Source organism: Monodon monoceros, unplaced genomic scaffold, assembly GCF_005190385.1.
Source record: "Monodon monoceros isolate NGI ecotype Baffin Bay Population unplaced genomic scaffold, NGI_Narwhal_1 Super_Scaffold_16, whole genome shotgun sequence".
Classification (NCBI taxonomy): Eukaryota; Metazoa; Chordata; class Mammalia; order Artiodactyla; family Monodontidae; genus Monodon; species Monodon monoceros.
The window spans coordinates 43,401,277-43,689,634 of record NW_021703772.1 but is presented as its reverse complement, the minus strand read 5'-3'; the positions used below and the strand labels follow the sequence as shown (position 1 = coordinate 43,689,634).

Below are 288,358 nucleotides of genomic sequence, written 5' to 3'. Positions count from 1 at the left end.
TTCTCTACTCCACCGCTCTCAGCTTGTTGGGACTTATTTTCAAGCTTTTCTCCTCATAATTGAAAAAAGCTGCCATTGCCACTGATATTGGGTCCTCCCTCACACAACTGTAACCAAAAGCAGGAGCACTATTTTCCCTTCCATCGTTTGAAGAGAGAAATAAAGCCTTTCTTAGAAGCTCTCACCTTCACCCTCTCAGCTAACTCTCTTGCTAGTCCCATTAGCAAGTGACTGGCCCATGCCCTTGTTAAACTGTGTGGAGTGAATGTTGGGCATTTCCAGCCTCGATGGTGGGAAGTGGTATCACAGAAAACAAAAACTGGAAGAACAACAGATAGGGAAAAATTTATTATGGTGATATTTTTGACAGCTTCCGAAAGCCCTCGTAAGTGTCTGAAAATGGTAGTCTGAAACTTTATGCTGACTTAAAAAATGAGTTTTATGCATTATTCTCAACTTCGATAAATGTTTTCTTTTTGAAATTTACACATTGACTCAAAATGGGAGTTACTTCTACACAAATCATATGTTTTTCCTTCTATCGGTCTTGTTTAGTGGATTTACATATCCTCATTCTAAAGCATTCAATTTCCAAAATAGCAAATATTTTCTATTAGAATAATGAAAGAAGAAAAATTAGACAAAGGAGTGTGGGTTATAATGGGGAAAATGAGGAGAAGATAATAGGAATGGTAGAAAACAAAAAAGGCAGGGGAAAAAAAAAGGAGGGATAGAGTAGAATGAGCAATGACTAATCTGGATGATCTAATGTGACAGAGTTCAGCTAACTAGGTCACTTGCCCCTTGAAATGATGGGCAGGATAAGCCATTAAGACATTGGAGCAAATAGAAGAAAAGGAGGAGGAAGCCGGCTCTTCAGGCATGCATTTTGCAGGTTAGAATTTGTTGGTCCTAACCACACTTCGGGTGTGTCCCTAGAAACTCATGTTCATGTTCATTTCATGTTCATGTGGCTTGGCAGTAGTGTTCTGATGGCACTCCTGTTTTTTTTCATTTAAAGATAATTTGCCTAACAATGATGTTTAAAATAATCCATCTAAATATTTAAGGCTCTTAACTTGTCTCAGCAATAATTAAAACAAGGAAATATTTAGGCTCTGAGTTTCAAAGGGCCAGACTTTCCAAATGATTGGGGCTTTATAAAGATTTATTCCTCTATGTACAATGTAAACCCACTTCAGAGAAAACAGCTCACCTAAACCTACCAATATTGCTTGGATTTTTTTAGGATTAAGAGGTTACTGTCCCTGCCTTTATTTCACCATCTCACCTGGTTCTTTACTGACTTTTCCTCGTTTTTCCTCATTCCACTCTTTGCCAGATATAATAATCACTGGAAATATAATAGGTTCTCTTTGATACTTTATCAATCTTGAATAACATATATGAGAAGATTTTGTTGAAATTCTCCCTTTCGTGGAATAGGTATCCTTTACGTTAAATAGGTTTTTATTACTTTTAATCCTTATATCTATTGTAAAATAAAAGATTTAAAAGGCAATGCAAAATAAACGTATACCCCAATGAGTTGTTATAAGGCAAACACTCTTGTAGCCAAGACCCAAGTCAATAGAATTTTCCAGCTATTCCAGAAGTCCTCCATGTGTTCATTCCAATTTCATATCACCTCCCGCCCCTCAGAGTACCCACCATCCTGATTTTCATAGTAATCATTTTCACTTGTTTCCTTATAGTTTATGACACCCAAATGCACATCCATAGACAGTTTTGCCCATTAAAATTTTTTGGATGTCTTTTAAATCTCTCTTATTGTACAGTTTCACTCTTCCATTGTTTCTTTTCTTTATGATTTATCTATTGGAGAACCCAAGCTTTTTGCCTTGTCAAGTTTCCCATAGTCTGAAGTTTGCTGTTTTCATACTCATTGTGCAGTGTGGCATGTTCCTCTGTCCTTGGTATTTCCTGAAAACTGGCACCTGGATTCTGAGGCTTCACTGGACTTAGTTTCATTCCTTTGGGTAAGACTATAGGTTGTGTTGTGTTCTTTCATCAGGAGTCATACAATGTCTGGTTGATTCTCTTTTTGTGGTATTACTAACTACTGATGTCTAGATCCATTAATTCACCGGGGGGTTGCAAAAGGGTGATATTCAGATTCCATTATTTCTTTTTCACTTATTATATTAGCTGAAATGCTTTGACAAGGAGACATATCTCTCATCTACTATTTGGTTACCCAGTGATACATTTCATGTGGAAAAGGTAGGATAGGTGCTTGGTTCTTTTCCTCTATTTACCAGTTTTTAAGAGAATAAATTGGTTCCTTATCCTTCTCTGAAGGTCACCAATTCTTTGTTTTTAAAAACACTGTCGGGCTTCCCTGGTGGCGCAGTAGTTGGGAGTCCGCCTGCCGATGCAGGGGACACGGGTTCGTGCCCCAGTCCGGGAAGATCCCACATGCCGCGGAGCGGCTTAGGCCCGTGAGCCATGGCCGCTGATCCTGCGCGTCCAGAGCCTGTGCTCCGCAACTGGAAAGGCCACAACAGTGAGAGGCCCACGTACCCAAAAGAAAAAAAAAACAAAAAAACAAGCAAACAAACAAAAAAAACATTGTCATGAACTCATGATTTCAACATATTTGATAAAATTTCAATCAATAGCAATTATAACTTTTTTTTTTTTTTGAAGCTCAAATTGTCCTATCTTTGGCCAGCAGGATTCTCTTCAGGTTGGTCCGAGCCCTTTTGACACACCCTAGTAATTTTTGATAACTTCACTGATTTTTTTTTTTTTTTTTTTGCGGTACATGGGCCTCTCACTGTTGTGGCCTCTCCCGTTGCGGAGCACAGGCTCCGGACACGCAGGCTCAGCGGCCATGGCTCACGGGCCCAGCCGCTCCGCGGCATGTGGGATCTTCCCGGACCGGGCACGAACCCATGTCCCCTGTATCGGCAGGCAGACTCTCAACCACTGTGCCACCAGGGAAGCCCCCTTCCCTGATTTTTAGTAACAGATGTTCACATTCATCTTGTATGCATCCTACTCCAGATAGGAAATCAGTCATGTTTCCAAAAGCCTTATTTCTTCTACGATTTCAAGACCACAGTCTGAGTGCTAATGCTTATTGCTCCTGGGTTGGTTACTTATTGCTACTTGACCTTTTCAGCAGCAGAGCTAGGAAATCTATCTATTGATAAATATACATATAGATATAATTTTACAGATAAAATACCTAATGATTATGCTGATATTTCCAATTAAAAGTCAGTACTATGGGATTTTAACCTCGACTTTTTTATACTTTTACTGCATCTATATCTCTTTTCCTCCATAACAAGATTTCTGGTTCCCAAGTGTACAGTAGATGATGGAATTGTATCTCATAATTACTCATTTACATTATTCTACCTTGTACACACGACAGGCTTAGAATAACAATACACATATTACCACCACCAATATAATTACAAAGAACAGCTGAATTTTTTTATATGCTCTCCTCACCCTCATCCCATTTTTTATAGTTATACTGTATCTACATTATGTGAGAATATAGCTTTTATATGTTATACTCTCATTTAACTCTCATTTATTATTAGTTCTTCAGATAACTATGTTTTACCATCTACCACCTGATGTCTCTTTACTGATGTCTCTCTAATCATTTTGATTGTCTGATACTCATCCTTCTCTAGATTCTTGAGAACAATATTCTCTGAGTCCTTGCATATTGATAACTGTTGTTTTGTGCCTTTTATGGTTGAAAGTCAGTTTTGCAGAATATAAAATCCTTGGTTTACATTTTATTCCTTGTATCTGTTAAATATGTTATTCCGTTTTCTTCCGGCATAAAGTATAGCTGTCAAAAAAACCCTGATGATAATCTACTTTTTTACCTTTTAAGTCACTTTTGGTTTTGACTGGATACTCAGTGGAATTTATTTTTCTTTAAAGTTCATCTATTTTGTTAGAAATTTGCATTGGTGTTGATAATTCTGGGTCAACAGTCTCAGCTACACAGTATATTTTTTCAATATGTAGTTTCATATTGTTTTTTATAAAGAAAATTTCTCTTTAATTATACTTTTTAGTATATGTTTTGTCCCCTTGCTTTACACTTCTTCAAAGATTCCAACTATATGAGGTTGAATCTTCTTTGTCCATCTTTAATATTTGTTGTTTTCTTTTTTTTTTTTTTTTTGGCTGCACTGGGTCTTCGTTGCTGCATGCAGGCTTTCTCTAGTTGCAGTGAGCGAGGGCTACTCTTTGTTGCGGTTCGCGGGCTTCTCATTGCAGTGGCTTCTCTTGTTGCGGAGCACGGGCTCTAGGTGCGCGGGCTTCAGTAGTTGTGGCACGCAGGCTCTAGAGTCCCAATATTTGTCATTTTCTGTCAAATGTTTCTTATCTTTTTCTTTACTTTTTCTTTAAAAAATTTCCTCCTTTGGGACTTCCCTGGTGGTCCCCTTCCACTGAAGGGGGCAGGGGTTCGATCCCTGGTCAGGGAACTAGATCCCACATGCATGCTGCAACTAAGAGTTCACATGCCACAACTAAGAAGTCCACATGCCGCAACTAAGAAGCCCACATGCCACAACTATGAGCCTGCCTGGGGCAACTAAAAAAGATCCTGCATGCCGCAACTAAGACCTGGCTCAGACAAAATAAATAAATAAAAATAAATAAATTAAAAAAAAAAATTTTGTTGGCAAAAAAATAAAAAATGTCCTCCTTTTAATATTTTATTTCTTTTAAGGCTTAATCTGTTTTATTATGTTTGCTCTGTGTTCCTTCATTTTAGTGTCACTTCTGAAACAATTTTTTAAAAAATTTCTAATTGTCTCCTGGCTTTTACCACCTTAGTGGCAGAGTATTTTAATAATGTTTTCACTTCATGTCTTTATCGTTTTCTTAATGTATTTTAGCTTCTTTTGAGATAGAAGATAATAGTTTTGATTTGTTCTGTGAGCATGTCTTTCTGGTGTAGGGATATTTATTGTGCTCATTGTTTTTCTTAGAAATAACTTTGCAAGTCATTTGGCCTCAACACTTTTCTGTTTCTCATTTTTATGTTAAAATGGCTTTCCAGAACTTTTAGTAGAAGACACAGCTTTGAATAGCTTTTCTAACTTCATAAACTCCCTCTTCTGTTGTTTTCAGGTAGTGCTAAGAAGGGTCAGCTTGCTTTATGAGATTCCCTGGTTCTGTTCCCTTCCCCCCACCCCTTTTATCTGGGCCTCCTCTATCTGTTGTTCTATCTGTCTCTGTCCAGCTTAATTTTGATTCCACTCTCAGCATTTCTCTTCAGTGTGACACTCTGTCCTGAAAGGAAGCTCTGGCAAGTCAGTCTCTAGGGCTGCTGAAGCACCTTCAGTCTTTGTAGCAGACCCCTTGCACTCACCACCTACCCGATTGGGCATAACCTGACCACATGCTTTCCAGCAAATAGTCCTTGCTATTTAGGGCTTCTCTTGTCATGTCTGTCAAAGTCTGTCAAGTTTCACTGCTTCTCTCTCCTTTTCCTGCTCACATGCTGATAGGATCCAGGTCTTACGGCTGTGGGTGGTTTGTTCTCATTCACATGTATTTTGAAGTTTGTGTGGGTGCCTTGCAGCCTAGCGTCCGTGTAAATGTTGTCCATGGGATTTTGATTTTGCTAAGTTGTTGTTCTATATGTTTTCTTTTTTAATGTTTTATTTATTTACTTTTGGCTGCGTTGGGTCTTCGTTGTTGTGGTGGGCTTTCTCTAGTTGCGGCGAGCGGGGGCTACCCTTCGTTGTCATGCAGGGGCTTCTCATTGCGGTGGCTTCTCTTGTTGCAGAGCACAGCTCTAGGCACGCAGGCTTCAGTAGTTGCAGCACGTGGGCTCAGCAGTTGCGGCACGTGGGTCCTAGAGCGCACAGCCTTCAGTAGTTGTGGCTCGTGGGCTTCAGTAGTTGTGGCTCGTGGGCTCTAGAGCGCAGGCTCAGCAGTTGTGGCACGTGGGCTCTAGAGCGCACAGGCTTCAGTAGTTGTGGCTCCTGGGATTCAGTAGTTGTGGCTCGCCGGCTCTAGCGCGCACAGGCTTCAGTAGTTGTGGCTCGTGGGATTCAGTAGTTGTGGCTCGCGGGCTCTAGAGCACAGGCTCAGCAGTTGTGGCGCATGGGCTTAGTTGCTCCACAGCATGTGGGATCTTCCCCGACCAGGGCTTGAACCCATGTGCCCTGCATTGGCAGGTGGATTCTTAACCACTGCGCCACCAGAGAAGCCCCATATGTTTTTATGTTAAGATTTGGATTCAAAATTACACTGCCACTGTAGTCATCTTCCCTGAACCCACTAAATAGACTTAAACTACTCTCTTCTATAAGCAGAACCCGCATTTTCACAAGAGTCAGAAATAGTACATTACTAATAACTTCCTAAGCTTTGATAATTTTATTATAACTTCAGAAGGGTTTGGGAAATGTGTTCTCCATGTTATAAAATCCTCTGACAACTTTGGAGCAGTGTAATTTTTGTTTTACTTCTGGTACAATTAAAAAGAGAAAATTTCTGTGTCCCTGAACCAGTTAAAAAAAAAATTAGGTGCTCCATGTATTATTGGAAACCAACTTTATATAAACCTTTGACATAAGGCAAATATAAGCTGACAATTATAAAAATGATCATTCTCATTGTTATGTAAGAGGAGGTGTGTTTAACCAGGATTTTCACATGTCTCATTTCATCCTCAAAATAACCCTCTTAGGGAGGTATTGTTATTATGAGTCCCACCCTTCATAAGAAGTTGAGCTTAGAGGACATAAATGACTTTTTCTAAGCCATTAGCAGAAAGGACTCTTCCCACCTCTATGTGAAAAGGTTTTACTCTTCCGTCCAGGGCTCAGCTTTGAAGAGATCCTTGTGCAGCACGTGGGTGGAAGTGGAACCTGCCTGGCCAGCTCTACAGTCAAATATTTCTTGAGGACCCACGGGGTGACAGGTGCTGCAGGGAGATCTCTCTCACAGTCTGGTTAAGAGCTTTGTCTAGCACCTTAGAGCCTGGAGGAGACAGAGTAGCACTTGAACCCGGGTTTTCGGACTCTAGCCCCTGCGGTTTGCTTTTCCCGCTGGCTAACGTCAGCGTCAGCAGTGCGCTTTGCGCGACCTGCAGTACTCGGAGTGGCTCCATGTGGCATCGCTGTACCTGTTTGTTGCTGGACATGAGTAGCTTTGCTTCATGGTAGATGTGAAAGGACAGTGTCAGCATCTCTGGTGCTTGCGGCACTGCTTCTCCAGTGTTTACTCCCGAGTACCCTGAGCAGCGGAGAGGAGAATCCTGTCCCAACCTCCAGGCGGCCTCTCATTGCATTCTAATATCTTACCTTAAAATTCATGCAACGTTTAAATTCTACTTCGCAATATATCTGTGCTATTGAATACAAAGAGCGTGTTTTCCATACATGCCAGCAAGTAAAATTTTCGTTATAGGAAAATGTAGACTGTTCCTCTGGTGGCTCTTGGTGCCTCCTGGCACGTTACCACGTACTCTTGAAGTGTTCCTCAGTCTGAAAGCATAAGAAGAAATACAGAGAAGTAGACTGGGGCTCCATCTTGGGAGTTTGAAGGTTTTGCTAAATCTTTGGACTTTGTTCTGTAGACATTGAGGAACCAATGAAGCATTTCAAAAAAGAAAGTGATCTGATCAGTTTCGTGTTTTAGAGGAATGGCTTTAAATTTCTTTGATCATCATCTATAGTAAGAAATACAGGGCTTCCCTGGTGGCACAGCGGTTAAGAATCCGCCTGCCAATGCAGGGGGCACGGGTTTGAGCCCTGCTCCGGGAAGATCCCACAGGCCGCGGAGCAACTAAGCCCGTGCACCACAACTACTGAGCCTGTGCTCTAGAGCCCAAGAGCTACAACTACTGAGCCCACGAGCCACAACTACTGAAGCCCGTGCACCTAGAGCCCATGCTCTGCAACAAGAGAAGCCACCACAATGAGAAGTCCGTGCACTGCAACGAAGGGCAGCCCTGCTTGCCGCAACTAGAGAAAGCCCACACACAGCAAGGAAGACCCAACGCAGCCAAAACCAAACCAAAACAAAACATTTTACATGCCAATATATGCAGATTATATATATTATACATAATATATATGCATATGCATGTATGTGATTACATATGTATATATGTAAAATAAAAATTTGTTGAAACTTGACTGGTATTTATATATTTTCCACCCTAACCAATTTCATCTAGGAAAAGTTAATGCAATCCACTAAGTTGGTTGCACAACCCCTGATGGAGTGCACATCAGGTAACCAGAGAATTTATACACTTCATTAACATTTTGAATGGAACAAAGTTGTACTCATTAAGAAACACTTCAATGCTTCTTCCAGGAGGCTTAGGAGATGTTATTGGGAAGGAAGAGGAGGGGAGGTTCCCAGGCCCTATTACCATGATTTTCCTGGCAGCCTGCACACCCTTTCCCTGGGGCCAGATTCTCTCTGCTCTCCTCTGTACCATTCATTCTCTTGCAGCCTGCCCCCTTATCTCCTAGGATAATTGACTTCAAACAGAACCTTCTCTAGTCATCCTACTTGAGAAGACCCAAGAAGTGGGAGAGGGTAATCTCTGTATTGAACTTTAACTCTCTCTCTCAGATAGAGAACACTGAGGGTAAAATGTAGCACATAATGAAGACTATATGTATTAGTTTCCTAAGGCTGCATAACAAAGTACCACAGACTGGGTGACTTAAATAACAGAAATTGATTTTCTCACAGTTCTGGAGGCTACAAAGTTAAGATCAAGATGTTAACGGGGTTGGTTTCTTCTGAGGCCTCTGTCCTTGGCTTTCAGATGGCTAACTTCTCCCTGTGTCTTCACATGATCTTCCTTCTGTATGTCTATGTCTTAATCTCTTCTTATAAGGAGACCAATTGGATTGAATTAGGGCCCACCCGTAAGACCTCATTTTCACTTAATTACCTCTTTAAAGCCCTATCTCCAAATACACTCACATTTTGAGGTACTAGGGTTTAGGACCTCAACGTACGAATTTTTTTGGCGGGGGGACAAAATTCAGCCCTGTAAAAAACTAATAAACAGAAATCTCAATTAAATACAGTCAGGAGACCAGAAGAGGGAGCTCTCATGCCCTACCATGAGCCCAACAGGAAGAAGAAAGACTCCTTCTTTCCGAGTAAGCACCCAGCCTATGAGAGACAGTCATGACTCAGCCAATGAAAAGCCACGGGCTCTTTGTTTACTATACCTCCCCCCAGCTTCTTTTTCCACTCTGTAAAAGAGTTCGCTCCAGTTTTGTGGGCACTTGCACCTGGGCTCACCATGGTTGCACGCTGTGAATTGCAATTCTTTGTTGATCCCATATAAACCCATTTTTGCTGGAGAAATAACTAGCAGTCTATTTGTTTTAGGTCAACTGTCCATAGCACCATTTATGTTTATTTTTAAAAAATCAAATACAGCCATTTTTATGTTATACAAAATAAATGCCAAAATGCCAGCATTACAAATCACATCACAGCTTTATTTTCATGATATAATGAATTTGGTTACTTAATTCTGTTATGGATAGACAGAGCTTCCATTTTAGTGGCCCCCTTGGAAAGTCTTAATTTTTTTTTTTTAATAAGGAGGTCTTAGTTTTTATTTTACTGTGTACTTAACTGCTGCCCAACTGCTTCACCCTGCCCTTGACTGGACGTTCTCAACACATAGAAAAATTTGCACGAAAAGCTGGTAAATGGTAATTAAAGCACTTCAGTAAAAGAGAAGAGAAAGAGAAGAAATCTGTGGTTTGGGATTCACTGGGCTGACTGAAAAGAGAAAACCCAAACAGCCCTTTCTCTCTTCGGGAAGTTCTGCAAGAAGCAAGCCCAGCGGATCTGAATTAGCTGAAAGGAAAAACACAGGCTAAGACCAGTAGAAACGGGACAAGAGCTCCTTAGCTAAGCTCTGGTCTGATAAGGCCACTTCCCAGCCAGGAAGCTCATATGGCTTACAGAAGGACTGGGCGTCTCCTGTCCCCCACTGAGTTACGCATAGACTTGCCCTGTAGCATCAGAGCGGGGCTCTTCCTAGTCTGCATCCTGCTGTGCCAGTCCACAAGCCTCACCTCCTGCCTCTTACGTCTCCGTGGAGTGAACACTCCCCAGCTTCTGCTTCGGAGTTTCTCATTTTATATCTATTTCAGGAGGCTGCTGCGGGGGTGTGGGGTGGGGGCAGTGCCCTTGTTTCCAGTTAGTTGATTGAGTTATCAGACTTTATAGACTCCCCATACTACTCCTTGGCTGAGTCCTTTTCAGCTCTCTGAGTCTGTAATTCATTCTATAAATGTGATTGTTCAAGATGATCTCTTTGATTCTTCTTCACCCTAATGTTATATGAGTCTATTCTTAAGTTTCAGACTTTAATGCAGATTTTTAAAAAAATCCCATGTATAGTTACAAAAGAAACTTAATATAGATGCCTGTGCCTAACAGACAGAGGGAGAAAAGGTACCCCTTTCTTCCTGGGATTTTAAGCTTATTTTAGATAGAAAATTTAAGCTTACCTCAACTATGGGTCTTCAGCTTGCTCCTCTGCTCTGTCTTGAGCCACTCTTGTTTATGGAGGCAACTCTGAGATCACTGCAGGTTCACCACCAATTATCCGGCTAAATAACACACATATAATTCTGAATGACATAATTAAAAATTAAAAATGACTATCTGTAAGATGGCATTATCAGCAATGCTTTGCTTTTTAAAATTAGAATTGCTAATGAATTGTTTTCTAATGCTCTTTTGTACTGTCCCATGGATATTTTCTTAAGATATTCACATTTGCAAAATGCCTTTGTACTGTTTCCTCCTCTCACCCACTCACTGCCCACACATACCTGGCCTCCTACTCCCTGCTAACTGGTGGGTCCAGCCTCTGCCCACACACACACTCAGCGACCTGGCACCTACTATCGACTCTCTCCTTTGTTCTCCCACAAACCCACCCACTCATCTGTTCTCCTTTACACAGGTGGACATATTCGTACTCCTACTGCTCAGCAGCCAAAACACAATAATGGCTTAAGGGTGGGGAGAGAATAATTTTTCCAACGACCGTCATGTGTTTTTTAATTAACAAGCTCTATCCACACATAAATAGTCAATAAACAGTTCTTTTATTCTTAAATTGGCTGTGAATTATGCCAGAGCAACTCCAGAGCCAACACAAGGGTCAGCCCACTCATCAAAGCCCTGCCAAGGCCTCCTCTTGGGGAGGCTGGCCCCCGAGGAGGCGGGTAGGCCAGTCTTTGCTCCTTGTGTGTATTTTTAAGGCTACCAGAAAGGCCTTCCCTAAATCACCCTTAACCTGATGTTGCTTTGCCTAAAATTCCAGCATTAGAGAGTCATTCCTGAACCTTCTCAGTATTTAAAGTATGAAGAATTAGAAAGATATTGCTGGAGTTTCTTCCCATTTGTGGTAACTATTTTCATCTTTTCAAGGAGCCCAGATAATATGCCACATGTTGTGAAGAGAATCTATTCTGCAATATTATAAGTCCACTCGTTAATAGGAAATAAGAGCATAATGGTTTTAAGAAGTGCACAATTGAATTTGGGTTGGTATATTTTTATTTGGTTTTGTCGTTTGGCTTTCTCTATATTAAATTTATGTGCACTCCTTGAAGGAAGGCTGGGACCATTTCTCCTCATTTATCTCTCTGAGGTGTAGTAACATGCCTAACACGGCTGGTAATTTCTCTTGTCAGCACTAAACCTTAGGGCCAATTTTATTCTACTTTTTATCCACCAGTATTTTACTCTTTATTTTGAATATAACTACTTTCTCCTTTAAATTTCCACAATGCTGGCTCTACTCTCTTATGCATTTATCACTTTCTCTCCTGTATCATATTTAATCTTAGAGCTCATCATGACTCATAAGGACTTTTAAGTATATGATTTAACTTTATGTCCTCACAGTAAGCAAAGACCCTTACATAAAAAACTCCTCGGGACTTCCCTGGTGGTCCAATGGGTAAGATTCTGAGCTCCCAATGCAGGGGGTCGGGATTCGGTCAGGGAACTAGATCCCACATGCATGCTGCAACTAAGAAGCCCGCGTGCTGCAACTAAGAGCGCGCATGCTGCAACTAAAAGATCCCGCATGCTGCAATGAAGATCCTGCATGCAGCAAATAAGACCCGGCACACCCAAAATAAATAAATAAATAAATATTTTTTAAAAAAGACCTCACATAGAAAGATGCAAGCAAAGTATAAAAAGTAAGAAACAAATACCTCCTAGCCCATTCCACAGTTACAGTGGTGATATGACTGCCACCAAGTTTCTAGCTGTGAACTTCTAGCTAAAGATGGTGCAACGAGCAGAGGCATATATCTCCTCTTAGTAGAGATGAGAAGAGGGGTTATGAATAGATGCAAGATTTCAACAAATATTTGGTGGAAAGAGAATGGGGGAATGTTAAGTGGCTCAATGGGAGACGAAGTCACAATCTAAAGTGTGTGCAGTGGGGCATGCTGAAGATAAGAAAGATACTTCACCTTGAAGAACCTGAAAGAGGCTCAGGACTTGGAGTCACCACATTTGGCAGAAAGTGAGGGTAAGGTGTGCAGTGTAAAGCAAAAGTTGAAAGCTTATATATGGAACAGTCACCTACTATTATACCCCCAGGCACAGAAAATCAGCAGCCAGCCTACTCCTTTTTGGAGGGTGAGGAGGGAGATTTATTCCTGGAGATACTCAGCAGGAAAGGCCTGGGCATCAGAGAAATCAGGTCTACAGAAAACATGGAGGGACTTCCCTGGTGGCGCAGTGGTTAAGAATCTGCCGACCAATGCAGGGGACACGGGTTTGATCTCTGGTCTGGGAAGATCCCACATGCCACGGGGCAACAAAGCCTATGCGCCACAACTACTGAGCCTGTGCTCTAGAGCCCGCGAGCCACAACTACTGAAGCCCGCGCACCTAGAAGCCTGTGCTCCGCAACGAAGAGTAGCCCCCACTCACTGCAACTAGAGGAAGCCCACGCATAGCAACGAAGACCCAATGCAGCCACAAAAATAAATAAATAAAAAACGTTTTAAAAAAGAAAAGGGAAGACATGGATAAGGCATGGGGATATAAACAGCAAAATGAATTCGGGATCTGCATTGGCTGGATCACCTGTGCCCTCTCCACTGCCACACAATCAAAGCACTGTTAATCAGGAAACTAACTCCTAGGCCAGGCTTTTTCAAACTGTGGGTTATGAAATCACTTTAATGGGTCATAACGAACACTGTCATTGGTTGGGTTCCCTAGGAAGCAGATTCTGAGACAGAACTGAGAGTTGAGAATATTCATTAGGGTGAGACTTTGGGGTCAAAACCTGTAGAAGGAAACAGAATTGGACAAAAGATGAAGTAGAGCTGTGATTCAAGGCCCAATGACCTCTTTGGCCAAGCCCATGGGGAATACTGAAGCTAGAATGGCTCTTCAGAATTGTCCCAAGTCAGGCCAAGGTAGCCAGGCCTTTATCCCCTTTATCTTTGATTTGGTGATGAGGTCTTTAAAGAGGTGATTAAGTTAAATGAGGTCCTCAGGGTAGAGCCCTAATCCAATGTGACTGGCGTTCTTATAAGAAGAGAAAGAAACATCAGGGACATTGCATAAAGAAGAGGCCATGTGAGGACACAGTGAGAAGATGGCCATCTGCAAGCCAAGGAGAGAGGCCTCAGGAGAAAACAAACTGCTGACATCTTAATCTTGGACTTCTAGCCTCCAGAACAGAGAGAAAATAAATTTCTGTTGTTTAAGTCACCCAGTCCGCAGTATTTTATTGTGGCAGCCCTAGGAAATTAATACATCCTCCCTCATTGGATGTGGCCATCCTAGGAAGTGTGACCTTGGGCATGTCAACTCTCTGAACTGAGGGAATCCCTGGAGGGGCTGACAGCTGAAGACTGCCCACCAGCAGTGCTCAGCGACTAGGACAACCAGACTTTCATTGCAGAGAATATGACTGGTACATCACAAGGTCTGTCACAAACATTAAAAAAAATAAAATTCAATAGACTAAATAGAAAATATCTGAGCGCATTATATTTAGAAAAGTTAAATATTGTTTCATGAAACTTTTTTGCATATACATATATACATATATGTACGTGTGTGTGTGTGTGTGTGTGTGTGTGTGTGTGTACTGGACATGATGAAAAATAATTTCTTTCTGTCAAAAATTTTTAAAAGTCATTTCCCTAGGCAAGAGATTAGAGGAATGTTTTTCAAAAAAGCTAAACTGACTCAGAGAAGAAACAAAATGTTTTCTCCACCATCCAAAAGTGAACCGTCACCTTGTAAACACCATCCACACTCACAGAGTTCCTCATCAGCTTTTTTAGCATGCTGTTCTTAAATATGAAGAGACAAAAAAAGACCACCAGGTATATAAGGCAAACTCTAGCCTAAAAAAGAGGACTCATTATGATAAACAGAAAATAGAATACAAGAGAAAATGATAGAGAGCAGAAAAATACTGTTTATATGCTAATTTATAGCCTCAAAAAATCATGAGAAGATTTGTATATGTAAAATAAAGGCAGAATGCTATGATAAAAAGAACGTTAAGAAAAAAACAAGAGAGGGCTCTTGGAAATTAAAAATATAATAATAAAACTTCAGTAGAAGAATTGGAAGATAAAATCAAGGAAATCTGAAAATAGAACCAAAAGATCAGTAGATGAAAAATAAGAAAGAAAAGATATGAGATTTAGAGACTCAATCCAGTAGGTACAATATCTGAGTAGAAGGAGCTCTAGAAAGAGAAGAAATGAAGGGAAAATTATCCAAGAAAAGTTTCCAGAACAGGAAGGCATAAGTCTGAAAATTGAAAGTGCCTACCAACTACTCAGCACAAGTAAAAAAGGGCACATCATTGAGAAATAAGTGTCAGACCACTGGGAATAATGAAAGAATCTCAAAAACGTCCAGAAAAAGAAAACAAATGAGTATTATACTAAAAAGTAGGAATCAGAATGCATCAGGTTTCACAACTACAATAGCAATGGACTCAAAAAAGCAAAGGAGCAATGCCTTATGAATTATGAAGGATAATTTTTTAACCTAGAATGCAACACCCAGCCAAATTATCAATAAAGTGTGAGGGCAGAATAAAGATATTTCAAACATAGAAGAATTCAGAAAAGTTACCTCTCATGTGCCTTTTGTAGGAAGCTACTGCAGGATATGATCTAGAAAAATAAGGGGGGAAGACAAGAAAGAGAAAGACATTGGATGCAAAAAAAAAAAGAGAGCCATCACATTGGGAATCCACATGATCATTGTGTCATTGTGAAGGTGATTTGAGCACAGCAGCTCTGCAAGAAGCCTAGAGAGCAGCAAGTTCAGACTGATGCAAGAGGACGCAGGGCTTCAGGAAGCAGGTCTCCAAGAAAATTGAGAAATTTACAGAATGCGTCATGAATTTGAATGTATTGAGCGATCTCCATTTCTGGAAGAGAATAGGGAATTTTTTGACAGGTACATAGAAAAGCAAGCATACAAATAAAATGAGATGATCAATTCCAGGGAAAACAAATTCGTCCTGACAAAGGTAATATAATCATAGTATATTACATACCTCAGCCTTAAATAATATTTACATTATCTTAATTATATAAAACCAAATAGTGACCTGAAAAAAGCATTGTGATATAACTATATTGGGAGAATGAGAGGAGGGTATAAGAAGCTAAATCCATATCTTCCATAGAAGAGAGTCCTAGATAATATCTGGAACTTTGAAAAACCAAGAAATAGCATTAGAAATGTGGAGATAAATACCATAAGAAACGGCTGAAAGTTGAGTGTGGTTGCTTTGGGGATGGAATTAGAACTAGAACTTGCAGATTGTGCAGGGAAAGGAGCTGCTCTTTTTCTTTTGGATTTTCAAGAGAGATTTAGCTTTTTAAACTCTGTACATTTATAACTTATATGAAAATATAAACAATTTCAGAAAGAAAAATGATAATATAGGCACATCATTTTTCAGATATGGAGGCAAACATCTTTAAAGCTACAGGAAGTCACAGGGACGTAATGAACACGTAGGGAATATAGTAATAATATTTTAACAACTTTGGTGATGGATGGTAACTGGACTTATTGTGGTGATTATTTCAAAATGTATAAAATATCAAATAATATTGTATGTTAAGTATAACTTAAAAGCTAAAGGGAAAATTTTGAAAGTTTTTTCTGGGGGTGGGGGGTGGAACAGGACTGGAGTTGAGCTTCACTGTAAGCACTATTAAACCATTTGATTTTGTAGACTTGTGACGACCTTACATTGAATAAATTTTTAAAATGAAAAATAAAAACAATGAATTTGCAGGAATTAATTCAGTCACATAAACACTTAGGAAGGGCTTTGAATTTTAGCTCTGCTGCTTGCAGATTCCTAATCTTTAAAATCTTTAACATCTTCCTTACAAAGTGTAAGGAGTTCATGAGAAAAAAACATCTGGAAGCTCATGATGGGTTGAAAATGATCAATATAGGGCCTCCCTGGTGGCGCAGTGGTTAAGAATCTACCTGCCATTGCAGGGGACATGGGTTCGAGCCCTGGTCCAGAAAGATCCCACATGCTGTGGAGCAGCTAAGCCCGTGTGCCACAACTACTGAAGCCTGCGCTCTAGAGCCCGTGCTCCACAACGAGAGAAGCCACCGCAACGAGAAGCCCGCGCACTGCAACGAAGAGTAGCCCCCGCTCGCCGCAACTAGAGAAAGCCCGAGCGCAGCAACGAAGACCCGATGCAGCCAAAAATAAATAAATTAAATAAATTAAAAGAAAGAAAAGATTAAAAGAAAATGATCAATATAGGTTCCCTTCTTTCCTCTTACAGATAAAAAACCAAGACACTAGTTTTCAGTAGTATAAACTCATCCTTTGAAACCCCTCTTTGCTTGGACTCACAAGGACCCTCCCATTACACTTTGGATATAAAAGGAATACTTAGTGTGCACATATATAATGAAGGCATTAAAAAAAGTATCCTATGTGAAATAAGAAATGCCCTTTGTGTAATCTGGCTAGCTTTGCAATGAATCTATTTTTTTCAACAATAAAGTGCAATACATAGTTTACTCACTTGACTTTTCTCAAGCCTTACTGATTTTTGAATAAGTTCCAGATTCAAATTTTATCTAATAGTAATTAGAACCAATCTATCCATTGTGGAATCCCATTAAAGCTGGGCTGTGGGGAATGCATCAGGAATGGGGGGTTGAGAAATTGATCCCCACATTTCTTAGGGTAGGCGGACCCCCTGAATCAGCAGCCTCTGGCCAAGAACAGCCTAACTGTTTTATACAGTACTGTATGATTTTTATGAGTTTTCTTTGAGTGCCCTGTCATGAAAAAGGTTGAGAAGCAATGCCTTACCCAGGTGCCATAAAAATCCATTATAAGGAATGACAGCTATTTAGATAAAGTCTGAAAAAAGTTGCTTCCTTATTAAATTTATAAGAATAGTTAAATTTGCATGCTTTTAGATGATTTTTTGATGTCTTCCAAATCTGAATGGAAATTACGTAACATTAGGTTTATGTATTACTTTGGATTACTAAATTCAGCTTCAAGTAGCTTAACAGAGACCCCAAGATGGTTGTTTAACAATTAGATTGCTCCCTCCTGTAAAAAGAAATCTGGAGAAAGTAGCCCAGGGCTGGCATGGTGGCTTCATAATCATCAAAAACCCTGCTGCTTTATTGCTAAGGCTCAGGGAATGTAAGCCAGTACATCCACACCCCGAAGAGCAGGATGGAGGAGGAGAAGGGAAGACTTTCCAGAAGTCACTATCCTACTCCCATTTAGGTCTCTTTGTGAGCAATTTAGTCACATGACCAATAGCTGCAAGCTTGGTAGCAAGTTGTGGTCTTTTAGGTAGGTAACAATATGTCCAGCTTGAGACAGGAGTTTCATTACTTTGACAGAGGAGAATGAATATTTGATAGGCAAAAAGCAATCTTTACATGTTTTAGTAACTGCCGTGTAATTCATTTCAAACAAAAATAATCTATCGATTTGTTATTTTATATACACTGCCGGAAAAGCTGACATAAGCATTAAGTAAGACTAATTAGCAAATTCATTCTCTGAAGTTTTGATTACATATTTGTGTTGGATTTAATAATTCATGATTAAGGGAGTGTAGCTAGGAGGTAAAATTCAGATTCTGAAGCAGACTGCTGGCTTCCATTTATTATTATTTATTATTGTGTGACCTTAAGAAAGCTGCTTCAGTGCTCTGTGCCTTAGTTTGCTTTTTCGTAAAGTGGAGATAAAAATAATAGTACCTATTTAATAGGGTTTTGGAAGATTAAATGAGCTAATACATGTAATGTACTTAAAATAGTGTCTGGCATATATAATAAGTTCTCAATAAATATTAGCTATTAATATATCTTTTACTTAAATTAAAATCTTTTCCTTTAAAATCATAGGTAGCTGTGACAATCTGATTCTCTATTAAGAATTTCCAGGTATGCAATATTTTCCTGGTTTTGTATTGGTAGGTAACTTTAAAATGCTGATCCGTGGAGTCAAACCACAGGGCTTTACTTGAGCTAATAAATGTTCTGTTCCACAGTAGCATTATGAAAGGAAAGGAGTTAGACACCGGTGAAACTGAACAATAACTAGTTTGTCTCTTTTTCTCTCTCTTTCTCCCACTTCCTCCTTTAATAGACTGTACTGATGATATCACCGCCTCTCCTCTCCCTGCCACAGCCTGACAGTCTCCTGTTGCCCCAGGCTATACAGATTCTTGGTATCTTTACCCCCAGCACTGCAGCATGCCTTGCCCATCCACAGTCATTACCAGTCATGTTCCCTAATCATTTCTGGTGGTTCAAAATTATAAACTGCCCAGATTGGGGGAAAAATGTCATTTTCATGTGTTTCTCTATTATTTTCTGTTGTTTCTTTTCCAGGTTTTCCTCAAACATCTCTGCAAGTATGAGAGAATCTATTTTCCTTTTAGAAAAGCAATATTTAAGTGAAATTTCGATTATTAATGGCATTACAACTATAGCTAAAAGACTTTCACACCTTTTAAAAATAACAAAATTTACATTAAGGAAGTTTTAGAAAAAATAAAAAATTCACATTTCCATTAACATGTGGCGTTCATCTTTGGACCTAAGGCAACTGCTTCAGTTGTCACCATTTCCTTTCTAGAGAGAGGGTAAATAAGGGATGGAGAACATGTGTCTCATCACATTTCTGGGCAAAATTTGGAAGTTGTACACATTTCTTCTGCTCATATTCTATTGGTAAGAACCTAGTCACATGGCAATACCTAGCTTCAAGGGAGGCTGGGAAGTGTGTTCCGTAGCTGGGACCAACTAAAACTGGAGGTGGGGTTTCTATTATCAAAAGGAGAAAAGAGAGAACAAATGTGCAGAGTGTTAGCAGTCTTTGCCACACAAATGTTGATCACATAGTTGCAATATAGTAAAAGCAATTTTATTTTGCTTTTTACTTAACATTATATCAAAAGCTTTTTTTTTCGTGTTACTACATGGTCTTCATAATTATAAAGCAATGGCTTTATAATAATTGTGTGCATAATCAATAAATTCTTTGACCCTTCCTATTATTGAAAATGAAGATTCTTTTCAGTTCTTTACAATGTCACAATAGATCTTTCCATAAGCATTATTTTTTTAATCTTGGGATGATTCCCTTAGGATAAATTCCCAGAACTAGGATTACTAGGCCAAAGGGTGTGTGAACAGTTTATGATTCTTAATGTTTTTGTTCCAAATTGGTTTCTGAGAAGGCAGTACCAGTTTGTTCCCAAAGGAAATCTGCATATTTTTCTATGAATGTGGGGAGGAAGACATATTCACATAGCCTTGTAGGTAGAATATTTTCAATTTTCAGGGTCTGGCTGGAATGATCAGGAAACACAAGACTTGGGTTTGAGTCTTATTCTGCCACTTCCTAGTTATATAGCTGTAGGCAAGTTCTTACTCTCCCTGTGCCTCAGATTCCTTATTTTTAAATTGAGGATAAAAATCCCCTCATAAGGTTGTGTGGTAATCTTTAAGGTTGTTGACAAATATTGTTTTATCACCTGCTTTATCTGTTTTATAATCATGCACAGGTGAAAATGCAATTTCATGCTCCAATGACGAGAGACATGGCCAAGTGACTTGCCAGTGAAATGGAAGCAAAAGTAACATGTGTCATCTCCAGGCATACATTTTAAGGATCTGTGTGTTATGTGCCACATTCTTTTTTCCCTATGCCGTGTGATCGGAAATTCTTCAGATCATACCAGCTCTTTAAATGTCTTAGAGTAAGGATGGCACAGAGCGAAGCATTAAGCCAACCTGTGATGGATGTGTGAATTTAGTAAGAAATAAATCTTCAGGTTTTTTTTTAAGCCACTGAGACTTTGACATTGTCTTTTATTGCAGCATAACCTAGCCTATCCTGATTGCTGAAAGTTTTCTCAGGATTAATAAAATAATATGAATGAGATGTTGGACAAATGGTAGAGGCTCAATATATATACTTTATGATAATAATTACTACCATTCATTCAATGCCCTCTCCTTGCCAGGTATTTTTATATATTGTCTCTAATCTTCAGCACAACTCTGCATATTATAAAACCCTCCATTTATAAAGGAGAAAAGCAAAGCTTGGAATGATTAGTATTTTGCCTAACATCATCCAGCAGAGCTGGGATTCAAACCTGGTGTGTTTCTTTCCATCTTTATCTTTTTTCTTTGTTTTTGGAAGTTTATGGCATTATTTTTTATTATTTACATCATTACGTGAATTTTTTAACATTTGTTTTCTAAACTTCATATTTATTCCTGCAGTAAAACCTCTATTTTCTCAAACTTGCTGCAAGATAAACAGAAATTGACTCAAAGGTACGGTAGCTTGCTATTCAAGCCCCTGCTTGTTCCACAGAAGAAACCACATGAACTCAGGTACCTTTTACATTTTTCTCGGCTTGAATATACCTGAGAGCAGTTAAGATATATATGCTTATAAAAAGTAAAAAGTGGTTTCAAAATTGGAGTGGAATGAGTCAGATTAAGTAAATTCTCAAACCAAACACTTACTGATTCTCTCTCTCTGTCTTTTAACAACTTTATTAGGATATAATTCACATACCATTCAATTCAACCACTTAAAGTTACAATTCAGTGGCTTTTAGTATTGTCACAGAGTTGTGTATTCATCACCCCAATCAATTTGAGTCAATTTTAGAGTACTTTCATTACCTCAAAGAGAAATCCCACACCCCTTAGCCATCACTTGAATCTCTCCATCCACCCCTCACCTCACCCCCCAGGCCTAGACAATTACTAATTTAATTTCTGGACTCTGTCTCTTTTTTACAGTGGCTCCCAGAATTTCAGTTTCCCTCCATCCCCAACAAATGGTTCTCCCCCCATCCCACCACTCTAGCCCCATGCCCAACTCTGCAAAGCTTTGTTCAATTATTTTTAATTCAAAGCTTAAATTCTAAAGTATCTGGTGTAAGAAACTAATTTCTTTTTTACTTTACTAAAAACTTAGAATTTCTTTGCGATGTATCAATATTACTAGAGGTTGAAAAAATATATGATTTTTTTTTTAAAGCTCTCATCTGTTCATGACCTGATTATCTAGTTTGTAGAGGTTTCAAACTTTTTCTTCTCTTCCATTGTTCTCTTATGAGACATTTCACAGCTTGTTAGTACCTCTGACTCATTATATAAAGTGGTCAAATAGGTGAGATTAAATTAAAATTGCTCTCCTATGACTCTGCTATTTTTAAAGTGTTGGTTAGGAGAAGGCAGAAATTGAAATCAACAGTTCAAAAGGGTACAGTAGTCCCCCTTACCCATGGTTATGCTTTCTGTGGTTACCGGCAGTCAACCATGTCCAAAAATATTAAATGGCAAATTCCAGAAATAAACAATTCATAAGTTTTCAATTGTGTGCCATTCTGAGTAGTGTGACACAATCTCTCATCGTCCAGCTCCATCCTGCCCGGGATGTGAATCATCCCTTTGTTCAGCGCATCCCTCCCGTTAGTCACTTAGTAGCCATCTGGGTTATCAGGTCAACAGCTGTGGTACTGCAGTGCTTGTGTTCAAGTAAGCCTTTATTTACTTAATGGCCCCAAAGCGCGAAAGTAGTGATGCCAGCAATTCGAATATGCCAAAGAGAAGCCGTAAAGTGCTCCTTTTAAGTGAAAAGGTGAGAGTTCTCTACTTAAAAAGGAAAGAAAAAAAATCATATGCCAAGGGTGCTAAGATCTATGGTAAGAATGAATCTTCTACCTGCGAAATTGTGAAGAAGGAAAAAGAAATTCATGCTAGTTTTGCTGTTGCACCTCAAACTGCAAAAGTGATGGTCACCGTACGTGGTAAGTGATTAGTTAAGATGGAAAAATTTGTACAGTAAGATATTTTGAGAGAGAAAGACCACATTCACACAACTTTTACTACAATATATTGTTGGGTTTTTTTAATTAATTTATTTTTGGCCACGTTGGGTCTTCGTTGCGGTGCGCGGGCTTCTCATTGCGGTGGCTTCTCTTGTTGGGGAGCACGGGCTCTAGGCACGTGGGCTTCAGTAGTTGTGGCACAGGGGCTCAGTAGTCATGGCTTGCGGGCTCTGGAGCGCAGCCTCAGTTGTGGCACACGGGCTTAGTTGCTCCACGGCATGTGGGATCTTCCCAGACCAGGGCTCGAACCCGTGCCCCCTGCATTGGCAAGCAGATTCTTTACTGTGCCACCAGGGAAGTCCCGACAATATTTTGTTGTAATTGTTCTATTTTATTATTAAATTATCGTTAATCTCTTACTGTGCCTAGTTTATAAATTAAACTTTATCATAGGTATTGATATTAAATAAAATAGGAAGCAACAAAATGCACCAAAGCATTAAGAGGATGCGAGAGATGAACTGTTCCCTATGAGGGAAGAAATTAATGAAACATGTGAATGCTTATATACCCCTGAAGACAGTATTTCAACGATGTACTGAATTGAGGATGAATTAACTAGTTTATGGGGGTCTGGTTCTAGTCTCTACTTGTGCTGTGCTGACTTGTTTTCTCTGTGTTTTGGATACATGTGGTGATAGCAACTTGTTAGTTTCTGGTAAAACCCAGTCCAAAGATAAGCGAAGCCTGGATATGTGAGACTGAATAAGCACATCCTAAAGCTATGAAATGTATTAACATTGTTGGGCAGTTATGGCAACAGAAAAACAGTGTTGATGATTAAGAATGCTTAAAGGGCGATGGCTTAATGTAAGGGAACAGCAAGCACTATGAAGGCTAAGAGGACATGACATACCTTTCTTTTATTCAATGAGCTTTCCAAATTCTACTTCTGCTCTATTTGCAACTGCCCTGTTCTCATGAAGCTTACTTTCAGCAAATGTTTATTCAACAACTATAAAATTATGCATAACTCAATGGCTAGGAACTATGAGGGATACAATGTAGAAATAACAGGACCCCTGGATCATGTGGGAAAGCACAGAAGATATTTGCGAATCAATGAGTCGCGTGCGTAGACTACTACATTGGTGGGGAAAATGGAAGAAAGACAGAGTTGAAGAAGAGTGTAGGACTCCAATCAGTAGGTTCCTGAATACCAAATTTATGTTAGGACTTTATTCTTTGGAAAGCAGGGACTCATTAATTTATTTTCCTTTTAATGTGAAAAGAAAGTGACCAAAGCTGTTTGTGGCTATTTATTCACATATTTTTTGTCCTATTGATATGATCTTTTTTTAGATGGTAAATTTTCAGTGAACAAAAACAATATCTATTTTACTTGCTTTTACTGTCCAATGCAATGTGTTAGCTATGCTTAATATTTAGTTGATGTAAACAGCTCTTATTAAAAATTCAAGAATTATTAGTATGAAAGGAATAAAGGACCCCCTTTGCTCTGAACATTTATTTAGCTAAACTACCATCTACCTCACCAAGGAAAAATAAGAAACCTAGGCAACTGTGGCAAATCATTTGCCCAAGAAGACCACTTTTTTTTTTTTTTTTTTTTGCGGTATGCGGGCCTCTCACTGCTATGGCCTCTCCCGTTGCGGAGCACAGGCTTCGGACGCGCAGGCTCAGCGGCCATGGCTCACGGGCCCAGCCGCTCCGCGGCATGTGGGATCCTCCCGGACTGGGGCACGAACCCGTGTACCCTGCATCGGCAGGCGGACTCTCAACCACTGCGCCACCAGGGAAGCCCGAAGACCACTTTTAAATCCTAGCAAAGTTATCAGGTACTATGAGCACAGAAGTTCTATAAACTGATATGTTCTGTATTTCACTGATTCAGCATGTTTTTCAGTGCTATATCTGTAGGTAGATTCCAGAAGACTAGCATATATTTAAATTATCTAAGGTTCTGGTTAAACATGATTAAACCAATTGCCCTCTTTCATTGTCCTTTATATCCTCTGTGGGGTCTCCTAGCCCTGAGTGACTGGTTGTAATGGACAGGATGTGAGGGATGCCACCCCCAGCTTCATATTGGAAGGGGATCTGAAGAAAGGATGGGAAAGCCTGCAACAGAGTTAGAGGGAAGGAGGAATGACTATAGTAGAGACAGTATTGGTTCTTCCAGGAATTTGAAGAGGGAAAACAAGAGTTTTTGTAGTTTCCAGAAATAGGAGTGACTGCCAGCTCCTTCCCATCCTCCGTCTTAGACTAGCTGTGGGAGAAAGACAGGCAGGCACGGGCAGGCTGACTACTTTCCTGCCTGTCACAGCTCCAGATTACACATGTGCAGAACAAAATTACAGTGCCAGCGTTCCCAGGCCCCGGGAGCAAAGCGGGGTGAGCTGGGACGAGGTGAAGGAAAATCACAAAATAAAGTCAAATAGAAGAGATGATGAGAACAGGAAGTAGGGCTGGTAGATATGGTATAAGGTGCTCTGAGGAGGCTGAGTGGAGGCAAGGATGAGGGTGTGCGACAGAAAGCCTTGTGCTGCCTGGTGTGTGTCTGAGAGAGGTGTGGGTGTGTTTGCAGAGGAAGCTCTGGGGGCATGTGTGTGTGCAGAATGTATGTTAGGGAGGGGTTTCATTGATGTAGGAGTGGGAGGGTGTGTGCAGTAGGGTGTGGAGTGCAGGGGTGGAGAGAAGAAAGAGTGTGGAGGGAGGGAGGACTTTTATGGAGTGCCAGGAACACCCATTTCACAAAGGGAGACTGCCAGTTGCCAGAGACTCAGATCTCCCTGTGGGAACAAATCAGCTCCCCATGGTGGATTCTGGCCACAGATCCTACCCCAGGATGTCTGCCAGATTTTTTGATCCCAAAAGGGAGGGACAGAGTTTCTGGATTTTTACCACACCCTGATCCATGATCTTTCCCAGGGACTGATGTTTTTGCTTGCGTATTATCACAGTGTTGGTCACAGAGCAGCACTTCTTGGCACAGTCTAGAGAACAGGACTATAAATTAGAAAGAAAGCCTAGTGTCTTGGTTTCTTCATGTGCTTTTTGATGGAACTGTGCTATAATATTTCTGTGTCTTGGTTCCCAATTTTCCTAGTAACAAGAAAGAATATATCAACCGGCTAAGGAAAATATGATGTAGAATTAATAACTGCAATGAATAAATGATTATAAAGACAAATGGACAATAAGTTTTAATCCAGTATGAGAAAGAACTTCTACTAATTAGAATTGTTCAAAACTAGGAGGAAGCGAAACAGGAGGGAAGGAGGCAGGGCACAACCTTTAGAAGAATGACATAGTTGTTGAGGATATGACATAAATTGGTTAGAACCTACTAGGCCCAAGATGGCGGAAGATTCGATTTCTCGTAGATCTTGAGCCTCATTATATGCTCATTGTAATATACTAACATATGCTAAATAACCCACCCATAGGCTCCATGACAGTTCCGAGGCTGACCATAAAAGGCCAAAAGGTGGGCGGTGGCCCAATTCCTGGAAATTCCTGCCCCTTCTCCAAAATAGTTGGAATAATCCTTCCACTCATTAGCCTATGAAATTAACTAGCTCATAAAAACTAACCACCCTGTATTTAGGGCCGCTCTCACCTTCTGACACAGACTGCATTGTGTCTAAGGAATGTGTATCTCTCTAAATAAATCCACTTCTTACCTATCACTTCGTCTCTCACTGAATTCTTTCTGCATTGAGACATAAAGAACCTGAGCTTCATTAAGTCCTGAGACCAGGTGTGTGATTTAAATTAAAGGACGGTGGGTTCAAGTCCCAATCTGAGTTGTGTGGTTTCAGTGGTATGTGTCGTGTCATTAGAAATGTCCAAACAGAGGGAAGACGACCAGTTGTTGGCTGTCCAGCAACAAATGAGAGGTGTACTAAAGATACCCTGAAGAGTTATGCAAAAACCCTAAGACGTTATGATTCTAGGACTATACAGTGCTTTAAGCAATACAGAGTTATTTCAAATATTAAAGTGCCTTAGATATGAAATGATCAAGGTATTAAATGATCAGCTAACAAAAGAATGTCTCTGTATGATTAGCACTATTATTGGACAGGCTGTATGTAAAACATACAAATGCAGAGAGAACTTGAGGCCCAAGTCCTCCACAGTAACGCTAAAGCAAACTGAATATAGAGAAGAAGGCCCTGCTACGTACTAGGGAGAATTATTTAATAAAAACAGGCTGGAACGCTTATCAGTCATTTCTGAATAGCCTCTATTCCTATAAGCCAGCCAGTCCAACTTTGTGTAGTGCTGAAAGAAGACCAGAAGTGTCCTCCTCAGTGATAAAAACTTTGTTTGCTAAGCACCGAGTTCGGATACATATGTGGTACTCGTTTGAGAGATGGTTTAGAAGTCCTTAGAGCTTCCTTAACTTTCCAAGTACTGTTGATCAGCCTTCTCAAATGTTAACGTGCATTTTAATCACTTGGGAATCTATCAAAACACAGATTCTGATTTAGTAGGTATGGGGTGGGCCTAAGATTCTATATTTCTAAGAGATGCTAATCATGCTTGTCCACAGGCCACTCAAAGAAGCAAGGCTGATCATCAAAAAATCTACAAACAATACATGCTGGAGAGGGTGTGGAGAAAAGGGAACCCTCTTGCACTGTTGGTGGGAATGTAAATTGACACAGCCACTATGGAGAACAGTACGGAGGTTCCTTAAGAAACGAAAAATAGAACTACCATTCGACCCAGCAATCCCAATACTGGGCATATACCCTGAGAAAACCATAATTCAAAAAGAGCCATGTACGAAAATGTTCACTGCAGCTCTCTTTATAACAGCCAGGACATGGAAGCAACCTAAGTGTCCATCGACAGATGAATGGATAAAGAAGATGTGGCACATATATACAATGGAATATTACTCAGCCATGAAAAGAAATGAAATTGAGTTATTTGTAGTGAGGTGGATGGACCTAGAGTCTGTCATACAGAGTGAAGCAAGTCAGAAAGAGAAAAACAAGTACTGTATGCTAACACATATATATGGAATCTAAAAAAAAAGAAAAGGTTCTGAAGAACCTAGGGGCAGGACAGGAATAAAGATGCAGATGTAGAGAATGGACTTGAGAACACAGGGAGGGGAAGGGTAAGCTGGGACAAAGTGAGAGAGTGGCATGGACATATATACACTACCAAATGTAAAATAGATAGCTAGTGGGAAGCAGTCGCATAGCACAGGGAGGTCAGCTCGGTGCTCTGTGACCACCTAGAGGGGTGGGATAGGGAGGGTGGGAGGGAGGCTTAAGAGGGAGGAGATATGGGGATATATGTATATGTATAGCTGATTCACATTGTTGTAAAGCAGAAACTAACACACTTTTGTAAAGTAATTATACTCCAATAAAGATGCTAAAAAAAAAAAAAGAAGCAAGGCTGTAGATGAAAGCATTGAGGGAGTTTCAGGTACTCACCAATTTTCCTAGGCAAGGACACACACTGCATTAGGAGGATAAGATTCAATACTATCCCATCCATGGAATCACAAAATTAATAGTATAAAAGGAAAGGAGCCTTGTGATGCCATCTGAAGACCATAATTTGGCTCTTTTCACTGGCCAAAATTTATTATGTGAGGGAGTGTGAAATCTGTGTGGAGCTGGATTGGTGTCTCCTTAGGGTGGTGATAATACGGTCTATTAGGGTAAATGTCAGGGACTTCTTGGGAATTCCAAACTACACTGTCAAGGAAATGAAGTTTGTTTTAGTCCTTTCTTACCTGCTTGTCTTTTCCCTTCTTAGAACATACTTTTCCCTAAGAGGCTACTTTGATCTCTTTTTCTCAGGACTTTGACCTCAACTAATTGTCTTAATCTCCTCCAAGGAAACAGACAGTAAAGAATTTAAGGTGTGACCTTTCCCAGGGGACTCTTTATTTTAAGACTCCAGATTTTCAAGACACAAAAGGATAAAGCTCTATCAGGAAAATGTCAGACCCTGTGACAAGCAGAAAAGTATATTTTAATAGGTGGACTTGCTTAAATGGCCTTTTCATTCCTCCACAGACTGACCTTGCCCAGGATAAAAGGAGCGGGGGGGGGGGGGGGGGAGTGATAGTGCTGGGAAAAGTCTTAAGAAGGGTCTCAGTCTCATTCTGACTCATCAGGATTGAGAAGGTCAAAGGATGAAAGTTCTGGTCCAGAGGAAAGACATTTGAGCGCATGAATTAGCTAAGGTTGTTAAGCATTCTCTGAATGGTTACTGATTTATTTTGCATCAATGAATCAGAAATAATTTGATTCCACTTTGTTTCTCACCTCAGAATAGATAATAACTAATGTTTCGTATATTTTTAACTATATTAGAAATGTAGGAATTCTTTGCTTCAGCCATCCACAGCTTAGCTCCCCAGAAGTATTGTCTGTCTGGAACACAACTACAAGCCAAGAATTATGCAAAAAGTTCCCTAAGCAGGCAAAATAGATGTCATTAAATTCATATGCTCAAGCTCATAAGAACTAAAGGTCTTAGAATTTATAGAATCCACATCTCCTACCTCATGTCAGTAATCCATTACTGAAAATCAGCTGTTCTACTTGAAACAAACTGACTGGATGCCTGTTTCCCATTATTTCAAATGGGAAAAATTATAATGTGTCACACATCAGCCCCAAACCACCGACAAATTTCTAAAAAGGTAATGAAACCATAGTTAAGACGTGTATATGTAAGTAACAAATGACTTATTATGATGTAAAATGACTAAGCAAGCTTACTGATTATGAAAGAATGGACACAGAAGTTAACAGCTGCTCTGAATGCTTCGATGTCTTGGTACCAGTGACACAGAGACTCACCTTCATTGACAACATGCACTTTTTAAAGTCCGTGCACGATTCTAACTTTCTATCAGTTATTTTCCCCACGTATTGCTTTTTAAAAATGTTCTACTGAGTTTTGAGTATGTAAATGTATATTTTCCCCATAAAAATGTCAGCCCCAAAATGGTATATTGAGAGTGATATATGTTCTGTGAATTTGGGTGTCAAAAACCAAGAGATGCTGTATGAGAAGTAAACTGGGGAGGTTTATAGCATATGTCTGGTGGTATGCTGGAGCTCACTTATACTGGTTCACAAGAGCCAATTGTTAAATTTTCTGGATGTCACATTGATAACTCAAAATCGGCTATGATGGAGTATTTACACCGCAAAAATAAGCAAATATTACAAGTCAGGGACTCCTCCCACCCCCATGAGAGCTGGTGGTTGGGCACTTACTAGCACATCACTGAGTAGGCCTGTACTGTATTTCACCAAATGTAAGATAACATTGGTTGTTGTTGTGCATTATAATATTACAGTAAGGATATGCTAGACTCAGGGTGTAGTGAAAACAAACCCCACACATCAGGGCCTTACGCAACAAAAGTTCGTTTCATGCTACAGCGAAGGTCACTGGAGGCTTCTGTTCTACTTAGTCACTCAGGAGACACATGCTGATGAAGGCTCCATCATCTCTATAAGAAGTTTCAGGGTTTACTATGGTGAGAGAAAAGTGACTGGAAGTCAAGACCTAGTTTTTCCATGCTTAGATTGAGAAATGACACAAGTCACTTTCCATCCATATCCTCTGGCCAGAATTAGTCACATGCACAGCCTACTTAAAAGAGCACAAGGAAGTCTGGGGGACAGATTGGGTGAGTACACTGTTCAGTCACATAAACCATTCGTTTACATGTCTCTAAGGAAAAAAAAAAACACTGTCCAACTCTGACTTGAGGCTTTCTTATAACACAGAATGAGTTATTTGGACAACAGATTAAAAAAATCATTTATCACTCTTTTGCATAACGAAGAGGTAAATTAATCAGAATAAATTGGTTAAGGTAATCTCTAAAAGAAATGCAAATCAAAATTCCAGTGAGGTACCACTTCACACCAGTCAGAATGGCCCTCGTTAAAAAGTCTGCAAATAACAAGTCCTGGAGAGGGTGTGGAGAAAAGGGAACCCTCGTACACTGTTGGTAGCAATGTAAGCTGGTGCAGCCACTGTGGAAAACAGTACGGAGGTTCCTCAAGAAACTAAAAATAGAGCTGCCATATGATCCAGCAATCCCACTCCTGGGCATATATCTGGATAAAACTCTAATTCAAAAAGATACATGCACCCCAATGTTCATAGCAGCACTATTAACAATAGCCAAGCCATGGAAACAACCTAAATGTCCATTGACAGATGAATGGTAAAGAAGGTGTGGTACATATATACAATGGAATACTACTCAGCCGTAAAAAAGAATGCAATAATGCCATACTGCAATAAGGCAGCAACATGGATGGACCTAAAGATTATCATGCTAAGTGAAGTAAGTCAGAAAGAGAAAGACAATTACCATATGATATCACTTATATGTGGAATCTAAAATATGACACAAATGAATATATCTACGAAACAGAAACAGACTCACAGACATAGAGAACAGACTTGTGGTTGCCAAGGGGGAGGGCGAGGGAGGGGTGGACTGGGAGTTTGGGATTAGCAGATGCAAACTCTTATATGCGGAATGGATAAACAGTAAGGTCCTACCATATAGCATGAGGAACTATATTTAATATCCTGTGATAAACCATAATGGAAGTGAATATGAAAAAGAATGTATATATATGCATAACTAAATCACTTTGCTGTATAGCAGAAATTAACACAACATTGTAAATAAACTATATTTCAGTAAAAAAAAAGTACTCTCTAAAACTTCTGCACATTTAGAGGCTTGTGCTTCTGAATCACTTTTGAATTCAGAATCACTGGTATCTGTGGTTTTCTATAGACACTGTGCCACCAAGAGCATGGGTGAGGCAGCATTTCTTAAGAGAGTGTTCATTATTATCTCAACGACTTTTCCCCAAGCCAGTAACACCCATTATGCAAGTTTTAAATCTGGAGCTTTATGAATCCTCCTGGAAGTTGCTGGAAGGTGTTCAGACAACAGGTTTATACTCCTAACTCAGATAACCTCGAACGATTTGCTGTCTGAAGCTGTGCAGTTGTCCAGTCAGGCCCTGATGGGAACAACCAAGTCACTATATTTTCAGCAAGTTCATTTTTTAATGGACTAATTTCTCACGATGTAGGCAACTATGTCATGAATGCTGCTTGGCAAAATGTGATTGTCACAGATTATGTGTCCTGATTTCAGAGATGTTGAAATGTAAAAATTTAAATGAATAAAATAAAATAATGGTGTTTTAGAATCTATTAAATAGCATGCTTACCGATGGAGGAAACTGCACTGAAACTCAGGCTTAAAGATCTTTGAAAACTTGATGGACAGAAGGAGGGAGAAAGCTCTGTGATTTAAACGCTATAGACAGTTTTTGCCTCCCTAGAGATGGCAGCTAGAATTCACCTTCAGGGTAGACTGTTCTCTTATTTTGGGAAAATCATCAGAATGAGTCATTTAGGTGTCAAACCTAAGCAAAGGCCTTGTTCTGAGCTGTTGACTTTCAATCAGGGTGACTCTGAGTTGTTAAACATCTTTGTTTTACAACCTAACAACAATGCCTGTTTTGTAATATGCAGAATTGCATCTCTGCACATTGTATTTTCCCTTTGATAAATATTTATTATCTTCAAAGAGTGAATTTAGACTAAATCGTGCCTGAAAAGTACCCCTTATTCATTTGGAGATTTGTGTGCACCCTTGCTCAGAAGCAAAATCTGGAGATTGCATGAAGGATGAGTAGACAAGACATGCACCTCACACTAGTGGACAGACTACACCAAGGACAGAATTGCACTTGGTAGGGCTCATGTCTGTGGGTTACATAAGGTCAAATAATCTAGAATGTACTGATGTTGCACTGTTGTGTTTTGATGCATTATCCTACTGGGAACCATGGGACAAGTTCATGATTCTGTTGGTCTGTCATCTTAGGAAAGTAATAAGATGCTGGCCCCAATGAATGATGATTGGAGAAACAGGCCTTGAACTGGAGGGAGGAAACATCTCCTTCCCATGTCTGGAGCTTGGCAGTGGGCTTGTGCTTGGAGTTGTGGATACCTTTGACCTGCTTCTGGTGTTGGATTGAGCTGGACAGGGATGGGAACTAAACAGGCATATCTTTGTGGAAGACTCAGAATGGGTCTGAACCTTGCTGGGTTCAGAGTAAGCTCATCTGGTAACCAAATCCAGCAGCAGTACTAAAATGTACTTCTCCTCTGTTACTCCCCAACCTTCAGTTAAGCTTGTTAAAAGTGCAGCCTGGTCTCAGGGCTGTAGTGAATTAAGGTAAGGTCTGTTTCACAGCTGAGGTGACATGACACAGAGGAGAGTAGGATGCTTTCCTCCAAAGTCAAAGAGGTGGGAGCAGCATATTAGGAGTGAAAGTGTTTTTCCTGCAAGCCCACTGACAAGAGTGAAAACAGAAGCTTGAAGAACAGGAGAGAAGATGAAAATTTGTATGTAAAGTAAGCACAAATACGGAAAGAAATGAAAAGAACCAACCACAGTAACTCTGTGGGAATAGGTGAGAGTCAAATAGTGCCACACATCTGAGTTGATGCCCTGGGTACACTTACAGCCCAGTACAAAAATATCACTCTTACAGCCCAGTACAAAAATGCACATTTGTCATGACATTTCCAAGTTCTCAAGAAAAGGTTAAGTTTGGCAAACTCAGTTTAAGATCACATAAAACTTCATACCACCACTGAGAAAAAAATTTGTACACAATTTGTTAATGTAAAGAAAATCCTTATGACACAGAAGCTCAGCCCTCAGTTATCTGGAAAACTTGAGTATTATGGATGCTGAGAAACCTGGAGAGCCAGGGATCTGCCTGTTCAATTCATGGCACTGGCACTACAGGACATTTTGAAGATAAACATGGTGTTTTCCCTGAAAGCATTTGGAGACGTTCCCTGTGTGTTTCTAACAACGCTCTAGCAGCTCATATGACTCTGACAAGCATGCATTTATCTAAATCTTTCTTTATCCTATTTATATTTGTGGGCTACGCAACATCTTGAGGATAATGAGTTCCATATGTTTACTACCCACTGTATAAAGTAATGCCATCTTTTATTTATCTTTAAACTACTTTCATAGAATTTCAGTGGATTCCCTGAAACATTCCAGGATTTGAGGATGTTCTCACACTAGAGCCGTAGCTAGCACAGACAGAGCTTTATGCACATAAGAAAAAAGCACCCGCTCTGGCCACTCAGTTGAGGAAAGGGTGCTCCCTCTTTCAGGCAGATGCAGTCTTGTGCCAGGTGCACGGTTCCGTGAGCAGAGCATGGCTAGGTTTCACTCCCAGCTTGGTCCCCTCGCGACTCCCTCCCCCCACCATGCCCTTGCCTGGTGCCCCTGCTGGGTGCAACTGGTACAGTGTTATACAGCACTCCTGGGCTTCACCAAGGTTTTACATATTTTAATAATATCCTTTCTCAGCAATCATCTTCCTAAGGGATTTTAATCTTCCTATTAATTCTTAATTTAGAGCCTACTGACCCTTCTCTGCCTTTCTTGGGATGTGGGGTTGAGGCAGCTATAAAACAGGGGCCAGAGGAACAAGACAATAACGGATTCTATTGCCAGGGTTTCTAATGACTCAAATAAGTCAGAGATGATCATCTTATAATCATAGTTTAGGTTAATTTGCCCAAGACTCACTCACTGTCATCTTGTGGCCCATGCAGAGTTACTGCATACTTTTCTATCCATTTTCCAAGCTTGATGAGGTATCTTTGCATTTTATCTTCATCAGTTCAGATCTGTATCACCTGTACCTGTCCCCTTTCAGATTTCATTCTCTATTTCCTTTCCCCAAATATGTTCAAATCCTAAATAATACAAGAACTATCACTATATAAGGTTAATACAATTTTAAGAAAAATACTGAAGATCATGAGTTTATTCCCCCTCTCTTAAAAAAAATATATCTTTAAACCTGTTCTCTTTTTAGATACACTCACCTGGCCCAGTGCTGACACTTGGTTGATACACAACGCAAGAATGAACGACTAGACTCTCCTTACCGTTTGTTTTGATTCCACTTGCTATATAGAAGCAGCCTCTGCTGTAAACATTTGCAAGTCCCTCCTTTTTGTTCTGCTCAGTGAACACTGGAATCTTAGTGATGTTTGGGTTATATGTTAGATCCTCAGCAGTTAATCATGCGGTAAAATTCAGTTGTTCAACTTTCTTTCCCCCCAGGTCTTTGTCCCCATATTTAAAATACATCAAGTATTTCTAAAACTAAATGTCAATTTCAGTAATATCTATAGATGAAATACTAGAATATTTTTCTTCTTCCTACCACAGGTTTTCTGGGGGAGAAACATTCTATACCAACTTCAACCATTAGAAGTTTTTATCCTAAGCACTTTCTCTTCAACAGAGAATTTTGTTATCTTCACATTGTTTAATTAAAAAAATTTTTAAATTATTACAAAAAATTTTAAACACATAGAAATAGAGTGAACAGTAAAAAACCCCCAGATACCCATCATACTGCTTCAACAATTTTCAGTAGCTCTTGAATTTAATCTAGTATAAAAAAAATGCCTTGACTTCTACTGTCACTTAGATACCTGAAATTCTCAGATTCTTCCTCTTTTTGTGAGGATTTTTATTTTAACCTTTTGCAGAAGGTTGAAAATTTATCTGTGTAATCACAAGCTCCCAATACCTCCAGGTATATAATCCACAGAATGACATGAGCTGTGGACTCAATTCCTAGTCACGGGTGTTTGAGTGCCACTCCCATACTGTTGTTGCTAGCTATTGCTTTTTGCTAATGGAGGCAATTCTCTGAGGGTTTCTCATATTTCTGCACACCTGTGAGCCGAAGCACTGACTTGCCCTTTGTTCCTTTAAAAGGATGTTTGTATAGCGAAGAGCCTTGGAAGTGAGAGGTAGTGTCTCTCTCTGGAACAAAGGGCATGCATACTTATGGGCCATTATATAAAGATCCTGGTTCCCTGAGCTTGGGGTCCTTCTGTAACGCAACCTACTGCATGGGCGGATGTTACCTGATCCTATCTGCATTCCGTGGGAATTAGGAACGGATATAAAAATGCTGATTCTCAGGTTGTTGTTAGTGCTGTAATAAACCGCATCTCTGGCCTAGGAATCGCAGGATTTCTATTAGCATACATGACACTATGGCAGGCTAACTTTTTAGTTTGCAAGTAGGGTAAATGTCAGACCCTTCACAGTTCTTGGCAGTTTGGACAATGATGGTGAGATGCTGACAAAGACATGGCTTTCTGAAAGAGAAAGCATGAATGCCTCCCAGGCCAATTAACAGTGTTTGAGAAAAGTTCAAGGGAATCAGTAGGGAGTTGACCAAATGTTATGGCCAACTGGAAAATAAATGCTTTTGTTTGGCTGTTTGTCTTTTACTTTATTGCCTGTTAAAGAGAAGGAATTGGGAAGGTGGTTGCAAGCTGAGTTGTCAGGAAGGAGTTTCAGAGACAGTTGCCTGACCAGTGCCCTGCTTAGTGCTAACTCTCCTCCAGGTGGGGGAACTTCCTCATCAACCCAGGGGTCAACCTCAAATCTGCCCCATTGTAACAGCTAGTAGGTACTAAGATTCATCTCGGGTGGGCAGAAGGTTCCACTTCCATTCAGACAAGTTACAAAGACCCAAATCCACACTGAGCATGAAAGGAAGGAAAATTGTTATCGTTGTGGGCAAAAACCAGACAAATCAATAGAGCTTTGGCTGATTTGCCTGGGAGTTGAGGGAATGGAGTGTGTAATGCTTATCAAGGAAGAATGACAACAGCTGGGCTTTGTCATAGTTCAAATCCTCCTGCAATCTACAGTGCTAACTTTAGATCCACTTGGAGATGACAGTAAAAGGTCTCAACTTCTTTTGCAGTGGGTCCTGGCTTCTATCAGCAAGCATTGGCCTTCATGGAGAGATTTTTCTGTGACAGAAAAACTCCTGTGGGAGACCACAGAGGTGGCATTGACTAGGATCCAGGCTCTTACTACTCTGGATTGGGTTTACAATGCTGATGAATGAGAATGAAGAAATGATGTCCTCCTACCCTTCTGACCTCAGCCACATTATGGAGAAACAGTTAGAGATGGAGGTCAGTATTTACCTGTCCTCTGTGACTGATGATTTTTTGATTCGTGCCTCTAGCAAAAGGAGGCTGTCTCCACCCAGGGATGCTCCCTTGGGGTTTTGGATTCATTACTTCCCTGATGCAACTACCAGAAACATTCTTTTTGAAAAGTAGCTATTAGCTTGCTACTGTGCTCTTATCAAAACTGAATGCCTAACCCATGGAAACCTTGTGACTCTCTGATATGATATTTTTATTTTTGGGTGAGTCAACTCAGCTTCAATGACTAACAAAGGGGGACAGTCCCAACAAGCTTCACTTGTCAAATGAAAATGGCATATTCAAAAACACAGCCAGCTTGGCCTCAGCAGCATCTAGGTTTTACATGTAAAAGTGGTACCTATTCCTTTGGGGGAAACTCTATGCCCCATTATGTCAACTGAAGCAAACTCACTGGCCCTTACAGGGCTGTCAATTCACAGCAGTTTCCCTAAATGCCTGGGTCTACTTATTCCATTTATCTGAAACCTGGTGGTATTCACTGGGCTGCTATGGCTGTTCAACTTCAGTGCTGTGATGCAAAAACCAAATGACAATGAAGTTGCTCCACTCAGTGGGCAGAACTCAAGGCTGTCCTCATAGTTCTAGATAATACTATCCTTGAAGAACCTTGTTATATTTTTTACCGACTCTTGGGCTGTTGCCAGTGGCCTAGCTATTTGATCTGCCTCTTAGAAACTAAAGAACGGCAGGTTGGAGACACCCTCTTTGGGGCTGCAAACTGTGGGAATAAATTGTGGCTGCCGACAGAACCGTCTGGATCAAGCCCATGCTAAGGGTCTGTTCTCTGACGATACTGACTTGACTCAAGCTGCTCATTAAGCTGTTACTGTCCAGATTCTTACCATCCTTGCCTGGATCCATCACTGTACCAGACATGGAAACACTTACTATGGAAGCATCGTAGGCTGGGCACAAAGTCAAGGCCTCTAGTTTCTGGCACAGAGATTACTGCTGCATGCCAGACTTGGAACACCTGCCAAAAGTTGACCCATCTGTCGTGCACAAGGAAGGACACATCATGTGGGCCATCAACCCTACCGACTCCTGGCAGAAGAACTACATTTGACCTTTGGTCCCTTCCCAGGGCTATCCATGGGGTCTCAGGGCTGTTAATACTTTTTCAGGTTATGCTACTTCTGTTCCAGTCTGATCTGCCAACTCTGGCAACACTATTGTGGTCCTTGAAACTAATCCAGGTCAAGTTTTTGGCTGTCTGGACATTTACCGTCTGACGATGGTGTGCTTTTTATCACAAGCTACTCAGCAGTGGACTTATAGTCAAGCTATCTGATGGACCTTCCATGCCTCCTGACATCCATGGGCATCTGGTATTGTTGAGCTTTGGAATGGCGTTCTCGATAATTGATTCAACAATGTTTCAAACTCTACCTCCCTCACCTCCTCCTGGTCCACACACCTTACTCAGACAATTAGATCATTGAATGCAACTCTCCCCAGAAGGGGATCAGTTTCTCTCAGCTGCTTCCTGGGTAATGATTAGGATGAAAGGGGTAGGAAGTTATATAATCCTAATTAGAAAATTTAGGATTCTTCTCTGACCATTCCCAGGTAAGATGCTTTAACTTTTCTCCTAATGGCAACCCCAGGCCAGCACAGTTGGTTCACCTACTACTATTGCTGTGAATAATAAGCTGTCCTTTGTCTCTGATTTCTTCTTATTTTCTTATTTCTTCTACCAGAATACATGAAACTATGGCAGGCTAACTTGGCAGCTTGCAAGTAGAGTACAATATCAGACTTTTCCATAGTTCTTGACACTATCCCCAAATTGAACAACAGTCTGGATTGTAAAACAGCAATCACAGCACAGAGCTCTACAGCAATGATGCTTTGCTTTTTACCTTTCTGCCTAGTGTTGTCAAAATGATAGTGATAATTCTGTTACATGCTCTTATGGACTCAGCAAGATTATACAAAGAACATTTTGACAAAAAATGGAAATGAGTAAGATTCAGGCATTGTTTGTTCCCTTCGTATTACCATGCAGGGGAAGAAGCTGTGCATTTTCTTTGCCAGTTACTGTCACGCTTATAGGGTCCAGGGTGCGATTACCTATACGAGAGTGTGCCTCTTAATGACCTTTCCTCAGTGGTGACAAAATGTGTACAACAAAGAATCTAATTACAGTAAAGATTGTATGCGGCACAAATCAGGGTTGCCTAACTAAATCTAATATCGTTGCTGACAGCTATGAATATGTTTAAAGAATTTATTGTGAAAAAAAAAGAAAAAAAAAAAAAAAGAATTTATTGTGAAAGTTCCTCTTATGTTTACTATTGTGATTCAGCCCCCATGCGGTGAGATTACAGTTCAGGAGGTCCCTGATACTGTAGGGATAATGCTAGCTCTCACTCTTTGTGTAGGGGTGTGTGTGTGTGTGTGTGTGTGTGTGTGTGTGTCTGTGTGTGTACATGTGCTGCCCTTCAGAACATTTTAATGCAGCAAACCAAGGCAGAGTGAAAAAGCTGTTTTCTCATTTACTAAGAAAGGTTTCTGCAGTTACCATAAAGCACAACTTCAAAAGGTTTTTGTTTATATTAGTCAATGTGTGACAGTTCTGACAGGCAATGCTTCACGTGTCTTCACACACATGTGATACCTGCTGCTTATGGAAACCTCACAAGGCTTGGGGGCCTAGACTGAAGATAACTCAGAGACAGTCCTGGCGATGGTCATGGGCAACTGGATGATGATATGTTATTGCTGTTCAGGAATCTGTGGATGATTCAATAAACATTCATTAGGTGTCTGCTACCTGCAGGTATTATACTAGACACGAAGAGTACACAGATGCCAAAATGTTTGCCTAAATGTTTGATGAAAAGCTGTCAGTCTAGTGAAGGCAACCATGAATAGGTCTGTAAACCAATAGTTACTCTACATATGGATGTGTATACAAGATGTTAAATGGGAATACAGAGGAGGAAATGATTAATTCTGCCTGGGATTAAAAAAGAAAATTGAGAGTAGGAAGTGGTTTTGGGGTCCACTACTATGTTTGGGACTGTCACATACAACCTTGCATCCTATGTACCATGAGGCTTAGACCACTCCAGAGGTACAGCCAGAATGGGAAGCTTTGGAGTCACACAGCTCAGAGTTTGAACTGCAGCTCAACCGTTAACAACCACTTATTAGTTATGTGACTGAGTAAGGAATTTAACCTCTGTCAAACGTGGTTTCTTTATTGTTAAAATAGGAATGATGTTTAACATTCTCCAACATAAATTGTAGCAATATTTTCTTAGATCAGTTTCCCAAGGCAAAAGAAATAAAAGCAAAAATAAGCAAATGGGACCTAATCAAACTCAAAAGCTTTTGCACTGGGCTTCCCTGGTGGTGCAGTGGTTGAGAGTCCGCCTGCCGATGCAGGGGACACGGGTTCGTGCCCCGGTCCGGGAGGATCCCACATGCCGCGGAGCGGCTGGGCCCGTGAGCCATGGCCGCTGAGCCTGCGCGTCCGGAGCCTGTGCTCCGCAACGGGAGAGGCCACGGCAGTGAGAGGCCCGCGTACCGCAAAAAAAAAAAAACTAAAGTGGAGCTGCCACGTGACCAGCAATCCCACTCCTGGGTACATATCTGGAAAAAACAAAAACTCTAATTTGAAAAGATAAATGCACACCAATGTTTATAGCAGCACTATTTACAATAGCCAAGACATGGAAACAACCCAAGTATGTGTATGTGTGTGTGTGTGTGTACACACACACACACACACACACACACACACACACAATGGAATATTACTCAGCCATAAAAAAGAATGAAATATTGTCATTTGCAGCAACATGGATGGACCTAGAGGATATTATACTTAGTGAAGTAAGTCAGACAGAGAAAGATAAACACTATATGACATCACATACATGAAATCTAAAAAAATAATACAAATGAATGTATATACAAAACAGAAACAGGCTCATAGACATAGAGAACAAACTTAAGGTTACCAAAGGGGAGAGGGAGAGAGGGAGGGAGTGAGGGACAAATTAAGTGTATGGGATATGATATCACTTATATATGAAACCTAAAAAAAAGGTACAAATGAACCTATATACGAAACAGAAACAAAGTTACAGATGTAGAAAACAAACTTATGGTCACCAGGGAGTAAGTGGGTGTGGGGGGGGAAGGGATAAATTGGGAGATTGGGGTTGACATAAACACACTACTATATATAAAATAGATAACTAATAAGGACCTATTATATAGCACTGGGAACTCTACTCAGTACTCTGTAATGGCCTATATGGGAAAAGAATCTAAAAGAAGAGTGGATATATGTATATGTATAGCTGATTCACTTTGCTGTACACCTGAAACTAACACATTGTAAATCAACTATACTCCAATAAAATTTTTTAAAAATTAAAAAAATGTATTGGATTAACAGATACAAACTACTACACATAAAATAGATAAGCAACAAAGATTTACTGTATAGCACAGGGAACTATAAACTTGTAATAACTTTTAACGGAATATAATGTGAAAAAAATATAAATGAATCACTTTGCTGGACACCTGAAACTAACACAATATTGTAAATTAACTACTGCAATAATTTAAAAAAAAGAATGATGGTATCACCACATTGAATTATTAAGATCAGAGGAAATAACCAACCTAAAGTGTACACATGGTAGATGCTCCATAAATATTAGTGTCCCTTCCCTCCCACCTTTCACTTCAATCCTATATTGAGTGATGTAGAAAAGCCAAATTACCAGCTTACTGAGAATGATCATTTAGTCATTCTTTCAGGGACTCATGGCAGATTTCAGAGTATTTTGGAATTTGAAAGACAAATAATTGAGTGAGTATAGGAAAGGGAGAAACTAACAACAACAATAATATTTTTTGCTGGTTGCTTTACATACATTCTCTTTTTTAATCCTCAAAAAAACCACACAAAACTCTCTAAGGGAGCTTGGGTTTCTTCCATATTGAAGATTATTTTCTTACCTAACATAATATTAGTATTACTTAATTCATTTTGTTTGGTGTGTGTGTAAACCTCCATAACCTTGAGATGGGCTTTTTAAAAAAATTAGTCAGGTTCCAAATTAAGGCACACTGCAACCAGATGAGAAGAGTTAGCTGTAGCCACCCAGTACGGATGGAGGAACAAGGCCTCGTGTGTAAATGTGCTCCACTGATATGGAACTTGGTGTATTTTCCATTTGTGTGTAGTATATACATACTTCTTCACTAGGAGTAATTAATTCAAAATGTAAAGTTTCTTTAAAATAACTGGTAAAGAAAACGAGTCTATGTTATTTTTCAGTTTCTTTTTTATCAGCTTATCACAACTTAATGTTATACAGAGTTCATGATTGGAATGTTCCTTTATTACTCACCCTAAATCTTAGCTGGCGGTCAGGACTCTCCCAAGCCTTGGGTATGGCCCTAGGGCTTTGGAGCAGATTGGTATCCAAATAGTTTTTCTCTCATTTGGCTATGCTTTCTTCCTATTCCAGACAAGGGGGCACTGATCGGCTCAAAGACATCTGCCATGCCCTGGTTTCTCTGCTGTAAATGCTTCTTTTGGCTTCCCCAAAGCTCCTCATTTCCTTAAGGTATGGGATAAGTGGTTCTAACCAAAACACCCTAGAATACAGCACAGCTCTAAAAAAGAAAGAACTTTCTTTTTCTCACGTGATATAGATTGAACAGGAGCATTGAGGGCCAGCCGGAGGGCTGTCCCATGAGGTCATTCAGGGAAGTCGATCCTTCCATCTGGTGCTCCACCATGTCCTAGGGTGATGTTCTCACACCCCGGGGGTCAAAGATGGGCTGATGCATGTCTGAGTTTCAGCCCAAGGGAAGAATGAAGAAAGTTTACCAAGTGACTATGTCCTTAAGGAGATAATCTAGACTGAGCACACATTACTTCATTTCCCAGTGGTCTAAATTTAGTCATAAGGTCACTCCCAGTAGCAAGGAAAGCTGGGAAATGTAGTTGACGACCTAATGCCCATGTGTCTAGCTAGAACTCAGGGAGTTCTATTATAAAAATAGAGGAGAAAAGATACCAAGAGATGATAGTAATCTCAGCCACACTCTAAAAGACAAAAGTTAAAAGAGAAGAGTAGCGGACTTCCCTGGTGGCACAGTGGTTAAGAATCCACCTGCCAATGCAGGGGACATGGGTTCAAGCCCTGGTCCAGGAAGATCCCACATGTGGCGGAGCAACCAAGCCTGTGCGCCACAACTACTAAGCCTGCAAGCCTAGAGCCTGTGCTCCGCAACAAGAGAAGCCACCGCAATGAGAAGCCAGCGCACCGCAACAAAGAGTAGCCCCCGCTCGCCGCAACTAGAGAAAGCCCGTGCACAGCAACAAAGGCCCAACACAGCCAAAAATAAATAAATAAATTTATTAAAAAAAAAAAAAAAGAGAAGAGTAGCTATACAATGGTAGAACACATTTTTTTTTCCCCAACCAAGAGGTATTCTCCCATTTTAAAGTTTTCAGTATCTCTCCTCCACAATTATCCTTATGTGGCAGCTTCTCGCTATGTCCTCAACAGCACACTGACACTACACTTGCCTCCCCCAAATCCATTGTTGACACAGAAGCCAGCAGGATCTTTTTCGAATGTAAACTAGGCAACATCACTTCTCTGCTTGGAACTCACCAAAGACCTCTCTTTGCAACAGAGAATCAAATCTAAATTCTGTACTGTGGCCTGGAAGGCTGCCCTACTGGCTTCTGCTTCCTTCTCTGTACTCTGCCGATTTTTGCTGTTTTCCCTGAATATACCAAGCTTGCTCTCATCTTGGGTCTTTCCCTCCTGCTGTTCCTCCTGCTCGAGGTCATATCTTCACAAAGTGTCTCCTTCTAATATTCAGTCTTCAATCCAAATGTGACCTGTTCAGCGAGGGCTTCCACAAACTCTCAGCTAAAGCAGCCTCATCCTCCCAGTTACTATCTGCGACATTACCTCAAAATGTCCTTCATAACATGCGTCTTGACCACTGTTATTTATTGTTTACGTGTTTATAGCATATAAGCTCCTGGAGACAGAACACCATCTTGTTCACCACTGTATCCAGAACTCCTACTGGGCAGCTGTGAACACAGAGCAGGCACTCCGTGAATATCTGTTAGCTGATAGGCTTGAGCTTTGTAAAATAGTAAAACTATTTATCTGACAGCCATTAGCACAGGACCTTGCACATAGTAGGTATTCATTAAATATTTATTGAATGAATAGAAGTAGCTACAAACTCCAGTGAATCAGAGAGACAAAGGATGCCATTTGAAAAGGCTTTACGTAATATTTTGTGCTAAATTAATAATTTTCTGAACATTAAAGAAATCAATAATCGTTATAAAAAATAGAGATAAGTATAAAGAAAAGTCATACCACTGAAAGAAAACCATCGTCGACATCTTGGTAAACATACATAAAGATTTTTGTTCCTATATATGTGAATACACACAAGATTTAAAAAAATTGGTATCATATGTATACGCAGTTTAAATAGAAAACTTCTCAAGTATAGTCACCAAGAAATAATGCTTATTTTAAAGTATGAGGATGAACATTAAGGTACATTAGACTGTGTGTTTTACTTACGTATTTCAGGTGGTGATTACAGAAAATAGAGAATGAGATTTGCATGGACACTTCTTTCAGCAGTCAGACCCATGCCCCATGCTGAGGGCTCTCTGCAGAGCAGGGAAAAAAAAATTTCCGGAAAAGTTTGTCAAGCCTGAGATGCTGCTTATTCTTATTTAGATCTAATTCTCCTTCCTTTCCACAGAAATGCACTGATTGCTTATATTTTCACCTTTCCTAAAGATAATGAATATCACTGGAAGAAAACTATCAAGACCCGTATTTTTACCTTTACCATAAACTTATATATAATACAAACTCCCATGATGGAACTGTATAGTTAGGCTATGCTATCGAAATGTCAGGAGCGGTGTGTTCCTTGGAGGTGAGGGGAAACAACTAGATTTGGAAATCTGGTGTACGAATGTATATGAATATACAAATGACATTTATAGATCCAGATATACCCATCCACCCATGAATATATATAGTTGGCATCAAGTCACTAAGCATAAAAATGTTGTGGGTGCTTACAACTTCTTTTAAAAAGGCATTATTTGCATTAAAACTATGTCTTCTAATTTCCAAAATAGTCTGTGTAAGGAGTTGGGAAATTTGGGTTAAAAGATAACAGGGAAAAAAGGAAACACTGGAAAAAAAATTGGAAAAGTATGCATATAAATATCACAGTCTTCTGTGTTTTCAGCCTTTTATATATGTGGAAGAAAGTGCACATTGTGTTTCCAATTCTGACTTTGTCCAGCTGCCTGCGTGACTTTGGCCAGGTCAGTTCCCCTCCCTGAGCCTTCGTGTCTTCATCACCAAAGTAAAACAAGAGAGGGAAAAGGAAAGAAGCCAGCACTTGTTACACCAGGCAGCCCACCTAAGCAGTACAGAATGTCCCATCCAGCTTTAGCATTCCGTGATTATTACTGTTAAAAAATATATCAATTGTATTATTTTGTACAGATTAATTATATAAGTTATTGCTTTTTTTTTTCCTCTTGCCTTTTTTTGTCTGTTAAAAGGATGTTGGAAAAAAAAAAAAGGGACCTTAAGGGCTTCCCTGGTGGTGCAGTGGTTGACAGTCCACCTGCCGATGCAGGGGATGCGGGTTCGTGCCCCGGTCTGGGAAGATCCCACAGTGGGAGAGGCCATAATAGTGAGAGGCCCGCGTACCACAAAAAAAAAAAAAAAAAAGGATGTTGGTAGGTAATTTTGCTAAACGGTGCTTTATCTGCTTAAAATTTCTTGTGTGGTATCTACCAACATTACTGACATTTTTAGTACCTATCAGTTATACTTCGAAAGCCTCTGATGCTGGTTGAAGTTTTAGTTGAGTCAAAACCCTCCTCAGGTGGGTTTACCATGGGTATTCCTAAAAGGAGGCAGCAACCTGTCTCAGGAAGACTGTGGTAAACAACACAGCCGTTTCAGAGCTGTGGCCAGTGAGACAGGGGACTGGATGGGGAAACAAAAGTGTGCTCTATGGTGGTCAGGAGAGAAAAGGTACTTGCCGTAAGTGATTGTTGGTATGTGAAAATAAAATTATGCGGAAGTCCTCTAAATCTTGTGAATGCCATTGTATCCACAAAACAACTCTCTGGAAAGGAACACGTGACCTGAAAATTTCCTGTTGTCTTGGACAAGGGCCTGGAGGGTGAGAAGAGAAAACAACATGTAACCAAAAGGGATGACATAAAGAATGCTCACACGGCAGTCACTGTTAAAATACACAGTTAAAACTTTCAGGATAGAAGGAACAAACTCATGGAGGCGCCTCATCCAGTAGTGGAGACTCTCAGGCTAAGGCCCAGCCACAGTTCTAAAACCTTAGAATAAAGTCAACGGTCCCTCTGATTGTTTACAACAATGCTTCCTTTAGAACTTCTACTTGAGGAGTTGGGGTGGAGCAAAGAATAAAAAAACCCTTTCTGAGCTTGCCTCACATCTAGCTTGAAAGTAGAATTTCTTTACTGGAACTGCTGATCTGTAAGGCTACCAGTTTATGTGGGTTTCAGTGGGCTTTTAGAGTTCAAGCATGTGTAGAGTCTACTTGTTGTGACAACGCTGCACATACACACACACACGCACACGCACACACACACACACACACACACACACACGCACCTGCCTCATTTATACCTCCAGGCTAGTGTTTCTCAGTCTCAGAACTATCGATATTTTGGGCCAGATAATTCTTTGCTGTGGGGCTGTCCTGTGCATTGTAGGATGTTCGGCAGCAGCCCTGGCCTCATCCGCCAGATGCCAGTGGCCCCTCCCTCCTCCCGCCGGCCCCCCCCCCCACCAGATGTGACAACCAATAACGTCTCCAAACATTGCCAAGAGTCTCCTGGGGGACAAAATCTCCCTTAGTTGAAAATCACTGCTTTAGGCTGAGATGAGGACCTTTAGTGAAGGGGAAGAGAAGATTCCAAGAGAGTGAGGAAAGATTCAGATATTTATTCTTGAAGTTATTCTGTTTATGGAAAAGTTATTCAAAGATGCCTACAAGTGTTTTGAGGAACATGATCTTATTCCAAGCAAGCCAATATTACAAATACTATTTTAAACTGTAACTTATAACTGCTTTTCGACAGAATGTCTTACTGGATTCAAGCATTTGCCTTGAAGAATGCTATCGATTCAGTCACTGTTTCATCACTTGTGGCGCTGCGGCCTTCCCCATGGAAGAGCATCAAGTGGTGCTTTCCTTTCTTCCCCCAAACTTTGCAAATTACTTTGAAACACTGCCGAAAACACATTTTAGCAGAATAACTTATTTTTTACTGTGATTCTCTAAGAACCCACTGTGTCTACTAGCTAGGAGAGCAACTATCTTTATTCTTAACATAACTGAGACATAGTTATCTAGATCCATTTTACCATGTTGCCACACAGACTTAAAATATTTTGTTACCAGCAAAATTGTAATTTGCAGACAACACTGACCTTACTGAATAACCTTATGACCAAACCTCATTATCTTCAGAGAGACTAAAGATTAATATACCTTAATCTGAAGTTTCAGGATACACCCTTCTTCAGTGTTTATATCTTATCTTGTATTTTGCTCCTGAAGAATAGAAAACAACCACAAATGGTAAGGTTTTGTGTGTGTGTGTGTGTGTGTGTGTGTATGTATGTGTGTGTTTGTTGGTAGTAGCATTCCAGGCCCCTTCCTTCTACAATTTATTTCAACTATCATTTATTGAACACTGACTGTGGACCAGGATTTGTACCAATTTTAAGAAGATTTTATTTTCACAGAAAAATCAGATATATTTCTTTTAAAACTGTGCTGTAATTAATCTTTTCTCCATTATTTTGATATTAATGAAGATTACCACAAAAACTACTGGCTTTTCCAGCTGTAAATGTAGGACAGAAATCAATGAATAGGAGAGAGGGACTCTACACAAGGTAGGCTGGGTTTTTATAAAGTCAAACATCTAGCTTTATAAGATTACACTGTGTGGTGAAAATTCTGTTTCCTATTGTTTTACTACTTGTAGACAAGTAAACAAACAAAAAAATGCTCTTGGGCTAAATTTTTATTTTCGGCTAGATGGATGGCAGGCCCAGAAGAACATCACAGGTAAAACTCTTGAAACATCTGTTTCAGACAATTTCTGGAAAAAAATATATACTTTCTGGCCTATAAATTATTCATCATATTTTTCCATATTTGCTACTGATTTACTAGTAATATGTTAAATGTAAGTAAATACGAATAGCATAAATATTGCCAATACATTTAAAGAGTTTTAATTTTAAATTTAATTCTTACTTGCTTTTAGATGCTATCTTCTGTGTTAGGTGCCGGCCCCTAATCTGGTGTCGATTTACTTGGCTGAGGAGTTACGTAAAATTATCCAACTGATATAGGCCAGGTGTTCACAGCTCTTTATGCATCAGGGACTACACTGAAAGCTTTCCAAGAGTAGGTGGCTGTGACCTATAGTAAGCATGACAAAGACAGCACCTGGGCCTATTTGCAGTGTCCCTTAGGCAAGTTTTCTCCACAAACTCACCAACCTCCTCCAAGCTCCCTGCCCCCCATCCTAGTCACATTCCCTCTCCCCAGTCACCTGAAAGAACTGTCTTTGACCCCCTCCTGCATTGAAATGGAGAGTTTGCAGCAGCACAATGGCCTCACGCTCTTCCACTTCCACTGCCGAGCGCCATCCGTGCTGCTTCTGCATCTGTCACCTCCCACATCTCTAGCTAGATTGAGCGGTACAAAGCACCTAGGACCTCAGAAAATGACTTTCCGAAGCTTTCCAACCTCAGCTCTATACGTCACAGAAAATAGTACGTTTGCCATCTTTAACAGTGTTATTTTTAAAACCTCTCTTGCTCTTCCTCTCATTCTTTTCTTTTTATGTTGTTTCTAATTCTTGTTTCTTGGTTATTCTTTTCAAGAAGGGAGAAGAAGTAGGTTGAAAACCAACTAGAAGATCCTGGAGAAGGAAAGGAGACCCGCTAGAGGAGGGTACAAGAGGAAGATGATCAGTATTAGTTTTGGAACAAGGCTGCTGCTTCTAGGTAGAAATGATTTGTTTGGTGTAGGAATGTGTAGCTGCAATCACGGAGCCACCAAGTGGCCAGAATCTTAGCAATGTGCTTCCTAGCTCTGGCAGCCAGCTCTCCTGTCCTTCTGTCACTCACAGCTCTAGTGCCTTCATATGAAGGCTGCTCAGAAGTGAGTTGAAGAAGTACAGGCAATTGTTATGGGTTGAAATATGTTGAAGTCCTAACCCCCAATATCTCAGAATACGACCTTATTTAGAAATAGGGTCACTGCAGATGTAATTAGTTAAGATGAGCTCATACTGGATTAGGGTGGACCTGTAATCCAATACGACTGGCGTTCTTATTAAAAGGGGAAATTTGTATATGAACGCACACAGACAAGAAGAATACCACATGAAGTTTGGAGTTTTGCTGTCATAAGCCAAGGAACTATCAGAAGCCAGAAGAGAGGCTTGGAACAATCCTTCCCTGTGCCTTCAGAGGAACTAAGGCCCTGCTCACACCTTGATCTCAGACTGCCAGTTTCAAGAACCATGAGACAATAGATTTTTGTTGTTTAAACCGCTCAGTCTGTGGTAATTTGTTAAAAGACAGGCCAAGGAAACTAATACAACAATGTAGCAATGATGGAGCTGTCCTGCTCTTGACTAGAATCTCCCTGGAGGGGTGCAGCTTTGATGCGGCTAAGAAATGTGCACCATCCAATCCAAACACCTAGAATGGAACCCATGTGTATTGATAATAGACATATACATGTAAGGACACAAATGAAAACACACTGCAACAATTTCTAAGAAACTCCATGAAAATAATAATTGCTGAGGCTACTTGTTATGGTTATCATAACCAAATGATAAAAACCTGTGGTCACTCTTGGGCTTCTTAAATGTCAGCATATCTGTATCTCCACCTACCAGGGCAATTCCAGGAGCTGAGCACTCCTGGTCACCTCCTTCTATAATTCGGCTCAACCAACATTTATTAATATGACTATGTAACAAGAATTCTAAGCAGTGGCAGTTGAATAAAGCATCAGACACAATCCCAGTCCTTAGGCAGCTTATTGTATAGTAACTAATAAGGCAGATTTCTGGAAGAATCTTTCACCTATGAACCTATAGGGCATTCTGTCCATTTACACCCAGGAATGTTCAAGACTCTTAGTACAGGTGATGGGAACACAACTCAAGCTGGCTTAAACAAACGCACAAATAAAACCCTGTGTTTTTTGAGGGTGAAAATATGACTTAGTCAGTGTATTAGTCAGGGCTCTCCAGAGAAACAGAATCAACAGAAGACAGAGAAAATCAGAGAGAAAAGGTAGGGGAAGGGTGGAGGAAGGGAAGGAGAGACAGACAGAGAGAAGAGATTTCTTTAAGGACTTTGCTCACGTGATTGTGAGGGTAATTTTTAGGGCAGGCTGGCAGGCTGGAAAATGAGGTAAAAGTTGATGTCTTCAGTCTGAACTCTGCAGGGCAGCAGTCTGGAAACTCAAGCCGTGTTTCTATGTTGTGGTCTTGAGGAGAATTCCTTCTTGGGAAATCTATCTCTGTTCTTAAGGCTTTCAGCTGATTGGATGAGGTCTACCTACATTATGGAGGGTAATCTGCTTTACCCAGAGTCTGGTGATTTAAATGTTAATCACATCTAAAAAGTACATTCACATAAACGCCTAGACTGGTGTCTGACTAAACAACTGGGCACCGCAGCGTAGGCAAGTTGACACATAAAGTTAACCACCACAGGCAGAGTAGAATCCATGGAGTGCCCCAAAGTTATCAGGAACCCACCCCCCCCCCCCCCCGTCTTCCTTGGTGAAGGCTTTGGCTGGCTCATCTTCCAGTTCATGCCCTGCTGAATCAATCACTGTGGCTGAGGGAATGCAATGCCCTGACTAGGGTCGAGAATGGGGAGGCAGGCTGTTGTGTTTCAGAAGGGATGATGAGAAGGCATCAGGAGCTGTTTAACTAGAAGGATCTCACCAACCAAAGGGTATGGGGTATGGAAGTGTGGTTTTGAAGGAAAAGGAAACATTCTGGACAAATCCAGTCCTTGGGTACTTAAAGATGGGAAGGAGAAGGGAGAGAGAAGAGACCCTTTGGGAGACACGAAGTGTTCTTGCTGGAATGTCCTCTACGCTCCTGCCACTGGAGGTGGGCCGTTATATCAGTGGTCACACCACAGACCATATGCGATGAATAGGCTTATATCACATTAGCTTGATCTACACTACCTTTGAATCTGATGAAATTTTCCTTTGAGGAAAATTTAGTTTTCCTCATTGATTTAAAGTCAGTAATTTCTGTTCCTCTGAGCACAGAATTGCTTTTAATTATAAATGCATGACATTTAAAATTATTTAAATACAAATATTTTTACACCAAGGGGTGTGGAATGCGGGGTGTGGGATGTGGGGATGGAAGCAATGAATTTTTTCCTGTGCAGAAACCCTGCTGGAAAAATATTTTCCCTTAGTCACCGTTCCGAAAATCATCCCTCTCAGGAATGCTTGTTATTTAAAATTAAATGGAATTGGCATTTAGAGAGTTTTGAATAATTTAGCTGGACTTGCTTCAGTGATTACATAATGTTTGCAAATGGGTCAAGGTCCCAGTCGCATCGGGGAATTAATAAACGTATCTGTCTATGTGGCCATTATTCATCTGCCTCCCCCCACCCTCATCTGCTTCCACCACCAAAGGCTGCTACCCCTACTCCTCTCCACACTGGACGCTCCTTGAGGACAAAAACTACCTTTATTTATCTCACTCCCGGTGTGGTCTCTGACATATGGAGTTTACTGCATCAGTGTGTGTTGAGTTGCACTAAACATTGGTATTCGGGGAGCCTGGGCTCTTAGGAAGGTAGAGAGTTCTGTGGATTCTCAGTGAAGAAAGCTCCTTTAGAACAAAAGTCAACAACATTACAACAACGACAGCTCTGCAAATTTCTAGATGCACAGCTGCAACTGTTGGCAGCTGCGTACGACAAAAATCTTACATGCACCTGATGTCTGTCAAATATTGGAAACCAACTGTAGGCAAAATCTGAAGTATGTTTTCTATGTCCTCACTCTTCACCTTTTAAAAAAATTTCTCTTTTTAAACGACTCTCCCAACCAGCCTTCTCTTTTCCATGTTCAAATCTCCCCTACCCTCTTCATTCCCTCCTCCTATCGAAATAGGAAAGGACCTCACTTTAATCATTTTTACTTGTAAATTAATCAACTGATTGAAATTTGGAATTAATGAATTTCATTTGAATTTTTTCTCTATTATAAAATGAAAGAATGTGTTACACTCTGAAAGGAAAGCCAGGTATGAATAAGCAGATGGCGACAGTCTTCCTGTCCATCTACAGGTGCCTCCTTCCTTCTCTCCCTTTCTTTCTGCTTTCCTTCTTGGGGAAAGGGTGGGCACAGACAGGGTTACTCTGACGACCAATCCTAGCAGTACACTGATTTTCTTTTTTTCAATAAATTTATTTATTTAATTAATTTTGGGCTGTGTTGGGTCTTCGTTGCCGCACGCAGGCTTTCTCTAGTTGTGGCGAGCGGGGGCTACACTTCGTTGCGGAGCACGGGCCTCTCATTGTGGTGGCTTCCCTTGCTGTGGAGCATGGGTTCTAGGCGCGTGGGCTTCAGTAGTTGTGGCACATGGGCTCAGTAGCTGTGGCTCGCAGGCTCTAGAGCACAGGCTCAGTAGTTGTGGCACACGGGTTTAGCTGCTCTATGGCATGTGGGATCTTCCCAGACCAGGGCTCGAACCCGTGTCCCCTGCATTGGCAGGCAGATTCTTAACCACTGCACCACCAGGGAAGTCCCCAGTACACTGATTTTAATTCTTTGAGGGTGACTAGAGGGAATCAAATAGAAAAGGTGGTTATGGTCTTTTTCTACCTCAAACACCTACTTCCGGGACCTGAACAGGGCTATGGATGATGATGATCCATTTCTCTACAGAGGGTAAGCCCACCTTGTACCCTAGCCACTTTAGGCAAATAGTTCCTTCCCCAGACTCTTTTTCTTTCTTTTGAACACAGGACAGTCTCCTCTCCCAAATTTAACCCTACTCCTTCCATCCATGAACTTTAACAAAAACTACCACGGGCCAACTCAGTTGGACCTGCATTGTTAGGAGTTTGCAAACTTTATTGCTAATCTGAATACAACCCTGCAAGATAGGTTAATATTGTTTCCATTTTACATTTGAGAGTCCCAGAAGCTAGGAAACATCCCAAGATCACAGCACTAAGTGGCCAAGTCTAGAAGCTTGAGTCTTGCAGCTCCAAAGCCCATGTCTACTCCCAGATGTGTTTTAATGTCATCTGGCAGTCTGGCATTCATTTTTAAAAACCTGACGGTATTTTTATTCTGCTGCCTCCCTAACCTGACATCTTGGATCACAGCCTCATGCCTCCTATGTTATTTCTGCCCTCACTTGAATGTCTCTGGGGTACTTCACATTCCACCTGATCAAAACTGAATTCAAAACTGCTCCTATGTTCCCAGTCTTCAATTCAATCAACTCAGATGCTTAAACTAGAAACCTAGGACCCTTGACTTTTCCCTTTTTCTCACTCTCTTTTTAAAAAACTGGTCACCAAGTCCTACAGGTTCTTTTTCCCACAAACACATACATACATACACATACAGTGTAGACCTACTCCTGGACTCTCATTTTTCATTTTGTAAGAGTTCTAACTGTTCTCTCTTTCAAACCTCCATGTTGCCATCAAAATACGTTTTTTTTCTAAAATACGTATTTGGTCAGAATTCCTTAGCCTGGCATAGATGGCCCTGTCTCCCTCCCATCCCTGTTCCCTATCACAACCCTGACTCCTTGGCCCATTCCCAAACTACTATGTCCTTTGAATCCATGCTTTCACACCTGCTGAACTTTCATCTTCTTTTTCCATGTGGCCACCCCTATTCACACACCAACCCCAAGTTCAAATGTCATTCCTATACACTCACCAAACCCAAGTTCAAATGCTGTAAAGCCCTCCCTAACTTCTCTGGGATACTTGGTCCTCTTGCACTTCTACAGCTGCCGATACATACCTTGATGATAAGAACACATACCTTCGTACCTTGGCATGTCTGCTGACAGTGTACCTCTTGCCCCCACTAGAAGGAGAACTCTATCTGGGCAGAGATCTAGTATCATCTGTGCTTGGAATGCAGATATCTCGCACCGTTTCTGGCGTGTAATAGATCCTCAGTAAATATCGTTGGGCTGGGCTTAACTGAAGCGTATCTGAGGAATGAGGGGCTCACAGCACCTACCTTCCAGACTGAGAATGTGATTTAAATACCTACTCACAATTAAGCTGAGGCCTGAGTAAAATAAGCAAGATTTCAACATTTGTCTTTTCTGTCTGCGACCTCACCTTTTTTCGGTTCCCTTTTCCTACCAGTAACAGCCTCTATTCCCATTTAAAAAAAAAACTTTTCGTTTTTTTTTGGCTGCGTTGGGTCTTCGTTGCTGCACACGGTCTTTCCCTAGTGGCGGCGAGTGGGGGCTACTCTTCACTGTGGTGCGCGGGCTTCTCGTTGCGGTGGCTTCTCTTGTTGCGGAGCACACGCTCTAGGCGCACGAGCTTCAGTAGTTGTGGCGAGTGGGCTCCGTAGTTATGGCTCACGGGCTCTAGAGTGCAGGTTCAGTAGTCGTGGCACACGGGCTTAGTTGCTCTGCAGCATATGGGATCTTCCCGGACCAGGGATCGAATCCGTGTCCCCTGCATTGGCAGGCGGATTCTTAACCACGGTGCCACCAGGAAAGTTCCTCTCTTCCCATTTTAGATTCCCAGTGACCTCATACATTTTTTGCTCTGTCCCTTTCCCCAAGTCAGGAAGGATCTACAATCATCACTTGTATACCAATGGCAACTCCCAGCTCTGCTACACACTAGCTGGGATCCTGGGCAAGCTCTTAACCTGCCTGAAATTGCTTCCTCATTTACAACATGGAGATGATAGTACCTGCCTCCTGTGGTTGCCACAGAGATGCAGTAAGAAATTCTAAGTATTAGCACAATCCCAGACACATAATAATAGCTCAATTAATGTTAAATGAAAAACTGTCTTATTTACACTGATATGCTAGTCCTTCCTAATGCATTTACTTCAAAAATGCTATTCAATTGTGGGATGAATTATCTCTAATTAAAGAAACCTACTTGTTCAACTATATCTACTGGTAACTTTCTTAGTGTCTTTCTTCAGACCTGGGAACTCAGGAAGAAAGACTGGATCCCAGCACTGGGGAGTTGGATTTCCCACCTCTGTGATAAGGGCAGCAGTATAAGGGTCTACACATGAAGCGCTTCCAGAGTTTAGAGGAGGGTACCTGGCACAGCCTAGCGAGGGGTGCTGAGGGCTCAAAGAAGTGGTCCACTGGGGCTGACATCAGTCAGATGAGGGCAATCTTGTTAGAGCAAACAGGAGCAAAGGGACAGAGTCAGACAGGGTTTGGTGGGAGAGGATATATGACAAGTCATTTGGTTCAGCTGTACCTTGGGTATGTGTAGGAGGGGGTGAGTTGGAAAGATGAGTCTTGAAAGATAAGCAAGTGGCCAAATCCTCAGCAGTAATAGCAAGTAGGTGGGGAAGGTGTGGGTTGGCGTTCTTCTAGCCCAGTAAATCTCAACTGTGTTTTGCATACTGGAATCACTGGGAGCTTTTAAAAATACCAAAACCCGGGTCCCTAGACAATTACATATAAATCAGTATGGGGGTACTGAAGCATCATTTTTTTAAAGCTCCCAAAGTGATTCTAGCATGCAGCCAAAATTGAGAACTGCTGTATAATCTGGCCCCTGAAATCACACCAACCCAAATTTGGCTGCAAAGGGTAACTTAATGTAATTATGGACCTTTAGAACTGGAGGGAAACTGAAAGCACATCTGATCCTACCCCTGTATTTTCTTAATTAATTTATGAATTTCTTATTGTGGTAAAGTACACATAACATAAAATTGATCATTTTAACCATTTTCAGGTGTACAGTTTAGTGGCATTAAGTACACTCACATTATCGTGCAACCATCTTCATCACCATCCATCTCCAGAGTTTTTCATTATCTCCAAGTGAAACTCTATGTCCACTAAACACTAATTCCCCATTCCTCACCACAGTGAGGCTGAGATGGACTTTCAGAGATGTTCTTTGTTGGGGGTGAAGGGAATGGCCTTTGATTTTGACCAGTCATTGGACACAAGGGTGCTTCAAGAAGGGGCTGTGACTGAGGGCGAGGCAGCTCTCTTCAGCCCAAGCAGTTCTAAAGAAGGCAGACAGCTGAAGGCTGTCGGCTACCAGCACTTCTGGCATTTGGAGAAAGAAAGCCTTCATTCCTAGAAGGAGACCTGAGTGACACATCGCATCAACTACCACATCGCAAAGAGGTCTCCTCTTGCTTGCTTTGGCCTCGTGGTGCTGGGGTGCCACTGGCATTTTACTATAATTTAGAGAGGAATCTAAGGTATCCAGGAATCCCCAGCCTATTCTCTCTAGGCCCACCCTATCCCTTCCCTTCTTTACTCTCTACTTTGCCATCCCTGGTCCTTCTCTTCCTCACCCACAACATAGAAACATTACTGTTGCCCTTCTGTTGAAGACTGCAGTTTAAGTCATGGCCCAGAGTTCCTGCCACCTCAAGCCTTTCATTGCCCAAGACACAATGAGCAGGAATGGGAGCAGAAAGCACTTTCCCAAATCCTGGAATATGGGTAGATGGGGCAGAGGGATGCTGGGATAAAATACTTAGGCACGGAGAATACCAGGCCAGGAGCATGGACTCAGGTACTGAGGGGCAGATACTGAATCAAATAAGTAGGTACGTGATGAGAAAGTTAGGACCAAAGATTATGATAGTTAAATTGTACTTGGCATTAGGGACATAAACATTGACCTTAGTTTTGCGTGTTGAAGAAATGGCAAAATGAGAAGAAGAAAAATACAAAGTTAGTATTTATGTCTAATTATTATGCAGAGCAATAATTCAGTGTAAAGTGTGTTAAAACTGAAATGTGTTAAAATCAAATCCTATCTCAAGTTGCACCTGAACAGTAAACTCTTACATACAAATAAGGGACTTCATAAACTGTAAGGTAACACGTAGACACGTATCTTGGAGATCTTGCTCACAACCTCAAAACATCAGAGGAAATGTTCACTGCGGTGCATCCTCTTTGGGGTTGAAGGAAACTGTACTTTTGGATCCCTCCTGCAGCCCTCTTGGCTCTCACAGATGCAGAACCCGTGTGCTGAGTTCCTAATTCTAAACTCTGAGACTTGTTTCTCAGACAAATTTCTCCTTAATCATCTTACCTGTGCATTGTAAATACATTTTGTGACTTTTTTCCTAAAAATAGTTTCTGGACTATTTGAATAATTAGATTTATGAACATTTCAATTCCTAGTCCTAAGGTAACCCACTCCACTTCAGTTTTAATTAATGTCCACTACCCTAGGGTCTTCCCAAGGCCTTTATGTCATCTGAAGTTAGACTCCATTTGGAGGCTCAGTAATCTTTTCTTTTTTTTTTTTTCCTGAGAAGTACTCCTGAGAAGGTATTATTTACTTGGAAATTGTTTAGGGTAATCCAGATGGAGGAACAAAAGGTGGATTTTATACTCTTCCTTTCCCTTTCTAGTCCTGTGGTTCTAAGGGTACCACAATTTCCCCCCAGCTCCACCCCACCCATCCTATCCCCACTCTCACCCAAAACTAAATTACCCCTATCAGAGAGACTGGGAAAATACACTAATGATTGAAAAACATTTCACCTGCACAGTATTTCCATTTGGCCCCTATTTAATTTCTGAGTGTCATTTCCATTTCTTGTTCTGACACTATCTGTACTCTCTGTATCAGAGTAAGAGAGCACAACGTTTCTCTGGGGAAATTTACTCAGAATAAACCTCCAAATGCAAATTCTCTGAAAAAAACAACAGGATCATATATTTAAAAAAATAAGTTTTGATATTTCCTTTAGGCCAGAGTCTCTTTTCTCTTAGGACAGCCATGTGGGAACTGAATGATTTCTCTGCTTGCAGTACAGTCTTCTTTATCCTCATCACCATGATTATCGCTAATAAGTTTTTAGTCTACATTTTTTATGATTCAATCTTGGAAATGGTTCTTAGAGTTTCATGATCATTTCCTTAATTGTTTCCGTTTTTCAGGCTTTTACGAGGACATTAGCTTTGTCCTTTCTTTTAACTGCCTGAAAATCAGGACTTAAATTTTATTATCAAGTAGCTGAATGGAAAATCCCTCTCCTGGGATTCTTAGTGAGGCCACACGAGAAGCCTCCGAAGGACATGATGTCTCATCGTAGAGCTAAGTCAGAGCCTAAGACCTGAGCTTGTTCTCCACTTTGCTCACAACTTAGTGTGATAACTCATCAAGGCTTTAGCAAAAATAATCCTGCCTTTCCACTGTTTTGCCTCACTGTTTACTTAGTGTGACCCGAAGTACAAATCAAATCTCATCTCCTCTTGTCTATCAGTTCTTCACCCTTGGCCAGCTGTTCTAGGTTGTTCCTTAGTCCTTACCATCAGTTTTTAGCAGTTCTTGGACTCTCCAAGCAGGCGTGGAGCACTACAAACATATTTCTCATAGGGATCGGTGGCACTTCATGAGAAACACCCAAACTCCTTCACTGAGACCTGAAAAAGGTATAGTACTGTTGTGAGTTTTCATGTATCCCAACCCCTTTTTCTTCCATCATTCCTTCTTCCTTCCCTTCCACCAAACCGAAGTTATTAGATAGGGGTAAATGATGTCAGCCTTATGCAGAAGAAATAATTCCCAATTACCTAACTTCTAACTTACTCTGCGATTGGGTTGTAGTTTCATCTGAAAGCAAAGGAAGATTCTCTGTTCTTTTAAAGTTCTTTTTATCCTGACAATTCTTGCCTAAAATGTTGGGAGTTGGCAGAATGGAAATACGTATAACACAACATCGTAAATCAACTATAATCCAATAAAATAATAAATAAATAAAATAAAATGCATGAGAAGGCCAAAAAAAAGAATGGAAATAAGCAAAGAATAATCTCTCTTCTATCAGAGGTAGCAAAGCTGGCTCTCAATTCAAAGAGCAGAACTGGTCTTGCTATTAAGACTTAGAGTACTACACATTTGTTACTTGGCTCTGAAAGCACATGATGTGGACTTTAAAGATTTTTTTTTGTAACGTTATGGTTTGCTTTTCAGATTATAATTGTCGTACATAAATAATGCGAGGCTAAGCAAAGTCAAACCTGGGGTGCGTGCAGGGTCAGTTCCAGACACAAGAGACATGCAGTGTTTCTATTCTGCCATTTAAGGGAGAGGTTCATGGGGCAGCCAAAGGCAGTACTTATTGTCCCTAGACACTACATAGAGCAAAAGGCAAAGTGCTAAAAGTTGAGAGTGAGAGATGAATACTGGCCACTAGGGAAAATGGCAGTCTAATTGCAATAGGAAGTTGGAAAATTGAGAATAGAAGTTAGAGAATAGAACCAAAGCCATTCAATAATTAATTACTGCCATACTGTGTCTTCCCTGGCTGGGATTGTTTTTACCTGGGTGGCCAGTCCTGCCTTGGCTCTTTGACTTCTGCCTCTTAAAGGTACCACTTAGCACCTGGTAGTTCTTATACATTAAACTGATGAGGCTGCGTCATCATCATCTTTATCATTGTCACAATCACCATCAAACCAGCAATTCTTTTTCCAGGATGCGGAGCAAGTCCTAATTTGCCAGGTCCCCTGAGAACTAAAATTTAAGTTGGATTTGATAATGTCTTGTCTTCTTAGCAGTCTGTTGAGACGGTTTTCTGGAGTTGACACCTTTACTGACTTCCTGCAGCTTATTTTATATATCATCCATAGAATATGTGATATTGAAATTTGTGTACAAATATACTGCATCCTACAAGCATAAGGAGAGTATGGAGAGAAGCTATTATATTTACCTGCCACAATCAGTTGTTTGCTCTCATGTGGTGGGAGATAAGGAATAATGCTTGGGGGATAGAAAAAGAGAAATACAGAAAAGTTCCTTCTGCAACATGCAGCCTTTTCCAGAAAAAAAATAAATAATCTGGCTCTAGTGGGCATATTGTTTCCATATCTTATTACAACATTGAAAAGGACATAAAGTACCAAATGAACTTTTAGATATCATTAGTTTGAACAATTCAGCCCTGCCCATCGATGGCATTTAAAGAGAGCTACACAGGGAACTTCCTGAACCTGATAAAGGTCATCTACAGAAAGTCCACAACTTAGATCATACATGATAGTGAAAGACCAGATGCTTTCCCCCTAAGATTAGGAAACAGACAAGGATATCCATTCTTGCCACTTCTGTTCAATACTGTACTAGAGGCTCTAGACAGGGAAACTAGGCAAGAAAAAGAAATAGAAGGCATCTAAATTGGAAAGAAAAAAGTTAAATTATCTCTAGTTGTAGATGACATACTTTTGTATATAGAAAATCCTAAGGAATTTACTAAAATAATGCTAGAACTAACAAACAACGTCTAAGGTTGCAGGATACAAGATCAATATACAAATGTCAGTATATTTCTATACGCTAGCAATGAACAAGGTGAAAGCAAAACTAAGAAAACAATTTCACTTACAGTAACATCAAAAAGAATAAAAATAGGAATAAATTGAGCAAAATAAATAAAAGATTTGCATACTGAAAACTCTTAAAACATCACTGGAAGAAATTAAAGAAGATCTAAATAAATGGAAATGACACCCCAGCTTCATGGATTGGAAGACTTAATATTGTTAAAGTAGTGGTACTCCTTAAATTGGTCTACAGATTCGATATAATACATATCAAAATTTCAGCTGGCTTTTTTGCAGAAATCTTCTCACACTTCCCCATTTCAGACCTTACTACAAAGTTATGGCAGTCAAGACAGGGTGGTAGTGGCATAAGGATAGAAATTCAGATCAACCGAACAGAACTGAGAATCCAAAAACAAACCCTCATATTTATGGTCAACTGATCTTCTACAAGGAGGCTAACCAAGACAATTCACGGGAACAACTAGATATCTACACACAAAAGAATGAAGTTGGATTCTGACCTTGCATCATATAAAATAATTACCTCAAAATGAGTCAGACCTAAATGTAAATGTTAAAATTACAAAACTCTTAGAAGAAAATATAGGAATAAATCTTTGTGACCTTGGATTAGGAATGGTTTCTTAAATGTGACACCAAAAGCACAAGCAACAACAAAAGAAGGTAAATCGGACATCATCAAAATTAAAAATTTTGTGCTTCATTTTAAGAAAATGAAAAGACAACACACAGAATGGGACAAAATATTTGTAAGTCACTTATCTGTTAAGGGACTTGTACCAGAATATACAAAGAATTCTTAAAATTTAACAATAAGAAAGAAATAACCCAATTAAAAATAGGCAAAGGACTTAGATATTTCTTCAAAGAAGATATATAAATGACCAACAACTGCATGAAAAGATGCTCAACATTATTAGTCATTAAGGAAATGCAAATCAAAATCATAACGAGAAACCACTTTACACCCTCCAAGATGGCTATAAGCAAAAATTTGGACAATAACAAGTGCCAACAAGGATGTGGACAAATTTCAACCCTTGTTATTTGTTGGTGGGAATGTAAAATGACGCAGTCACTTTGAAAGGCAGTTTTAGTTCCTCAAAAAGTTAAACATAGAGTTACCATATAATCTAGCAATTCTAGTTAAAAATATCGATATATGTTCACACAAAAACTTGTACACTAATATTCATAATAGCATTATTCATAATAGCTAAAAAGTGTAAATAACCTAAATGTCCTGATGAATGGATAAGCAATATGTGGCATATCCATAAATGGAATATTATTTGGCCATAAAAAGGAATGAATATGAATGAACCTTGAAAGCATTATTCTGGGTGAAAGAAGCCAGATGCTGAAGGCCACTTATTGTATGATTCCATTTACATAAAGTGTCCAAAGTAGGCAAATCCATAGAGACAGAAAGTTGATTAGTAGTTGTTGGGGGAGGGGCACTGGGGAGTGACTGTTAATGGGTATGGGGTTTCTTTGGGGGCTGATGAAAATGTTGTGGAATTTTGGCTGATAATTGTACAACTCTGTGAATATACTAAAAACACTGAATTGCACACTTTGAAAGGGTAAATTTTTGGTAGGTGCATTACATCTCAATAAACCTATTGTAAGAAAGAAAGAAAAAGAAAGAAAGAGAAGGGAAGGATGGAAGGAGGGAAGGGAGGGAGGGAGGGAGGGGGGAAGAAAAACAAAGAGGGCTGTATAGAAACTCATCTGTGATGGTTAGGTCACCATCATCCCTGACAGCTTCAATGCTGTCAGGTATTTGGATTTATTAGCTTGTATTTAGTTGTGCTTTTTTTTACATTGAGGCTTCAGTCCAAGTCATCCAGCCAAATAGATTCTCAAACATGTGTTTCCAACATATTGGAGTCCATGGCCAAATGATCCAGATTCAGCTAGGAAATCACGACCCAATTCATTATGTTATAGATTAACAGGTGGGGGTGGGGGGTGGGGCTCTAGAGAATAGGTTCCCTTTAGTGCCAGGTTAATAATAATAATCAATTTAAAAGTTAGAATGAATAACAAATGGAATGAAACACACACAGACATCCAAACATATCTTGAGGAATCTTTTATATTACTGTATTAGGACTACATAAATATAAAAAAAGAGCTGTACCTGTATAATGATTTTGGGTGGTTATGCAGCACCCTTCTTTTTCTTTTTTTTTTTTTTTGCTGTACGCGGGCCTCTCACTCTTGTGGCCTCTCCCATTGCGGAGCACAGGCTCCGGACGCGCAGGCTCAGCGGCCATGGCTAACGGGCCCAGCCGCTCCGCGGCATGTGGGATCTTCCCAGACCGGGGCACGAACCCGTGTCCCCTGCATCAGCAGGCGGACTCTCAACCACTGCACCACCAGGGAAGTCCAGCACCCTTCTTTTGAATTGCTCAGACTGCTTTATAGCATTTACTTGAACAATTGTCACAACATCCTTGTGGCTGGCAAGCATTGTGCTAACAGTGCAGTACAACTGCCGGTCAGACAACCAAGGGACACACAGTTATCACACAAGTCTAGAGCACAGGTAGGCGTGAAATCCAGATGGTCCATCTAATAATGCTTCATCCACATCTGACCGAAGTGGCATCTTCTTGGACTGATAACCTCTCTAACCGATGATGGTTTTGAGTTCTTATTACTCTGGATTTTCCAAGCGTATCTGCCATTTCCTAAACAGATGGTCAGTATCACACGACATGACTGTTTTTGATGGCAATAGAAATCACATGGCTAACACTTCCTGAAAAAACTGGATTAGATATTGAAAATTGGACTTTAGGGTTTTTTTTTTTAATTTGATTTCCTGTTTCATTTCCAAAAAAGCATAGGAATATTGAAAGTCTATAATAGAAATAGATTAATGTCTACATTTGTTACATGGCATACAATTTGAAGATTTGAGAAGGACCTATAGGACAAGAAATGCTTCTTTTTGAGAGCAAAAATAGAGAGGCCAAGAGCACAGCCAGTTTCACTTATACAATATTTTAGGCCTCAGTTTCCTGTGTAAAATAAAAGTTTGGACTAACTGATCTCTTAGGTCCCATGCAGCTATTTGATCTGGTGATTATGATATTTTCTCTGATCAACTCAAAGCTTAGGCAGGGATATGTGTGTAGGAACAGCATCCAACTTATTTACCAGTATATTCCCTATGCTTAGCACAGTGCCTGGAACATAGCATATGCTCAAAAAATATCTATCAGGGGAGCAGCCCACCAGCTGCTCCCCTGATGTTACAGTTCATTTGTTATTGAACAAAATAAACACACATCTACAGTATTTTGTTTTATAAGATTTTCTTTGACTGTGAAGCACTACAGTTGCAGTTAACTTTATCATAACAACCCCTCCCAGGAATATATCTGTTGTAGTGCTAATGTGCTTTTATTTTTCCAGATTTCTTTCATTCCTCATCAGTCTGACCATTCACAAAAGGATATTAAGCTTTGAAGATTTCCAAACTCCTCTGGCGAGGGCATTTCTGCAACTGTTCATATGTTTCTCACTAAATTTTAAAAGGTTATGTATATCTGCAGTATTTTTGGCATTTTAACAAATAATAACATGTTCATGTTACATCAATGCTTACTTCATTGTCTTTCCTTTACAAGTTCTTTTAAAAAAAATTCAACATCTTCCCTGGTTTTATTTCCTTCATCTCCATTAGTTACCAGTGCTGACTCTATTCTTTTTATTGCCAATATTCCTCCAGAAAACTTAGAAGAGATGACCTATTTGTCTTTGAGTTTTTGCTTCCAAAGATGCTCCACCAAAGAATAGAAACTCCTTACAGAATGCATAAGCTTTAGGGGCATCTGGCTCTGTCTTTAACTTGACAAAAATAAAATAATAAAGTTATGTGTTTCCTTCACACATTTAAAAGCCAGAAATAGATTTAGACGTACATTTTTCAATCCGCGTGCCAACCTAACAAGCCTAGCGAAACAGGCTGCGGCGCGGAGGGCCGCCTCCGCGCGCCCCTCCCAAGCTCTTCCTCTCCACCCCTCCCCGCCCCCCCAGGGCCCAGCCTCCCGTAGCCCAGCCTCGAGCCCACCAGCTGCTCCCCTGGCAGCTGCACACTCGCCTCTGGGGCTGTTCCTGGGCGTCATTAAAATCAGAGCATCACGGCATGACTTTGGACTAGCTCCTTTGACACCACTGAATTTCTGCAGATTGTTTACTCTTCACACTTAGCCATCGGGAATGGACTGGGGGAGGCACTGGGGCCAGCTGACTGTCAGCTCTGACATCCTGGGCATGGTTGGTCAGTCTCCTCTGAAAGCAGAGGTCCAAAGATGTGTTCTAGGCCCCCAGGGAAATGGGCCTGATGGTGGGAGGCCCATCTGTTCACTACTTTTTCACCCTTCAAGGAAGGAAACCTCCCAGGCTTCTGAGAATTTAGAGCCCAACAGTGTAACGTGATGTTAACTAGCGATATATACGATACACATTTTTCCTTAGAAAATATAAAATCAGTTCTGTAATGCCTGTAACTTCAGTCTCTGTTATCACACAAATTATTGAGTGAAGAGTATCCCCCTGGCCTGAGCTGGGCAGATCAGTCTTTCTCACTGGAGTCTGAAATTGAGACAAAAATGCTCATTTCAGTCTGTCCTGGTTTCTCCAACAGAAAAGATGAGAGATGGGGAGCTGTGGATCAGCAGTGCTTGGGGCTATGCGCCCTGAGAAAGTAAAAACACCTGCAGAAAAAGAGGAACGAAATCTACAGAGAGAAAAGCAGAGAGGAGAAAGAGAGCATGCTTCCCTGCTTCCTGCAGGCTTCCCGACTCTTGGTTCTAGTCCCCCAGGGGACAGGGCTGCCTCCACCCTTGGCCTGAAGTTCGCTTCTCTTCTGTGCAACGTTAAAAAGTCTTTTCTAAAACACTGACTCCACAAGTTACATGACAACAAAGCACAATCGTAGTCCTTTTATCAAGTTCAATTATCCAAACTCTCCAGAGCTTTAGAACACAGAAGTAATCCTACGATATATCCAAATAGTAAAAGGTATGTTTTCGGTCCAGAATGATACAGAGCATCACTTGCAGCTGCACCTAACCCTGCCAACTATCCTTCCTCAAAAAACCAGTAATTCACCATATATATATATATTGGGCAGCTGCTATAGGCTCTATTCCAGGTCAAATACTGAAGGTTTAAAAACCATTAAGACACAGCCCCTGCCTCCTAGGAGCTCTCTATCTAGTGGACGTCAAATAAGAAGAGTGTACCATATTTCCCTAATGTACACTGGTGAAAGGATTCATTCTCCTTTAACACTGCTCTCAATGAAAATCTCCGTGTTAAGAAATTATAATACTACTTTGCAGATTTTATTTGTTTCATATTTCAAGAAGCCAAGCATGAGCCTCAGCTACAAAAATCTCAACAATTTTTAAGGTTTGACTAACTAAAATTCTTTCAAAGGTGTTGGATGAGTGTTGCAGAGTTCTAGATGAGGAAGAAACAGTATCTTCCAAGATGCTTACATGTCCAGCCAGGTGAAGCAGATTACACACGATTTAACTTCCCTCCTCTGGTTGTGTAGAACCACCAACTTTGATATGATCATGTTGAATTTTGAACCAGGCTATCTATGTTGACAGTACAGCAAAGTCCTTTTCGTCAAGGTAACAAACCTTATTTAGACACTGTCAGAGACCAGTTATAATATCAAGTCATTTTAAGAGATTAAAGTATAGAAATCTTTATATTAATATTTTTGCCATTTTTATATTTATTATGGATCAAAGTTCATGCTGTATTTTTAAGTTAATTTTGTGTTTAGAATAGGACTCATAAAAGTAACATCTATCTGATTATAAGTTAACACATATTTAATGCAGAATATTTGCATAACATAGACCAATATTTTCTGGCCTAACTCACAAAGCCATTTTATTGCTATAGTCATATCTTTATTTTTATAATAAATTTCTTAGACCTTTACTTGCCCTATCAGCAGAAAGTCTAATATAGACTCTCCTCAAACTGTCTAAAGACCTCAGGGGTTTAGTCCAAAGGACAAGTGTGAGTTGTGTTTCCAATGCCAGGTCTAAAGGGAAAGATCTAGGCCCTTTCATCAGTACATAGTCCATTCTGTGAAAATGCCTTTGCTGGTTTTGGCCCCTGCCCAGCCATGGTAGGGCCCTGACCTGTGGATCTGCAGTTACAGCTCTCTTCAAGTCCTTCACATACTCAGCAATAGTTACCATTTTCCCCTAATGCACAGCATTGGGCCAGGGTGGCTAGGTCCCAAGGAACTTCCAGCTTAGCCATGTGCTATGCTTCCTCCAAGAATGCCTAGGCTCTTATGTTTATGACAGGACACCTAAGTCTGCCCATTCCTAAAGATAATTATATTTCAGGGCCTCATTACTGTTCTCTGTTAATGGGCTTTAGCCAGGCAATCCTGATAAATCTCAAAAAGAGCAAAATAGAGTATTTGTCCCTGCCTTTCCAGATGGTCAGAGCTCCATACGCAAATTGTCCAGCTATTTCAACAAAAATCAATTTTGTGGTCACTGTAATATATGGTCACTGTAGAATATGTTGACTATACAGAATATTACAAAGAAAATATTGAAATTACCCGTAATCTCAACCATAGGTAACCACTGCTAATGCTGTATAGAAGGATTCTTGTCCTGACTTAACTTATTAACACCCTCTGTGCCACTCTCCCATACCCACCCTTGACACGGAGTGAGCATGCCCTACACTTTACTTCTCTGTCCATTGTATTTCCTTTTCCTGGAATTCTTTCCTCACTTTCACCTGTTGACATGTACTTCTTTCAAGGCCCACGTTGAATGCCACTTCTCAAAGGCATTTTGATCTCATCCTAGACTGACTAGCCACACCTAGACTGACTAGTCACAATCTGTACATCTCTAAAGGCACTTATATTATGCTCTGGTATTGTTCTTATTTCTTCAGTAGTCTCAAGTCTCTGATTAAATTGCAACCTTGAGAGTACTCTTGAGAGTAAGAATTTTCTTTCACTCAATGTTTCATCATCCATATCAACTGGTGCAATGCCTTCCTTGTAAATAGTAGGTACTCAGCAAATATTTGTTGAAAAATATATGTATGTACCAGCAATAGAAGGATGACATATCAATTTAGTTAGCCCAGTCAAATTCTTTAACTTTATTAAAATCAAAATGATATGTATTAAATGCCTATTACATGTAAGACACCAGATATTTACTATTTCAAAATTTTCTTAAATTTATTTTGAAAAAGTTCAGATGTGAAAAATTTAAAGAATAATATAATAAATACTCACATATCTACCATCCATATTGAAAAATAAAACATTACTAATGTAATTAAAGCCCTGTGAACTCCATCTGAATACATTTTTTTTCCCTCTCCACCATCTTAAGCCAAATGCTGAACTTGGGGATTACTCTTTCCAAGCATTTATTTATACTTTAACCATGTTACACATATATTTACAATGTCTGTTTACTGAATTATTTATAAGTATTCAATTCTGAAAGACTTGTCCTCTGAAAACTATAAGACACTGATGAAAGAAATTGAAGAAGACAAAAAAAAATGGAAAGATATACCATGCTTATGAATTAGAAGAATTAATATTGTTAAAATGACCATACTACCCAAGGCAATCTACAGATTCAATGCAATCTCTACCAAAGTACTCATGACATTTTTCACAGAGCTAGAACAAATAATTCTAAAGAATTATTCCCAGAATAGCCAAAGCAATCTTGGGAAAGAACAAAACTGGAGGTATCAAGCATCCTAAAACTATACTACAAAGCTATGGTAATCAAAACAGTATGGTACTGGCACAAAAATAGACACAGATCAATGGAACAGAATAGAGAGCCCAGAAATGAACCCACACTTATATGGTCAATTAATCTATGACAAAGGAGGCAAGAATATACAATGGGGAAGACAGCCTTTTTGATAAATGGTGCTGGGAAAACTGGACAGCTACATGCAAAAGGATGAAACTGTACTACTTTCTCACATCATATATAACAATAAATTCAAAATGGATTAAAGACTTAAATATAAGACCTGAAACCATAAAACTCCCAGAAGAAAATATAGGCAGTATGCTCTTTGACATCAGTCTTAGCAATATTTTTTGGATCTCCTTAGGCAAGGGAAACAAAACCAAAAATAAACAAATAGGACCATATCAAATTAAAATGCTTTTGCACAGCAAAGGAAACCACCAACAAAACAAAAAGGCAGCCTACTGAATGGGACAAGATAATTGCAAACAATATATCCAGTAAGGGGATACTATGTAAAATAAATAGCTCATATAACTCAACACCAAAAAAACAAGCACCAGACTGGGCAAAGAATCTGAGTTGACATTTTTCCAAAGAAGACATACAGATGGCCAACAGTCATATGAAAAGATGCTCAACATCACTAATGATGAGGGAAATGCAAAAAACCAAAATGAGATACTACCTCACACCTGTCAAAATGGCTGTCATGAAAAAGGCAACAAATAACAAGTATTGATGAAGATGTGGAGAAAAGGGAACCCTTGTGTGCTGCTGGTGGGCTTGTAAACTGGTGCAGCCACTGTGGAACACAGTAAGGAGGTGCCTCAAAAAATTAAACATAGAACTACCACACAATCCAGCAACTCCACTGGGCATTTACCCAAAGAAAACAAAAATACTAATTCTATAAGAAATATACACACTAATGTTCATAGTAGCATTATTTAAAACAGCCAAGATATGGAAGCAACCTAAGTATCCATTGACAGTTGAATAGATAAAGATGTGGTATATATACATAATGGAATACTACTTAGCCATAAAAAATGAAATCATTTGTGACAACATGGATGGCTCCAGAGGGTCACATCATGCTAAGTGAAATGTGTCAGACAAAGACAAATACCATATGATCTCACTTTTATGTGTAATCTAAGAAACAAAACAAACAAAACAAAATGAAAACAGATTCATAGATACAGAGAACAAACAGGTTGTTGCCAGAAGGGAGGGGGGTGGGAATGGGCAACATAGGTGAAGGGGATTAAGCAGTAACGGCTTCTGGTTATAAAATAAATAAGTAACAGAGATGTAATATACAGCATAAGAAGTATGGTCAATAATACTGTAATAACTTCATATGACAACAGATGGTTATTAGACTTATCAAGTTGATCATTTTGTAATGTATGCAAATGTCAAATCACTATGTAGTACACCTAAAACTACCATGACATTATATGTTAACTATATTTCAATTAACAAAGAATATTCAATTCTGCTTTAAAAAATAAGAGAAATGAATACATAGGGAGAAAAGTGAAACTAGAATTAAAGCAAATAGCTTATGAGGCAGGCAAATTTTGTAAAATACGTAAGATAAGTCAGTAACTTTTTTTTTTTTTTTAGTCAGTAACTTCTGAGACATGTTAGACATAGATAAAGTAGAGCATTTGAATAATGAACTATAATGAACATAATTAGAAATGGATGGAAAGACCAAGAAATACCTAATAGTCATGATACACTAGACATATATGAGGCCATGAATCATCAAATACTCATGACACACTGAAGATACAGGAGGCACACGAGGCATTCACTATTTATGAGCTCTTAGTTCGGCTGACCATTGGCTCCTCGCGTCCTCTGCACAACTAATGCAAAATAAAATCCATAACTGCTCATCAGGCTAATTACAATACAGCTATCAGCCAGATGCACTTGCTCCCAAACCTGCAGAGCAAGTGTGCATTTTGACACTAGGCACCTTCTATGTGTTGGGTCGCTTTGCTCAAATCTCAACTCTGGTCCTTGTTGGCATACCCTTATCGAGGAAGATAGGGACAAGGCTGAGGATTCAGGTTGTGTCATCTTAAACCACCCCAGCTCTTTCACCTTGCTTCTTGCTGTGTGTTTTCAATTGATTTAATAAACCATGAGATTTAAGCACCTCATTTTGGTCTGTAAGCCCTTCTGTTCTGTGATCTCTTGGATAGCTTGCCTGTTGTTATACTTAACAGGCTTCCGTAGCAGCAAGGTAATTTCCCACACAACAATAGTATTTACAATTTTTAACCTAGATATAAATGTCATCATATTGTACACATTTATCTGCCACTTGCTCCTTTTTTTTTTTTTTTTTTTTTTTTAAAGAAGATGTTGGGGGTAGGAGTTTATTAATTAATTAATTTATTTTTGCTGTGTTGGGTCTTCGTTTCTATGCGAGGGCTTTCTCTAGTTGTGGCAAGCGGGGGCCACTCTTCATCGCGGTGCACGGGCCTCTCACTATTGCGGCCTCTCTTGTTGTGGTGCACAGGCTCCAGATGCGCAGGCTCAGTAGTTGTGGCTCACGGGCCTAGTTGCTCCGCAGCATGTGGGATCCTCCCAGACCAGGGCTTGAACCCGTGTCCCCTTGCATTAGCAGGCAGATTCTCAACCACTGTGCCACCAGGGAAGCCCTGCCACTTGCTCTTTTATCCAACATCATATTTGTGAGATGCTCCCATGGAAGATATGTAGATCTATTTCATTTATTTTCACAGCTATATCCACTGTATGAATATATCACAATTTACTCATAAATTCTCCTATTAATATAATATATCAACAGGTTGTTTCCAAGTTTTAAGTACTGCAACCAGTGATGCTGTGAATATTCTTGGGCATAGGTAAGAGAGTTTCTCTGAGAATATACCTGGGAGTGCAATTTCTGGGTCAAAGAGTATGCACACATTTAACTTGACTAAATATTGCCAAATTGCTCTCCCAAGTGATTACATCAATTTATACGTATATGAGTCCTTATGCTCTTAATCCTAGCCAACACTTTGTGTTGTCAGACTTAAACATTTTTGCTGATCTAATGAATGGACTGACAGACTCTGGTTACAAAGTCATAATTTTGGCAATTAAAAAACCTTGTGGCATTTCCTCAGTATTTCAGTCATGAGGAGAAAAATCTGCACACATTTTGTGTCATATTTTTGGACTTTCCCATTCTCTGTTTAAGGCCAAGTAAAGTTTCCCCTTTCTTTTTCCAACTCTGTGAACACCAAAGGAAAAACGAAATTTGTCTTTTTTTTTCCCATAGGGATTATGGTTTGGAAGAATACCATGTTGGCTGCTTTATGTCACAACAATATCCCTCTGATTATAAAGGGGCACAAGAAAAAGAATTTAGCTGCATCCATGTAAATCACTTATCCTTAAGTACATGACATAACAGTGGTGGGTCAGTAGCTGAACAACTATCAGTCATAGGCTAAGCATGCACTCATTTAAAAAATTCTAGAAAGTTGCTCCTTGCCCCAGAATATCTACCCCACGGGCTTGTTCCATGCCTTAAATTTGACTATTAGAAATTATTGTACTGGGGTCAAATTTTTTCATATTTAAGAAACCCTCAAAAGAAAACACATCTCAAAAAATACATTAGCACCTTGTTTGTCACATCTCTTTCAAAAGCAAAGAGGGAATGGGATCTAGGACCTGCAAGTGCTATTGGGTATAAGATGGAAGCCATCCTCAACTTATTCCTCTCCCTAATCCAGCACATTCAGACAGGCAAATCGTTGTTCTTAATTTCTTGCTTAAACCTTTTGGGTGACTCCCCAACAGCCCTAGCAGTGTTCTCAAAGTGTCGTCTAAGGGTCCCTTTTGGCTTTAGATCCTCCAAGGTAATTGTTTAAAAAATGCAGATTCCTGAGTCCCAGCCCAGGCCTACACTCAGAATGTCTGAGTGTGAGGCCCTGGAATCTGTGTTTTGAACAAATTACCCAGTTTGATTAAAAAGAAAACTTTTTTACAATCGAGAAGTGTAACATGCATTAAGAAAAGTACTGAAATCATAAACATGCAGTTCAATAAATTCTTACAAAGTGAACAGCCATATAAGCACAGCCTAAAACAAGAAAGAGAGCCTTGCCAACACTTCAGAAGTCCTGACTGTTCCCCTTCCAATCACCTCCTTCTTCCCTAATTTTAACTACTATTCTGATGTCTAACACTACCAGTTTGATTCTTGTACTCACTGAAGATGAGGGCTATACCAGCAGGATAAAACCCGCAACTGCTTAGAGTACCATATGAGGATGCTACATAATTTGTTCTTTGCAACCTCATCTTCTGCCTCTGCGCTCCTCACATTTCATTCTGAAGTCATTTGGAACCAGTTAGGTTTCATTGTACAGTTATTGCCCTAACTCACTGCTCTTGCTTCATGCTGTTTCACTGCCTCTGTACTTGCTGGGGAGTGCCCGTACTTCCTGAGTCTTTCTATTAAATTCATCCTTCAAGACCTGTCCAACTGTCACTTTCTTGTAAGCCTCATGACTTTCACCCCTGTGCCCCATCCAAGGCAGAATCATCACCTTTTCCACTGTGTGACTAAGAACATCTTACAACGTGGAGCAACTATTCTTTCACATGTCTATTCCCCTTTCTAGACCAGGAATTAGGGCAGAGGCTTGTCTATTTATTTTTTAAATTCTCGAGTATAGTACAGTGTGTGTGTCCTTCAGTAGGTGTTTAGTTGTTGCTCAAACAATCTCCAGGTATGCACATCTTTGGAAAAGTAGCACACTGCAACATTAACACCTCCAGGTATATCTGGATCAGATCATATTCTTCCTTCTCAGGAAACAAACCAAACTCAGACATCAGAAGAACACTGGGTGCCTGACAGGGGGGGTGAAAGCTAGTGAAGGAAGTAGGATGAAATCCAAAGCGATGTTGCCTAGATCTCTGTGCAGCCCTGCAGAGAAAGGAGCAACCACATTGTTCCCGGCAGCACTGGGGACCTGCCTCACCTGAGTCCCCCTTTCTTTCTCAGACAGGACACATAGCTGTCAGACTGCTGTGCTGAGTGGAAAGCCTAGACAATTCTTACTTCTTTATAACATCTTGTCCTGCCTCTAATGGCCATCCCACTGTCCATCTGTTTCTGGATGTCCATTCTTGTTTGAAAAATGCCACCTTATAAGTAACCTGCCTATTTCTTGACCTTAGCATACAAGGAAGGTGGAGCGTTCAGTTCTTCAAAACTCCTACTCCTCTATAGTATGTGTGAGTAGGAGTGGAGGGCGACAACCAGGCACACAGAGGGGCCTTGTGCAACTACCCTGGTGCTCAGAGGATCTGGATCGTAAGCCTCTGGGCAGCCTGCCACGGGAACCTTCTCAGCAATGTAAATAGTCCTTACGCAAATGAACCTCGACTGTTAGGCAAGCTGAGAGGTTGGAAGAACAGGACTGAGAAGAATGACTCAAAATTTATATAATCCAGAAAAGATACTGTAAGACAAATTTAAAATCTATCAGAAAGTCGTCTGAAAGAGAGCCACTGCTGGTAGTTTGATTCTGGGATGTGGATAGGAGTGGCTTTGAGTCTGGAGCTGACCAAGGCCAGCATGGAGCCAACACTCTTGGGAGATGGTTGTGTTTGTGAAATGAAGGAAGAGCAGAGCCCTGCAAAGGACAGTCTTGGAGATTGAGAGTGGGCTCCTCTGTCCTCCCCTAAAGAACCACGCAGGTTGCAGAAGGGTCTCAGCAGTACTGGACCTGGTGGGCCAGCACTGCATCTGGTGAGCCCAAGTTTACTGTGGCAAAACAGGGGCAGTGAGAAACAGTGACACCAGGGGCTGCCCAGAAGCCAATTCTGTCACTGTTTGCCTGTGGAAGCCCAATGAAAGAATTACAAAAGCCCAGGGACTGCATACGTCCCTGGAGTAGGGGCACCTTCAAGAAGATACAAGTTTATACCTGCCTGAATGATTAATCAGAAAAATAAAAGAAGGATGACTATATTTGTAACATTATATATATATATACATACGGATATATATAACGATATATACACACATATAATGATATATATATACACATATATATAATGATATATATATATATATACACACACACACATATATTCACATCTCACACATGGTAGGCTCACAATACACAGAGTTATACAGGACTAATAACGTACAAAGGGCTCCATACATACATATTTGTTGGATAAGTTCCTGATTTTTGTTGCTGTCTTCAAATAGATAAACATACAACTTTGTTTTCATTTTTATTTCATTGTAAACTGCTTTTGAAGCAGGATCTTTCTTTAAAATAACATTTAAAATTCCCCCGATTTTTAAAGTAATGCATGTTTGTTGTTAAAGTTTTGAAAACTAAAAGAAGCATAAAAAATTATAATACCATCATTTAGAGATAACTACTGCTAACATTTGGAAAATTTCCTTTCATATTTAGGTAGAGTGATTATAGTTTGTTCTGCTCTGTCCTATTTTGACCACTACTATTGTATCATGAGCATTTCCCAATGTTATTAAATGTATTCCGTTACATCGATGTGCTATAACTTAACCAATTCATCATCTCGGATGTTTTGCTTTTTCAATTTTGTAAATAATGTTGTAATAAATATCTTCCTCTTAATGTTTATAAACTTAGAATAACCTAGAAGTGAATCTGTTGGATCAAATTGTATGAACACTTTCTGGGCTTCCCTGGTGGTGCAGTGGTTGAGAGTCCGCCTACCGATGCAGGGGATACAGGTTCGTGCCCCGGTCCGGTCCGGGAAGATCCCACATGCCGCGGAGCGGCTGCGCCTGTGAGCCATGGCCGCTGAGCCTGCGCGTCCGGAGCCTGTGCTCCGCAACGGGAGAGGCCACAACAGTGAGAGGCCCGCGTACCGCAAAAAAAAAAAAAAAAAAAATTGTATGAACACTTTTGAAACTCCTGGCTCAATTTGTCAAATTACCCTTCTAAAGGTTATTTACCCTTTGACCAGCAATTTGCGTAAGAGCCCCGACACCAGATTTGGAAAATTTTATTTGAGGAATGTATTTGTAGTTGGAAAAAACTCTCTCTCTGTCACGACTGTTGTTACAGTAGAAAGAGAAAAAAAAAATGCAGCAATAGTTTCTATTATTAAGAAATCAAGGTCCTTAAAATTTTTGACTACCATATATTATTGCCAATCCTGGGCAGGCTGATGAATCACGATGTGTAAATCTGGGTAAGCACAACAATCTAATCCAAACTGTAACTTGGCAATTATATGTGAACAGAACCATGTTTGATTTACTTTTATCTCAATAGTTCTAAGTCTCTTATTGTACAATACATGCATTGTCCTTTCCAAGTGTCTGCTCCTAGAAGGCAGTGTTGAGTAATTTGTTGTGACAATCAGCCCAATCATTAATATTAACACACTCAATTTCTTCATATGTGAACCATAGTGTGGTGAAAGCACTTGGTGCAGAGGGTGTTTTTTGAACCCATTCTGCTTTTCTTTCCTTTTCCTGATACACACTTGTACCTGATACATTCACCACCTCTTCCAATCCAACTTAAAGATAATATACAGGCTCTCTGCAAGTGAAGAGAGCAGGATGCCCGCTGTTTCTCTGTCCCTTCTTCCTGCACATCTATCCCCAATACTCCATTCCATCACTGCCATCTGTCCCAGGTCAAGAGCACACTTTTGTGGTGAGCTTAGAGGAATTTATGTTGGGATGATCTCTGTCTCTTCTTTTTTCTCCTTCAGGAGAGCCATGGACTCAGGTACTTTTTCTTTGGTTTTTCACTTCTTCCAGAAGAGTTATGACCACTTTAGTCAGCTTCTCACAAATGCAGTTATCTTCTTTTTGTCTCTTCATCTCTTCCCTCTTTCTTCCAACTCTTGCCCATTTACTTCAAGAAAGGTTCTCTTCCTTCACATGCTCTTTTCTTACTCCTTTTCTCTACATCTTGGTTAACAAGTCATACATCTTTGTTAAGGAAACAAACAAAATCTTCCATCCACTCTCATGTGGAATGCTTAAAAGGGGGACTTGAGCTGGTGGGTCCTCTGCCGGCAGAGTGTAGATATGAAGAAAAAGACAAGCACAGAGACAAGGTGGGAGAGTGAGCACAGACTTGCTGTCAATCCAGCAAATTGGGTGGAGAAAAGCAAAAGCTAAACATGGGATTGTGAGGAATAAGAAAGAAAGCCAAGAATGAAGTGTGCAAATGGAAGACGGTTTAGATAGATTCCAGAGGCTGAGCAGAGTATTTTTTTTTTTTAACCTACTCTCCACTGTGCCTTGTGTAGTTAGCTGAGAATTATTAATGGCCAGTGCCTTAGTCCACTCAGGCTGCTATAACAAAAAGTACCATATGGGGCTTCACTGGTGGCACAGTGGTTAGGAATCCACCTGCCAATGTAGGGGACACAGGTTCGATCCCTGGTCCGGGAAGATGCCACATGCTGCAGAGCAACTAAGCCCATGAGCCACAACTACTGAGCCCGCGTGCCACAACTACTGAAGCCTGCACACCTAGAACCCGTGCGGTGGCAACAAGAAAAGCCACCGCAATGAGAAGCCCGCGCACCGCAACTAGAGAAAGCCTGTGCGCAGCAGCAAAGACCCAATGCAGCCAAAAATAACTAAATAACTAAATTTATTTTTAAAAAAAAGTACCATACAGCTGATGGCTTAAGCAACAAACATTTACTTCTCACAGTCTGGAATCTGGAAGTCTGGGATCAAGGCACTGGAAGATGATTCTGTATCTGGTGAGGGGCCACTTCCTGGTTTATAGATGGCTGTCTTCTTGCTATGTCCTCACATATCAGAATGGTCAAAAGAGCTCTGTGGGGTCTCGCTTATAAGAACACTAATCCCATTAATGAGGGCTTCGACCTCATGACCTAATTGTCTCCCAACAGCTCACTTCTAATAGCATCACATTGGAGGTTTGCATTTCAATATATGAATTTGGTGGGGACACAGACATTCAGTTTGTAACAGCCAGGAGTGAGTGGACAGTAGTTAGTGTTGTTGAGGCCTGAAATAGTGTCATGGAACAGTTAACTATACAAGTCCTGCACAGTGAATGCCAGAAAAATAGGAAAAGGTGGGAAGAAAAGAGAAAGAGTAGCTGAGTTGTAACCACTGCTGCCAGAGAGGATAGAGGAGGAAGAAAAACAAGGCATTATCCCTAAAAAATGTCCAGAAATTCTCTTTAGATAGTCTTTTCAAAAGTTTCCATTTACATTCTCTTCTGTCTTGAAGACAAACTTTTATTTTTTTAATTAATTATTTTTTAACCATTTAACATTATTTATTTTTCTCTCAAATTCCAAGAATCTTTATTTGCAAAATGAGAGGATTATTGTCCCTGAATGCCAGTTTTTTAAGAAATTTTTATTTTATATTGGAGCAGTTATTGAAACCAGAATTACTCTTCATTCAACTAAATGTTTGGCTGTATTTACTGCCTAATACTATATTAGTATTTTTCTTCTCTTTATATCAGGAAGGTATAGTATAAATGTCCTTATCTGTAGAAGTCAATTGGATTAGATGATTCCTAAGATCCTACCTAGCTCCCCACTAAGTCTGTAATTGTGTATTTTCACTTGCATTTTATAAGGATTTATAGTCCATCTTGGGAATATAACAATTTCCTTTCTTTTCCCACCAGGGATTGCAATATAAGTTCCAAATAACCAACTTATTGGAAGCTAGACTAGTTGTATGCTGAATTTCTGAAAATTATTTGAAAATACTTTGAATATACGAAGGAGGTTGAACTAGGTGAACTTCACAATCCTTTACCTCTTAAAATTCTATAGTGTCAAGAGAGTGGCATGGATTTATATATACTACCAAATGTAAAATAGATAGCTAGTGGGAAGCAGCCGCATAGCACAGGAAGATCAGCTTGGTGCTTTGTGTCCACCTAGAGGGGTGGGATAGGGAGGGTGGCAGGGTGACGCAAGAGGGAGGGGATATGGGGATGTATGTATACGTATAGCTGATTCACTTTGTTACACAGCAGAAACTAACACACCGTTGTACAGCAATTATACTCCAATAAAGATGTTAAAAAAAAATTCTATAGTGTCTTGTAATAAAATGCAATGTATGAAGATTTGTTTATTTTTTTAGAAGAGCAAATGTTTTTAAAGCCACGGCTCTTGGAATGATCAGTTATATATATTCCTATTAGCATACCTTTAAGAAACTTGTTTATAATCTCCCTATATTTTAAAATAGTCAAATCTCTATACACTAAAAAATCTATTTAATCTACATACACATCCAAAACTTTAAATTTCATATTGTAAAATAAGTGAAATTTAAATTATATTTCTGATATTATGACTATTACACAGGACTCAGTTAACTCTAGGACCACCACCACATAGAGTGGAAAATTCGTTAAGTATGGAATTGTTCTAAGGCAACAGAAGAACAACAGGATAGAATTATACTACATCTTAGATCTTGTAGGTTACAAGCCATAGTGTTATTCCTTCTCTACTCTAAGAACATTTAAAATCATTTGTTCTTTTGTTTTGAATCACTGAAGCATTTTAAAGAAATCTTTCTAAAAGTAATAAACTAATGCTCTTTCAGGGAAACTTTCACTCTAATGTCAGAACCACTATCAACTTTCTACATTTTTTTTTTTTTTTGCGGTACGGCCATGGCTCACGGGCCCAGCCGCTCCACGGCATGCGGTATCTTCCCGGACTGGGGCACGAACCCGTGTCCCCTGCATAGGCAGGCGGACTCTCAACCACTGTGCCACCAGGGAAGCCCTACAATTTTTTTTTTATTAAAAACTTTATTTTTAGTTTCACAATGTGGAAATTTTTTTTTTGTCCAAAAACCCCTTATTTTTGCAAATGCACTAATCACCGAAGTATTTTTAATAATTATTTTTTTAAGATCCTATTAAACATACATTTACTGAATTCAAGGGAAGTGTAAGACATACTTACAGGATAGAATGGAATATAGAATAATCAGAAACCATAATTGTTACCTTACAGGATGGAATGCTGTTCCTTAACAAACCACCAGGGCCTGGGAATGGCAGAAGACTGTGTGTGTGTTGCAGAGGAGGTGGTGTTCAGGGGTAGCACTGGCTATGAAAGTAAGTGGTAAGGAGGTAAATAAGAATCAATGTTTCTTTATCTGAGCTGTCTCAGATACGGGTGAATGCCTCCATTCTCTTTTTGAGCAGCCATATTAACTACACTGTTGTCATACAGACATACAGAATTAGATGCTAAAAGCTTAAAATTTTATCTTTCCTTCATTTTCCTTCCTCCCATTTCCCCCAGTACCATGGGTGTTTAAGGCAATGCAAAGTGGGCCAAAAATGCCATTCTTAATGTGGGAAAAATATACTACCTAAATGTGCTCAGAAAACAAACAAGGAGAGATTTCAGTGCTTAACTGTAGAAATAACCAGTTACAAGTCAGAAAAAAACTATCTGCCCTGACACATTTCCTTTTCAGCATTATGTTCAGTGCTGGTCAGACAGATACAAGTTTGGGAAGAGGATTTAATGTCATTTCTTCCAACTCTGGAAACAATTTTACTGGGAGGCTCAAAAGTCCAGGTAAGACTACCCATTTCATGACTTATGAATCACTGATTGTACATCTTTATGGAAGAAAATTATCTTTCTCTAGCTGTTCAGAACAAACAATGTTTGCAAAACATCAGGATTCCAGAGAGGAACTGGAAGAAAATAATTTTGCAGATTTCATCTGTTCATTTGAAAATCTGTTAACCTATATCTTTCCAAAAAAGCTGTCTTTATTTTATTACAACCGAAGTTAACTTTCTCTTTAGCAGAATAGGGTCCACAGCTGCAAAACCGAGACAATTAGGCTAAGATACGCTTCCAGTAGTGATTCTTCCGCTGAAAAAAAACTCAAGGAAGTAAGCATGCTTATTCATATGAAAATCAACACAACTATTCCAGACAGAACCTTTCACTAATACTGGAGAAAGAGGTTTAATTATATATATTCCATTGTGGCATTACTCATTCCTATAACATGTTTTTGCAAAAAGAAAAAGATTCAGTACTTTAATAAGGTTTTTTTTCTTTCAATGTTATCATCCCCATCCATTGCTGCAACATAAAGATGTGGTATGAAGAATTTCCCATCTCAAAGAATGCCTTGTATCCCCATCAGCAAAGTAGGCACACTCTGGGAGGCCAGCCAGGATGTGGGACTGGCCTCCTATAAAGCTGTTTGTATATGTACGTTTAAACGGAATTTTACCTGTATTTGCAGTAGTTTTAGATTTACTAGATGCTCTCTACCCTTCAAGAACACAATGCTAATTCGAGGAATTCTTCCCTTTTCCCGTTTTTGCAAAGAAAGGAAAAATAGACCCTAAAACAAGTTTCCAGATTTTTTGGCAATCGTTTAAGTACATTTTTGGAGGTGTTTTAATACTTTCTTTGGTTAGAAAAAGTTCATGCAAACCAAACTCAAAAATTCTACAGCGTGCCTTGGGAACTCTATTCGAACACACGCCAGGACTGTTCTAGCGCTGTCGGATTTTTACACCGTGGAAATAGAAAATATTAGCCAGTAAAATAACAAGCAGGTTTTCCGGAGGGTTGAGAAGGTTGGAATTAAGTTACCCAGCAAACAAGACAGTTGTCAACGCCGCACTTCGGGTTTGTGGGTTCCCACTCCTCCCCTCCTCCCTACGCCAGGACGGTGGTGGGCACGGGGCAAGATGGGCGGGGCTGAGATGCTCTGGAACTGCCAGTTTTCCTCCCAGCGCCGCGCACCTGCCACCCCCACTCCCTGCGGTCGCAGCCCACTTCCCGCAGGATGCCTGGGCCAGCCGGGAGGGGCGCAACTGGCCCACCAGCCTCGAGCCGGCTCGGGCGGGAGCAGAGGCGAGACGGGCGCCCAGATTAGTGGGCTGAGCGTGCTATTTTTTTTTTAAATCAGCCTCCCGGGGGACGTTGGATTTGGCGGGGCGTGCTCTTTGAAACACTATATTGGGAACCTCACACATTTAAAAAAAAAATTTTTTTTTTTAATTGCAAACCTTCCCAGTTCCCTCGGCAGCTGGAGAGCAGGCCCGAGGCGGCGTTCCCTCCCTCCCTCCCGCCACCCCCGTTTTCCTCCTTCCCGCCCCCTCCCCCCGCCGGGAGCAGGATTCGCGGGAGCCGCCCCCTCCCGGGCGCCCACTTGGTTCCTCCCAGCTGCCGAGTGAATGGGCCGCCCTCCGGATTCCGCGGAGGGGGCGGCGGAAAGAGGCCGAGGCCGAGGCCGAGCCCGGGCCCTGGCGGCCGCCGCCCCCGCCCCCGCCCAGCGGCTGCCCACGCCGGGATCTGCGTCACTCGGCCGCGCGTGGGCGGGAGCCAGAGCGGCGAATGTACCAAGAGCGGAATCTCCCAATGTGACAGCGGGCGGGGTGGGGGGGTAGAGGCGGCGGAGGCGGGCGGGGGAGGGGGAGGGGACGGGCAGCGCGCGCGGGGAGGGAAGGGAGGCGGGGAGCAGGGGGGAGGACGCGGCGGGGGAGGTGCCGCCGCCGCCCGCGCCGGGAGGAGCCGCCGCCGCCGCCACCGCCACCGCGGCCGAGCGAGCGCCGTCGGGGCTGGCGGGCGGGAAGGAGTGGCGGGCCCGAGCTGGGGGTGGGGGGAGCAGGGAGAGAGCGCCCACCACCTTTCCTTCCCCCATCGATGGGAGCGGGGGCGACCCGGCCGCAGCAGCCGAATGAGAGCCGGGGGCCGTCACTTCGGAGTTGCTAAGGCGTCCTGGGGGAGAGCGCGCCAAGACCGCTGCAGCCGCTGGCCTAGTACGTACCAACTGGCTGTCCGCCAACTGCGGGATGCGTTCAAGCTCGTGCGACCGCGGGCGAACTTGGAGCGGCGGAGTCTCCGGGCCGCGCCGGCACCTGGGGAGGCGGGCGTCCAGGGCAGCTGGCCCCGCGCGGCCGCCGCCGGAAGGAGAGGGCGGCATTGGGCTCGTGTGGGCGATTCCCGGAGAAATTCGGTGCGCAGGGGCAGCGAGAAGAGGGCGAGCGAGGCAGCGGGGCCGACCTGTGCATTCTCCTCCCAGAAAGCCGGGGGCGCAGCGTCCATTCTCCTGACCCGACTGGGGCCGTCGCGCGGGGCGCGGAACGCGGAGCGGTGGTGGGTTGCGTGGTCTGTGGTGCGCGGTGGGTGCGCGCGCCGGCCCCAGAGTTTTGCAGCCACCTTCCGCAGGGGCAGAATCTTTTTGTTGGTTTGTTTACTTTGTAAGAGTGTTGCACTTAGAGCTTTAATTTTCGTCCTGGGTATCCTCTCCTTTGGAATGTAGTTTTCTTTTGGAAAGCGGAAGGAGAGTTTTGTTTGGAAGTGGCTTACAGAAACTTGGCACTGAGGTGCGATGGAAGCGAGAGACTCGTGCTCGTTAAGGCCGAGTGTGGGATTTGCAAACACATGTGGGACATACAAGCTTTGGATGCAGTAGTCTGTGACCTTATTCATGGAGAAACGTTGCAAGTGCAATCAAATGCTTATGGGCTGCATTGTCAGGGTTCACAAGGCGCAAGATATGAAACGACACTTCGAGTGAGCCTAATTGTTGTAAGATCTTGGGGGAAAGGATAATTGAATTGGAATATATTTGCATTTATAGGTTCCGCAGACCACGTTTTGCAGCAGGTGATCAGGAGGAATCCTTGACTTGCATATACTTAATTCCTTACTACGTGAGATCCGGGAGGCATGGAAAATTTGGGGGTAGATGTCAATTTAAAATTTCCTTCCGAAAGAGTTGATTTGGAGTAACCTGTCACTACCAATTGGTTTGCCAGTGACGTGTCTGCAAACTTAAGGAGTGCAAAGATCAGAGCTGAGAGGGAGATACTCGGATCTTGTTTTAAAATATTTTGGCAGTTTTAATAGATAATATTAGATTGCATAGGAACTGAATTTTAAAAAGATTAGTCACGTAGGAAATGCTAGGCTGTTTTGTTAGAGAAGTGCGCACGCAATGAAATACCTTCTTAGATTTTCACTTTTTTGAAAAATTTCCCCTCTAAAACATACCAGATTATGACACGTCCTGATTTATGTGTGGGTTTTAAGAAGGAATATTGGGAGAAAGGATGCAGAGGATTTACTTTCTCTATTTCGGGTGGGGACTGATATTTTCCAGAAGACCTAAAAAGCTGCCTCTAGTCTAGTCTAAGTGCCAGTAAAAGTGGCTTAGATTCAGGGGATATCCTTTTTTCCTCCATTTTCCAGCATTTGAAACATTTAATATTTTCGTTAAGTTTTAAAAATTATGTTGTCCTTATAGGTATTACCTTGCATGTAAGTGTTCTCTTGAGAGTTTATAAATGTCTGGCAAGGTCAGCCTTCTTTATTCCTGTTTGACTATTAGTTATTGGAAAATCAAGTCTTGAAAGAAAATGTTAAGGAACCATTGGAAGCTTTCTTGTTTTAATTTTACTATTTTTAACATCTTGCACAAAAGTTAATATGCCATCCTGGTGTTGGAAAAATTTCGTTTTCCTTGGCTCTGGTGATTTCCTATTATATGTGAATAAATCAATAATAATAATAAAAACATGGAGGCAGTGTAGATTTTTATTTCATTCTTCCTGCTAATTGTGGATGTAATGAACATGACAGAAATCCTTAGGAATACTATAGCTGATACAAGGAAATTTAGTGAGCTTATATAGCTAATAAATAATTTGATATATCTGGTGAATACATCTTGTCTTGTTTCAGAATTATTAATAAAATTGAATAATCTCAGCTAAATTAATTAAAAAATTTTCTTTTTTGATGACTAGTAAATATCCATTGCCCTGTAGAAAAGTTAATATATTTTCATTCTCCTTGTTGCTATTTGGAGAATCAGTTAAAGTATTAGATATTTTCTTTTAATCACATATTAAGAGCATATTGATTTATTATTAAAGATTTTGGGTGTTTGTACCATGGCTGCTTTGAAAGAAATTATAATGTATGACAAAGTGGGGGAGACCTTTGAAGAATTTATTGCATGAACTTTAAAAATTTAAAGTAAAAGATGGTTGCATGGAAACAGAAGTATGTCAGGTTTTTGTGTCTGTTGATCTAGACTCTGTCCTAAGACTTGGGGTTCATCTATTCCATTATGGTAAGTCAGGTTGTTTTTGTTGGTGCTATTCATGTGCATTATTGGAAATAAAAGCTTTGTACAATTTACCTTTAAGTGTGAAGCTGTATTCTGGATACTACAGAAGCATGATATATTTTATGTTACTTTCATGGAAATGACCATTTTTTAATATGTTTTGAACAGGTTAAGATCTTGCTTGTATAATCATCTTGTGTACGCATATTTCATGTGGAGTTTATTAAAAATAATAAGGAATAAATAATGCCCACTTAAGCATAATACAAGGTTCCTAGCCCCTTTGCTTTGGATTTAGTTTTATTTTAACTGCTTCGTTCATTCTTTTTAGTAGAATGAAAAACAGTACAGTTTTTATATTAAATGCAAATTTCCTTTTTGATCTGACATTTTCAACAACTAGTGCAGTAGTAGAATATACTCCCTTAAACTTAACAATGGAACAAGTGGGAAATTAGAGAAGTTGATTTTGGGGGAAAAAGTAGCAATCCTCGTCAGAATTCTCACAGCTAAAACATACCATTAAGCTTTCAAATAGTTTTGTCATTTCTCAATACATTGTATTTAGAGAGTTGCACCTTAACTTGTACAGTATGTTAATTTAATAATTTTTAAAGATAAATTTCCGGGAAAAAAATAAAATTTATATGTACTGTGTGCATACTACATGCTCAAATGGCACTTAATGTATGTTGAATAATTTGACTGTTAGTTGATTGAAGAATTTCCATCCATATTATATGAAATACTAGTGTTTACCTGTTGGTATCACAGCTAAGTTAATGCATAGTTATTGTTTAATTGCAAAATAAATCTGATTTTTTTCTAACTTTGATAAATTTAGGGTTATACACTGAAACTTTAATTAAAATTTTGAGGTTTATAAGAAATTTTTTCCAGCTTCATTCAGAATTCAGAAAAAATCAGTAGGAGAGAACATTTTAAGTTTCCTAAATTACTGTTAATTCATTAGAAGCTATATGTTTAATTCATAGCTATTATAGTAATAAGATCCAAAAATATCTTGACTTAAGATATATCCCTGCATGCTTATTAATAAATATGCCTAGTTAAATTGTTTGGTACTTAAAACACATACACAGGAGTGAGGACCTGGGTCGACCTGCTATCTTAAATAACCCATCATGTAACTAAACTACATTTAATTATTTTAGGTTGAGTTCTAGGACTGGGACAAAAATGAGAAGAATTCACTTCCTAGGCTTAAGGCTTATCCTTCCCTAAGCCAAATTCTGGCTTGTTATAAACCTTTCCAGTCTCAACCTGTAGTGTACCCATTGTACCCTTTCCCCAGGCTCCTATACCTTCAGGCTACATTCTCCCAACCTTGGCAATACTTCCGAGGCTTTAAATGCGGTCACTCGCCTCAGATTTCCTATCTCCTTCCTTGCCATTTCCCATCTCTAGCTTTCATTCCCTTAGCGTGTACTAAATCTCATCTAGGTGTTAGAGGAAAACAGTCTGGTGGAACTAATTCACCTTAATCTGTAAGTGACTCATGAGCTAACGCTTCCCAAGTTTTTTCACATTTTTTTAGAAGTCTGTTAAGAGGTTGCTGTTAACTTAGATAATTTTAAAGTAAAAATTTCAGGCTGTGTTGGGAGGCAGGAATTTACAGTCCTCTGCATAAATAAGTCAGATTTTACTAGGATTTTGCCCTTGGTTTCTCCCCACTCCTGGCAGAGTCTCTCTTCTTTGGAATGCCGTGGACTTCATAAAAGTGTGTGTATACATATATATTTCCTGCATCACGAAGAGGAGGATTCAAGTGTAGTGTTCATGAATGCATTTGAGTCTAATGATCATTTATAGGATTGATGTTTATTAGGGGATAACATTTTAATTCGTCGAAACCAAGAGGAAAGAGACCTGGGATCTCTCGTGCCTGAAATTGACTTAAAAGGCTGCTTTTGGGGCTGGGCTAACATGATGTCTGTTGTCGCCGCAACCACGTGTGTTCCTGTAAAGGGAGAGCATCCGGCCATCTTATGGGAATCCACCACACAGGCTATAAAAAAGGGGAAGTATCGAGGATGAGAGAATGAAAAAGATTGTAGGTAAAGTAGCAGGATGTGCTTTTGTTAGATTGGACCCTAATTTACACAGAGGTTATTCCTTTTGGAATATAAAAGGAGGCTGCTGATCAGATTCTGACTCAAACGTTGGGTTTCATTCAACAGAAGCCTTTATAGAGATGTTGTTCTACCTTGAATGCTTTGCTGGGAGTAGAAGGGGATAAAAGATGAATGAGAACTAGTCCCTACCATCAAGGAGCCTGTAGCCTAAGGTAACCTGTTCTACAGGACCATGGCAGTCTGCTTCTCTGTTCCATGGCTCCTTATGTATTGAAGATAACATTTGGCATAGCATTTATCAGAGTGGTTAAGTGTGTGTTTACTCGTCGGTATCCTGATTCTTAACAGTTTCTCTGTGAAGAACCATTTGAGGAAAGTCCAGTGTTTGGCACAAGCATAGGGGCAGGTTAAGGACCACAGAGGAGGCTGGACAGGTCTGGGATGCCTATATGAGTAGTTTGGATTTTTTCCTCCATGAAGTGGGGAGATTTGCATAGGTGAGTAAAGAGCCACACCTGTACTTTAGGAAGATAAAGTTGGCATTGCAGTATGGGAAGTATTGAAGGTGAGGTAGCTGTTTTCAAAGTTGGGGCAAGAAGCAAGGGGAAAATTAGAATTAGGTGCTTTTGAGGCAGAGAAAGAAAAAGGGTGGTGATGTGGCCTAAGGACATGTAGATTGGAGGAAGGAAGAAGAAAACAAAAACATGAACAGATAAAGAAAATATGGTATATACATGCAATGGAATATTACTCAGCCATAAAAAAGAATGAAATTCTGCTATTTGCAACAACATGGATGGAATTGGAGGGTATTTTGCTAAGTGAAATAAGTCAGAGAAAGACAAATACTGTATAATATCACTTATATGTGGAATCTTAAAAATAAAACTAGTGAATATGACAAAAAAGAAACAGACTCACAGATACAGAACAAACAAGTAATTACCAGTGGGGAGGGGGAAGGGGATTAAGAGGTACAAACTACTATGTATAAAATAAATAAGCTACAAGGATATATTGTACAGCACAGGAAATATAGCCAATATTTTATAATGACTATAAATGGAATATGACCTTTAAAAATTGTGAATCATTATGTTGTACACCTGAAACTTACATAATATTGTACATCAACTATACCTCAATAAAAATTAGAAAAAAAAAGGAATCTCTACTTTTATTAATCCAGGAAACTGGAAGAGTAGTGGTGCAACTAAGAGAAATGAGAGTTGGGAAGAGTAGATTTGGGAATCTGGAAGAAGGGAGGAAAATGAGATAACATACTTGCTTTTGGACTTACCAAATTTGAGATGTTTGACAATCTCCACATGGTAGTTGAAATGCTGAATTATCAGAAAAAGTTTGGGTTCTCAAACTTTTTGGGTATGAAGATCACTTTTTAAACTAAAAAAAAAAACAAGTACTCATTAATTTTGCTTAGTGTTTGTTGATATAATGGCAACAACTGTGAATTCAGTTACACTTTTAAATGAGTTTGTATTAAATCACAAAGTATTTATTTACTTTTATTTGCAAAGTAGATGTATATGTGTGAGACAGTGCTTGGTGTATGTTTGGATTTGAGAACACTTTGCAGGAACTCCACGAACCACTGGTCCAAGCTACAGATAGCAGTTTGGAGGTCAGTCTGCTATAGGTGATATTGAAGCCTGGGAGTGGACGAGATCATCATGGGAGAATATGGAAAGACAGTAGAAATGGGATCTAATATAAAACTTTGGAAAATTCCTGCACTTACAATAGAGTAAGGGAAGGCAACATAATATAGCAAAAAGTCAGGTGAAGAGTGTTTCAAGGAGTAATGTCAAGCTGCAGAGAGGTTAAAGAGAAAAGCTGGTGATCACTCAGGAGTTCCTCGAGAGTTTTGATCGAGGAGTCAGGACAGAAGGCAGGCTGAAGCTTCTTGGAACAGATTGAGGCAGGTTTGAAGGAATAGTTCTTCTTTTCCCCTGTGACCATTAAAGACTCTGCCTTACTCTAAATCCCCACGTCCCAGCTTGGAGAAAGTCAGAGAAGCTTTGTTTCCCATATTCATATTAAGTGCTGTGTTGTGGTTCGAGGACAAAGCTGGAGTTGACCAGTCAAGTTTTCTGAGCCAAACCAGCTCCTTATTTCACTTAGCATAGTTTAAATCTGGCAGACGACTGATCCTACCCCATAAGGAGCCAAAGTGAGTTTGTTTTTAAAAGGTTCAGGAACAAATCATTACCATTTAAAATAGATCATGGAATAACAAACAACAACAAATGGCCTTAAATGAGTCCATTGTTTAATTCCTCTTCCTCTGGAACTGACCAGGCTGAGGAACATTTAAGCTGGTGCAAGTGGAGGTTTGCTGTATATAGGCCCTTGGTTTAGCTTTTGAGTGAAGTTAGAAAATGGGTAACTGGTTTCTCTTAATTGTGGAATTTATAAAAAGGTCACACTCAGCATGACTGTTCCAGCATCTCTTGAACAGGCCAGGTAACTGGCGTTTGCAGCTGAGTAGATTTACTCTACTCGCAGCTTCCTATATTATATAGCATTGTGTTAGGATCCTTTCATGTTTACTTTAGATTGGACAGATGAAGTTTTCTTTTGATTTATTTGACCTGCATGTCGAAACACGAATAGATACAGGGTTTGTAAAAACAGAAAATCTCATAAAAATTTTCTTTTAAATCAAATCAAGTTAATGTATGAAGTGGTGGTGGTTTAAATTATCCCTACAGGCTTTGTAGGAAACTGAAACATTCTCTTAAAGCAAAAAGCTTAGGGAGAAAACTCCTTTCCCAGCAGTAAGTGTGGGCCTTTAGAAAGCCTCCTGGGAGTCTAAATAGTTCACTTATTTATCTTTCATCTGGTGTCTTGACTTTGGAAATGTACACTGGGTCCTATCAGTCCTTATGGGGATATTATAATCATAACTACTTTCTTACCGGAACATGAGGGATTTCTCTTAGGAACTAGTGGGTTTCCTTTCTTTCTGGGTAAAGATGAGAAAGGATAAAAGTTGAAAATTAATATTTTCTAAAATCTTTGGCTTAGAAGAATAAAACCTAAGTTTGGGTTTTTAGTTCTCCTTTAGTTTCCCTTTTACATTTGTCCATCATATATTCTTTGTTCTCTTACTGCTCATAAAAAGATTCAAGAAATCTGTTCTAGATTTTCTCATGTAATTTTTACTTTATTCCATAATTTGGGGGAGTATATATGGTGAGATAATTGATGACACCATAAATCTTGCAAGGTTACAGTCCTCTTATAAAAATGATTTTGTGTGTGTATGTGCATACATATATTTATGCGTGTGTATAGATATTTTTTTGTGTGTATACTATTGAGTTGAAAGCCCGTGGAGCTATTGCATTAGGTGTATGAAGGGAAAGTAGGTTTCCTTTCCTCTACCTCAGACACTTTCTAGAAACCCTTCCATTTGGTATAATGTTGTTCAATACAGACTTTAACTTGTGTCTGTAACTCCCAAGAGCTTGTTTTTGTGGGTTAGTGTCCAGCTGGATGATAGATTCTCTCCCCAAAAAGTCTCCCCTGGAGTGGGAGGACAAAGCAGATCCTCCTATGGGTGATTCAGAAGATGCAGGAATGTTTTTTCCAGAGAACTGAGGTGGCATGAACATGACGGTGGTCTCAAAACCTGTAGGAGTTCATGGTGCCCAGAGAGTGTACTAAATAGGGATCCTCTAGTGTAGTTTGCCAAATTTGCCAACTCATGAGAGTCTGCTGAGATGCAACCCAAGGACCTAGGAAATTTTTTCAGAAGCACCCCACATGATTTCTTGGCTGTCAGCAGACGTTTAGTGGGCTCAGATGCAGTCTTTTTAAATGTATCTTGGGAAGTCATCAGGTCACCTGGCAATGCCCTTATAAAATAAAGAACCATAAAATTTGAGGAGGTCAGTAATTGATTAGAGCAGATTGTGGATGACACAGAGGTTCCAGGAGATGGGGGCTTCCCAGGAGTCAGTCCTTAGGTGGTAGGGAAATGCATTCTCCTTGGATGGGATGACTGAAACTGGAATTCTGGGTAGAATTCTGGTTGATGGCATAAAGCAGAAGTCCCAAATGTGGTGATCTGGTGTTCCTAATATTCCTCTGCTTGTCTTATTTCCCAGTTAACAATTGCTCCTTACTTTCTGAGTTGAGAGTAGAGCTTTCACTTTCCTTTGGTGTATGTATTCTTTTGGCCTACTATAATTTTTGCCCTTAGAGGGCTATAGGGTCCTTTTAATCCTAAAGGTGCATTGATTACAAGTTTGTTTCTCTTAAATGAAGTACTTGCCCAACTCCTCTTTGCCTGTGGAAGGTCTCCAGGCAACTGTGAATAACTTTTAAAGGCTGCTAAGAGGTCAAGCAGTGCTTTGCTGGGTCTTGTTCTGTCTCTTTAAAGGCAGACTTCTCTGCCTCGCTTGAGCTCTAAAAGTATTGGTTCCTTGTCTCTGTCTTAGGCTCTCTGCTGCTTCTTTGGAGGGATCTTCCACCCTCCTTGGCTTCATCCTCTGTCTCTAACCCTGAGACGCACTTAGGCTCCAGTCTGTTATTTTGCACACAGGACAGTTCTACTTAAGCATTGTACCTTGTGCCATGTTCAAGTGCCATGTGTTTGAAAGGGAATTCCATCATCCCTGATTTTCTGTATCCCCAATGCCTGTTGCAGTTCTAGACATTTCCTCTCCTTTTCATCACTTACATCTAAGTGATCACCAAGTCTTGTCTGAATTTTTCCTGCCTCTTTTTTTCTCAGTTCCTAAGTATACCACCTTCTATCTTATCAACTCCAGTTCATACTGAAATCTCTCATCCTCTGCCTGCCAGACTAATCTTGCTACTTTTTTTTTATAAAATGGGAATTAACTCTACCTATCTCACAGGGCTGTTGTGAGGATTAGACATAATATAAAGTGTTTGTCATACAGTGTGACACGAAATAAGTATTCAGTGCATGGTAGCATAGTATACTTCTTACCCCCTTCTGAATTTGATTATCCTTCACTTTGCCTCTGTGTCCACACCATGGAAGCAGCAAAGTGAATAGTCAAAAATATGGGATATAGAGCCCTGTGAGCCTTGGTTTGAGTCCCTAGACTTCTGCTTAGCTATTTGTGAGATCTCAGGCAAATTACTTATCTTCTTTGAGCCTTTATAATTTTTTCTTTAAAATGGAAACTATTACTGAATATTGACCATTAAGGTTGATAGGAGAGTAAAATAAGATAACTTAGGCATAGAGAGAATGCTTCCTTAACAGTCAGTTGCTATGCAAATGCTGCTTGTTTTTTATTCTTCCCATACTGAACTCTTAAATCCTATAGTGTCTAACAAATAGGCTTAAGAAGTTTGGAGCAAGTGTGATGAGTATTTCCTCTTCTTTTTGCAGGTTAAGCCCATCCACAGTAATGGCCGCGGCCCTACCCAGGACCCTGGGGGAGTTGCAGCTGTACAGAATATTACAAAAAGCCAATCTGCTTTCTTATTTTGATGCCTTTATCCAACAAGGTGGTGATGATGTCCAGCAACTCTGTGAAGCTGGAGAAGAGGAATTCTTGGAAATCATGGCACTCGTGGGCATGGCTAGCAAGCCCCTTCATGTTAGGAGGCTACAGAAGGCTTTGAGAGACTGGGTTACAAACCCTGGCCTTTTCAATCAGCCGCTGACGTCCCTGCCTGTCAGTAGCATACCCATCTATAAATTACCAGAGGGATCACCAACCTGGCTGGGAATATCCTGCAGCAGTTATGAAAGGAACAGCAATGCCCGGGAACCTCATTTAAAAATCCCCAAGTGTGCTGCCACCACCTGTGTGCAGAGCTTGGGACAGGGGAAATCAGACGTGGTGGGGAGCTTAGCGCTGCAGAGTATCAGTGAGTCCCGACTCTGGCAAGGCCACCATGCCACTGAGAGCGAGCACAGCCTCTCCCCAGCTGACCTTGGCTCTCCAGCTTCCCCAAAAGAAAGTAGCGAGGCGCTGGATGCTGCTGCCGCGCTCTCTGTAGCAGAGTGTGTGGAACGAATGGCCCCCACGCTGCCGAAAAGTGACTTAAACGAAGTGAAAGAGCTGCTAAAAACCAACAAGAAGTTGGCCAAAATGATTGGTCACATCTTTGAGATGAGTGATGATGATCCACACAAAGAGGAGGAAATTCGAAAATATAGTGCAATATATGGCAGATTTGACTCCAAGAGAAAGGATGGGAAACATCTCACGCTTCATGAGGTAAAAAGCCCACATTTTTCTTTGTGCATATGTGGTGTGTTGTGTCTCTTAGAGATTAATTTGGTAATAGTTTGCAGCTAAGGAGATACATTACCTGAAAGCAGTATTAAAGACATTTAGGTTTAGCAAAATGTAACTCTTTAGTGAAAATAGACCATATCTATTGTGTGTGTTAGGGTATTTTTGTGTTGAATTCAAACATGTTGAGCTTTGGAACTACAGTGTAGGGTGACTTTTAGAAAAATATCAGAATTTAAGCAGTGAGAGCATAAAGTCTTTGCATGTACAAGTACAAGGCAGTTTGTCTTTTAATTAAGAAATAAAATGAGATTTTAAGTAGAACAAAAATCATTTTTGTAGACGTTTTTTAGAAAAAAAATTTGTAAACAATAACCACAACTTAAAAGTGATTTTCAGCTAGCATAGAAAACAAAATTATTTTAGATGAATGTTAGAAGAATTATTATAGCTTTGAATATTGTTTTGGTTTGACATTTGGCATTAAAAATTCTCATTTTATTTTTGTAGCACTCTATCCAGAAATACTTTGCTTAAGCAGAAGAATGCATATACGTATGTGTCTTTCTCATTTACTCCCTTTTTCTTGTCTATCTGGCCAACACATCATATTTAAGACTCAAGCATCTGTAAGACCTTAAGACTCAAGCATAAGCTTAAGTCTTTTTTGATATGTTTTCCCCCAAGTGACCTTTCCTTTCCATTTTTATCCCTGTATAATATACACTTCTGTCACAGTAACTTCAGCACTTTATTGTACTTATATATATACTGGTCTATCCCTCACAGTATACTTTGGGATTCTTCAAGGCAGAGATAATGTCTCATTCATTTTTATATTCTCAGAATCTAATGTACCCAATAAATGCTTGAAAAATAAATGCATTTCAAAAGTTAAAAAACGATTTCATAGCTAAAATTTATAGCCATTTATCCGCTAGAAGAAAGAAACTCTCCTTGAAAAAAATGTTCAGTTGAATGCAGTATTTCACGTTAGAAACATTAGATCTTTCCCCCCCAGACTTATACTTTAACACAAAAAAATATTATATATTTATTGAAAAAGTATTCAATCATTACAAAAGGATATGAAGTAATTGAATCTGTAAACATTCAGATTCTTTTCTTTACCTATACAAATGTGGGATCATATTTTGTACACTCTTCCTCCAAATTCTTTTTTTTAAACTTAACAATATACTCAAAGTACAGTGTACTATTAGATATATTTTTTAAGTGATTACATATAGAGCTACCTTATTCATTTATGGGTTATATTTCACAATATGAATGTGCTGTTATTTATCTTAACCATTCACTTTTTGATGTCACTTAAGTTGTTTCCATTTTTAAAATTTTATATATGGTAGGTCGTGAACATTACACATATATATCTTTACAGACTTGTGCATGTTTTCCTATAGAATAGAGTCCCAACATGTAAAATTATGGGATCAAAGAATAAGTAGATTTAATATTTTAGTAGATACTGCTAAATTGCCTTCTAAAAAAGCTGCAGCAGTTTACATTTTCACTATCGTTGTATGCAAGTGTCCATTTTTCCACTCTCTTGCATTTATCATTTTTAATCTTCGTCAGTCTAAGAGATGAAAAAATTATCATTGCTCAAATTAACTTTCCTTAGTGAGTATGAGTATCTTTTCTTATGTTTAACAGACATACAATTTTATATTCATATCCTTTGTTTTAATGTTGGAGTTGTTTGGTTGTTTTGTCTAACCTTTAAAATATTGGTAAGAACTTTTTATATTTTAAAGATATTAACCTTTGTCTTATGTTGTAAACATTTTCCCAGATTATCATTTGTCCTTTGACCTTTCAGACTGGTTGCCATGTGGAAGTTTAATTTTATATAGTAATATTCATTGATCTTGTCCTGTGTGATTTCATTTGTCTAATTCTCTATTCCTTCACCAGTATAGAGTTAGATTAATTACTGTAGCTAAATAATGTATTTTAATATATGGAAAGGCAAGTGCCCCTTCTATAGTACTGTTCTGCAGCCTCTGTCTTTTTAGGTAATCTTACACATTTCTCCTTCCAAATGAAATTTTTAATGCATTTGTCAAATTTCCCCAAAATTTCTGTTGGTGTTTTGATTAGAAATGCCTTAAAGGTATAGATTAATTTGGGAAAAAATGATATATTTACAATAATGAAAACTCCCGTACAGTAATATAGTATATGTGTTTACTTAGATCTTTTATATTCCTCAGTAATTTCTTAGTTCTTTATTCATAGGTTTTGCACATGTCTTGTTAGGTCAAATACTGTGTATTATATATGTATATTAAATGTCTGTATCATAAACATACATTTATTTTGCATATATATACAAGTATATAATATATAAAAGTGTATAATCGTAAATGAAATTTTTTCCTGCTTTTTAAAATTACTATCACTGGCCGATTTTTGTATATTAATCTTGTTTTCAGCAATTTCACCATCTGATATTTTAAAATAAACTATTTTAGGGCTTCCCTGGTGGCGCAGTGGTTGAGAGTCCGCCTGCCGATGCAGGGGACACGGGTTCGTGCCCCGGTCCGGGAAGATCCCACATGCTGCGGAGCGGCTGGGCCCGTGAGCCATGGCCACTGAGCCTGCGCGTCCGGAGCCTGTGCTCCGCAACGGGAGAGGCCGCAACAGTGAGAGGCCCGTGTACCGCAAGAAACAAAAACAAAAAAAAACACAAAATAAATTATTTTAGATATGAATGGATACTGGTGCTTAATATCAGAAGTGGTTAGCAAAATTAGTCACAGGGGATTCTGTGATTTGATCTATTTTGGGCATATCCTTTTGTAATTGTTATATATTGTTGCCATACAATAATGGTCTCACAAGAACTTGTGAGTAGATCTAGAAAATACAGGTAGCATTATAATTTGGATACACTTTGACACTTTCATTACCTATGAACCAATAGAGAAATCTACTACAAGGTCATCAGTAATAGGAAACAAAGGGCAAAACATGTTGGCGGTTTTAGGTTCATGCTATAATCCAGTTTTCATATAATTTTTAAAACAGAGCAGATGAAACACAGTCAAGGGCCTGTCTTTTTATTAAAGCAAAAGTATGTTAAAGAGATGACTTTAATAAAGCCTATCAACCTCACTTAAAAAATCCCAACCTACTTTAAAAAAATCCAAAGTGAATTATTTCACACTTTGCTTTTGCTAAGGGGCCCTTTGCTTCTTTGGATAAATAGGCACAGGTGGTATTTACGTAATGAGACCATTGTGGGTTTCCCAAAATAAGGGAACAGTCAAAATGAATGCCAGCGGCTGAGATGTGGGGTTGGGGGTTTTGGAAAGTGTGGCTTGTGAAGCTTAATTTAGACCACTTATTATTTGTAACTCAAGTATGTGAGTCTGGTCTAATAATATAGTTTAGGATAGAAGTTTATGAATCAGGACACTTGCTTCAAACTAGTAACCATTCAAGAGTTTGGTGGAAATCACAAAATCCTGAGGGAATTAAAAGAAAGAAGGTACTGTCAAGTGTACCTTTTAGGTACACTTGTGATAATTTCACATTTTTTCATTTGACTGTTTACAATGAGAGAAAGATTTTTGAGTTTTTCCAAATTCCTAAGATTAAAGAATGTTACTAATTTGTCCTCAGTTTCTAAATAAGGAAATATGTGACTTATTCTTAATTCACTTTTGGTAGTATTTCTGAGAGTTTTCTTCATATAAACACTGAACACTCACTCTCTTTCAAGACGTATAAGTAGGCCACGAGCAGATGAAAATCAGGAAGTTACCTATACCTGAAAAAATTTTTTCAACTCACAAGCATATAAAATTCTTATTCTTTTTTTTTTTTTTGCGGTACGTGGGCCTCTCACTGTTGTGGTCTCTCCCGTTGCGGAGCACAGGCTCCAGACGCGCAGGCTCCGCGGCCATGGCTCACGGGCCCAGCCGCTCCACGACATGTGGGATCTTCCCGGACCAGGGCACGAACCTGCGTCCCCTGCATCGTCAGGCGGACTCTCAACCACTGTGCCACCAGGGAAGCCCTCTTATTCTTATATGCATTTTTATACTTGTTTCCAAGTATACATTGTAAATATATAATTCTTTACATTTTACAGTAAAGAATTGTAGAATGAATCATCGTTATACACACTGTTTTTAAGCTAGAGAATCAGTGATGGTCTTAGGACATGGCTAGGTATGGCCTGGCCATAGGAGTCAGACCGTGAAGATGGTGTGAGGGGCTGAGGCCTAGTTACTGGTGTGGGACAGGTGCTAAGGGACAAACCCAGAAGCAGTACTAGAAGGAAGTCCAGGCAGGCAGAGTTCCGTCTGTCCAAAGGTGTGTTGGCAGAGTATTTGGTAAACTAGTTAAGCAGTATGCATCAAATCTTAAAGAAATGAATGGATAAAGAGAGAGAAACTGAAAGTTGAGAATAGCAAGGCCGTGGAGAATGTAGGGGCTTGTAATATTCAGAAATAAAAGCACATAGACAAGTCGGCATTATATCAATAGAATAATTGTCAGCAGATAGCAACGTCCAGCTGAAGAGCTCTGGAAATCAAAGATAGGAAGGGGAAGAAGAGGAGAATGTGGAGTTAGTGGGTAAGTTGTAGACCTAGTGGAAATGCTACAGGAACTGGAGTGCTAAGCAGGTTACTAACATAAGGACCTAGGCCCACAGAATACATGGTGATGCCAAGTTTAGGTCAGTTACCACTGTAGTGTTGAGAAGGCAAGGCTGAGTGTTTCAGAGAAGCCCAACAGTCTTAGTTCTGAGAGAGGGGGAATGCCAAATCTGGGAACCTCTTAGACCTGAATATATTACTAGTGAGTTATGATGCTGAATTCCGAACTCTCAGCTTGAGTGGATCAATTTCAACGTCTAATACTTGAAAAGAAATGTTGGACATTCCCTTTTGATCATTTAAAAAAGTGGATTATAGGACTATTAGGGTAGTCTTTCTTCTTGAGTCACTTTTGATAAGTCACATTTTTCTGAGAATTTGTCTATTTCATCTAAGTTTTCAAACATATTGGCATAAAGTCATTTATCGTTTTTAAGACCTAATATTGTTTGTACATTTGTCTCTTTTTCCCTGATCAGTCTTGCCAGAGGTTTGTCAACTATATTAATCTTTTCAGGGATCTGCAAACTAGAGCCTGTGAGCAAAATCTAGCCCACCTCCGGATTTTGCACATAAACTTTTATTGGAATACAGCCATGCCTATTTGTTTATGTATTATCTATGGCTACTTTTGAGCTATGATGTAGCATTGGGTAGTTGTAACACAGACTGGCCTATAAAGCCTAAAATATTTACTGTCTGACCTTTTACAGAAAAGTTTTCCAGCTTCTTTTTGAGGAAGCACTTTTGGCTTAATTGATGTTTTTAGTTGTGCTGTGTTTGTGTTTACATCTACTTTCTTACAGTTTATTTTATTGTTCTAACTTATATTTCGTCCTGAGTTCATTAATGTTCAGCTGTTCTCCTTTCCTCATGTAAGGAGTGAAGGCCATAAATTCTCACTATGTATTGAATTAGCATATTCCCAAAGTTTTGATATGTGGTTATTTTATTATTTTTTAATTCTGATTATTTCTCTTTTTATTTATGACTTCTTTTCTAATCCATGAGCTATTAAGAAGTTTTTTTCATTTCCTAATATGAGGGGGTTTTTCCTTTATTCTTTTTCCCAGTGATTTCTAACTGAATTACATTGTGGTCAGAGAACATGGTTTGTATGATGCCAGCCCTTTAAAATTTGTTGAGATATGAGTTATGGCCCAGTATGTGGTCAGTGTTTTTAATGTGCTTCTACAGTTGTTGGTAGAGTGTTCTGTATATGTCTGTTTTAACAAGCTTATTAACTCTGTTTTTCAAACCTTCTATAGACTGTTTTTTTTTTTTTTTTTTTGTCTGCTTGCTCTATCAGTAGCTAAGAGTTGTGTGTTAAAATCACCTACTCTGATTGTGGAGTTGTCTATTTCTCTATGTATTATGCAGCAACCTTATTAATCTTTAATAATGCATTTAGTTTTAAAAAACTTTTTTGTTTGATATTAATATAAGTACATATGCTTTCTTCTTGTTAGTAATTTCTTGTTACTTATTTTTTCCATCCTTTTACTTTTAGTCTTTCTGAATCCATGTTTTAGATACATCTCTTGTAAATACCAATAATTGGATTTTTAAAAAATTCTCTTACATTCCTTGTCTTTTAACTGCAACATTTGGTCCATTTACATTTATTATAATGACTGATGTTTTGAATTTATTTCCTTTATTTTATTTTGTATTTCTTCCCTTCCTCCTCTTTATATCTCAGATTTACCATCTGCAATTAGTGTCCTTTAGCCTGAAGTGCATTATGTAGAATTTTCTTAATGAAGGCCTACTGATAGCAAACTCTGTCCTTCCTCACCCCATTGGAAAATATCTTTATTTTGCCCTCATTCTTAATTGCTACTTATTCTGGGTATCAAATTCTATATTGTCAGTTATTTTCTGTTAGTAATTGAAGATATCATTTCCTTGGCCTTCAGCTTTCATTGTTGTGTTTAGAAGCCAGTGGTTATCTGACTATTGTCTGCTTTTGAAATCTTCTGTTTTACCGTGCCCCAATTTCTTCTCTCCTTCTGACTTCTCAATTTTTCTTAGTCATTTTTACTATATTACTCTTTAGTCATATTTTCAACTCCTTTTATTTCTTTAAATGAAATCTTTGAGGGTCTGTTTCTGCTGTCTGTTGTTTCTGCTGGTTTTTACTTTTGGTTCCTTGTTTCTTTGGATGTTTTATGATTTCTGTCTATGAACTCATATTTCTTGGAACTGTGGAAATGTTTTGAGGCCTAGGAAGAAAATGGATTCTCCTAGAGGCTGTTTTTGCTTCTACCAGGCACCTGTACTCTGCACATAACAACTCTGGGACCCTATGAAAATTAATTCTCAGGCTGTTTAGTGTGAATTAGGGCTGAAAATCCATGTGAAGAGCTGATTTGGGGTTATGAAATCTCAGGAGAGTATCTTCTGTTCTCTCCCATTTTGTAACAAGGTTAAAGACAGGTAATTCTCCTTGCATTCTCCTGTGGGGTATGGGTATATTTCTAATTCTGTCTTGCATCAGGCTGTAGTACTTTCGTATTGTTTTTCGTAGACTCCTCAGCCTCACCTTTGATGGATACTCGGCTTTTCCTGTTATTCTCTTCCCACACTCACCAGCCCAATGAGGGTGTAAAGATTGAAGTTCATCTGGTTTAGCAACTGTCCTCAACTTACTCCTTTGAGATACTGTCTTCATTCATTTTGGCCTGAATCATTCTTACTGTCTTGCTGGCTTATTGATGCATTTAAGATATTTTTTCCTTCTATTTTAGCCAACATTTTTCCTGTGAGAAATGTGAGAGGGGCCGGTCACGGTACCTAGCCCTCCCTGTGCTAGAAATGAAAGTCTTGATTGCCTTTAGAGCCTCCCTATCACACATCCCTATCACACAGCATTCATGTAGTATTTTTATGCTAACACTTACTTGAAACTTAATTGAAAGTCACAATCATTTGATTGTTAAAGATTATAACTACCAGTAGAGAAAGTTTTAAAATCTAGTTAAAAATAATAGAAAGCTAACTTTAAGAAATCTTTTACATGAAGATATGAATGGAATTTTGGTATTTTTAGCCATGAAAGGAGGAAGTGGAGGAAGTAAGTAAACCAATGAGAGAGAATATCTTATTTTATACTTTTAACAAAATTAGAAACTTAAAACTTTTAAAAAGCTAGCTTGGTGCTGCAGTGAATGATTACTGGTTTTGGAGTATTTGTATCATTTTTCTATTTAAAATATATCATAATAGTTATTGATTTAATTATTAGCAACTGGGAGCGTGAAATCGAGAAGATACAGAAAATACATTTTTGAGGGGAAAGCTTGATGAATCAGCTTCATGTTACAACTTGGGGTGAGCTATAATTATTTCTCCAGCCTCAGTTTTTCTACCAGAAGGCTCTCTGAGGGCCTGGAGAGTTCAGTATAGTTTTTCGGTCTGTTGGAGCCTGAATTCAGTAACAAAGATTGTGTTATGTTTTTTTTTCTTGGTTTCTGGTAGGATGATGGAAGGAATCCTAGAATATTGTTTTATTTTCTGCAGTTTTGAATGAGCTGGTACCTCTGAATGTTGTCAATTAAAATATCTTACTGACAATCAGAATTTCTCCATACTAATTTAGATTTATGAGTACAAAAGAGAAACAGCTACATAAAAAGCAACTTGAGAAGGATCTTTCAAGGTCATTGTAGCTACTGCTAAGCTGAAATTGAAGTTAATTTATTTAGGAGATTATTCTTTGAAGTATGTTTTACTTTTAACTCCTGTAACATTGTGCCTGTCAAAAGCACTTAGGGAAGAAATTGATCTACTGAGGATTCTTTAGGAGGAGGGGAGAAAGCTGAAAATAAATTCCTCCTATTATGTTTTTATATTCAGTTATGGGTTTAAAATAAGAAGCCTGGGCTTATTGTAACCTTGCTGCCAGTAGCCACATTACAAGCATATTGGTGATATTGCAGGTTTGGTTCCAAACCGCCACAATAAAGTGAGACACACAAATTTTTTTTGGTTTCCCAGTGCATATAAAAGTTATATTTACACTATACTGTAGTGTATTGTGTGCAGCAGCATTATGTCTAAAAAAAATGTACATACCTTAATTAAAAAATATTTTATTGCTAAAAAATGCTAACCATCATCTGATAACACAGGGTTGCCACAGACCTTCAATTTGTAAAAAAATTAGTATCTGCAAAGTGCAATAAAGCAAAGCACAATAAAATGAGGTATGCCTGTATTTGAGAATAAGCCAGTGTAACCTACAGTTGGAAATCTGGGGAGGAGGATATTAGATACCTATATCATACCATATACTGCATACCATAACACATTCTAGATGGAGTAAATATGTGGAAAAAAATAAAACCATTAGACTAGATTATAGGAGAACATTTATATGTATTAGGGTAAGAAGGGAGCTTCTGTGCATAGCACTCAAGACAAAACTATAGGGCTAATGACAAACTATGAAAAAATAAAAAAACAAAACCACTACATATGAAGAGTTAATGCTCTTCATACATAACGAATTCCTTAAGTCTCTATGAAACAAAATAGTGCAATAGAAGAAACAGGCAGCTACCATGAGCAAGCAGATTTTAAAATAAGTCAAAAACATAAAAATTTCAGTGTTATAGCCAAAGAAATGCAAATTATAACCAAAAGTCATTGAAAATACATCAGATTGGTAAAGCTTTTAGATAACAGCCAGTGTTGGTCAAGATTCTGGGAAATGAACTCTTCATATAATTGTTGGTAGCATTAAGATTTGAAACAATTTTTTTGGAGAGTAATTTGATGAAATATGTAAATCTCTTAAAATTTAGTATATTCTGTGACCAAGAAGTTTCTTTGTACTAATTTATTCCAAGTAAATAACTGAATATGTGTGTAAAGATGCACAAAGAATGCTCTTTGCAGCTTTCTTTGTAGTACATGAAAAATGAGGGTAATGTCCAGAGTGAGGTTGATTTAAATAATATATTGCTATTTTCTACAATGTAATATTATATGTCTAGGTAGTAAAAATTACATTGTACAGGATATTTAAATTCATTCATCAGTCAATCAGTGTTTATTAAGCTTACTAACCATGCCAGATACTGATGTAAAGAAGCCAAGTCTCTGCCTTAATATAAGAAAAAGTAAAAAATGCAGCATACGTAAGTGAAGGAAAGGAAGTTACACATCTACATTCACATGTATATATGTACACAGAGAAATATTGGAATAATATGAATTAAAATATTAATAGTCATTCTGGATGGAAGGACTGCATGCTGCATTCATTTTCTTTTGCTTCTCTGTATTTTCAAAAATTTTAAATAAGAAAAACTGTGAATAAAGTGGGATAACTGGGTAGGGAGAAAGGTAAATGCCTGATTCTTTGTCAAAGGAAAACGAGAACTAATACTAACAACAACTTTGTGCCAGCTGTCTTCTCACTTACTTCTTGTTACAGTCCTTGGAGGTAGTGATATTATCCCATTTTGCCTCTGAGAAAATTGAGGCTCTGAGAAGTTTTTACATGTCCAAAATCACACAGCTGGTAAGTGATGGAGCAAGACTCGTCCTAGGTCTCTCTGCCATCACATCCCATCAGTTTGCCGTCAATCATGCCTGGAATGAGTATGTTTCTTGCTTTTTAAAAAAGCCTGATATACCTCTTGGCAGTTCCTTACTTACATCTATTTAAGTTGACAAAATTATGTGAAAAACATTTTGTAGTCTAGTAAACAAATTATAGATTTTCAGTTTAGGATAACCTTTGATATTTTAAATTTTAGTACAGGTGTTTGGTCAACTAGCAACTCTATATTGGCAATATTTAGCACTTAGATGAAAGAGTTGAATTAGATGAATCTTAGAGATTTAGTGACTCCAAGACCTTGATTTTCCATTATAACCCTCATTTGTGATAATGCTTTTACTGATTTTATAAATACTTAACTAAAATAGTTTTTTATTTCTTCCTAAGAATTTTCATGTCAGTTCACCTTAAAAAAAATATCTGGGGCTTCCCTGGTGGCGCAGTGGTTGAGAGTCCGCCTGCCGATGCAGGGGACATGGGTTCGTGCCCCGGTCCGGGAAGATCCCACATGCCGCGGAGCGGCTGGGCCCGTGAGCCATGGCCGCAGAGCCTGTGTGTCCGGAGCCTGTGCTCCACAACGAGAGAGGCCACAACAGTGAGAGGCCTGTGTACCGCAAAAAAAAAAAAAAAAAAAAAAATCTGTAAGACTATGTATACTCACTTGTAGTTAAGGAAATATTATCAGCATATCATAAAATCATATCCCTTGGTTTCTCATAAGCAAAATAAGATGCAGAACATTTTTTAACTTTTTATTTTGCTTATTTTCTATAAACTCTCCTACTTAAACAAAAATAAATAAAGCATATAAATAAATAAAACCAAGATGACTATTTTGATTAGTTCAAGTTCTGAGAGGTGTAGATAACTTGATTTGCTTCTGAAATTAGGCAGTAGGGCTAATTAGGAGTAAAGGCTAACCTGATTTTCATAAATTATGATTTCATTATATAATGATGTGACTTCTTATATTCTTAAGTGAAACATTTTCTGTATTGATGAAATAAAAATGTTTATAATTTTTAAAACTTTGTTTTGAACATGCAGCTCACTGTTAATGAAGCGGCTGCTCAGCTTTGTGTGAAGGATAACGCTCTACTGACAAGAAGAGATGAACTTTTTGCCCTGGCTAGGCAGATTTCTCGAGAAGTCACCTATAAATATACTTACAGAACCACCAAGTAAGTGTTTAACTAATTGGCAGTATTTTTGCATTGTTTGTTAGAAGTAGAGCTTGAAACACCATCCGTTGATAGAATATAAGCATATCTGAAAAAGTTGAAGTGTGATTATAGTTCTATAAGATTAAACAGTGAAGTGACTTTTCAAAACATTATTGCTGAAGTGGTTTTCATTGATTTGTTTAATCCTCTTTTATTGTCTTTTGAAAGATAGTTCCCTAGGACTATAGCATTGGTTTGGTGTGGTTCTCGACATTCTTCTCTCACACAGATGCTTTCTTTGGTTTTGAGTGTGATGATGGGATTTAGTTAGTCATCATTTATAGACCTATTTGTATACCCTACCAACTACATGAACTTGTTGAACTCTCTGTGGAAGCAACGTGTTTCCTTTTGCAAGGTGTCTGCGATCTAATGAGATTAGCTGAATAGATAAAAAGACTCCACTGCCCAGTATTAAAGGAAAATTGGAAAATACTAGGTTACTAGCAAGGGCAATATGGAACATGTGTTTGAAATAAAAAACCCCATGTTGAAAAGCAGTGGTGATTTTAAAATTTAATGTAAACATACCTTATTATTCTTCATCTTATCCTCACTTGAAGCCTAAGCATTGTCTGTAGATAGCAGACCATTTTGATTTTGTTCACTTATTCCACATGGACCCTGATTTCCAGTGCACCATCGGTTGTGCTTGCCACTGCTTCTTGGAGGAGATGCATTAGTGTGACTGAGTGTGTGTTAAAAAAAAAAACAAAACACATCCTGAGCACCCTTTCCAGCTCTAATAAATCACATTTTCTGGGGATGGAGCCTTAGAGTCCAAACATTCACAAGCATCTCCTATGATTCTTGTGTATATTCAAGTTTGAAAACCACCGATACAGGCACTTGATGTCATCACCATTATTTTCCCCAGCTCACAGCAGCTTTGTTGTCTGTCCTATCTCAAGAGCCCATATACTTACAAACTGGGAACAAGTAAAATTATGCAAAATAAATGAACAGGATAAGAGTACACAGCAATATTATAGGATTATTTACAAGATTCTTTTTGAGTTGAGTGATCAAGAGCTGATTTTTATGACTTTGTTTTCTTCACTGTATTATACAATATTTTCTTTCTGACTGCTTTACTTAAATAATTTTCTTTAATCAAAGCAGTACGTGTACATGATTTATGAAGTCACATAGTACACAAGGCTTATCACGAAACTCAGCGGTTCCCCTGCTCCATCCCCCTTCTTTCTGAATACTGCGACCCAGAGGCGACTGCTTTCAACAGCTTTTAGTTATTTTTTGTAGTGTTTATTTACATTTATATGTTTTTAAAGTTAAATCATTTTAAAATACACAAGACTTTCACATTATTTATAAGCCAAAACTATGTATAAAGCTAATGCAAAAAAGTTGCACTCTCATTTCTGTCTCTTTTTACTCTGTTCCTCTTCTCATTGTAGGTAGTTTTTATTAATTTCTTTTTCATCCTTCTAGTGTTTGTTTATGCACATGTAAATATATATGTTTTCTCACTTATACCTTTTTTTGAAAAAACAATAAGTAGCATGTGTCTATATTATTCTGTATTTTGCTTTTAGTTTAACGTGTCTTGGAGATCTTGCTATATTAGTACATATACATCTTCCTCATTATTTTATACAGCTGCATGATACTGCCTTGTGTGGATATACCATGATTCATTTAACTAGTCCCCTGTTGATGGATACTTGAGTTGTTTCTAGTCTTTTGCCGTTATAAGTAATACCACAGTAAATAACATCATACATATCATATTTTGTTGATTCTGAGGTGTATTTTTCCACATTTTAACATCTTGCAAGTTGAGGTATAACTTAAAATTTATGACTTGCCATCGTTTAATTGGCAGTTATATTTCATGTATATGTAGGTGCTTCTGTGGGAGAGATTCCCAGCAGAGGGATCCCTAGGTCCAGGGAAAATGCATTTATAGTTCTGATAGACAAAATGCATTTTAATCTCATGTAGCCTTAAGCATTTGTCTTAAATGGCCATTTTTTTTTCATTTTATCCTAAATTATACTGATCCATGAAGGGTGTCATGGAATACAGTCCTCCTTGATTTTTTTCCTTTTTCACTATGTGGTACTCATTAATACTCATTGAGTACTTTCTGTGTGAGGCATTCTTAGGTAGTGTGCAATAATTTTAAAATGTGTAATATAACTGTGTCTGCCTATTTCCCCAACGTTAATTTAGAAATGATAAAAAGTCTCTTTTTCACTATTTTAATGTTCATTATGAAGTCTTATTTCTGGTGGCAGGGCTCCAGGGTTATATGTTTTGGTGGAAGCTTATAGATTGAGGTGCCTTTAGAAAAAATTTGTTACCTTCTCAAGTTTTTCTCTCTCCCCCATTCCCCTCAGATCAAAATGTGGAGAAAGAGATGAATTATCCCCGAAGAGAATTAAAGTGGAGGTATGATTATGTATTATATTTTCTTATGCTAATAATGTTTGCTTACTAGTTCAAACTAAAAAAAAAGAATGGTCCCATCAACTAGTGAGAAAATGTGAATTGTAGAATCTTAAACATTATATAGAATTTGGTTGCTTTGAAGTATCTATAGTAATTTGAACTAAGATACTCAGAAAGTTCTTAGAAGGAAACAACAATGATAAGCTTGATGTCCAGTCAGTTTATCAAGGGTTGATTTGTAAATAGATGTTTCTTACAGATTTAAAACTCTTTACTGGTTAAACTATTCCTTTTATAATTTTATTTACATCATTAGTCATCTTATCAAATAGACTGAGAGGAGCTAAGGTTTAATTTCTTTATATTAAATATCTGAGAGAAGTGACAATTTAGTAGCTGCAAGTTATGGGGACTTTACTGTAATTAAAAGCCTCTTTTAGGGGATCATGGTTGAGGCAGTCCTTCTGATTTCAGACCTGCGAGTCGTAAGGTGAGTTGAGCAAGAAAAATGTGTTTTTCTTAGGGCTGTCAGAACTGGTTTCAGAATGACTGCTCCTTAATTTGGATTGAATACTTTTTTAAAGGCCAGTCTGCAACAGAGCAGAAATTTGAAGTCAGGAAACTCCTTCCTTTTTTTCTTGGGCGGGGGATAGCGGTCGGTGCTCTTAGCCATTCATTATTTAATTTCAAGTTAAAGAAAACAAGCTGTGTTTAACTACCCTAAATTTCCATCATCAAATTATTCTTACTAGTAATTTGTTAGTAGCATCTGTTTGTATGTAATAATCTTTCATTTATACCAAAGCCAGAGTTAATCTTTTAAAAACATAAATCCCTTTTCTTGCTTCAGTCTTTCCAGTGGCTTTCTACTGTGCCTAGAATAAAATCTACGCTTTTTCCTGAGGCATCTAAGACCCTGCATGATCTGACTCTGGCTTGCATCTCTAACCTCATCTGCTACCACACTTCCCCATTCTTACTGCGTCCCAGCTCCACTGACTGACTTTCTATTCCTGGAACACGTCAAACTCATTTGTGCCTCAGCCCTCTCTGTTTGTTCCTCCGCTGTAGATCTTTCTGTAGATCTTCACATGGCTTCAGCTCATAGCAGAGAGTTTTCTCTGACTTCCCTGCTTCCCTTTCTAAAGAGGCACTCTTACCCCAACATCACATTAAGGCTCTTTGTCCTGGCTTGTTTTGTTTTCATAGCACTTACCAGTTTCTGAAACTATTATATATTTATTTTTATTATTGGCCTGCCCCATTAGATGACAATAGAGCTCTTATCTGTCTATCCACTGCTTTTACTTAGTTTATAATAGTGCCTTGCACTTAATAGAACTTAATAAAATCTGTTAGGTGAAATGATGAATGGCCATGGGTAAACATCTTTGACTTCTGAAAGCTTTAGCCCCAAGCAGTGGTTCTCAAAGAAGAGAAAAATGTTGTCCAAAACGAGCACCTTTTTAAAAATTGTGTTTATATTTGTAATCTATCTCACTGTTAGCTCTGGAATAATGTAATCTATCTCACTGTTCGCTCTGGAATAATGTTCAGATACCACTCAGAAAATTTATTGAAATGATCTAAGGCCATTGAAAGAGCTAACTAGTGAAATAGTTTTCTCCTGTTGCATCTCAAGATAATAAGTAAGAGAGTATCCCTGTGGATTTAGCTGTTAGTGACTCTACCACTGAAAGGGAAATTGGATAAACAAAGAAACTGCTAAAAGGCATGTGCCATTGGAGGATTTAGAGGAAAGAAGGTACAAAACCTACCCAATGTCCAGTAAAGGCAGGCAGCTACTAGGTTAGAAATTACGTCCGCCTCTCTTTCTCACCATTGGCTCTCCATGTCATCATGACTCAAGCTGTTCTCACATTTAAGCCCTGGTTTATCTAGCTTCAGAGGTCACTAGTGAACATTGAAGTTTGAAATCATGAATCTCACGGACTCTTGGAGCTATAGTGTTTTCTTGTTAGGCTGTGTTGATAAGTCTTTCTGACCCTCTCAATGGCCCTGATCTGAAATGTAAACAAGTTGTTTCTTGTATCCAGTTACAGTGTTGTGAGTTTCTTTTTAGGAGCTCACAATGTTAGGTTATAGCGTTAGATGTGACCCTTCTAGTCCTTTATATTCCACTAGAGATAATTGAATTATAGTTCTATATGATTGGTTTGTTACTTTAATAGACATCACAAAGCCATTTGAACAGTTGCAGATTTAGAATTAAGATAATCAGTGATTCCTTTTTCTGTGAATAACAATTCTAACCTTTCCTAAATAGACAAGTGACTAATCAACCCCAGTTGTCTGTAAATGTTCTTATACTAAACTCTTGATTTTGTTTCCCAGAAATGAATAGCGACTTTAGCTTTGAATTTAGGACAGTAGTTTACTTTTGTTGGTTTGTTTTAATTTTGTCTTGTTTTTGCTTAGTTTTTTAAAAAGTTTGTGTTTTGCAGAGCATCAGTTATCTGCAAAATGTGTGTGTTATACATGTGTGTATACCTACACATGTATATAGTGTATTGTGTAATCCTTTGCAAAATACACAGTATTGGCATAAATGCTGTCTAAATTCCCTTGTGGTATACTCTAAGTCAAATTCGAGATACTGGAGCTGTTCATTTGGTTGTGGAAGCTGATACTGAGGTAGTTAGTATTGGTCGTATAGGGTTACTACTCCCCTAAGAAGATTTTTCACCAAGCGTTAGTGCTTTATTTATGTCTACCTTCTGTGTGTCTACTGGGGAGGAGGAGAATTTCTGGCATGAGGAGAGATTAGAGGAGGCTTTATTGAGGAGATACCATCTGAGCTGGGTTTTAAAAGAAGGATAGGATTTCAGAAGGTAGGGATGTGGGGTGGAGGGCGGAGGGGAGTTGCAAAGAAAGACTAGCATGGGCAAAGACACAGAGGTAAGAAAATACTCTGTGTGTTTAGAGAACAATGAGACCAGTTTGTCCAGAATATGTGGCTGACACAAAAGACAGTCATAAGTAAAACTACAAAGATTTTAGAATTCTTTGAACATACTGTTTGTCTTATTTGATTATTTGTTTTGTGATTCTTAGCTTATTAACTCTCTATTAAGAAAAAGTAATATAAAAATAAACTTAACCCATTGTAAAGCAGTATAAGATTCCTAATTACTAGGCTCAAATTAATGAGTCCTTTTTTCTCTTCCTTTTCATCTTTATTTTTCCAAAATCCTTAACAGCAACCAATGAGCATACATGCCAAGTTGCTAAGTTTTTTCAATCTTAAAAAGATCATTTTTAAGATCAGAGAACAAAAAGAAATGTCATGTCCAGTAGATGAAATAGAAATAACTCAAAAGAGACGTGTAAAGGAAAGAGAAACGTTTTCTTGTATGCCGTTTTCAGTGCATGAGTATACACTAAAAAAAATAAGTGATTTGTTCAAGCTCAGTAGTTGTTTACTTATTGCTAAATGATGTATTTTCCTGATGTTTGTGAAGGGTTGGGTGGAATGAAATGTTAAAATCCTTGTCTTATTTTTCTCCTCTTATATAGTAGGTTGTTCCTGCCCTAAGGATAGTTAACTATTTATTTGATTGTCATTGTTGTTGTCGTTGTTTAATATCAGTATATATGTTGTGAAGTACTCAGGATAATCTCTTGTCCTTGAATAGTGCTCCTTCCTACAGGGCATGTAAGACATTAAAAGACATAGAGATTTTGAACTTTATAGTTCCTAGAATATATGAGATAGTCACAGAGGAAAAAGCCTGCTAACTTCGGGAGGCCTTATTAGGGTAGCCTGTCATTTGGAATGCAGCCTCTAAGGAAAGCCTCTTTAGCCCTATATGTCAGTACGTGAGGTTTGGGAATATCCTGCTGAGGCTAGATGAATAGCTTGTCCACCTGGAATACAACCTTCTGTGTGAATCTGCTTTCAGCTAAACTGCAAATGGATTATGCCTATTCTTTTCTTTTTGATCAGAGGCCTCAAATCCAGCTCTGGGTCAGTTGTAGAAATAACTGTTTTGTTTTTTTTTTAAATAACCGTTTTTATTGAACCTGTTGTATGCCTGTCCCTGCTAGGCATTTGAAATTATCACAGACCTTGTCTACTCTATATGGAGGCTTTATGATTTCCATTTACAGCCAAGGAGAGACTCAGAAAGGGCTTGGTAACCTGCCCAACTTTCCACATTGCAGTGGCAGAGCCAGGGCTTCAAATCTAGGTCTGACTTCTAAACTTCAAAGCAATACCACTCTCCTGGGTGCTAATGAGCATTCACAAAGCATCTTAGGTGTGAAAAACGCTATCCAGATTATACCTTTCCTCCTGCTAGTATGGTAAGAAGGGCAAAGTGTGCACAGGATTGGTAGTCTTTGAAGAAGGGGGAAAGAATCACAGTTATTTTCTAATGCAAGGAAGTTTAACAATTATACTTTTTTTTTTTTTTTTTTTTTTTTTTTGTGGTACGCGGGCCTCTCACTGTTGTGGCCTCTCCCGTTGCGGAGCACAGGCTCCGGACGCGCAGGCTCAGCGGCCATGGCTCACGGGCCCAGCCGCTCCGCGGCATGTGGGATCTTCCCGGACCGGGGCACGAACCCGTGTCCCCTGCATTGGCAGGCGGACTCTCAACCACTGCGCCACCAGGGAAGCCCAACGATTATACATTTTGAGTAGAAAATTTAACAATATAAGTGACAAAATGTATTTAAATATAAGATATCACCATTTGACATTTTTTACAATGAAGCAAAACAGTTTGTTGGGAAGGTAAACAGTAAATCAAGAAAAATTAGTTTGACTTATTTATACTCTACCTGTGACAGAATATATTTAAGATGGCTTGACTACTAAAGGAGATGAAAAATCAAGAGCCAAAGTCCCTGGCTCTCTTGTCTTCCTCTCAGTTTTTTTAAAATTAGTTATAAGTGGATTCAGTTGATATTTTTTCTTTTTCATCAAGAACATCTCCTATGAATAAACCCTGTCATTGCCTCCAGTATAATAAGTATTAAAAGAGAGGAAGGATGTGTAAAACAACCAGTCTCAGCCCTGGCGATGGTAGTTGACTAAATGGACGGTTACTGTTCATTTCTCGTCTGTCAGTTTTCTTCGTTTACTGAAATTGTTGGAGACTAGGTAAAGAGATGAGAGGTGACAGCATTCTTCATCCTGTGTGGGCTGGGAATGCAAAGCAATCAGAGATAACTGGATGAAAGAAATGAAGTTTGTTAATAGAGACCAGAAAGTCAGAGAATCGGGGCTTGAAAAAGAAAGACTTAGAGGAAACATCTGCTAGCAGTTCCAGTGGGTTGGGGGTGGCAGAGTGAGGAAGGGGGAGGGAAGAGGGTCAGAATACCCACCTACGCTGTTACTAAGCTTGTTGAAAAGAAAGCTGGTCTAATTTGATGTAGACTCTTCCCCTCTGGATCAGAAAAACAGAAGCATTACAATCTGCTATTCATATAGAAAGTGTGAGTAGAGAAAGGGAAAATGCACGTGTGAGGCCGAGAACATCTGTTGGAACAAGTTGTTTTAAAGATAGCTAAGCAGTGGTTTTAAAGCAACTTGATAGTGTTTGGTGGAAAGGATGAGGAGGAATGGGGGTGGAGACCAATGCGATGAGAGTAATTAGGTCATGAACAGCATCCCACCCTATATCTTTTATTTTCTCAGTGCTTAGACTCAGAGTCTCGTAAGGGAACACTGTGATTAATGGCAGCAGCCAAGAATATGACAAGAAGATAAATTGCTCATAGCATGGTACAACTGGTTCCTGGGAAAAAAGGCTTCAGAGACATATCAAAAGAGTCCTGTAGCAAACATAGTGTGAAAGAGACCATTTTCTTGGGAATGTTCTCACTTTTATTTCTAAGTCATATATTTTGGGGTCCAACCTACTTTATATGTCATGAAGTGATAGCTGCTTAGTCCAGCAGTCTTCCCATCCACGACGAACTGTCAGAGATTGAGAGAAAATCGGAATAGTAATGTTCCCAGTTGCAGAGAGACCACTGATCTGTGTTATTTATTTCTTATTGCATGCTTGTATTTCTCTTTATTAATGATGGAGCAGTGTCCATTTTCTAAAAACTTTCGCATGTAGAGCTTGAAGTTCCCCCTTCCAGCTTTTCAATATTCTCATGGTTAATAATCCTAATAATGGTGCCACCATATATTTGTATAGCAGTGTATACTTTTTCAAGCTTTATTATTTGCATTACTTTATTTAATCCCCACAAATCTCCATTGGGCAGTTAAGCTGTGTTTTAATCTCCATTTAAAAACTGGGAACACTGGAAATAATGAGGTTAACTTTCTTGCCTGAGATTACACTTCTGGTTCCTAACATGAGAAGATTAGATCACTCCTTTCTCCTTCTGCAAGCTCCATCAAAGATAATATTGAGATATTCGAGCTCCTGGGGGTTCTGGCCTGGGCTCACTCCACTCAGGGCCTGATGGGCTGGAACTCTCCAGCCCTGACCTTACCCCAGGTTCCAGAGTCAGTGCATCTGCCTACCGGAGGTCTCACCAGCAGCAGATCAGACTCAATATGTCCCCAACGAAATTCATCAACTTTCTGCTCTCTCCTCAAACCTCCTGGTCTTGAATTTCTGATTCTAGTGAATGTTATCATCAAACTCCCAGTTGCCTAAGCCATATCTCAGGAATTCATGTATTTCTCTGTTGCATCTGCCATTGTGTGGGACTAGGCCACTAGTCTCTGTCTTCACTACAGCCCTCTAACCACCATCCTGGACCCCCCTACCCCAGTACATTATCCCCATCTCATTCTGATTGGGTTTTCTAATGCAGATCTGATTAGTCTTTTCCCTAGACCTTCAAGGACTTCTGTTTGCATTTAGGATAAAATCTAAAATTCTTAACATGACTTACAAGGCCTCATAGAATTTGGCCCTGGGTTTCCAGCTTCTCAGACCACTCCCTCTTAGTGTATTCCCTGTGTTACCTATATTACCGTATGAAGTATTTTCCACTTTCTCAAGGGTATCTTGTTCTTTTTGCCTCTAGGCCTTTATATAAAGCTGCTCTCTTTCCCTAGAGATCTCTTTTCTTTCAAGTCTCAGCCAAGACATCATGCCCTCTGGGAAGCCTTCCCTGACACAGTGACTCCCCTGTGCTCTGGATCTCTTTGTCCATTTCCCTTTCTACACTGTATTTGTCAGGAAGGCAGGAGTCATTGTATCCCCATCACTGAGTTCAGAGGATAGAACCTGTTAGGCAAACAAGATTGAGTGAATAAACAAATGTTTCTAGGTTTCCATTGTTTTTTCACTAAAATAGTTCCCCACCAATATAGTCAATATTCTCTTGGTGGTTTTAGTGTTAAATGCCTAGCTCATTCTCTAAGATATCTATACTATGTAAATATTCTCTTGGTGATTTTAGTGTTAAATGCCTAGCTCATTCTCTAAGATATCTATACTATGTAAATATTTCTAAAATTTATCTTATTCCCCCTGTATCACAGAGATATAGTAATATCACAGCATGCTATTGTTTTACTCTGATTAAATCTGGTGGCTTTTTGGGTTAACTTAATAAGTATCAGTAACAAACATTTATTGGGTTAATTTCTGCATGCCACGCATTGTGCTGAGTGTTTTTCAAGAATTTTTTGCTTCTTTAAAATTGTTGTGAAGTTAGCTGGGTACTGTGGTTATCCGCATTTTTAAAAATTTTCTTAAAGAATTTCTTTTATTTATTTAAAAATTTTTTATACAGTTTTTAAAGGTTGCTTTCCATTTAGAGTTATTATAAAATATTGGCTATATCCCTGTGTTTTACAATACATCCTTGAGTCTGTCTTATACCTGAGAGTTTGTACCTTTACTCCCCACCCCTATATTATGCCCCCACCAACTGGTAACCACTAATTTGTTCTCTATATCTATGAATCTGCTTCTTTTTTGTTATATTCACTAGTTTGTTATATTTTCTTAGATTCCACATATAAGTGATACACAGTATTTGTCTTTCTCTGTCTGACTTACTTAGCATAATGCTCTCCACATCCATCCATGTTGCTGCAAATGGCAAAATTTCATTCTTTTTTATGGCTGAGTAATATTCCATTGTATATATATATACCACATCTTCTTTATCCATTCATCTGTTGGTAGACACTTAGGTTGCTTCTATATCTTGGCAATTGTAAATAATGCTGCTATGAACATTGGGGTGCATGTATCTTTTTGAATTAGTGTTTTTGTTTCTTTCGAATATATAAGCAGGAGTGGAAGTGCTGGGTCATATGATAGTTCTATACTACAAAGCTGCAGTAATCAAAACAGTATGGTATTGGCACAAAAATAGACACACAGGTCAATGGAATAGGATAGAGAGCCCAGAAATAAACCCACACAGTTATGGCCAATTAATTTACGAGAAAGGAGGCAAGACTATACAGTGGAGAAAGACAGTCTCTTCAGTAAGTGGTGCTGGGAAAACTGGACAACTACATGTAAAAGAATGAAATCAGAACATTCTCTAACACCATATACAACAGTAAGCTCAAAATGGATTAAAGACCTAAATGTAAGACCGGATACTATAAAATTCCTAGAAGAAAACACAGGCAGAACACTCCTTGACATAAATCACAGAAATATTTTTTTTGGATCTGTCTTCTAAAGTAAAGGAAATAAAAGAAATGCCTCTACTTACTGTTGTGAGTCTCATAAAGGTGGCAACTCAAGGATTTTGTGATTTTAGCATAGGCTTTGAAGCTAATCTCTGTAGCTGTAAAATTAGGGAAACCCAGGGTTGTTTGTGTGAGGATTAAATGAGACAATATAAGTAAATTACAGAACATAGTCAGGAACTGGTTCATTGTAGGCACCTGAAAAATGATAGCTCCTCTTACTGATGTTGTTTTCTAAATCTCCTACTAGCTTACCTCACTGAACTTCAGAACTTAAATTAAAGGAGAGTTTGTTAAAGATAAAGCTGGATTTTTAGGCCTAAGTAAATTCTTAGGAGAAAAATGGAATGACTAAGAAAAGTGAACTTTTCATTTAGATTTCAAGTATATATACTTGTATAAAATTCATTCTAGCTCAGTTAATGATTATATTCTATACATTCCTCTAAGCCCAGGGTCCTTGGTCTTGTAGGGGCCTAGAAAGGTGGCTATTTTTAATAATTTAAAAAGGCTGATTGTATAACCCACCATGGAGCTACATAAGACTATTTCAAGATGTTAAATTTATTTGTTCTTGATTCTAATTATTTTATTTCATGTCTTTGGATTTTAAAAAATGGGAAATTAATTATTACCTAGGAAATGAACTTTGGTAGATGAAGTATTTGAAAACATGAGATTTGCAGTGGAGAAATAATTTTTTGAAAAGACCCCAATGGGGAAAATCTTTGAACCAGTGTTTCATATTTCAAATAAGGTACATATTTTGTTATTATTACAACTTTTTCTGCTCTGTTATTATATAACAACTTCAGTTTTTCATTATTCACCCTTTGCCACAAATATACAGCTTTATCAAACAAGGAGAGAAACGTTTTGGAAGTTAATGACAATGTCTTTGAGGGTTCCTTGAGTAGTTTTCAGTAAAGTTAGTAAAACCATGCTGTCATGATGTTTGTAGTTATAAATTTCATGTGGAGCACTAAACAGGCCAAAAAAAACCTTGATAAAATTAGTAAACGTATTTGCATATGTGTGTGTGTGTGTGTGTGTGTGTATGGTATAAAATGGAAATAATTTAAGTTGCAGTGTTGTGCAGGAGTACAGTGCCCCAAGTACACTCTACTTAATATAAGAATATACTTAGGGGCTTCGCTGGTGGCGCAGTGGTTGCGAGTCCGCCTGCTAATGCAGGGGACATGGGTTCATGCTCCGGTCCGGGAAGATCCCACATGCCGTGGAGCAGCTGTGCCCGTGAGCCATGGCCGCTGAGGCTGTGCGTCTGGAGCCTGTGCTCCACAGCGGGACAGGCCACAGCAGTGAGAGGCCTGTGTACCGCAAAAAAAAAAAAAAAAGAATATACTTACGTTTAATATAAGAATGTACTATTTAATATAAGAATACATATAAATAAGAATATATAAGAATACACACTGATACTCAGCAGTTATTGTATGCTAAAGGCAATATCTCATTTACTTTATCTCACAACAACCCTAATAGATAGGTTCTCTTATCCTTATTATTCATATGAAGGAACTAAAGTTCAGAAAGGTTAAGTTACTCATCCAGTGTCATGTAGCTAGTAAGTGGTGGTGGAATCGGAACACAAGTGCAGGTCTTTCTAATTCCAAAGCCCTATCACCTGTCCTTTGAACTGGTAAAGGAGAAATCACAAGTCAGCATGGAAGAATTCTGCAGAAATTCAGGTTGGGAATTTACTTTGGATTTTTACCACATTACATATAACAAAATAAATTCCAGATGGGATAGAGAGTTAAATTTTTAAAACAAAAGAAGCAATAAAATAAAGCTTTAGAAAACTAGAGGGTAGATTTGAGTACTTCTCAAATCTCTAAAGGAGAATGTCTTTTTGAATAGTATAGTAATAGAAGAAGTCACAAAGTAAAATATAAGTATATACAACTATAGTATACAAAATTAAAACTTTTTTTTTTTTTTTTTGCGGTACGCGGGCCTCTCACTGTTGTGGCCTCTCCTGTCGCAGAGCAACAGGCTCCGGACGCGCAGGCTCAGCGGCCATGGCTCACGGGCCCAGCCGCTCCGCGGCATGTGGGATCTTCCCAGACAGGGGCACGAACCCGTGTCCCCTGCATCGGCAGGCGGACTCTCAACCACTGCGCCACCAGGGAAGCCCTAAAAACTTTTTTGATTATCAAAACAAAAGTATAAATTGGCAACAATTAAGAAAACAACACCCAGTACTGGCAAGGAAAACTGTCATATATTGCTTATGATACAATAAAGCAATAAAGGCCCTTGAGTAACATATGTAAAGGACATAAAAATGTTCATCCCTTTGTACTAATTCTACTTCTGGGAACCTATTGTATTAGATCATCTAAACTATGGAAAATGCTGTCTCCATGAAAATATTTTTGCAGTGTTTTTCATAAAACCAAAAATAAGGCAAATAATCTAAGTGTCCAATATGAAGATAGTGATTAAACTGTCAGACCACCAGATGAAATGTTGTATAATCATTATTGTCAATGATCATAAAATCTATGTTCCAGTGTAAAACACTGTGGATGTATAAACTTTTAATCTTTTTCATTTATGTTTTTATTGAGGTTACAACTGTAGAAATAAGGTAATTGTACCTTGAGAGACTGAAATCAAGTATTGTACATTAAAATCTTAATCATGATTATTCAGGTAATAGGATTAAGGTGGATTTCTTTACTTCATTTTCTGAGTTTTTGATAATATGGTTATTTTAAAGTAAAAAGGACATATTCTTTGACCCACAGGATGGGTTTCCAGATTTCCAGGACTCTGTGCAGACACTCTTCCAGCAGGCTAAAGCTAAGAGTGAGGAACTCGCTGCTCTTAGTTCACAGGTAACGTCAACCACCAGTTACTATTTCATAACAGCATCTGTAGGTTAAAAAATAAATGGCTGCTTCGACTAGCTTCAGTTTTAAATTCAGTTTCATCCAAAGACTGAATTTATTTCTGGTTGTTTTTACGATGTCACCTGATCCACAGCTGTTATCAGTGAGATAGCAGTATCAGCTAGGTTTAGTTTGCTTTGTGAGCAGAACCCGACATCTGCTACTTATTTATTCTTTGAAGTTTTGTAAGAATTAATACAGATTCTCTACTTAAGAAAGAAGCAACTTGATACCAGGAAAACAGCCATGTTGATTATGTGTGTAATACAACTCTGAGATAAAATAGTTCTAGTTCTCAATAATATACTAATAGTCAACATTGTAACTATTGTTGAATCATTTCAATTCATGTATAATGAAAAGTTAATTAATATGTAGCTTCAGGTGCTTTTGCTGCTAAGTTATTTAATCGTGTACACAGAAACTAACATTTTAAAAAGTCATTTTTGCCTTTTAGAAAGTACTGTAAGTTTTATTCCTGTAGATCTTCTCACTAGTGACTGCTTTTGGTCAGATTTAGTAGTGCCAAGTTTTGTGTTTTCAGGTTAAGAGGATGAAAAATACATTTCCCCCTCAGAAATCTTATTGAAATTTTATTAATTAATTAGTTACAAATTTAAATGAATTGAAGTTATGGTTCCTTTTGATCTCGTTTATTTATTTATTTATTTATTTATTATTTATTTATTTATAACATCTTTATTGGAGTATAATTGCTTTACAATGGTGTGTTAGTTTCTGCTTTATAACAAAGTGAATCAGCTATATATATACATATATCCCCATATCTCCTCCCTCTTGCGTCTCCCTCCAACCCTCCCTATCCCAACCGTCTAGGTGGTCACAAAGCACCAAGCTGAACTCCCTGTGCTATGCGGCTGCTTCCCACTAGCTATCAGCTTTACATTTGGTAGTGTATATGTGTCTGTGCCACTCTCTCTCTTTGTCCCAGCTTACCCTTCCCCCTCCCCGTATCCTCAAGTCCATTCTCTACGTCTGTGTCTTTATTCCTGTCCTGGCCCTAGGTTCCTTAGAACCTTTTTTTTTTTTTTTTTAGATTCCATATGTTGGCATATGGAACACAACATTTGTGTGCCAACACACAAATACCGTTGGCATACGGTATTTGTTTTTCTCTTTCTGACTTACTTCACTCTGTATGACAGACTCTAGGTCCATCCACCTCACTACAAATAACTCAATTTCGTTTCTTTTTATGGCTGAGTAATGTTCCATTGTATGTATGTGTCACATCTTCTTTATCCATTCGTTTATTTGATTCAGAATAATAGTATAAGCTTTCATCTTTTTCTATGAGTTAATATATTTCACCTGTTGATTTTTACTACTGTGAATCAGGATTGTTTGTAACATACATATAATTTTATATAGTAGATGCCTTGTATTGCTCTTCTATATAGCATGGCAGTGATTCCTATCTGTGTATTTTGACTATTACCTCCTTGGCAGAATATCACTGCTTTGACTGTCATAGGTATTATCACACATAGGTAATTTAGAGCAGTGCATAGAGAAGGGACTTAGAGAACACATGCAGAGATAAATGTATATGTCAGCCAACTAATTGTGTACTTTAAAACATGTCTTTTTATGATGGGTTGGAAAATACTGCAGTTTCATTCCATGATGAAGGTGAAGATCCGCGTTGGCACTGATGTTTTTCTGCATAATTTGCATTGCTTAATTTTAGAGGGAGGTGTGTTTGTCTTGTTCTTCTAGACAGCCGTTTTACACCTTTTCTCCCCCAAATATACTGTCATCATATCAGAGTTTGTGTAGTGCCAGATCCTAAAATAAAAATGCCAAGACTTCGCCCTGTGTTTTAGAAGCAGTTTATAACAGATGTTGCTGTTGCTCTGAGGTTCCTTTTTTAAAAAATCTTTAAAAGGACTTGGTATCTTAGAAAACAAAGCTAAGGTTATTTTGCTTTTGAGCTAGAATGGAATTCTCTTTACAGAATTGAGCAGAAAGCTTTTCTCCTTTCGTACAAAATCTAACATTCTGTGTTTTAACATGATGATATAGACATCAGAGCATATTTATGGAACGTGTATACCACATGAAGTATGAACTAATTTTAATGACTACTAAATATATTTGCTGCAGTCTGAAATTGGCATCTTTAAACCATTAAAAAAATCTAGAATGTTTTAGTTACTTTATTTTCACTTTACTTACTAGCAGCCTGAAAAGGTGATGGCAAAGCAGATGGAGTTCCTTTGCACCCAAGCTGGCTATGACAGACTGCAGCATGCTGAAAGAAGACTGTGTGCAGGACTTTACAGGCAAAGCTCAGAAGAGCACAGCCCTAATGGCTTGACTTCTGATAACGCTGATGGACAAGGTACATCTTTAGAGTGACCCACACCTTTAGAGCCAGCTACTCTGTGCACTTCAAAGGGAAACAAAAAATTGCTGATTTTTTTTAAACTTGATATTTTATGGAGATTATTTTATAGGTTCTCTATCAAAATTAATTTTTAAATTGTCCCTTTTTCTAAAAATGAAAGAATTCTTCCTGCAAATATAACTTGTAGAGTTTTTTTTTTAACCTTATTATCCCTAAATAATAGCTGGCACATGTGATTGACATGTATTTTGTAGAGGGTGGATGGGAATGGGAGATGTAAACAGTACAGATCATTTTTCCTGAAGAAATGGATTCCACGGGAGATGTTTATCATTTTTTAACAGATTAAAACTTTGGTTTTTTTAGATTTCATAAACAGATTTGTCTGAAATTTATAACATTTGGTTCCTAAGAGAATGTGGTGACTGCTTCTAAAGTACTATGACAGAGTACAGAGATTTGAAGAGACAGTATAAGAATGGAGAGACTTGTAGAAATTTTGTCTTCTTTCAGTCTTCACATTGGCCTGTAGTCCCTATGAAAATATTTTGTGTGGTGTATACTTTGGAAATTGTTCTCTTAAACACAGGTGTAGAAAGTTTTGATTCATGAGCATTTTTACCATTTTAAAAATGATTTCATTTTTTTGTATCCACATGTGAAGAAAATCCCAAGTCATTGTCATTCACTCATTCAACAAATATTTTTTTAGTATCTCCTATGTGCCAGGCACACTTCTAGGCACTGAAAATGCAGCAGTGAATAATAAAGCTCCCTGCTCCCTTGGAGCTTGCACTTGAGTGGAGGGAGATGTATAGCATATAGGTATAGGACTAGATCCTCTAGTTTCAAATAGTGATAGTGGTTGAAGAAAAACAATTTTGTAGGACTTTTTTTTTAATGTATTATTATACTTTTTTCAGAGAGTGGTTACTGTCGTCAAAAAAATAAGATTTCTTTCTAAGTAAGAATACCATCTTAACTAGCATTCTTCAACTATAGAGTAAAACATTACACATCAGCAGATCAGAGTACTGGCAAAGAACGTTCTTCCTTTTTAAAATATTACAGAAACTTTTTAGTGGAAATCTTGTTTAACTTCTCCAGTCATCCTTGACAGTTAAGACTGGAGTTAAGGGACTTCCCTGGTGGTGCAGTGGTTAAGAATCCGCCTGCCAGTGCAGGGGACACGGGTTCGAGCCCTGGTCCGGGAAGATCCCACATGCCGTGGAGCAACTAAGCCCATGCGCCACAACTGCTGAGCCTGGGCTCTAGAGCCTGCGAGCCACAACTACTGAGGCCCTTGCGCCTGGAGCCCGTGCTCTGCAACAAGAGAAGCCACCACGAGAAGCCCGTGCACTGTAATGAAGAGTAGCCCCTACTCGCCACAACTAGAGAAAGCCCGCGCGCAACAACAAAGACCCAACACAGCCAAAAATAATTAATTAGTTAATTTTTTTTTAAAAAAGACTGGAGTTAAGATGCAAAGGATTAATAAATGATTTGATGACTCTAATTTGTGACCCCAGGATAATCCAGTGTAGGGCAACAATTTGCTAAGTATGATGGATTTAGGTTTATGATAGAGTATGATTTGGCATATGAAACCTTTTATACCATATCTGTTCTAATTATATTTTTTCGTGGATTTGCCATAGGTTTTGTTGTTGTTGTTGTTCTAGTAATGGGCAGTTGGCTTGAAGCCATCTCTGTCTCTGTAGTATTTGTTGTTATGTGGTTAGTGACCTGCCTTGGTAAAATGGTTGCACTAGTAAGAAAATGCCCCACAGAGGTGATGCATTATCTGCCAGAGCTGGAGTGCATACTGGAAATCTCAGTCTTTTCTTTAGTTTGTGATTAGCTCTTCAAAATGTCCTGGCAGAATGGTAGATCTTGAGAGTAGCATGAGTTGCCATTTTCCTCCTAAACTATTATTTTAGATATTTCTCCAGCTATTTAAATTCTTCCTGTGCCTGTCGACTTTCCTTACTTATTTCCTAAGGAGTGTTCAGGCGATCTGTGAAAACTTATTTTTAAGAAAAACCATGATGCGTCTTTAATTACTCATATTGCTTTTTTTTTCTTTTCATTAGGCGAAAGACCTTTGAACCTCCGAATGCCTAATTTACAGAACAGACAACTCCATCATTTTGTGGTGGATGGGGAGCTCAGTAGACATTACTCCAGTGAGGCCAAGTCCCACTCATCAGGTGAGAATGTGGGATGTGCGTAGAGGGAGTAATATTTGAATAAAGCGTCTTTCCATTCTAATCTCCTAACTTCCACTGTCCCCCTCCTTAAAAAAGGGTCATTACTAATGATGTTACTAGTCCGTTTTCTCCCCTTGGAAGTAACAGATTGCCATATTAATAGCCAGTCTTTTTGAGAACATGATATTCCAAAGGACTGACAGGGAAAAGCTCTTGAAGATTGAGATTATTTTGATTAGCTATTACATGAATGGTGACTTTATACACAATTCTGAACCAGATAATAAATGGCTGGTTTCAGTTATGTAATTCCCTTTTCCAGCCTTTCATAATATGAAATTGATGGACTATATGTTTGCTGTCCTGCTAAGAAAACCTTGTGTACCCAAATCTAAACTTTTCATGCAGCTGCATTTGGGGGATGATATTTGTATTTCAGAAGTAAACTGAGCTCCATAAAAGGACAAGCTGTTCCTTATTATAGTTTGGTGTTTTCATGTTTTTATCCAAGTAAAGTGAGTTATACAGACTTAAAGTTTTAGACACCAACACCATTTGAAAGAATCTGGTATCATCCAATCTTTGAGCTAAAGTAACTTTAGGAGTTACTTGAAGTCACTTGTTTCATCTGTAAAATAGAAATAATTTCTGCCTCATAGAATAGTTATGAGGATTAAACAAGATAGCCTATAGGCATTGCCTGGCTGATAGGAACTCAGTAAATGGTAGCTGCTATTTTTATTCCTCTTCTTATGCTGAATTTCTGTATAGAGAGGGAAAGTCATGAAGTGAACTGCCTAATTTCAGATAAGCTATTAATGTTGGTTACTTTTCTAGAATCCTTTTTAAAGTGTGTGTGTGTGTGTGTGTGTGTGTGTGTATCCCCCAGTATTAGTACTTCATGTAAATATTACATTTTATTGTCATTCTGTAGTATTTGTTTGAGGTTGAAATAATTATTCATGTAATTCCAAGGAATGAGTCCTGTGAAAATAGAATCTTCATTCTTTTATCCCTATTTCTCCCACCTTAAGGTTTCATGGGTAGAGAAACTTTTAAAAATAGTTCCATGTTTAAACATAGAAGTTGTTTTTCTGCCTCATGTCTTCATTGATAGTAAATATTTTAGACAATAACTTTGTTGTATACGAGTGACCAGTTTTATTTTATATATGTTATGTATCACTTTGGACCAAGCATTAAATAAAAATCAGTAGGTTCTATATGCTGTGTGCTTTATATACATTTTATGATTTAAGTCTCATATCACCCTGTGTAGATACTATCCCCATTTTATAGGTGAAGACACTAAGGCTTAGAGAGGTGTGTAACTTGCCCAGAGATGTATACAGCTAGTAATTGGCAGAAATGGAATATAAATCCAGAATCCAAACTCTTAACCTCAACTCTGTAAACATAAAAATTTTATATGGAATTGCAGAGTCATGAATAATTGATACTGCTTGCTTTGGAGTTTGGGGGTTTGTTTTTAAGTTTGTTTTTTTGTGACCATTGATTTAAAATATCAATACATTTTGTGTTTCTCTTTTTATACAGAGAGCCTGGGGATTTTAAAAGACTACCCTCACTCAGCTTTTACTTTAGAAAAGAAAGTCATCAAAACAGAGCCTGAAGATTCAAGATAGCTATGATTCTCCCACTGTTCTCTGGAAATGGCATCAGATTTAAGGATAATGCTCCATCATAGAAATAAGCCTTAATAACCAATGTTGCCTCATTCAGCACAAACAGATTTCATAGCCAAAGCTTAAGGACTGATAGAGTAATCAGTGGAAACCAGGAAGACAAAACTACAGCCACAAAAGAAAATTAAGAGAATGTTACAATCTGTAACAGAAATACTGATCCACATTCCTCTGTAAGTCATTTTATGTGGAACGGCTTACAAATTAATATTGTAAGCATTAATTATTTAAGAATGTACAATGTATTTGTATAATTTATAGAAGTAAAATCTAGATGTTGAGACCTGTTTGGGCCAATAGGTGTGGATACAGTTTATCTTACTTGAAATTTCATTGTCTACTTTAAGTGTGTTTTGTGTAAATATTGTATGTCAGAGTTTAGAATCTTTGCAGTCATAAAAAAGAAAGTTTAAGTGATGTAGTTATTGGCAAAGTTGTAATGACTTTGGAAAAATGGAAAGCAAATACTCAATTTAAGTCAGGAAAATGTTGTAGATTTAATATCTGATAAAACTGATTTTGTTTAATAGGAAATGTGTCATTTCATAGTAGTCACATGTCATTTTTACTGGCTTAATTAGGCACATAGTTAATAAATACTGGAGTAAGGTCAAAAAAATGAGCAATAGAGTAGAAAAACCTCTCTTACCTAGTTGACCCAGGTTGCATTTTATGATAGCTACTTAAGGTATAACAAAAATAGGAAGCTATTAGTTGGACAGAGAACTAGAAACAAGTGGACAGATGTGTAAAAGCCTTGACTTAAAATTATTATTTCAGAATGTGTTATATAGATTAAGACATAGTAAGTTAACCCTAAATGTGATAAGGATGGTGACTGTTAACAAAGGCTATAATATATAGTAGAGTAAGTACTGTTTTATATCCAGAAATTCTTCTCTACGCACCAGAGTCAGAGAAGCTAGATGGCTCTCCCTGGGGAATGTCTTCCCATGCAGACCATCACAAGTTTAGACAATCAGTGCATCCACATTTGCAGGCATATTTCTATGGAGGTTTAGTTGACACATATTATTTATTTTACAATTTCATTTTCATATACTTTTCAGATTTATGAATGCAGTTTTTTCTTAAAACTCATTTTAACTTGAAAATCTGTTTTAATTCCCCCTATTTAATTAATGGGTTGTATGCCTATATATGAGGGTGTGCTTAAATGTTAATAACATACTTGCATACTTACTAGAATTTCACATTGGAATCCATAGGGAAAAACAAATACTGCTTCTACCAATTTACATTTTTTCTGTTGGTTTAAGAGAAGATGTTTGCCAGCTTTACCTACTTCCTTCAGATTCATCTAAACCCAGATATTGCTGAGAAGAGTGTATTGACTTGGAATATGTGTTTTTTGTGTTGTTTTCGGTTCTGCTCTAGGTCATAACTATGTAAAAAATATTAAGTTATAATCTATTATACTAAAATTCATCAGCCAAATGTTAGATGAAACGTCTGCACTGTAGTCTCTGATCACTGTCACATATATAATTCCTTTTTCATTTTGATTTGTAGAATAGCTTTACAGTAGAAACACCAGTAAACAACTTTTATACTATTAAAAGGCTTTTTTTCCTTCCTAAATGTTTTAATTGTACCATAGTGTTTTGCCCACCGAAGAAGCTTTTTATGGACTTTGCAACTTTGTTGCTAGCTTGAGGTTGATTATTGTGATTGTATTGTTCACTGTGCATAGAAATAGTATGAATACGATTTACATAGATTGTTCAGTTTTTAATATTAGCCATAGAACTGGTTAGTATCTCAGTAGTTTCATGAAACGTTTCCTGTATTCTAATCTATTTTGAGAAATTCTGTGGGTTTTTTTTAATTGTGTCTTATGGTTCAAGTTTGTAGATTTTAATAAGCAAAAATTTTTAAAGATGTGGTAATCTTACAACTAATATTTGTCTGTCTTTCATGACCGCACAAACTGCATCTTTAAATCCATAAATAAGTTTCCTTAAGTATCATACTTTTCTGGTCTTTCATGCTTAGTGATAAGGGGGAAGCACAAGAAAAATTTCAGTAGAATACAGTTTTTATTTTGTAAACACTAATGTATTAAACTTGCTATACATTGAAGCAAATAATATATATTTTTATTTGAATTGTATATATGAATTGGATGTTATAACTAGTTGATTTTTTTCATTGTGTTAGAGGTATTTTCACTGAACAAGGTCAATTGGTTACCTCAGTATTACAACCAATATAGTCCAAGGGACCATTTCTCCCCAAGTCTGTTTTGTACTTTATTACGTGAAGTCTGCGTTTCTGTGACTATTAAAGCTGTTGGTGACGTGGGATGAGTGCAGTTGCTTCCTGTGGCAATAAAGACTTTGTGTGCCTCACGTACCTCTGTTTATAGAGCTTTCTGCATAGCACTCCTCACAGTAGTATTAGCCTACCTGTCTCCCCTCTCTCATTTGGTCTGGGCTTGAGTGTTAGGGGCCAGGGGCTTATTATACCTTAAGACTAAATATTATTGTCAGCTACCTTCATTTTTATAAAGTTATTTGGCAGACAGGTACTCTGGTCTGTCAGAGAGAGAATTTGGTTTATTTTGTTCTCACCTAAGAGAATGTTACATTTTGAAAACTACCCACCATGTCTAACCAACTAAATTAATAAATAAAAGGGGGAACATTAGGATTTAACATTCATGATATGCTAATATTTGCAAAGTCTTAATGTGATTTGGTCTCAGTATTAAGTGCTAATTATATGAAATTCAACTAACCTGTGGTAGAGAATTAGCAGACGCTTTGCAACAAAATTGTAATTGATGAGTTTGGTAGATGAATAAAGAGCTTCAGTGCTGAGCCACACACTCAGGTGAGGGTGGAGGCCACAGAAGAAATATAAGACATGGTCTTTGCCCTTTGGGAACCCAATACCTAGTTGAATGGGAACTATTACCACTCAGATAAAATCCAAATTTCAGTGTGTTACAGAGGGATGAATAAGGAACTGACATTTAACTGCATTCTGTGTTCAGTAGGTATTATGGTAGTAGATACTTTACAGGTGAAAGAAAGCACATTTAGTGAGTGAGACTCGAGATCAGCCAGGACTGGAACAGTTAACAGAAAGAGATGGAGTGTGCTTATAAAGTCATAATGGTAGTACATTTCAACTTGAGGTCACTTTTTAAAAAATTATTAAGCTGAATGCTTGAAAATAATGCTTGCCATGAATAATCATTCTTTTGACAGTCCCGTTGAACCTATCAGAAGGCAGGGGGAAAAAAGTGCTTTTTCCTGTCCTTAATTAGTAAAACCACTTGGGTAAAAGCTTTAAGATTTGGTGATTATGAGCACCTAGTGTGCCTTTACAATTATAGTTGATGGTATTGAAAGACTTGAAACCTAAATAAGCATGCATGGAATTTCCTAACATATGGTCTGCTCACTTGGCTACTCAAATGTTTTAAGTATTACTGACACAGTACCCATTTTGCTGGTGACTTCACTTAATACTGCACTGAGTCTTCAAAAGAAAATCAACAAGACATTAACCTAATGAAACTAGGAGGTCTGTCTCTTATAGGAAATGAATTCAGTTAGTAAAAAGCTGAAGTTAGAATTGAGCAAACGCGTTGTGTTTGTAACAGCTTGAAGCATAAGACCAAATATGGTAGCTGCTATTTAACTAAAAACCAACTTATGGTCCAGCTGTGTGCATGGGTGGCGTTTCAGGGAATACAGGCTTATTTATTTGTTATCTGTGGGTGTTCTCATAAATGAGATTCTCAAGTGGGCCTCCAAAGTTAATAAAAGAATGATCCAATGTCCAGAAATTTGTTTTTATTGTAAATATGTTTAATCTCAAAAATCCTTCCTGTTGACTGTTTCTTTAGTGACTCTATGATTCTTATTTTACATAGGAGTGATCAAAAGCTAAATGCCAGTGTTTTTCTTACTTTCTGAGTATGCAGTAGTTAAAGCTTTAAAACCTCTTCTCTGGCCTTTGTTTCTACTGACATACGAAATTTTTTTTAAAAGGAAAAAAACACCTCTATGGTGTTTTAAATTTTTTATGCAGAGCTAATCAGAAATTTATTTTGTAAGTTCACAATCAACTGATAAAGTTAGAATCCAAAAACTTACTGTGTTTAACTTTTTAAGTTCAACATAAATCTTTTTCTAGCCATAAGTTTATTTATTTTTAAATTTTTATTATAGTTGCTTTACAACGTTGTGTTAGTTTCTACTGCACAGCAAAGTGAATCAGCTATATGTATACATCTATCCCCTCTTTTTTGGATTTCCTTCCCATTTAGGTCACCACAGAGCACTGAGTAGAGTTCCCTGTGCTATACAGTAGGTTCTCATTAGTTATCTATTTTATACATGGTATCAATAGCAATTTTAAGGGAACTATGAATAATGGTTGATTCCATTTACAAAATTGGTTAAGATCCTTTATATTTTTATTCTTTCATATTCTGCCTGTCTTCTAGGGGCCACAACATTTTGAAGTATTAAAACAATATCCTATTGAATTCTGGGTCTCCTGGTTGTATCTGTTTGGTCACAGTTTCCAAGGTTTTATTGTTCTGACAGCTAAATAATCTACTTCCAAGTATTGCTCCCAATAAGGTTAAAGGTCTATTCTCTACCAGTTCATCTTCAGTTAAAGGAAATTTTTATGACATTTTTGTAGCAATTGCATAAAACTCGCAAGAGAAATGCGAGTTCTGTGATTCATCAGAAACGAATCACAAAAAATGCTGATCTTAGTTTTATTTCAACATCAATATCAAATGTTTAGTTATGATCCTTTTTCTGTTGCCTCTAATTTTTTTTACTGTATTATACAATTGCTGTCTGTTTAAGTTTTCCAGTGTAACTTCTCAAAAGAATTGACTTCTTCACAATCTCGGAAATAGAGTTAATTGAATGCTGCCATCAAACATAATATTGCAAAATGCAGATTAAGTACGTGTAACACTGGTTTAAGATGGTAGCGCCAAACAAGTGTTACAATCAACCCAAGAATTTTTGTCATCAGCCTATTAAGAGTGACAAACTTTGTGAATTTCCTGGTAGTCCAAACAATTTGGTAATCAGCCCAGGCTAGTTTTGCTGTGGGTGAGTACCAGTGACGGTATAAGTTAGATTGTGCTTCATATTTACACATTCTGAAACCTTATGAGTCATCTTTGCATTAAAAGCTTGCACCTCATAAATTTATGCTAAAAGTGCCGTGTTCAACACCCACACACAATCCTAAGCAAATAAGGCCATTCTCATGTAACTGTCACAGACACCCTCTGCTGACAGGTCACTAAGGCTCAAGTATGTAGGAAGGTGAATAAGTAGTGCACACGTAGGTGGAATCTTAGTGGTAACGGGCTCAGCAGAGGCACTTTATAATTTTCTGAGACTACCTACCATCCTCAACTGTGAACTGTTAAGCCAAACATCTGTGGTCTAGCCCCATGCCCTGCTATTTAGTATCCTTCCCAGAAGACAAAGTGATCTTTTTGGTAGCATGTTCTCATACTGTGGGTCCTCCAGAGTCACATCATTTTAGTTATAATTCCAAAAAGGAGTACACACTTTCTACCCTCAGGTCTCTGACAACATAATGTAAGGATGTTTTCCATCAGCAGTTAAAATGGACTAGGTCATCTTTTTCCTTTCTGAAATCAGCCAGTTATTCTCTCATCAGAACATGCCCATACATTGATGAGTGAATTTCTTCTGCATGCATCAGCTAATTCTCAAATTGGAGCACATCTTTCTGAGTTTTACTTATGGGAAGACAGCTTGTGTAAAATAAGACAGACATATCACAGATATAACCAGGTACTTAACTCCAATTCTTAGAATATTAAAAAGCAATATCCACTTGTTAAAAAGATTAACATGGAAGGGGAAGTAAATTTTAGGTTACCTAACTTATTCAAAGAGAAGAAAAAAAATAATATATTGTAATATTTAAAAGTGAGGAGAGAGATCTAATTTCCCAAGATTTTAACTATTATGTATATAATAGTTTATAGGAAAAATATGTCACTTTTATGCTCCTTTATTAAAAAGACAACTAGTTCTGCTTTGCAAAGCACATGATCTAAAACAGGCTTATATTTCTAGTGACAGTTGTAGTAGTGCCATATATCAAATTTACCATTTTCTAGCACTGGGCTAACTGCTGTACGTTTAATCCTCTCTGCAACTCCAGGAGGTAATTACTATTACCCTCATTTTACAGATGAGGAAACGGAGGTCTCCAGATTAGGTAATTAGTTATCACACCCCTAGTAAGTAGTAACTTGGGCCAGTCCACTTGTTGGATGCCAGTCCCTGTGCACCCTAACCTGTCAAATTTCCTCTCAACTGAGTGGCCTATACCGTATCAATGTTTAACACAATAAACACTTTGAAATGCAGATACAGCTTAACTATACACACATATAGAAACTACTGGGCCAAGACATGGAAAGAACCTAAATGTCCCTTGACAGAGCAACGGATAAAGAAGATGTGGTGTTTATATACAATGGAATATTACTCAGCCATAAAAAAGAATGAACTAGGGCTTCCCTGGTGGCGCAGTGGTTGAGAGTCCACCTGCCGATGCAGGGGACGCGGGTTCATGCCCCGGTCCGGGAAGATCCCACATGCAGTGGAGCGGCTAGGCCCATGAGCCATGGCCACTGAGCCTGCGCGTCCAGAGCCTGTGCTCCACAATGGGAGAGGGCACAATAGTGAGAGGACCGCGTACCGCAAAAAAAAAAAAAAAAAATGAACTAATGCCATTTGCAGCAACATGGATGGACCTAGAGATTATCATACTAAGTGAAGTAAGTCAGAAAGACAAATACCATATGGTATCACTTATATGTGGAATCTAAGATACGACACAAATGGGCTTCCCTGGTGGCACAGTGGTTAAGAATCCGCCTGCCAAGGCAGGGGACACGGGTTCAAGCCCTGGTCTGGGAAGATCCCACATGCTATGGAGCAACTAAGCCTGTGCACCACAACTACTGAGCCTGCGCTCTAGAGCCCACAAGTCACAACTGCTGAAGCCCGTGTGCCTAGAGCCTGTGCTCTGCAACAAGAGAAGCCACCGCAATGAGAAGCCTGCACACTGCAATGAAGAGTAGCCCCCGCTCACCACAACTAAAGAAGCCTGTGCGCAGGAACGAAGACCCAATGCAGCCAAATAAATAAGTTTAAAACAATTAAATAAATATGACACAAATGAACATATCTACAAAACAGAAACAGACTCACAGATATAGAGAACAGATGTGTGGTTGCCAAGAGGGAGGGAAGGATTGGGAGTTTGGGATTAGCAGATGCAATCTAGTATATCTAGGATGGATAAACCACAAGGTCCTACTGTATAGCACAGGAAATTATATTCTGTATCCTGTGATAAACCATAATGGAAACAAATATGAAAAATATATAAATGTATAACTGAATCACTTTGCTGTACAGCAGAAATTCACTCAACATTGTAAATCAACTATACTTCAATAAAAAAATTTTTTTTAAAACTAGAAAAAATTATCAATAGGTATCTTGGGCAGAGTAGAAGGACGTGCCCTCACTCCCTCTTGTGAGAGAACTGGAATCACAACTAACTGCTGAACAGTCATTGATAGGAAGACACTATAACTCACCAAAAAAGAGACCCCACATACAGACACAGGTGAAGCCACAATGAGACGGTAGGAGGAGCGCAATCACAATAAAATTGAATCCCATAACTGCTGGGTGGGTGACTCACAAACTGGGGAACTCTTATACCACAGAAGTCCACCCACTGGAATGAAGGTTCTGAGCCCCATGTCAGGCTTCCCAACCTGGGGGTCCAGCAACAGGAGGAGGAATTCCTAGAGAATCAGACTTTGAAGTCTAGGGGATTTGATTGCAGGACTTCGACAGGACTGGGGGAAACAGAGACTCCACTCTTGGAGGGTACACGCAAAATAGTGTGTGCATCGGGACCCAGGGGAAGAGGAGCAGTGACCGCAGGGGAGACTGAACCAGACCTACCTGCTGGTGTTGGAAGGTCTCCTGTTGTGGGGGGGGGGGGTGGCTATGGCTCACTGCAGGGACAAGGACACTGGCAGCAGAAGTTCTGGGAAGTACTCCTTGGTGTGAGCCCTCCCAGAGTCTGCCATTAGCCCCACCAAAGAGCCAGGTAGGCGCCAGTGCTGGGTCACCTTAAGCCAAACAGAGAGGGAACCCAGCGCCACTCATCAGCAGACAAGCAGACTAAATATTTACTGAGCTCTGCGCACCAGAGCAACACCCAGCTGTACACACCACCAGACCCTCCCATCAGGAAGCTTGCATAGCCTCATGCACCAGAGGGCAGACAGCAGAAGCAAGAAGAACTACAATTCTGCAGCCTGTGGAATGAAAACCACATTCACAGAAAGACAGACAAAATGAAAAGGCAGAAGACTATGTACCAGATGAAGGAACAAGATAAAACCCCAGAAAAACAATTAAATGAAGTGGAGATAGGCAACCTTCCAGAAAAAGAATTTGGAACAATGATAGTGAAGATGATCCAGGACCTCGGAAAAAGAATGGGGGCAAAGATCGAGAAGATGGAAGAAATGTTTAACAAAGACCTAGGAGAATTAAAGAACAAAGAGACAGAGATGAACAATATAATAACTGAAATGAAAAGTACACTAGAAGGAATCAATAGCAGAATAACTGAGGCAGAAGAATGGATAAGTGACCTGGAAGACAATATGGTGGAATTCACAGCTGTGGAACAGAATAAAGAAAAAAGAATGAAAAGAAATGGCGACAGCCTAAGAGACCTCTGGGACAACATTAAATGCAACAATATTTGCATTATAGGGGTCCCAGAAGGAGACGAGAGAGAGAAAGGACCCGAGAAAATATTTGAAGAGATTATAGTCGAAAACTTCCCTAACATGGGAAAGGAAATAGCCACCCAAGTCCAGGAAGTGCAGAGAGTCCCAGGCAGGATAAACCCAAGGAGAAACACGCCGAGACACATAGTAATCAAATTGACAAAAATTAAAGACAAAGAAAAATTATTAAAAGCGACAAAGGAAAAGCAACAAATAACATACAAGGAAACTCCCATACAGTTAACAGGTGATTTCTCAGCACAGACTCTACAAGCCAGAAGGGAGTGGCACAATATGTGTAAAGGGATGAAAGGGAAGAACCTACAACCAAGATTACTCTGCCTGGCAAGGATCTCATTCAGATTCGATGGAGAAATCAAAAGCTTTACAGACAAGCAAAAGCTAAGAGAATTCAGCACCACCAAACCAGCTCTACAACAAACGCTAAAGGAACTTCTCTAAGTGGGAAACGCAAGAGAAGAAAAGGACCTACAAAACAAACCCAAAACAATTAAGAAAATGGTCATATGAACATACATATCGATAATTACCTTAACCGTGAATGGATTAAATGCTCCGACCAAAAGACACAGTCTTGCTGAATGGATACAAAAACAAGACCCATATATATGCTGTCTACAAGAGACGCACTTCAGACCTAGGGACACATACAGCCTGAAAGTGAGGGGATGGAAAAAGATATTCCATGCAAATGGAAATCAAAAGAAAGCTGGAGTAGCAGTACTCATATCAGATAAAATAGACTTTAAAATAAAGAATGTTACAAGAGACAAGGAAGGACACTACACAATGACCAAGGGGTCAGTCCAAGAAGAAGATATAACAATTATAAATATATATGCACCCAACATAGGAGCACCTCAATACATAAGGCAACTGCTAACAGCTATAAAAGAGGAAATCGACAGTAACACAATAATAGTGGGGGACTTTAACACCTCACTTACACCAATGGACAGATCATCCAAACAGAAAATTACTGAGGAAACACAAGCTTTAAATGACACAATAGACCAGATAGATTTAATTGATATTTATAGGACATTCCATCCAAAAACAGCAGATTACACTTTCTTCTCAAACGCGCACAGAACATTCTCCAGGATAGATCACATCTTGGGTCACAAATCAAGCCTCAGTAAATTTAAGAAAACTGAAATCATATCAAGCATCTTTTCCGACCACAACGCTATGAGATTAGAAATCAATTACAGGGAAAAAAACCAAAGAAAACATAAACACATGGAGACTTAACAATACGTTACTAAATAACCAAGAGATCACTGAAGAAATCAAAGGGTATATCAAAAAATACCTAGAGGGCTTCCCTGGTGGCACAATGGTTGAGAGTCTGCCTGCCGATGCAGGGGACACGGGTTCATGCCCCGGTCCGGGAAGATCCCACATGCCATGGAGTGGCTGGGCCCGTGAGCCATGGCCGCTGAGCCTGCGCGTCTGGAGCCTGTGCTCCGCAACGGGAGAGGCCACAACAGTGAGAGGCCTGCGTACTGCAAAAAAAAAAATACCTAGAGACAAATGACAACGAAAACATGACAATCCAAAACCTATGGGATGCAACAATAGTAGTTCTAAGAGGGAAGTTTACAGCAATACAATCCTACCTCAAGAAACTAGAAAAATCCCAAATAAACAATCTAACCTTACACCTAAAGGAACTAGAGAAAGAAGAATAAGCAAAACCCAAAGTTAGTAGGAGGAAAGAAATCATATAGATCAGAGCAGAAATAAATGAAATAGAAACAAAGAAAACAATAGCAAAGATGAATAAAACTAAAAGCTGGTTCTTTGAGAAGATAAACAAAATTGATAAATTTTTAGCCAGACTCATCAAGAAAAAGAGGGAGAGGACTCAAATCAATAAAATTAGAAATGAAAAAGGAGAAGTTACAACAAGCACCGCAGAAATACAAAGCATCCTAAGAGACTACTACAAGCATCTCTATGCCAGTAAAATGGACAACCTGAAAGAAATGGGCAAATTATTGGAAAGATATAACCTTCCAAGACTGAATCAAGAAGAAATAGAAAATATGAACAGACCGATCACAAGTAATGATATTGAAACTGTGATTAAAAGTCTTCCAACAAACAAAAGTTCAGGACCAGATGGCTTCACAGGTGAATTCTATCAAACATTTAGACAAGAGCTAACACCCACCCTTCTCAAATCTTTCAAAAGATTGCAGAGGAAGGAACACTCCTAAACTCATTCTACGAGGCCACCATCACCCTGATACCAAAACCAGACAGAGATACTACAGAAAAAGAAAATTACAGACCAATATCACCCATGAATACAGATGCAAAAATCCTCAACAAAATACTAGCAAACAGAATCCAACAACACATTAAAAGGATCAGACACCTTAAATCAAAGGTAAATCAAGTGGGATTTATCCCAGGGATGCAAGGATTCTTCAATATATGCAAATCAATCAATGTGATACACCATATTAACAAATTGAAGAAGAAAGACCATATGATCATCTCAATACATGCAGAAAAAGCTTTTGACAAAATTTTGACAAAATTCAACACCCATTTATGATAAAAACTCTCCAGAAAGTGGGCATAGAGGGAACCTACCTCAACATAATAAAGGCCATATATGATAAACCCATAGCAAACATCATTCTCAATGGTGAAAAACTGAAAGCATTTCCTCTCAGATCAGGAACAAGACAAGGAAGTCCACTCTCGCCACTATTATTCAACATAGTTTTGGAAGTCCTAGCCACAGCAATCAGAGAAGAAAAAGAAGTAACAGGAATACAAATTGGAAAAGAAGAAGTAAAACTGTCACTGTTTGCAGATGACATGATACTATACATAGAGAATCCTAAAGATGCCACCAGAAAACTACTAGAGCTAATCAATGAATTTGGTAAAGTTGCAGAAATCTCTTGCATTCCTATACACTAACAACAAAAGATCAGAAAGAGAAATTAAGGAAACAATCCCATTCACCACTGCAACAAAAAGAATAAAATACCTAGGAATAAACTCACCTAAGGAGGTAAAAGACCTGTACTCAGAAAACTGTAAGACACTGATGAAAGAAATCAAAGATGACACAAAGAGATGGAGAGATATTCCATGTTCTTGGATTGGAAGAATCAATATTGTGAAAATGACTATACTACCCAAAGCAATCTACAGATTCAATGCAATCCCTGTCAAATTACGAATGGGATTTTTTACAGAACTAGAACAAAAAACCTTAAAATTTGTATGGAGACACAAAAGACCCCAAATAACCAAAGCAATCTTGAGGGGAAAAAATGGAGCTGGAGGAATCAGACTCTCTGACTTCAGACTATTCTCCAAACCTACAGTAATCAAGATGATATAGTACTGGCACAAAACAGAAACATAGATCAATGGAACAAGATAGAAAGCCCAGAGATAAACCCATGCACCTATGGTCAACTAATCTATGACAGAGGAGGCAAGGATATACAATGGAGAAAAGACAGTCTCTTCAATAAGTGGTGCTGAGGGGCTTACCTGGTGGCACAGTGGTTGGGAGTCTGCCTGGCAATGCAGGGAGCATGGGTTCGAGCCCTGGTCTGAGATCCCACATGCCACGGAGCAACTGAGCCCGTGTGCCACAACTACTGAGCCTGTGCTCTAGAGCCCGCGAGCCACAACTACTGAAGCCCATGTGCCACAGCTGCTGAAGCCTGCACACCTAGAGCCCATGCTCTGCAACAGGAGAGGCCACCGCAATAAGAAGCCCACGCACCGCAGTGAAGAGTGGCCCCCACTCTCAGCAACTAGAGAGGGCCCGCGTGCAGCAGCGAAGACACAAGGCAGACAAAAATTAAATAAATGAATAAATAATACATTTATTAAAAAAAGAAAAGTGGTGCTGGGAAAACTGGACAGCTACATGTAAAAGAATGAAATTAGAACACTCCCTAACACCATAGAGAGAAATAAACTCAAAATGGATTAAAGACCTAAATGTAAGGCCAGACACTATAAAACTCTTAGAGGAAAACATAGGCAGAACACTCTTTGACATAAATCACAGCAAGATCTTTTTTGACCCACCTCCTAGAGTAATGGAAATAAAAACAAAAATAAAAGAATGGGACCTAATGAAACTTCAAAGCTTTTGCACAGGGCTTCCAGGTGGCGCAGTGGTTGAGAGTCCGCCTGCCGATGCAGGGTATGCGGGTTCGTGCCCTGGTCTGGGAGGATCCCACGTGCTGCGGAGTGGCTGGGCCCATAAGCCATGGCCGCTGAGCCTGTGCCTCCGGAGCCTGTGATCTGCAACAGGGGAGGCCACAGCAGTGAGAGGCCCGCGTACCACAAAAAAAAAAAAAAAAAAAAAAAGCTTTTGCACAGCCAAGGAAACTATAAACAAGATGAAAAGACAACCTTCAAAATGGGAGAAAATATTTGCAAATGAATCAACAAACAAAGGATTAATCTCTAAAATATATAAACAGCTCATGCAGCTCAATTTAAAAAACAACAAACAACCCAATCCAAACCTGGGCAGAAGACCTAAATCGACATTTCTCCAAAGAAGTCATACAAATGGCCAAGAAGCACATGAAAAGCTGCTCAACATCACTAATTATTAGAGAAATGCAAATCAAAACTACAATGAGGTATCACCTCACACCAGTTAGAATGGGCATCATCAGGCAATCTACAAACAATAAATGCTGGAGAGGGTGTGGAGAAAAGGGAACCCTCTTGCACTGTTGGTGGGAATATAAATTGATACAGACACTATGGAAAACAGTATGGAGATTCCTTAAAAAACTAAAAATAGAATGACCATATGACCCAGCAATCCCACTGCTGGGCATATACCCAGAGAAAACCATAATTCAAAACAACACATGCACCCCAGTGTTCACTGCAGCACCATTTACAATAACCAGGTCGTGGAAACAACCTAAATGCCCATCAACAGACAAATGGATAAAGAAGATGTGGTACATATATACAATGGAATATTACTCAGCCATAAAAAGGAACGAAACTGGGTCATTTGTAGAGACATGGATGGACCTAGAGACTGTCATAGAGAGTGAAGTCAGAAAGAGAAAAACAAATATCGTATATTAACACATATATGTGGAATCTAGAAAAATGGTACAGATGAACTGGTTTGCAAGGCAGAAATAAGAGACACATGTAGAGAACAAATGTATGGACACCAAGGATGGAAAGTTGGGGGCGGGGTGGTGGTGGGATGAATTGGGAGATTGGGATTGACATATATACACTAATATATATAAAATAGATAACTAATAAGAACCTGCTGTATAAAAAGTAAACAAATAAAATAAAATTTTAAAAATAGTTATCTTAAAATACTGGTAAATTCTCAGATGTAACAGTAATGTTAGTAAAATATTGTTTATGTTATTTTTTTTTAAAAAGGAACTATTGCGCTATATGCACATGAGTATAGATCCACTGGTTAGTTGTTAGTGGTGTCTAGATTCCAGCAAAAGCTTCCTAAAGGAAGTAAGTGTCAAGCCATTCTGAAGGCAGCAGAGAATTTAAGGGGCATTACACTGCTTTAGGGCTAGCACGTATGAAAGGCCCAGGTTGGGGAGCAGAAAAGTCACATTCAGGTACCACTGGGAAATGTAATGGACTGGAGCAGAGAATTTAGATAAAAATTTAGAGATGAAACATCTAGAAAAAAAAAGCTCACTAAATGGAGTCTTTTGAAACTCATACAAAGTTCTCATTTAATTTGGGAAGCAATTAGGAGTGTTTGAGGAGGGGAGTGAAACAGTCCAAAAATGTTTGAAACAGGAAAAAAGTAATATAAATCAGATTCTTAATATAAGGTATTCCAAGGAGCCTCCAAAAAGCTTGATTCTGGCTCTGACATGTGGAAAGACTGACTAGGATGCTGTTGCAGTGTTCAACCTTCAGGTGGTCAAACTAGGCTTGAGCAGTGAGAATAAGGAGCAAGGGGAATAATAGTTAAGGCTGTCCAATCATTCAATAATTCATTAATTCAGCAAACATTTGTTAAGCCACCTGCTTAAAAATATCCAGGTACGGTGTTAGGAACTGGGGATGAAAAGATCATAAGACATGGTCCCCCCCCCACTTGAGAGATACTCACTGTCTAGCAGAGGAAGACAGCGATTGTTGTTGTTGATGAATTGGCAGGACTTGATAATAGACTAAAATAAATGTCTGGCTCATATGAAGGGAACATATTGGTCAACTGGATAAAAAATTATCCGTGTTTGTGGCCCTGGGAAAAGGAGGGAATAGTAGCACCACTTTACAGAGGAATTTAGGAAGGAGAGTGAGTTTTGGTGTTCAATAATATTTCGTTTCAGACAGGTTCAATTTGGAAGTTGTTGGTATATGTGAGAGCGCTGCCCTGCAGGCAGCAAGAAATATCAAACCAATGATAATGATGGTCTAAGCTGGAGTTGATTTTTGAGAATTTGAAGTCCTTTTCCTAGAGAGACTCCACCAAGAGCAAAGTTAGTTATAGATAAACTGATAATCCACAAATAAACCTAAAAAGGCCCCCGAATAAAGGTTTAGGTGTGTTTTGCGTGTGTCGTTTAGAGGGAAGAGAGGAAGGAGGGACTGAGTGAAGGAAAAAATTAGCTAGATTTCAAACCATGTTTCACTTCATTTGCGCCTCCAAATTTCACCCACAAATTATTTATTACAAAGGGAAAAAGCTAATTTTACAATTGTGAAATCTAGTTTATTATCCTTTCCTGAAATGAGTGGAAAAATTCTAGAAATAGCACCTTTATTTAAAGCTTGCAAGGCTATCTTTATCATTATAATTGTGACCAAATTAATCCTTTCCACAAACCAGCAAATTTGGCATTATTTTTCTCATTTTATGAAAGAAAAACTGCACTGAGAGGTTTAGGAGCTCACTGATACTTTGAGAAGGAATTAGTTTGCAGGTGACACTTGTTTCTGCTTTGATTTCTGTCTTTAATGAGGAAAGAAAATCAGACTGTGTATTTAAAAATTATAGGTTGCCTCCAGCCCCTTTATGTGGACCAATGTGAGGGCTCCAATGAGACAATTACAAAAGGTTGAGGAAGAAGCAGCATAGGCACTGACGGCTTAAGATAAATTCAAAGTCAAATGTAAAGATTGTTACTTTGTTTCTTAAATGGAGAGTCTTTTTTTAAGATAGAGAAATCATGTGTTGTTTTGTTAAATATTTTCTTAAAACTCAAGGGTTTTCTAAATCCAACAAAAATTATCACGAACATTTTTAAGGCATGCATCTAAGGACAAGGTGACCTTAAGAACAAATTAAGGTATGATTCCTGAACTTGAAACATTTATAATATAAAACAGACGACATTATTCTGAACAAATTTAAAGAATAAGAGAAAAAATTACAAACTGTGCCCACCATCCAGACCCATACTCTGCCTTCACTCAAGGATGTGCACACCAGGAATGGGTATCATTGTGGGCCATCTTGAAGGCTGCCTTCCATGGGGAGGAGGGGACAGTGAGCTCTGTTTGACATGCTGAGTTTGAGAGGCCATCAGTTTATCTTAGTGGAGCTATTTAGGATTTACTTGGAAACAAAAGTCTGGAGATGAGGAAAGCCTGGAGCTCAGGTCAAGACTGGGGTCATGGATTGGGGGGTTATAAATGGTAGTGTGTCTTATAAATGGTAGTTGAAGCCATGGGAGTGAATGAGAGAGGGTAGAAATAGGAGAAAGTTAAACATAGAATCCTGGGAAATATTAACTCATATGGAGCATGTGGAATGAGAAGAACCGCCAGAGATACAAAAGCAAGGGCAGTTAGAGAGAAGAACAGAGAGAGAGAGTAACATCCTGGAAGCTACAGAGTAGAGGTGATCAGTAATGTCAAATTAGACAAGAGTCACTTAGGATGCGAACAGGCTGTTGGATGTGATTATTAAGTAGGGCATTGTTAACCTTTAAGAGTGTGCTACCAAACAGGGTAATTGGGGAAAAGAATTGGTGCAACTGTTTAATGCAATTCGCTAAAGTAAAATACAACATACTGATAAAAGTAAATAGAGTATGAAAATTAGTAATGGCCTTGATATAGGGCATCTTTTATGCAAATCTAAGGGTGGCCTATTCCTTGATAAACACCACATCCCTCCTTCATCACAGATTAGACAGATTTACTTAGAGCTATTTGACACACCCCAGCTCACGATGCAAGCCAGAATTCAGTGCATCTGGATCCCTTAAGCTCCTCAGCTCAGCCCCTGTCACACAGTCTGCATCTCAAAAGGCTGAAATAGAATCCCACAACAACTGATCAGGAACACCAAACTTCACAGCAGAACAAATTTGTGTAAAAGAAAACATTTGGGTTTTTTGTTTTTCTATGCATCTCAGTAAAATGAGCTTTTAACTGTAAAATACTAATGACTCGACCCATGATGCCAGGCTACCAAAGTAAACATCTGGCTGTTTACAATAATCTGTGTTTATTTGTTCTAAAACACTTCATTTATTTTATCACTGCTTATTTGCAGTTTTTATGTCTTCAAAAATAGGTAGTAAAATACAAGAATGAAGAGAATGTTTAGAAGAAAACAGTAAAAGTTCACCAATGTATATGTATTTTTAAAGATTTAAAATACATTTTAACCTCTAGAATGTACTTGTTTTCCTCATGCTAAGGGCAGCTTTGAGTTATGATTAAAGCAGTCTAATAGCTGTAGTTTAGCCAAAACATATTCTCCCTGATCTCACAGAAATGATGAACTTGGTGACTTTAATTCTATGAAAGGAAACTGGATACATCTGCTCTTTGCTTCTGCCACCAAAGGGAGTGAATGTATACATAGCAGAGCCTAAGAAGGAATATGTGCCCAACCACATCCTGGCAGCTTTGGGAAGATAGGATCTGCCCAAACTCAACATTGGAATTGGGAGTAAAGAGCTATAAAAACTAATATTTTAGTAGCCTACAATCTGCTATTCTTGAACTATTCTATGTAGTAGCCTACAATCCACTATTCTTAAAGTACAAGGTCATTAGCTTTTGTAAAAATCTTTGAGTTAGAAAATTACACTAGCCTCATTCTTTGTAATTTGCTATTTTTAACTTAATAAAAGTAGCTTTTGAAAGTCACTTTATTCTCTCAAAATCTCTCACAAGATGTCCATTTTATGTTTGTTCTGACTGCAGATGGGGCACCAGAATTCTGAGGTAGAATTTATAACATGGGTAGTGATACATATATACACACATATAGATGGAAGAATCTAAGGAACTGTTTCTATTGAAAGAGGGTAGAATGTTAAAATCATCTGCCCAATTCCCTAAACGAACCTGGGCCCAGCTGTTAAGTGACTTGTCAAAGGTCTCACAACTGAGAGGTGATAGACCCACAGTGAGACCCTAGGTCCCTGTCTCCCTAGTCCAGTGCTCTCTCTCCTGCACCATCCTGCCTCTCCACTAGGTGAAGAGTGTACCCCTAAACAAAACAAAACACTTTACTATTAGTGGTCAGAGAAAATTCAGGAAACATGAATTTGAGTTCTGGCTCATCTACCATTTATTTGCCATCAACAAGTCACTTATATCTCTACATCTATAGCTGCATTTCCTTTAACCAGAGAAGTACACTGTGGTAATTCAAAGACATGTGCTACATAGGTTAAGGACTGGGGGTCAGAAAGCCTCTGTTTTTTAAAAATTAATTAATTAATTAATCAATTTTTGGCTGTGTTGGGTCTTTGTTGCTGCGCACGGGCTTTATCTAGTTGCGGCGAGCGGGGGCTACTCTTCATTGAGGTGTGCGGGCTTCAGTAGTTGTGGCATTCGGGCTCAGTACTTGTGGCTCGCAGGCTCTAGAGTGCAGGCTCAGTAGTTGTGGTGCACAGGCTTAGTTGCTCCGTGGCATGTGGGATCTTCACAGACCAGGGCTCAAACCTGTGTCCCCTGCATTGGCAGGCGGATTCTTAACCACTTTGCCACCAGGGTAGTCCCCAGAAAGCCTCTGTTTTATAACTGGTTTTATCTTCAGGTGACGAGACTTTTAAACAAGTCATTAAAACTTTTTGACCTTCAGTTCTCTCATTTGTAAGATGTGGATCATAAGAGATGCTCTCCAGATCCCAGGACTGCAGTGGAATTATGGCATATAAAAGACATAAAAGTGTTGTAAACAGTCACAGTCTTTTATGAGCTACAGATATTGTCTTACCTGATTCCATGGGTATCCCCAAGAATCCAGGAGGCTATCCTTATAATGTTTAAGTTATTGCTAATAGTAACTGAAGAAAAAAAATTATTGGAGTCTGCAACCTTTCTTTCCTTAAAGAACATGCTTTGCTTATTTGTTACAATCCGATTTAAAAAACAATAAGGGTTTTATTCAAGCACATGGGAGGTGCTGTCCTGCAGCAAAAGAACACTGACTGAGGTTCGGGATGCTGGATTCCAGTCCTTGGCTCTGCCATTGTCTTAATGTGTGACTTATCAGATCACATCTTTGCTGTACTTTAATTTCCTCTTCAGTAAAAAGAAGGTTGGGCTTTCACTGGTTGTCAATTCATGTCCTTCTGATAATCTGATGAAGTATATTGATCCTCTCCTCATAATGCACCCAGGTCTTAACTTTTGCATAAATTTCAATGGACTCATAGACTCACCCAATATAGAATGGACTCCAGGTTAGGAATCCCTGACCTCATTGGTCTCTTCTGGATTTAATTGTCTAGGAAAGCTACAACCAAGCTGTCTATGTCTATTTTGGACAAAGATAGCATTCCATTTTCAGTTAGCTTTTTTTATTCATTAGAGTTCAACCTGGATCCTACAGATGGTAGGAGATTTCTGGCACAACATCACCCCATAAGTAGTTGAAATTTGTGAGGAAAAGGATCTGATGGCCTCAGTATTATTTAAAATAGGAACTCCTGAATCTGTCATCCCATATCTTAAGCATAGGTAATTTTTGGCTCTCACATCTAGGCCAACAACTAAAATACAATGGCACTTTATATAACAAGTTCTTAAATCTTTGCTCATATTAAAAAGAAATTTAAGAAATTGAAAAACCCTTCTTTCCTTGAAAAGATACATGGAAAGGGAAGAAATAAACTTGGATTATGCTCTTCTTTTTTTTTTTTTTTTTTGATATTAACCTGTTCTGAGAATCAGGTGAATAAGTGACAGACTACATACTCTGTCAATTATATAATGACTAGTGTGAGCTCTTGGTTGACTGCAAAAGAGTCCATTCAAATCAGTGTAGGCACACAGGGAAGTTTTTTGGAAGAATACAAGTATAACGCAAGGAATCCAGGGCAGGATATCAGTACAGCCTCAGGAAGAACCAATGCCCAAGAAGCTGGGAATTCAGAAGTGATGTTTATTTGTTTCCACTGTCTCAGAGAAGCTAAATGTTTCCTAGTTTCCCCTTCCCTCTGCACATGTGCTTCATCTGTCCCACTAGCAGTGTCTGCTTCAGAATACTCATGGCTGCCCAGCTAAGCACGACTTTCTGTCCAGATCCCAACTAAGATTGAAAGCCCAATTCCAAATTTCCTCCAGGGGGGATTTGATTGCTCCAGCTTAAGGCAGGAAGAGTCATGGGAGCAAAATTTCCCATAAGCTTTCCTTAAAAGAGAGTGTCAGGAAGAGTGAAAATAATAGGGAAAGGAAATGACTTTCATCCCTAGCATATGGCAGATCTCAAGTCGAGGCAAGGGAATCAACTACTTGTTGGTAGTGACTGAGGTTGGAGCACTGACGCTTGCTCCCAAAGTCCAGTCTCTTCCTGCTACTCCTCATGCTCAGAGGGAGCCTTTATCTGGAGAAGACATCCATAGCCCAGCAGCTACCAGTTAGCATCAGGGAGCTAGTCTTCTCTCTTGCCTGTATCTCTTTCCAAATGGATACCAACACTTAAGATTTTATGTGACAGCTGCATTCTGAACTCTTCATCAAGAAAATGTTAACCATAGAGTTGCAGTCAATAACACAGATTTTCACAATAAAAATTGTAGGACCATTTAACCATCTATTAATGTATTTTAAAGTGTTTTTTTTTAAGACAGTTGGGAAAATGTAGATTAGCTTTGAAACTTTAAAACTGTATTCATTAGCACTGCTCTGATTGCTAAATATGTAAGCTCATTTGAGCTAGCTTAAGAAAAATTAGAAATTTATTAAAAAAATATAGTGATGTTTAAGAATATGAGGATAAAAGGACAGCTCTAGCTGGGCAGAAACTAGGAAACTGACACTATCAGGAACCCACATAGTTCTGTTCCCACTGTCTTCTCTGCTTCTCTAAGTCTACTTCCTTTTTATCCCTGCCACCTGGCTTTTACCTGTTCCTTAATTCATGAAGTGGAATATGACTGCCAGCAATAGTGAGTTTACCCACTTAGGAGGTGAGTTTTTGAAATAAGAATTTGTGTGTGTGTTTCTGTTTTGTAGTTCTTTCTGCTCCTCCAGAGCCATCCACACTGAAAGAGAATTAAGAATGTTCCAGCCAGTATGCAAAGATAAAGAAACAGTCAATGTTTGTTTTGTTTTTGTTTTTTGTTTTTTAACAAAATAAGCTCTTTTGTAAGAGTCTGTCAGCAACAATAGTACTGGAAGCAGCAACTTTTTTTTTTCTTCTTTTTTTTGGTAAGTCTTTACATTTTAGAATAGTTTAAGATTCACAGTAAAATTGAGAGGAAGGTACAGATATTTCCTATTATTCTCTGCCCTTCTCCCCCCCACCTTCCCAAGGAGTTTATTTGGGCAGACTTGGGTGGGGAGGCTCTGCATCTAAAAGAGGTGTTGACAGGCATAGAGAACAGACTTGTGGTTGCCAAAGGGGAGGGGAGGTGGGAGAAGGATGGACTGGGTGTTTGGGATTAGCAGATAAAAACTATTATGTAGAATGGATAAACAACAAGGTCCTACTGTATAGCACAGGGAACTATATTCAATATCCTGTAATAACCCATAATGGAAAAGAAAAATAAATAGGAGGGTGTTGAGCCTCTTGATGGTGAAGCGTGGTTCGTTCTAGTGACTCAGGACCCAATGAGGCAGTGGGAACTTGACCTTGGAGTCGTGGAACCGCTTGACCACTGCTGGGCAGCATCAGAGATCTGGATCCAGTGGGCCTGGGCGCGGTGCCAGGTGCCACATCTCGGTAGCACTGGGTGATGGCACCCACGGTGGTCAGGTCCCTGAACTCTCGGTATAGTGGTGGGTACCGCTCTGGGAGTCATAGCGCAGCCAGATACCAAAGTTCTTCACCCATAAGGGTTATTTCTGGAATACCTGCCCACAGTAGACAAATTCCCCTGAAGACTTCATAGAAGTCTTGCATAAAAGCCAAAGTCTTCATGAAGACATGTATAGAAGCCAAAGCTTTTGATTTGAATGAGGTAGGTTTTGTTGAGAGAAGAAAATATTGTGAGAAATGAAAGAAAAGGCCTTGAAGGAAGCAGGGTATAGAATTTATATCCTAACAACAATACCTTGGAAAGAGGCTGGAAGAAGATGCTGAATGTAACTACCCCCTACCCCCAGGGAGAAGGGAGGCAGGTCAGTGGAGCCGGGGATGAGGGACCAGGACCTTGGGGGAGCCACATGGATGGAGGCAGAGTTTGCCTGGAGAAGATGTGAGTACCTTACTCAGCAGGGCTGGGAGCCACATGGGGGAGCCCAGCCAGGCCTGCAGACCTTGGGTCACCACTGAAGCGAGGCTACACTTGCCCTGGTCCTTGTGTAAGGGAGCCACAATTAGCTGGGCTCTGTGCTTTGCTACCTGTAGAGGTCCTTCCACTGACAGCAGCTAGCACATCACATCACCTTGGCCCATCCAGCAGAAGAGGGCCTCCTAGACTTAAGAAGTTAAGGATCTCCAACTGATCTGCCCATGTGAACTATCAGCCATTTCAACAGAGTGGGACATTCCTAAGTTTTTCACCACAGAGGGTGGGCCCTGACCGCAAAGGGGGGTAGTGATTGTGGGAGCAAGATGCCACTCTCCCTTTACTTGGATACTACTGGGCAGTGGAGAACCTTACCTCATCATAAGATCACACACATGGCTGCTTTCTATCTCCAAGTTAATTCCAAATTCCCAGGGGAGGAATTCTGATTGGCATAGCCTGGGTCAGGTGTCCACTCCAGTCCAACCAACTGTGGAAAAGAGAGTGGAGATTCATCCACTTTAGGTGGGGAGGGGGGGTGGGGGGGGCGCGGAATATTTTAGGGGGATGTCATGAACTGGGCAGACACTCCAAAGTGCTTTCATATGAAACTCTTTACACAGTTATAACTCAGTATCAGATCATTAGACAATATGTTAGCATTCAGACATATAAAATTTAATCTTTTATGAACTATTATGTAATCTTGGACATTTAATATTTCTGTGCCCCAGTTTTTTCACATAAACTCTAAAGATAATATTTTAAGGATCTGTAAGATTTCTTAAGACTCGTTAAGATTCTATGATTATCTTAACACATCTGTAAATGTCTGTAGACAGGCTGATCATTCAGAGCTAGGACTGAAAAATCAACTTCTGTGCTAAAATACCAATACTGTCTATACACAAACACACCACACACCACACACCTTCTCTCCACCTGCACAGCACTTTACCACCCACCCACCCACACTGCCCACCCTCACCACCCCACATACGTTTGTAAGCCAGAGGTTGCTTGTTTCCATTCCTCAGAGTTAAAGTCCCTGTCTTGAAACCATGAGGACATTTTGTAGGTTTTATGGGCTGAGGTGGAGTGGGGAGAAGGCTGGAGAGGGCAGAATGAAATCTCTCCTCCAAATCCCTTGGACTGATTTGGGGTCCTCTGTGTGGTGAGGTTTGGAGGCTGGAGCTGAGTGAATTAGTCAAGAAGACTTTGTGAGACTTTGAGTACAGGCAGGGCTGCTTCAGGAGCCCAGATGACAAGTGTGGTTGGGAGCATGGCTGTGGCACCCCAAGGACTGGCAGCTGTGAGAGTAGACCCTGCACCCTGGACAAAGACTCTGGAGATCTCACAGGCTGGTGACCACAGTGAGCCTTCTCCCAGCAGCCTTCTGAGGAGCAGATGTGATGAAGCTGGAGCTGAAGTAAAAAAATAGAAGAAAGCAAGCCCAGGGTGCATGTCGGGCAGTACTGGTGTGGTTTGGGGACACATTTGGGACTCACTTTGCCTGAGAGCCAGTGTCTACACTGACTCAAATAGGGGCTAAAGACCTTTAAGATCCATAAAACCTTGTCTCCAGATGTTATGGGGTGAATCATGTTCCCCTAAAAATTTGTATATTGAAGGTTTAACCACCCCCCCCAACCCTAGTACTTCAGAATGTAATCATATTTGGAGATAGGGTCTTGAAAGAGGTAATTAAGTTGAAATAAGGTCTTATGGGTGGGTCTTAACCTAATATCACTGTTGTCCTTATATAGATAAGGAAATTTAGACAGAAGACACAGTGTACAGAGGAAAGACAATGTGAAGATTTAGGGAGAAGGTGCCTATCTACAAGGCAAGGACAGAGGTCTGAAACAGGTCCCTCCCTCACAGCCCTCAGAAGGAACCAACCCTGCTGACACTTTGATCGTGGACTAATAGCCTCTAGAATTGTGAGAAAATAAGTTTCTGTTTTTTAAGCCACTGAGTCTGTGGTACGTTGTTACAGCATCCCTGGAAAACTAAAACACCAGAACGTTGTTTTCCAAAGGAAATTTCTTGGCCTATGAATTTTATGGATTTCCTAATATCACAGATTAAAAGATTCATTGACTTATAACTGTGGTTTTTTAGCAACAGGGAGAAGACATTGGTATTATCCATGTAAAGCTAAGCACATTGCCATAGAACAGAAGAAAAGGTACACCTTCAGCCCAGCTAGTGACTGATGGCCTGGTAGGTAGCAAAATGGCCACATTTTCAAGTGATTTTGCAACAGTGTTCTCTGAAACAAACCAATTAGCTGTTTAATGATTAAATCCTACATGATTTCCCACAACAGAAATTATTTTAAATTCAGAGCTGGTTTAAAAGGTAACTAGCTTGTTGACCATCTTGGGACTCCAGTCTACAGGAATTCATGTGGACACACTGGAATTAATTGGGAATATCATGCTGGTTAATTAAGTAACTCCTTGAATAATAGGCTAAATGTAAGCTGTCTTGCTCCTTTGGTGTTCTTGAGTAGAAATACCAAACAACAATCTCTGGTGAGAATCTTGCAACACATAAATGCACACTGCACTGTGCAATTATAAGTTGGATATCAACCATGAGATTAGCTGACAGTCTCCTGAAGTCTCAGTCAGCTAAAATTATGACACTTACTACTGCAAGGCATGGTGCTGTTTACTGGGAACAAGTGATTTGTTTTATTGTCTAAATTTTGAACCCTTAATAGACTCCCAAGAAGTTTCCTATTCAAAACACTGCAAAAGAAAACTGAAGAGAGAGGGACCCAAGACAAACAAAAAAGCACAGAAAAGTGGGATCTTTTGGCCAAATTTTTCCAGTCTTGATTTTCGGCTACAGGAGTAACTCCCTAAATGAATGCGTTTTTCTCTTGCTTCTGTAGACATTTCTCGTGCAGAATAAATTTCTTTTTATGGAAAAGATATGATATGGAAAAAGCAAATAAAACAGTGTTGGGTGTCTTCTGTGTCAGATGATTACTTTTAAGATTCTGTAACTGAAAGCTGATTGAAATTGAAACAGTGTGCTTTTCCAAGTGAAGCAAATTCCAACAGGCTCAGCAAAATAAAATTTGAATGATATTATTGTCAGGAATTATTTAAAAACTATGAAATGTGAAAATACTATGCTACATTCAGGTCATGTAATAAATCAATTCTTTTTAACATAAAAAGACATATAACTTTTGTTAATAAAAATATCAGTTTATTTACACCCCTACTAAACACATGTGGAACAATATTTAAAGAATATTAGCTTGGGCTTCCCTGGTGGCGCAGTGGTTGAGAGTCCACCTGCCGATGCAGGGGACACGGGTTTGTGCCCCGGTCCGGGAAGATCCCACATGCCTCTGAGCGGCTGGGCCCGTGAGCCATGGCCACTGAGCCTGCGCTTCCGGAGCCTGTGCTCTGCAACGGGAGAGGCCACAATAGTGAGAGGCCCGCGTACCGCAAAAAAAAAAAAAAAAAAAAAAAGAGTATTAGCTTGAATTTATATCTTTGTTGGACTCTGCTTATACTATCTTCCTATCTAGCTGGAAGAATTTTGTAATCAGGAAGGAGGTTTATTCTTTCTCTTTCTCTGCTCAAATTACCTGATACAAATATTTTTAGCTGTATTAACTTCCCTAAAATGAGCTATTTCCACCAAAATATGCTCAGGGAAAACTTGAAGGGGAGACAAAGGAAAGGCCAACTGCTCTTATTCCTGACTGGTACCAACATTTTCCTCTTCACTTAGATTCAAAACTTGAATCATCTTTGAAAATTATCCTTCTCTATTCAGCCAGATACCAAGTCCTGTTGATTCTTCATTTGTATCTTCTCATACATACATCCATTTCTTTCTAGTCTCGTTGTCATCCTTTAGTTCAGTCCCTTAACATCTCATGCAGTCTCAACCTCTATTTTTTTCTATCCTCCAATTCATTCTGAATTTTTTTTCCAGAATAATTCCCCTCAACACTACTTTACTCATTCATTGCCCTGCTAAAGAAAATCAAAACATAGCACTACAAAAAATTTCCATGATTCTCTATTGCTAATAGCATAAAATCCAAATTCCTTAGGCAAACATTTTTTGGGGGGCAGTCAGTACCATTAAGAGTTTTCTCCCTATCCAGATATCAGTGCCCCTGGCTCACTAGAAAAAGCAAAGTATGTGCTTTGGCTCAGAGGACCCTTCTACCTGGCACTTTAAACCTACCCTGTGCCCTATCACCAGACTTGCCATTGCCCTACCCCATTCTATTGACTGTGAGTTTGGATACCTGCTTGGCTTTCGACTGAGCTTCTTCCCAAAAGGTGCCTCTGGGATCTAGCTCCACATAGTGCAGCCAATGAGGTCCTCTGACAAACTTGACTCAGCTGGGAAGCAAAACGCTGGCATTCACCAGCTGGGAAAGGGAGATCAGATAGCCTTTAATGCTCTCTTAAGTATGGCCTCCACATGTATTATTTGCCTTCTCTCTCTATGCAAATGATTTATTTCAGCAAAGAGTCCATCTATAGTTCTCTAAATCTCTACTCATCTGTACTAAGCCCCCAACAATGAGAGTCCAAAAGAAATTTTCCCTTATCAGAATCCCTATTACTCATCACCAGAGTGAGGCCACTCCTGTTGGTTTTTAGGATGTTCCCTGCTGACATATGGATACAATCACCTGGAAGTCCAGTGTTACCATCTCTATGTTTCGTCATGCCCTCCGTTTCTGGAGACAGTGGGTCTCCTTATCACTGCCATTAACCAGGTATGACTACTCCTAGTAACTCACTTGGGGACAAAGTCCCCTCCAGCTCTGTCTCTGCCTGACCCCCTGGCCTGCCAGTCTGTACCTGATCAAACAGAGCCTCAGTCCAAGTCTGTGAAGTGTGTTGTTGTTGTTTTCCATGGTTGTGTCAGATCTCAGTGTAGTAGGGCAGTGTGAAAGAAACATTGATTGTGGCTCTATCCAAGGCATTCCCTTGTCCCATCCAAGCAAAGGCCCTTCCCAGCATGGGCTTTAAAGGGAAGATATCATTTGTAGGTGCATCCTTATGTCTTTTTCCCTTCATCTTCCCCTACTCCCCATTAAGTCCCCATCCTCTCTCTGGAGAAATTCTTTCCAATGAGGAAGAGGAAGCTCTGTCCAGAGAAACTTTTTTACATCTTGAAAGCTTGACATCCTCAGGCTTTGACAAGGTGTTCTTTGTGGTACTAATTCTGATTCAGTCAGCTCTGGAGGGAAGGGACAGGATCCAGACCCCTAAATGAGAGTGAAAGTGGCTGTTGTAATCCCAGTTCAGTCTCCTGACCATGAGAACCGCAGTAGATTTTCCCACTGGTTAGCCAGCAAGTAATCACACCTCACCAATGCAAGCATTACTTTTTGTCTGAGACAACATAATCTAAACTCACACTGAAGAAAGTATATTTCTCCTGTTACCACTATTTTTCTTATCCTTTTTTTAAAAAAATGGAACCTGCTGGTTTTTTGTGCCAAGGAACAATTGTTTCTTTACTGGACCTGGCCTGAAGATATGAGCCACAACACCAGCTGTCTAAGAGGGGGTGGCTCAGGCTTTGATCAGATTCTTTGGATTCCAAGTTTCCCCTTGATAGGATTGGGACAATGATGGGGATATTCTAGTTTATTCCATCTCTCAGTATTGTGCTCACATAGCAATTACATAACTTCTTCTTATGCATAGGAGATACATGTGGAATTTGTGGGATATGCACAGATAAATGAGACAATCTGAAATCCAGGAGTATAGATGTTAATGGGAGATATAAGTATATCAGCAACTAGTCATGATATACTGTATCAAATAACTACTTTGAAAGGTTGGAGGGGTGTTGATTTTAATTGGGGAGGTTGATTTTGATCAGAAAAGGTTTCTTGGGAGTGGTGTCATTTAATATCCTTCAATGTGAGGCAGGGTTTTGATAGGCGGACAATGCATTAGGGTCAGATGAAATTACAAAAGCAAGGCCTAAAATGTTAGAGAATATGGCATTGCTGGAAAAACAATATGGGTAAAGAAGCCAGCTAGGGATTCCTAACTTTATTCTATAAGCAACAAAAATGCACTTCCAGTTTTTGAGAAGATGATATTCTCATTCAACTTTTGGTTGAGAAATATAACTATATGTCGGTGAGAAAGCTGGATTGGAAAGATACATATCAAATACTTGATAGAGCTGGTAAACTTTGCTTAGACAGATCATGCTTCCTTAAGGTCGTCTGAGGTCAGAAGAAATTCAGTTCTTCCATTTCTTATGCCTTAGAGGGTCTTCTCTGTTGTTTGCGGCCTTGTGTCTCCCATCCGTGCTATTAACCAGTCTTGGTTACTCCTAGTAATCCATAGAGTGGGTCAAAGCTCTTCTTTGTATTGTGTTATACTAGAAATACCCTTGGAAGTATGTACATAGTACAAACATAGGTAACTTTTATAGATAAAAAAGAAAAGCCGTTAAAGCAAATGTATAAAGTGCTAATGCCACTTTAATATTTAATTTTATTATTTATGATGGTTATTATGTACGTTTGAAGATCCATAAAATTGATTTTCTACCCACTGAGGAATAAATGGGCTATTTAAAATCATAGGCCACAAACAAATCTCCTGAGGTGCATGAGAGCACATTTCCCTCCTGATAATTGCCCACAATTAGAGCAGATTCTTTCAGATACATAAATTAAAGCAATAAAATGAGATAACTATAAATAGCACTGCTTGCTCACACTGAAGGAATTGAGCTGTAAACTACAACTCCTCGCTCAAAATAACTCTGTTCTGTAGCTGCAAGCATTGATAAGAATAAGTTACGGAATCACCAGATGAGAAGAAATCTTAGTCTAGTGCAAACCTTTTCTTCCAAACTAGATTATGTCAAACCTCCCAGAGGTACGAGAATCTTGTCTTGCTCTGCTCATCCGCATCGATGAGTATCCACAGGATACACTAAAAAAGAATTGAGGTTGCTTGTGTGTTTCTTACTTACTGGTCACCCCTATACAGCATCCTTCCCCTAGGAGGTGAGAACTGGGCACAACTGGGCGGATCTCACATACTGTGGCCAGTGCTCCGGGGCAAAGCATCTCATCTTAGCTATGGCTGGGATGGTTGAGACCAGGTGGTAGGAGCTGAGAATTCTGTCCTGAAGAGGTTTCTGACATGCTAAATCCAAAATTGGGATGCCAGCGTGGGGGCCTGAGGGGAGACTGAGGGTGAAGGTGTGGAACAAAAATAGGGCAGAGAGTCAAAATCAAGAATTCTGAAGAGCTTCAGTGAATGGGTTGGGTTCTTTTAAAAGATTGGAATGAGGTAGACAGTAACTCCACTCATGGGTATTAAGTACAGACATGTCTTCCTCAGAGCAAGTTTTGTTAACATGAATTGCTTGAAAGACAATTGACTGATTAGGGAACATGTTTTGCTTGACACACGTTTCCTTTGATTATAACAATTTCCATCAAGAACTGGCACCAAAATAAGAAAAATGAAAATGCTGTGGCTCACACAGTCTAGGAATACATTGCTGCTTTGTGTGGCTGGCTGCTCATTTAACTCTGCTGTCTTTTGTTGATCACTTACACCAATTTTGTTTAGCTTGTAATAACAATGAAAGTGATAAGAATTGTGTATAAGAGACTCTCTAGATCCTAACCCTACCTCACATGGAAACAATTAAGTTTATGACAAAATTTTTGGTAACATAAGCTTTCCATAGGAGTACAATTTTTGCACTATGGCAGAAAATACTTTTTTTTTTAATTAATTAATTTATTTGTCTGCACTGGGTCTTAGTTGCCACGTGTGGGATTTTTTAGTTGTGGCATGTGATCTCTTAGTTGCGGCATGTGGGCTCTAATTCCCTGACCAGGGATAGAATCTGGGTCCCTTGCATTGGGAACGTGGAGTCTTAGCCACTGGACCACCAGAGAAGTCCCAGAATAGACATTTTCATTTACATTTCTTTGCTTTAAATTTAATACCATTCATTTCAAAAACACAGAAAATGACAAGAAGTGTATCTAGGAAAACACATCCCCAAGGACTTATAATCCAGTTTAGATGAGACCTGCCCATTTCTCCAGCTATTCAATCAACCACAATTTTCTCAAGAAGTCATCAAGTCTTAGAGATGAAAACAAACCCAGAAATCCTCTGGTTTCTACTGTCCTCTAATGTACCTTTAGAATAATAATAACCAGAGAGAGACTAATGTATGAAATATAATAAGTCATGAGCCAAAGGAATGCTGGGGGTCACTGAGAGCTTGGGCAGGAACTGCCAATATTGGGTAAAATTTGGGCAAGGAGATTCTCCAGGACATTTCAGAGGTGGAGTCAGAATGGGGAAGAGCCTCCTTGCTTGTTTCATCTAGTACTATAGAGAAGCCAATCTTTACTACACTAAAGATTTAATTATACTGAAGTTAGGATTCTCAGAAAAGATACATTCACCAACTTCATATGTAAATGCCATTTCCTTCAATGATGTGTTTTTGCAACCTAGATTTTGAGAAATGTTTCAGTACAATTCTGATGGTTTAAAAATTTGATGAGGGGACTTCCCTGGTGGCACAGTGGTTAAGAATCCACCTGCCAATGCAGGGGACACGGGTTCAATCCCTGGTCCAGGAAAATCCCACATGCTGTGGAGTTGTGTGAAGCCCGTGCACCACAACTGCTGAGCCTGTGCTCTAGAGCCCATGAGCCATAACTACTGAGCCCACAAGCCACACTACTGAAGCCCGCATGCCTGGAGCCTGTGCTCCACAACAAGAGAAGCCACCGCAATGAGAAGCCTGCACACCGCAACGAAGAGCCCACACTCACTGCAACTAGAGAAAGTCCGCATGCAACAATGAAGATCAAACGCAGCCAATAAATAAATAAAAAGTTAAAATAAATTAAAATAAATAAATTTGATGAGGAAGTACAGCAGACAGCTCTTCATGACACATGCTAAAAGGATTTTTCATCAGTGAACCGTGCTAGAAAATTAGAAGAACATTAGATTTTTTTTTTTTTTTTTTTGGTACGCGGGCCTCTCACTGTTGTGGCCTCTCCTGTTGCGGAGCCCAGGCTCCGGACGCGCAGGCTCAGTGGCCATGGCTCACGGGCCCAGCCGCTCCGCGGCATGTGGGATCTTCCCAGACCAGGGCACGAACCCGTGTCCCCTGCATCGGCAGGCGGACTCTCAACCACTGCGCCACCAGGGAAGCCCAGAACATTAGATTTTAATCTAAGAATCTCAACTCTAATGAACTATATTCAGGCACATGTTTAAATGAGACAGTTTGTGCTTTTAAATACATATTTTTTTCCACTGTGCAATAGGCTTGCAAGATAGAGATTATTTTAGCAATGGAGACATAGAAGTCCAGAGTAGGTATAATCTGCCTGTGGTGAAATATAGCAGATATTGGCCGAGCAAAGATTTAAACCAGATCTGACCTACTGTAAAGTCAAGAAAAAATTCTGGGAGAAATAGTTGTTTCTTCAACTTTTATACTCATGTTATTTTAAAAGAAAATCTTTTTATTTACTTATTTTTTAAGCTCTTCAGCAGCATCTTCAGGATCCTCAAAATGAAACCCTGGTAGGGACTTCCCTGGTGGTGCAGCGGTTAAGAATCTCCCTGCCAATGCAGGGGACATGGGTTCGAGCCCTGGTCTGGGAAGATCCCACATGCCCTGGAGCAACTAAGCCCATGTGCCACAACAACTGAGCCTGCACTCTAGAGCCCGCGTGCCGCAACTACTGAGCCTGCATGCTGCAACTACTGAAGCCCACGCCTAGAGCCCATGCTCCGTTACAAGAGAAGCCACTGCAATGGGAAGCCTGCGCACCACAATGAAGAGCAGTCCCCACTAGCTGCAACTAGAGAAAGCTCGTGTGCAGCAATGAAGACCCAACGTGGCCACCCCCCCAACCAAAAAAAGGAAACCCTGGTAAACTAATCTAATCAGTCCTTGTAAATTGAAATTCAATATTCCTGTTGTCTCGATATCACACAGAGATTATTTTATATAAAACCCTACAAGGAGAGAACATCTATAAAAAAGTAACTTAATCTGTTTTCTTTTTAAAGATAATACTAATTTTATTAATTTAAACTTTTGACATTTCAAAACATGAATCATCAATTTTCTCATTATCAAATAATAGACCCACATTATATTTTTAAAATGTAGGAACTAGAGATGAAAGAAATCAATTCTAACTCCATCAGCCTAAAAAGGCAACTGCTTGCATGCTGGTGTGACTCTGAAATTTCATAGTTTTTTTTTCTTATGCATATTTTTTAAAGCTGAATATATTATGAATAGAGAATATCCCTTTTCACCTCTTAACCTTAATATACAAGAATTGAGAATTTAATATCAATTCTTCTGTTAAAGAAGACTAGAAAGAGATGGGTAGAAAGAGAAAGAACAAAAAGGATGGATAAAAGCTTCCTTCAGCCCTTAATTTGTTAAATTTTATTTTTGGGTCTTAACCCATTCTCAAGTATTGTGTAAGTGGGCACAAATATCTTAGTTAGCTTGGACGGCTATAACAAGATACCATAGACTGAGTGGCTTAAACAACAGACATTTATTTCTCATAGTTCTAGAGGCAGTAAGTCCAAGATCAAGGTGCCAGCTGATTCTGTGTCTGGTGAGAGCACACTTCCTAGGTGGCAGACCTCCACTGTTTCACTGTGTGCTCACATGGCCTTTCCTTGTGCATGTACATGGCAAGAGAGCTCTGTCTTTCTCTTCTTTGAAGGGCACTAGTCTCATCATAGAGGCCCCGCCCTCATGGCCTCATCTAAACCTAATTACCTCTCAAAGACTCCATTTTCAAATACCACTGCTTGGATGTTAGGGGTTCAACATCTGAATTTGGTGGGGGACAAAAACGATCAGCCAAAAACAATAGGGAAACCATAGTTTAATGTAGAGCAAAACCCCACTTTTATGCTATAAGCAGAGTCCAAAAAGTTTAATCAAGTAATATGAGGGTCAGTGTTATTGCAAGGTTAGTGAATGACCTGGGTGATGGAAAACAGTCACTGGTTGCATCACATCTGAACTTAATTATCACAAGGCATGTTATCTCTCTGTTTTGAGGGCCCCTTATAAGGAAGGTATAAAAAGATAGGATCTGAGCTATTAAGAATGATGCCCTTCATCTTCCCTCATTGGACATTATTACAGCCATTTACACTGTGAGTTTAAGCCTGGTAGGTTTTATTTTCCATGCCAGTTCCAGTTGGTTAGTAGTGGTCACCTGCATTGAGTGGCACTGCATTGAGGAGAATGCCAAGGCCATATCTTAGCTCAGGTGAATCCATTTCCTGATTGATAGCACCCTCTAGAATGATTGTGGGAAGTATGGAGGTGTGAATACTGCCAATTGACCTTTTGGGGCTTTAGGCATGTTAGTTTTAGTACTAGTGAGGACATTCAGAGAGACCCTTCCAGAGGACAGAGGCAGGGGGGAATAGTTGCCTGAAAGGATCACCAGAGAAAGTCTGAGAGAGTAAACAAAGCTGGTGACCCAAGTCAGGAAGAACTTGATTTTTCCATGGACTCAGAGTAAGCCAATCACAAATGCCCTCAAAATTGATGGAGAACTAGGATCTCTCTCCAACTGGAAAATAGTGGGCAGTTCAAGCGGGGGCTGAAAAATAAAATGCTTGAGATCCACTGTGGTGATTTATAAGAGCAGACGAGCTTGCAGAATAGATAACCATCATCAGTGCAACACAGCAGTGGGTGGAACAAGGCTAAGAAGCTGCACTTCACCTAAAGCAGTAGTTCTCTATGCTGGGTGCATCTTAGATTCACTTGAGGAGCTTTACAACCCTATCTTTGCCTGGGGACAACCTCAGGCATATTAAATCATTATCAACTGGGAGTAAGCCCAGGTATTTTAGTTTAAAATCTTCCCAGGAGATTATGGGCCATTGGCCTAAAGGAAGAAGAACCAGGGCTTTAGAGTCTGATGCACTGGGTCTAAGTTCTGGATCTACCACTATTAGCTGTGTGATCTTGAGAAATGTACTTATCCTCTCTGAGTTACTATTTCTTCATCAATAAAATATAGGTAATAATATAGGCTTTTGAGGCTTACATGAGATCATATATATAAAGGCCCTAATACAATGCCTGGAATGTTCATGGGAAGGTTTCCTGCTGCTGCAGAATTAGCAACTGGAATCCAAAACTGAGAGCAAAGTATCAAGGACCAAAAAATAAATAATAAATGACCAGGGATCAGACATTCTTTTCAGGGCTTATCAAGAAGTAGCTGAACTTGCTTTGCTTCCACAGCCTTCATATCTGCCACCTGCTTCCAGTCCACATAAGTAGACAGGAATCAGGAGGAGAGAATTCCGGGAAGTCATCTGCATCCTTGAGGGGCTGCATTGTGATGAGATGCTCTTCCTGCTCCCTCCTCATTCACCAATTGGGTGTCTGCTTATACCACAGATGGGCTGGTTTACCTCCGTCCAATTTAATAAGTGGAACAGACAATTGGAAGGAGAAGGCAGAGCAGAGAGAAGGGGTAGAGTGAAGCCGCTTCATGTCCCACATTTAGCATTTGGTGACGAATATGGGATTTTATTGCAGATCAAAGGGATGCTGTGGAAGGCAGCCAGGCTTGAGGCTGTCTCACCAGTATACCATACCATCCAAGATAACTGGTTGCCAGGAAAGTAGACCTGGTAACAAGAAACAGTGGGGTGAATCACCAAGGGTAGGAGCAGATGGTGAAGATGGTGAAGTAGGAGGTCTTCTATGAGGCCTCTGGAAAATTCACGAAAGCACCAACAAAGGAGCCAGATTTGGATGTCTGCTGCAGAGAGGGAGCCAACAGCCAGCCAGCACTGGCCAGAGAGGCCTTCAACACCCCAGGCAGATAAGGAACACTTGTTTGTCTCTCCTGTCCCTCTTCCTTGCCTCCACACAGAGAGGAGGAATGCCCAGGAGCTGGTAAGCACCTCTGCGCTCTAAGTCTCTCTGGTTTGGGGACTGGCCAGGGCTGGGAGAGAGGGGATGTGGTCATTGTATTGAAGCAAGGTTGACATTTTAAATCGTATTAGGCTGAGTGGGCTTTGTATTCCTGAGAGTGATGGGAACCCTCTGAGAGATCTGCCTGAGATGTTCTGGGGGGGGGGGGTGGGGTGGGCACAACTAGGAGATTGTGAACATTGCAGAGGTAAAGGCAGTGACTACAGAAATGTAAAAGCATTTCATGTTTGACTCTCCTGTGCACTAGGATTGCTTGATTCACTAGACTTGGTAGCTACTATTTTCATTAACAACAAAGTGGCAGCAGGCAAGACTGAACGATACAGCTTTGGGGAAATGCACCGGTGATGAATCACTGTGTAATGTGGGTGGGGTTTCCTCTGAAGGGGCTGGAATTGCTCACTGCCAGCTGTCCTCAGAAGAGGTCAGCAGTGGGGCAGGAAATTAGAACTCTGGGATCTGGAGTCAATCTGAGTAGATATCCCAGGAAGGGCACCTCCTGAGGCCCTGAGGTGCTTCCCAGAGCATGTGGGCCCCCAGGAATGGCGAGCTTCCTCCTGGGAGTGACTGAGCCTATGCTCGGGAATCGACTCATTCTCTGTGTGCCCTTTCCTTTCATTGTCCCTGAGCCTTCCTAAGATTTGATCAACATCTCGTATATTTTGGCTTCTGATGTACTGGAGAAAATTAAAGAGGAAAGTCCACAACTACATGTGGGGCAAAGCTGTACAGAGGAGGGTCTTGACTGCTGTCCTGAGGCTGCAGTGATGTTGGTAGTGGCCAGCCTTGGGCACTAGCTGAGAAGAGCTTTGCCCAAGAGTGACCATCTCACAATAGCCGATTACATCAGAGGTAGTGGCCAAAATGGGAGTACTTGAGGGACTGGCTGCTGAAACACACGACAGGGGACCCTGAGTGTCAAAATTCTTAAGCATAGCAGGGGACCCTTGGGGTGAGGGGCTAATTTATGCCAATAAAACTAGTGTGAGTCAAGCCATATAGTTTGAGTTACACTATGATTAGAGTTACCTAGAAATGGAACAAGCTCCTTATCACTACAAGTGTTTAAAGGATAAATATTTTCCTTTTAGTGAGTCTTCTAAGGGTGTTCCTATGACATTTATTTATTCAACATCTTATGGAAAGATGTTCCATATAACATCTTATGGAAAAACCCGAACGAATTTTTGGCCAATCCAATATTTTGCATTACTGTGCTAAGTGCTTTACATACAATCCCTATTAGTAACTCAATTTTATAGATGGGGAAACTGAGGCTTAGAAGTTGCTTAAGATCTTAACAGCTAATAAGCAGTAGAGATAGGGTGTGACAATAGGTTGTCTAACTCTAACCACTGCCTTGTATTCACCCCAAAGGTAAGTATGCTAGTCTAGTGGGGGAAGTTGAAACAAACAATTACAGACTGATTCATTGATGCAGATATGCACAAATTGTTAGGGGGCACGTGACTTAGCATAATGACAGGGGAAGAGTGGAATGGAGGAGATGGTCAGGAGAGGCTTCTTAGAGGATGTGTCTCCAAGACTATTTCTTAAATGATGTGTAGGAATTACAAGGAAGAAGCACCATCGGGTGGGAGAAGAGGCTGACGTTCTAGACAGAGTGGCCAACAACCTCACAGAGAGGTAGTTCAATAAATACCCGTTGAGTAGTTGAATGACCGCATGGGCAAAGTCATCTAGTCAAGACACAACATTGCTTTGGGGGGATGGGGGTGGGGTGGGGATTCCAAGCATGTCAGCATGGAATGTAAAGGGCAAGGCAGGGAGTGCTGATAAGGTAGCAGATATCATGGAAGGCCATGAGCCAGATGGTAAAAAAAAAACAAAACAAAGAAAAAGCAGCTGTAGGCCAGCGGAAATGTTTGAAGGTTGTTTTCTGAGAGAAGATTTGGACTCTTAAGGTTTCTGAGTTGGAGCACTTCCAGATGATGAGACGATGCATAGGGTCACCCTGGGTGGGTTGGCTGAAATGAACAGGTGGTGAAAGTCATTAGGGTTTGAAGAACATCCCAACATTTTTAGGCTAAATAGATTCCTTACAACTCTAAGAATCTATAACTTATTAAGTATCAAGCTTTTCTTGAAATGAGTGAACTTGTAAAATGCTTTAGTGTCATTATACAAAAGCTGGTTGCCAAATTAAAAGTTGCTATTATACTCAGCTTTCACAAATACACTGCCAGGGTGTTACGATCAAAGCCTGTGATTTTTGTAATAGTACTAAATTAAGCATTTCAGTTTTGGGATGTGTGGACAGAGCGTTTGTGACTCTAATGCCCCATAACCTGGTGCAATGAAAACATACAGCTCCACTTCATTGGTTTGCAGGCAACTGATCAAGCTTGTATATGTATCACCATAAGAAACAAATGGTCTATCTAGCTTTAAGGATACGGGCGAGCAGCTTAGCCAGAAGGCTCTTAAAGCCTTACCAGCCACTTAGAGGTGTATTTGGTGTAGAAATCCTGAGAGGCTTCCACCAGTCCCATTCTTCCTCTCATTAGACACCTTCTTGGTGTGTGAGGCACAGGAGACAACTATCAGTATAAAAAGACACAGCTGAACATGGTTACATAAACAGAGCACATCTGAGCGCTTTAGTCTATGTTTTTGCCTTTGAACAACTGACCCTATGGAGCACGTGACTTTTTGTCACGTGATCACCTATTACATCCTATTCTTTTGTTCAAAAAAGCAAGAAAGATCTCAACAATGTTAAGAAACTCAATTAACTTGCCAATTGTGATCAATACAGCTTGAGCTTTTGCTTCTCCCCAGTAAGAAAATAACACAAAAATACAAATAGATCATTTGAGTCAAACTGAGAAAGTTATTTTTGATTATCAGCAAAGGTAATGTGACAGAAATTGGAGATTGTCTTTAACAAATCAGAGACTGTCTTTGTCAACTGCTACCCACTTCTACACAGCTCCAGAGCTTCTGGGGAAAAGATTGTTCTGGGATCTACAGAATCCTCATAATTTTCTCTGTCTTCTGGGTGAAACTCAAAAAGATGGTTCCTGTAGGACACAATTCATACCCAACTTCAGTCTTGGAGACAGAACCCTTTATTGTGTTGTACATCTCACAGGCACTCTCCTTCCCTGCAGCTCACTGGGAAAGGTCAGAGTGATCTCCACTCTATCATTTGAGAAAAAAGGTTCCCAGCCTAAAAAAAATATACTCAAGTTTCAACTTGTGGTGAATTTTTATGGTTGACTTACAAAGGGCTAAAGACTGAGGGGGAACATGAGAGGTTTACAGTGGAAATGCTGACTGCTTTCTGGCTTATTGGTGCTAACAAGCATCTACTCCACTTAAATCTCACAGATGCAAACATGAATCTTGCACTTCTGAGTTTCTTGTGGGGTTATCAGTGAGGAAGACAGCAGACATGCTGACTTCACTGGAAATTCCCTGGTAAAAAGACACTTACTACCATTTTGAAAATTGGATCTCCAGGCTCTGATACCTCCCATTGACTATCCAAGTAATGCATTCCCAACCAGTATTACCTGTGAGAACAAAAAGAAATGAATCTTCTCCCTTAACTGCATGACCACTTGGGAGGAAGAAGACCCTGCCAGTACATAGATGCTTCTTAAGTGGTTGCCCAGGGTTTAAGAGGAAGGGTCCAATCCTGACCAGGACACAGCTAAGGCCTCTCTACAAATGGTGTGGTGTTCCAAGTGTCTTCTGCTTTTAGACAACACTTCTTAGAAACTTGGAATGAAAAGCTTCCATTATTTTGCTCTTTCAGGAAATGATTCATGGTCTTTCCAAAACCAACAGAATCTTTCTCATACAGCAGAATATTTGAATTCCCAAAGCAGGAATTGCTCTTTACAGACCTCCACAATCTCCTTGTTCATTAAGTTTATGTCCGTTAGTCTCTCATTTGCTAGTAATTCCGGCAATTTGGCCCCAAATAAAACAAAGTAGAATTTTTTTTAATGTTAATTATTTTAATTAAAATTTTTTTTCCTGTTTCTTTTATTTATTTATTTATTTTTAAAGCACATGCAGTACCCTGGTTCTGTCTTCCAGGACAGGGATCTGATGATAATGCAGAGATGTGGGGTAGTGGAAAGAATGCTGGAGATCAGGCTAATCAGATCTCAGGCCCGCATCTATTACTTACTGGTAGTGGAATGTTAGGCTCATCCTGTGTAACCCCTAAGTCTCAATTTCCTCAGTTATAAAAACTGTAACACTGCCTGCTGAAATTTACATGAGATCAGAAGACCTAAAATCTGTAAAAGAGATGTGAAAACCAAGATGTCAAGCAAAATGATGTGTGATTATCATCGTGAGTATAATTACTTGGAAACTGGGTTCTTTCTTTCTCATTTAAAGGATAGGATACTGGGACTTCACTGGTGGCGCAATGGTTGAGAATCCGCCTGCCTATGCAGGAGACATGGGTTCGAGCCCCGGCCTGGGAAGATCCCACATGCCGCAGAGCGACTAAGCCCACGCACCACAACTACTGAGCCTGTGCTCTAGAGCCCACAAGCCACAACTACTGAAGCCCGCGAGCCACCACTATTGAAGCCCACGCGTGTAGAGCCCGTGCTCTGCAACAAGAGAAGCCACTGCAATGAGAAACCTGCGCACCACAATGAAGAGTAGCCCCTGCTCGCTGCAACTAGAGAAAGCCCGCACACAGCAACGAAGACCCAATGCAGCCAAAAATAAATAAATAAATTTATTTTAAGAAAAAGGATAGGATGCTACTTCTGTCTGCCAGTGGAGCAGATTCCTTTGTCCTGGGGAAAGCATTCCAATGCAGCATTCCTCTAAGTGGCTAATGGGGGGTTGTTAATAGAATTTAGGCAAATGCCAGTACCTTATTGGTAAAGTTACTCATACAATTTTCTAGAGAAAAGTCAGGGCTGTTCTGAGGGCCCTTAGGTGCCAAGATGTTTTAGAAATATTCTGTTCTACACACGCTTATAGCTTGTCTTATATACCATTATATGCTTGTATTTAGACCCCCTGGAACTCAGTTTCTGCTATTAGAATTCTAACATTTTCAAAGTGGCTGGATCCCATTAGCAAAAAAGGAATGGTGCCATTTATACAACCAAGAGCACTCAATTCATCATGTCCTCTGAGGTGGATGCTGGTGTGTGCTGACCATAGGACAGAACACTCACTGACCCAGCTTTCTGGGAGATTGCCTACAGAGGGCTCAATTTTTTCCTTCCTTCCTCCTCCCTCCCCTCCTCCCTTCCTTCCTTCCTTCTCTAAGAATTGCTCTCAGCTGAAGGGAGCTCACAATGCCTGGTCAATGTTGGGGTAGGAAACTCTGGCCCCCTGGGCTTGATTTAGGATAGATTTGAAGGGTCACCCAGCTTCAGAGCTATCTTTGGGATTGGCTGAGGCCTTTGATGGAACTGCTTCATGGTTTAAATTTTCTCTCTTCCCAGTCCTGCTTCCCTTTCCTCTACATAGGTGATATTCCACCTATGCAGAAAAGAGCTGGCATAGCAGCCTGAGGCTGCTATCCTTCAAAACATCTGCTTAGAAGTTTGGCCCTTGGCTGGTATCTGGGAACTTGGGTTTATACCATTCCCAGAACTGACAGGAGCAGCTCACAGTGCCCAGACTGTTTGTAAAGATGAGGTGGTTTATGCTAAACACCTGTTTTCCTTCTGAGACTCTGAAATTTTGTATGTGCTAGGTCAAGAATACCTAAGTGACCAGCCACAAATAAAACCCCGGGCATTGAGTCTCTAATGAGCTTCCCTGGTAGGCAACACTGCATGCATGTTGCCTCACAACTCCTGTGTGACTCCGCTGGGAGAACACTCTTGGAAGCTTGTGCCTGATTTCCTCCAGGCTTTGTCCCATGTACCTTTTTCCTTTGCTAATTTTTTCTTATATCCTTTTACTGTGATTAATTATATCTGTGAGTACAACTATATACCAAGTCCTGTTAGTCCTCCTAGAAAATCACCAAAATCCCCCAAACTTCCTGCATGCAAATCTCCATCATTCAGAAAACCTAAGTCACCCCCCTCGTCACTGCTAACCCAAGAACTACTCTTCCTTGAAGCTCGATTTCAGTCAATGGTACCACCATTCTTCCAGTCCCCTAATCTTATAATCTCAGAATCAAAATTCTCCCATCCAGTTGGCTGATAGTGCTTCCAAATATATCTCTATAACATCTCCTGAATGTGTGCTCTGCATTCTCACCACCATTGTTTTTATAATTTAGGCCATCACACTTTCCTCCGGACAATCGTTCCCCTAACTGTTCTTTTCCCAGTCACACTGATACACAGTGCTGCCAACTTCATCTTCCTAATGTAAATCTTGGAATAAATGAGTTTCTACTTTTAAAATCAAAACAATTTCAGTTTTTTTTCTCATTGATTTCAGAATAATGTTAAACTGCTTAGCAAGGCTTTCAAGGCCTCCATGAACTGGCCTCAGCCACACGCCTGTCTGATTCTCTCTCACTTATTGTACTATAATTGTTAGCCATATGGAACCTCACACTGCTCGCTGAAAAAGTCTTGCATTTTTACCTCCTTTTTCCTTTGTCTATGCTGTTAATTCCCTCTCAAAAAGTCCCTTGCTCATCTTCTCTTATCAAGATTCTATTACCATTTTCAATGCTAAACTTCTTTTGAGAATCCGTTTCCATAAAACCTTCCCAATCTCTCTCAAGGCAGAATTAAAATTTTGCCCTCTTCTTTTCTACAGCGAAAATAGATTACTGTGTCTCCTACCTCCCTCTGATGTGTGACTCCAAAAATAATAACAAGCCTTCCTCTCCTTTCCCCTTTGACCTGGATCAATAGATTTGACTAAGGGAAAGGAAATTCTTAAGCAAGAATTTTTATTCTTTATGGGATAGAAAACCATCCATGGTTTATAAGCTGTATACTCTGGACCAGTGGTCTCCAAATGTTCTGGATTATGTACCGCAAAACAAATTTGAACATGTATCTTCAACTCTGCGTGTACTAATGTATATATTACATACATGTACATTACACTGACATTTTCTGTACATCACAGAACATACACAAGATGTTCAAAGGATGAGATAAAAAAATAGATGTAGAACATCTTAATATTTTCATCCTATGCCCCAGCAAGTCCCCTTACACTGAGGTGTGTGAGCTCCTTTCAGGACTGTGTGTTTCGTTTCCCCTCTTTGATCTCCCTTTTGTTTCCCCTTTGTGATATCCCTGCCTTGAATCAAAAGACTTTTTCAGTTGTGCTGAAAGGTGAATTTCATGAGCAGGGCAAGGTCCTGGTAGTTTAGCTGCCCCTCTAGCCTAGAGATTCTCCAAAGGGAATCAATCATTTTTATTAAAGAAGGCAGCATATTCAGATAGGCTCTGAAGACTTTTGTTATTATTTGATGGTTGTACATTCAAACCACACCTTCTGAGATCCTATATGATTAGAAAGACACTTCAAAGTCTGGGCTGGGCTGCAGGCAGGTTGAGGCAAAATATTTTTCCCCTAGTGATGACAGATCCAGTTTGATAATGCAGAACTTTCAGTGGCAGTGACCTTAAGTATGTGAAGTTCTCAGCTCATTTCTGCTGTCACAACAGACTCTTAAGCAATCCAAGCAGAAAAACAGGAGTACAAGAAATACATAAAGGAAGGTGGTGGGTGGTGGCATAAAAATAACTATAGAAAGATTTTCGGGAAATATGGTCAAATGCATATTAGCATCAAGCATAAATTTAAGAATACGACACAGAGTAAGTCTCAGAAAGAAAGCATATTGCAAAAGGATATTTATACAATTTTGGATTAAATAAGATCTTTGAACTTGAGTTATTAAAGAAAGAGAGCCCAGGAAGATGGAGATTTGATGTTATACGATAAATCTTTGGGCTAGTATTCTGTAAACTTTCCCTGCATAACTTCAATATGATTGCATTAAGATGAACATCAACTGAGACCTTTGTGTTTACAATGGATTCTCTTTCTACTTCTACAAACAAGCCTTACTGGAAATCACTACATTGAAAGCCATTAAAAACATATAGATACCATGACTCCAAAAGGCAAGCTGAGCATCATTAATTGCTATTTCACATACATCCCACACACCCCACACAACAGAGGTAAAGAAGGGCTGCAGTTCACATGCTAGCTCTGAGTATAATGTTTCATATCCAATCACCAGCCCACTACTAGGAATGGACAGTTTGGGGTTTAAAGCAAAATGCACTTTTCCCTGTGGAGATTTCATTTCAATGAAAGTCAAAATAAATGGGGCGAAAGGATATATAATTAATTGCTTTCTTCTTCTCAGCCATGCTGATATATTCTATGCCTACCCTGGTTCTCCAGGAATAAGCCTTTACCTTGAACACTTCTCCATTCTCACATGGCTCCAGGGGAGGTAGAGGCAAAGAGGAAGTGGAGAAAACCTGTGATACTCTCTAACAATCACTCCAGGGCATTATGAAGCAGATGCAGGGCATGAGGCTGCAGTTTGAGTCTGCTGTGTTGTTGTGTTCTTGCACAGCAAACCTTGTTTGCACATAAGCAAATGTACATTAAGTTGTGAAGGTAATTAATATAGGCATATTTGCCTTTTCTGCAAGTATTTGAGGAATTTAAAAATATATATTTAATATTTATTTATTTGTTTGTGCTGGGTCTTAGTTGCAGCAGGTGGGCTCCCTGGTCGCGGCTCGCAGGCTCCTTAGTCACAGCTCGCGTGCTCCTTTGTTGCGGCACATGGGCTCCCCATCTGTGGCATGCGAACTCTTAGTTGCGGCATGCATGTGGGATCTAGTTCCCTGACCAGGGATAGAACCCAGGCCCCGGCATGGGGAGCATAGAGTCTTATCTATTGCGCCACCAGGGAAGTCCCTATATGAGGAATTTAAGAGTGAAATATAATTCCCATGATATCTTAACCAATAGCTGACATTTCTGGAAATGCTACAAAATATCTTGGAATGCAATTAATCAGCTGATACAGAAAGAGTCTAAAAATGAAGTGATTTTGGGACTTCCTTGGTGGTCCAGTGGTTAAGAATCCACCTGCCAATGTAGGGGACACAGGTTTGATCCCTGGTCTGGGAAGATCCCACATGCTGGTGGGGCAACTAAGCCTGTGTGCCACAACTACTGAAGCCCGCGTGCCTAGAGCCTGTGCTCCACAACAAGAGAAGCTACCACATTGAGAAGCCCGCACACTGCAACGAAGAGTATCCCCTGCTCGCTGCAACTAGAGAAAGCCTGCACGCAGCAACGAAGACCCAGAGTGGCCAAAAATAAACAAACAAATAAATAAATAAAAGCAAAACCAAAAAAAGTAATAAATAAATAAAAATAAAGTGATTTTTATCTCTCTCTAGAGTTATAGTGTGTATTTTAAGAACTTTTATTCTGTTGACCTTAGATCAAATAAGGAATGAAGAAAGCACCTTGCTTATTCAATAGCTGGTGAGCCAAGAGAAGGGCCACACCAATATATATAAGTTTTTCTCTAATTCTGGGGAAATAGTAATATTTGACGTTTGTAATTCAGGCCATCTGGATAAATTGATTCAACATGCTCTTTAGAGGTAATAATTTTCTAATGGGATGCAAAGCTGCTAATAATACCAAGTAAGAAAACACCAAAGAAAAGTATAGACTGTAACTAACAGATGAGATTGCAACTATGAGAGATCAGCAATACAGGAATATTTTTTTGACACCAAGGTCAATTTTGAAGGAGAAGTCCCCATCCAGATAATCAGAACTTGCCAGAGGCTTTTAAGGGTCCACTCAGTAGATTTGTAAGTCATTTGCTGCTACTATCCTTCTTTCTTTGTCCACTGCCTATCCTCAGTGCCCTCTCTCCATGCTTCAGGAAAAAGGGGACAACCTGGAGAGACATGTCTTCAAATACTCCCCATGGACCCAGATTTAACCCAACCTTCATGTCTCCTTTCCAAGGAGCTGTCAGGGCCTTTCAGAGTAGAAAAATAATTCCTCTTCACATAAAACTCAATATACTATTCTGCATTCAGTCAGGAAAATGGAAACCATGGTAGGTATTTCAAACATGAGGGATTTAATACAAAGTATCAGAAGGGCTGAAGGAGCAAAAGGAGGAAAATGTGATACACAGAGATCTGAAAACTCCTGATTCTTCTTGTTTGGACCCCATGAACCTGTTCCAGCCACTGGGCAGTTCAGGATGCTGTCACTTTGGGGACTGGAATTGTCACGGTTGTCCCTGTAATCAATTAAGGGCTAGGGCTGTAATCAACAAAGAGATTCTGCTGCTGCCTGGCTGCTGGAGTCTGTAGCTGAACCGCCCCTCTGCTGCCATAGTAGCTGCTGCTGTTGAATTTCGAAGTAGAACATTTCTCCCTTGCTCCAACCTTCTGATCTTTCCCAATGCCTGCCATTGGCAGATACTAACAGGAAGCCACTGGCAAAGAGCCTGAGAAATGTAATTTGCAGACCTCCAGATCTAAGCAACATAGAGCAGATTATAAAATGTTAAGTAAAAAGCTGAGAAGCAAACTTTTTTTAAGGTCATAGCATATATTAAAATTGGATAAACCAGAGGAGATTTGGGGACCTCTACGTTGGACTTGGTAAAACCACCTATCACATTTTATTTATACTATAATTATGATAAAGAAGTACAATACAAAGTATAAGGGAAGCTATTAGATCTTGAATTTATCTGAAATTTCCAAATAAAATATTTTGAAATTTTAATGATAAATTTGATCTTGCTTCCATACACATGACTCATTTTTTGTTGCAATTTATGCTTGAGATGGCTACATGTAATTCTTATCAATGCTCTTCAATTAAGAGCTCTTCTGATTCTTGATAGTCTCTCTTAATGAGAAACTGTTCACAAATAGGTGAGAGAAAAAGTAAAACCTTTTAAAAATAGCAATTCAAAAATTCACTGCGGTTGAAAACATATTTAAAGACTAGTAGCTCTTCCTTTCCTTCACTGACAAATATAATGTTGACATTTGTTGTGATACTATGAATGGTTTTGAATTTTATTAAAAATTTACAAATTCACTTAGTGTGTTACTATCATGCATGCACTGTAGTGTAGTTACAGTGCAGCTAGCTTAGATATCCCTAAAAAAAATATTGACTACAAATGGATGGGAACATTGAATAAATATGAAAATAGAGATTTAGAGGGTTTCCCTGGTGGCGCAGTGGTTGAGAGTCTGCCTGCTGATACAGGGGACACGGGTTTGTGCCCCGGTCCAGGAAGATCCCACATGCTGTGGAGCAGCTGGGCCATGCGCGTCCATGAGCCATCAGTGGCCATGGCCGCTGAGCCTGCGCGTCCGGAGCCTGTGCTCTGCAACGGGAGAGGCCACAACAGTGACAGGCCCGCGTACCGCAAATAAATAAATAAATAAACAAATAGAGATTTAGGGCTAATGTTGGGACAGGAGCTACACAGGTCAGAAGCCTCCATCCAATCTCCCCAATCCCACCCTCTCTGCAATTTGGGCACCCAGAGCACATACTCCCCCAGCAGGACCATAGCCTCATCATTCATGTTGAGTCCGTGTTGGTGTGCTCTTTGGTGTGCTCTAAGTGGCCTGCTGAAGGAGGTGCCAGGTGGTAAATCACCTCCTGGACTGCAATTCTTGCATCTTGACAGAGTGGAAGTAAAGGACATTGCTCTGTTTGTCATTTTCAGGAATCTTGGGGCACACCGTCACACCCCATTCCACTAGGGAATCAGTATCTAGAATACAATAACATCCACTTGTGGGCAGCTCTACCCTGAAGACCAGGAAGAACCACATGGTTTTTCTTGCTGTGGGTTTAAAAAGTTTGAGTTTAGTTCTGCTTGGAACTCTCTTCACTGATTTGTAAAAGCCTATACCTATCCCCAATATACAGAGGCATATGCTGACAAAGATGCTGAACAGATTTCCGTATCTTTGTAGCAGAACTTTGCATACAACTTTGAAACAAGAATGCTGGAAAACTATGCTTTGGTTAGTGTGGTTGGCAGCTCTGAGATGGCTCCCGAGGATCTTTCGTCCTGGTATTCATGCCCATGAGTGTGGGTTGGACTTAGTGATTTGCTTCTCATGAATAGAATAGAAGCAGTGATAAGATGTCACCACCAAGATTAGGCAACAAAAGGCTTGCATCTTGCTTACCTTTTCTTGGTCTCTCACTTGCTCACTCTATTTGAAGCCAGTTGCCACGTTATGAACGGTCTTATAAGGAGGCCCTCATTGCAAGAAACTGAGGGCGGTCTCCAGCCAACAGCCAGAGAAGAACTGAGGTCCTTAGTCTAACAGCCTGGAGGAAATGAATCCTGCCAACAATTATGTGTGAGTTCGGAAGCAGATCTTCCCCAGCTGAACCTCAAAATGACTATAGTTTATTACATTGCAGCCCTGGTCAACACCTTGATTACAGGGAACCCTAAGCCAGAGGACATTAGCTAAGCTGTACCCAGATTCCTAACCAGAGAAATAGCGAGATAATATTTGCTGCTTTAAGTTTTGAGCTAATTTGTTCCTCAGCAATAGATAAATAATACCATCAGTTATCTTCAGTGGGCAGAATGAAATTCATAAAGCATTTGAGAGCCTTTCACAGTATACCAGGAGCTCACTAATTGCACAAATAATGAGATAATTTGAAGAATGCCAATTTTTGAAAGAGGAAACCAGCAGTAACTCTTACTGAATCTCATGATTCTTCTATCTCCTTCAAAGACTTAGGATTGTGTTTGATAATTCATAAACAAAAATGCCTTGCAATAGATTTGGTGACAAATAACCAAACAAATACAATCTTAAAGAATACACAGAAACTTCGTATTGGTTTGCTGCAAAAAAGATAGCTGGGTTTTATCTCAGAATATTTTCTAATTGAAAGGGAGCTAATAATTTTAAAATATAGTTTAAGGCATTTGCTTACTCAATACAAAAGTAATAAGTTTATTATTAAAACACTGCAAAATACAGAAGAGCCCTTTTATGGGCTCTTGGAAAATTAACTGGAAAATTAATTGGAAAATTAAAATTTTTTTCAATTTAATTGGAAAATTAAAATTTCTTATTATCCTACATTCTAAAGCTAATCACTATCAAGATTTTGGTGTGTATTTTCAGTCATTTTTTCCTATGCGTGTGTGTGTGTGCGTGTGTGTGTGTGTGTGTGTGTATAAAACACCTTTGTAACACATATACATTTGTAACTTTTTTTTTCAAAATAGGATTATACTACCCATTTTGTTTTGGAAGCTTATGTATTTCAGCTTAATATAAAATGAGTATTTTATATGTTAGTAAAGGTTTTTCTCCAAATTTCTATGGCTACATAATATTCCATTATATGAATGGACTATGATTAATTTAGCTGCTTATACTCTATTCATTTTTGTATATTATGAAACTGAGAAAGAGAATGCGTAATTCTTTTTTTCCTATTGCTCATGGGTCAAAAGCAAATATAGGGATGACTAAGTTGTAGCTAGCTGTGAGAATAAACAAAAGTGGTGCATGGGGCTTCCCTGGTGGCGCAGTGGTTGAGAGTCCACCTGCCGATGCAGGGGACACGGGTTTGTGCCCCGGTCCGGGAGGATCCCACATGCCACAGAGTGGCTAGGCCCGTGAGCCATGGCCACTGGGCCTGCGCATCCGGAGCCTGTGCTCCGCAACGGGAGAGGCCACAACAGTGAGAGTCCCGCGTACCAAACAAACAAACAAACAAACAAACAAAAAGTGGTGCACGACAGAGACTGCTTTTTACCCATTATCCCTTGCGATATTCTCTTTTTTGCTCTAGGAACCCTTATTTTATTGGGGTAGCAATGATCTCAGTTTGAGAAAACAAGACAAAACAGCAAAAATCCCTGGATCTCCCATATAAGCAGAGTGATGGGATCCCATTTAGGCAATAAGAAGTCAGCAGAGTGATTGGGAGGAACATCTAGGAGAGCATCTTTTTTAGGGGAAGGGCAAAATCAATTGGTAGGTGTACTTTTTCTCTTTGCTTTTCCCTCTGCTCCTGGTTAAAAGTATGAAGACCCAATGACCAGCTCTGGCAACCATCTCGAGAGCACAAAGATGAGGATCTCGAGGACGGAATGAAAGCCATTTCTCATATGATGATCACTTCAGTGCCTAAGCATATGGAGTAGAATGGAGAGCAGAATCATTCTCACTCTGTAAATTGTTCTTTCTTTCTTTCCCTCTCTCATGTATATCTAAAGTTGCATAAGTTAAATGTACATATACCCTCTCTGCATTTATATCTGTCTTAATCTGACACCACTTCAGAAAGCCAATGGTTTCTATTGTATACCTACATGACCAAAGACTTCTTTAAAAGGGTTAAAAATTCCCAAAGGCCAATGGTAATTTGCACGGTGCACTTATGAGTTAAGAGTGTCTTTTGCATTTTATGTAGTATGTGTGCTTATGTGTACTGGGTGATGAAAGATAGGAAGAGGGGAGAGGGTTTGCCTCACTGCCAGTAGCCCTATCCATTTTTGAACTCCTTAACTATCAGCTTAGATTCATTGAGTTTGACAGGTTAGTTCAACTGTGATAACCTGACTTAGCCATTAGCCAGATTGCCCAGGAATGTGCTGACATCAAGGGTAAATGTAGGAGGTGCAGAAAGTTGTTTAAGCATAAGGTAACTGTTCAGGTGAGACAAGAATAGTTCCTGTAGCCTTAGACTGTGAGGAAAGATGACCCAGTCTTGGGCCAAAATTGGGAGAGAGCCATGTAACATTAGAATTCAAAGGCATCATTGAGAGAGAGAGCATCCAATCCAGATGTGAGCAAACTTTACTTGGAATCAAGGAATATAAAAGTGTTTATGGGTTTCAGTTTTCCCCTTCCAAGCTGAAAACAGTTTTTTAGGTTTCATGGAGAAATGTAAAGTCTTAGAACTTACATTACCCAATTAATTGAATTGAAAAACATTAATGAGAGAGTAACACTGCTTCTTAGCCACTAAAATGTTAATATATGAGCGTATTTATGAAGCAGCTCACTACACTCAGCTTTATAATTTTTCATCTTGAAATTATATTTCAGGCTGTATTGCAAAGGTAGATGATGGTCCCCGGATTGGAACTGATAATCATTTGATGAGAAAGGTACATAGGTGTGCCCAAAGTCACAGTGCTGATGGATGTCTCTAGGCCTGGAACACTAGTTTCTTGACTCCCAATTCAAGGCTTCCCGGAACCATTTTAGTAAATTCAGGAGTGGACAGGTAGAGTAGTTTGGGACTTGAGTGACTATTATTTGCATAGAAAGCGTTTTATATTGGACAACTGTTTTTATTTAATTGTTACAGCAACTACTGTCAATTCCCTTATTAAAAATTAAGTTAAAATTAATAAAGTGGGCTTGGGTTTGTTAGGTTTTGATCTTCAAAGTGAGTTATTTTTAAAATAACCATTAGTTCTGGATATTTGGGGGAACATGCCATCCAATACTTTACTATCAAAACAACATCATTTTATACTGTTTTTGTCCCTTCCAGTCCAAGCTGGCAGTGTTTTAGTAGATAAAATTCTCTCAAAAAATGTGTGGGACTCTTGTGAATCTCACTGCAGTTCATCCATTAGACAAAAGCAACACCTACAAAATCCCTTCTCTACCTTCTGTCCTGCAGAGACTTCTGAGGGACAAGTTCTTAAACTTCTTGGAGGCAGTAGTGTTTGATTAAGAGGATCTGTGAGGCACACTCTTCATCTTTTTAAAGGCCCATTGTGTGATTTAATAGTACTCTGAGGATCCACTTTTGACCTTTGAAAATCTTAACAAAGGGTTTTATAGTCATACTTGTGGCTTTATCTTTAGACCTTTTCTCCTGGCAGTGCCTCGGATCTGAACTTTACTCAAAAACCATTTCTTGATTTTATCAACTTTTGCTGTCTGAAGAGGCTGAGAGTTCTTTAAATCATCAGTTTAACAGTCCTTCTCTCAATTTATCTCTTTCCTTTCACATCTTACTATAAGCAGGCTGTATCTTCAACACTTTGCTTGGACAGCTTCTTAGCTAGATCATCAAGTTCATTAGGCATATTCTCTGCTTTCCACTTAACTGAAGACAACAGTGTTGCTAAGATTTCTGCCACAATATAACTAGGATCTCCCTTCCTCCACTGTTCCTCACTTCCCTTCAAACCTTCACCATCAGCATTCTCAAAGTTCAGATTTCTACTAACAGTCTGCTCAAAGCAATTTAGGTTTTCTTTAATATGCTTCTCAAAATCCTTCTAGCCTCCACCACCCACTGCTTGGTTCCAAAGCTATTCCCACACTTTTAGGCATTTGTTATGGCAGCACACCACTCTCAGCACAGAGTTCAATCAGACAAGAAGAACCACTAGGATGGATATATGTATGCATGTATGTATATACAGGGGTTTGATCTTCCTGAATTGTGGGAGCTGGTTAAGAAGTCTCTTAAGCCTATTGTCTTCACATCTGAACCTGGAGCTTGAAGTCTAACTGTCAGGCAGAGTCTGGAGGGGATGATGGAGATCAAGAACAAGCTAAAACCCAAAAGCATGAGGTCTGAGCCCCATGAGAACAGACTGAAACCCCTGCCAATTCTTATTGCCTCTAACCTTGGTGGTGTGAATATCCTGCAGAAGCCAAGGCTCATTGTCACAGAGATAAACACTCACACCTGGCCCAGGAGTCAGCCACTCAAGGAGAATCCAGGGGAAGATGGAGCTGTTGCTGCCTTACACCCAGCTGCTGCCTCATACCAATGAGGTGAGTCAGCAGATCAGCAACAAGGTGTGAGAGCTACAAAATGGCTGAAGCACTCTAGATCTCCCACAAAAATCTCCCTGTGGCCTGCCCTAAATGGAAACATACAGGAAAGGGAATTCTGTGGAAAGTAATTCATACTGGTTAAATTGGCACATTCTAAGTCACCATAATCCATTGCAGTCCAGCCAGTGAGGAGGAGGAAGGAAAGGAAGAAAAGCTCATCCTCCTCCATTTAAAGACACTACTTCAAAGGGATACTTAACCCTGTGGGCTAAAACCTAGTCACGGAGATGGGAAATATAGTCTTCACTCCAGTGGTCATGGGCATAGGAATTCTGTTCCTGGGAAAGGAAGAAGGATGAATATTGAAGACAACTCACAGTTTCTGCCACAACACATTTGGCTCTGCCTAGAATGTCTTTTCCTCCTTCTCTGCTTGGCAAGCTCTAGTTCACCCCTATAGGCTTGGCTCAATTATCATCCTTCCTGCAAAGCCTTCACTCTGTTTTCCCATTGGGTTTTAAAGTCCCTCCATCTTGGCATTTTCTTGTTTATTCATTTAACAAGTTTTAAGTCCTTCCATATGTCAGGCATTGTTCTGGGAACTGGGGATTTAGCAGTGACCAAAACAAAATCCTTTCCTTTGCAAAGCTTATTGCATCGTAATTATTTAATATCCTTTTTACTCTAAGGCTATCTCAAATTAAGACAAGAAGGGCAAGATTCACAGATAACTTCAAACATTTTTATTCCCAACTAAATGTAAAAATCCGTTACCCAGAATTAAGATTAAATAATTGGGTAAGGCTTCTAAAGTACTTCATATTCTTTCCTATTAATCACCCAGGTAATATTTGTGATTTACAAATTACATCTCTTTTAGGAAGTCATGGACCCTGAAAGGACCTTGGAGATTATGTAATTAAACCACCTCAGTTTAGATGAGAAATCCGAGTCTTGGATCACAAGATTATTTACTCAGGATTATGTGCCAAGTTAGTGTCAGGACTAGAAGTAGAATCCAAGAATACTGATTCTTGTACAGGTGCCCTTGATGTATTGCATTTTTGTGAAAAAAATCACGGTAAAAAATATACTCCCATTATGTTTATAAAAATCAGTCTTTCCAAAAATTATAGCATCAGAATTTGTTAAAAAAACTGCTACAAGAATAGGGGTATTTGAGGTGAGTGTGTGATAGTATTAAGGACATTTTCTAGTTCTAGTATGTGGAAAAAAGATATAAATAATTTGAAAATAAACACATTAGAGAACAGTAATATAGAGTTGTAAAATGTCAGCTACATTTTAAGGGTGACAGATGACACTTTACATCAAGGTTTATGTAGCCCTTTCCTAAAATTTCCTGGATTCTATTAGATCTGCTTTATGTTAATTTGAGATCTGTAACAGTGCACACGCACACACACACACACACACACACTCAAAAACAGAAAAGCAGAGTTAATTTAAGGCTGATATAAAAAATAAAGCCATTATGCAGAGTTTTGAGCAGCCACTGAATTCTAACACATATCCTTGCTCTTTGACCTTTGCTCCCACTGCACAACAGATGCAGTCTAAAACACACGCCCCCACGTGCACACCTACACTTTCAGCCATCACGCATCCCTCACACACAGCTCTGACGCCTTTGTTCCACCTTCTTCATCTGTGGGAGATAGCATGAAGGAGAAATGAAAGTCACGAGCACAGATGCATAATGTATAAATGTGCGTACTACACAAAGCCTGTGGAAAAAGCTTTCAGTGAAATAAACTTTAATTTATTTCAGAAAAATTAATTTTCAGTAGAATCAATGAAAATATAGCTAGCTCCTCCAGACCAAATTCATGAGCCTAGATGGGAAGATTGTGATTCAGTTTAATCCACTCCATTTTTATAACAATATATCTGAACAAATATAATAAATTGATGGTTTCCTGAGAAAGGGGTTTAAAACAGTACTATTAAATTAGCTCTAAAGAAAATAATAGTTTTATCTTTTTATGATGGTGCAGGAAGACTTTAAATTGAATGCATTAGGGGTTTTGCCCCGAAGCCTGAAGTTTTTCTGATTCTCTACTACATTTAGGTTTAGGAGGATACAATTAGGTCAAATATTAGATTTCAAAGCACACAAATACGGAAAGTCAACAATGCTATTGCTAAAAATACACAAGCCAGGAACTGTGGCAAATTCAAAATTATCAAATAAGATGAATGTTATAAAATCTCTCTAAAAGTGGTGGCCATTGACTGTATATTACTACTGCTGATAAAGCATCTTGTATTTTGCATGACAAATTTTTGTTTATAAAGAATCTTAAAGGTTCTGGAAATCAATAAAATTATGAAAAACGGACTAGAAAGGTGTATATTTCCTCCACTAATGAGTAGAAATAGCTCACCTTCAGCACAGGCTAAGACTCTAGGGAATGAATGGACTTCTTTTGTTTACAAGTAGCAGAAAACCTGACCCAAACTGGCTTAAGAGGAAGTTTATTGTCTCCTGTAACTGAAAGGCCCAAATGTAGGTTCCAGACTTCAAGCATAGCTGGATTCAGGCTAAACAATTCACAAGTGGTTGGTTGCTCTCCATCTTTTAACTCTGCCTCCTGTGTGGCTTCACTATCATGCTCCACACAGTTGTGCTCCAGTCCTACCATCCTCTCAAGTTCAAGACCAAAAAGCAAGAGCAAGTCAGCTTCCCCAGGAACTCAGAGTTACTGACTTGAGTCTTGTGCTCATTCCTGAGCCAATCACCATGGCTAAGAGAATGTGATGTACTGACTGGTGTAGGCCTGAGAAGTATGTTTTACATCTGAGTGAGGACAAAGGTGTAGTCTTCGTCAATCACATGGACTAAATTGGGGAAGAGTGAGGAAAGAGTAAAATTCAGTATGAAAATTGGGAGCTGTTGCTGGAAGATGGAGAGTAGATGGGATTCTGGAATACAAAACACACATTTATGGGGTAATCTATTATAGGGGGAAAACTCAATCGTGGCCATGGAGATATGGTTTTACTGGTTTGGTCAGGACCAATTAACAAGTAGTCTCAGATCAAAGGTGATGATAAAAATGCAGAGTGAACCCACTATATAGCCAAGGAAACTGATGATCAGTGGCATATCTGCCTAATAAATGGGTGAACCTTGGCTGTACAATGACAATCATACCACTTACAACTCATTTTTTTAGTGAGGATTAATAAACCAATGCATGTGAGAGTATAGGTGGTTAAAAAATACCCTTTGAGTCAAATTTTCCTTTCTTAGGTTGAGAGTTCTTTAGACTAGGAGGTACGCCTGATTCTTCTTCTTTTTAAAAAAAATCTCTAGAACCTAGGATAGTATCTAATATATAGTAGAAATTTAACGTGTGTTGAACAAACAGGTGTTAGGTATATTAGTTAGGTTATAGGATAAGCTGTTGCAACAAAGAGACCCCAACATATACTGGCTCAAACAAGATACATGTTCATTTCTCTCTCACAGAGCAGTCTGGAGCCTCTGGGCAGTTTTGGTAGGAAGGTAGCTCTGCTCCTGTAAATCATGCAGCTTCCTTCTGTTTTATTCTACCACCTTTTCCTTGTTTTCCTCATAGGCATGGTTGAAGCTGGCTAACCACCATCGCAACTGTGTTCCAGACCGTGGGAAGCTGCAAGAAGATTTGAAGGGCAAACAGCTTCCTTTTAGGAATGTGATACAGAGAGACGGGGGTGGGTGTGTTTCAGTGGGCTGTCTGTGCAGTGCCCTGGGGGTTGTTAGCCTATCAAGAACTGTCTCTTTAATTGTTACAGACCTGTTGGACCTGGGAATGCAAGCCCCCCTGGCCACCAGAGCCAGGTAATCAAGGGACATATCCTGGGTGGCAGCTGAAAAGACCTGGGCACTGGAAGTAAAAACCAGGGCAGGGCTTCCCTGGTGGCACAGTGGTTGAGAATCTGCCTGCCAATGCAGGGGACACGGGTTCGAGCCCTGGTCTGGGAATACCCCACGTGCCACGGAGCAGCTGGGCCCATGAGCCACAACTACTGAGCCTGTGCGTCTGGAGCCTGTGCTCTGCAACAAGAGATGCCGTGACAGTGAGAGGCCAGCGCACCGCGATGAAGAGTGGCCCCCACTCGCCGCAAGTAGAGAAAGCCCTCGCACAGAAACGAAGACCCAACACACCCAAAAATAAAAATAAAAACCCAACTAAATTAAAAAAACAAAACAAAACAGGGCATCAGATATGTGTAAAAACTCCCCTCCCGGAGATACTGGCACTCTGGAGCAAGGCAGAGGGAGAGCGTGAAGATAGCACCTGTCTTTCAAAGTCTCTAGAAAGGATTACAGTCAGCCCTTAGACGTGTTTAACTAGAAGCCTGCCCCTCGGGCTGCAGCTATGATGATAAGCTGATAGGCCTCTTTCACAGAAAAGACTGAATGCCTGGGTCTATTGCCTTTTGCTGTGCCCTGAAGGAAGTAGCCTTTTAAGAATTCTTCCTCCATTATAAGCCCCACTAGCCAACAGAGCCAATTTATGTAGAGGTATCCCCTGGTGGCAGACATAAAAACTGGGCACCAGATGTAAAGCCAGGGCACCAGACATGTATAAAAACTCCCCTCTGGGAGATACTGGCACTATGGAGAACAGCAAAGAGAGGGTTCAGAGATGGCGACCACTGGCTGAAGTGAAGCAGAGAGACAGGATAGAGATGGCACCCACTGGCTAAAGGAGAAAAAAAAGAAAAAGCCTTAGATTAAAAACAAAGAAAAGATGGCATCCACTGACTGGAGAAAGGCCAAGGGTTAAGTGCAAAATGATGGTCACCAGTCTCCATCCCTGGAGAGCACCTAAGCAGGCCCCAAATGTGTGTCAAATCAGATGCCTGCCCCTCAGGTCAATGCTCCCAGACAAGCAGATGAGCTTCTCCCATACAGAGTGGATGACTGCTGTGCTGGGCCCTGGGGGCAGGTGAGCCCTTTAAGAGCCATTCCTCAGATTGCTATAGCCTGTGGGTCTCGTTGGTTTTCAAAGCTAGATGTTTTGGGGCTGTCTCTCAGGTGCAGGTCTTAAAAGTTGGGGTGCCGATGTGGGGTTCAAACTTTTTGCTTCTCAGTGAGAAGCTCTGGGTTTTGAGTTCCCTCCAGACTGTGGGTAGCTGTGCTGGGGGTGAGGCTTAAAGTGGATTGTGTCCCCCACTTAGACGTGGGCCTTCTCTCATTTGCCTGATGCATAGGAGTCACTCAGCCAGTTTTCAGGGTTTGTTTGTTGGTTTCTATTTTTCGCAGAGAAAGTTGTTCCAAATATAGCTTTAGATTTGGTGTGTTTATGGAAGGAGGTGAGTTCAGCATACTCTTACATCACGATCTTGAACCATCTTGAACCATCTTGAACCACCATCTTGATGCTCTTATACATTTCCCTCTCATGAACATGGGTCTTATTCTTAAAGGGTTAATTTCTAGGAATGATTAACCCTGATTTTGTCATTTCTCCATATGAAAGTTCTAAGGAATGTAGGAAGTATTATTTGAGTTAAGAATTATATTTTCAGCCAAAGAATTGATAAATATACTTACAGTCTGTTCAATGTTGAAGGGATTTGTCCCAAATCAATAAAACATATTTAAGGCAATTAGACTGCCCCAGATTTTCTGCCCCAGATTTTCTGGGGCAGTCTAATTTTAGATATCTGGTATTGTCACCAATCCTATAAAATATTATAGAGCATGCACCACCTATATATGTATATTTATTTATTTATATATGTATGTACTAACATAGATATGAACTGATGTGTCATGTCACAAAACATAAAGTAAAACAGAAAAATTTAAAGGACGAGCTAAAATAATTGTAAACAAAAGTTCTAATATTCACTTCTCACACTCTCCTGGGGCTCATACACATACTACATTAAACCACTGTATCAGTCAGTAAGAGAATGTGGGCCAGAACCCAGGTCTCCTGACTTCAGAGGTGTTTCATCTGAACTTACTGCTTTTCATCTTTCTAATATCTAATGGAACTAAAGTGTAAGGCAGGCTTTGTTCCAGACAAGATGGAGTAAGTGCATACCTCCTGCTAATAACAACAATAATAATAACAAAAAACCCTGAACAGGGAGAAAGATAAGTTAAGAGTTTGGGATTAACATATACACACTACTATATATAAAATAGGTAAACAATAGGACCTACTGTATACAGGGAACTATACTCAATATCTTGTAATGACCTACAGTGGAAAAGAATCCGAAAAAGAATACATATATATGTATATATTTATGGGTGTGTGTGTATGTAAAACTGAATGACTTTGCTGTACACTTGAAACTGACACAACATTGTAAATTAACTACACTTCAACAACAACAACAAAAGAAAACCAGCAAACAAACCCTGAACAAAACACACATCACTTACCAGAAGATCTGAAAAGTGGAGAAAAGAAGATGAATTAGCTAGAAAATGTGAGACCTGAGGAATAGGTTTCCTGAGTATTTTTCTTGCCCTCTATATATCCAAGCCTGTGTGTTAGAAAAGTTTGCAATCTGGAAATACTAGTGGGAAAGGACAAAAACATCCCCAAGAAAATTCTGCCCTCTCCAGCCAAAGGACCAGGAAAGGGGCAGCCTTTTAGCAGAAATCAGAAATCAGAAAACAGAAACCTTTTAGCTGTATGTGGTAGGCAGAATTCTAAGCCATCCCCCCGCAAATTTCCTGCCAGTGATGCCCTGACCTGGAACTGGGAATTTGATGGACTTTACCTCTGTGATTAGTCTATGTTATACGGTATAGTTGATCTTAAGATATGGAGATTATCCAGGTGGTCCTGGTCTTACACACGAGTCTTTTAAAAGTCAAGAATTTTTTTGAGAAGAGAAGTCAGAGAGATTCAAAACATGAGAGGGATTCAACATGAAGGAGGTTTTCTTTTGCTAAGATGCAGGGGTCCACATGGCAAGGACCTGAGAGTGGCCTCTAGGAGCTCAGGATGGTCCCCAGCTGACAGCTAGCAAGACATGGGGACCTCAGTCTTACAACTGCAATGTAATTAATTGAATTACAAGGAAATTAATTCTGCCAGCAACGTGAAGGAGTTGGAAGCGGGTCTTTCCGTAATTGAACTTCCAGGTGGAGATATAGCTTGTCCACATCTTGGTTTTAGCCTTATGAGATCCTGAGCTACGGGACTCTTGACTCAGGGAAACTAAGAGATAATAAATTTGTGTTCTTTTAAACCACTAAGTTATTGGTAACTTGCCATTCTTGAGACAAACACTATGAAAAAGACACGCCCTCCTTCACCCCAGTGGTGCTGCAGTAGTGGAGCTGGGTGGCAGAACTCTGACTTCCACTGCTGTATTAGTTTCCTGTTGCTGCTATAACAAATCACCACAATCTTGGTAGTTTAAAACAACACAAATGTATTATCTTATAGTTTTGGAGATCAGAAAGCCAAATGGATCTAAAACCAAGGCTAAAACCAAGGTGTCCACAGAGCTGTATTCTATCTGGAGGCTGTGGGGAGAGTCTGTTTCCTTGGTTTTTTCCCCAGCCTTTAAAAGTTTCCTACATGCTTTGGCTCATTGTCCCTTCCTCCATATTTTTTTTTTTTCTTTTTGATAAATTTATTTCTTTTTGGTTGTGTTGGGTCTTCATTGCTGTGCACGGGCTTTCTCTAGTTGCCACGAGAGGGGGCTATTCTTCATTGTGGTGGCTTCTCTTGTTGCAGAGCACAGGCTCTAGGCATGTGGGCTTCAGTAGTTGTGGCACACGGGCTCACTAGTAGTGGCTCACAGGCTCTAGAGCACAGGCTCAGTAGTTGTGGTGCATGGGCTTAGTTGTTCCACAGCATGTGGGATCTTCCCAGACCAGGGCTCGAACCTGTGTCCCCTGCATTGGCAGGTGGATTCTTAACCACTGCGCCACCAGGAGAGCCCCCTTCCTCCATCTTTAAAGTATATCACTCCAACCCCTACTACGGTGATCACATCCCCCCTCCCTTTTTTGACCCTTTTGTCTTCCTCTTATAAAGACGCTTGTGGTGACATTGGGCCCACCTGGATAATCCGGTATAATCAAGATCCTTAATTTAATCACATTTGGAAAGTCTCTTTTACCATGTAAGGTAACATATTCATAGGTTCTGAGGATTAGAATGTGGAATAGCTCTGTAGAGGCTTAATAAACCAAATTTGAACCACAGCCCACAAAAGCAGGCCAGGATATACATTCTGGATATAAGCAGCTTAACTACATACTAAATTAGGAAATGTAAATAAGAACCAGAGTCTTATAATATAAAATGTTCATGATATAGTCCAAAATTACTCACTATATCCAGAAAATTTTCACTCAAATAAGAAAAGACAATCAAGAGTTACCAACACCAAGATGACAACAGACGTCAGAATTATCAGACAGGGATTTTAAAGCAGCTATTACAAAAAGGTTGTAATAAGCAATTACAAATACTCTTGAATCAAATGAAAAACACAGAAAATCTTAGAAAATATTTATAGAATATATAAAGAAGAACCAAATGGGAATTTTAGAACTTAAAAATATAAAAACTGAAATAAAAACTCATTGGTGGGTGTTTTGATAGTACCCAGGATTTAATTTATAGAGGAAACTGAGTGAGGACACTGAGAGGTCAATGCTACTGAAGGAAGAGTTTATTTAAGGGGCATGCTGTGCCATGCAGGGATAGATGAAGAAGTGCCAGGGTCAGGTAGGAGGCAGGAGGTGTGAGGGGAAAGCATGGGCAGAAGCCATTTTAGCTTCCAAAAGAAGGAATGGGTAGGCAAGTTTGAGCAACCTTAGGATTGGATAGTTTTAATGACTTCAGGGGGCTCAGGGTTACAGTGGTGGTCTCTACTTGTCCAGTACTTGGCCCCGGGATTGATTTAGGGCAGGGGAAAGATTGGCTTGATGTGTGAATGTTAGGTAAAAGAGGTTGTTGGGTGTATGGGCTCTGGATTGGTTGGCTTGCTTATAAAAAGCACAAGGTAGGGGAGTCATTTGCTATCTCAAGGAATTAGTTAGTTCTCGGAGGGCCAGTCTCTCTCTGCTTGGCATGGCCCCCAAGATGTGAAAGCATCATAAAGTATAAAAAATAAAAAACATAATTAAAACAATGGCTCAATAGCGAAATGGGATGCCAGAAGAATCAAGTGAACTTAAAGATAGAGCAATAGAAATTATCAATACAAACAACAGAAAGAAAAGAGATTTATAAAAACATGAATAGATCCCTGGGGACCTGTGGGGTAGTAACAGAAGATCTAACATTCATGTTATCAGTTTCAGAAGAAGGAAAAGAACACTGAGCAGAAAAACATTTGAAGAAATGATGGCTCAAATTCAGTAAAAGATATAAACCTCAAGATTTGAGAAATTGAGTGTACCCCAAATAGAATAAATTTTAAGGGATTCACACCCAGATACATCATAATCAAACTTCTGAAAATGAAGGACAAAGAAAAGCTTTTGTAAGCAACCATAGCCAGAGAGAAACAATGCATTACCGACTGAGGAACAATGATTCAAACAGCAGCAGATTTCTCCTCAGAAACTTGAAGGACAGAAGGAAGAGGCAAAGATTTTTCAAGTCCTGAAATAAAAGCATTGTCAATCCAGAATTCTTTATCCAGTAAAATATATCTTTCAGGAAGGAAGGTGAAGAAACACTAAGAGAATCTGTCACCAGCAGACCTGTTCTACAAGAATGGCTAAATGAAATTCTTCAGACAGAAAGGAAATGATAAGGAAAGGACACTTGGAACACCACGAATGAAAAAAAGAGCAGTGGAGTCATAGGGATTACATATTGTATAACACTCTCAAAGTGACAAAATTATAGTGATTGGAGAATAGATCAGTGGTTGCAAAGCATTAGGATTGGAAGAGGGTGTGATTATTTAAGTGTGTAACACAAAGAACTTTCTTTCTTGTGATGGAACAGTTCTGGATTCTGATTGTGGTGATGGTTACAGGAATCCACAATCGTGGTAAGATTTCAAATTTAGCCCCTAAAAAGAGTGTATATAAAGAAAGACTGGCAAAATCCAAATAAGGTCTGTATCTGAGTGAATAGCATTGTACAATACCACTGTGAATTTCCTGGTTTTGACCTGTTACTGTGGTTATAGGAGATACTATCATTGGGGCAATATTAGGTACACAGAAACTCTCTTGTAATAATTTTTGCAACTTCTTGTCTTAAACATTTCCAGAACAAATTGTTATAATGACAGTATAGGACATATTTTAGTTTTTTAAAAATTTAATAATTTATAAAGTTAGGATAAGAGCAGGTGAAAGCAGAGTTTGAAGAAAATCAGCTGAACTGGCAATTGGTATAGGAAAGATTTTAGTTCAGTGAGATCATTCTGTGCACACCCCCTCTAATCTACACATGCATATGTACATATGCACATTCATGCACACATGCACACACAGGAACACAGTTATAACCACGTAGGTTTCAGTATTTCCTTGTTGTTTCTACTATTCGCTTTCTAGCCATCTATCTTAGATTTTTCTGTGCTTACATTAGGAAAGATCTCTCAGGAGATTATTCATCTTTTCCTATTGGTGGTCTTACCCATTTAACTCCTCCCTCAGCCCCTTATGCTTCATCTCCTAATCCTTTTGAAGCCTTTATAATTCTCATTGCCATAAAATTCTAGCCTCCATTTCTAAGAACAATATTGCCAGCAGCCTATTTAACATCCCAGAATTTGCTACCACCTTATTAGATATGATAGAGTGAGAGAGCACAGGCTGAAGCCTGACTCAACACTAAGTGATGTCAGACAAAGGAGTCACCCTACAGGTGCTCACAATCTCACTGTCACATTCCTAAGGCCCATATGTCCTCTGGAGGGTTGTGGTGGGGAGAACAGCTCCAGAAAAGTCTGAGGAAAACACAGCAGGTAAGTAGAAAGTAGGAAGAGAGGAAAGGAGTGGTGAGAAGTCATCGCATTTATCAGAACATTATTCAGCTCAAATCCTTTGATGATCATTCAGGCTGGGACTGAGAAAGGAGAAGAACAGTCAAGAGAAAAGAAGGAACAGAAAACTTCTTATAGCCAGAGTCTATTCCCATCTTGTTTTGAGGCTAGAGGGAACAAAGGGTCAAGGATGGTAGACCCAATTCTGAGGTTGCTGGGAGAGGGAATAGAGAGAGCTCAGTAGGTGTTGATGACTTTGAGGATCCAGTCTGTATAGTGAGAAACCTTGGTGTAGTGGCCAACATCACCTCTCAGAATATACCCTTCTGACCAGGATAAGATCCCTTGGAGCTGATACTGGCACAGAATTGGGGCAGCAGCTACTTCCTGTTAGAAAGAGGAAAGATGGGTCAGGAAGAGTAGCCAGAACAAAGATGACCTAGTACCAAGTCCCCATCTGAGGAGCCCAGAACAGAAAGATTTAGGTGATAAAGGTTGGAAGAAATATCTGGTGGCCATCTTGGGCCCATCCCATCACTCACCCTAGGCTACATCAGAGGAAGCCATGGAGAAATGAGAACACTCAGCTGTTTCCACCTTGACATCTAAGTTCATTCATGATTGGAAGGAGGACACATTCCTTCCTGGACTGCAATTACCTTGATCTCTTCTTGGATGTAGACAGGAAATTGGATTGGGTTGAGGGAGATATGTGGACCCAAAAACAGTGTCCCAGAGCAAACTTAAGAGGGGCCAATGGAAAAGAGTTACCTTACATGAGTGTGTGCTCTCCAGAGATGATCCTGCACAGAACATGTTCTCTGTGATTTTAAAAGGCATTTTTCCTATAGGGGAATCTTGGCAATATTCATTAGGGAAGCAAAAGACAGTCTGGTTTATCTCGACATCAGGTTTTACATCTGAGCACATGCACATACACGGGGCGGGGGGGAGGGGAGAGAGAGAGAGGGACTTTGTTTTCCTTTGATCCTTCACATATCCATCTCCCTTTCTTCTCTCCTTCCCTCCCTCTTACCTGTAATTGACCTCTCTATCATTCAATGAAAGAAAAAACCAAAATGAAAAGGAACCAGAGAAGAAGAAAAGAGACAAAATGAGAACACCAACATTTGGTTCCAGTGTTGTAAACTACATGCCTTGGGCTTGTAACTGTGCATGCTTTTACTTGTAAATGCATGTCTGTAAGTTTCTAATGAATGAGCCACATTCAGCCAGCAGGGTGACCCTCCAACCCCTTCCTCACCCATACACCCCTTCACCCACATCTGAGTGGTAAATGAGTCAAGAATACTGGATTCTAGAGACCTCCAGCCATAAATAGTCATGTTACCCCTAGGTATACCTTATCACCAATTTGGGCCTCAATTTCCACACGAATAAAATTAGAAGTTAAGATATATAAGTTCTCAGGACCCTAACAGCTTTCTTGATCTATAGTAACAATTATCTGATAATCCTCACTGAGCAGACATTCAAGGAGCACTAAGCGTCTGTCTTGAGGGTCACTCACTGGAATTCTTCCATGACCAGCCCCAGCCAAAGACTGTGCAATTGTTCAGTCTTCTGTCAGTCGTGGTACGGGGCAGAGCCACCAGCTTCACCTGATCATTGAGCTTTACGGGATCTGTCAGCTTGATGAGCATGATGTCAGGCTCAGCAGAATCCCAGGTGAAACTTGGATGTTGGATAACAAGCATGGGTCTTAGGTTCTTCATCTTGTTTTGGAAACTCCCTTTTAAAGTAGCAATCTCTATCTCAAGAAATCTAGAACAGGCCATGAAGGATTAGTAGAGGAAATAGATATTATTCTATTGTTCAACTTGCATCCTTTCTCGCCCTAACTTGCTTTGTGACTTTACACAAGTTCCTTCCTAAACTTGCCAAGACCCCCATCTCCTTGCCTGGCAAATGACAATTTCCATTGCTGTTCTATAATTCTTTGATCTGTACCACATTGCATATAGTCTTTTCTTCCCTATTGGTTCATTCCCTGGTCCTCAGCTTCCCCAATCCCCTCCGTCTACATCATCCTACCCAGAAATCTAACTCATAACCACCTAGAACTATTTCCTTCCTCCTTCCAACCACTTCTTAGGCTTGAGAGTCCCCTGGGCAAGTATCTTCAGGGCTGAGCAATCCCAGTGACTAAGGGGGAACACCTCTCCCTCCAGGACCCCCACCACTCATGGTAAGAAGCAGTGCGCTGCAGTGAGAACCCATTGTTTGTGGATCGGGGTCCCCAAACAAGCCTCATTTTCTGAGTTCAGGAAAACCAGAAAAGTTGATACAACTTTGCTGTTCGCCTGGCTGAATTGCCTGACTGATTTTGCTTGCTCTGGTGTTGGTGTTATGGTTGTTGCTGTTACTGCTGTCAGATGGGGAAAGAAGGCAGAATCTTAGAGACAGGGGCAGACGTTCCAGAGCATGGACATCTGAGATGTTTTATGTGGAAGTGCTTTGAAATGGTCAATGTGTTTTTGGTATTTAAAGTACTATTAAACTATTTTAGAATCCTTTTGTTAATTTCTCCTTGGACTTCCCTCTGTATTTGTGTCCTCCTTCTTACTCACTCCTCCTCTCCCTTCCTTTCTTCCTTTTGATTCTTCCTTCTTTTCTTCAAGCTTCCTTCCCAGCTATACAGCAAAATCACACTTTTTGCCAATATCCACCATCTATTTGTGTAAAGTTTCATCTTGGTCTAAATCTTCTCTTGTGCTGGTGGAGCCAGGGGAAAAATCAGTGGACTCTAGTTATCTCTGAATGTGCTAGGAAACTACCAATCCCTGGGGTCCTGAATTCTTATCTTTCTGATGATCTCTTCACCCCTGTTATCTAGGGGTGAAGAGATCCTACACTTTCTTCCAATATGACCTTTTCAAAATTTTAAGCCAAAATCGGAACCTGCACTCACGAGTCACTGTCAGAGTAGTGAGGAGGCTGTTCATGTCTGCTGTCTCCACACCCTCTTCCAGCGAGAAGACCTGGGAAGGGAGTGAACTACCAACCATCGTGATGCTCTGGAAGCTTTGCAAGGGGAGAAATTACAAAAAGGGGTGGGGAGGTTCAAGGGAGCAAGTGGCTCTGAACTAAGGGAGGATGACTTCAGAGGGCGGAAAAACAGTCCCTATCTCTCTAGAGGGTCTGCCTTCCCACTGCAGTCTGGGAAATTTATCCAGGGTGAGATGCCTGACCCCCAGGGGGATGTACTATAAATCAAGAACTTTGTTCTCCTTTATTAGCAAAGAGAAATCTCAACTGACCAATCCTGTCTGCCCTAGTCTACTGTCTCTAGTAATACTTCAGCCCCCTGGTTCCCTTAGGTTTACTCACCTGTCCTCACTCAGTGTGGCTGATCTCTACCTCTCTGTGTGACATTTACTAGCCCTCAGCTTAAAAATAAACTCCCTCTTCTATGAGGTACAGACCCCCTCACCTAACACACTGAGCCTTCCCCCATGTCACACTGACCCTTATCATGTGAGGACCCTTGCCCTCATGTCACACTGGCTCTACCCCCATGTCATCCTCTCCTTATGTCACACTGTCCCCATCCCATGTCATCTTTCTCTATCCCCAAGATACCACTGACCTCTCCCTGAATATTTGCAGAGCCAGTCAGAGACAGGCAGGGTATGCTTAGCACAGACCTCCCTTGGAATGAAGTCAAAGGGATACAGAGTAGAATGTACCAGTCAGCATTTGCTACACAGCAAATTTCCTCAAAACTTAGTGGCTTAAAACAGCAGTCAATTATTTGCTCACAATTCTTTGGGTTGCCAACTTGGGATGGACTCAGCTGCGCAGCTCTCCTGCCCTCAGCAGGGCTTAGTCATGCATCTGTGATCAGCTGACAGTCAATGGTCCCATGAACACACCTGGTGGTTGGCTGGTCGTTGGCTGGAGCGATGGGTGTAACTGGGCCACATGTCTATCATCATCCAACAGACTAGCTCAAGATCATTTATATGATGGTAGTTGACAGTGCTCCCAACATCAGCAAAATGCTAAGTCCCAATGCCCAGCACTTTTTAAGCCTCTGCATATGTCATATTTGCTAATGTCCATTGACCAAATCAAGTTGCATGGCCAACCCAGATTCACAGGGCCACTTACTCCACTCTAGTCCCTGTGTATCCTAACTTCTTTTTAAAAATTGGCTGTAATCTTTGGCTTTTATCCCTCTTAGTTTGGCCTCCCCCGCCACACCTGAGCATCTCCCATCAGTACCCCACAGGCACCTATTTCTGCCCTGATCTGAATACCTTCTCCTAGGCTCCTTGTCAAAAGCCCCTTGACTTCCTTCCTCAAAGGTCATCTATGCATGCCCTGCCTAATGAGCAAGGACTGGCTCCTCCCCCTATCATTTGGTTAAACAGTGGCCCTGACTCTTTTTAATGTATTCCTCTGATTGGCTGTGAGTCCTTGGCTATTCTTTCTGAGTTCATAGCCACAAGAAAGTCTTCCCATTCATCCTTTGATCTGGCTACAACCCTAACTACCCTGAGGAAGACTGCTTCTCTGCTCTCCATTGTGCTAATCCCTGTCTGGTACCCACTGAGCTCCACTTGTTCAGACTGGATTTTAAGAGCCCCTTCGATTCCAATTTGAGTCTACTCCTCCAATCCCCAAACTGTTTCCTGGAGCATTATTTTTCTCTCTTCTCTACTATGAACTATCTACTCTAGGCCAGCCAGTTTCTTTAGTATTCTTCACTTTGACCATTACCATACATGTGCACTTTCATTCTTTGGATCATTGTATAGACATATCTGGGGGCACCTACGCTACCCACTCCTCGTCAGGGAGTCTGTCCCTGCCCACAACCCTTGCTGAGTGGCTCAAGATTAGATGTCAAAAGGCCAGAAACTGGATCCTTAGAGATCCCCTTGGATCAATGTAGCTCTACCTCGGTGCCCAACCCTAGTTCTGCCTAATTTCAGTCTGACACTTCCACGCTCACAGCTCATCCTATCAGACCCTCACATACTTCTGGATGGTCTCAAACTTAAGAAGCTCCATTTACCTGGTTCATAACCTTGACTTCCTTAAGGATAGGATTTATATCTGATTCAGCTCTGTGTCTCCATATCCTAGCATAATGCCTGGCCCCACACAGATTTTACACACACACACACACACAACTTTTTTAGATGAATGAGTGAATACCATCTGCTTATCTCTTGACTTAAAACTCTCAACAATCTGCAACACTGACCTGACTGACTCCAGGGAATCTAAGCTCCCTGGCTTGACTTAGGTCACTTCCCTGTGACTTATAGTGGGAATGGCATTCCCAGATCATGGTCTTTGATCATACCAAGGGTGAGGTACTGGATATCATTGACATGAGATGTAATCTTTTTTTCTTTTAACAGCTTAATTGAAGCATAATGACATACAATAACTATACATATTTCAAGTGTACAATTTGGTAAATTAATGAGCATATTCCCAAAAGACTCCTTACGTCCCTTTGTAATACCCTCTTCCTTCCCTCTCACCCACCACCTTGGCAACTACTAATCTGCTTTCTGTCACTGTAGGTTAACTTACATTTTCTAGAATTTTAGATAAATAAATCATACAGTATGTTCTCTTTTTTAATCTGGCCACTTTCACTCAGCATAATTTATTTGAGATTCATACATGTTGCTGTATGACTCTAGAGTTCATTTATTTTCACTGCTGAGTAACATTCCATTGTATCTGTATACCAAATTTGTTTATTTATTTACCCATTAATGGACATTTGGGTTGTTTCCAGTTTTGGGCTGCTACAAATAAAACTTCTATGAAATCACTATATACATGGGTCTTTATGTAGACATATGTTTCCTTTTCTCTTGGGTAGATAACTAAAGGTGAAATAGCTGGATTATATATAGTAGGTAATGGTTTAATTTTGAAAGAAATGGCCACATTATTTTCCAAAGTATTTTACATTCTCATCAGAAGTGTATGAGAGTTCCAGTTCCTCTGTATCTTCACAAACACTTGATGCACTCAATCTTTAAAATTTTTTTTAAAAATTGATATAATTGATAAACAACATTGTATTAGTTTTAAGTGTACAGTGTGCTGAGTCTTTTAATTTCAGCTATCCTCATAACTGTGAAATAGTGTTTTAAATTTTGGTTTTAACTTGCATTTCCCTAGTGACTAATGATGTTAAACATCTTTTCATGTGCTTGTCATTCATGTATACTCTTTGATAGTGCCTGTTCAAATCCATTTAAAAATTGGATTCTTTCCTTATAATTGAGATGTGAAGGTTTTTAAAAATATCTTCTAGATGGGAGTCCTTTAATACTTCCAGAAGCTGGAGAAATGGACTCCTACAGGTCCATCCACATACCTCTTCCCTAGATCTGCTTCTCAATTTTCTAACCTTTCTCCTTCCAAACTCTGAAGCAAGCAGCCACACTATTCATCACTGATATGAGTCCCATATATATTTTTTCAGACTACTTTTCTTTCTACACAAAGTAGATGACTAGGTGTACCACAAATCTCTTCCTATTGAAAGAGTTTCCTTTCACTACTGTCTTCTAGGGCCATGTTTGAATGGGGTTATAGTGTAACAGTCCATTTCTGACTTTACCACATATGAAGCTGACCCATCTGTGTACCAAGCACAGGTTTTTTCTCTTCCAAGAGCTGGTCATAAGGGAATCTTCCTGCCTGCCCCCCGAAACAACCATATGTGTAAACTGAGGAAGGGGCAACAATGCCGTAGTAGTGGGTGACACAGGAATCTGAGCCATCTACTTATGCAGCTTACTTGTCGTCTGGCCCTGCTCAGGACCAATCCTAGATATATCACTTCTGTCTTACTGGACTTCTGCTGGGGCTCACATGACTATGACTTAGTGGATCTGACAGAACACACCTTACAATTAATAGTTCTGGCTGCATGGTTACTGGATATTCCAAGATCAGGTACTCTGTCTCTACCAGGGCACAGCAGCACATCAGGGACTATTTTTTGAATGGTCGCTGCTGTAGATGGCATGACATTGTTCCAGAACTCTACAGTTTACATGGTGATTCTCTTATTAGGGCTTGCTGAAAGCGCCACAAAATTTCTTCTCCCACCACAGATACCTCTAATAGGTCTGCTAGGCAGTATGGCCCAAGTAGCAGTGCTCCTTGTGCCATAGTCTGAGACTTCTTCAGAGCTTTTCCTCTGGACCCCACTCAAAGCTGGCAGACTTCCATGTCACCCAGGAAATGGTTAAATGCAATATTTCCAAGAGTTGAATATGCTGACTCCAGAACCCCAAAAGCCCACTGGTCACTATGCTTCTTCTTAGTGCTGGGACACCTGGCATGTCCCATTCCACTAGACAGTGAGGTGGAGAACCTCTGAATCTTCTTAGGATATATCTTTTACCCTCTAGAGCACATGTTTCTTGCCAAGGCCTCTAACATTCTTGACACTGCTTAATCACCTGCTCTGATTAACCTGATGTAGTAGTTATCTGCTGCTCTCTTTGAAATTACATAGCAGCTTAAAACAGTAAATGTTTATTATCTCACAGTTTTTGTAGGTCAGGAATTCAGGAGTTGTATACCTGAGTGACCCTGGCTCAGGGTCTCCCATGAGGACAGGCAAGATGCTGTCCAAGGCTGCAGTCATCTGAAGGCTTGACTGGGCTAGAGGATCTGCTTTTATGATGGCTTAAATGGCTTTTGGCAGGAGGCCTCAGTTCCTTTCCACATGAACCTCTCTGTAGAGCTACTTCAGTGTCCTTATCACATGGTACCTGACTTCCCTAATAGCAAGTGACCCAAGAGAGAGCAAGGAATGAAGCTGTAATGTCTCAGAAGTCACACATCATCACTTCTGCACTACTCAATTTGTTAGAAGCAAGTCACTCAGTCCAATCCACACTCAAGGGGAGAGAAATTAAGCTCCACCTCTTGAAGGAAGAAATACCAAAGGATTTGTGGGCACACTTGAAAATCACCACACATGATATCACCAATATAGTGGATCACTGTGATGATATGCAGAATGTCCAGGCAGTCCAGGTTCCTTAGGGCTTAATCATGACCAAAGGCAACAGAATTAACCCTGGTCAAGACTGTAAGTGTCTGTGTTATTCACACGCATCTGTTCCCTCTCCTTGATAGGAATGGAAATGAAGGCATCTGCTAATCAACATAAGGTACCTGAGGCCATATTAATGTGTTCCAGCAGAGATATTATTGATACATCCGGCATAGCAACTGCAATTAGGGCAACTTTGGTTGAGTTTCGTATTCCCCAGGATCAGACATTTTTGTCAGGGCAAGACTGGGGAATTAAATGGGGATAAATGAGCATTATCACCCTACATTCTTTAGGTCTTAAAGGGTAGCACTAATCTGTGCCATTTCCCCCAAGATGTGATATTATTTTTAATTTACTATCTTGGTAAGGGAGCAAATGTTTCAGATATTCCACTTGGTCTTCCCCACTAATATAGCTTTTATCCCACAGTACAAGTGATCAGTGTGGAAGTTCTGGAAGTCACCAAATACATCTATTCCAATTACACATTGGGGAGTCAGAGAAATGACCTTTTCTACCCTAGTTTTCTCCATAGCATTTATCACCATCTAACCTAACATATATCATACTTATTCATTTTTATTGTCTATCTTCCCAATGGATATAATTTCTGCAAGGGCAGGCATTTTTGTCTTTTTTTAAACTTACTTCTTTCCTGTGCCTACATAGTGCCTAACATGTCACAGAAACTTTATAGTTCTAGCACATAGCAGGTGGTCAGTAAATATTTGCTGAGTGAAAGAATTAGTAGTGACCGACTCTCAATATAAGTTTATTTTTCTTATTCTTATAGTTGCCCCTAAGATTTTTCCATCTCTCCCAGCAAGAATGAATTCAAATGTGAAGTGGTCACTCTGGAGCAAATTAGGGAAGGCTTCCACAAGAGGATCAGAGATGACCCTTGGCCCTTCAAGTGTTCTGTGGGATAGTACATGTATTGGTAATGGGCTGAGAGGTAGAAGACAGGCCACGAAGGACACCAAGTTTCTCAGTACCTTCTATATCTCTCCTCCCCCAGTGTGAGTTGAAGTATACATATTTAATCTCCCATGTTTTCCAGTGGTAATTATTGTTGTTTTGAGCCTCTTAGAATGGAATTGCTTGGTTTTAAAGCATTGAATTATTCATAAAACATTGGGGCTTCCCTGGTGGCACAGTGGTTGAGAGTCTGCCTGCCGATGCAGGGGACACGGGTTCATGCCCCAGTCCGGGAAGATCCCACATGCCGCGGAGCGGCTGGGCCCGTGAGCTATGGCCGCTGAGCCTGCGTGTCCGGAGCTTGTGCTCCGCAACAGGAGAGGCCACAACAGTGGCCAGTTGGCTGCTCCTGAGTTGCATCATTTGTAATAAACTGGTAATAGCAAGTAATAAACTGGTAATAGCAAGTAAACTATTTTGGAGTTCTGTGAGCTGTTCTATCAAATTATGGAACCTGAAGAGGCAGGTCATGGGAACACCCAATTTATAGCCTGTCGATCAGAAGTACAGGTGGCCTGGGACTTGAGATGGTTGTCTGAAGTGGGGGCAGTCTTGTAGGAATGAGTCCTTAACCTATGGGGTCTGCACTAACTGGTAGCTAGTGTCAGAACTGAATTGTGGAACACCTAGTTGGTGTCTGGAGAGTTTGAAAATTGGTTGGTGTGAGGAAAAACCCCACACATTTGGTGTCAGAAGTGTTGTCAGTAAAAAAAATAGCTCACCAGGCTTTTATGATTTCCATATGCTAGAATATGAATCGGGTTTGCCAAATCCATATGAAAAAACATACATGTAGGCTCTAGTCTACTGGGTAGATCGGACAAGACTCAGCTGACTCACAGATAACATGGAAATAGATCAAACAAATAGCATGTGTTTGAAAGGAACACTTTAGTTAGACAAGGAGTGGGGATTTTTTGACAATCGTTTTGAATGTGAGTTAGAGTGTAGGTTTGCGTGGGTGAGTGTGTGGGTGTATATACATCTGTGGGTGTCAGAAAGAGACAGCCAGAGATAGATGGCTGCAGTTCCTTAGCTAGTAAAACGACTATAATAGTAAGATAAATTTAAAGGCATAGAGCTTCATAGAGCCCTTTAAAATAGTTTTAGACACATGATGTCTACAGACAGGCTTATTTAAAATACCAATTGCTTCCCACAAAGACTCTAAATAACCCCCTCCTTACACAATACCAGGCAATTTTCATTTACCACTTACTTGAAATTTGGTAATTATCACAAATGAAACCCTATCTTACATTCCTGAGAGTCAAAACTTTTTAAAAATGGGGAAATTGAGATACTTTGGCTGCACTTCTTATCTAAAAAGTGACCTTCAGCTGTTCATAGACCAAGAAATGACAGCAAATAACTTGCCACAGAAAAAGGAGCTAAATGGGTAATAGGATAAGAAGAATTTTATTTACAGCTATAACAAGATAATTTCTGATATACTTATCTACATGCAGTAAATAGGCAATACAAAGATGTAAAAAGATAGGGAATTGGCAATGTAATTGCTTACCTTGTTTTACCTGGGAGAATAATGATGATGGTGAAGTAAAGTCTATGCACAGAGGTTTTACTTAACAAGAAATTCACAGATTTTTCACTGTTTTGGGCAATTCCATGATTGCATCTCTAGACCCTGGCAAGTGTGAATTCATGGGCAAGTCCAGAGCCCACAAAAGGTACTAAGAATATCATTTGAAACTAAATGAAATAATCCCAGAATGACAGAGATGATGGATCAGTAGGCACAGGGTAGGTAGTCATTCAATATGCAACTCCCATATTTGAGCCTCTATGATGTGCCTCCCTGCTGTGCTTGCTTCTAGAATTACAACCTCCATCTGCCAGTCAAGGAACTTAGCCCTTGAATTATAGTTAAGGAAGCTGATAAGCACTGTTTTTGCCAGGTCAATGGAGGAAACAATTCTTTTTTTAAAAAATAAATTTATTTATTTATTTGTTTTTATTTTTGGCTGTATTGGGTCTTCGTTGCTGCACGCGGGCTTTCTCTAGTTGCAGTGAGCGGGGCTACTCTTCATTGTGGTGCGCGGGCTTCTCATTGTCATGGCTTCTCTTGTTGCAGAGTGCAGGCTCTAGGTGCGTGAGCTTCAGTAGTTGTGGCACATGGGCTCTAGAGCGCAGGCTCACTAGTTGTGGTGCACGGGCTTAGTTGCTCCGGCACGTGGGATCTTCCCGGGCCAGGGATCGAACCTGTGTCTGCTGCATTGGCAGGCGGATTCTTAACCACTGTACCACCAGGGAAGCCCCGGAAACAATTATTAATTCTTCATTCACCAACAGTGATTTTTTTTTTCCAAAATAGAAATACCTTTTTCTAATTATAAAAATAATAGGGACTTCCTATTATTCGAACTACGGGTTCGAATACTCGGAGCAACTAAGCCTCCCGTGAGCCACAACTACTGAGCCTGTGCTCTAGAACCCGCGAGTCACAACTACTGAGCCCGCGTGCCACAACTACTGAAGCCTGCGTGCCTAGAGCCCATGCTCCACAACAAGAGAAGCCACCGCAATGAGAAGCACACGTGCCGCAGTAAAGAGTAGCTCCCGCTCGCCGCAACTAGAGAAAGCCCACGTGCATCAACAAAGACCCAACACAGCCAAAAATAAATAAGAAATAAAAATAAATAAATTAAAAGATATATTTTAAAAAATACACGCTCATTATAAAAAATTCAGATACAAGAGAAAAGCATCATTCAATGAGTTAAGGAGAATTCATTTAAAGCCATTAGATACAGGAGTATAAAGGGTCTGTGCTTCATCTCACATTCCCTTTTTGTAAACTAACTTCTCCACTCCTTGCCATACATTGCTTTTCATGATTAACTGGTGGAGAGGAAGTGATACAATGTACTTGCCTAGCAGAGCAATATGTCCATATACCATTATTGGTTCTCACATACTGTAAACATAATATACGTTTTTTTCATAAGTTATTTTAGGCCTGGAAATATCCAAAACTATATCTGCCTCTTATTCACATTAATATCACTCCTGCACTCACAAGAAGGGAGCTCTCACCTGTCTCTGCTCTAAAGTCCTGATTCTTTACCTTTATAGCTAGGAAGTCAAATCCCATGTAACCAGTCTGAGAATGATTAGTGGTGGCTTTGAGCCTCCACGACGTTTGGAATTTTTGATGTGGAGGATGAACAAGATACATAGAATGTGTGAGCCTTGTGTAAGTCAGGACAAGATAGGCTAATGTTGCAGTTACCCAATTAATCTGAAATCCCAGTGGCTTAACACAAGAAAGGTTTAATTCTTGCTCTTGCTACATACCCATTACAGATGGGGAGGCCATCTTATTCAAGGACAATGTTGATGGAGTTTCTGCCATCCTGTGGCTACAACAGCTCCTTGGTCACTGCAGCAGGGATAGAGAGAGAGGAGAATCTCAGATGGGTTTTTCACTACCTCTGCCCAGAAGGACCGCCTGCGGCTTCTGCTCACATTTCATTGGCCACAGCTAATCACATGGCCTTCCTAACTTCAAAGCTGAGGAATTTGGGGAACAGACGGAATGATTAGTTAAAGCTGTCTCTCCCTGAAACCTAAGTATGCTTTTTTTTTTTTTTTTTTGCGGTACGTGGGCCTCCCACTGCTGTGGTCTCTCAACCACTGCGCCACCAAGGAAGCCCCTAAGTATGCATTTCTGACACAGGCTGACATCATCCAAAATCAGATAAGTGATATTATTTACTTATGTTAATTTTTTACTCCTTTGACATGAATATTTGAGTGTGAAAAGAATGTAAAGAAGAATATAGTATACCTTACACATAAACAGTTTTTTATACATAATTACTGTATATATAATAGATTTTTATTTTCCATAACAGGTATTCGAGAAGGAGGAAGATGATTGTGAAAGAGAACACATTACCAAACCCTCATTTTTAACCACTAATTCCAATTTGGGTTGACTAAAAGCAGCAACAGGCTTGGATTTGTCAGGGTAGACTAATTTCTGTAACAATTAGTTATCTCTGGTCTTTGGAATTCTGGGTACTTTTTTTCTTTTGTATACTTGAATTTTATAGTTTTTCTATAATCTCACTGGTTAAGACAATAGAATTTATTAATTGCTTATGTGACAGTTCTGTGTACATATTTGATGAGTGGCCTTCCATAAGGCGATTCAGGGAACTGGGCTCCTCCTTCCTGAGACTGACGTCTTCCAGGGTTTTAGAGTCCTCTGCAGGTTCCCCTGCCTCAGACAGACAAAGGAAGAGAACAGCTGGGAGGATCAGGGGCCAGGCTTGGAAACAGCATATATCATTTCCACCCACATTCTGTTGGCTGGAACTCATGATCACACTTCCCCCAAAGGGTTCCTGGGAAATGTAGTCCAGCTGTGTGCACAGGAGGAAAAGAAAACAGGTTTGGTGACTGTCTCTACCACAATGTCCCTAACATGACCTAAGTAAATAAAAGAGGAATCTGAACAGAGTTGGGTATGTCTGAGGAAAAGAGCATTATTTCTATTGCCTTGTTCTTATTTCCTTCATTTATACTTATATATTGCTTCTGTGCAAGTTCTTCCTTTTATTTTCTTTTAAAATGAGATTTTAAGAATACCCCACTTTGGGCTTCCCTGGTGGCGCAGTGGTTGAGAGTCCGCCTGCCGATGCAGGGGACACGGGTTTGTGCCCCGGTCCGGGAAGATCCCACATGCCGCGGAGCGGCTGGGCCCGTGAGCCATGGCCGCTGAGCCTGCACATCCGGAGCCTGTGCTCCGCAACGGGAGAGGCCACAACGGTGAGAGGCCCGCGTACTGAAAAAAAAAAAAAAAAAAAGAATACCCCACTTTCTTGAGAGTATACAGAAATGAACATGATGCCACTCACCTGGTTGGAATGTAAATTGAAAGAACTTTACTTAAGGGAAATTTGTCTATATGAATCAAAAATCTTAAGAGTATAGCCAACAATTCTACTTCTAGAATTTTATCCTAAGGAAATAAACAGGTAATATAAACAGATGCATGTACAAGTATATTTATCATTGTATTGCTAATAATGAGGAAACACTTTCGTGAGATACACGTCCAGCAACTGAAGGTAAATTAATAATGTTACTTCTAGGGCTTCCCTGGTGACACAGTGGTTAAGAATCCGCCTACCAATGCAGGGGACACGAGCTCGATCCCTGGTCCGGGAAGATCCCACATGCCGTGGAGCAACTAAGCCCGTGCGCCACAACTACTGAGCCTGTGTTCTAGAGCCCGTGAGCCACAACCACTGAGCCTGTGTGCCTAGAGCCCGTGCTCTGCAACAAGAGAAGCCACGGCAATGAGAAGCCTGCGCAACGTGGCGAAGAGTAGCCCCCCACAACTAGAGAAAGCACGTGCGTGGCAACGAAGACCCAACGCAGCCAAAAAATAAATAAATAAATAATAATAATAATAATGTTACTTCTAATAAAATATCATATGGTCGTGAACAATGCCATGGATGTCTATTCAGTAATGCTGAACAATGTTCCTTATACATTAAGTAAAAACATCAGTTTACAAATCTCTATGTCTAGAACATTCCCATTTTTATTTTAAGAAAGATTATATACATAATATATATCAAATCAAAATCAAAATGGGAATATTCTAGACATGGAAAGTTTGTAAACTGATATTTCACATATACTTTTTTTTTTGCGGTATGCGGGCCTCTTACTGTTTTGGCCTCTCCCGTTGCGGAGCACAGGCTCTGGACGCGCAGGCACAGTGGCCATGGCTCACAGGCCCAGCCACTCCGCAGCATGTGGGATCTTCCTGGACCGGGGCACGAACCCGTGTCCCCTGCACCGGCAGGCGGACTCTCAACCACTGTGCCACCTGGGAAGCCCTACATATACTATTTTTTATTTACCTGTTTTTAAAATTTTTTCTATGTAAACAAGTGATATTTTTCTAAAAAAAGAAATTTATTTTTTTATTTTAAAGCAAAAAACGTAAACCCCTAATGTTTAAAGCAAAAACACAGAGTTTTAATCCATAGGCATCTCAAAGAAAAAACAAAACAAAATACCACCTGGCTACCCACACTGGCTCTGTCTTCCAGGCAGCCCCCTTGCCTGAGCACCTGAAGGAGCCCCAGACATCATGGTGGGGGTGGTGGGGAGGTGGGGGGAGCCAAGTTCCCGGTAGGCCCTCGTCTCAGCGCCTGGCTTAAGCTAACTGTGGAGTCCATACATAGCTGCTGCTCTTCATTCCTCACCTCCCTCACCCTGACAATGGTCTGCTTTCTTTCCTCTGAGTAGGAAACCTGCAGAGGCAGCTGGCTTGTGATATTTTGTGTAGGCATGTGAGTTATATGCAAAGATACGAAGAATCGTTTCTCAAATGGCACAAGTCAAGAATATTTGTCTCCAGTTTGTTACACCTAAAAGAGAGCACATGCTTCTGATATTTCTCTTACTTAATTCATTTCAGAATAAGTCAAGCTGCTGTCAGAAGAGGTTCAGCTTTTCAAGTTCATATTCATTTTTGGAGTTATCCATGCATGCATGCTTACAAAAGTTAAATTATTTTCAAAGAAATTCCACCACAATTGAATTCAAAGTAAGTGAAGAGCCAGAACATGATAATTTTATCCAAGAATCAACATCGTTTACAGTTCAAATAATGTAATATGGATTTATAACAGCCCAATGATGAAAACATTTTTAATTGCTTTCAGTATTAAGAATAGTGATTTTATGACCTGTAGACTTCACTCAGCAAAATCATATATCTCTGTCACTTACACATACAAACACACATCCCAAATTTTATTAATATCTGTTAAAATTATAGCAGCTATATTCATTTAAAAATTAATTCAAAGTAGTATACTTTTAAAAAAGATAACACCTACACTCAAAAATCAAAGCCAGTCTTGCTTTTCTATTAAAGACCAACTTTTATTCAATAAGTATACTCTCTTCCAAAAATTATGAAACTCACAAAAAAAAAGCAGAACACACCAAGATGTCACTTTGTTTGCTGAATTATAATTACAATTAGCCTATACTAGCCTAGGCTGTTTTTTGGTTTTCGGAAGCAGGTTGAAAAAGAGGAAATACTGATAATTGTATGTACTCATTCTGATTTTACTGCTTAGCAGTAAGTTAAGAAATCTCTTTCCTAACAGAGAAGGATAAGATGTTAATTATCATAATCACTCAGGATTTTAATAGGAGGTAGAAGGGAATTATTCCCTGAGGGGTAAGGAAATAAAGTGTCAGTGCTGAGGTGAAAAGGCCGGGAAACAGACTAGTGGCAGGACCCTTTGCCTCCTTCAAGATTTTCTGCAAGACTCTAGCTAGTATTGCCATAAGTAACTCCCTTTCTAAGGTACAGCTTTTGCTACCACAAAGGACAACAGGATCAACATAAAAGGTTGTGTTCTGGGGGAGGCCTTGCGCTTATACCTCAATGTTACTGCTCCTCTGGAGGATCTTGTCTGTCTCCCCTTATTGGCTACTCCCTTTGAGCACCAGCTGTAAATGCTGATCATTCGCTCCTGACTCACCATTCCCAGCATCTCACTTCCTCAGCTGGACCATCATTAAAAAGACCTTGGTCTGTCTGGATAGTCCCTCCTCACTCTGGGTCACTGACTGGCTGCCAGTGGGCATGGCGATTTTCCACTGCCGAGCTCAGACAATGTGTGAGGAGGGTCCACTGTACTGGGCAGAAAGAATACTAAACAGCTCACTGATTTCACCTGAGAGCTATCCTGCGATGCTGTTGGGACCAGCTGAAGGGACTAGTGCAATTATAAAGGTAAGTAAGTGTACAGCTTGTTCTCTGATAACCAGAGATCGGATAGTAAGAAATAAAAGAGTAAAATGTGGCAACTCAAGCTTATTGCCTTGAATCTCTTTGACAAAGAAGCTGCATAATGCTTTCTTACGATCCCCACTCATTTTCCTACTCACCCATATCAGTCATCCTCCCTTCCATACAACACTTAGCTTTTTGCTTACTACCCTGTTTCTCCCACCTACCAATCAGCGAACCCATTTACATGCCCTTGAACCCTTTTACTGTTACATCATGCATCAGGGTATTCTGTGGAATATCTTTCTGTATGTGTAGGCATTTGTTTCCTTTCACCTCTAGAACATGATTTTCTTTAGTTGAACAGGTTCTTTGGTTAACCTGTGTGGCTATATTGTTTCATGACATAATGTGTAGGTGTGTGCACCTCTACTGAGCAGAAGGTTAAATCCTGATGATGGTTTAAATCAACCGTCTATATATAAAAGTGCAAACTGTATGTTTGTAGGTATGTGCATACCAAGAGGTATAAACTCTTGTGTTTATCTGGGTATCTGTGTTTAGGTACCTGGGTTGTGTTTATGTATGTTTAAGTTCACATCTGTATTCATCTGTATGTGTGTCTTAAGGCACAGCCAATAGCTTCCTATAAAGTATGACCATCTGCCTCCAAATTTCCCTATCTAGCAGTGCTATCCTCCTGGGTTTTTTAAATTTTTATTTTTATTGTGGTAAAATACATGCAACATAAAATTTATCATTTTAACCAATTTTAAGTGTATAATTCGGAGGCATTAATTACATTCACAATGTTGGACAATCACCACTATCTGTTTCCAAAATTTTCATCACCCAAAATGAAACTCTGTATTCATTAAGCAGTTAACTCCCTGTTCCCCTTCTCTCAACCCCTGGTACCCTCTAATCTACTTTCTATCTCTATGAATTTGCCTATTCTAGATATTTCATATAAGTGGAATCATAAAATAATTGTCCTTCTTATGTCTGGCTTATTTCACTTAGCATAAGGTTTTCAAGGTTCATCCTTGTTGGAGCATATATCAGAACTTTATTCCTTTATGTGGCTGAATAATATTCCATTACATGTATATACCACATTTTATTTCTGTTTATCTGTAATGGACACTTGGGTTGTTTCTACCTTTTGGCTACTGTGAATAATTCTGAAATTAGCATTTGCATACGAGTATCTGTTCAAGTTTCTGTTTTTAATTCTTTTGGGTATATAACTATGAGTTGAATTTGCTAGGTCATATAGTAATTTTATGTTTAGCTTTTTGAAGAACCACCAAACTGTTTCCTTGTTGGCTGCACCATTTTACATTACCATCAGTAATGGATGAGGAATCCAATTTCTCTACATCCTTGCCAACATTTGTTATTTTCCTCCTCCTCCTCCCCCTCCTCCTTACTCCCCACCCCTCCCCCCACCTCCTTCTTCTTCTTCTTCGATAATAACCACGCTAATGGGCTTGAGGTGGTATCTCATTGTGATTTAGACTTGCACTTCTTTAATGATTAGTGATGTTGAGCATCTTTTCATGTGCCTATTGGCCATCTGTATATCTCTGGAGAAATGTCTATTCAAGTCCTTTGCCCAGTTTTTAATTGGGCTGTTTGTTTTTGAGTTAGAGGAATTCTTTATATATTCCGGATATTAATTCTTTATCATATACATGATTTGCAAATATATTCTCCCAGTCTTTAGGCTGACTTCTCACTTTCTTGATAATCTCCTTTGAGGCACAAAAGTTTTTAATTTTGATAAAATCCAATTTATCTATTTTTTTCTTTTGTTGCTCATGCTTTTGGTGTCATATCTAAGAATCTATTGCCAAATCCAAGGTCACGAAGATATTCTACTATGTTTTCTCGCAAGATATTTATGTTTTCAGCTCTTATATTTATGTCACTGATTCATTTTGAGTTAATTTTTGTATATTGTGTGAGGTGGGGGTCCAACTTCATTATTTTGCATGTGGAACTATCCCAGAACTATTTACTGAAGAGACTGCTCTTTTCCCATTAAATGGACTTGGCACCCTTGTCAAATACTGACTGTAGATGTGTGGGTTTATTTCTGAACTATCAATCCTATTTATTGATTTTTTTTGTCTATCTTTATGTCAGAATCACACTGTTTTGATTACTGTGGGCTTGTAGTAAGTTTTGAAATCAGAAGATGTGGGTCTTCTGACTTTGTTCTTTTTAAAATTGTTTTGGTTCTTCAGGGCCCCTTGCAATTCTATATGAAATTTAAGATTGGCTTTTCCAGTTCTGCAAAAAGGGCCGTTGGAGTTTTGATAGAGATTTTGTTGAATCTGTAGATTGCTTTGAGTATGACTGCCATCCTCACAACGTTAAGTCTTGCCACCCATGAACATGGGATATCTTTTCATTTATTTACGTCTTTAATTTCTTTCAGCAATGTTTTGTAGTTTTCAGTGTATAAGTCTTTCACCTTTTTGGTTAATATTCCTAGGTATTTTTTTACCCTCTCCTTTTAATTGACTTGAAATCCTCCACCGCAATTACTAGACTATAATGTGCCCATAGTGCCTAAAATAGTGCCTAGTACATAGCAGACATCGAGCAAATGCTAATTGAATAAAAGAATCTCTAAAATCATAGGCTCTTAGAACTTTGAGGAAACACTCATACCAATTCTATTCTTCTAAAGATGAGGTAACAATGTTCAGAGAAGATAACAATTCTGTTTGGATTGCACCAAACAGCAGTTAGCTAGTGGTAGAACCAGAAGTTCACATCTCCTAAGATTTTCCTGTGGATCAAAATGTAGTCATTATAAGCCAAGATTCTGTCTGCTGGAGTAAATAAATGAGTGTGTTTATAAACTTGGATGTTTGTCTTTGGGTATGGAGATTTTTTCAGTATCTGGTTTTGTATACATTTAAATGAACCTTAAGTCTCATTTAGGATTCAAACAAATCTTGGGATACACAAGAGGATTGGTATACTTACAAAAGTAGGCAATATGTACACAAAGGTGTACATATTTCAGCAAATTCAAATGGATAATTTAAATGGATTATCTGGAGATATGTATCTATGAGGGCATCATATATGGGAGTTTCCAGGAGTGTCATTTTGGAAATAAATTTAGCCCATTAGATCTTTCCTCACTGGCAGCAGATGACCCTCCACTAGGCTTTACCTCCTAAAGAACTAATTTCATTATAGAATTACTTCCATTAAGAGAAAGACTGGAGAAAAGAGAAAAGAACTGTGTCCTTGTTTACAAACTGGGACATTCCTTAATGTGCTTTTTTAAAAAAATAATTGCTTATTGGGTTCTTTTTTGCTCCCTCCCAAGGTAAGGGTCAATCAGCCTGGGACAGAGGTTTAGTGTTGCTTTATTTTGGCCCTTTTTCATAGCTGGTTAGTCCCTCTGTCGTTCTCTTCCTTTTCCTGACATAGGCGTCTCCCAGGACCTCTCAAAGATGGTCAGTAATCATCAGTCTAGTAATTGTCTCTGAGTCAATGGTGGGAGATCAGCAACTCTCTGACTCTGGAATTTGGGAGCTGTATAGGAGAATTCCTAATTGCCTACCCAATATCCCCCTCACGTCCCTTACTTCCGCAATTTTGTTGTGGGCAATAACGTGCTTAGGAAAAACAAAACAAAACAAAACCCAAAAAAATACAGCACCCTACATTTCCCATTCTCCTTTCAGCTAGAGATTGTCATTAGCCCAGCTCTGGACAATCAGGCATAAGGAAAAATTTTTGCATGGGGCTTTCAGGAAAGATCTTTAAAATGGAGTTGATAGTTGACAAATGCCTTTTGCCCTTTGCACTCTGCCTCTTCCCAGCTGGTTTCTAGATGTATGATGAAGGTGTAGTAGCCCTCATAACTATGGCAACCATGAGGGAAAGGTTAAGATGTCACAGAGATATCAACACTGACATCACTGTGCTGCTCAACCAAGGCCCACTACCACCTACCTCTTGTTTCACACACAAAAAAACCCTATTTAGTTTAAACCACTGTTTTCTGGGTCTCTTAACCAGCAGCCCAATTTAATTCTTAATTGATAAAAGCTTAAAAAGCTCAATGAGATAACCTGAGTCAGTGGACTCCTATGTATTTTGTTGGCAAATTAGAGAGACTTACAGTGAACATTGTGGAGGAATTCGAGGTAGCCAAGATAATGGTGGTGGCGTAAATCTAAATCTCCCAACATACTGCCCTCCCCTGTAAAAACACACAATCACACACACACACAGAGAACAAGAGATCAAATAAAATGACATAAAACCCATGTCTTCAGCATAACTAGAAAACAGAGAAGGTCCAAATTTCAAATTAACTGTAAATAGAAAAACAAACATTAAATCCCAGAAAGCTGCCTTCCATACTGCTGATGAATCCTCTCAGGTAAATGAAGTCAGTTTGGGAAAAACCATGGTGGTGGACTTAGGATTGATTTAAAACTACCAGAAAGAGAAAGTCTGCATCTAAGTAGAGCACTTACTACATGGAAGGCACTTAACTGTGTGTGCAGGGTGCAAGGAGACAGTCTTGGAAAAATAAAGCTTCCAAGTGAAAAGGGTCCAAAGGAAAAAGGTCTAGAGGGTTCCTCTGGAAATCATGAAGGGTGGGGGGGAAAAATTGAGGGGGGAACTAAGGAACCTGTCAGACCCTCTCTCCCTCCAAAATGGAGGTAAGCCCAATCCCTACCCCTATTATTTCTTTTCCACAAGAAAAAACCATACAAACAAACAAATAAAATTTTAAAAAGAAAAAAGAAATCATACTTTGCTACACTGACAGAAGAGGGCACTCTTGATCTAGGAATCTTACAACCCCAAACCTCCAGCTCTGTCCATAGAAATGCAGATTAGTCTCCATTTAATTACTGAAATAGGAAAGATCCAGTTCAACTGATGCAAATTTCTGCCCCCAATAATGGCAGAGTACAATAGAAGAAAACTCCCTAACTGTAACACAACTCTCTAAACTGAATTATATATCCTCAAACAAGCTTTTGAGAATAATGAAAAACACACTTTGAATGACAAATTCAAAAGCTAAGTACAGAAATGGTCACACACAAAAAAAAAACTAGGAAGAAATAAAATGAGAGTTGATTAAACTCAGGAAAGAAATAGAAGAAACAATAAAATAAACATTATACTGCATTACCTGTAAGATTTTAGATAATATGTACTAAGACATTTAAAATACATACATACATATCCATGCCATCCTTCAAGTTACAGTCAAATGATTTCTTCACCATGTAGCTTTTCAGAATTTATCCTAACTGGATCTGATCTTTGAGGCATGCAATAAATAGTGTCTGCAATTATTGCTATTATCACCATTATTGGCAATGACTGGTTGAAGACAGCACGGGAGGGGAGAGAATCCCAAATAAAATGTGTAGAGCAAAAAATTATAGTTTGTCATACTCTGTGTCCACCTAGGCCAATGACTTGACTTTATGGATGAGGAGACTGAGATTCAGGGAGGTAACATGGTGGTCAAAGGAGAAAGCCTTCCTTTCCTTTTCTCACCTCTTTTCTTCCTCATGCTTCAAAAGACAATTCCTTTCTCAATCCAGCCTTCAGCACCCTCCAGATGCTATGACTCCCCTCTTAGCATGATCTCCTTTATACTCACCCTCCCCTTTTCCTCTAATACATTCCCCCAGACAGAAGCTCTGTCTAAGTCACTCTCATTCTAAAATGCAAATAAACCAAACCACCTTCCCCTGACTCTGTCATCTCTGATTTTCCTCTTATCATTAAACTTCCGAAAGTGCGTTGTACTAGCTGTCCTCTTTTCCTCCCTGCTCATTCCTAAAACTCTTGCTGTTTCTCTCTCCATTCTCTCTGAAAACTCCTTGTTCAGAAACTGTTGGCTACCATCTTTAAATACCTTTACCCCTTGTCTTCTTGGAGCCACAATCTTTTTCCTCCAGTCAGTTCCGCAGCTCCTTATTCTCGTGTTCTGGCTTATCTTCTTCCCTCTTCAATGTAGGTATTCCACCAAAGTTTTCCACTACTTTCTTTTTCTGCGCTCATAGCTGCAAACTGCAATATACACAACCAGACACATCTGCTTCTTGGGTGTCTCTCTAGACATCAGAGAGGCACCCCTGGGTGCCACCCCTGGGTTTCAGGAGGCACCTGGAGCTCAACATGTCTAAAACTGAATTCCACACCCTCTTTTCAATTCTGTACCTCCTCCCAACCTCCAACCCAGCTTCAAATGGTCCTTGATACCATCCTTTCCTTTATCTTCTGTCCCAAATCATTCATAAATTCAACTCAAAGCATTTATTGAGTACTTAGTATATGCAGGCACTGGCCATGGGACTGGGAGATCAACAAGACTCACTTTCTACACTCTACTTACAGACTCAATGAAAAGTCCTGTCCAATCACTGCATACAACTCTCCTTCCATTCCACTGTCAATCCTTTTCATTCCCACTGTCACCCTCCAAGTTCAAGTCAGCATTACCTCTTTCCTAGGCTAATAAATCAGCCTTTTATAGATTTGTCTGAAGCTAGCCTGGTCAAATGAAGTTGATCTCTTTTCTCCTTGCACATTTTGTAGTTTAACACATATGTCCCTGTTTCTATGTTTCTCTCTACCTGGAATACCCTCCTCTGATCTCCCCATGCTATACTTTACCTGTCCTTTAAGGCCCATCTCAAATGCCAGTCTTCTTTGATGTTTTCCCTGACTTCCCAGGCCAGGAATATGTCTTCTTTCTCTGAATTCATGCAGACTTATCCTCTACGCCTATGCTTTACCAGCCATCCCTCCTGTCCAAGCTGGTTGCTCCACAAATCATGATTAGAATATAGAAACCAGTTTTATGTGACAGGAAAGTGGCTCAGTGATTGACTTCAAGAGAGATTATTCCATCATCAGTTAATTTGTATAACTTTTTTCCTGGAGATTTGATAAACTAAACTCCTGAAGAAGCTGAATATGCTAGGGTTACTTAATTTTGGTTGGTGCTTCAAAGGAAATAATACATGACTTCAAGGAAGTCACATGAGTTCTTGGGACCTTGGCTTCATTACCTAGAAAATATCAATAGAAAGTTGTACTGAATGACCTTTAGTTTCTGAAGATTCTAGTTTTCTAGATCTAACATTGTATAATTAAGGTCTCTAGGAGATCTGACAGGGTGATTTTGTCTATTAATAGACTAATCCAATACCCATTTCCATCCCCTCTCCTTTCCTTGCCTTCTCTATAGAAGTTGGAAGAGCCAGATATCCTCTTTGCCAGCCTTTCTTACAGCTAGAAGTGGCCATGTGATATAGCTCTAACCAATGAGATGTAAGCAGAACTCTATTAAAGGTAATTCTGGGAAGCCATTGCTTTCCAGATGAAAGAGAAAGGCACAGTTGACATCACTCCTGTGGAAGGCAGACTTCTCAGATGGCCTCCTGATATACATGCCCTGTATAATCCCTTCCCTTGGAGTATGGGCAGAATCAAGAGATATTGCCCCCATGATTAGGTTACTAATAAGTTGGCTTTGAGTCAATCAAAGGGAGATTATCCTGTGTGGGCCTGACATAATCAGATGAATCTTTCAAAAGAGAGACAATTTCCTGTTGGCCTCTTAGAGGAAAGCAAACAGCCATGTTGTGAACTGCCTTGGAGCAGCCTCCAGAAGCTGAAGACCTCAGCCCTAGGAAATGCATTCTACCAACAACCAGTGAGCTTGAAAGAGGACCCTAAGCCTCAGATGACATGCAGTCCCAGTTGATACCTTGATTGCAGCCTGGTGATTTCTCGAGCAGAAAACTCAGTTAACCAGTGACCAGACTCCTGACATATAGAAGTTGCAAGATAAATTGGTGTTAAGTTGCTATGTTTGTGGTAATTTGTTACACAGCAATAGAAAACGAAAGCAACCTCTTTCCACTTAATCTCAAAGGTTGGGCACTTAGGGCTTCCCAGGTGGTGCAGTGGTTGAGAGTCCGCCTGCCGATGCAGGGGACACGGGTTCGTGTCCCGGTCCGGGAAGATCCCACATGCCACGGAGCAGCTGGGCCCGTGAGCCATGGCCGCTGAGCCTGTGCGTCCGGAGCCTGTGCTCCGCAACAGGAGAAGCCACAACAGTGAGAGGCCTGCGTACTGCAAAAAAAAAAAAAAAGAACTATCTTGTGATCATAAAGGAAAGACCAAGTGAATCACAGAGCCCCTGACCCTGACCACTTGCACCTCTAAACCACAGTCAGCAGCTGCTTTTCTCCAAAAATTTTTTTACACCAGAAAAAGAAACGTCTATTTATACAAGCCAATACAAGTTAGCTAGCTTTTCTTTTACTTGTAGTTGATATTTCCACCTGATAAAGCAGACTTCCAAAACCAGCATGAGTATATTCTTATTTATTCACTGGCAAACACTTATAAGGAATCTATAATGTTCCAGAGAGGAAAAAGAGAAACACCAGAAATAAAAAAATCTTTGCCTTCTATAGGCTCATAGCCTAGTGTAGGGGGAGAGGTGGTGGGGAACAAGGTGGGGAAGTCAGGATACAATTAAAATACAGAATGGTTAGGCTATGATAAGTAGAAGCAGAAGGTCTTAGGGAAGCTCAAAGAAGGGACGCCTAGTGTAGACTTTAGGGCTGTCCAGGAGGGGAGGGCTGGTTCCGGAGGTTTAAGATGAGGAGCAGAATTATGAGGGATGAGTATGAGTCTCACTCAAGAGCAGTAGAGGAGGGAAGTTCTGGCACAGAGAGTGGAGGTCAATCAGTCAAATAATTGACAATCACCAAAATAGCTAACGTGAGGCTGAGGAATGTGCCAGATGCTACAGGGAAACAGAGACCTAGAGCACTTGGTACCCGCCCCAGGTTCTTATAATCATCCTGCATCACCCCCACCCCCTTCAATAGAGCAGAATAAGTGCTCTCCCTTGTCACGAAGGGAAATGCAAACGGCACCTGCCACTCTGTCCTGAGGCCTGCTCCCCGGATTAGTGCCTTTGGAAGCTGCCCCAGATGTAAGCACATCCAGAGAGAGGCTTACCCAAGGGAGAATCTAGGTCAAGGTCCTTTAAGAATGTGCTGTGCATAGGGAATTCAAGAAAAGAGAAGTGGATTTGACAGAGAAGATAAGCCCTTCAGTTTTTGAAGTAGAATCTTGGGGCCTACAGGCTCTGTCAAACCATGTTAACTCTCCTCCTGACTTACGGTTCTTATAGCCTAGGATTTCACTTGGAAATTAGAAAGCTTCTGTAAATCTCCTTTAAACAAGTAAAAGAACAAATATGTCGAAATAATAAAATGTGAATTCTGAAATAGGACCTAGAGAAAAACACTGGAGGTAAAAGGACTAAGGCAGAGACTGTTGCAGGAAGTCGAGAGCAACAACAGAACGAGTCTTATTTCATTCACTGACCTATTTTATCATATTTGAGAAGCAAAGAGCGTTTTGAATGCTAAAAAACAAGAGGTAACTTAGGAGCAGGAACTACATGTTCTTCTCATTTCAGAAGACGTCCTACCCAGCCTCCCCTTGTTTTTCCAGGATGCTGGGAACCTTCCCTTGTAGCAGCAGGTAAGGAGCTCGCCTGAGGCCTAGGAGGGTTTTTTTCCAGTCTTTTAAAATGTCAGATTTATTGAGTTTTAATATATAATACAGTAAAATTTACCCTTTTTTGGTGTACAGTTTGATGAGGTTTGGCAAATGTGTATAGTAGTATAACTACACCACAAGGAAGACGTAGGACCCTTCCGTCACCCCACAAAGTCCCCTCCTGCCCCTCTGTAGTCAACACCTCCACCTCTAGGAAACTACTGACAATTTCTATCCTTATAGTTTTGCCTTTTCCAGAATGTCATATAAATGGAATCATACAGTATATAGTCTTGTGTGTCAGGCTTCTTGCAATTAACATAATGCAAAGCCAGTTTTTAAAAGCTTTAATGTTGTCTGCCAAGGTCATCTTTCCTTGTGAGCCAAGGCTAAGTGGGTGAGCATCAATGTTCATGCTCATCTTAACAGATTCACTGGAGTATGACTGTAGAACCTATATCAAACCTGCTGAATACCAAGCATTTTCTCTTTGTAATCTATTCTGATGTGCTGGTTCAAGCTACACTTTTATGGTGCAAACAGTAATAGCGGTACAGTGAATTTATACATGAATATCTCTGTTTATTAGCATTTAGAAATGCATAATTGCATTTTAATCACTCAAGAGCATTTACAGGCCTATGCTACTGCCCTCAAGGGCCTTGCAGAGATAATTTAAAAGATAGCATATACTTAAATTATAGACTTTCATTGCTACAAAGAGTTTAAGGGATCATCTAGTCATAGCATCACAGATTTTCACAGTTGGCAGTGACCTTCACACCCGCCTATCATCTTAGATTTGAATTTCCTCCAGGGGTGGCAAACTCCAAGAGCAGACGAGTAATGTAAATGTATGAAACTAGCCAGGAGAGACTGATGGGGCCTGAGGCAAATTGGAGAGAGCATGGTAGTACCCACAGTCACTCAAATTCAATTTAAAAACAAACACTGAAAAAACAGTAAGTACATATATCTGGGCTTGCTTTAGTCCTTGGGTGGTCACATTGCAGTCTCTTCTATAATAGCCTTCCCAAGTTTTTAGCTAGTATAATAGATACTCCTGAGACCCTGACCCACATCCTTTCACTCTTACCAGTTCAGTATGTGCCAGTCTGGCTTTCGATTGCCAGCATAGCATTTAATTGCTGTAGGATTTCTTGAAACCCCAGTGCCGGCTTTGCCCCCCTCCCGCCAGGCAGGCCGGAAGTGGCAGGAGAATGATACCCTCCTGAAGTAGCTTTCAACGACCACTGATGGAAATTCGTGTATAAATATCCCACCTCTCTCAGCTCGTTGGGGGATTAACTAAGGTGAGTATTTTACACTGGCCACCAGAATTCCCAAGTGAAATTAGAGTTCCTTTTATCACAGTGGACTCTTGTGTGACAGTATATCCTTTATTTCCAACATCCTTTTTTGTTTTACTTCCTCATTTCCTACCAGTCTTTCCTGAGATCACCTGCCAGATAAGCTACTTATATGTGAATCTTCATCTCAGGGTCTGCTTCTGAGAGTTGATTTCAAGTTAATGAAGCCAGTGAATACTTGAATAATGCCAGAGATGAGGGACTTACTGCATTCCTAAACCCTAGAGAATATCTTGAGAAATCTCTGACCCACAGAAATATCTTCCCCTTACTGAGATGAAAGTGTCTTTCTATGTCATCTAAAGCTTCACTCTATGGGACCATATAGTGTTGTGTAAACCTGTCTAGAAATCTCCCTTTTTAGAAAGAATCATTCAACCCAATTCTTAAGCTGCTTAATAGTCTTTGAATAAATCCAACATTTCACTTACCTTATCTAGGAAAACAATTGTCAACTGGTACACAAAGCCAGTAATGAGAATCTGGAATGAAAAATGCCCAGGAGAAGGAAAACCCCCAGAAATCTCGGGGGTGTAGGAGGATACTGGACTTTCCCTTTTATGTGAGATGGAAACTAGAGCCATTTTTAGTTAAAGGTTAAAAAAAGGATCAATCCAAAGGACATGGGATCATTTTGTTTACACATATATGTATTTTATGGAAAATTTATGGTTTTAGTTTTTCACTTGGGAAAGGATCATGAAAAATGTACTATGTCTTCATTTTCAGCCTGACAGTTTTCAGGCTTCTACATTTCCCAGTCGAGTGTTTAACGTTTGTTCTCGTATGTACTACCTAATAGGGTGTCACACACTGTGTAAGGGTGCTGGTGTAGTATTAAATTCTCAGCTTCTTTCTAAGAGGCAACTTTTGGGCTTCTTTAAGAGGCAAAAATGGTTCTGAAATGTCTGAGCAGTGTCCTGAGAGCATCTCCTACACATTCCTTCGCATTTTAAGAGAAAGGACAGTTTCAGGAGAACCAAGAGCTGGGTGAAATACAGCACAAAATACTGTGACAAGTGGATTTCAGAGCTCTTACGAATATCCTTTCTGACATTATATTTGAAATAAAGTAATTGTTGGAGAGTTAAATGTACTAGATTTAAAACTTTGAGAGTACTTTGAGGATATCCATGTCCATTTTTTTCACAACCTATTTCTGGGACACACTGAAAGGACTGATTACTCACTAATATGTCTTTTCTTTTACAAAACTATTCGTGGCCTTCCCTGGTGGCGCAGTGGTTGAGAGTCCACCTGCCGATGCAGGGGATGTGGGTTTGTGCCCCAGTCGGGGAAGATCCCACATGCCGCGGAGCGGCTGGGCCTGTGAGCCATGGCCGCTGAGCGTGTGTGTCCAGAGTCTGTGCTCTGCAACGGGAGAGGCCACAACAGTGAGGGGCCCACGTACCGCAAAAAAAAAAAAAAAAAAAAAAAACAACTATTCGTGAATACGCATTTTGGGTATTTATGAATAGTTTTTCTTTAAAATTTTTTTCAAAAGAGAGATAAACAAGTGATTATTGAATTCAAGGTTACACCTATTCCTCCCACTTCTCCATCTGATATAATTACAGTAAGTCTGGGTTGTGCATATCTGAACATCTTCTGATTTTGATTGTCAAGCAATCAAATAGCATTTCTTACCCCCCTCAGACCCATAATTTAGAACCTTCTCTGCAGTGACACTTGGTGCAGTTTAATTATAATGCTCTTCGATCCAGAAATCTATTTAAAGGACAATGGAAGCTAAATTTGCAGTCCTTTCTCTTGAAAAAGATGCAGAAATATATATGTGTAGCTGATCCCAAACTGAAACTTGATAACTTGTGTGATGAATGGCTTTGAACAGCAATGCTTTTCCTTTGAAAAAATGACTGATATTTTAACATATATGTTTCTTTCTAAGAAAGTATACGGCACACTTACGCCGTTTTAAAACTTTTCCATCACAACATTAGAAGCAAGCATGTACAATTTCACAATCACCTGCATTCTGTTTACAGCAAATATTTTTTCATTTCAAAATGAAATTCTCAAGCCTCTAATGGGTAGGTGTTTTAATTCAGCATTGAAATAAAAAGCTGCTTTTTCTAGACATATTCTCTTCCCTTCCCTGGCAGTTACTGGTACCAACTTGTTCTTAATTATCTTCCATTCAATGCTAGTCATAGCTGCCCGCCTACTTCACACCTCGGCAGGCCAGCCCACAGTACTCACCCAGCCCCCTCTGGCTGAATCATCTTCCACCCCCATCCTTTCTCACTGCCGTTTCCTTTTCACTTCAGTGCTCTTTGTAGAGGGACATTCTTACTTTTCGGAAGCTTTTTTCTTCATTCTGTATTATGTCCCCTTTATATTCTAGAAAACCAAAACTCTTAAGGAATTTTCTTCCCATAACTGAAGACAACTCGTGTTCAATATATCATAGAATCCATGTTCATTAGCTATCCATCAATTCTTGCATACTTTAGGGAAAAGTAGGATTTGAGACCCTGGACATTTATCACCTTCCCTTCAAAATACAAAGGAGAAAATGGAGTCATTTTCGTAAGTTTCCGCCTTGGCAGAGACGCAGGAAATCCCAAGCCTGGGCAATTTAAACAGTCAACCTAGAGCTTGACATTCCTGCTTTCAACATTCTGTTCTCATTGATTTTTTTTTTTTTTAATGTTACAGTTAAGTCCTTTCAAATTAACTCTCAAATCTCCATTTTTCTTACGCATAAATGCTGACCCAAAGGCTCCTACAAAGTGTGGGAAGTTGGGGGTTTTAGGATTGGGTACTTGAAGGTATCTGAGCTCTGACCAACCAAGAGAAATGTTGTGCTGCTACCAGGCTAGGCCATGAAGACACAACTGAACATTTTATCTTTATGTGTTACTGACTTAAAATGATCTCAACATTTTCTGGAGGTATCCATGCATGTAGATAAATTTCTCCCTATCTGTAGACAAGTCACTCATCATCATCTCACAAAGATTCCTAACACAGGTCTCACAGCGACCCCAACAAGCAATGGGAGAAAAGAGGAAGGCAAGTTCAAATGATCACCAATGGCCCCATTGAGGGGGTCACCTTTTGCTAAGAAGTTTACAATTAAAAGACATACACTTGGTCCAACTCTTCACTTTGTGTGAGAAAAATGAGCTCCAAAGGCCTGATATGACTTGCCCAAAAGTCATTAGGGAATTAATTGACAAAAAAAAAAAAAAGCTAAGAGTAGAACCCAAGTTTGTCCACTAGACAAAAGGAAGCCTAGATACCAGGTTCAAGATGGCAGAGTAGAAGGACGTGCTCTCACTCCCTCTTGTGAGAGCACCGGAATCAAAACTAACTGCTGAACAATCATCAACAGGAAGACACTGGAACTCACCAAAAAAGATACACCACATCCAAAGACAAAGGAGAAGCCACAGTGAGGTGGTAGGAGGGGCACAATCACAACAAAATAAAATGCAATAAATGCTGGGTGGATGACTCATAAACTGGAGAACACTTATACCACAGAAGTCCACCCACTGGAGTGAAGGTTCTGAGCCCCACGTCAGGCTTCCCAACCTGGGGGTCCAGCAATGGGAGGAGGAATTCCTAGAGAATCAGTCTTTGAAGGCTAGCAGGATTTGACTACAGGACTTCAACAGGACTGGGGGAAACAGAGACTCCACTCTTGGAGGGCACACACAAAGTAGTGTGTGCATCGGGACCCAGGGGAAGAAGCAGTGACCCAATAGGAGACTGAACCAGACCTACCTGCTAGTGTTGGAGGGTCTCCTGCAGAGGCGGGGGGTGGCTGTGTCTCACCATGAGGGCAAGCACACTGGCAGCAGAAGATCTTGGAAGTACTCCTTGGCATCAGCCCTCCCAGAGTCTGCCATTAGCCCCACCAAAGAGCCTGGGTAGGCTCCAGTGCTGGGTTGCCTCAGGCCAAACAACCAACAGGGAGGGAACCCAGCCCCACCCACCAGAACACAGGCGGGTTAAAGTTTTACTGAGCTCTGCCCACCAGAGCAACAGCCAGCTCTACACACCATCAGTCCTTCCCATCAGGAAACTTGCACAAGCCTCTTAGATAGCCTCATCCACCAGAGGACAGACAGCAGAAGCAAGAAGAACTACAATTCTGCAGCCTGTGGAATGAAAACCACATTCACAGAAAGATAGACAATATGAAAAGGCAGAGGGCTATGTACCAGATGAAGGAACAAGATAAAACCCCAGAAAAACAACTAAATGAAGTGGAGATAGGCAACCTGCCAGAAAAAGAATTCAGAGTAATGATAGTGAAGATGATCCAGGACCTCAGAAAAAGAATAGAGGCAAAGATCAAGAAGATGAAAGAAATGTTTAACAAAGAGCGAGAAGAACTAAAGAACAAACAAACAGAGATGAACAATACAATAACTGAAATGAAAACTACACTAGAAGGAATCAATAGCAGAATAACTGAGGCAGAAGAACAGATACGTGAACCTGGAAGACAGAATGGTGGAATTCACTGCTGTGGAACAGAATAAAGAAAAAAAATGAAGGCAGCCTAAGAGACCTCTGGGACAATATTAAACGCAACAACATTTGCATTATAGGGGTCCCAGAAGGAGAAGAGAGAGAGAAAGGATTCGAGAAAATATTTGAAGAGATCATAGTTGAAAACTTCCCTAACATGGGAAAGGAAATAGCCACCCAAGTCCAGGAAGCGCAGAGTCCCATACAGGATAAACCCAAGGAGAAATACACTGAGACACATAGTAATCAAACTGGCAAAAACTAAAGACAAAGAAAAATTATTGAAAGCAGCAAGGGAAAAAAGACAAATAGCATACAAGGGAACTCCCGTAAGGTTAACAGCTGATTTCTCAGCAGAAACTCAACAAGCCAGAAGGGAGTGGCATGCCATATTTAAAGTGATGAAAGGGAAGAACCTACAACCAAGATTACTCTACCCAGCAAGGATCTCATTCAGATTCAATGGAGAAATCAAAAGCTTAACAGACAAGCAAAGCTAAGAGAATTCACCACCACCAAAACAGCCCTACAATAAATGCTAAAGGAGCTTCTCTAAGTGGGAAACACAGAGAAGAAAAGGACCTACAAAAACAACCCCAAAACAATTAAGAAAATGGTCACAGGAACATACATATCGATAATTACCTTAAACGTAAATGGATTAAACGCTCCAACCAAAAGACACAGGCTTGCTGAATGGATACAAAAACAAGACCCATATATATGCTGTCTACAAGACAACCACTTCAGACCTAGGGACACATACAGACTAAAAGTGAGGGGATGGAAAAAGATATTCCATGCAAACGGAAATCAAAAGAAAGCTGGAGTAGCAATACTCATATCAGATAAAATAGACTTTAAAATAAAGAATGTTATAAGAGACAAGGAAGGACACTACATAATGATCAAGAGATCAACCCATGAAGAAGATATAACAATTATAAATAGATATGCACCCAACACAGGAGCACCTCAATACATAAGGCAACTGCTAACAGCTATAAAAGAGGAAATCGACAGTAACACAGTAATAGTGGGGGACTTTAACACCTCACTTACACCAATGGACAGATCATCCAAACAGAAAATTAATAAGGAAACACAAGCTTTAAATGACGCAATAGACCAGATAGATTTAATTGATATTTATAGGACATTCCATCCAAAAACAGCAGATTACACTTTCTTCTCAAGTGTGCATGGAACATTCTCCAGAATAGATCACAGCTTAGGTCACAAATCAAGCCTTGTTAAATTTAAGAAAACTGAAATCATATCAAGCATCTTTTCTGACCACAATGCTATGAGATTAGAAATCAATTACAGGGGAAAAAAACGTAAAAAACACAAACACATGGAGGCTAAGCAATACGTTACTAAATAACCAAGAGATCACTGAAGAAATCAAAGAGGAAATCAAAAAATACCTAGAGACAAATGACAATGAACACACAACGATCCAAAACCTACGGAATGCAGCAAAAAGAGTTCTAAGAAGGAAGATTATAGCAATACCATCCTACCTCAAGAAATAACAAATATCTCAAATAAACAATCTAACCTTACACCTAAAGGAACTAGAGAAAGAAGAACAAACAAACCCCAAAGTTAGTAGAGGGAAAGAAATCATAAAGATCAGAGCAGAAATAAATGAAATAGAAACAAAGAAAACAATAGCAAAGATCAATAAAACTAAAAGCTGGTTCTTTGAGAAGATAAAGAAAACTGATAAACCATTAGCGAGACTCATCAAGAAAAAGAGGGAGAGGACTCAAATCAATAAAATTAGAAATGATAAAAGAGAAGTTACAACAGACACCACAGAAATACAAAGCATCCTAAGAGACTACTACAAGCAACCCTATGCCAATAAAATGGAAAACCTGGAAGAAACAGACAAATACTTAGAAAGGTATAACTTTCCAAGACTGAACCAGGAAGAAATAGAAAATATGAACAGACCAATCACAAGTAATGAAATTGAAACTGTGATGAAAAATCTTCCAACAAACAAAAGCCCAGGACCAGATGGTTTCACAGATGTATTCTATCAAACATTTAGAAAAGAGCTAATACCCATCCTTCTCAAACTCCTCCAAAAAGTTGCAGAGGAAGGAACACTCCCAAACTCATTCTGTGAGGCCACCATCACCCTGATACCACAACCAGACAAAGAGACTACAAAAAAAAGAAAATTACAGACCAATAGCACCCATGAATATAGATACAAAATATCTCAACAAAACACTAGCAAACACATTAAAAGGATCATACACCATGATCAAGTGGGATTTATACCAGGGATGCAAGGATTCTTCAGTACATGCAAATCAATCAATGTGATACACCATGTTAACAAACTGAAGAATAAAAACCATATGATCATCTCAATAGATGCAGAAAAAGCTTTTGACAAAATTCAACACCCATTTATGATAAAAACTCTCCAGAAAGTGGGCATAGAGGGAACCTGCCTCAACATAATAAAGGCCATATATGATAAACCCACAGCAAACATCATTCTCAATGGTGAAAAACTGAAAGCATTTCCTCTCAGATCAGGAACAAGACAAGGATGTCCACTCTCGCCACTATTATCTGACATAGTTTTGGGAGTTCTAGCCACGGCAATCAGAGAAGAAAAAGAAATGAAAGGCATACAAATTGGAAAAGAAGAAGTAAAACTGTCACTGTTTGCAGATGACATTATACTATACATAGAGAATCCTAAAAATGCTACCAGAAAACTACTAGAGCTAATCAATGAATTTGGTAAAGTTTCAGGATACAAAATTAATGCACAGAAATCTCTTGCATTCTTATACACTAATGATGAAAAATCTGAAAGAGAAATTAAGGAAACACTCCCATTTATCACTGCAGCAAAAAGAATAAAATACCTAGAAATAAACCTACCTAGGGAGACAAAAGAACTGTATGCAGAAAACTATAAGACACTGATGAAAGAAATTAAAGGTGATACAAACAGATGGAGAGATATACCATGTTCTTGGATTGGAAGAATCAATTTTATGAAAATGACTATACTACCCAAAGCAATCTACAGATACAATGCAATACCTATCAAATTACCAATGGCAGTTTTCACAGAACTAGAACAAAAAAATCTTAAAATTTGTATGGAGACACCAAAGACTCTGAATAGCCAAAGTGGTCTTGAGGGAAAAAAAATGAAGCTGGAGGAATCAGATTCCCTGACTTCAGACTATACTACAAAGCTACAGTAATTAAGACAATATGGTACTGGCACAAAAACAGAAATATAGACCAACAGAACAGGATAGAAAACCCAGAGATAAGCCCACACACCTAAGGTCAACTAATCTATGACAAAAGAGACAAGGATATACAATGGAGAAAAGACAGTATCTTCAATAAGTGGTGCTAGGACAACTGGACAGCTACATGTGAAAGAATGAAATTAGAACACTCCCTAACACCATACACAAAAATAAACTCAAATGGATTAGAGACCTAAATGTAAGACCGGACACTATAAAACTCTTAGAGGAAAACAGGAAGAACACTCTTTGACATAAATCACAGCAAGATCTTTTTTGATCCACCTCCTAGAGTAATGGAAATAAAAACAAAAATAAACAAATGAGACCTAATGAAACTTCAAAGCTTTTGCACAGCAAAGGAAACTACAAGCAAGACGAAAAGGCAACCCTCGGAATGGGCGAAAATATTTGCAAACGAATCAACAGACAAAGGATAACTTCCAAAATATATAAACAGCTCATGCAGCTCAAAATTAAAAAAACAAACAACCCAATCCAAAAATGGGCAGAAGACCTAAATAGACATTTCTCCAAATAAGACATACAGATGGCCAAGAAGCACATGAAAAGCTGGTCAACATTAATTAGAGAAATGCAAATCAAAACTACAATGATGTATCATCTCACACCAGCTAAAATGGACATCAACAGAAAATCTACAAACAACAAATGCTGGAGAGGGTGTGGAGAAAAGGGAACCCTCTTGTACTGTTGGTGGGAATGTAAATTGATACAGCCACTATGAAGAACAGTATGGAGGTTCCTTAAAAAACCAAAAATAGAATTACCATATGACCCAGCCATCCCACCACTGGGTATATACCCAGAGAAAACCATAATTCAAAAAGACACATGCACCCCAATGTTCATTGCAGCACTATTTACAATAGCCAGGTCATGGAAGCAACCTAAATGCCCATCAACAGATGAATGGATAAAGAAGATGTGGTACATATATATAATGGAATATTACTCAGCCCTAAAAAGGAACGAAATTGGGTCATTTGTAGAGACATGGATGGATCTAGAGACTGTCATACAGAGTGAAGTAAGTCAGAAAGAGAAAAACAAATATTGTATATTAACACATATATGTGGAACCTAGAAAAATGGTACAGATGAACTGGTTTGCTGGGCAGAAATTGAGACACAGATTTAGAGAACAAACGTATGGACACCAAGTGGGGAAAGTGGCGGCGGGGTGGTGGTGGTGGTGTGATAAATTGGGAGATTGGGATTGACATGTATACACTAATATGTATAAAATGAATAACTAATAAACTGCTGTATAAAAAAATAAAAGAAAATTCAAAAAAAAAAAGGAAGTCTACCTTTGTGAAGTGCCTGGCAGTGTGCCCTTCTCTTTTATCATTTCACCAAATCTTCACAACCACCCCATAGAAAGGAATCAGTTTCCCCACTTAACAGGTAAGAAAACTGAGGGTCATAAACCTAAGTAATTATCACAAGTTCACCCACTTGGAAAGTGATACTGCCACATGGAATTACTAGCCAATGTTTGCAGCAAGCATTTTACAGCTTTGTGAGCACTCACACAGGAAGTGCCAGGCATTGAAATAAGCTCTTTACTATGTCATCTGACTAAAGTCTCACAACAGTCCCTTGTGATGTTTATGTATTGATAATATCATCATCTCCATAATGGAATTTTAGACTTCTTTTGTGCCTTTTCTGCTGTTTGTTACGTTTATTTTTTTGTTTTGTTTATCTCTTTAGACATAAAGACCATTCAAAAAACAGAAGACAAATGGGTTTTTCTCACATATTATTTTTTGCAGTCCAAATTGTCAATAGATTTTCGGAGACAAAAGACTAATCATACTCTCACAACTCTTAGCATTTTTCCCCTATGGATTGAATGTAAAGTATTTCTGAGGGAGGATGGATGAGGGACCAAAGATGATAGCCCCACCTATCCTTGGAATTTTGTCAGGAAAAATAAACTATAAGGTGATGCTTGATATCTTTGCTCTTACTCAAGGTTTAATTGGGTGGGGATACTGAGATAAGGGAGAAAATGTGCTTTTATTATTTTAACTTATCTGCACTTACCAGCATATACATGCAGCACAATTCTCAATGGTTTGTTCAGAAAATAAAGGAATTTATGGTTAAATAAAGCTATAGCTTGTGTCTCTAACAACCTATTCATCAAAAACTAGGCAGGAAAAATTGGGGGATATAGATAATAATAATAATAAAATTTAATGTGTAGGTTTTTTTGAAGATTTGTGAACAGACCTTCCAAATCACAGTAACATATTTTTAATGTGCACACATTGGCTCAGTCATCCATCTCTGTCTCCAAACCTTCCTGGATGCCCTACCCAGTGTCTGGAAAACATTCCCATTCTCAGCTATATGAGCTTGTGCCTTTTCAATTGTTCAATCATCCCCCCAAATTATTACCTTTCAGGATGCTTTTGGTACTAACTAGAAGCATGATGGTAATTTCCTTTAGAATATCTGTCTGAAATAACCTTTTCAGACTGCATTTTCTTCACTTGTAAAATGAGAGTCTGGATTAGATCATCAGCAAGGTGTCGTCCAGGTCTTAAATTTTATAGGTTTCTAGTATAATGTATTAAATCAACAAACGTATTGAGCACCTACTAATGTCAGGCTCTGTATCAGAAACTGGAGGAACCAGAATGCAGTCCCTCCCCTCAAACACCTTATTCTATAGCAAAGGGGAGGGGCTCAGAGATGGCTAATTATCATTCAATATCAAAAAATGATGAAATCAAGGTATGTGCACAGAGATGTAGTGATCATGGTTAAGTAAAACACAGAAAAGATGACATATGAGTTGAGCCTTGAGAGATGAGTTAATAGGCCCAGACACAGAGGAAAGAACCTTCTACATAGAAAGAATAGCATAAGCAATGGCATAGGAACGTGAGAATACATGGGCAGAGAAAGAAGAGCACAGATGAGAGGAGCAGTAGAGCAGTAGGACAAGGACCATATCCTCTGAGAAGTCAGTCATCCAGTTTAAGTCATCTGGAGCTGCCATATAGAAATCCAACAACTGGATGGCTTAAACCAGGGGTCCCCAACCCCCAGGCCGAGGACCACTACCAGTTAGGAACCAGCAGGAGGTCAGCGCCGGGCAGGAGAGTGAGCAAAGTTTCATCTGCTGCTCCCCATCGCTCCCATTACCGCCTGAACCGCCCCCCACCACCCCCAGGTCCGTGGAAAAATTTTCTCCCACGAAACTGGTCCCTGGTGCCAAAAGTTTGGGGACTGCTGGCTTAAACAACAAAAATTTATTTCCTCACAGTTCTGGAGGCTGGAAGTCCAAGATCAAGGAGTTGGCAGGTTTGGTTTCTCCTGAGGTCTCTGTCACTGGCTGCACTGTTTGGAAAACAGTGAGGAAAAGCCTCAGGGCAGCCAGAGTGGCTACCATCAAGTGCATATATTAAAACTCAGTCACCTCATTCATAAGCGAACCCTTATGACTGCCTCAGCCAAATGACTGCATATTTGATTTTACATTCAATTTTGGAAAGCTAGTTTGTTTTGCCACTTTAGAAGTTTAGAACTGAAACCTTAAGCGTTTGGGAAGCCTACAGGGGAGATATGTCAATAACGATAAGAAATGGCTGCTGACAGATTGTATTTTTCAAAGATGGTCCCAGCAATCTCTCCCATCCCTCATGCTCTCCTGCAGTGTAACCTTGCCACTGCACCATTAGTAAGTAAACTCTAAATCTTGTTTCCTTGAATTTTGGGCTGAACTCATGACTCATTTGTTGCTAATAGAATGATGTTGTATGATTTCTGAGGCCATGAGGAAAGGCCGTGAAGCTTACACCTGTTTCTCACCCTCTGGAAGCCCCATTTTGGGGCTTTCCGGCTCAGAACTCAGTCACCATGCTGTGCAAATCTTAAACCATGTTAAGAGGTCATGTGTAGGTGTTCCAGTCAATAGTTGCAGCTGAGACCAGCCTTTAGATGTCCCAGCCCAGGTGCTAGACAGGTGAGTGAGTGATCATGGAGAGAGATCCTCCAGTCTCAGCTGTTCCAGGTTCCAGCTATTAAAGTCACTGCTAGTCACCTGAGTCTTCCTAGCTCAGGGGCCAGGCGTGGTAGAGCAGAGAACTGTCTCCACACACCCTTTCTTAATTCTTGATCTACAGTAGCTGAGAGCATAATAAAATAATTTTTTATGCCACTAAATTTGGGGTGGTTTACTGCAGAGCAATAGTAACTTAGTGGGACAGTTAAACCACTTAGGGAACACAATTTTTAAAAATACTTATAATAAGTAAAACGATGAACCAAAAAAGTATAGTCTGAGTCCATTTAGTATGGAAAAATAGCTCTGCACACCTCAATATTGTTCCTGAAAAGTCCCCTATTTACAGTACAGCATACTATTCTCACAATGATACTCCAGTCTCACTGAGAAAGTGTTAAATTTAGTTCAGGATATATAATTTTACAACGCAGGGGAAATAGATCATACATTTTAGAAAGAAAAACACCTTTCATTGGTTAATATTTAAAAAGATTGGTGCTTTAAAAGGAATAACATTTCCATTATCAGAAAAATTAAAACACATAAATATTTTCATTCTTTGATAATACTGGATAAATTAGGCTTCATTATAATTTTTAACTGAATGTATTTCATATTTTTGGTGTTTGTGTTGCTTGTCAAGAGTAAGTCTTGGGAACTCGCATATTATTATTTATTTATTTATATACATTCTCTTTTTCAAAAGGATTTGAGGAGGCTTTGATGTTTGCTTAACCAGCTTCATATCCCAAACAGCATACTGTGTATAATGGAATCATTAAGAAATACTCTTCGACAATGGTGATGATGTTAAATTATGGCCTCTCTAGAGACGAGGGACTATGCCCTATTACTTGTTTATGTATCCCCAATATTGCCTAGTTCAATTCTTTGTAACAGAAGCTCAAAAGAGATTTGGTGAATTGAATTGACAGAATTGTGTCCAGATCTTTATATAACTTATGTCTAAAATTTCTCTCCAGAACACTACAGCGAAATCAGCAAAAAGGTCTGAAGTAATCATTATCCTCAAGTAATACCAAAAAGCCATGTAAAATACCACCCACTTCTAAAATGGATATACCTATGCATTACAATAAACACACCACATGATGGGCTTTTCTAATTTTATTTCCATGGAGTTTTACACCATTCAAGTGGTATTATAAAGAGCCCAATTATAGTTCAGGTCAGGACTAACATTGAATGAGGAGGATGGTGCATGTGGTTACATGTGGTTGTGTGTACCTGTGCATGAGTATGTATGTTTAGAAGGGAAGCAGATTTATTAGCAGAAATAGGACTTCAGGTCTCATAATACCATCACAAATATTCTTTGCAAAGACCAGCAAAGCCAGGTCCTCTTCCCACCCTTTGAAGGTTCTCATCCTGCAGCTCCATATAGGACCCCCATTAGCATTCATCCTAGAGTGCTGGGTCCCTGACTAGAGACAGGTCAGGTGGAGGTTCCATTGTACAACTCAGGATTGCAGAGATGGACTGTTGACTGAAATTTTATCTTTGCTGGTCATTAAACTATATGCAGACAGTGTGATCGCAGTTGGGGATGCAATTAAAATTCAATTCAAAATATATGGTTCCTATCCTCCAGAATTTATAGTCTAGTGAGAAAGACAGGCTCAGACATTTCTAGCCAGCCATAGTCATTTCTGACTATAGACATCAGATGCTAGTCTTTAAGTATGAGTGAAGTGCTGTGTGGGGATTCTGTGGAGGGAGGTTGTTACCTCTGGTACTGTGGAGGAAAATACAGATCTCACTTGACTCTCAATTTTGACAGATGGCTCTGATTAGAACAGCTAGTGCTATGAACTGTAAAATGCTTTTAATAAAATAATTATAATAGTATTTAATTTATTGAACATACACAATGTCCAAGATTCTAGCATTATGCTATACACTTGACTGCATTTCTTATTTTACCCTTAAAAGAGCCCTAGAAGTAGGTACTATTATTATACTTGTTTTATAGATAAAGTAACTGAATTTTAAAGAAGTGACTTACCTAAGGCCACACAATTAGAAAATGGCAGAGCCAGGACATCCACAGAATTCAGGATATTTCAAACCAAATTTTGCACTGCTCAATGTCAGGAAAATATCTGGGTTCCTTGCCTCCATAATATAATGATTCTGATATTTTAAAATATTTCTGTGTTCTGATTTTCCCCTTACCCTCAAGAAAGAAAAGAAATTTAACACAAGACTTAATTTGTAACTCAAGATTTATCTGTCTTTATCGATACAATAGAGTATTAGTTGTCTAACAATTTTTCTAGTTAATTGCTAATCAATTATATATTTCAGATTGCTTGTAATATGTTTCTTTAAGAAGAGTATAGAGAGCTTTATTGGTAGGTTACAATTACAAGATTATACAGTTCCCACCACTGATTTTAAAATAATTAATGAAGACTTATATGGCTGTTAGCATAACTGACACAACCTTGTGTTTTACAGTTCCTCCTGTCCTTTCACTGACCCTACCCAGGACTGTACTGTGTGGTAAATCACTTCTCTGTCGTCAAGGGCTTTGCAGGTAACAGGTATTGTTTAATAATCATTAGGACCAGGTGGCCTCTATGCTCTGTTAGTCCCCAAACAATGATGAAAACCCTTGCTGACGTATTCCTGGTGACCACGAGACTAGTTACCCACTCATAAATCTTGATTTAGGAATGCATGTCCTGCTTCCAAGCACCTACTTTCATACCCCAGGTTAACTATAAAATTATCCAATGGCCCCTCAGTGGTGAGGAGTGCAGCTGTGAATGCTTCCAGATCATTGTCCACCCGATCCAGATCCTACCCTGTGAGTAAGTTACCCTATGATAAACTGATCCATTGATTATATGGAGCTGCCTGCCTCGATTTTTGGTCTCATAATGACTTCTCAGTTCTGTGGACACTTTCGTTCCCTCCATCTTCCAACAAGGCTCAAGTTTCAAGATGGCAAGGACATTATTTCAAAAATGTTAATTTCTGGTTCACTGGGGGCAGCAAGAACCTCTTCAGATATTTTATGTTCAAAAGTGTCAAAATTTCCTATACCAAAATACACAGGCCACAATTTTTGAACAAGATTTATATGGCACACGAGTTACATACCACACCACACCACACCAACCATTCCACCCACCTGGAGCAGGAGCAAAGAAGCTTCTGTAGCTTGTATTACTCCCTTCGAAGCCCAGGAGACCATAATCTCTTTCCACTTGAGAATAAAATTATAGCCTTTATCCAGTAGGTTAGTTTATCAACTGACCTCTGGTTTCCAAATTAATCAACAAGTATACAAGTAGAGCACAATGCCAAAGAAAATGTACAAATGCATCTGGTATCCCAGATTGGATTAAGCAAAGAGCAAATTTAAGTATGTGCTTAGGGTACCACAAAAAGTTAAAATAGCATGTAAGCTGTCATTAGGAGAGAGAAGTATACTTTAATAAACTACATTACACTGATTTTATAAATCAGATTAAAACATTTTTTTGAAATATGTTTGAGAGGTTGAGGGGATGGGGAGGCATCATAACCTTTACAGAGGTTGAGGCCACTAAAGGCAACCAACCCTTCTTTATATCTCAGAGTAGAACAGTTTGTCATAGAATAAAATTGATCAACCAGAATCCCTCCAAATTCTTTATTTGTGACAGATATTGGAAGCTTTTAATATAGTTCACAAAATGGTTCTAGTCAATAATGGGGTCTATTTCTAAGTACTTGTCCTCATGTGGTTTAGAGTTTCAACAGTGGGTTGCTTCGACTGAGGTTTCAATAGGAGAAATTGTGGACAGGCTTCAGTGGATGTTTATTGAATTAATGAAACAGAAGCAAAAGACCTGGATTCAAGACCCACTTTTTTTCATTTCTAACCTGTGACCTTGGATCACTTACCTTGAGCTTAGGTTTCTACATCCATAAAATGAAAATTACATTATGTACTTCGTGGGGTTGTTATGATGATTAAATGAGATAATGTAAGTGAGATTATCTCATTAAGGTAGTTGAATCTCTTATTTGGGGTTGGGAGGATTAGAAATGAGACACTTATTTAAGGAATTGTATTAAAATCCTTCATAACCTCCCCATAATGATTCATTCATTCATCATTAAAAGTATATAGAATACCTACAGTACAGTATTAGGTACAGAGAATCTTCCATGATAAAACCTTAGGAAAGAGGACTTTTTATGTCCATTTGGAAATAGTTTACAAACTACATAGTCTTTGATAGAGTCTGCAACAATTCATTGTAGTTTCAACCTAACCATACCTCCCTGGTGCCGCCCCCCCAACTTTGAATAAGAGAGGGAGTGAGAGTGTCTGTTTTACACTTTACAATACAAGTTACCTAGTGATTTTCAAAAAGCAAAGTTTAATGGCTTGGTACTTTTAGAGTCACAAAATAGGTGCAAATGTCAAAACTGCCCAACCAAAATGTCACCCCCTCTGCGAACTTGCACCCAAAATGTCACCTCCTCTTGAAGGCATCCTCCTCTCTGGTCTCTAAGATTTCACAAATGCTGTTCCACCTGTCTGAATCATGCTCTCCTGACCTCCCTACCTCAGGTCATTGGCTCCTACCCAAACTTCAGCACTCTCTTCAGTCATTCTCTGTCCTGGGTGGCTCCTCTGTCCTCACTCCTACTGTTCCCAGTCTAAATAGGGGCCTTTCTCACCCTTATAATAGGAATATTAAAATGAAATCAAGTTTGTTTTTTTCTTAACTGGAAAGATCATTTAAAACGTGTTAGTAGTGGAAACAATCATTCACCTTTGAAGCAGATTCTTTTGCTTTAGGAATATCACTAGAATACTTTTATAAACATAACAACCACCATTGTTCTTGGAGAAAAATATTAAGTCATCTTTAATCTGAAAGCTAGTACTTCAGAGATGTGAAACAAGCCACTGATCATTGTACATTCTGTTGTCTTTAGCATAAATACACCCTTGCAGAGACAGAGACAGGTAATGTTAAGTTTTTTCCTAAGTATTTAATCTTGCCTCTGAACCCACCTCCCACCCCTGACCCAGGAGATATGTATATCTTTTATAAAAGAATTTTTTTCTCACAGACTGGTTTGGAACAGTCCATTTTGGGCTTTCACTTAACATCGTGTTAGAGTGAAGATCTGGGATGGCCTTGGAACAGATTTACCGTGGCTGAATTCTTGGCAACGCATCTATGGGTTTTTTTATTGAATAACCCAGACTTTGAAGTATGTCTTCTAAACTGTGGCATTGTCTTGTCTATTCCCCTGAGGCTAAAGAGTACCTGCTGGGTGAGGGTGAAGGAATTGGGTGTTTCCACTGTCAATCATCCTTGGGTGGGAGATGAGGTAGGCCTGGGCAGGGACTGGGAGTAGGCAGACTTCTTCCCAGTTAATAGACAAAGGAGAGGTAAGTGTAGAAACTCCACAATGTGTAGATGCCTGGGGTGACCTGACACATGGAACAGTCTCTGACATACAATATCAATTTATTTATATTTAATATTGATGGAAGATCCTAAGAGTAGCAAGTCTCTTTTAATGGCAGCTGAGTTAAAAGGTACTTTCTATGTTGTGCTTGAATTATCCCTAAGCCTTCAGTTAAGCGTTAAGTATTTCAGTAGGCTTGGCTGTGCTCTAGGGAATTAAGGGAGAACTTTGTGCACGCATCTAGTGTGAAGCAAAGAAGAGCAGCAGCAGCACTAAAAGGCACTTACAGGACATCAAAAAATAAACTGTGGAATATGGAGCTCTAACATCCAGATCAAGATGGCTAGTCAATTGGTCAGTGATCATCGGACAGATTGTGGAACATGGAAGTGTTCCTTGGAGATTTATAGAACTTATTTGGGAAGCAAATCCAGTAAAAGAACAGATTTCCCACAGTTCTCCCCGAGGGCTATTGCTATTGTTTGTGGGAACACTGATAGAAAAGTATGTGCTTTTTAAAGGTTAAAAAACTTGGACTCCACTCTTCATTTTGTCTTTTCTACAGAACCATCAACTTATTGACAATAAGGACTGTGTCTCTTTTATCTTTGCATCATCACAGTTTCTAGAACAGTGTCTGGAACACAATAGGTACTCAAAAATATTTGCTGAGTTACACGTGCATAAAGTCTGTCACAATATTGTCTTCAACTTGATGAGCTGACTTAGGTCAATAGTCATTTAAAACTGGTTGTGAAACTGGAAACCAAAAAACTCCCAGAAGAAAACATAGGCAGAACACTCTTTGACATAAATTGTAGCAATATTTTTTGGATCTGTTTCCTAAGGCAAAGGAAACAAAAGCAAAAATAAACAAGTGGGACCTGATTAAACTTAAAAGCTTTTGTACAGCAAAGGAAACCATCGACAAAATGAAAACACAACCTACTGAATGGAAGAAAATATTTGCAAATGATGACCAATAAGAGGTTAATATCCAAAATATACAAACAGCTCATACAACTCAATATCAAAAAACCTCAAACAACCCTATTAAAAAATGGGCATAAGACCTGAATAGATATTTTTCCAAAGAAGACATACAGATAGCCAACACACATGTGAAAAGATGCTCAACACTGCTAATCACTAGAAAAATGCAAATCAAAATCACAATAAGATATCACCTCACACCTGTCAGAATGTCTAAAAGACCATAAATAACAAATGTTGGCGAGGATGTGGAGAAAAGGGAACCCTTGTACACTGTTGGTAGGAATACAAATTAGTGCAGTTCCTATGGAAAACAGTACAGAAGTTCCTCAAAAACACTAAAAATAGAACTACCAGATTATCCAGCAATTTCATTCCTAGGTATATATCCAAAGAAAACAAAAACAATTTAAAAAGATACATGCACCCCAATGTTCATAGCAGCATTGTTTACAATAGCAAAGATATGGAAGCAACTTAAGTATCCATCAACAGATGAATGGATAAAGAAGATGTGATACACACACACACACACACACACACACACACAAAATACGGAACGAAATACTACTCAGCCATAAAAAAAGAATGAAAGTTTGCCATTTGTAACAACATGGATGGACCTGGAGGGTACTATGCCTAGTGAAATAAGTCAGATAGAGATAGACAAATACTGTATGTTATCACTTGTATGTGGAATCTAAAAAATAAAACAAATGAATGAATATAACAAAACAGAAACAGACTCACAGATATAGAGTACAAACTAATGGTTACCAGTGGTGAGAGGGAAGTGGGGAGGGGCAAGATAAGGGTAGGGTTTTAAGAGGTACAAACTACTATGTATAAAATAAATAAGAAAAAGGATACATTGTACAGCACAGGGAATATAGCCAATATTTCATAATAACTTTAATTGGAGTATAACCTATAAAAATTTTGAATCACTATGTTGTATACCTGAAACTAATATAATATTGTAAACCAACAATACCTCAATTAAAAAAACTGGTTATTAGAAATATACTGAAATAGAATTAGTAAGATACCTTGATACTCTCTATTGTAAGGCTGTTGCTATAACTTTCAAACTGGAAAATATGTTTTAAGCACAGATTCCTGCAAAAAGCTGCACAATCATCACATATTGCCAGAGAATCAGGAAACCAGAAGAGACCTGAAGGCTATTTAGTTCCCTCACTTTATGAATGAAGAAATTAAAGTCCGGAGTGAAAAAGTAACTTGTCCAGAGTCACACATCTCACCAATGGTGGAGCCAGGGCTAGGTTGCACCTGTTCTGATTCATTGCTCTTCTTCTTAGTACTACATCATACACTTCTACTAAATCATACCAGTCATGGGTCCGTGGCTAGATGGGCAGTTGATAGTATTTATTTGTATTTTATGTTTAAAAAATACTCTGAAACAATAGATGGTGCCGAGATTTTTTTACATCATACTTTGCTTGATTTTATGAGCACTGAAGATCCTTAAAAGTCCTAAACAGTGATTTTCATACCTGGCTCTAAAAAGACCTATGCCAGGGTCCTAGCCCAAGCCAGCAGGACTCAGGCATTGGTATTTTTGAAAAAGCTTCCCCAAATGTTTATAATTGCAATCAAGATTGAAAATCATTGTTCTAAAATAGTTTTATTTAATGTCCTTATCCATTTTTCAATCCCTTTGTTTACATTTCCCAACTTCTCCCTGATGTCCTCCTCTATGATTAACTGGGAGACACAGAATGCACAGTCCTCATTTGGATTTCACTGATGACCAGTGGGAACTTCCTAAATTAGTGCAGTTCAATGCTAAAACCATTTAATTTACATTAAACACAAAAGACATTTCCACCTGCTTGGGACAACACAGTATTGCATTATTTTAGAGAATAGGTTTCCATAGAATCACATGATCAGCAAGAAGCATATCATTCAAACCTCAGCCACTAGGGAAATTTTTACCTATAGTGCATGTCCTTTTTGTTCAAAATCATTACGGAGAAGTATTTTGTATTTTCTTTTGTTATTCTTTGCCACAATGCTGAGAATGTTCTTTACTTAACCAATTTAATGTAACTGCTGTCTTCTGTGGAAATGAAGAACAATGAACAGATTGCCTGTTTACGTATCTTTTCTTTAGTTGTGGACTCACAAATTCGAAACTTAGCCTTCTTTTCTTCAGGCTAATAATAACTTAACCTGTCATTATGGCCTATATTTTATAACCATTTATAGTTTTCATTCCTTCTCTCTGAACATAATTAGAGCACTGTGTAATAAAATAGTTATTTACCTTTGCTTTAGCATGTCATCTAAAGGTGAAAAATGCAATGAGGTCAACATTTTTAAGTATCATTACCTTCATACTCAAATACTTTCCATTTTATACCTTATTTTTCAATTTTAAGACATAAAATACAGTTACTGGGTAATAAATTATAATTATCTTACCTTGTATCTGAAAATAGAATGCAAACATAAAGCTTTCTTGCTTTGGTAATTTCTGTAATTTATACACAGCATTGATGAGGCCCTAGGTATAATTCAAATGTACAGACTGCACCCAAAATACCATAAACATAAGCTTTTCTCAGAGCAAATCGTCACTGAAGCGCCAGCTCAGACAACAGAATTAGTCATTAACTCTTCAGGCAGCCTTTACATTTTCTTTATATAGTGTTATCTATACTCATCGTAATATTGTGCCATTTTTACCAGCTAGTTAAGATTTCATTGTATAAACAGTAGCTGAATATATTCATGTCAAAGATAATCATTCCTTTAAAAGGTTTCTTTGTCAGGTGTTCATTAAAGTGGATTTCACATCAAAATGATAGTCACTAATATAAGGCAAACATTTTACCCATTTGGCAGGTCTTTTTAAAAATTTAATTTTATTAGCACTGTATCAAATCCTCAGCCTATATTATATCTCCTTAACAGCACAAAAATGTGTTTTATGAATGCACACAGTTGATGGGCATCCAAAGTGGAATAATCTGTGTATCATTTACAAATACAGGAGACCACAATAGAAGTGATGCTGCTCATGAACGTATCAGAAATTCACCATTAAAAATATCTATTTTCACCAATGGTATACTTTGTAAACAGTGCTTTCACTTTCTTAATATTGGCCTTCAGAAATTCATTTTTTGATAAATTCCCTAAATAAAGGCTTCTTCCCAGCTGATGTTTACCACTCCGGGCTGCATGAAGCACTGGCATTTTGCTTCAAGACAGGAGGTAACAGGAATAAATACAGCACCAGCTACATTTCCTCTGCATCAGATATGTGAATGTTTTGAGCATTGTAATGGGTAGCGTGGGTGACACAGAATTTCACAAAATCGCCCACACAAAGAGCAGCCCTTCTTCAGAAGGCACAGCAGACACCATTTTGTCTCATTCCAAAGCAGTTCACAACCTTCTCCAGTTTTTCAGTTGAAGCTTTCAGACACTAAGTTTTTAATCTAAACCTGATGGGACATGATGAATTTTTAGGAGGGTAATTTGATTTCTAGACAGTAGGAGGGAGAATAGAAAAGGGCAAGAATTGAGGTCACAGCTGTAAATATCTCTGAGTTCTCTGAAGGAGTAAATTAAAGTGAGAATAGCCTTTATTTTTAGTTATATAGACACTGATAGGCATTAAATTAATGCCAGTGTAAGATTTCATTCTTACATTTCTTCATAGGAGGGATCCATATTTGCCCTGGGGGCTTGGTGGCAAAGGGGTCAGGGTAGGGGTAAGTCATGAAACCCACTCCATGTCTTTCTGGGGAGATACGTGAGAAACCAGTTGTGGGCTGCTGCCTAGGAAGCCCCGCCCACTAAGAAGACCTCTTGGGACTCTGATTGGCCTATGAATGTGTTAATCACAATTATATCAATATATGCTGTGCTGTAGCTGTTTGTGGGGAGATTTTAAGGGATTTTTAGCTTTGTTTGCTTTTGCTTTAGATTTTGGCAAGCCAAAGGATATATCTAAGTGAGAGCTGGCTTTTAACATTGTAACCTGACTCTTCCCAAATTTACCGTCACTGCTTAAAACATTTTGGCGTATATTATTAGAATTCCCTTCTACTCCAACGGCTCATCTTTTTCTATATCCTGAGTACTATCAATCTTCATCCTTTGAGGGAAGATTTTATTTTGTGTATGTATTTGTTTCTTATTGTGGAAAACAGACATAACAAAATTTGTCATTTTAAAGTGTACAATTTAGTGGCATTTAGTGGCTTCACAATGTTGTGCAACCATTACTACCGATCTAGTTCTAGAACATTTTCATCACCCCTGCTGAAAAAGCAGTCACTCCACATTACCCCCTCCCCTAGCCCCTGACAACGGCTAATCTGCCATCTCTATGGATTTGCCTATTCTGGATATTTCACATAAACGGAACCATACAACATGTGTCCTTTTGTGTCTGCATTCTTTCACATGTAATGTTTTTGAGGATCATCCATGTTGTATCTGTATTTGTTTTGAAGCAACAGAAGTCAAATAGAGCCTAGTCTGGTCAGTTGGCTGAGTATATACTGTTTGAAAAGAGTTTAAGTGATATTACAAAGTAAATGAGATTAATTTTCCTATGTGCTCATGTTTTGGTTTTTTGCCCTTGAATATATAGGTTCTATTTACACTAAAAAACAAAAAAACCCCACACCAAATAAACACCACAATACATTATTACCTATACTCAGAATATAAGTATTGCTTGATTACTGCCAAGTAGACTTAGGTTCTCTTTTTCGGGGGTGGGAGTTGGCCAAAGGATGTGATGCTGAAGATGTTACACAGAAACTGACATCCCCCCAATGAAAAATATGAGGTACTGTATCTGAATCCAGATCTTAGGTGACTATAAGGCAAAGTATTCAAGTTACGCTTTTGTAGCCTCTCTTTGTAACATCCTCCCTTTTAATTGCCCACTCTCCTAGTTCTCCCATTAAGGTGAAATATCTAGTTAATAACATAAATTCAATCTAAAATATTTATGACTTAATGAATTTAGAAACTAATGAAGATATCCTTGCTTAATTCTACAAATTAATTAACTTTTGATCAATAAGTGGAGAGAGATGTTAAGGGAAGGATCCTCTCTTGTTCTCTCAAATCACACCACATGGACCAGTGTGGTTCTCAAACTTTTTTGTGTCTAAGAATCACTAGGATATTTGTTTTAAAATATAAATTCCTAGACCCCAGAAATTCTGATTCAGTCTGGGTGAGGAGCAGAAATCTCTACTTTCAATAACTATCCTAGGTTGGTGGTCCTCAGACTTTAGTGTGTATCAGAATCACTCTGAGGCCTTGTTAAAACACAGATTTCTGGACCTCAGAATCTAGAGTTTCTGATTCATAGGTCTGGAGTGGGGCCTGACAGTTTACCTAACAAGATCCCAGGTGATGCTGATGTTGCTGGTTGGGGACCATGTTTTGAGAACCACAGTCTTAGGTGATTCTAAAATAACTGTGCCTTGGCTACATTTGGAACCATACTGATAAACTAATCACAATTCTGCAAATCAAGCTAAGCCTGTATGGCAGCCTGTGATAAAAGGGCTTGGCTTTCACAGGGGTGGAATAAAATAAACCTTTGTCCCTAGCTGTGGAAGCATCAATAATTTTCACAAACAATTTTAATAGGGTACTATTTTAATCTAAAATATCAGTTAAGGACCTAAAACCAATGCACGAAAAACAATATTTTCTTTTGACTTTCAGGTGTACATATAAAAATTTGTGAATTATTGTTACAGACTTCATTTAAAATAATTTATATATAAAAAAACAACTGGGGACTTCCCTGGTGGTGCAGTAGTTAAGAATCCGCCTGCCAACGCAGGGGACATGGGTTTGAGCCCTGGTCTGGGAAGACCCCACATGCCACAGAGCAACTAAGCCCACGCGCCACAACTACTGAGCCAGTGTGCTGCAACTACTGGAGCCCATGTGCCTAGAGCCCCTGCTCCGCAACAAGAGAAGCCACCACAATGAGAAGCCTGCGCACCACAAAGAAGAGTAGCCCCGGCTAGCCGCAACTAGAGAAAGCCCGCGCGCAGCGACAAAGACCCAACACAGCCAAAACTAAATAAAATTTTTAAAAAAAACTGAAGCACTTAAGAAAATCACTGTTTAATGGCTTGGGGTTTCGATAGAAAACTGATTCAGGGGTACAGCCTACTGGATAATTCTGAGATTGCAAAGGAAAAAATTGTCATGGGAGTTTTAACATTTAATATCGTTCTTTTATGTATTAATTTCTTTCCATGTTTCTTTATAAGCATGGTATAATGGAAACATCATGAACTTTGGAGGTTCAAGATCTTTCTTTGCCTTGTGACTTTCCTTGCTATATGACCTTGGGCAAGTTACTCAAGCTTCAGGTTCCTACACTGTATAATGGGGTAACACAATAATTACTAGCCAGCAGAGCTATTATGATAATTAGGAAATAAAACATTTAAATTTCCAGCATAATGTTGGACTTACTGCAGAAACTATGTCCTTTACACACACACACACACACACACATATACCAACAAACATAAAAGAAAAAGAACTCTGTTTCTGACCTTTCTATACAAGTTCCCTAAACTTAATTCTGCTTTGAAGCAACATTTACCAGCACATGTGGGGACTCCATGTTGGTGTTTCTCTGCATTTTGACTTCTGATAGTTCTATGCTTTAATGAGTTAGGGAAAACCAGGCAGTGGAAGAGCCTCATCACCTTTTGCTGGTATTAAAACTTAACGATGGGGCTTCCCTGGTGGCGCAGTGGTTGAGAGTGTGCCTGCCGATGCAGGGAACACGGGTTCGTGCCCCTGTCCGGGAGGATCCCACATGCCGCGGAGCGGCTGGGCCCGTGAGCCATGGCCGCTGAGCCTGCGCGTCCCGAGCCTGTGCTCCGCAATGGGAAAGGCCACAACAGTGCGAGGCCAGCGTACCGCAAAAAAAACAAGGGCCGTGCCGTGGCCCGAAAGGCGGCTGGGAGGCCGCCAGAGGAAACACTGTCGCTCTGGAAACTGGAGCAAGCCCTGTTGAAGACGCTTGTCGTCGACCAGGACACGGAGGCGTGGCAACGAGACCCCGCCTTTTCAGGCCTGCAGAGGGTTGGGGGCGTGGACGTGTCCTTTGTGAAGGGCGACGGCGTCAGCGCCTGTGCCTCCCTGGTGGTGCTCAGCTACCCTGAGCTCGAGGTGATGTATGAGGACTGTCGCATGGTAAGCCTGACAGGCCCCTGTGTGTCAGGCTTCCTGGCCTTCCAAGAGGTGCCCTTCCTGGTGGACGTGGTACAGTGGCTGCGGCAGAAGGAGCCCCGCCTCATGCCCCAGGTCCTTTTTGTGGATGGAAATGGGGTGCTCCACCACCGAGGCTTTGGGGTGGCCTGCCACCTTGGTGTTCTCACATACCTGTCCAGCATCGGGGTGGCTAAGAAACTCCTGCAGGTGGACAGGCTGGAGAACAACGCTCTGCACAAGGAGAAGATACGGCTCCTGAAGGCTGGAGGAGACTCATTTCCTCTGATGGGAGGTTCTGGGACCATCCTGGGCATGGCGCTGAAGAGCCATGACCACAGCACCAAGCCCCTCTATGTCTCTGTGGGCCACAAAATGAGCCTGGAGGCAGCCGTGCACCTGAGCCATGGCTGCTGCAAGTTTCAGATCCTGGAGCCCCTGCACCAGGCTGACATCCACTCCCCAGACTACATCCACAGGACCCTGGGAGTCCAAGGGGCCACTGCCTTGCGGCCGAAAGGAGCAAGAAGGCACAGAGGCCAAAGCCATGCCCCCAGGGAGTCTCAGAAGAGCCCGCAGATTTAGAAATTATCCATTGACTTTCTGCCATGGGGCTTGAGAGTTCATTCCCTCTCACATAGCCTCTCATACACTTTCCTTCCACCCATCTTCTCATTTTCATTGAATCAGAATTCAATGTCTGCGTTATTCTTTCTTTGCACATACTACTCAAAGCTGAGTAATGTAATGTGATTACATCTCCTTTTTTGTACAACCTCTTATTTTTCCTGCACTTGATAACTGCCTCATGTTTTGGGTTTGGTTTATTTTCTCTGTATCCATTCTTATTCCAAAACCCTGCAATGGAAATATAAATTGGTACATTAAAAGCATCAGGCCATCTTGAATTTATCTTTTTCTCAGAGCCTGTGGTAGCCAGCTTCCAAGATGGCCTCCTGTGGCTGGTGTAGCCCTATGGCCACACTGAACCTGGTCCATCTGTATGACCAATGGAGGTGTGGGTGTGTGAGGGTGTGTCACTTCTGATACTAGGCCTAAAACACATTGGGAATTTTGTCTGGATGGTGCCCCCTTCTTCTCTCTCCCCCCTCATCATTCAGTTTGAGAGAAGTCAGCTGCTGTGTTGTAAACTGCTCTGTGAAGTCCACATGGCAGAGAACTGAGCCCACCTGCCAGTCACCATGTGAGGGAGTCATCTTGGACAGCCTCCAGCCCTGCTCAAGCCTTTAGATGCCCTCAGCCCTGGCTGTCATCTGACTGCAACCTCAGGAGAGACCCTGGGACAGAACCACCTAGCCAGTCTGCTTCCAGGTTCCTATCTCACCGTTTCCGAGTATCTCACCTTTGTTCTGGAATAATATTTTTATGCAGCAGAACATAATTAATACAGAGCCACTCCTCCCATAAAAACAAACAAAAAAAAAACCTTAACGATGAAATGAAGCATCTCAGCTAAATACTTTCCAGTAAAAAAATTGTTTAAGTAGAAACCATACTCAGTGCCTTCAGTCAATTAATTCCCTCAGTTCATTCTCAGAGAAGACACTTATAAATTGATCCTTATCTAAGATAAACAACAGAAAATGAGATCATATTAATGTCAAGGCCCAAATTGTGATGTTTCTGGACATGCTTAGGAACTCACATCTTGAGTTCTTCAAATCTCCCTGTGATTCGTGGAGTGTCCATGGTGGTCTCAAGTGTGCTTGGAAATGGGTTCACTCATGTTTTCAGCTCTGGCTTCCTGGTCAAGCAACCCAGAGTTGTGATTCAGTGATCTCCTGTTGGGCCCAGGGATCTGCATTAAAAGAAGTACTCCTGGAGATTCTGAAGAAAGGCATCCTTTTTTTTTTAACATCTTTATTGGAGTATAATTGCTTTACAGTGGTGTGTTAGTTTCTGATGTATAACAGTGAATCAGCTATATGTATACATATATCCCCATATCCCCTCCCTCTTGCATCTCCCTCCCACCCTCCCTATCCCACCCCTCTAGGTGGTCACAAAGCAACAAGCTGATCTCCCTGTGCTATGCGGCTGCTTCCCACTAGCTATCTATTTTACATTTGGTAGTGTATATATGCCCATGCCACTCTCTCACTTCTTCCCAGCTTACCCTTCCCTCTCCCCGTGTCCTCAAGTCCATTCTCTACATCTGCATCTTTATTCCTGTCCTGCCCCTAGGTTCTTCAGAACCTTTTTTTTTTACATTCCATATATATGTGTTAGCATACGGTATTTGTTTTTCTCTTTCTGACTTACTTCACTCTGTATGACAGACTCTAGGTCCATCCACCTCACTACAAATAACTCAATTTCCTTTCTTTCTATGGTTGAGTAATATTCCATTGTATATATGTGTCACATCTTCTTTATCCATTCATCTGTTGATGGACATTTAGGTTGCTTCCATGTCCTGGCTATTGTAAATAGTGCTGAAATGAACATTGTGGTACATGACTCTTTTTGAATTATGGTTTTCTCAGTAGTGGGATTGCTGGGTCATATGGTAGTTCTATTTTTAGTTTTTTAAGGAACCTCCATACTGTTCTCCATAGTGGCTGTATCAATTTACATTCCCACCAACAGTGCAAGAGGGTTCCCTTTTCTCCACACCCTCTCCAGCATTTACTGTTTGTAGATTTTTTAATCATGGCCATTCTGACTGGTGTGAGATGATACCTCATTGTAATTTTGATTTGCATTTCTCTAATGATTAGTGACATTGAGCATCCTTTCATGTGTTTGTTGGCAATCTGTATATCTTCTTTGGAGAAATGTCTATTTAGGTCTTCTGCCCAGTTTTGGATTGGGTTGTTTGTTTTTTTGATATTGAGCTGCTTGAGCTGCTTGTATATTTTGGAGATTGATCCTTTGTCAGTTGCTTCGTTTGAAAATATTTTTTCCCATTCTGAAGGTTGTCTTTTCATCTTGTTTATGTTTTCCTTTGCTGTGCAAAATCTTTTAAGCTTCATTAGGTCCCATTTATTTATTTTTGTTTTTATTTCCCTTTCTCTAGGAGGTGGGTCAAAAAGGATCTTGCTGTGATTTATGTCAGAGTGTTCTTCCTCTAAGAGTTTTATAGTGTCTGGCCTTACCTTTAGGTCTTTAATCCATTTTGAGTTTATTTTTGTGTATGGTGTTAGGGAGTGTTCTAATTTCATGCTTTTACATGTAGCTGTCCATTTTTCCCAGCACCACTTATTGAAGAGGCTGTCTTTTCTCCATTGTATATTCTTGCCTCCTTTATCAAAGATAAGGTGACCATATGTGCATAGGTTTATCTCTGGACTTTCTATCCTGTTCCACTGATCTGTATTTCTGTTTTTGTGCGAGTACCATACTTTCTTGATTACTGTAGCTTTGTAGTATAGTATGAAGTCAGGGAGTCTGATTTCTCCAGCTCTGTTTTTCTTTCTCAAGATTGCTTTGGCTATTCGTGGTCTTTTGTGTTTCCATAGAAATTTTAAGATTTTTTGTTCTAGTTCTGTGAAAAATGCCATTGGTAGTTTGATAGGGATTGCATTGAATCTGTAGATGGCTTTGGGTAGTATAGTCACTTTCGCAATGTTGATTCTTCAATCCAAGAACATGGTATATCTCTCCATCTGTTTGTATCATTTTTAATTTCTGTCATCAGTGTCTTATAGTTTTCTGCATACAGTTCTTTTGTCTCCTTAGGTAGGTTTATTCCTAGGTATTTTCTTCTTTTGGTTGCAATGGTAAATGGGAGTGTTTTCTTAATTTCTCTTTCAGATTTTTCATCATTAGTGTATAGGAATGCAAGAGATTTTTGTGCATTAATTTTGTATCCTGCTACTTTGCCAAATTCATTGATTAACTCTAGTAGTTTTCTGGTAGCATCTCCGGTAGGATTCTCTATGTATAGTATCACATCATCTGCAAACAGTACAGTTTTACTTCTTTTCTGATTTGGATTCCTTTTATTTCTTTTTCTTCTCTGATTGCTGTGGTTAAAACTTCCAAAACTATGCTGAATAAAAGTGGTGAGAGTGGGCAACCTTGTCTTCTTCCTGATCTTAGTGGAAATGGTTTCAGTTTTTCACCATTGAGAACGATGTTTGCTGTGGGTTTGTCATATATGGCCTTTATTATGTTGAGGTAAGCTCCCACTGTGCCTACTTTCTGGAGGGTTTTGATCGTAAATAGGTGTTGAATTTTGTCAAAAGCTTTTTCTGCATCTATTGAGATGATTATATGGTTTTTATCTTTCAATTTGTGAATATGGTTTATCACATTGATTGATTTGCATACATTGAAGAATCCATGCATTCCTGGGATAAACCCCAATTGATCATGGTGTAGGATCCTTTTAATGTGCTGTTGGATTCTGTTTGCTAGTATTTTGTTGAGAATTTCTGCATCTATGTTCATCAGTGATATGGGCCTGTAGTTTTCTTTTTTTGTGACATCTTTGTCTGGTTTTGGTATCAGTGATGGTGGCCTTGTAGAATGAGTTTTGGAGTGTTCCTCCCTCTGCTATATTTTGGAAGAGTTTGAGAAGGATAAGTGTTAGCTCTTGTCTAAATGTTTGATAGAATTCACCAGTGAAGCCATCTGGTCCGGGGCTTTTGTTTGTTGGAAGATTTTTAATCACAGTTTCAATTTCAGTGCTTGTGATTGGTCTGTTTATATTTTCTCTTTCTCCCTGTTTCAGTCTTGGAAGGTTGTACTTTTCTAAGGATTTGTCCATTTCTTCCAGGTTGTTCATTTTATTGGCATAGAGTTGCTTGTAGTAATCTCTCATGACCCTTTGTACTTCTGCAGTGTCAGTTTTTACTTTTCCTTTTTCGTTTGTAATTCTGTTGATTTGAGTCTTTTTCCTTTTTTTCTTGATGAGTCTGGCTAATGGTTTATCAATTTTGTTTATCTTCTCAAAGAACCAGCTTTTAGTTTTATTGATCTTTGCTATCATTTCCTTCATTTCTTTTTCATTTATTTCTTACCTGATCTTTATGATTTCTTTCCTTCTGCTAACTTTGGGGTATTTTTTGTTCTTTTTTCTCTAATTGCTTTAGGTGTAAGGTTAGGTTGTTTATTTGAGATTTTTCTTGTTTCTTGAGGTAGGATTGTATTGCTATAAATTTCCCTCTTAGAACTGCTTTTGCTGCATCCCATAGGTTTTGGGTCATCACGTTTTCATTGTCATTTGTTTCTAGGTATTTTTTGACTTCCTTTTTGATTTCTTCAGTGATATCTTGGTTATTTAGTAGTGTATTGTTTAGCCTCTATGTGTTTGTAATTTTTACAGTTTTTTTTCCTGTAATTGATATCTAGTCTTATAGTGTTGTGGTCGTAAAAGATACTTGATTCAATAAGGGATCCATTTTTTAACATCGTGTGAAAAAAATCTTGCATTAGGAGCACTGCCCTGAGATCCAGCAGAAATCAGTTGTTCTGCTCCCACTTGCTGTAACTACTGGAATAGAATTGAGCAGTACTCTACGTTCAGTGAGAACTCTTCACTGGTTAAGTAGAATATCACTTATAATGGCCAGGGGGCACTGTGGTTCAAGTTAAGTGTCCTTTTGATTCTAGTGTGCCAAACCACAGTGATATATGAGGCTCTTGCTGCAGTAAAAGACCACTCTTGAAGGGGACACTATTCCTTCCTCCTTATCTGCTGCCCCAGAGTTATAGAGCCAGATTGTTGAAGTTAGCTCGGGATTCAGCACAGAGTGTTGCACAAGAAGTCATTCAATAAATATGTATTGAATGGAATCCTTGTGGTGCTATACTACCAGTTATATCAATTGATTAGTTTAATTGGAGTTTAATTGGAAGATAAATTTATTTGGCTTTGTAGTCATGACTAAGAAGTCATTCCAAGACTTGGGTTCCCATCCAATGTAGCTCTACTCCAGGTAACTCAGGACTAGGAGTTTGGGGAAGTTTGTGCCCTGATGTGTATTTTCCAGATATAGCTTTGTCTACACACAATTCACTTATGGTAGTTTATCAAAAATCACATTCCATCAACATTCGTAGAGTTAGACTAGGGTTTGGGTGAGGTTCATGTGAAGAGGAAATTTATTAGGACTCCATGTTTTGAGTAATTGTATGGGGATTAGACAGGTACTGTTATTAATGGCCAAGTGTTAGAGAATAGTGTTGGTAGGGTTTCTTTTTACCTTGGGCAATACTTATTAGTGTTCTTAAAGTAATGTGGACTGACTTACACAGGTCACATGATAATTATCCCTTACTCCTAATAATTAAATATGTATTGCTTCACTCTTGATGGCTCTAAAAAGTCTGTAGGTCATGGATGATAGTGCCTTGTCTTCCAGGGTCACAATAATACAGAATTATTAACTTTTATTTTCTTTCCCAAGTCAGGAATCTGTGAGAGTGATGCCACTCAGATAAACTCTGACTTGGGCTTCCCAAGAACCCATTTGGAAAAATGCTAGCCTACAAAAACTAAGAATGAATTACAAAAAGCAGTTTGATGAAAAAAGGATGGTTTTAATCTATTTAAAAAAAGAGTTTAATAAACTTTCACCATATTCTCCTATTTGCTATGAATTTTAAACCACATACATTTATTACCTACTTTAAATCATTGTTAATAAAAAAAATATAATTATAGAGATGTTATTTATAGAGTATTTGCTTTTAGGAGTAAATGCTCAGAATTATGCAACTGTAGAAATATAAACTTTTTATTGAGCCTAGTATGAGAATTAGGTATTGTGCTATTCTAAGTTCTTCCTATGCCATCTAGTGGGAGACTCAAATGGTTTTATCTGAGTTTTGTGTAGATTATTTACCATCAATTTTTCCAACTTTTCATTTGTAGCAAATCAACTACATTATACCTGGTAAATGGTATATTTAACAAGTTATTGGTTGAAAATAAAACTAAAGCAGATAAAACAATGTGTAAACCCTGCCTTATGTTGCAAATAACTTTATGACAGGATATGTTCACGTTTCCAGCTCACATCACTAATGACACCAGTGGGAGATTCCACAGTTACAATATAGGTCATTACTGCTATTGGTAGATCATTATATTATGGTATGATGACACATCCTGATTTCTTCAGCCAAGAATATCCTAAGGACAGAATTCCTTGACTTAATAGACTATAATGCCTTTTCACAAGCTATTTCCTGTCCTTTCTCTCCTCTGCCTTTCCCCCTTCTCTGCACGATGAATTCTGACTCAACTTTCAAAAGTCCTCTAATATCATGTCCTTTGTGAAACTTGCCTTTTATCATAGTCTGCTTGCATACAACACACAGACACACAGATGAAAAGACAAACCCACAGGACTAATTGGTCACTCCTTGTTGCATCCAGAGTACCTTGTTCTCACACTTCTGCTACCTCATTAACTATTATGGTTTTCACAGGTAGAGCAGTTTGACGACAAGGATTGTGTCTTCTTCATCTTTGGATTAGACACCATAAGTGAATGAATGAATGAATGAATGAACAAAAGTCTTTATATAGTCAATACTACTGCTCATTTCTCTCACTTGGTTGGTTACAGAACCACTCATATTCAATTCTCAGTGACTGGGCTAGAAACAGAGAATTATAGAGTATATGAGAAAGGAAGAGACAAGGGCGTGGATGGGAGAATAGGAAGTGATGAATCAGCAGAAATAGCTTTTCAAGGGATATTTAATGAGCTTCCCCTTTCTTTACCTTCTCCCTTCACCCTCAATCTTCTTCTTCCCTATGATTGAAGGGACAAACTATCTCACAGCTGGGGATTTGGCTTAGTTCCACTTACACATGCTTATGGATGGCAGTGATGATCACAGAGGACTCAAGTGCTAATAATGGCAGTCGGAAGTGAAGGAACAAACTACAGGACTTCCCCTAAAACATAATATGTATTCACATGCAAAGCCTATCTTTTGGGACCAGCTCCAGGTATCTGACCTTTCTAGGGGTTCTCTTTTATTGTCCCCAGGTAGACACAGGGCTCCTCCCATGACATGTTCCAAATGAAATAGCCACCCCTCCTGGGGCCCATGGGGAAAACTATCATAGGCTGACCACTCCAGGCTGACAAAGCAGCTTCATCTCCAAGCCCTAAAGCATTACTAGTGTGGTCTAATCCTGTTAGAGAATCATTGTTCTATCTGCATTGAGTATCTGTGAGTGGACTGCAAACCTCCTAAGATTAAGGGCTGTATCTAATGCTTCCCGATTGAACTCATACAACAGTGAAGCAAAGGTCTTAAAGTAAAACCCTGATATATACTCTCTTTGGTTAACTGATAAATAAATGACCAACTATCATATCTTTTTCCCCCTTTTTCACATCTACTCATCTCTCTCTTTCATTCATATTACTTCTCTTTCCTGTACCATGTCCCTCTTTCACAGGGCATTATTTTTCAAAGGTCCTAGTTACTCAGCTCTGTCAGAGGCACCATGGCAAGTGAAGCCCAGTGCAGAATGAGATAGACAAGAGTCCTGCCCTGAGACACTGTGACACTGAGTAGACCCACATTCAGAAGACACAGAGGGGAAGGGAAGCAATAAACATAAATCCTGTCAGGGCTGTTATGGTCATAAAGTGTGTTGTAACCATGCTCCAACTCAAGGTCAGCCCAGAACTAACAGAAACCCTATGATTAGCACCATCACCTTATTTCCCAACTGCAGACATGAAAAACACAATCCTTCTCTATCTGTCCTCCAGCATGATAAGAATGAGCAAAGTAAATCAAACCCATGTGAGGTTAAAATTGCCATTTTTCATGTTTACAAGTTTCTTTTTATCAAGTTGTCAGTTGTTCAGGCTGAGAGAGTGTAGGCCAAGTTTTTCTTTTAGCGTCAACACATGAAATATACGTGGGGTCTTTAGAGTATGGATGAGACCACAAGTGATAAATAATGTGGTCTAAGGGCCACAGCTGGATCGTTCAGAGAGAACTGAGTTGACTAAGAGAACTGTAAGCAGAGGAGATTTTTGAAAGTTCTGGTCTCCATCTGAAAAAATGGAATCTGTTTTTTTCAGTGAGTTCAAGCTGCAAACCACACAATCCTTGCTTTTGCTCTACTGGTACACCCAACATCCAATCCATCCACATACCTTGCTGGTTTCAGAGAAAATTCTTCCAAAATATACCTAGTATCTCCACTTTACACCGCTCCGATGCCGCCAACCAAATCTAAGTCATCATCAGTCCCATTAGGACTACTTAACTGGTCTCCCTGCTCCCACCTTTGCTGCCACCCCCTAGCACTTCCAAGCTATTCTCCATACAGCAGCCAACATGATCCTGGCAAAGCGTAAGTCATATGACTTGCATTGTTTAAGGGAACAGTAGCTACTGTAACAAGGAAACCCCCAAATCTGAGTAACATGCGTTTTATTTCTAGCTCACCTAATACTCCCATATAAGAGTTCCTTGTCAGTGCCAGGCGGGGACAGGGCAAAGCACAATTATCTTCAATACATGAAGTTAACATCCATCTAGCTGGTAGAAGGGGGAAGAGAGAATGAAGCAGGTACATCTACTCCTTTGACACTTTTGCCCAAGAGTGATGCATAAATTGCTCCTGCTCCCATTCCAATGACAAGAATTCATCCATGGACTCTCTCTCTCTCTTTTTTTTTTTTTTTTCGGTACATGGGCCTCTCACTGTTGTGGCCTCTCCCGTTGCGGAGCACAGGCTCCGGATGCGCAGGCTCAGAGGCCATGGCTCGCGGGCACAGCCGCTCCGCGGCATGTGGGATCTTCCCGGACCGGGGCACGAACCTGTGACCCCTGCATCGTCAGGCGGACTCTTAACCACTGCGCCACGAGGGAAGCCCCATGGCCTCTCTTGATGTAGAGAGATGCTCTGGCTGGGCAGCTGCTTCCCTGCAACAACTCCACAACTCTACAGCTCTTTAGTGGGCAGCTGCCGTCTGTTAAAATGTAAGGCAGGGATTATTACTCATCTCTTCTTACAACTGACCTGGAGCTTCATGTTTAACTAAGTGAAATATCCAAAGCCTCTGGATCCCCATGATCTGGCCCTCTCCGTCTCTCTGGTCTCCTTGTGCTCCAGCCTCACTGGCCTTCATTCTGGTCCTTGCTTATTCCCATCTCAGCAGTTGCTGTTCTCTCTGCTTAGAATATTCCTTCACTAGATCTTCATAAAACAGGCTGCTTTCCATCATTTAAGCAGATATGAAGTGGGACCCAGGAATCTGCACTTTAACAGGCACCCCCAGGTGACCCTGATGCAGCTGGTCAATGGCCCATGTTTTGAGAAGCACTAGCACAGTGGTTAAGGATACAGATTCCAAGATAGAGACACCTGAATTCAAACACTGCTGAGACCCTTACCAATCTATAACCTTGGGCAATTTACTTGCCCTCTCTAGTTGAGAATGGCAGCTTCTAGGGATGGAAGCGGTGCAAGGGGAAGGGGAACAAAGTTGTAAAGAGACTCAAAGCCCTAGATGTGGTTAAGAGATGGATGTCTCAGGTGAAATGTGTGTTCAAGGAACACTAACATGAAAGGGAGAGATGGAGAAGCAGTGAAAAGGTGTCAAAGGGTAAACTTTGATTCCTCGATGCTCATTTGCTAGTAGCTGGGAGCCATTCTTTTATCCACAGGTACCACCTGCACATATGCTCATTCTCTCTTGTGCATATACTTTCCACGTGCTTCCATACAAATTCCCTTTGACTCTCCATACCAAAGCCACCCACATACCTACATTATAAACTGACATCTGACCTAGTTTGAGTATAATTAAAATTCCACGCAGGTAAAGTGGATCCCGGTCTTGTGGGGGCTAAAGCTGATATTATTTGGTTGATCCTTTTTAAGAAAAAGAATATAAAATTACAAATAGAAAATTAGGTACAAAATTGAATATTTATAGGATAATAAAAGGATTCTTGACAAATTACAGGAGGCTTGGAAGTCCAGATCCCTTTTTTCTGACTTCTCTCTCCACTTAGAACATTCTCAACCCCCAATGCTCACAGAGATCCAGGCAAGAAAGAGGTCTCAAGCTTTGGCTTCAATTACTTCATAGAAAGCCTGCCTTTCTGTCTAGGCACTTCTCTTCTGCTCCAAGATGGGGAAACTAATACTTAACTAAAATGAAGGACTTCTACATGCATGTCCTCCTTTCTATAAAATTACTATGTGCCCTTTCCTTGAAGGTGGAGGGCACTAAACACTGGCCATCAGGAAAATCCCTGCAGAGAGCTGTAACCTTGGCAGGCATGGGTTCATGGTGGTTAGCAGAGGGTTGAGGCCCTGAGCTCTTCCAAGACACATTGCTGCATTCCTAACAGTACAAATACTGCTCAAGCACCAGCCATACCTTAGAAAAGAATTTACTTTCTGTGGTTTCTTCCATTAGCCCCTCCAGACTCAGTCTCTCCTCAGCTCCACCCTGCTCTGTGCCCCAGGAGGCTAACCCATACAGATGTCAGCCTACTCCCTTCCTGCCCAGCTCATTGTCAGGTTTGGCAGTGGGAGGCAGCAGCAGAAGAGTGAGGTTGGGCTATTTCTTCCCCGGGCTCTCCTGCTGTGCATTGGCTGCAAACTTTCCTTTCAGGCAGTCCTCTCCATATAACCACCCTCTCCAGGGTCTGAAACAGCTCCATCCCTTGATCCTCAGGCCTGGGGTGGTAAAGGCTCCCATTACACAAGTCCTGGGGGACTGCACCATACCTTGCTAGTTTCTGTAAACCCTGCCCACACTTTTGTAAGCAGTTCCTTTATTAAACTCTCCTCAAATTACCCAGTTTGACTGCTTGTCTGTTTCTGCTTGGACTCTGACTGATATCATGTTATAGTTAATAAGGAGGAGAAAAGGCCTTCAGAAACTTTTGCTGGGGGCCCAGAATTAATAATAGGTAAGGAGAAGTAAAAAGCCGTAGCTGACACTGAACACACCAGCCAATGGAATGTGACAAAGTGACAGTCATCACAAGCATGTCTGTCTTCCTTTCCTCCTGGCGGGGGGTGGGGGTGGGGTGCTGGGAAAGTAGTCCCCGGGGAAGAAGATCAGAGTGCAGCATCACCATGGCTGTTAGGACCTGAATTCACTGTCCACAAACCACATGTTCCTCCAGTCAGAAAGGACATTTTAAGATAAAAGAAACCATTCTATTATTAGTTAGTCAGGTTATTGAATATCCTCTGCTTGAATACTTGCAAAGATGGGAAACATTACTTTATAATAGCCGATTCTGTTACAGGGGCACATCTAATTGGCAGAACATTACATTCAGCAAGATCTGCTTCCCTCTAACTTTCCATGGGTCTACTTCTTTCTTTTGAACAATTTAGAGCCAAGTGTGATCTTTCTTCCATTGGCAGATGTTCGAGGAGAGCTGCCATGTCACCTTAACTCCCTAGGTGGAGGCACCATTGACACATTTTTCACCACACTGGTGTCTTGAATGACCTCCAGTTCATCAATGCTCCTATGAGAGCCCAGTGTCCAAAAATGGCCATAACACTCTAGGAAGACTTTTGCTTGAAATAACCATACAACACTCAACCAGGTTTTTCTCATCAATCCTCCCCCACCCCTCAAAACATTTTTTCTCTTACTTCTGAGACACATTTAAAATTAATCCTCTCTCTTCACACCCATAGCTGCTACCTCATTTAACTATACTAAAATTATCTTCTTCTCTCACATCATTTCCTATTTCAAATGCCCCTTTTATAGCTACCCATGGTTTTTTCCGTCAGATTCAAGTTTTTTGATTTTATTGTTATCGCCTGACCCCAATCATTATTTTTACTGCTTCCTGATTTTCTTGTTCTCCTTTCTCCTCCACAACTTTGTTCCCCGTCAGCCCCACTGAATATACTACTGATTTTACACTGAACTTTGTTTGAAATGTTCAGCCCATTTTCATCCTTTCCTCTTTTAGAAATCCCCTTTATATAACCACCTCATGTTTAAAATTTAAAGGAAACACACACACACACATACACTCGAAATCCCAATGATCTTTTCTCCTTCAAAGTTCATGAACATCCCGTTTTAGCACTTTGATCTCATTCTCTGAGTTAAATACTAATGTCAAGGATAAACTGTTAGAACCAAAATCATGTCTTAGAATGTTTCATGAAAATTCCAAGCCCTTTATATTGATAATTATGTAAAACCTATAGAACTTGAAGTAACATTGAAATAACACTTGAAATAATATTGGTTGACAATCATTTCACTGAAAGATGTATTATAATAATTCAAACTACATATAAAGTTCTCATTAGAATATTTGTCACACAGGAATCACTTAGCTTTACTTCTCACTGTGAGGGAAGCCTACAGTTCAGGTCCCTGAGCTTTGATGAAAATCTGCTCCATGCCCTTGTTTTAAAGGATGGGATTGAGTTAAATACACACTTGCTATCTATACCTGTGCAGATCTCTGGACACAAACCAAGTTTAAAAAAAATCTGAATATAGATACAAAGCTGATCTACAATATCGCAATGTTTGTCTACCACAATTCCTTCAGTTATATTTATACAAAATTTTTATTGAAACAGCTCAAAGTCCTCCACAGATATTATCTTTAGAATCCTCATAATATTCTCTTTAAACAGGTAGAAACCAGAAGGGATTATATTGCCTCTTTCTTGAAGAATAGTCTTTTAAGTGGAGGCAGCAAGGCCTTACCCCTGGGGTCATTCCTCTTGACAGGTGGATGGCTTGCCTTAGGTCAAGGTCACACATTAAGGTACTAGTGTGCCAAGAAAATAATTCTAGTTTAATGACCCACCCATGAGATCTGGCTGACTTCCATGTGTACAAAGTCAGCCCTAAGACACTGCAAAGTAGGATGTTTGCTAAGGCTCTGTCTACAAAACTCACTAAGTTTTCTATTAAAATATTTCTGGAAGGTGAATCAAAACATACAAGTAGTATGCGAATGCTAGTCACAGAGCTATGACCCCTCAGGTTCCATCCTTCCTTGACATCATAATAAGAGACCAGGTTGGCCAGCACACTGTCATGGATTTTCTCCCCTTGTCCCAACCTGCCATTCAGTTTCTGCCCCAGACCCTGGCCTCATTCTTGATGTTTCTAACAGGCAAATAGTTAGCCTGCTGCTGCCCCTCTCCTGGAATTAAAAAGTCAGTAAATTTGCACACTGATAGTCCTCTTTAATCTCACAAAGTAGTGGGGTTTGGAAACAGTCATAATAGGTAGTGACTTAACTGAGAAGCAGGCTTCCGCACCTACCCTAATACCACTGAGGGAAGGTAAAGCTACCTCTCTAGGATCTTCTGCCAGGGTTTCTCTGTATTTCTCAAGATCACAGGTACCCGAGGAGGGGCCCTTTCTTTTCTGAGTCACCTGACTAACACTTCTTCCTTCTACCAGTGTTTTAGTGCCTTGAAGCTAAGTCTTCCTCTTCTTCCTTCCTGCTCTGTTTCCCCACAGATTTCCAGGAAGTATCCTGTCTTCCTTGATCCTTCTACCCTCTCTGCTCTAGACTTCTGAATATGTTCCCTCATCTTACCATTCCATTAACCTTGGACTTAGCCTTTTCTTGGACTACCAGTGTTTGCCCAGAATGGGTCTGAATTTGCTTTTCTCTTATTAGGACTCGCTCTCTGAAAGCTAACCTTCTCCATCGATACTGTGGCCAGCATTCCCATTTCCCCCAAGTTCCTGTTAGTTTCTTACCAATCCCCTCTTTTTCCTGACTTCTTCTTTCTCCTTGCTCCCCAAATGCCCTGCAGCAAATGCCATTAAATGGTATTCTACTCCTTGCTGGTGGCCAGAATTGACATTGCTTTCCTTATTTATTTATTTATTTATTATTGAAGTATAGCTGATTTACAATGTTGTGTTAACTTCTACCGCACAGCAGTGTGATTCAGCCATGTGTATATATACATTCTTTTTTATATTCTTTTCCATTATGGTTCATCACAGGACACTGAATATAGTTCCCTGTGCTATACTGTAGGACCTTGTTGCCCATTCATTCCATACATAATAGTTTGCATCTGTTAACCCAAAACTCCCAATCCATACCTCCTCCACCTCTCCTCCCCCTTGGCAACCACAAGTCTGTTCTCTATGTCTGTGAGTCTGTTTCTGTTTCGTAGATAGGTTCATTTGTGTCATAGTTTAGATTCCATATATAAGTGATATCATACGGTATTTGTCTTTCTCTTTCTGACTTACTTCACTTAGTATGATCAAATCTCTAAGTCCATTCATGTTGCTGCAAATGGACATTACCTTCCTTTCCATATAATTTCTTTCCTTCCAGACAGAGTCACCCCAAACTATGTACAGTGGGCTGTTCATACACTGCAAGTGGTTCTTCCTAACCAGAAGTATGTTAAAGAACCATGGCAGGGCCAGACCTTCTGCCTCTGAATGAGATTCATAATTCAGCACTCTCATTACTGACTTGTTGACCTCAGTCACCCAACTGACTGGACTTGGGACCCTTTGTCGCCTCTGAACTCAGATATTTCCTACTTAAGAATTGCTTCTTTACTAGGAAAAAATTTTTGGAAAACATGTATCTGATAAAGGATTTTTACCCAGGATATACGAAGAACTCTTACAGCTTAATAAGGCAAAGAGCCAAATTTAAAAATGGAAAAAGAAATGGACATATTTCACACAAAAAAATATTCTAATGGAAAATAAGTGCATCTAAAAGATGCTCAACATCATTAGTCATTAGGGAAATGCAATAAAACCACAACAGGACAGCACTACACATGCATCAGAATGCCCAAGTTACAAAGACAAATAATACCAAATCTTGTCAATAATGCAGAGTCTTTGGAACTCATATATTGCTGTGGAAACGCAAAATGGTACAGCTACTCTGGACAGTTTCATGTAACATTAAACATGCATTTACTATATGAGCCAGCAATCTTACTCTTATATACTCACGAGAAAAGAAAAAAATATGTCCATACAAAGATTTGTACTTAATGTTTATAACTTTATTCATAGTAACCCAAAATTGGAAACAATCTAAATGTCCATCAACTGGTGAATGGATAAATTATGGTATATCCATACAAAGGAATACTACACAGCAATAAAAAGGAATGAATTGTTGATACAAGCAACAAAATGGATGAATCTCAAAAGTGTTATTGTGCTCATTTAAAGAAGCTGGACAGAAAAGAGCACACACCATTGATATAAAATTCTAGAAAATGCAAAACTATAAATGACAGAAAGTTGATGAGTGGTTTTCAGGGGCTGATGGGGAAGATGAGATTGGCTCTAAAGGAATATGAGGACATTTTTTTAGGTAACATAAATGTTCTATATTGTGATTGCTGTGGTAGTTTTGGACAGTTTTTTTGGTTTTGGTTTTGTTTTTAACAAAACTCAATTGTATGCTTTAAATAGGTGAATTTTATTGAAGGTAAATTATACTTCAATAAAGATGACTTAAAAAACAAGCAAATGTATCAAATGAGTAAGATTAATGAAGAGTGTTTTAAAATGTAAGTTTTATTATTATTCAGGTATGGTGAGGCCAATAGACCAAGAGATAACTGCCACTGAAAAAATAGTTTGCTCCTTACAGTTCCTAAGAGGAGGGGACATGACATGCCACACAGGCCACAAGGAGAAGTACCAGGGCTGGTTAGGTGGCAGACAGAGCCAGGGAAAACGTGGGCAAGAGCCTTTATTGTGGCTTCCATGGAAAAGAATTGCGAGGAAGGGTAAGCAGGTTTAGGATTGGCTGGTTTGATTAATTTCAGCATGCTCTGAGATGTAGGGGCTCTAATTGCCTGGTACCTGGCCCTGGGGTGATTATGACAGGGAAATAGCAGCCCTGAGGGTGAAAGCCCCACAGAGGAGGTGGTAGGGATGTGGACTCTGGATTGGTTAGTTAGTAAACAAAAGGCAAGTTTGCAGACTAGTCACTTACTATCTCTAGGAATTTGTTAGTCAAAGCATCAGAAATACAGAAAATAAAAAGGCACGATTAGTATAGATACAGGGATGCATAGAGAAGTGATAAAACAAATATAGAAACATATTAATTGTAGAATCTAGGTGTTGGGAGTATGGGTGTTTCCTGTGCAATTCTTTTAAGTTTTTTTATATGTCTGAACATTTTTATAATAAAAGCTGAGAAAAAATGCTTCTTTAGATATCTTATCTCTTGCCTTATCATGGCTTGTAAAAGCTCTGTTCCTCTACCCTTGTCTTATCTGCTTGGATTCCTGACCTCCTGACTGCTCTGAACATGACTGCTGCCTGACTCTCTTAGTTCTGACATTCACCTGATCCTCCTGATCAGCTAACTTTCTTGATTTCACGGGTCACACCTAAACTAGCTAAGCTTCTTCATGCACAAGGTCACTGAACAGGCAGGGCCAACCAAAGGCATAATGTGAATTAGTTAAGTTCTGTATTCAAGTATCTTCACATACTTTCTCCCTCAGACCCTGCTCAACACATACACATACTTTTATTACAGATTGAATTGTGACCTCTCCCAAATTCACATAATGTAGTCTTAATGTTCAGTACCTGTGACGTTATTTGGATAGGGGTTTATAGAAGTAATCAAGCTTAAGTGAGGCCCTAATTCAATATGACTGGTGTCCTTATAAAAATCTGAAATTTGGACACAGAGATAGACACAGAAGGAAGACAATGTGAAGGGACATAGGGAGAGGATAGCCATCCATATCAAGGAACACCTGAGGCTACCGGAAGCTAGAAGAGAGGCTTGGAACTGATGCTTTCCTAGCGCACCTTTGAGGATGTGCTGCTGACACCTTGATTTTGGACTCTGGCCTCCAGACCTGTGAGACAAATTTCTGTTGTCCTAAGTCACCCAGTTTGCAGATAATTTTGTTATGGCAGCATTAGAAAACTAATACAAACTGTAGGCTCTCTTCCCTTTTTCCTAGTCACTGAGTGCCCTTGTATGGTGCCCCACCTAGACTTGCAGTCGTGGGCAGTGCCTCAAGTACCCACCCAACAAAACTCTAATTTCCAAAGTGCCTGCACCTCAGTGAGTTAGCAGGGAAGAACTAAGATCTAATCAGCTAAAGTCAAGCCAAAGAGTACTGACTGACACCATCACAATGTGTCTTATAGGATTTGGCCCAGATGCTTGTTAATTCATAGGAACAAGTCTATAAGGATGCAATCTCAGGCAGTATAAGGGGTGGGGGGAAGGCGGGGAAAATAATCTTAGGTGGAGGAAACATCTCATAGTTTCTTAAATCACACCAATTGAATGGCCATTCATTTTACTTGAAGCATCCATGCTGGCCAACAAACAACTCTCCCAGAAGAAGGTGCAAGTCAATGTACAGGTCAACAGACAAATGCCTGATTGCGTCCATGGTGGCGCTCAGTGTGTAAAGGTATTCTAACCTGTGGTAAACCGTCCAAAAAGTTCATATTGTCATTAGACTACTTCTGACCTCCTTTCCTTCCGTGCTAACATTAGAAATGCTGAGACCAGAATGGCATGTGTAAAGATGCTTTTCTGGTTCTATTTACCAAGGGAGGGGTTAAGTCAAAGGACTGATCTTGTCTCAGCTTGCAGAGAGATGAAAAATGTCTGCACAGAGGATTGGGGACACATTTGTCACACTGGCCAGGGGAAAGCATTTGATAGAAACAAGCAACAAAAGTAAAAATATATATATAGCAGTGACTGATTTCTGTAGCTTAAAAAAATCATTAGTGAGAACTGACATCCAATTTCAAAGTGTTCATCATTTGCAATAAAAATTTTTTTTAAAGGCAATGTTCCTAGTTAAAGAGGAAAACTGAGTTTCTAGTTCATTTCAGTGCTTTCAATGAAGGGTGAAGAATAAGAGGCGGCTCTTGTTCTTTTGGGTGGCCATATTGGATTCAGATATTGGATTTTATGGCTTCCTAGGACAAATTTGTAAACACAACATGCTACAGTCTTCTAAGAAGAGCACAGAGAGACAAATTTTGAGATACTATGGCAATATTTACTAGAAAAACGAAATATACTTCTGTTTCCATCATTGATACCATTACTTTTTCAACACCTCATCATTTGAACATTATTTAACAATTTGATGTTTTCAGATACTACCTTTGTCATTTCAACAATCTTATGGTTTAATTTTACACCTCTACATATTTGACACTTCGCTCTTAGTTGAGAATGGTACTGTCAGTTCACAAGGGAAAGGGGATTGTTCATCACTTGCATGCATTCTTTTGGCATTCATTAGATGTGACCATATTTCATCCTGAATGAAGTATAAAGCTTGAGAGCTTGATGGACCAGAGTGGTCCATCAGGTCAAGTGGTACATGTGTTCTCTTTCCCTACAGATCAGACTGACTGGCTTCTTACTTCTTTACATCCTTCCTTCCTTTCTCATTTTAGTCTGTGCCTGGCATAGGGATCCATGATCACGTAAGAGACAAAGTCCCTGCTTTATATCACTTATTGCTAGAGTTTCCAACCCACTCTGAGGATTCAGTTAAAAAAGTTCAGCCTTTCTCTCCAATTCCATGTATCTAAATCCTACCCTGCATTCAGTGTCCTCTCAAATGGAACTATCAGCCAGAAGCTTCCCTTTATCACCTAAATCCTCTTCCTCTGAACAACCAGAGTCACTAGTTACATTACTCGTGTACCATCATCTACTCTGTGTCTTGTTTTACAATTTTTAGTCTCATCTCCCATACTAGACACTTTGGGGACAAGATTCATCTTCATATCCTCATAATACCTACCATATTGCTTTCTGTATAGTACGTGCTTAAAACACACTGCTAAATGGTTGCGTATATTCAAAAACTAAATATAGGAAAGCAACATAAAATTTTTTTGATAGACTACATCTTTAATCCAAAAACTTGCTCATTCCTAAGAGTCCTTGAATGAAAAGCACCAGGTGAAAAAGGTGTCTTACAATGGATGTGTAGTAATTTCAATGCCAAAAAATTTCTAGCACTTTGGATTCACTTTTTGGAATCAGGTCAGTTCTGAATCTCTGAGCCCCTGAACAGGGAGGGAAAAATATATAATTAAAACTGGGAGTGTTCAGGTTAGTGTTAAATCCATTCTGCTAAAAATCCATACTTACTAAGGGTCGTTTCCTGATACATGATGAGTAAATAAAAGAAAGAGGGTTAGTCCAAGAGTTAGAGATAGAGGTAACACATGGCAACTGAGGTGTCTATCTTACCTCATTAAGCACAGGAGATAAAGACGGCCTCTGATTTGTGGAGGCAAATAGTTTCCAAAGACTCCTGCCAGTGTTTCTCAATTGTTTGGCATGCTTCTATAAAATGCCGATTCCTAGAGTTCACCCAAGCAAATAGGATTCTGGGGGCGGTAGAACAGGAGGGAAGGAGGCAGGGTACAACCTTTGAAAGAATGACATAGCCCAAGTACATGACATAAACTGATTAGAACCAAATGGGTCCAAGATGGCAGACAAGTAGACTTTCCACTAGACCTTGAGCCTCAGTATATGCTCACTGTGACACATCAGCAAGCTAAATGACACACCCACCACAGGTGCCATGACAGTTCCAAGACCAACTATAAGGATCAAAAAGTGGGCGGTGGCCCAATTCCTGGAAATCTCCACCCCTTCCTAAAATAGCTGGAATACTCCTCCTACTCATTAGCCTATGAAATTACCCACTCCTATAAAAACTAACAACCCCATACCCTGGTGCCTTTCTCACCTTCTGAGATGGCCCACACTCTGTTTGTGGAGTGTGTTTCTCTCTAAATAAATCCACTTCTTACCCATCACTTTGTCTCTCACTGAATACTTTCTGCAATGAGACATCAAGAACCTGAGCTTCATTAAGTCCTGAAACCAGGTGTGTGATCTCAGTTGGAAGACTGTGGGTTTTGGCTGGGTTCAAGTTCCAGTGCATGGGTTCAAGTCCCAATCTGGGTTTTGGACGGGCTCAAGTCCCGGCCTTGTGGGTTCAAGTCCCAATCTGGGTTTAGGCTGGGTTCGATTCCTGGCACATGGCTTCAAGTCCCAATCTTTGGTGCATGGTTTCAGTAGGACCTAGCATCTCCATGTCTAACATGTTCCCCAAAGGTGATTCTAGTGCCCCCAGCTCTCCTTCCGCTGGCTCATTTCTCAGAGTGATGTATAGGACACAAGGTATTGGCTACAAATATTTGGGATGAGAGGCAGCCCTAGATATTATCTAGGGTACCTCCCCTTCATACAAGGACAAGGAGATCCCTAGAAGAAGGAATGGCCCAGGGTCACTCAGATTGGATATGTTACCACTTCTGAGGGGTTCCAAGAGCTAAGGAATTTCTCACCCACAAAATGTGCTTAAACTGCAAAGTATTTGTTTTTCTAACATACACATTTTTTTTTCTTACTTAAAAATGTTTTTATTTTATTGACGTACAGTTGTGTTAGTTTCAGGTATACAGCAAGGTGATTCAGTTATACCTATGTATACATTATTTTTTTCATATTATTTTCCATTATGGTGTATCACAAGATACTGAATATAGTTCCCTGTGCTATACAGTAAGACTTTGTTGTTTATCCATTCTTTTTTTTTGAATTTTTGAATTTTATTTTATTTATTTTCTTATACAGCAGGTTCTTATTAGTCATCAACTTTATACACATCAGTGTATACAGGTCAATCCCAACCGTCCAATTCTTCACACCCCCACCCCCACTCCCCATGGCTTTCCCCACTTGGTGTCCATATGTTTGTTCTCTACATCTGTGTCTCAATTTCTACCCAGCAAACCCGTTCATCTGTACCATTTTTCTAGGTTCCACATATATGCATTAATATACAATATTTGTTTTTCTCTGACTTACTTCACTCTGTATGACAGTCTCTAGATCCATCCACGTCTCTACAAATGACCCAATTTCGTTCCTTTTTAGGGCTGAGTAATGTTCCATTGTATATATGTACCACTTCTTCTTTATCCATTCGTCTGTCGATGGGCATTGAGGTTGCTTCCATGACCTGGCTATTGTAAATAGTGCTGCAATGAACATTGGGGTGCATGTATCTTTTTGAATTATGGTTTCTCTGGGTATATGCCCAGTAGTGGGATTGCTGGATCATACAGTATTTCTATTTTTAGTCTTTTAAGGAACCTCCATACTGTTCTCCATAGTGGCTGTATCAATTTACATTCCCACCAACAGTGCAAGAGGGTTCCCTTTTCTCCACACCCTCTCCAGCATTTATTGTTTATAGATTTTCTGATGATGCCCATTCTAACTGGTGAGAGGTGACACCTCATTGTAGTTTTGATTTGCATTTCTCTAATATGTAGTGATGTTGAGCAGCCTTTCATGTGCTTCTTGGCCATCTGTATGTCTTATTTGGGGAAATGTCTATTTAGGTCTTCTGCCCAATTTTGGATGGGGTTGTTTGTTTTTCTAATATTGAGCTGCATGAGCTGTTTATATATTTTGGAGATTAATGCTTTGTCCGTTGATTCGTTTGCAAATATTTTCTCCCATTCTGAGGGGTGTCTTTTCATCTTGTTTATGGTTTCCTTTGCTGTGCAAAAGCTTTGAGGTATCATTAGGTCCCATTTGTTTATTTTTGTTTTTATTTCCATTACTCTAGGAGGTGGATCAAAAAAGATCTTGCTGTGATTTATGTCAAAGAGTATTCTTCCTATGTTTTCTTCTAGGAGTTTTACAGTGTCTGGTCTTACATTTAGGTCTTGAATCCATTTTGAGTTTATTTTTGTGTATGGTGTTAGGGAGTGTTCTAATTTCATTCTTTTACATGTAGCTGTCCAGTTTTCCCAGCACCACATATTGAAGAGACTGCCTTTTCTCCATTGTATATCTTTGCTTCCTTTGTCATAGATTAGTTGACCATAGGTGTGTGGGTTTATCTCTGGGCATTCTATCCTGTTCCATTGATCTATATTTCTGTTTCGGTGCTAGTACCATATTGTCTTGATTACTGTGGCTTTGTAGTGTAGTCTGAAGTCAGGGAGTCTGATTCCTCCGGCTCTGCTTTTTTCCCTCGAGACTGCTTTGGCTATTTGGGGTCTTTTGTGTCTCCATACAAATTTTAAGATTTTTTGTTCTAGTTCTGTAAAAACTGCCATTGGTAATATGATAGGGATTGCATTGAATCTGTAGATTGCTTTGGGTAGCATAGTCATTTTCACAATATTGATTCTTCCAATCCAAGAACATGGAATATCTCTCCATCTATTGGTATCATCTTTAATTTCTTTCAACAGTGTCTTATAGTTTTCCGCATACAGGTCTTTTGTCTCCCTAGGTAGGTTTATTCCTAGGTATTTTATTCTTTTTGTTGAAATGGTAAATGGGAGTGTTTCCTTAATTTCTTTTTCAGATTTTTCATCATTAGTGTATAAGAATGCAAGAGATTTCTGTGCATTAATTTTGTATCCTGCAACTTTACCAGATTCACTGATTAGCTCTAGTAGTTTTCTGGTGGCATCTTTAGGATTCTCTAAGTATAGTATCATGTCATCTGCAAACAGTGACAGTTTTACTTCTTCTTTTCCAATTTGTATTCCTTTTATTTCTTTTTCTTCTCTGATTGCCATGGCTAGGACTTCCAAAACTATGTTGAATAATAATGGCGAGAGTGGACATCCTTGTCTCCTTCCTGATCTGAGAGGAAATGCTTTCAGTTTATCACCATTGAGAATGATGTTTGCTGTGGGTTTATCATATATGGCCTTTATTATGTTGAGGTAGGTTCCATCTATGCCAACTTTCTGGAGAGTTTTTATCATAAATCGGTGCTGAATTTTGTCAAAAGCTTTTTCTGCATCTACTGAGATGATCATATGGTTTTTATTCTTCAATTTGTTAATATGGTGTATCACATTAATTAACCTGCGTATATTGAAGAATCCTTGCATCCTGGGATAAACCCCCTTGATCATGGTGTATGATCTTTTTAATGTGTTGTTGGATTCTGTTTGCTAGTATTTTGTTGAGGATTTTTGCATCTATATTCAACAGTGATATTGGCCTATAATTTTCTTTTTTGGTAGTATCTTTGTCTTGTTTGGTATCAGGGTGATGGTGGCCTCAGAATGAGTTTGGGAGTTTTCTCTCCTCTGCAATTTTTTCAGAGGTTGAGAAGGATGGGTGTTAGCTCTTGTCTAAATGTTTGATAGAATTCACCTGTGAAGCCATCTGGTCCTGGATTTTGTTGGTTGGAAGATTTTTAATCACAGTTTCAATTTCATTACTTGTGATTGGTCTGTTCATATTTTCTATTTCTTCCTGGTTCAGTCTTGGAAGGTTATACCTTTCTAAGAATTTGTCCATTTTATTGGCATAGAGTTGCTTGTAGTAGTCTCTTAGGATGCTTTGTATTTCTGCAGTGTCTGTTGTAACTTCTCCTTTTTCATTTCTAATTTTATTGAGTCCTCTCCCTCTTTTTCTTGATGAGTCTGGCTAATGGTTTACCAATTTTGTTTATCTTCTCAAAGAACCACCTTTTAGTTTTATTGATCTTTGCTATTGTTTTCTTTTTTTCTATTTCATTTATTTCTGCTCTGATCTTTATGATTTCTTTCCCTCTACTAAATTTGGGTTTTGTTTCTTCTTCTTTCTCTAGTTCCCTTACATGTAAGGTTAGATGGTTTATTTGAGATTTTTCTTGTATCTTGAGGTAGGCTTGTATAGCTATAAAATTCCCTCTTAGAACTGCTTTTGCTGCATCCCATAGGTTTTGGATCATCGTGTTTTCATTGTCATTTGCCTCTAAGTATTTTTTGATTTCCTCTTTGATTTCTTCAGTGATCTCTTGGTTATTTACTAACGTATTGCTTAGCCTCCATGTGTTTGTGTTTTTTACGTTTTTTTCCCTGTAATTGATATCTAATCTCATAGCATTGTGGTCAGAAAAGATGCTTGATATGATTTCAATTTTCTTAAATTTACCAAGGCTTGATTTGTGACCCAAGATGTGATCTCTCCTGGAGAATGTTCTGTGCACACTTGAGAAGAAAGTGTAATCTGCAGTTTTGGGATGGAATGTCATATAAATATCAATTAAAAATATCTGGTCTATTGTGTTATTTAAAGGTTGTGTTTCCTTATTAATTTTCTGTTTGGATGATCTGTCCATTGGTGTAAGTGAGGTGTTAAAGTCCCCCACTATTATTGTGTTACTGTCGATTTCCTCTTTTATAGCTGTTGGCAGTTGCCTTATGTAGTGAGGTACTCCTATGTTGGGTGCATATATATTTATAATTGTTATATCTTCTTCTTGGATTGATCCCTTAATCATTATGTAGTGTCCTTCCTTGTCTCTTGTAACATTCTTTATTTTAAAGTCTCTTTTATCTGATATGAGTATTGCTACTCCAGCTTTCTTGTGATTTCCGTTTGCATGGAATATCTTTTTCCATCCCCTCACTTTCAGTCTGTATGTGTCTCTAGGTCCAAAGTGGGTCTCTTGTAGACAGCATATATATGGGTCTTGTTTTTGTATCCATTCAGCAAGCCTGTATCTTTTGGTTGGAGCATTTAACCCATTCACGTTTAAGGTAATTATTGATATGTATGTTCCTATGACCATTTTCTTAATTGTTTTGGGTTTGTTTTTGTAGGTCCTTTTCTTCTCTTGTGTTTCCCACTTAGAGAAGCTCCTTTAGCATTTGTTGTAGAGCTGGTTTGGTGGTGCTGAATTCTCTTAGCTTTTCCTTGTCTGTAAAACTTTTGATTTCTCCATTGAATCTGAATGAGATCCTTTCCCGGTAGAGTAATCTTGGTTGTAGGCTCTTCCCTTTCATCCCTTTAACTACATTATGCCACACCCTTCTGGCTTGTAGAGTTTCTGCTGAGAAATCAGCTGTTATCCTTATGGGAGTTCCCTTGTATGTTATTTGTCGTTTTTCCCTTGCTGCTTTCAATAATTTTTGTCTTTAATTTTTGCCAGTTTGATTACTATGTGTCTCGGCATGTTTCTCCTTGGGTTTATCCTGTATGGGACTCTCTGTGCTTCCTGGACTTGGGTGGTTTTTTCCTTTCCCATGTGAGGGAAGTTTTTGACTATAATCTCTTCAAATATTTTCTCGGGTCCTTTCTCTCTCTCTTTTCCTTCTGGGACCCGTATAATGCAAATGTTGTTGCATTTAATATTGTCCCAGAGGTCTCTTAGGCTGCCTTCATTTTTTTCTTTATTCTGTTCCACAGCAGTGAATTCCACCATTCTGTCTTCCAGGTCACGTATCTGTTCTTCTGCCTCAGTTATTCTGCTATTGATTCCTTCTAGTGTAGTTTTCATTTCAGTTATTGTATTGTTCATCTCTGTTTGTTTGTTCTTTAATTCTTCTAGGTCTTTGTTAAATACTTCTTGCATCTTCTCGATCTTTGCCTCCATTCTTTTTCCGAGGTTTTGGATCATCTTCACTATCATTATTCTTAATCTTTTCTGTATGGGTACCTATCTGCACTTCATTTTGTTGTTTTTCTGGGGTTTTATCTTATTCCTTCATGTGGTACATAGCCCTCTGCCTTTTCATGTTGTCTATCTTTCTGTGAATGTGGTTTTCATTCCACAGGCTGCAGGATTGTAGTTCTTCATGCTTTTGCTGTCTGCCCTCTGGTGGATGAGGAGCATTTCTAAAAATATCAAGGCAAGACAATAATGTCCTGTTTTAAAAGACTGCCATTGCTATATATATATCTACTTAATTCAGACATCCTATAACTAGTATATTGTGGAAATTTTCTAATTAGCTTTCTTTTTTAAAATTAACATTATTTTATTCTTTCTCTTGGTTTCTTAGGTCAGGATTCCAGGACAAGCTCAAGTGGGTAGTTCAGGATCAGGGTTTGCTTTTAAAAAAATATCTTTATTCACACATCATAAAATTCACTCATTTAAAGTGTACAATTAATAGTTTTTACTGTATCCACAAAGTTGCATAAGAATCACCACAATCTAAGTTTACAACATTTTTATCACCTCAAAAAGGAACTCCGTATCTGCTGAGTCACACCCCATTCCTCCCAACCTTTCCCATGCCCTCAACCCTACCTACCATGCACTACTGTGTCCTGGGAAGCCACTAATCTACTTCCTGTTTCTATAGGTTTGCCTATTTTGGGCATGTCATATAAATGGAATCATACAATATGTGGCCTTTTGTGACTGGCTTCTTTCATTTAGCATAATGTTTTGAAGGTTAATCCATGTTGTAGCATGTATCAATATTTTATCTCTACTGCTGAATAATATTCCATTATGTGGATATACCACATTTTTTTTATTTGCCCAGCATTTGATGAACATTTGGGTTGTTTCCACCTTTGGGTTATTTTGAATAATGATTCCATAAACATTTAAGTACAAGTGTTTATTTAAATACCTGTTTTCAATTCCCTTGGGTATATACCTAAGAGTGTAATTGCCAAGTCATATGGCAACTATATGTTTAACATTTTGAGGAACTGCAGTCTATTTTCTAAAGGACTGCACTTCACATTCCCATCAACAATGTCTGGGTGTTCCAATTGCTCTGCATTCTCACTGACAGTTATTATTGTCCATCTTTTTAATTACACCCATGTGTACTGTTTTGCTAAGGCTGCTATAACAAAGTACCATAAACTGAGTGGTTTAAACAACAGAAACTTCTTGTCACACAGTTCTGGAGGCTAAAAGTCCAAATCAAGTTGTCTGCAGGACCATGTTTCCTTTGAAGATCCTAGGGTGTTATCTGTTCCACACCTTTCTTTTAGCTTCTGATAATTCCTTGGCTTGTGGCAGCATAACTTCAGTCTTCACATGGTGTTCTCCCTTTGTGCAGTCTGTGTCCAAATTTCCCCTTTCTGTAAGGACATCAGCTATATTGGATTAGGAGGCCCACCTTATTCCAATATGACCTCATCTTAACTAATTACATCTACAATGTCTCTGTTTCCAAATAAGGTCACATTCTGGAGTTAAGACTTTAACATATGAATTTTGGGAGATACAATTTTACCTATGACACCATACTCGTGGGTCTAAAAGGTATTTCACTGTGGCTTTGATTTGCATTTCCTACGACTAATAATATTGAGCATGTTTTCATGTACTTATTGATCATTTGTGTATCTTCACTGGAGAAATGTCTATTCAGGTCCTTTGTTCATTTTTAAATTGGATTATTTGTCTTCTTTTTGTTGAGTTTTCAGAGTTTTTTATATATTCTGGATATAATCCTTATCATGTATATGATTTGCAAATATTTTCTCCCATTCTGTGGGTTATCTTTTCACTTACTTGACAGTATCTTTTCATTTACAAAAGATTTTAGTTTTGATAAGATACAGCTTATCTATTTTATGTTTTGTTGCTTGTGCCTTTAGAGTCATATATAAGAAATCATTGCCAAATTCAAGGTCACTAAGATTTATTCCTGTGTTTTTTGTAAGAGTTTTATAGTTTTAGCACTTAATTTAGTTTGTTGGTCCATTTTGAGTTAATTTTTGTATATAATTGTGAGGTAAGAGTCCAACTTCTTTCTTTTACTTGTGGATATCCAGTTGTCCTAACACCATTTGTTGAAAAGATTATTCTTTCCCCATTGAATTGTCTTGGCATGCTTGTCAAAAATAAATTGACAATAATTTAATTTCTGGATTCTCACATCTATTCCAATGATCTATATTTCTAACTTAATGCCACACTGTCTTGATTACTGCAGCTTTGTATTATGTCCTCTAACTTTGTCCCTCCTTCTCAAAACTGCTTTGATTATTCTGGGGTCTCTTGAATTTCCATATGAATTTTAGAGTCAGCCTGTCAATTTCTGCACAAAATCTAGCTGGGATTTTGATAGGGATTGCATTGAATCTGTAGATAATTTGGAAAGTAGTGCAATTTTTTAAAAAAATTAATTAATTAATTTATTTATTTTTGGCTGTGTTGGGTCTTCGTTGCTGTGCACAGGCTTTCTCTAGTTGTGGTGAGCAGGGGCTACTCTTCGTTGTGGTGCGTGGGCTTCTCATTGCGGTGGCTTCTCTTGTTGCGGAGTACAGGCGCTAGGTGCACAGGCTTCAGTAGTTGTGGCACATGGCTCAGTAGTTGTGGCTCGTGGGCTCTGGAACACAGGCTCAGTAGCTGTGGCACATGGGTTTAGTTGCTCTGCGGCATGTGGGATCTTCCCAGACCAGGGCTCGAATGCGTGTCCCCTGCCTTGGCAGACGGATTCTCAACCACTGAGCCACCATGGAAGCCCAGTAATGCAATTTTAACAATAATATGTTTTACAATCCATGAAAATGAGGTGTCTACATTTATTAAGATATTCTTTAATTTCTTTCAACAATGTTTTGTAGTTTTCAGTATACAAGTACTTAATTTTGTTAAATTTTTACTATTTTATTGTTATGAATGTTATTGTACATGGAATTCTTTTCTTAATTTCCTTTTCAGATTGCTTATTGCTACCATATAAAATACAATTAACTTTTGAATATTAATCTTGTATCCTTCAACTCCACTAAACTTGTCTATTAAGTCTAGTAGTCTTTTAGTGGATTACTTACCTGTAGTATAATTGAAAAAAAACAATAATAATAAGGACTATGTATAGTCCTTTCCCCCAGTTCCTGGCATAGAGCTCAAAAATGCTTGGAATTTCCTGAGTGATAGGAGTGTCTTTTGATATTCATTACCATACCATAACTGAGTTTTGACAACAAGGTGACTCATGGTGGACCCTCAGATAGTTTCAAGGAAGGAGCTGGCCACACAGTGATTAGAGGGCTAGAACTTTCAGCCATACCCCCTGACCTCTGGAGGGAGGAGGGGGCTGGAGATTGAGTTCAGTCATGTGGCCAGTGATTTAATCAACCATGCCTACATAATGAAGCCTTGGTAAAAACTCTTGAACAATGAGGTTTGGGCAGCTTCTGGATTCATGAACACATTGATGTGCTGGGCATGTTGTGCTCCTGGAGAGAGCATGGAAGCTCTGTATCCCCACTTCCATACTTTGTCCTATGCATCTTTTCCATTTGTCTGTTCCTGAGTTTATTTAAAACTTTATTTTAAAAATGTAATTGTAAGTATAGTGCTTTTCTGAGTTATGTGAGTTGTTCTAGCAAATTACCAAATCTGAGGGGGTCATAGTAACCCCCACATTTTTAGTCAGCTGGGCAGAAGTGTGGATAGCCAGGGAATCCCACTTGAAGCTGGTGTCTAAAGTGGGGGCAGTCTTGTGGGATGGAGCTGTTAACTTGTGGGGTCTGTACTAACTCTGGGTGGTTAGTGTCAGCATTGAATTTAATTCCTGGACACTCAGTTTATGTCAGGGAATTGGAAGAGTATACCTATTAAACTTATTAATTCTAAGAGTCTCTTAATGGATGCCATAAGATTTTCTACATTTAATATCATGTGATATGAAAATAGAGATAGTTTTACTTCTTCCTATCCAATGTGGATGTCTTTTATTTCTTTTTCTTGCCAAATTGTTTTGTCTAGAACCTCCAGTACAATGATTAATGTAAGTGGCAGGAGTAGACAACCTTGTCTTTTTCTTAACCTTAGTATGATATTTTTAGATGCCCTTTATCAAGTTGAGGAAGTTCCCTTCTAATACAAGTTTGCTGAATGTTTTATCATTAAAAGATGTTGATTTTGTCAAATGCTTTTTCTGCATCTATGAGGTGATTGTTTGATTTCTGTCCTTTGCTCTATTGCTATTGTGCATTACACTAATTGATATTCAAATGTTAAACCAACCATTCCTGGAATAAATCTAACTTGGTCATGGAGTGTAATCCTTTTTATATGTCACTGGATTTGGTTTGCTGATATTTCATTGAAGATTTTTGTGTTTATATTCTTAAGGGATATTGATATGTAGTTTTCTTTTTGTGAAATGTCTTCATCTCAGTTTGGTATCAGGCTAATACTGGTCTCATAAAATGATTTGGAACAAGTTCTCTTGTATTCTTTTTTTGGAAGTGTATACGAGGCATTATCATTCATTCTTCTTTAAATATTTGGTAGAATTCACCAGAGAAGCTATCTGGTTCTAGATTTTTCTTTTCTATTCATTTATTTATTTATTTTTGGCTATGTTGGGTCTTCATTGTTGCACGCGGGCTTTCTCTAGTTGCAGCGAGTGGGAGCTACCCTTCGTTGTGGTGCATGAGCTTCTCATTGCAGTGGCTTCTCTTGTTACGGAGCATGGGCTCTAGGTGTGCAGGCTTCAGTAGTTGCAGCGCATGGGCTCAGTAGTTGTGGTGGGTGGGCTCTAGGTCGCATGAGTTTCAGTAGTTGTGGCTTGTGGGCTCTAGAGCGCAGGCTCAGTAGTTGTGGCACACAGGCTTAGTTGCTCCGCAGCATGTGGGATCTTCCCAGACCAGGGCTCAAACCTGTGTCTCCTGCATTGGCAGGTGGATTCTTAACCACTGTGCTACCAGGGAAGCCCCTATACTTTTCTTTGTGAGGATTTTTTTTTTTTGATAACTAATGCAATATCTTGTTATAGATCTATTCAGATCTTCAGTTTTTATTTGAGTCAGTTTCAGTAATTTGTATCTTTCTAGGAATTTGTCCATTTCATCTAAGTTATCTATTTTGTTGACATACACTTTTTCATAGTTTTTATTTTTATTCTTCTCAAAGTATTTTCTAGTTACCCTTGTGATTTCTTCTTTGACGCACTAGTTATTTAGAAGTGTGTTGTTTAGTTTCCATATATTTGTGAACTTTCCAAATTTCCCTGTTATGATTTCTAATTTCATTCCATTTGGTTGGAGAACATACTTTGTATGATTTCAATCCTTTTAAATTTATTGAGCCTTGTTTTATGGCCTAGCATATGGTCTATCCTGAAAAATGTTCTATGTGCACTTTAGGAAAAAAACATTCTGTTGTTGTTGGATGGACTCTTCTATAGATTCATTCACATTCACATCTGTATGCTTATATTTTGTTAGATATGTTTAGATTCACATCTGCCATTTTGCTTTTTATTTTCTGTATTTCTCATGTATTTCTGTTCCTCTCTTCGTCCTTACTGTCTTCTTTTGTATTAAGTGGATATTTTATAATGTAATGTTTTAATTCCTTTAATGGTTTTTTAAAGTATATTTTTTAGTTACTTTTTAATAGTTATTCTAGAGATTACAATACACTTCTTAACTTAGCAAAAGCTACTTCAGAGTTATACTAACCAAATTCTAGTGAAATACGGAAATAAGTGCTGTCATTACACCTATATAGCCTATGCCCTTCTCCTTTTTTGTGCTATCATGGTTATAGTTATTATGTCTACATAAGTTACAAACCCAACAATACATTATCATAATTATTACTTTGTATAATCTGATGTATTTTAAAGAAGCTGAGAGAAGAAAGGACAGCAAGTATATATTTACAGAAAATTACCATCTGGTGTCATTTCCTTACACCATACAGCTTTGTTTCCACTTTGTACTGTTTTTGGCAAATATATTACATTTCCATAAGCTATAGGCCCAAGAATACATTGTATATATACATATTGTACATATATAAGCATATTATATTATGTGTTATGCAATTGCTTTTTAAATCATTTAAATGAAGAAAGGAGAATAAATATACAATTATACTATTATAATTACCTACATAATTATCTTTCTTGCAAGGCACATCGGCTAGCAATGAAATCTCTCAGCTTTTGTTTATCTGGGAATATATTTTGCCTTCATTTTTGAAAGATAGTTTTGCTGAATATAAGATTCTTAATTGACAATTTTTTACTTTTAGTACTTTAAACATGCTACTGCCTTCTGGCCCCCATTGTTCCTAATGGGAAATGAGTTGTTACTCTTATTAGGATTTTCTTGTATATGATGAGTTGTTTTCTCTTACTGCTTTCAAGAATTTCTGTTGGCTTCCAACATTTTGACTATGATGTGTCTGGGTGGGGATTGTTTTATATCATCTTAATTGAAGTTTGTTGAGCTTCCTGGATGTGTAGATTGTTTTTCATCAAATTTTGAAGTTTTCAGCCATTATATCTTCCAATATTTTTTTTTCTGCTTCTTTTTCTCTCTCCTCATATTCTAGTACTCCCATTACATGTATGTTGGTACACTTGGTGGTACCCCACATTCTTCGGTGGCTATGCTCATTTTCTTTCTTTTCTCTCTGTTCTTCAGATAGCACAATCTTTAGATAGCACAATCTCAAGTTCAAGTTCCCAAGTTCTTCTTTTTTTTTTATATGAATGAAAATGTTCATTACATTATTAATATTCTAAATATTGGAAGGGTTTAATAAGGTATGGCACACTTATCCCATGAAATATACTATAATTAAAATAATAACTATGAAGACTATGGTACATGGAACACTTTTGATGATATAAAAGTGTGGAAAATAGAATATGATATTATATACACATCCACATATACATACATATACGTTATGTGGCAACCATTAAAATATGTGCATACAAACATAACGTTGAACAAAAGAAGTCAGATACAAAAGAGTATGTATGGTATGATTTCATGAATACAAAGTTCGAAACCAAGATAGAATTAATCTATGGTGAAAGAAGTCAGAACAGTGGGTTCCCTTGAGTGGGCAGGGGATAGTGATTGCAAAGGGCACCAGAACTTCTGGGACACTGATGGGTGGCCTGAATCCTCATCTAGGGGGCTGGTTACACAGCTGTGTGCACTTTGTGAAAACTCGTCCAGCTGTGCACTTATCATTTGGGCACTTTTTGGAATGTATGTAATGCTTTTATCAAAAGTTTACTTAAAAAAAACAACTGTGCAATTATTCACAGGAAGAAATACAGAGGGAAAAAGGGAGGGGGTGGGAAATCCATCATGGAGTTACTTGTCTTTCTTTCCTTCCTGGGGAGTCCATTGGGTTTTTCAACCTCGGCTGGATAATTCTGTGTTGTGGGGACTGTCCTGTGCATTGTAGGGCATTTAGCAGCATCCCTGGCCTCTACTCACTAGATACCAGTAGCACTTCTCCCCCCACACTCTCAGTTGTGACAACCAAAAATGTCTTAAGACATTGCCAAGTGTCCCCTGGTGGTAGGGTTGCCAGATAAAATACAGGATACCCATTTAAATTAGAAAATCTTACAAACAATGAATAATTTCAAAATATTGCATGGTATATCCTTATACTAAAAATCTGTTAATTGTTTATCTTAAATTCAAATTTAATTGGTATCCAGGTTCTTCTTTTACCAGCTCAAATATGCTGTTAACAGTTATTGTACTTTTCAGTTATTGTATTTTTCAACTACAGAATTTCCATTTGGTTCTTTTTTATAATTTCCATTTCTTTATATTATCTATTTGATGAGACATTGTCATCATAGCTTCCTTTAATAATTTAAGCATGGTTTCCTTTAGTTCTTTGAACATGTTTATAATAGCTGCTTTGAAGTCTTTGCTAAGTCCAAGATCTGTGTGCTCCCGCCTCAAGGCAGTTTCTATTTGCCTGATTTTGTTCCTGTGTATAGGTCACACTTTCCTGTTTCTTTGCATGTCTATTTGTTTTTGTTGCTGAAATCTGGACATTTTAGAAAATATATTGTAATTACTCTGGATACTGATTTTCCCTGACCCTAGGGATTGATGTTGTTTTTGGTTTTTGCTTGTTCATTAGTTTATTTGTTCAATGACTTGACTGAACTAACCCTGTGAAGTCTATTTTCCATGCGATTTTCAATTTCTGATACCCCTGCTCAGATTTTTCTCTCTTGTTTCCATATTTTTTTTTTTTTTTTGCCTTATGCGGGCCTCTCACTGTTGTGGCCTCTCCCGTCGCGGAGCACAGGCTCCGGACACGCAGGCTCAGCGGCCATGGCTCACGGGCCCAGCCGCTCCGCGGCACGTGGGATCCTCCCGGACCAGGGCACAAACCCATGTCCCCTGCATTGGCAGGTGGACTGTCAACCACTGCGCCACCAGGGAAGCCCTGTTTCCATATTTTATCCTTGCTTTTTATCCTGGATATCTAGAATATATTCCTGAGTCAGCACAGGTCACTTATTGTTTAAATGTTGTGCTTAAACACTCTTAGCTAGTTGATTCTTACCCTTTACTACTGGATGTGTGTGTGGCTTGGAGGCTGCTACTGTAGTTCAGAGAGTTTACATTTTTTACTCAAATTCAACCAGGGCTTAGAATCTTAGAAATTCCCTTTCGTATCACTCTTGAAAAAGTGCAGCCTTGGGCAAGCACACAGTCTTCCAGACTGCCAAGGATGTGATTTTATTTTCAATTCTGGCTTCATGGGAGTTGCTCCTGAATCAGAGTAGCTTATTGTTCAGTCAGTGTTTATGCAGAGATTGCATTTAAGTCCTTTGTGCCAGTGATGCTTCTGCCCTTTGTTGATGGATCTCTGTGTGACTTGGGAATGCTTTCAATTCTGTCCCACATCCTGCTCTGATTGCTCCTGAATGGGTGCAGCTTAGCACATTTGCACAGTCTTCTTGATCTCTGAGGTTGACTGTAGTCCCAAGAGGGCTTTTCTTGGCTGTCTCTTTCCCTGTTTCTCTCTGTTAAATATCTGGCTGCTTTGGCATTTTGCTTGTTGATACTAGTGTCATGGAACTAACAGCACTCTCTCAATTGTTCTCCACCAAAATCTTCATTATTTTGAACAACACCCTTAAGCATGGAATTTCCACATTCTGTTCCAAACAAATCAGTAGTTCTTATGGTCTGCCTCTCTCCCTGAACATAATCTCTGAAGCACTGCAAAGAGCTGGGGGCAGGGACAGAAGCCTGTTTCCCCCAGAATGACAATCTAGCAACATGTGTGGTTGCTGGAAGTGGAGGATGGTAAGCTGATCATCTCTGCTTGGCCCTCCCAGTGTAGAATCTCTGCTCTATGAGTGAGCTCTGGAAGGCGTAATCAAAGCCCCAGTGTTTTGGGCTTGCCAAGCCTGGAGAAGAGCTTCTCTGCTATGACTAGGGGCTGAGTGGATGAAGGAAGTATCAGTTCTTTCAGCTGCATTGTCCAAAATAGAGCTTCTAAAACACAGGGATGAGGGTGTGAGAAATGCTGATGGCTTGCCTCTGCTGGGGTGAAATTGCAGCTCTAGACTGTGAGCTATGGGGAGAATGAGTTACCATTTTTTTGTCCACACCATCGAGGAGTAGATCACCTAGAGTAGAGTTTCCATAACATGGAGATGGGGCAGAGGAGGGAGCAGGTCATGGCTCAAATGCCACAGACTCTCACATTCGTATGGAGATTTAGTAGATTTTCTTGAATGAATGTTTCTCCATTTTCTCTATGCACTTATCTAATTTCCAGAGATATTAGATAATTTTTTTAAAAATAATTTTCACCAGTTACATAGTTGTTTTGCTGGGGAGAGAGTTTGCTAAACTCCTTACTCTGAAAGTCTCACTCCCTAATTTGCTTTTAAAAAGGAAACTTTCATAACCTCCATTGGCCTAGGCAGTTTCTCATATACTCCTTGACAACATTAACTATAGATTTTATAAAATAACATCATCAGGCAAAGAAAAACAAACTGCACATTTGGGAGAGAGGGGTGCTGGCTGAGGTCTGGAGTGGGTCATGTCCCCAGGGATAAGTCAGGCACCAGGAGAAAGAATCCAGCTGCAAATAAATGAATAACTATCTGGGTAGGTAGAGCATGATATGAAGAGTATAATGAAGAGCAACAAGAGGTAACCCAAGGTAGGGTTCAGCATCACAGTAGTCCCAAGAAGTACTACTTGATGTGTGAAGATGATGTGTGGATCTAAGATTAAGTAATTTGTGGAAATACAGAAAGGAAACACTATTACGTAGCAGCACCCATAGAAACAAGAAGGCAAGATTCCATTTTTTAAAAAGTGTAAGGTAAGGCACTTTGTGTTAGGAAAAAGGCAGAAGCCCAGGTTTTGGAATTACAAAAGTAGGTAAGAACCAGCAAAGTTAGCGTGCCCTGAATTAGAAGTCATTATAGTTCGCCAGTCTAAGCTTAAATTACTCCCAAAGTTATGGGAGGTGCTGAGTCCTTGGCTGCACATTAAAATCACCTGGGGAGCTTTGAAAAAAATCCTGATCACAAACCAATTACTTCAGAACCTCTAGAGTAGGGCTCAGGAATGAGTAGTTTTTAGAGTTCTTCACATAATTCCAATGCACAGCCAATTTAAGAACCACTGTGATATGTGGGTGGGGAAGGGGCTCAGCTACAATCAAAGGAGGGTTAGAGGGGCAGGAAGACAGGCAGATTGTATGTGGCTTTTTTCTTTTTGACAATCTCACCAAAGGAGTCTCCTCCAAACTTCCACTCTTAGGTTAATAAATTTCTGTACATATGTGCCAGTCTTCTAAATTGATTATGCCACTTATTACCTTACATTGCATACTCCTCTTATTTTGAATGTCTTTCCATTAGAAAATAAACTGTAATATCTAACACTGTAATTTTCGTTTTGAATAAATGTGTTTTTATATGTACACATTTTATTGACATATCTATTATGATATGATATAGGATATCCAGCAGGGATCCCAGCAGAAATTCAGGCATACATGGGCATGGCTTTTAAATTGGTGAGGATAATCTAAAAGATGTCTGTTCAGTGGGAGTAAGAGCTTCATGGAGAAAGCCTACCCTCAGCAAGGAAATTATGGGGGAAATTTTAGGTATTAAATATTGACATATGTTACATATATGTCAATAAACATTGACATATATTATTATTATTTGATATATAAATATCCCTTAAAAATCAGATAAAAAAATGAACACCCCAGGGACTTCCCTGGTGGTGCAGTGGTTAAGAATCCACTTGCCAATGCAGGGAACATGGGTTTGAGCCCTAGTCTGGGAAGATCCCACACGGCGCAGAGCAACTAAGCCTATGTGCCAAAACTATTGAGCCTGCGCTCTAGAGCCTGTGAGCCACAACTACTGAGACCACATGCCACAACTACTGAAGCCTGCGTGCCTAGAGCCCATGCTCCGCAACAGGAGAAGCCGCCGCAATGAGAAGCCCGTGCACCAGAACGAAGAGTAGCCCCTGCTCGCCACAACTAGAGAAAGCCTACGCAGCAACAAAGACCCAACACAGCCAAAAATTAATTAATTAATTAATTTAAAAAAAATGAATACCCCACTGTAAATGTCCAAATTATATGAACAGGCAAATTACAGAAGAATTAACAATATGGAATGTTCACTAAAATTTTTAAAATTTTCAAATTAAAACAAGGATGCAGAATCATTTGTTTAAGTCTCTCAGACTGGCAAAGATGAAAAAGGTTAGTAATATGGATATTATCTAGTGAAAATGAGAGAAAATAGCTAGTCTTATTTACAGCTGACAGAGGGTCTTAGACTCTTCAACCATCCTCCACACTAGTACAAAATCTGTAGAGATCATTCTCTCCCATATTCATCAAAACTGTCTACTTACCACTGATTCACAAATTCTTCTTAGAATTTCTCCTAAAGAGCTAAGAGATATATGTACACAGATGTTTACAACAGCACTGTGTATAGTCAGGCAACTATAAACAACATGGAAGTCCATTAAAAGGGAACTGGCTAATTAAGCTATGGCACCTCCAACAACAGAATACTACATGACCATGCAAAAAATAGTAAGAGATTTTAATTTGAAATAAGTTTATAGAATATGATGATTCCATTTATGTAAAAATTATATGTTTATGTAGACATTTAAATGTGTGCCAAATTGTTAGTCCATTTTCTCTGTTATTATTTTAATGTTTTTTCTATGTTCACACATAATCAGCGAAAAAGGAATAATGAGGGAAGAGGTGATTCTGAGCCATTTATCCTTGGTCCAGCCACTCAGATTTCTATCTGTTAAAGCTGAAAGGGTTGTTTCCTAACCTGCTGTATGACATTCCGGGCACAGGCAGCTTCCCCTCTTAAGATTGTAAAGTAAGACGGAGAGATGTGTCCCCGCCCACTTTGCCACAGATCACAGCATAAGTTCGGCCTCCCAAGGGAAGTAAACTCTATTAGTCAAAGTTCTCCAGAGAAACAGTACCAGTGTGATATATGGATTTATCATGGGAATTGGCTCCTGCGGTTATGGAGGCTGAGCAGTTCCACAATCTGCTGTCTGCAAGCTGGAGAACCAGGAAAGCTGGTGGTGCAATTCAGTCCAAGTCCAAACGCCCAACAACCAGGAGCTCAGATGTCTGAGGGCAGGAGAAAATGGCTGTCCCAGCTCAAGAAGAGACAGTGCAAATTTACTCTTCCTCAGCTTTTCTGTTCTATTAGAGCTCTCAATGCTTTGGATGATGCCCTGCAAGGGCGGAGCTTCTTTACTCAACCTATTGATCCAAATGCTAGTATCTTCCATATACACCCTCACAGACACATCCAGAAATAATGTTTTACTAGCTGTTCGGCATCCCTTAGCCCAGTCAAGTTGACACATAAAATTAACCATCACAGAGACTCAGGTACTGACCAGCAGATGGTGGTGTGATTGAGAAGCAGTGGGGTGTCAGCCAGGAAGGCAGCAGTGCCCGGCAGAGAATGAGGCAAGACTGGTGGAAATAGCAGTTCTCCCAGGAGAGGCACCCCGCAGAAGAATGCCTTATAGCTGATTGGATGCTCTGTAGATTCCCGGAAATACTTTGGGCCAAGCATTTCAGGAACCTGAGGTCCTACATGGGCAAGCGGGATAAATTTGGGGTAATATACTTTAAAAAAAATAGAATATAGTTTTTAACTCCTTTTATAAACACAAAGGCTGATGAGACCTAGGGAAACTCAAGTAAGAGATGACTATGTAGTTAAGTAAATAGAATTTTAAAAATCTATGCACCACCTCTATTTACAATAGCCAGGACAATGGAAGCAACCTAAGTGTCCATCGACAGATGAATGGATAAAGAAGATGTGGCACATATATAGAATGGAATATTACTCAGCCATAAAAAGAAACGAAATTGAGTTATTTGTAGTGAGGTGGATGGACCTAGAGTCTGTCATACAGAGTGAAGCAAGTCAGAAAGAGAAAAACAAGTACCGTATGCTAACACATATACATATATATGGAATCTAAAACAAAAAAAGGTTCTGAAGAACCTAGGGGCAGGACAGGAATAAAGATGCAGACGTAGAGAATAGACTTGAGGACACGGGGAGGGGGAAGGGTAAGCTGGGAAGAAGTGAGAGAGTGGCATGGACATATATACACTACCAAATGTAAAATAGATAGCTAGTGGGAAGCAGCCGCATAGCACAGGGAGATCAGCTTTGTGCTTTGTGACCACCTAGAAGGGTGGGATAGGGAGGGTGGGAGGGAGACACAAGAGGGAGGGGATATGGGGATGTATGTATATGTATAGCTGGTTCACTTTGTCATAAAGTAGAAACTAACACACCATTTTGTGTTAGTTTCTACTTTATAAAAGCAGAAAAAAGCAAAGCAATTATACTCCAATAAAGATGTTAAAAAAATATATATGTGCCAGTCAACAAATTCATCATATAATAATTTCCTTTTATCTTTTAATTAATATACATTATTTATCAAATACCCAAAATTATCAATCTCCCTGAGTTCTCCCACATCTTTCTAACTTCCACCTTTGACTGCTGACCTGGCACACAGGCTCTCAAAGGCCGAAGCAGTTTGTAGGTAAATTATGATACCAGACAATGCCAGATCAACCAAGGAACAAACACTGAGTCTAGTCCAATTCTACCTGTAGGGCTATAGATCTCCTTTTCAAATAAACAAAAAGCAAGAAGAATCTGCTTACTCCAAATTCCCCAATTTCCTCTCCCCAGTGTGTTTAAGGTTCCATCCAAACTATAGATGGAGTCAGGAGTTTCACCCACTATTTCCTACAGTACATTTCCTTACAAACTTTGATGCCTTCAGGGTTAAGAGAGCAACACTGACTTCCCATGCCTGTGCTTGGAAAGAGTAACTTCCTCTGTGAACTATGTCAGAGACAAACCAAGTTCTGATCCTGGGAACTACTGCTGCTCCTTGAGTAAAGAACAGTTTGTCAGGGAAGAGACAAGGGAAGACTCAAACCTTTAAAGAAGAGCCAAAGCAAGAAACTCAGAAAACAAAAAGGAGATGGGTAGGGAATATTAATATAGAAAAGGGGTGGGGATCAATGATTGGTGTGTGTGGTGGGGAGGGAAGGAGCAAAAAAGAGAAGCAAAAAAAAAGGAATATTTAAAGAAATAGAAATGTAGGGGGAAACCAGTAAAATCTTCATGTGATACCAACACATGGACATTACTCCCATTTACAAACCCAGCCGTTTAGAACTTCTCCCTTGGAGCTAGTATTTAAGGTTTAAGTCCTATCCTATGGTTTTCAGTCTTTTTCTGAGTTGTTTTAGTAAAATACTCTTTCCTAATAACTAATTTAGTTCCTTAAATTAGCTATATGACCTCAGGCAAGTAATTTTAATACACTTTTCATTCTAAAAGTAGTACAGGTGCTTGTTAGAAAATAATAAAATACCACGAAACAAATCAATTAAAACACCATATTCTTATCACTCAGGATCACACACCTCATAAGATATTCTGCCATATATTTCACATGCTAGCACAGTCACCTTTTTATGTTATTATTTTTTGAAAAACATCAGTCCATTTGTCCTACAGATTGGGCCACTTTCTGGGTTTGTCCCATAACTCACTTGATATCATTTAGCTTGTTTCTCTATTGCCTGAACTAACTGTAAAATGAAAGTCACATCTAAAACTTGTATTCTTTTTTAAAAAAAAACTTCTTTACTGAGATAAAATTCACATAACATAAAATCCTCCATTTTAAAGTGTATAGCTCAGTGGATTTTCGTGTATTCACGGTGTTGTGCAACTATGACCACTAATTACAGAATACTTCTATCACCCCAAAAAGAAACCAAAAATCTCCCAATATCTTCCTCCCCCAATCCTTTGGCAACACTAATCTACTTTCTGTTTCTATGAATTTGCCTGTTCTGGACATTTCACATAAATGGAATCATACAATATGTGCTCTTTTGTGTTTTTGTACTTGTCTTCTTTCACATCATTTAATGTTTTCAAGGTTCATTTATGTTGTGGCATGTATCAGTACGTTATTACTTGTTACGGTTGAAAAATATTCCATGGTACCATATTGTGTTTATCGATTCTTCAGCTGACGGACATTTGAGTTACTTTTTGGCTATTATGAATAATGCTGATATGACAATTCCTGTACATATTTTTATGTGAACATAGATTTTCAGTTCTTTTGGCTATATACCTAGGAGTGGAATTGCTGCATCATATGGTAGCTCTATCATTAATTTTTTGAGGAGCTGCCAAACTTTTCCACAGTAGCTGTACTATTTTACATTCCTACCAGCAATGTATGAGGGTTCCAATTTCTCTACATCATCACCAACACCTGTTACTTTCCACTTTTGAAAAATTCTTATTCACCCTAGAGGGTGTGAAGTATCTCACTGTGATTTTGATTTGCATTTTCCTAATAACTAATGATGTTGAGCATTTTTTCAGGTGCTTGTTGGCCATTTGTATATCTTCTTTGTAGAAATGTCTATTAGAATCCTTTGCTCATTTTAAAATTGGGTGGTTTCTTTATGTGTTCTGGATACTATAACCTTATCAGATATATGATTTGCAACATTTTCTCGCATTCTGTAGGTTATGTTTTTACTTTTTTGGTAATGATTTTTGATACAAAAAAGGTTTTAGTTCTGATGAAATTCAATTTATCTATTTTTTTCTTTTTTTGCTTGAGCTTCTTGTGCTTTTGCTGTCATATTTAAGAAACCATTGCCTATAGCACAGGGAGATCAGCTCGGTGCTTTGTGACCAGCTAGAAGGGTGGGATAGGGAGGGAGGGAGACTCAAGAGGGAAGAGATATGGGGATATATGTATATGTATAACTGATTCACTTTGTTATAAAGCAGAAACTAACACACCATTGTAAAGCAATTATACTCCAATAAAAATGTTAAGAAAAAAAAAAGAAACCATTGCCTAAAGCCAAAGATTTACATCTATGCTTCATTCTAAAAGCTTTATAGTTTTAGGTGCTTATATTTAAGTCTTTGATCCACTTTGAGTTAATTTTTGTATGTAGTATGAGGAAGGGGGTGCAAATTCACTCTTTCGCATGTGGATATCCAGTTGTCCCAGTACCATTTGTTGGACTTTACGTATTCCAATTACATATTTTTGCCTAGACTACATCATAGGTGATGTTAAATCCCATCAGAAGATATTTTCTGGGTGAACCATCATTAGCAATGTGAAACTTAACTATTCATTTTAGTGTGATAACTACCAGATCCCTCCCTTACACAGTGATATTTTCCTTTGTGACTAGAAAATAATCCGGTGGCATGATAGGAATGTCTAGTTGCCCATCAACTATTCTCCTAATGGTTTTAGCAAATGATTTTACTATTTGTCATCATCATGTAGTCATCTGTTGCCTGGTCCATAAAATGAAGGGGTTAGACAAGATCATCTTAACTTTCAATTCTAACATTAATTTATTCTCTTGGTCTAATGTTGATTTTATTTGAATCAAGCCATATCTTGTTTTCTTCTGCAGTAATAAAATCAGACTGTTACTTCAAATGACTAAGGCAGTGGAAAAGGGCACAACCCCTTGATGAATAATATTTTAAGAATATATGCTATTATTTCTCCAACATTTGTTTTGTCCTCTTATTCCTTTGTTGGAGCTGCTGAAGAGGCTGATATGCTAACAGCTTCAGTCAGAGAGCTTCATATTTTAAGATGATGGCACTAAATGTTTCTGACACCAAATCCAACCTCTGGAGAAATATGAAAAGCTGCCTTTTATGTATGTCAGCATTGTGACTAACAGAGATTTTGTCAGGATTTTCCTGAAGCCTTGGAAATGTTTTGAGGGAAGAAGACTGGAGGAGACTAAAGAGAGACAAAATAGTTGTTTCTAAGAATATAGAGGACTTGGACTTAGACCTAAGAAAACAGACCTAGTCTTTGCTGAATAAAGAATTAAGACCAATGGGTAGAATTTAAGGGCAGCCAGATTTCAGGTCAATGTAAAGAAGCTCTCTCTAAAATCCAAGTTGTCCAGAATGGAGCAGACTGCTGTCTTGTGAGGCAGACAGCATCCACCCTTAGAAGAGTCCCAGCAGAGGCTAGTGGGCCACCACTTGGGAATACTGTGGGTGAGACTCCTGTGTTGAGTGAGAAATGGAATAAATAAAACCTAAGGTTCTTTCCACACTTAGAGACTTGGAAGTCATGTTCACCTTCTTCTTCTGTATAATTAAACTCTACCTGTCATTTCATTTCCTCAACATCTCTCATACTTAGCCATTCCTATTTTTAGTTCTGCTGCCACTAGGGCTAAAATCTCCTAATAATCCTCTACATGAACTCCCTGTTAACAGCAAATTTTACTAGAGTGATTGTTCCTGCTTTTCCCTTTGTTGTGAATTCCATTATTTCTCATCACTCAGCTCAAACTCTCCCGCTTAGGGAAGTCTTTTCTTCCTCAGCCTAACAGAGTCCTTCACTACTTCCATTGAACAAAACAATACCTTGTACATAATTCCATTTTGCACTTATCATTCTATATTGCAATTTTGTCTCAGCTCTTTGGAAAGAGAGGGAGACATAATCCTCCTGTGAATGTGGGAAGGTGCATTGACATGCCTTTTCCAATTCTTGCTTCAGTCAGAAGTCACAAAAGGATTGAACTTCATTTTGGCCGCTGATGCTTCAGCGATGGCTGTAAAAGGGAAGAGCTGAACCAAACTGTTAATGACTGACAATGGCTTTGGTTCTTAATGTGTTAATCTTTCCAAACATGCATTCTGCTAGAGATTTTCAGTGGCTTAATCAAAAGGTGTAGTGAATATTAAAAACTAAATACAGGAAACCATTGGCAAAGCTAACCCACACTATGGGCTAAGGAGCTTGAGATCCTTAAGAAATAGTTTAGCATTTCATATTTCATTAAAATAAACAGAACACACAGCACTTCAGATTTTTCTTTCACTCTAATAATTTTGATCGCGGCTGTTGTTAATTGGGGAGAAGCATATTTGTCAAAGCAGCTAATCATCTTGCATTAAAAAAAAAAAAAAAACAGAATGTAACAGGAATTTGGAAATCTGCCCAGCATGCTATCTAAGAAATGGATGGCGATGGTTGACATCTCTTTTTTTGCACCTCTTCCTAAAACTCCCTCACGGGGGCATACCCTGACCATTTTCAGGGTAAATCTAAAGACAGATTGTTGTCTAATACTTCAATGACACAGAAATATGTTCTTCCTGAACTACACTGAAGGAGAATCAAATGAGGCAACCATAAATTATTAATAGCTGCTCTTATGAACCTGCTCTTCAAGAATGTAATACTGGTTGCTTTTAATGGTGTTGGAAATCTTTTCCTCTGTGTTAACAGCAAAAGAAAAAAAGTTTAATAAAAAAAAAGGAAGCAGACAGGAAGAGAGGGTGGGGAGGAAAAAAATGCAGGAAGGAATACTTTGGCTCTCTACTGTTAAACAGTTCTGTATATTTGAGATGTCAAAATTTTGAAATGAAAGCTTCTTAGAATATTTATTTTTTCCCAAGATTTAGCCAAGGGCTTTGATTGGCAGTACTTGCTCACTGCTTTTCCCATATATTTATATTTTCCTAATTATTTAAAATTATTTAAAAAATAATTATGTACCTATTTCCACCTTTCGTTTTATCCCTCTGGCTGGCTCTGCATTGGGACATCTGAAATAACTATTTAAGGCATTGGTTTTTCCTCTCTCCATTATAAAGGCTATCTCCAATTCTCTTTTTGCCTTTGCCTATATTCTTTTGACAGTAATAAAAAACTGACCAAAAACAGACCCGATAATGAGCTTTGATTGGGCTGAGACTCAGAAATGACTTAGGATTCAGGGGTCAGCATACCATGGCCCACAAACCAAATCTAGCCTGCTGCCTGTTTTTTTTCTTTTTTTGTTTTGCAGTACGCGGGCCTCTCACTGTTGTGGCCTCTCCCGTTGCGGAGCACAGGCTCCGGACGCGCAGGCTCAGCGGCCATGGCTCACGGGCCCAGCCGCTCCGCGGCATGTGGGATCTTCCCGGACCGGGGCACGAACCCGTGTCCCCTGCATAGGCAGGCGGACTCTCAACCACTGCGCCACCAGGGAAGCCCTGCTGCCTGTTTTTAAAACAGTTTTATTGGAATACAGCCATGCCATTCATTTACATATTGCCTATGGATGCTTCCTTGTTATAATGACAAAGTTGACGGAGACTGTATGGCCCTAAATTTTTTACTATCTGGTTCTTTATAGAAAAAAATTTTTTTTTGCTTATTCCTAAGCCTTAGGTCATTGCTATCAAGAGTGTGGCTTACAGACTATAATTGGTCTATGTACTATTTATTTATTACCAATTTTCAGTAATATGAGGAGCTTGCATGAACTATAAATAGAAACAAATTAGGTCATAGGCACACTATTGAATTAAGCTGATGTTCTTTTTGCACCAAGACTTTGTTGATGAAGGAAGCAGTGGATAGATTTACATTCTGAGGCAAGCTCTGTATCTCTCTGTGGATCAGCATTTTAGTGACACTGGCTTAAGTGACAATAAAACTTTAACTTACTTTGAGGAAAGTATTTACTTTAAAACATTTCTAAGCTGTATGACACATAGAGGTATGTAGAGCTATCAGTTAGCTTTTGCTATTTAATAAACTTCCCCAAAACTTTGTAACTTAAAACAAATTGCAATTTGGCAAATTAGACAGGGCTCGGCTTGAAGGTTCTAGCCTTGACCAGGCTCAGCTGATTGTTCAGCTGGGCTTGCTCATGTGTGTCTGGTCAGTTGGCAGGTCACCTAGGGCTGGTTGGTCTAAGATGGTTCAACTAGAATAGCCTTCTGATGCACATGGTCTCTTCGGATGTTCAGGCTATCCCAGGAGAGTCTCAAGAGCAGGAAAGAGGAAGCTGAGAGGTCTCTCAAGGCCTAGGTTCAAAACTCACAAAATATCACCTCATTACAAGAGCTTCCCACCTCATCTTGAGGATGGGGAAATAGACTCTACCTCTTGATGTAGGAGCTGCAAAGTATTGTTGTTCACTGTATTTCCCACATATTTTTTGCAATCAACCACAAGGAGGAAGGGAAAAAGAAGATTGCTCCTCTAACTCCTTTCTTACTACTCTTCCAAACTTTGGTAAAATTTCACTATTCTAGTGAACATTATAATATTGCTCAGTTCACCTGATCCAATTTCAGAGTTTTATGTGACCTTTATGAAAGACTCATATCTAA

The 288,358-nt window shown here is 39.5% G+C and overlaps 1 protein-coding gene, 1 long non-coding RNA gene and 1 pseudogene across 5 annotated transcripts; 2 read left to right on the top strand and 1 right to left on the bottom strand.

Moving 5' to 3' along the window:
- The first annotated feature begins 81,428 nt into the window (after nucleotides 1-81,428).
- On the top strand, nucleotides 81,429-126,713 carry NAB1 (NGFI-A binding protein 1). Of its 3 annotated transcripts, XM_029225121.1 has the most exons (9): nucleotides 81,922-81,973; nucleotides 82,798-82,901; nucleotides 91,783-92,620; nucleotides 103,892-104,025; nucleotides 106,431-106,482; nucleotides 117,910-117,999; nucleotides 120,256-120,418; nucleotides 122,518-122,634; nucleotides 124,192-126,713. In XM_029225121.1, exons 3-9 carry the CDS (start codon nucleotides 91,802-91,804, stop codon nucleotides 124,278-124,280), a joined length of 1,464 nt encoding a protein of 487 aa, XP_029080954.1. In that variant the 5' UTR covers nucleotides 81,922-81,973; nucleotides 82,798-82,901; nucleotides 91,783-91,801; the 3' UTR covers nucleotides 124,281-126,713. The 3 variants fall into 3 exon arrangements, with proteins under 3 accessions (XP_029080952.1, XP_029080953.1, XP_029080954.1); XM_029225119.1 differs by lacking the exons at nucleotides 81,922-81,973; nucleotides 82,798-82,901 and adding an exon at nucleotides 81,429-81,574; XM_029225120.1 differs by lacking the exon at nucleotides 82,798-82,901 and having other exon boundaries at nucleotides 81,831-81,973.
- Nucleotides 85,215-200,333, bottom strand: LOC114896774. Its single transcript, XR_003793918.1, has 3 exons — nucleotides 200,058-200,333; nucleotides 87,688-87,791; nucleotides 85,215-86,320 (listed from the first exon to the last, which is right to left on the bottom strand). It is a non-coding gene; the product is annotated as an uncharacterized LOC114896774 (long non-coding RNA).
- Nucleotides 200,334-204,393: 4,060 nt separating this feature from the next.
- On the top strand, nucleotides 204,394-241,649 carry LOC114896561 (annotated as a pseudogene). The gene is made up of 2 exons (XR_003793831.1): nucleotides 204,394-204,543; nucleotides 240,789-241,649. The product of XR_003793831.1 is annotated as an endonuclease V pseudogene (transcript).
- The last annotated feature ends 46,709 nt before the right edge of the window (nucleotides 241,650-288,358 follow it).

Bases quoted from the DNA above. Each gene is read 5' to 3' on its own strand.
- NAB1 (XM_029225119.1), top strand. From the start codon at position 81,549: ATGTACCAAGAGCGGAATCTCCCAAT. The intron at 92,621-103,891 runs GTAAAAAGCCCA...TTGAACATGCAG, and splicing joins AACATCTCACGCTTCATGAG to CTCACTGTTAATGAAGCGGC. The intron at 118,000-120,255 runs GTAACGTCAACC...TTTACTTACTAG, and splicing joins TCGCTGCTCTTAGTTCACAG to CAGCCTGAAAAGGTGATGGC.